Source organism: Leguminivora glycinivorella, chromosome 4 (assembly GCF_023078275.1).
Source record: "Leguminivora glycinivorella isolate SPB_JAAS2020 chromosome 4, LegGlyc_1.1, whole genome shotgun sequence".
Classification (NCBI taxonomy): domain Eukaryota; kingdom Metazoa; phylum Arthropoda; class Insecta; order Lepidoptera; family Tortricidae; genus Leguminivora; species Leguminivora glycinivorella.
The window spans coordinates 8478656-8767013 of NC_062974.1; the positions used below are offsets into that span (position 1 = coordinate 8478656).

At 37.6% G+C, this 288358-nt stretch overlaps 8 protein-coding genes and 2 long non-coding RNA genes across 17 annotated transcripts; 7 read left to right on the top strand and 3 right to left on the bottom strand.

The window, feature by feature from the left end:
• The first annotated feature begins 3017 nt into the window (after positions 1-3017).
• LOC125225187 lies at positions 3018-8852 on the top strand. The gene is made up of 4 exons (XM_048128773.1): positions 3018-3638; positions 3702-4103; positions 4539-5858; positions 7155-8852. Exons 1-4 carry the CDS (start codon positions 3018-3020, stop codon positions 8850-8852), a joined length of 4041 nt encoding a protein of 1346 aa, XP_047984730.1.
• Positions 8853-17030: 8178 nt separating this feature from the next.
• On the bottom strand, positions 17031-59583 carry LOC125225646 (protein rolling stone-like). The gene is made up of 6 exons (XM_048129458.1): positions 59341-59583; positions 28249-28402; positions 24772-24980; positions 18949-19083; positions 18245-18472; positions 17031-17571 (listed from the first exon to the last, which is right to left on the bottom strand). The coding sequence occupies exons 1-6, from the start codon at positions 59384-59386 to the stop codon at positions 17426-17428; spliced, it is 918 nt and encodes a 305-aa protein (XP_047985415.1). The 5' UTR covers positions 59387-59583; the 3' UTR covers positions 17031-17425.
• A 25244-nt stretch (positions 59584-84827) lies between these two features.
• Positions 84828-129388, top strand: LOC125225130 (voltage-dependent calcium channel subunit alpha-2/delta-3-like). Its single transcript, XM_048128698.1, has 19 exons — positions 84828-85314; positions 87273-87354; positions 92605-92715; positions 92823-93105; positions 93198-93748; positions 94075-94300; positions 94385-94521; positions 95676-95714; positions 95936-96070; positions 96258-96332; positions 96522-96703; positions 97275-97478; positions 123946-124094; positions 124789-125074; positions 125242-125554; positions 125746-125979; positions 126158-126254; positions 126333-126733; positions 129229-129388. Exons 1-19 carry the CDS (start codon positions 85229-85231, stop codon positions 129334-129336), a joined length of 3699 nt encoding a protein of 1232 aa, XP_047984655.1. The 5' UTR covers positions 84828-85228; the 3' UTR covers positions 129337-129388.
• Positions 113711-117029, top strand: LOC125225131. The gene is made up of 4 exons (XR_007176959.1): positions 113711-114568; positions 115017-115145; positions 115594-115731; positions 116182-117029. It is a non-coding gene; the product is annotated as an uncharacterized LOC125225131 (long non-coding RNA).
• A 2489-nt stretch (positions 129389-131877) lies between the features above and the next one.
• On the top strand, positions 131878-137984 carry LOC125225704 (voltage-dependent calcium channel subunit alpha-2/delta-4-like). Its single transcript, XM_048129534.1, has 18 exons — positions 131878-131985; positions 132122-132232; positions 132364-132643; positions 132725-133248; positions 133333-133558; positions 133822-133958; positions 134031-134069; positions 134151-134285; positions 134545-134619; positions 134732-134913; positions 135007-135207; positions 135294-135445; positions 135549-135828; positions 135932-136226; positions 136478-136711; positions 136796-136898; positions 136974-137392; positions 137797-137984. Exons 1-18 carry the CDS (start codon positions 131878-131880, stop codon positions 137905-137907), a joined length of 3612 nt encoding a protein of 1203 aa, XP_047985491.1. The 3' UTR covers positions 137908-137984.
• A 780-nt stretch (positions 137985-138764) lies between these two features.
• On the top strand, positions 138765-156050 carry LOC125225382 (voltage-dependent calcium channel subunit alpha-2/delta-3). Of its 7 annotated transcripts, none has more exons than XM_048129073.1 (29): positions 138765-139041; positions 139681-139762; positions 139851-140226; positions 140334-140465; positions 141060-141319; positions 141415-141561; positions 141701-141820; positions 143000-143182; positions 143597-143731; positions 143946-144038; positions 144436-144492; positions 145194-145220; positions 146126-146206; positions 146323-146397; positions 146577-146681; positions 146888-146959; positions 147098-147303; positions 147790-147941; positions 148166-148228; positions 148409-148502; positions 148949-148981; positions 150026-150139; positions 150546-150813; positions 151589-151705; positions 151991-152116; positions 152421-152532; positions 153050-153067; positions 153806-154209; positions 154444-156050. In XM_048129073.1, the coding sequence occupies exons 1-29, from the start codon at positions 138938-138940 to the stop codon at positions 154537-154539; spliced, it is 3852 nt and encodes a 1283-aa protein (XP_047985030.1). In that variant the 5' UTR covers positions 138765-138937; the 3' UTR covers positions 154540-156050. The 7 variants fall into 7 exon arrangements, with proteins under 7 accessions (XP_047985030.1, XP_047985032.1, XP_047985031.1 ...); XM_048129075.1 differs by having other exon boundaries at positions 148175-148228; XM_048129074.1 differs by having other exon boundaries at positions 141701-141814.
• LOC125225383 (peptide chain release factor 1) lies at positions 154544-157625 on the bottom strand. The gene is given in 3 exon segments (XM_048129080.1): positions 154544-156349; positions 156550-156909; positions 156911-157625. Coding segments are annotated over 3 exon segments (1209 nt in total). The 5' UTR covers positions 157523-157625; the 3' UTR covers positions 154544-156112.
• Positions 157626-158194: 569 nt separating this feature from the next.
• On the top strand, positions 158195-159348 carry LOC125225631 (52 kDa repressor of the inhibitor of the protein kinase-like). 2 transcript variants are annotated; one of them, XM_048129439.1, is made up of 4 exons: positions 158195-158292; positions 158447-158596; positions 158679-158780; positions 158860-159348. In XM_048129439.1, the coding sequence occupies exons 1-4, from the start codon at positions 158249-158251 to the stop codon at positions 159059-159061; spliced, it is 498 nt and encodes a 165-aa protein (XP_047985396.1). In that variant the 5' UTR covers positions 158195-158248; the 3' UTR covers positions 159062-159348. The 2 variants fall into 2 exon arrangements, with proteins under 2 accessions (XP_047985396.1, XP_047985395.1); XM_048129438.1 differs by having other exon boundaries at positions 158201-158359; positions 158860-159345.
• An 83107-nt stretch (positions 159349-242455) lies between these two features.
• LOC125225856 (fork head domain-containing protein FD4-like) lies at positions 242456-243240 on the top strand. Its single transcript, XM_048129729.1, is given in 2 exon segments — positions 242456-242537; positions 242540-243240. Coding segments are annotated over 2 exon segments (783 nt in total).
• A 24588-nt stretch (positions 243241-267828) lies between these two features.
• LOC125225517 lies at positions 267829-269643 on the bottom strand. The gene is made up of 3 exons (XR_007176994.1): positions 268745-269643; positions 268170-268308; positions 267829-267883 (listed from the first exon to the last, which is right to left on the bottom strand). It is a non-coding gene; the product is annotated as an uncharacterized LOC125225517 (long non-coding RNA).
• Positions 269644-288358: the final 18715 nt, after the last annotated feature.

Genomic DNA, 288358 nt, shown 5'->3' on the forward strand with positions numbered 1-288358 from the left:
CTTATTACTTTTTGTAACTTTATCTTTTAAAGGTGGTTGAAACTAGATTGTAAAAAATAATCATAAAGGAGAACGCTCGACCAGACTATAAAGGTCATATCATGAGATCTTCATCATGTGACCTAACTACGAACTAAGTAGGGCTAAGTGTCATTTTTCATGCGTCTTAAGCTACGAGTAGGAAGTTAGGTACTTATTTACTTACATTGGAATATCGTCACTACTTTAAAAAAATCTCGTATCTCACACTGTTCCTCAAAGTTAAAACGCAGTAAGTCTATATGCATTCCATACATACTTACTACAATTTTCTTTTCATTAACAGACGAAGATACAAGTTTTTTTAAAAGTAGTGACGATATGTAAGTAATTAGTACTCTCTGTTGTTTAGATAACATGTTGTATTCGTCCTACCGTAATACCAAAGCGAAGTGATTCTCCCGCTGCAGACATATTCCATATCAGGTGTAGGTATGTCATGTTTTATATTTTAACTACATCATAAATTATACTCGTATTATCTTCAGTGTATCAAAATGTTATCACCAGAGAACTATTCTTAGTTTAAATATACAGTAGTTGTGTATTAGCAGTTTTTATTTGTTAACTCGTCTCCAGTAATACCTCACGCGCCCTAAACCTAAAGGCCGTAAATCAAAGACATCCATAAAGAGTTGAACAACATTTCGGATCGAGGACGGTCGAGCTCGCTTTACGCGTCGATTATGCTTGCGATGTTTTTTGCGTAAAAATCAAAAGCATAACCGTTAAACTCATTATTATATTACTTAGTAGAAGTGGGTTAGTAGTGGGTAGGTAATCGTTGTATAGATTATCTCAGATTACGTTTTCATGTTTTTGATGACGTAGTGAAACTAAGTTGCGCTGAGTGAATAAACTCCTATCTTAGCTGCGGAAGCCTACCAAGTACCTAGTCTTGGCTAGCTAGGCCCAATGACCTAGGCCTTGACCTGGTTATGGGGAGTTTATATACAAGTATTACAAAAACAGCGGGAATTCACGGAAGGGATCTGGCCCACTGATTTGTTATTTGCGTCAAAAATCAGAAAAAATATCATAACCTGAAAACGATACCGTTCAAACCCTATCACTAGGTAGGTATAGTTTTTAAACCTTGTCTACACCTGCTAAGGTATTTCTGTGAAAAGTGCCTCTAAACATAGATTTATAATTTAGCTTGACCTTGTTTATAATTAATGGTAGATAGGTACTTACAAAAAGGCTTCCGTAAAATTCAAATGACTTCAAGATCAATGCCACATTTCCAAACTTGCGTAAATTAAGACTCTTATGACAAGTACTGTTAGCGACGCGTCGAAATATATGTAAAATAGCATAAGAATTCGATTAAGACTGTATTCGCAATAAAGATTATTTCGTAGGTAGGAAACGGGTAGAACTGCGTTAGTTAAGTTAATTTTGTCAATTCCGATTATTAAGTATGATAATAAGACTCATATGTGATGTATTCGATAGCAGGCAATTCCCATATTCCTTCCTTCCCAAGTCGCGGAAACCGAGTCCAAAGTTCAATCTAAACTCAGACTGTCCATTGGACTACGATTAATAGCCAATAAGCACTAACGTGAGAGGCTTAGAGCGAGAAAACCGAACTCTCCTCTGATTGGCTAAAAATATTTCCTTAAAGTTCCGAAATCATTTTCCTTTCACCCGAAAATTGCCTTAGGATTACTCGAATCCAAGCCAATAACTCGATAACTATAAGACATATGAAGATGTAAATAGTTTTAAAACGTAGCTGGGAACTTACGTAACACGATAACCTACATTTCCATAGTAATATTCCGTTATCGATAACAATGGAGCTCAAGGCAAGCTGAGAAACCAGTCTATTGTATGGCCCGGACGGCTAATCACCTCTTCTATTGTGTAAAAACGTAAACAAACGCAGGTGCATTCCACTCGAGGTGAATGACCCTAGTGTCAGGTGCATTGTTACGTAATTTCGAAGCGATAGCCTAATTAGTTTATAAGTAATTAGGATTTGAACGAAAAATGATAGCGTTAAATTCACGTAATCGAGCGCCGTAACGCGTTCGACCAATCACGACGCGCCATCCGTCGCCTATCGGGCGCAATTATTTACCTCTCTATCGCACGGAGCCTCGCGCTCAGCCGAGTCGTGATTGGGCGAATAAATTGAAATGTTTCTTTCCGTGAAGCGTAGGCGCATTCTGAAAAGGGGTATAAAAGGAACGATCGCTCGGTATGGGACATTCGAATTCGACCGGAACAAGAAGAACCAGCAGCCTCCAAGGAAAACCAGCAGCCAGCAGCCTACTACAAGCAGCCTACAGCCAGCAGCCAGCAGCCTACAGCCAGCAGCTAGCAGCCTACAGCCAGCAGCCAGCCACCCTCCACGACGGGTAGCGGCAGCAGCAGAAAACGACAGCATCGCGACGTATCGTCCGTACCGAGCGTTTCGTTAGGATATTAGCTTAGGAGTATTTTTATAACCGCGTTAAAACTAGAGTCGTTGATTTTTGTAAATATAAACCATTTGATTTGATTCGTTTTTTAGTTAGTTTAATCCAAAATCATAATCGGTACGGTTGATTGCTGAGGACGACATCGAAGCTCAAGGTACAGGCCCGGGACGAAAGAGTGAGTCGCACGAGCTCCAGCACATTCTCTCCACTTCGAGCCGTCGATAGGAAGCTTTGCGGACGCGGTCTGCAACAGTTTCTGGTCCTTCGAGCCGGATCTTCGTGCGGACTACGGGTCTACAGCGACGTACCTGTCATGAGCGACGACAGGATGGTAAGGACGAGGTCCAGGTCCAACCGAGCTGCGTCAGTGACGAGCGAAGAGGAGAGGCAGCAACTACTCGACGAAGGCGCGTCGGCGGCCCGCGAACGAGAGGCCGCACGCGCAAGCGCTGAGAGGGCGATGGGCGCCGACGCGGCGCGCCCTCCCTCACCTCCTCCGGACCCGCTGGCGTAACGGAAGGGCTTAGCGTCGCCGGCGCGCAACCGATGGGCGCGGCGACAGCTAACAGCATGCTCAGGTATGGATTAACCGTAGAGACACCGAGGTCACCGTCCTACGACACGACATTGCTATGGCGAAGGGATTTAGCCAAGCGGTTACGGCGTCGTTCCAGACCCACGCCGATCCCAGCTAGACATCCCAAGGCTGCCGTCATAGACAGAACTACCGAGAAACGAAAGTCGCTGCAGGAAACTACCAAGGAGGTAAATAAACCAATTATTAAAGCTCAGTCCGTCAGATCACATGCGAGCAGTCGCACTGTGATAGAAGCGCAGCTGTCTCAGGCGGAGCTCGAGGCCAGCGAACGGCTAGCGGAGATATCCCGGAGGGAGTTGCAGCTAGAAGCGGACATGGTACGTAAACGGCTAGACGCCAGAAAACTGCAGATCCGCGCTAATGCGGATAGCGCAGACGAGCACGAATCTGCTGGTAGCGTGCGGAATTCGAATCAAGATCGATTAGACGAATGGCTAGAGAACTCGCGAGACGCGACGTCAAAACCCATTTGTAAGAGGTTAACCGACGAACCTCTACCCAAGTACGAGACTCCGAGACGACCTGCGCAGGCGGAGCGGCATATTCGAGGCCTCTCACCGGACCGCCAGGTATATCGGCGATCGATATCGCCACCGTCGGAGTCGCGTAGGCGATCGATATCGCCACCGGAGCGACGCAGGCGATCGACGACGCCGCCGGCGCGTCGCGAGCGATCGACGTCGCCACAGCTGGACGCGCGTACTCCGCACACGGCGCACACGCGCGCCACCGAAGGTACTGTAGCAGAGTCCATGCTGCACCTGTTCGAGAGGATGCAGATGGCGGCCCGTCCAGCCCCGAAAGATATATTCGAGCTGCCGCATTTCTACGGAGACGTCAGCGAGTGGAGAAGTTTCTACAATACCTACGCAGAGACATCGAAGCGGTATAAGTTTACTGACTACGAGAACGTGGCGCGGCTCAGGATGGCTTTACGCGGGGACGCAAAGACGTGTGTGTCTCACGTGTTATCGACAGCCACCAGACCCGATATGATCGTGAGAATACTGAAAAAGCAGTTTGGACGCAGCGAGGTATTGTTAGACAAGGCGATTGACGACCTGCGAAAGTTGCCGCAGTTGGGGCCTACCGCGAACGACCTCAACACTTTCGCGATAAAAATAATGAACGTGGTATCTACAGTTATGGATATCGATCGAAGGCACTATGCCGATAACCCCATGCTCATCAGAGAGGTTACGGACAGGTTGTCGCCGCATCTTCGAAGCAGATGGTGCGACTACGCGAAGAAACATCGAGACAGCAAGGACCCGGAGATTCTGCAGTTGGCGGATTTCCTCATGGAGGAGAGCGAACAGGAGATGTCCTTCTGTCACGCCCGCGCCGCCCCGAGGCGAGCGCAGGCGCCGTTATCAGTGCCGCACGCGCGCGCAGCCGGCGCTCGCGTGAAAATATCCGCAACGCACAACCCGCCGAGAGCTCCCGCAGGACGTCAACACGAGGTGCAGAAAGTGACGTACGCGACACGTCAAGCCACAACATCCCGTTCGACGACGTGCCTGTTCTGCGGTGGCGGTCACCTGACGCCGGACTGCCGCAAGTTAGCCGCCCAATCCGTGGGCGCTAGATGGGAGTGGGCGAAATTAAATCGTATATGCTATCGCTGTATCGACGCGAAGCATATGAAAACACAATGCAAGGCCAAAGCGTGCGGCGTTGCAGGCTGTCCTCACGTACACCATCGACTGCTTCATGCGGACTCGCCGCAGGAAGTGCGTGAGGATACGGCTATGGTGCTAACACAAGAAATCAGGTCAGTACCTACATCGTCAGCAGTGACGTCATCGGCCGAGCCAGCGGACACGACGGAGCCGCGAGCTGCGGACGACGAGAACGACGCCCGCGTGTACGTGTCGTCAACACCGGACTACAGCGTGCTGCTAAAGGTACTACCCGTAACCGTATCAGGTCCAAAGGGAACGGCGCATATCTTCGCTTTCCTTGACGATGGATCCACCTTGTCAATGATCGACCAGGACGTCGCGGACGAGATCGGCGCGGTCGGTCAAGACGAGCCGCTATGCATAAGAGGTATTCAGCGGTTGAAACTTAGCTCAGTGACACAGACGGTCAAGGCTAAAGTAAGCCCCGCTCGTGGCGGCTTGACATACGATATATCCCTAAAAACGGTAGACGGACTAGGGATACGCTCGCAGTCATTAAATAAGAAGCGTCTATTGGAATACGAACATCTGGCGGACTTGGGCGACGAGTGCTACACGGGCATGGGCGTGCCGCAGATGTTAATAGGCGGAGACTTCAGTCATCTTATAAACCCAACGGAGGTGAGGCAGGGCGGCGAGGACGAGCCGTGCGCAGTTAAAACCTCGTTAGGATGGGTTTTCTTCGGGCGAATGCCGAGGTATGTACCAAATAACGAGCAGGTCGTGATGCACTGCCACAGTGACGACAGTGATCTCGTGGAGCAGGTCAAGAAACACTGGGCAGTCGAGGCGCTTGGCATAACGGCAAAGGACAACATTCGACCCGACGACCAGCGAGCGATCGATACATTCGAACGAACAGTAAAAAAGGTAGGACAGAGATACGAAGTCGGCCAACTATGGGCTGCCGACGACATAAAGCTGCCACCGAGTTTCAACATGGCGAAGGCGAGATTACGCAATCTAGAAGCCCGCATGTCGAGAGATCCTGACTTCGCCAACGAGTATCAAGCACAGATACACAAGCTTCTGGAAAAGGGGTACGCAGAGCGCATCATGGAACCACCGCAGTCAGATCGGATGTGGTTTCTGCCCCATTTCAGCGTCTACAATTTAAATAAAGGAAAGTATCGCGCTGTATTCGATTGCGCCGCGAAAAGTCAGGGATGTGCATTGAACGATTTCATCCTCGCGGGACCGGATTTACTACAGAGCCTGCTGGGGATACTACTTCGATTCCGTGAGTGGGAATTCGCCGTCACCGCGGACATACAGGAAATGTTCCTTCAAATACAGCTGCGAAGAGAGGATCGGCATAGTCAGCTCTTCATCTGGAGGGGATCGCGGCGTGACGTGACACCGTGGACGTACCAGCTAAACCGGGTATGTTTCGGTAACATCTCTTCTCCTTTTCTCGCACACTCGGTGCGGAATAGGAATGCGACGGACAACAAGGATCGCTATCCGGACGCGGTCTACGATATCCATAATAATCACTACATGGACGATTATGTGGCATCATATGAGACAGAACGGGAACTCATATCAACAGCGACACAGGTGAGACTAGCACACGCGGAGGCTAGCTTTCGGCTGCGCAGCTACGCTAGCAACAGCGAGTTGTTAATGCGAAACATCGATCCGGAGGAGCGAGCGACGGGACCTTCTCATCTCGGAGAAAAGCAACAGACCGTCCTCGGAATGACGTGGGACCCAGAGACGGATACGCTGGGGTACAACACGAAAATGCTACGAGTGCCAGACGACGTGAAAAGGTACGAGCGATCGCCCACTAAAAGGGAACTTTTGAGTGCCGTAATGTCAGTTTACGACCCATTAGGCCTCATAGCGCAGTATATGATAAGCGCTAAGATCATATTCCAACGTGTGTGGACAAAGGGCACGGACTGGGACGAGCGGCTGCCGGCGGAGGAAGCGGAGGACTTTTTCCGGTGGCTGAGGGCACTGAGCGACGTGTCCGCGCTGCGAATACCCCGACGATACGCCACGCCCACCGGTGCAGTTAGAAGAGAACTGCATATTTTCAGTGATGCATCGACCGAGGCCTACAGCGCGGCGGCCTATTGGCGAGTATCGAACGACGAGGAGGAAACGCAAGTGAGCTTAGCTATAGCGAAAAGCCGAGTTTGCCCGCTAAAGGTAATGACAGTTCCCAGGCTCGAATTAACCGCAGCAGTCGTCGGCGTGCGGCTGGCGGAGACAATTTTACGCGAGCAGCGTTATCCTGTGACAAAGGTGACGTATTGGACAGATTCCATGGTTGTTCTCGGATGGGTTCGCGATGACGCGCGAAACTATCGTCCGTACGTGTCACACCGACTTGCGGAGATCGCCGAGAAAACAGATAGAGACGCGTGGAGGTATGTACCAACCGCTCAGAACCCCGCAGATCGAGCGACGAGATGTCAACCAGCGCAGAGCGTGCGCATCGAGGACGAGTGGTACGAAGGACCGCGCTTTCTCTATGGACCCGAGACATCATGGCCTAGTCACACATCGAATCGAACAGACGACCTGCCTGAGAGGAAGGCGAGGCCGTCAACCGAGACATCACTGGCGATCATCTCAGCGAAGCCAGACCCTTCGAGCGTACTGCCAGACGTGAGACGATTTAGCAGTTACGACAGACTGTTGAACGCGACAGCGAACGTCTTGCTATTCATCGAGAAAATGAGAACGAAGAATAAGGCCTTGCAGCTACAAGTCAGACATTTGAGAAAGGCAGAACACATGTGGTTGCAATACAGTCAACGACGAAGCTTTCCCGAAGAGCTTCGAGCCTTAAGCCAGAATAGGCTCATCGATCGCAAATCGCGATTATACGACCTGGCACCCGAGCTAGGCGATGACGGCGTGTTACGCATGAAGACGAGGCTGGGCAGCGCTCCAGTATTGTACACCGCGCTACAACCGATAATACTGGATGGCCGCGAGCCGTTCACCCGTCTACTCATCCTGCGAGCTCACCGACGATCAGCGCACATTCACAACGAAGCAGTAATCAACGAACTGCGACAAGAATATTGGATACTACATCTGCGGCCGACCGTGAAGTCTGTAGCTCGAAACTGCGCGCTATGCACACTACGACGAGCAACACCGAGAGCGCAGCCCTTAGGCGATCTCCCGCCCGAGCGACTACAGGCGTATCAACGTCCCTTCACTCACACCGCACAAGACTACATGGGACCGATGTTCGTCACGATCGGACGGCGCAGAGAAAAACGCTGGGTGTGTCTATACACGTGCCTAGTGACGCGCGCTATTCACCTTGAAAGCGTGCACAGTCTTTCAACCGACAGCGCGCTACTATCGCTACGAAGATTCGCCGCGAGAAGAGGATGGCCCAGGACGATGTACAGCGATAACGCGACGTGCTTCAGGGCGGCGGCGACGGAACTACGTGAGGCGTACCGGCAATGGCTGCCTGTACTGCAAACTTACGCCACTCAGAACCGAATGGAGTGGAAATTCATCCCACCTGGCAATCCTTCGGCCGGGGGCGCGTGGGAGCGAATGATAAGGACAGTTAAGATAGCGATGTCCTACACTTTCAACGAACGAGCACCGAAACCCGAAGTTTTCGAAACTCTACTCGCCGAGATAGAGAATATCGTCAACCGACGACCACTTACACATGTCAACGTCGATCCAGACTCCGAAGAAAGTTTGACTCCAGCACACTTTCTACTTCTTCATAACGCTAACCTACCGATGATTGGCGTTTACGACGAGAACGAAAAGAAGCAATGGAAGATGGCCCAAGCGCTTGCCGACCACTTTTGGCGGCGCTGGACCAAAGAGTACTTTCCTCTACTGGCACCGAGGAAGTCGTCCCACGACGGAGGGCGGCAACTTCAACCAGGCGATGTGGTCATCGTCGCTGAACCCAATGGTCCACGCAGCGTGTGGCCCCGAGGCGTCGTCGAGACTACCTACCCGGGACCCGATGGACGGGTCCGCTCCGCTGACATCAGAACGAGACACGGGACGCTACGCAGGCCCAGCTGCAGGCTGGCGGTCATCGCGTCGCAACCCATGCACCAGGAGTCTTCGACTGCGGGGACAAAATGTTAGCGACGCGTCGAAATATATGTAAAATAGCATAAGAATTCGATTAAGACTGTATTCGCAATAAAGATTATTTCGTAGGTAGGAAACGGGTAGAACTGCGTTAGTTAAGTTAATTTTGTCAATTCCGATTATTAAGTATGATAATAAGACTCATATGTGATGTATTCGATAGCAGGCAATTCCCATATTCCTTCCTTCCCAAGTCGCGGAAACCGAGTCCAAAGTTCAATCTAAACTCAGACTGTCCATTGGACTACGATTAATAGCCAATAAGCACTAACGTGAGAGGCTTAGAGCGAGAAAACCGAACTCTCCTCTGATTGGCTAAAAATATTTCCTTAAAGTTCCGAAATCATTTTCCTTTCACCCGAAAATTGCCTTAGGATTACTCGAATCCAAGCCAATAACTCGATAACTATAAGACATATGAAGATGTAAATAGTTTTAAAACGTAGCTGGGAACTTACGTAACACGATAACCTACATTTCCATAGTAATATTCCGTTATCGATAACAATGGAGCTCAAGGCAAGCTGAGAAACCAGTCTATTGTATGGCCCGGACGGCTAATCACCTCTTCTATTGTGTAAAAACGTAAACAAACGCAGGTGCATTCCACTCGAGGTGAATGACCCTAGTGTCAGGTGCATTGTTACGTAATTTCGAAGCGATAGCCTAATTAGTTTATAAGTAATTAGGATTTGAACGAAAAATGATAGCGTTAAATTCACGTAATCGAGCGCCGTAACGCGTTCGACCAATCACGACGCGCCATCCGTCGCCTATCGGGCGCAATTATTTACCTCTCTATCGCACGGAGCCTCGCGCTCAGCCGAGTCGTGATTGGGCGAATAAATTGAAATGTTTCTTTCCGTGAAGCGTAGGCGCATTCTGAAAAGGGGTATAAAAGGAACGATCGCTCGGTATGGGACATTCGAATTCGACCGGAACAAGAAGAACCAGCAGCCTCCAAGGAAAACCAGCAGCCAGCAGCCTACTACAAGCAGCCTACAGCCAGCAGCCAGCAGCCTACAGCCAGCAGCTAGCAGCCTACAGCCAGCAGCCAGCCACCCTCCACGACGGGTAGCGGCAGCAGCAGAAAACGACAGCATCGCGACGTATCGTCCGTACCGAGCGTTTCGTTAGGATATTAGCTTAGGAGTATTTTTATAACCGCGTTAAAACTAGAGTCGTTGATTTTTGTAAATATAAACCATTTGATTTGATTCGTTTTTTAGTTAGTTTAATCCAAAATCATAATCGGTACGGTTGATTGCTGAGGACGACATCGAAGCTCAAGGTACAGGCCCGGGACGAAAGAGTGAGTCGCACGAGCTCCAGCACATTCTCTCCACTTCGAGCCGTCGATAGGAAGCTTTGCGGACGCGGTCTGCAACAAGTACTGTGTGAACTCTCAAACAGGTTATTTAAATGATTATTTATACTTAATTGCATAATTATGATGTGCCTAATTAATTGTATAGCTTGGATTTAGATGGTCTTATCAATCAGTGCAAAATTAATAAGTACTTAGGTACTTACTATCCGGTAGGATAAGGCTAGGCTAGCATAACTATTTCATTATAAATATTTTACTTGGGGCAAGAGCAACAGTATGAGTATTAACTGTTATTATTACTATTAACTGTTAATCTACCCCAGTGTGATTTTTTCCAGTCTTATCTTACATAATACACGAATAGGTAATAAATACATCATGATTAAAACTTACACTTTTTACTCATTCTTAACTAAGTAACTAACTATTTTGGCTCAACGATCCGAGGTGAATCCTGACCTCCCCCCGACCTCCCGATCCTGCGCAGCCTCTTGCCAGTCACTGACTTGAAGCTGACGCAGATCCGTCGCCACACTGTCCTCCCAGCGATACCTGGGTCGACTCGCCGGACGGCCACCAGCCGGTCTTCTTATTAAAAAAAAAAAGTGGAATTTATCGCACGTCAATTAATTTTTGAATTTATCTCCGACCTTTCGAAGACAACTTTGTCCCCGTTGTCTCAGTGAAGATTTTCCTTAGTAAATAAATATAATAATGGACAGATACTTACAGTAAACAGTCAGCAGTATTACTAGCTTAGCACCTTCGCATAGATACAACTACGTACTCCTGTGCTGGGGGTGTCACTTTCGTCGTCTGAAACCGAGTACATAAACTAAGCATAATTATAAAAATTACGCTGTGAAAACTTGAATACCTAATTACTACATTATTTAAATAATATAGTGTCGACATCAGTTTTTGTATGAGGTCTATTTATTTATACCGTCGCGGAAATAAACCTAGAAGTAAATTCACGGAACATATTAATATAAAAAGAACATTGTACAACCATATGCAAAAAGGCTAGCAAAGTGGTTTGCTTGCCATAGCATAGGTGTATGAAAAAATAAGTAAAACGAACGTAGATGCATATTGTAGAATAAGCTAAGTACATTATAGAACGAGTCTGATAAGGATAAAATAGAGGCTTTTTACACAGTTAAAACTAAGCATATATATCGAAACTAGTTTAACCGCCCGATATAAATTTAATTAAAATAAAATGTAGTTTAAGTAAATTTACAAGGGAATCCGTGATGCTAAAATAAATGCAGTTAGTAGAGTCAGGCCAAGATGCAAGATAACTAGATACCTACGTAGATAGGTTATAGACATATTAAATAGATGATAGGAAGAAACTAGGTAGTATATGATAATTATGGTTTTTAAACCATTAATAAACGACTCTACGGATGAGGAATTTATTTACTTACATACTTAGCGTCTCTTTTATACCTACTTTTACCGTCGAAACATTCCTAAAGATAAAGAGAGCCTTTACTAGCCGACTTGGTAAAATTATTTAGTTATTTTTGCCAAAATTAATCTTAATAAACTCAGTAACATACATGCCATAGTACCTAATGTATATTAATAAGTAGAACCCCTATTCTACAGTATGAACTCATATTCAATGAAAATAAAAAGGTACCTAAAAAATAAACGCATCACACTATAATTTAACTTAACCTACTTACCAAATATAGCTGCGTTATTGTTGCGATTTATACACTGTTCCAAATAGCTATACATGAAATACTAAGGAGTATAAAAACCACGATTCCGATAGGTGCAATATTTTGTTTTAATTTAATGCTTGACAAACTTTTATTTAAACGCCTTGCACTAAATCTTTGCACACACGTCCCAACTTATTTGCTAGAATTATTCTGACAGGCGCTTTAATTTAATTCGTCCGGTTAGTGTTACATGTCTGGTAACCTAAAATAGTGAGGGCACTGACAGTACTCAGGGTCGTTAGCCTATCTATACTATTCCAAATATCGAACGCCGATGAGTCGTATACTCGGGAAAACCAGCGTAATACGCTCTCTGATTATGGAGAACTCTTACGGATCATGCTACCTCTGGTGTAATGGATTGCCTGAGGTTTCGATTAGTCTATACTGAGAACACGGCCTGGCTAGGACGATGGCCTTTGCCAAAAACTGTCGGCCGGCAAAGCCAACTTGTCGCCAGGTGAGCTGGCTGGGAAAAGCAAAACGTATTAGAACAACTAGAACACAGGAGTGACACAGGTTTCAGTCTAGATGGCGCTTATTACACATACGGATTGCTTCACAAGATGGCGTTTGTAAGACGCAAAGCTTACTAACCATGATTTGCCATGATTTACCGTGGTTTGATTCGTATTAGCTAATAACTGTGCTAAATAAGTACTTACATTAGGAGCTACTAAGTAGATAAGCTCATTTGGCGGGAATTAATATGAAGCAGCTTTAATTTTATAAAGCAGGCCGCAAAACTAAAATTGTATCAACAAATACCAAGCAACAAATATACAATATTCAGACCTTCATTTATGAAATCACGTTATTTTTATAGGAAACCTATAGGTAATTAGGTGATGTTTAATACACAACTATAAGGAAAACTTAAAAAAAAAAAAACACTTTTTGCTAAATTACATACGTATTTATTTATTTATTATGATCACCATAATTTCCTTAATAATAATAGGACACAATCATTTGCCTACCTACAAGACAACTTAATGAGCATTCGATGTCGCATAGGTACCTTCACAATCCAGAATATATTCATTATACATATAGGTAGGTAGTTAAAATGGTACCTATTTTTTTATGTTACGGCGAGAACGACGGGCCATGCCAAATTACCTTCTCATACAAACGTAGTGCTCATTTTCTTCCTAGATATTAATATTATTAAAAATAGTTTGACACGCTTAGATGGGCCATTTTTTTAAAGTTGTCTAGTTTTTTGTAAAATGGGTATTTTTTACGCGATTCATACTCAGAATCGCGAGGTCTTTCGATCCTGGTGGGAGAAAAAAATGTCCCAAGATTTTCATACATTTTTCAAACCTTCCATTCCGTTACCGCCATACAAAATGTTTAAAAAAATGGAATGTGAAAAAAACCTTGGGACACTTTTTTTCTCCTATTAGGACTGAAAGAGCTCGTGATTCTCAGTGAAAACAACATAAAAATCTCCAAATCCAAAAAAAAAGTGGGTGGACCACTTTGAAAAAAAAAAATGGCCCAGATGAATATTGACCATCGCTATGTCCCTACGTTTGATTTTTTCGAATTTGTAATGATTAGGTTTAAGAATTAGGATCATTTTAAAATATACATTAAAACGGTATGTTTATAAAATTAAATAGTTTGAGGCATAGTTATGGTTAATATAGGTACATACTGTATGAGACAGGTTGCCAACACAGTCATGGTTGTCAACATGTCACAGTTTCGTTTTCTTTCAACCCCTTATTTGCCAAGAGTGACACTGAAGCTTTAGTAGTTTCATGTGTTCTGCCTACCCCTTTATGGGATGCAGGCGTGATTGTATGTATGTATGTATGTGTATACTGTATGAGAATCTTTTCCATAATGTCAATGGAGGAAAATGAGGACAATATTTGTATGCAGAAGCGGCCGCCCCTTTCCTCTTAATCACTGGAGATTCAATAACTTAAACATCTAACTATTGCTTCACATTGCTCATCGATATGGTCACAGGATGCTTATGCAAGCGTTGGCTAGGAACAATTCATTCATCTTATATAATAACAGTTCAACTCACGTGAATCACTGCACCTACTAGGCGCATATGTTTATCAATAATACAGGAGCACGAAAATTGTGGACACCTTTCTCAGTTGCTCTAATTAAGCCTAAATTCGAGTGAAAGAGAAAGATGCACGCAACATGCGTAGTTCGGCATACGCGGTAGGCCCTTAGATCTTCCAGCGGGTACGGGATCCGCATTGCACCGGCCCCACTAACCCCGTCGAGGGAGGGATCAAGCGTTTCTGATCCCTCCCTCCCTTGTGCGGATGCCCTGAAACAATTCGGGGCTGCCGGAGGGCGCCATGGTGGACAGAGGAGACCCGATGATCCCATGACGCCCTCGCGAACGGCACAGAGGGCGAAACGCCGGAGTGGGGTTTAGTGGGTAAACCTCCTTCCCTCCCTCTCGACAAGACAGGGGGCCGAAGGAGGAAGTCCCCCCCCCCCCTCCATCAAGGCCTTCCCGCGGCTGGGGGGACGGTGCGTAACGCATTCCCCACTCCGACCAAAAAAAAAAAAGGCCCTTAGATCTTTTGAGTCAGCATCGAATAAATAGTAACATTGAAATATTTTGTAACACGCTTTTGTAACCATAGAAAATAAAGTTATGTTTCGATATTATATTTGGCTGTTACTATCATTTTATGTCGACTGTACAAAAAGCTTTCAAAACGTGGGTTTAAACCGTTTCTAAATAAACTATCTATTGCACAAGTATAATAAATAATTAAACAGAACTCTATTTAGCTGTCTTATGAAATTGGCAGAAGCTATGAGTAAACACAAATGCAAATATATAATAATAATACAATAGTTCTACAAGAACAATCTTCTACGGCCGAAAGTGCAAATTTCGTTAGATAGTCACGCAAAATTTTACAAAATACACCCTTTGAACGATTGAACGCTATATTTCATAAATAAAAACTTCAAACGCTAAGGTCATTGCTGCAAGCTAGCTGCTGGAGCTGATTTACATGTTACTTGAAAGTGTGGAGGTTAATAATTATAACAGTCTAAGCCATGAGTTCGTGACACTTAGGTAAAGAGTCAGTCCAAAATAAGTTGGCAACGATTATTTTGATAGCCTCGCGTTTAAAAGAGGTCAAAAACGGCGAGTGGCGTGGAAAACAATTTAAGGCGAAACCGAAAACTGCTTTTCTTGGCATGTACGCATGCCGATGCCGCGAACGCGAGTGTGGACTCTTTCTGCATATCGAATATCGCGCGAGTGTGGAGAGCGCTTAATTGACGTTTGGACATTATTTGACAAAGTATTTTCGCATCACTAAGAAATTCATCATTCAGAGACAATTTCAAAATGGCGGTTTGTTTACATTGTTTAGAAGTTCCATTGACGGCGACTTTACGTTTGACACTTTTAGTTGTTCTTGGCATTCAAAGGGTTAAATGGTGTACATTTTTAGCCATTTGGCTCCACCACTCATTAAAAGATTTTCTTTCTTAGAGAAAATGGCACTATTGCAATATAGAACTAACCTACAGATTTGAGAAAGCTAGCTAGTTAGCTACTCATCTAATCACATTTTTATCACAAATTTATTATTTTCAGAATAATACCATTCATATTACTTTACGAATAAATGCATTTATACGAATAAATACAACTATTTATTTATAAAGGTTTTTGGTTCTAGACCAAAACTACCTACTTAATACAACTGAGTCAACTGACAACCTCCTGATTTCGACATGATAAAGAACCGTAAATTCATTCAGGTCAAATGGGGTAAAACAAACAGTGGTAAACTAAGTAGATAAACACGTGTAGGAAATTTCTTTGACTTTCTCGAAGGAAATCGTTTATCTGTCTAACCCCACTTGACCTTATACATTTGTTTGATGAAGGTAGTGTTTTATATTATCATATAAAAAAAATCAAAGAATAAATACTTTATGCTACACGTTATATATTATATTACAATACTAATATTTTAAAATAATAGATCTAAACCAATCACTGAGTACTTTCATATGAGAGAGACTTACATCACTGAAAGGACTATGTAACCATCCAGTATATAATACCTAATTAGATACGATGTAGTTCGACACGTTTTTCCTTCGTAATTTCATGGAAACTCACGAACGTGTCATGTTATTTCAAGTACAAGAACACTAACAAGAAGTACTAACTTTGACTGAGCTAGCGTGACAAATACCGAACGTTTCCGAGAAAATACGATAGATAACCATTATGCACTATACCTGCACCAATAGGCATGGTCGCGCGATAAACGATAAAACATCGGCCGTCCCTATCGCACTTACAAATAAGTAGCTAGTGCGATAGGGACGGCCGGATGTTTTCTTTATAATTTATCGCGCGACCACACTTGCCTGCCAGGAGTGCATAATGCTTATTATTTACCTAATAACCGAGATTTGTAATTACTATTTTTTCTCTTTGTCGGAGCCGGAATGCGAAAACTTCATTTGTAGTAGTGGGCGGAAAGTTGACGGTTTACGCACGAATAACGGTAAAGTACCTAAACAATTATATATTTGACATGTATTATCATAAAACAATAGGCAGTGCGTTGCGGTGTTTAGTATTACACATAATGAAACATGATTTGCTTACTTGAATTTAATATAAATGCAATGTATGAAATACCTACAATATAAAAGAACTGTGAATGTTTTTTTCTGGATGTCAATCATTTAAGAAAATCTACCTTCACTCTAATCTAGCTGTTCAAACTATTCAGACTGAGACGTCACTCCAAGCCACCAATGCAGCGGGCATTTTTTACTCAGTGATAGAAGCACACTGTTCAATGACCTGGGAGCGTAGACATTTAGTCAATAAAAAACGCCGCTCAAGATGTAAACAGCGTATGAAAAAAATCGCAACATTGCCATTTTTTTCTTATCGATTGGCATTTGATGAAAAACAAAGGTTACTTTAGACTTTTATCTTTATCTCTAATGTATTTTTTGTGGTAGGTACATTTTTTAGTGTGGCTCTGTGGTGGTAAACATATAGCTACAATGGCAAATAAGTAGGTAATGACCATTTTTATATACACAAAAAAATGTACATCAGTTGTTTAACTAGAACATGTTTGTTGGGATTCCATATTAAAAATAATTTGAATTAAAATTTCAATTGCGACTATTTAACCCTGTGCCAAGGTACGTAGCCAAGTTTTTAATATTAATAATGGCCACCGCCGCATGTGACGGCGATGGAAAGCGCTTTATTCAAGTCATCTTACCGCGCGAAGGGTTAAGTCAGTGGTATTAGGCAAATGCGGGCCTGCTCTGCCTACACGCCATAATAGACTATAGCACCGCACCAAAGTGACGATGCTCCGCGCCCAAAGGTAAGTGAGAACGCTTTCACGGATGCGGTGCACCAAGATCGCGTAGAGAATCGCGAAGACGCTCACTTGTTTTTTGACTACTTATTCTAGACGTATCTTAAGCTACCCTCAGTAGGCCGGCAGCGCCTGCCGGTCCTGCTGTCGCCCGCGCAACCGCGTGGCGAGGCGGGTGCGCACCGCCGCACCGCACGTCGCGAGCGCGTGCGCTATCACCAACACTACGGCACAGAGCGCTACGAAGCCGAATGCTGAGCCTGTAATAGAAGAATATCGGGTGTTAGACTCTTCTTAAACTACATACTTATTATTAGGAGTGTTCCTTACAACGCTTAGGTATTTGGTAATATTATGGTTACCATTATGACTAGACTGAAGTTTGATGTCTATTGGATAATTGTGAATGAGGATTCTGAAACTACGAGACAAGAAAAAAGACTATTTTTTTTTGCCGTCATCACCAAGTCACCAGTGTGTTTGTAATGGTAGCAAACCGACACAAATTTTCTTTAGATGATAGAAAAGTTAATAAATATTTTTATTAAATATTTCTTATATCATTTTCAAAGCTATATATTTCAACCAAAATTTGTTATCCAGAACTGTAGACCAGTTGCCATTTACAAACTAATAATAAGTAGGTATTTAATTTAAACCGCAGACGGACAGAAACTATCGACATCATTTATGCGGGACCCGCATTAAAACTTGTCACAGAATATTACTTTAAAATAGTTTTGCAAATTGAAGGGTCGACATTGAACATAATTTTACTTTACAATAATGTCCATTAATCATATTATGTAGGTATATGAATAAAAAATATTCTGTGATTTTTGTGGTACTTACCTGATCCACAGATCATATTATAATACTTAGTACTTATGATCTCATTCACTAGAGGTACAATCACATCTTTAAATATCTCACCAGGTTTGTTCCAATCCAGCGCAGGATATATAGCCGTCAGACCAGCCCGGTCTGTGCCACCGACGGCCCAGTAGAACGCGCTAAAGAACCCGTAGGCCAGGCCTGCCCCAGCCCCGTACAACGCATGAGCTGCCCGCACAGGATGCGCCGTCACTGCAAGTTCTACTACCATGAGTATGGAGTTGCCGCCGTGGACGAGAAGATTTAGTGCATTTATTTCGTGAATCTCTGAAAAGCGAAGAAAATCTAGTTAGAATGTTTCCAGGTTACTAATATTTTAAGGTAAGGTAAAAACAATGTTCGATCGTGTATCTCATTCTCATTATGCAAAGTCAAAAGGTAAATACCACATGTGATAATGGGACTTAATCTCCTTTCCAATACGAGTAAGTGGTTTACGTATAACCCACCACGGCCAATAAAGGATACCTACTTAATTGTATCCACCTAAGAGACGACATGGTACCTATGCGGTAACTATGTAAGTACGTATGTGCAAACCAGGTATGTATGTATATTGATCATGTGGGGATCGAACCAACTTTGTTATTTCAGGCTGTTGTCCAATCCCGCAGTCTCTAACCCGTTTGAGTGCGGTCAGATTTCGGAGTTGAAGAAAAAGGTGCCCAGCAGCTGACGTGGGCATCATGCCTCAGGCTTTACTAAAGAATAATAGTGTCTTGGCACAGTGTGTTCATACTTACTGGGGTCATAGACTAGCGTCCAGTATATGAGTGTGATGACGAAGGCTAGGTCTGTAGCCACTGTGTGCGCCAACCAGTAGCTTCGGCAGAGGAGAGGCGTCCGTGGCCGCCGCCCGCTCGATGTGCCCTCCCACGCTAAAAGCAGAAAATCACAAATTTAAAACTGATGTTCCTTACATGCAGACTATTTATAAATTAGAATCGTGAGGTCAGAAACCGTTGTGACTGTTGTGAGGTAGTGCAGTTTCAGCAGCACCCAGGCACATGTCATTCTATACTTTCTGAATCTAAGGACATCACAGTCATAATCATGAACAGTATAGTGTTCTAGGTTCTGGATTCCAAAGTGTTCCAAATCTCAAAATTACTTTACCTAAATATTTTCTGCTCAGTACCTAAGACTCGCGTTTCAATATTATCTAACGGTAAAGATCTGACCAATGACCATTGAATAACGTAGCACTTTGTTTTTGTGGCCGTTTCTTAAAAACCCGAACCGTACATTGAACTATATCAAGAACTGTAATAGCTAGTTTGGTCAACTCGTGACTTGAGCTCTGAAGTTGATTGTTCGCCGAAATCGAAATTGATTCAATAATAGGAAGTTCGATGTAGGTACAAAAGTTCCACTCGCTAATCTATTTACCATTTATAACTGTCACAATGTCAAGTCAATGTGCAAAATATTTAGATGTACCTAGACATGTAGGCATTTATGGCACCTACTTAATAGGAAATACCTAGCTGTATTCAACTACGAATCGAAAGCAATAAACAAATTAACTAGGTACCGATATTAAGGCCATAAATTCATAATCGATGAACACAGCAGGCTATTCTGCAAACATTTTGTTTTGATATTTGTGTAGGTACATAACATGGTGTATATTATGTACATATGTCTAATGTATAACTTGACCTTGACCGTAACATACTATGAAACTGGATAAATCTCTTTGCAGGGGTCGTACCGAGAAAACCGAAATTAGATTCATAACTCGAATATGAAACCACCGTTGGTGGACGTTGGTGGACCAGCACCAACGTTCCAAGTTTCTTTCGATTGAGTAATATTTTTCTCCAATACGTTATTACTTCATATGCAATGCAGTACACGGCGTATGAAATTCTAAATTCGTAATAAAAGTCTCACTGCCGCTGGTTCATCTTGCCTATCCTGTCTTGCTTATCATATCAATATCTTAGCTGTTTAAATTATTTTGCATTTCGCCTCGTTAAAGGCGCAAGGTGAAGAATGGGGCCGGAGGTGGGAATGAGGAACCAATAAGGATAATTAAAACCGCCGCCGAGCGTAGTCGGGCCTCATTGACGCGAAATTGTATCAATCAGCCGCCGCGGTCCCCCGTTGGCGGTAGCTGGGCTACTCTGCCGGCGTTTGACAATCATTGTCCTCTTCAAGAACATTACTATACATATCCGTACAAAATAAAATAGGTTGAAAGTCATGTTACGTGAAAGGTATGTAGACTATGTAGAGCAGCAAAGGATAACCGAAGTAAAGGTGATGAGATGCCGTCCGATAGAAATATGCAAGGTAAAGTCCTGCTTTGCTGACCGCAATGACATGCAGGTATCCAAGTTGGAGCTACTTAGAGCCTACTGAATTGCATCATTGCATTCGCTAGTAGGCCGATGCTTGATTAATAGCAATCTTCCTGCTAATCCATAACCAGTCCACTACAGCTTGTGTTAATCTGATCTGCTTCTCTACTTCAGCAATCAGAAGTGGATCTTGGTCCTTTACACTAATACCTCGTTTTTTTTAGAATTAGAAATTTGGTAAACAAAGAAGCAGTCGTCGTCAACCTATCTTCTTAGGACAAATATTAGATGTTAACAATTTTAACCAGAACGAGAACATAACAGGTCAATATTAGGTATTCGTAGATTTTTTTTTAATTGCACTCGTAGGTGTATCAACCGCATCATTTGATTATTTGCGAAGCAAAATTGCAGTGATTATTTATTTATTCGAAAAACTAACATTCAGAGGACTACGTGACGGTGACACTTGGGCCTGCATCTGGCTGATCCATTGCAGTAATAACACTGGAATGTCCCCAAACACACAGCACAAAATAGAATATTAATAATAAAGTAATAAAATAAGTGCTCGTATCATAAAGTTTCTATTCGTTAATACAAAAAATAACGTGCCTAATATGTATAAATAAATAAATACCATTGACAAATTTTACAGCCCATAAAATGAACCGATAATTCCAAATGTCTGCTTCTTTAGGTTTTTTAATATGCAACCTTTCCAGAACTAAATTAGGAAATTTTAAATTATACTTACAGATTAAAACAAATACTTTCTAATTAAATGTATAACTCTAAATATTATTTATATACCAAGATCAAACACACTTTTATAATTTTAGTGTAGAAAACAATAGAGTATTTTATTAAAATGTCTGTTTATGATACTGACAGTTGATGAATGACAGTTGTGGCAAAAATGTATGTCTCATGTAAAAGACCTCGTGCTTCGTGCTTTTACGTTCTCTCTAATGCTAAAAAAACGGGTATAGGTTATGCCATTCTCTCCTATCCTAATGCCATGTAGCCACTTGAACGTCGCACGGGTTTTTCTGGACCTTGACGATCCGTCGATATCAACCGTCACTTATTTCTTAGTACCTACAGTACAAGGATGTCTTCAACATGCTATTTGGAAAAACAGGTATCATTTCAACAGTGCTTACTAGTGATATCAAATTATTAATTGTTATTCAGTTTATGTTAAAAAATTCTACCACCGCATTATGAGCGATTTCCGCGCATGGAATGGCCCAACCACGTGGCCCCACTTGGTTGGCAACGGATATGAAAATCGATACGATAACAGGTGGGGTGATTGTCAGCGTTTCTGTCTCGGTTTCTATGGTGCATTGCTGACGTCAGAGTATTATGGATATTGATTTTGTCATTCATAGAACTTGGGCTTATCGCGAGTATAACGTACTATACCTAATGGGGGACTTTACCGTAGAAATATTGAGAACACGCATGTGAGCTAAAAATCTTACGGCGACCGGTCAGCCATTTTGAAAACAACACCACAACTCAATGGACGCAAAACCTGCTCACGGAATTTCGCGAGAACTGGTTGAGGAAAACAGCCTTATATGTATATCAAAGCATACAAATAGAAAAAGAGATCGCTTAACTCCAACATTTATTCATATACGGGAAACTATTTTGACATAATCTCTAATATCACAGCGTTATCATCTATTAGTCACATGTAAGGAAGCAATTGCAAAGAAAAAAAAAGTTTCTCGTTACTCGCTCCATAAAAATATTAGTGAAAAAATATTATAACTCTCAATATCACCGCATTATTAGTCATGTCTAAATAAGTCACTTACTAGAACCAAAACAAAGGAAACAAATAGACTTTTGCTTTATTCCGTCAATAAAATTAGTCCATTCATATCAATAACTCCTCTCAATATAACCGCATTTATTAGTCATGTCATAGCAACTTTGCCGAAATTAGTCACTTAAAAACTCAGCAATTGAAACAAATTGTAAACAAATGAATACAAGCCTATTGATGTAATACGCGACACCTCAAAATATCTAAAACATGTGCTCGTATTCACGTGCACCGAATTGAAACTATTAAAACTGTCGCCAGTATACTTCGTGTCAATCTAGATGACGCGCTGGTCTGTCAAATCTAACCTTTAATGGTATGATACTACGAGCCAATGTACACGTATTCATTAATAACATGATCTATCAGGCCAATTCATACGTAGTACACCTATATCAGAACGACATCCGAAAAAAATACATTTAGTCATCTTGCGTTCCCACCCGAGCCTATATAGCTACGGGTAAACATGAGCGAAATGCACGATATCCGAATGTCATCTTTCACGTCTAATGACATCAGTGTAAGTTAGAATGGGTGGGCCTTAGAGATGGGTAACTACCCAGGTAAATACCCGACGGTGGGTATTTACCGGGTAAATACCCGATATTTACCTACCCGCGGGTAAATACGCGGGTATTTTCATTTTTCTTCCAAATTTGACGTTTTTAAATGGTGTTTGGGCTAAAATAGATTAATTTAAGTCAGTCTTTGTAATTGTACACAAAATGTTTATTCAAATTGGGAACGAAATAGGTTGCTATAAGATAAAATGTGATTTTAGTGTATAACTCCAACTATAAAAAACGTGTAATATCATTCTCTGACATACGGAAATAATTTCAAATGCTTTTAGTATAAATTATAAGTTTGATAAATTAAAACTGTAAATAAAAATATGTGAATAAAAATATTTTACAAATCTCTTTTTCAAGCTCATAACTCATACATACACACATACATACATGTTTTATGACAAAAATGCATATAAACTTTTCGATATTAATGATAGTTTCCATGAAATATGAAAAAAAAAATTTTACCCCCCCTAACCCCACCATAACCCCCTCCAACCAGTACTAGGAAGTTTATCGTTATAGTATAAATACGACTAATTAATACAATCTAAAAAGCACACATAAAACATATTTTTTTAATTATTTTTAAAAAATATACATTAAAACTTCTGTAAACTTAATTGTATATTTTGTTTTAAATTGTGTATAAAAATTACAACCACTAACTTAATATTTATCTCCATTTTAACACAAATCAGCATGTCCAACATGAAATGAATCTACCCGTCAATTTGGGTAGATACGGGTAAATACCGGGTAGATAGGTATTTACCGGGTAAATACCTGGGTGGGTAGATTGGGTATTTACCCACGACCCATCTCTAGTGGGCCTGTATAAATTGTCTTTATTTTTACGACACTGCGCCGATTTAGTCAACTAATTGCAATTCGCATGTCGGTTGCGGGAAGCGTTTAGACGTCTAATTAGGAACCCACGCGAGTCTTGACATTGCTCTATAAAGATTAAGAGTAGACACGATTATTCACTTGTCACGCTATGGCGGGATACTTGATTAATGCCGCTTTGGTAAAACTATACGGAATGAGTCACCTGGGTTATGCAATTGCACTGATTCTGCAATATTAATCGGATCCAAGAGCTGTGAAGGCGAGATACGTTAAATATCAAATGTAGCGATAAAACTCATTGAAAGTATTGAAACATTTGTCAGCGAATAGCGTTTATATAACTTCCATGCTTCGGTAAGTTACATCGATGTGGTTAGTATGGGTCAAGTCTAGTCGCAAATGTTTATTTCCAAAACGCTTTTGTAAATACTTGTACTTCGTAACAACGCAAATAAAAAGAACAAAGTTCTTAATTCTTAATAAGCAAAACAATTAACTACTATGAGTTAATTGTTTTGCTCAATTCAGAGTAAGACAAATTCTAAGACGCAAATGGTGACAGCTATTAGCTTTAGGCGGTAAGCTGAGCCCCTGATCGCAGTGCACTTTCAATTAATTTGTTTACAAAATTTTTGTTCCTGTAATTGGCCCTATGTTTTTATTTTTAACGCTTAATGTTTAAGTGATATGATAGCTGTTGGTAGGTACTCATTAAAATAAATATAACAATAAGGGGTATTCTTTCAGACAGGCTGTTTAGATTCTCATCAAATATGAGTCTTACTCAAAAATTTACGTTACGTTACAATTCGAATGAAATGACTACAATGACATACAAATACAAAATGGAGATAAGTTTCGTACGATAACAAGGTTGCAAATCATTCTAGAATTTTCTACAATCAGGACAAAAAGCAACTTATAAACTCATGAATAAAGTGGTCATAAATCTAAATAAAGAAGAACGCAATAAGGATTAGCAACACTTACTCAGATTGAGTATCCGTTCCGCTCTGTACCGATGCACGACCGCCAGAGCCAAGCCCGACTGCAGGCCGATCACCATGAGCCCCCAGTTCGTGAAATATATGAACCATTTCATGTAGTTTAGCTCGATTTTGCCCTCGAATTGCTTTGGTAGTTGCTGGCAGGCGAAGCTTGCGATAGCGACCGATACCACACCGATGAACAGAAGCCATCTGAGGAAGGTCAAACGTTTATGTTACATATTTTATTCATCGTTGTCACAGAAATTACACCTAAGTACCTACAGTACTTACAGTACCTACAATACTTAGGTGTAGATGCAGAGAGAGAGAGAGGGGTTACCCTACTTATATTTATCGTGTTAAGCAGAGGCCTACTAATATATCGTGTTAATCGTGTAACACTACTATCGTGTTAATCGTGTAACTGTTGTGTTGGAATATGTGTAAACGCAATGGAAAAATAGGTTCGACAAAATTACAATAGTATTACAGGATTAGTAGATTTAATTACTAGATCGTCCAAAAGATTATTATGGTTTAGATAGCGACATTTTTGTTTTTGTTGTATTAGCCTGTGTGGTGACGGGTTAAGAATTTCACCACCCCCTTTCTTCCCGTGGGTGTCGTAGAAGGCGACTATGGGATATGGGTTAAATTGTGGCGTAGGCGAGAGGCTGGCAACCTGTCACTGCAATGCCACAGTTTCGTTTTCTTTCAACCCCTTATTTGCCAAGAGTGGCACTGAAGCTTTAGTAGTTTCATGTGTTCTGCCTACCCCTTAATGGGATACAGGCGTGATCGTATGTATGTATGTATGTTGTATTAGCGAGATTTGACTCCACAGTCAAAATATATAAATAAGGCCTGACTCGTAACGGATTTGTCAAATTCAAAACTGTTTTAACGGTACCAGAGCCGGCCGAATCAAAGTATGTTTTTCTATAATGTGTTTAAAATGTATTTAAAATTTATTATTTATTAGTAAATTCATCATTCTCCATTTCTCCTCGCTCATGGTGTAAGTTTTGTTGTACGCCCTCCATCGTACATCCGACAGTGTTTTTCGACACATTCTTAGTTTTAGTCCTATCAAGGACTATCTTTTTTTAAATATTTTGGTGGCTTATGGTTGGTGTCATTTAAATGAATGAATTTCTTAGACACTCCATCCTATTCCGGTTAATAGGTGAATACTATGAGACTTCGTTAAATTAAGTTTTTTACCCGATTTGAAGAGCGTTGGCTTTAGCAGGCTGCTGGCTTCATAGCTGTGGTGGATGATATCCAGCTATTGTCAGAATAAAGTTGAAAGATCATATTATTAAATAAAATCTGCGAACAGCTTCGTTCAGCAGTTTTTGTTGTAGATTTTTTATCGAAAAGTGGTTACTTTGCTTTAAATGCTTAGTAACGGACACTGCATCGACTGAATTCCTAGTAAAGTGGATATTTGGAGACTCATCTACATTATCATTATTTCATAGGAATCGTAAAGAAATTGCCTTTCAGATAAGGTATAATGTTGGTTGCCTAGTAGTGTTGAAAATTATTTAAATGCAAGTTTCGTCAACAGGAATCAAGTTTTTGACAGCAATTTGTCGCCGAATTATTTTCAGCGATCACTTTAATTTTATCTATCTAGTTAGTTGAGAATTGCTTTTAAACATGATTCTAACATAATAATTTTGTGAATCTGGCAATTTGAATGGTGTAATGTATATATAAAGTAAGCTAGAAATTATACAAGAAAAAGCACTCTGAATTTGACAAATCCGTTACGAATCAGGCCTTAGTTTTGTGGAGCTATAAATTTAAAATAATGTTCTTGTCCCCACATGTAGGTACCTATAGTAATTGAATAAATAATACATAAATACAATAAATATACTTAATAGTAATAAAGAAACTGAAACTCATCAAAAAATCGAATAACAATTTCTACAAAACCACACTAATGCTTAGCAAATTGCTATTTTTTTAATTATTTATTTAGCAATACCCGCCTACTTCTCTATAACTAGGTAGTTTCATTCACGAAGTCATGGACTATGGTCCGTATTTTAACACCATTAATGTTGATATTTGTCAAATCTGCGAGTCATTATGAACAAGAATTATTCTTAATTGCTACATATAGAGTGTCACATTGTGTTATACGCCATGGATTTAATATCATGGCTGTCTTACATTATCCTCAAGTAAATTATAAGGAACTAATTCCCTGTATGCTCGAATGGGGGTTTAATCAATTATGGAAAACGAATGTGACACGAGTCGTGAATTAATCAAATGGTGATTTACGTCATATGGTCAATCAATGTCACGGTTATAAGTTATACTTATAACGATAAGAAGAGGAAAATGGGTCTTGTACTAATCATACTTATTCCAAAAGTCCCCGTTATCGAATTAAAATTGTGAATTTCCCGTGGTTTCCTCATAAAGTACCATTTTCAAATCTTTATAACATCAGGAAATAGCTTAATGCAAAAATACAACTATAATAATAAAATGTCCTAGCAATTATGCAACTCTCTGTTCATTATACCTATACTGTAGAAGAATGTATCCTGAGCACAAGAGTGTGTTATATGGAGACGTAGGATCAGATATCAATAAAGTAGAATTTTAATAATTAATATTTGAAGCCGGATGATTTGTGCGCTAAAACAACAAAAAACCGTGTTCCACGAAATCCCCTGGGTTCCATTTCGTGGAACACGCGCAAACCTGGACGGCGTTGGCGAGATGACTTTGACGATTTTGATAAGAACCGGTGGAACACGGGTCAAGACCGGGATACGTGGAATTGCAGGAAGGCACAGCAGTGAGATGATCAAGGCTCATATAAATAAATATCATAACTATGATGTCCAGAAATAGGTATCACAATTATCTAGTTTATTGTACCGTTACAATCACAAGGACTCTTTATTAATTTACGTCGGCGTGGACTCCGTCATTGACGTCAGCCAACTGAAATACAGCCGCGATTAAAAATTTACGATGCCCCTTCAAGTTGGGGGTTGCTTGACGTGGAGATATTTATTGTGTGGGCTCTAAGTGCCAAGTGGATGTTCAGTATTCATCTATTATTATTTTACATTTTGTGTATTATTTTACAGTTTATTCAACATTTTATTTCCTTTTGTAGCCGTTTTATATGCATAATATGCAAGGCCAAGGATATCCGGCCTGAATGTCTGCAAAGCTTTTTCTCCGTAAAATTACTTACTTACTGCCTAATAGATTACTAAAACAGTACTCCATGATAAATACCTTTATATGAGGTAGGCAACCGGCGGCTTCTGCTGTCTGCTGGGCCTGCCATACTGGCCGACCACACTATGAAGGCTCAGTAATTACATTGCACGTCGGTCACTTTCACATATGACAAACGATATCAATGTTTTCTAAGCTCCTTCTACAGAAAAGTCTGACTGGATTACCCAAACAGTACGATAAGTATGATAAGTACCTGTATATGAGGTAGGCGACCGGCGGCCTCTGTTGCGCCTGCCACTGGCAGCAGCCGAACTGGTGCGCGGGAGTGTGTTCCAAGCTGAGCGCGCGCCGACTGGCCGACCACATACGCCCCAGCATGGCCGGTTTGCACGTCTTCTTCTGCATTGCTGCAAGGAAACGATCTAAGGTTACGTCACTTGTGCAGTTGGTACACTCATAAAAGATACCTATAGCCTGATATTAGGTACAGGCCTATACTTATTTTATAGTCAAATGGTCTCCCCAAACCTATCGACGCGGAATCGGCTTTCGCCGATCAAAAATCGCTCGTTAGTGAACATGCGTACGTATGCGTTCTTCAGAGATGACGACACGTAAGCGTCTTATTTTTGGTCCGCGTTGATTCCGCGTCGATGGGTTTGGGGAAACCATTAACTCTAGAGGACCTTTTCATCTATGTGTACTGCGTGTTTTCCATTACTTGATCCTTAAATGCAAAATTAGGTTGGTTGGTACGTAAAGTAACAATAAAATATAGCATTAACCCTGAACGATTTTTCGGTAAATTTGTTGTTATTTATAATAAATGCGATGTGGTAACTAAGCCGACAAGTAAAACGAGTGTGTAATCACATAAATCATTACAATTTTTTCTTTTTCTACGTATATATTGTAAGGCCGAAGCACGCTACTTTATAAAAACGAAATATAGAAAATAATTTGGTCATAAATTATGAAATTGTTGCTTAAGCTTAATAATAAAATAAATTAATTGCCTAACAAGTACAAAATAAACAGACATTATGATAAAAATACTATATCTTTTATCGTTATGAACAAATTAACTTCAATAATGTCCAATTAAAGTCATCATTTCATTTGAAGTAGGTACGTTCAGTGAATGGTATCGATTTAGTAAGTACCGTTCAGTTCAAGTGTCAGCTGTGGCAAATATAAACGATGATACTCTTTGGTGCTGTGGCTTGCTATGGGTATACTAATAACCGTCTAAGGAACTAGCTTTTACCCGCGGCTTCGTTCGCGTTAAATTCGAAAATTGTAGAATGCTCCATACAAAAGTCCACCCCCATTTTAGGGAAGTGGGGGGATTATAAAGAGACAAAAAGTAGCCTATGTCACTCTCCATCCATTCAACTATCTCCACTTAAAAAATCATGTCAATTCGTCGCTCCGTTTTGCCGTGAAAGACGGACAAAGAAACAGACACACACTTTCCCATTTATAATATTAAAATTAAATAAATTACATAATATAGTATGGATATACTTTTGCAATTAAGAAAATGTAATTTAGTACTTTAGACTAGTTTTAATTTAATTATTTGTATATTGTGATTTGTAAATTGATAATCATATTAAGTTTTCAAGATATTTATGATATTAGCGGAAAGGGTATAGAAGGATAAGCTAAGAAATAACAAAAAATAAAACCGCCTTCAAAAATAAGCCCGTTACAAAACACGGAGAAACTAAAAAGCAAAAAATAATAAACCTTTGAATTCAGATTTCTTATCGTATTGCAATAATCTAAACATCCAAATTATAAACAGATCAATTATTTTTGCAGTCGGTACCAGACCTGTTCGTCGCCTTGCTATTGCCTGTTTGCCCCACCCAACCATACGCAGGCTGGCACCGACTCCAAAAATAATTGATCTGTTTATAATTTGGATGTTTAGATTATTGCAATACGATAAGAAATCTGAATTCAAAGGTTTATTATTTTTTGCTTTTTAGTTTCTCCGTGTTTTGTAACGGGCTTATTTTTGAAGGCGGTTTTATTTTTTGTTAAAAAAGTTTATTTATTTGTTGATTTTTAGTGGTTCCTATTGATATTATATGTATCAGTCCGAATACATGTACACTAGTGAAAGAATTATCCTTTAACTCCTAACCATTGAGGAGTTGACCTTCCATCATCAGCTCAGCCACATAAAATTATTACGATCAGGCGTAAATACTGGTTTACCTTTGAAAAATACACTGAAAACATTACATGTGCCTATAACATTTGAAGAGTTCCCTCGATTTCTCCAGGATCCCATCATCAGACCCTGACTTGGTGCCAATGGGACCATCTCGGGGTTATACCCGTTCGAAAAAAAAAAAAATTTTGAAAATCGGTCCACAATTCTCGGAGATATCGAGGAACATACATACAAAAAAATAAAAAAAAATAAAAAATAAAAACATTCAGTCGAATTGAGAACCTCCTCCTTTTTTGAAGTCGGTTAAAAAATCAGCGTTTTTGGGTCGAAACTATAATCAAATGATGCCTTTTGAAGAGGTGCTGCCCTTTAAGTTTACTAAAAATTCAACAACCTTAAAAAGAATTGTGTGAAATTGACAGAAACAATTGTAAATGATTTTTTCCTTATTTTAATATTTAAAAATTTCGTATTATACCTACATACCTACGAAGACTTACTTAATATAAATGAACTCCAAATATAAGTTTTGTAGTTATATCGCGGTTTATAAAATAAATATTCTAGTCTTAAACAAAAATATATTACATAGGTACAGCAATACTATTTTCGCTTAGCCTGTCTGTATCCACCTAATTATAGTCATAAAAATATGGCTATTTTTTTTTACCTGAATGTTGACATTTTACATGTCTACATAAACAAGACAATGTTATCAAATAAAAATAAATAAAGTAATAACTAATATTTTTGTCACTCGTCCATTCTTTAATAGATGTAAACTCTAAAGGAAACCCCCTAATTATCCTCTACTATACTTGGTCTATTTGTAGTAGGTATTTGTAAAATTTCCGCGTAAGATTTGGGCTTAAACTAGGAAAACAAATATGAAACGGGGTAATCCCATAGGTCTGGACTCCACAGGATATTATGCATCGTGGTATGCACTACTTAAATGATTATTTAAAACAAATAACAGTTGCGTAAATTAAATAGTTAGTTACACTAGGTACGTATGTGAAAGCTATATCAAAATTTGGTATCATCTTGAATCGTCCTATTCGTTTTTAGGGTTCCGTAGTCAACTAGGAACCCTTATAGTTTCGCCATGTCTGTCTGTCCGTCCGTCCGTCCGTCCGTCCGTCCGTCCGTCCGCGGATAATCTCAGTAACCGTTAGCACTAGAAAGCTGAAATTTGGTACCAATATGTATATCAATCACGCCAACAAAGTGCAAAAATAAAAAATGGAAAAAAATGTTTTATTAGGGTACATGTAAAGTGGAGGCTGATTTTTTTTTTCATTCCAACCTCAACGTGTGATATATTGTTGGATAGGTATTTAAAAATGAATAAGGGTTTACTAAGATCGATTTTTGATATTATTAATATTTTCGGAAATAATCGCTCCTAAAGGAAAAAAAAGTGCGTCCCCCCCCTCTAACTTTTGAACCATATGTTTAAAAAATATGAAAAAAATCACAAATGTAGAACTTTATAAAGACTTTCTAGGAAAATTATTTTGAACTTGATAGGTTCAGTAGTTTTTGAGAAAAATACGGAAAACTACGGAACCCTACACTGAGCGTGGCCCGACACGCTCTTGGCCGGTTTTTTGTTAGGTTATTAAATTCGTCCCATTTTGATTTCGTCATCCGTCGCTTTCGTCAGTAGTCTTTGTCGTGTAGGTATACAAAAAAATACAACCTAAAATATCCAGAAGGGTTTAACCCTTTCTAAGTCAAGTGTGCCTCCTTTCTGCACACTTGCGAAGCAGGATCCGTGTTTGTTTTATGATCAAACGAACTTCTTGAAGTGAAGTTCGATCGAAATTATATGAGTCACTTCATTTGAAGATATAAATTTATATTAGATAACCATGGTTAATACCATGGTAAACTACATGGTTAATATAAATTTATATCTGAAAAATGAAGTGACGAAATATAATTTAGTTATGTACCACGGACTGTACCTAACCATACCATTACCTACCATTCATTGAGGCGGCAACAATTTGTAGAATTGATCGCAATTATTATAGCTGTAGATAACCATGGCCTTTTAGATATTAATGAAATGTTTGATTAATGAAATCCTCCGAACATTTTCGGTAGATACGGCTCAGACATGCGACATATCGTCATGTGGGATCAAACGTTTTGCACGCGATCTCTCAAGCAGTTTAAACTAATTAAGCGTCCGTATAGCTTATGAGGTATTTAGATATACGATAACATGACTGTCTGGCAAGTCAGTTCGTACACTGATATTAAAGTGACACTTGATTTCATTCGACTATAGCAAATCTTTCTCGTAAATATTTGTTCGCAAGTGACAAGCGAGACACATAACTAAATAACATGATTTAAATATCATTCTGATGTGATGTAATATTCCGAATAATTCCGATTGGCCTGTGGGTTCATGTCCCTCCAGAAAAGATGATCGTAAATCTTAACGGAACCACGACATCGAAGTTGTAGAATTTCGTATTTCTATGAAAATAAACTGCACTCGGTGGGATGTCTTTATTCTTAGTGTGCCATATATGTACCTCTCTAAGAAATGAGGATGAGTTTTAGATACCCACTCCTTTGGAAGGATGTCTGATGTAAAAAAATCGAATTGAATAATTCAAAATAGTATTTGCAGCATTCCCCATACTTCTTCTTTCTTATACGCACTGCCAAGGAGTGGAATTCCTTGCCGACGTCTAATTTTCCCAGTTCTTTATAACCCAGCAAACTTCAAATCAAAGGTATATAAACACTTGAACTGGCACCTTCTGAGCGAGCTCGCTCCATCTTAGACCACATCTTCCCCTCGGCTCGGCTCTGTGGCCATGAGTGACATTTATAATAATAATAACCTAACCTAACCAAAAAATTTAAATTTTGAAAAAAACCCCGACCGCGACATAGTGGACCGATTTTCATGAAACATAGCTAAGAACACTCCCGACTTCAAACAAAAAAAAACTAAGTCTAAATCGGTTCATCCGTTCGGGAGCTACGATGCCACAGACAGACACGTCAAACTTATAACACCCCGTCGTTTTGCGTCGGGGGTTAAAAAAAATGATAGAACTTGAAAATACAGCCAACGTTTCTCCGAAGGCCAACACACACATACACGGAGCTGGTTCAAACCCGGGCAAGGTCCAGACGTCTCAATCGCACAACAATGGTCTTTCAGCGACGCATCAATCAGAATTGATGCCTTCCTCGTTAATGATAAGCGCTCTCTTCGCATTCACTGAATGCAAGTGTGCTAATTCTTTGATAAGAGTTCAATTTGAACGAGCAGTCGGGTAGGCGTATGGCCATATTCAATACCTATACAGTAAATTTACAATAGTGTGTAAGGAAATCTTATCTAACCTAAGCTTAAGACGCTACAGGAGCGAAAATGCTAACATGGAAAGGAGCCCCCCTTTCAATTTCGGTAGTTTAGTTAAATATACTAGTGTTATTAACTAGATTTATCGAAAAAAAAATTGTCTATTCAGAACAACTCAGTTAAAAGATATTGCGAAAAAATCTTTAAAATCCGCTCTCAACTGTTTCCTCCTTCAAAACTTAATCAACGTAACGAAATTTGAGAATCTGAATAAAAATGAAATTATCTGTGTCGGACCGTTTAGTATTTTTGGCTAATTGTTGCCAATTTTGAATTCCACACCTTTTTTTCGCCATAATCAATAACGCCGTGTCTTGCGTGGGCGACGATCGCGCGACCGTCGCGCGACCGTCGCCGTCGCGTCTCATACTTCCATATCGATAAGGTTTGATTTCGTATGCGTCGCATCGCCGTCGCCCACGCAAGCCACGGCGTAAGACCGTTTTTGGAAATGTCAAATGTTAAATGAGCTCTAGCGTCTTTAAAAATAAGAATATCAAAAAATCAAAAACTGTCCGACATATAAAAATAATAATAATCTGTGTTAAAAAAATCAGTGCTCTATCTTCATAAACCAGGGAGGAAATAGTCGAGAGCGTTTGTATGGAGAATTGACCCCTCCTGTATCGTCTTAATAAAACATGGAAAATGTGTGTAATTTTTGGTTCAACTAAGTAGCAATTTGGAACGCTGTTCACTTTCTCCATACAATTAATGTCATTTTCCGGGAATTTAACTCAATACAGTAAAGTAACTCATTACTTATAGTAGAGGCTAATAGTTGAGGAGTGTCTTTTCAAAAGGGCTTATTTCCACTTTGAACTTTTTTTGGGAAATCGAGAAAAACATAATTCCACGGTATTGATTTTGAAATTAATATTTAATTTGCAAAATTGTAATATTGTAAGTTGACATTAATGCTATAATTACATCAAACGTAACATGTGTACCTAAATAAATATTTAATTACCATATGTTTTTGAGAATTAAGCACTTTTGATGCGAACTTTTGGGAATCAAGCCCTTTTGTTGTGGCCTTGTTATGTTATGTTATTGTTTTAAAATAGTTTTATTTTATTTTTGGATTTTAATACAAAATCCAATTAGTTGATATAAATGTTGTTGTAATACATATGTACATTGGTTTATCTACATAAATAATCATTACACATTTTTCAAAATGTATTCTAAACTTTAATGTTAATCTTTATTTTAAAGATCAAGGCGAGACTTTTTGAACTTTTATCTCAAAACACCGCGTAATTTTCTATACTAAGTAAAACTGCATTCATAGTTTAAAAAAAGCCCTTTTGAAAAGACACTCCTCAGTTGTTTAGATTACTTGTTACATTTTACTCCGTCATCAATGCATAATAGACAAATAGTTATTGCTTTAGGTAATTGGTGTCAATGTCATTGTCACTACGCTTCCGGACTTCATGAATCGAAACATATAATAAAGCAGTTTTCAATTCAGTTGTAAACAAATATGTGATGTGACGTAACATATTGATACGTGCAACTCCAGTAGAGTTATGGACTGTTATAAGACACGACAAAATTTTTGCTACCATGTTTTTTTAACCCCCGACGCAATAACGACGGGGTGTTATAAGTTTGACGTGTCTGTCTGTGTGTGTGTCTGTCTGTGGCATCGTAGCTCCCGAACGGATGAACCGATTTGGATTTCGTTTTTTTTTCTGAAAGCTGAGTAAGTCGGGAGTGTTCTTAGCCATGTTTCATGAAAATCGGTCTACTATGTCGTGGTCGGAGGTTTTTCCAAATTTTTAATAGTAATTAAATATAATACTTGATATTATTATAACCGTCAAAATAAATGATATCTATTATATGTATAGAGAATGTGAACATCGCCCGAAATATGATTTTAAAACAAATATTCTTATGTACATTAATTAACTGATCATTAATCAAATTTGATTGACAAAAAAGGAAACTCCACAGACCGGCTGATAGTGCAGGCTCCAAGTAGGTGTTCGTTTGCAATTAAAATTTTGAAACAACTCCCGACCGCAACATAGTTAACCGATTTTCATGAAACATGGCTAAGAACACTGCCGACTAACTCAACTTTCAGACAAAAAAAAACTAAATCTAAATCGGTTCATCCGTTCGGGAGTTACGATGCCACAGACAGACACACACAGACAGACAGACAGACACGTCAAACTTATAACACCCCGTTTCACCATCGTTTTTGAGTCAGGGGTTAAAAATGGCGGACCGCGAGATGTAGTAGGTACCGCCTATTTCCCGACCATGCCAAAAATATGAATGTAATTCAATTATGTTGCCTTTTATAGATCGCCACGAGTAGACCTTAAATGCCGTTGAATTATTTGTTTAGTCGACGAAATTTAATAGTCATCAAGTCACCTCTAGACATTCCGATAGGGTGTCATGTGGAGCTGAGTCAAATACTACCGTAGGTAAACATAAAAAAATATTGCTTAGTTTAAGTTAAAGATTTTGCGTATAACTTCTTTGAGACATGGATGTGGTTTTGATCAATTGAGCAATCTTCCAAGCATTTCCAAAATAATCATAATATACATACAAGACAGGCAGCAAAAATAATGGAGATTGGCACATTTGGACGATCTGCCCGATATGAAATGTATTTTCACCTCAATTTTTAACCGACTTCAAAAAAGGAGGAGGTTCTCAATTCGACTGAATGTTTTTTTTTTTTTTTTTATTTTTTTTTTGTATGTATGTTACTCGATATCTCCGAGAATCGTGGACCGATTTTCAAAATTTTTTTTTTGATCGAACCGGTATAACCCCGAGATGGTCCCATTGGCACCAAGTCAGGGTCTGATGATGGGATCCTGGAGAAATCGAGGGAACTCTTCAAATGTTATAGGCACATGTAATGTTTTTAGTCTATTTTTCAAAGGTACACCAGTATTTACGTCTGATGGTAATAATTTTATGTGGCTGAGCTGATGATGGAAGGTCAACTCCTCAATGGTTAGGAGTTTGAGGATAATTCTTTCACTACTGTACATGTATTCGGACTGATACATATAATATCACTAGGAACCACTAAAAATCAACTGAGCTGATGATGGAAGGTCAACTCCTCAATGGTTAGGAGTTAAAGGATAATTCTTTCACTACTGTACATGTATTCGGACTGATACATATAATATCACTAGGAACCACTAAAAATCAACAAATAAATAATTTTTAACAAAAAATAAAACCGCCTTCAAAAATAAGCGCGTTACAAAACACGGAGAAACTAAAAAGCCAAAAATAATAAACCTTTCAATTCAGATTTCTTATCGTATTGCAATAAGCTAAACATCCAAATTATAAACAAATCAATTATTTTTGGAGTCGGTACCAGCCTGTGTATGGTTGCGTGGGGCAAACAGGCAATAGCAAGGCGACGAACAGGTCTGGTACCGACTACAAAAATAATTGATTTGTTTATAATTTGGATGTTTAGCTTATTGCAATACGATAAGAAATCTGAATTGAAAGGTTTATTATTTTTGGCTTTTTAGTTTCTCCGTGTTTTGTAACGCGCTTATTGTCTTAATCACAAGTATCGTAACGAACGGATAGACTGTCTGAGAGGTATTTTACGGATCCCCACTATTTATTTCCACTTTGTAAAACCCTAAAAATATGTTCACTTTGACCTTTAGAACATGTTATAAGTAGGAAAATAGTTATTTGTTATACAAGGGGGCAAAGTTGTGTTTTAACGCCGAGTGTGGAATTGAAAAAACCGGCCAAGAGCGTGTCGGGCCACGCTCAGTGTAAGGTTCCGTAGTTTTTCGTATTTTTCTCAAAAACTATTGAACCTATCAAGTTCAAAACAATTTTCCTAGAAAGTCTTTACAAAGTTCTACTTTGGTGATTTTTTTCATATTTTTTAAATATATGGTTCAAAAGTTAGAGGGGGGGGACGCACTTTTTTTTCCTTTAAGAGCGATTATTTCCGAAACTATTAACATTATCAAAAAATGATTTTAGTAAACCCTTATTCATTTTTAAATACCTATCCAACAATATATCATACGTTGGGGTTGGAATGAAAAAAAATATCAGCCCCCACTTTACATGTAGGGGGAGTACCCTAATAAAACATTTTTTTCCATTTTTTATTTCTGCACTTTGTTGGCGTGATTGATATACATATTGGTATCAAATTTCAGCTTTCTAGTGCTAACGGTTACTGAGATTATCCGCGGACGGACGGACGGACGGACGGACGGACGGACAGACAGACATGGCGAAACTATAAGGGTTCCTAGTTGACTACGGAACCCTAAAAACGAGCAAGTGAAAGGATTCTATAGTTGAACCACGAGCGAAGCGAGTGGTTCGAGAATAGAATCTTGAACTTGCGAGTTTTTTAACACACGAGAAGTAAAATACATTTTCTCAAACATGCAATGAAATATTGTCTTTACGTTCCTGAAAATGGGCTGGGAAGTATCGCTTTTTGGGCGCAACAACTCGAGAGGACTGTAAAGGGATTTCATATTATTTTTTAGGCCTAGGCCTGCAAAGTAACTTTTTTTTATAAAATATTGTCCTTTAGAGCATTTTTTTTTTATTTCATTGTATGTTTGAGAAAAGCACTATACATGCCTCGGCGTGAAAACGGATTCCCGGCCTCGTATCCCTATCCGGCCTCGCTCACACGCTCGCTCGGCCGTATATACCCACTTGGCCGGAAATCCTCATTTTCCCGGCCTCTGATGTAATGTACTATTTCTCAAACATGCAATGAAATATTGTCTTTACGTTCCTTAAAATGGGCTGGGAAGTATCGCTTTTTGGGCGCAACAACTCGAGAGGACTGTAAAGGGATTTCATATTATTTTTTAGGCCTAGGCCTGCAAACTTGCAAAGTAACTTTTTTTTATAAAATATTATCCTTTAGAGCATTTTTTTTTTATTTCATTGTATGTTTGAGAAAAGCACTATACATGCCTCGGCGTGAAAACGGATTCCCGGCCTCGTATCCCTATCCTATATACCCACTTGGCCGGAAATCCTCATTTTCCCGGCCTCTGATGTAATGTACTATTGCACCCGAGTGTAACACAAAACTTTTCCCCTCACTAAGCGAGGAAACTACAACGCAAAAAATGCGTTTATCACTGCTTCCAGTAGTTCCACAGGTGGTAAATCATCTTTATTACTAGATTCACCTACTTTTATCAATTTTAAAGCAGTTAATTTGACTTTATTCAAAGTCAAATTACTTTACCCACTAGTGGATAAAATGCGTTTTTACCCGCTGGTATTAAAGGACAAAACACGTGTTTCCGAGCTAGTGAGGGGAAAAAATATTTTTTAGGCAAATGTAGGTACAAATGCTTCACCGCAAGGTCTAGAATGATGCGAGCGCATCGCTGACAGAAGCAGGCAGTTCAAGTGGGGGTCAATGCTTAAATCAGCGATTAATTGACGCGTGCGACGGCGAGCCCCCATGGCAGACCGCTAACTCTTGGCAATTGGGCCACCTGCGTGTGCCGATAACTGAGCTCAAATCTATACTATAACTATTATAGGTATAAAACTGAAGAGGTACCTAAATATTTGCGTATCTGTGCGAGCCATAACGGCTGCGTGCCCATCTGCCCATTTTCTTGAAAAGGGAATACGTAATTGAGCATAGTACGCCATTTGCAAAAAGTAATACACAGTTTATTTTAATATTATCATCATAACAGCCGAAAGCCTTCCACTGCTGGACATAGGTTTTTTTTTAATACCACGTCGGTGGCAAACAAGTATACGGTCCGCCTGATGGGAAGTGGTCACTTAGAAACTTGTACACTCCTTTTTTGAAGAACCCCATACTGTAGTTCATCGGAAATACCTCGGCATGGGAGCTCATTCCACAGCCGGAGCATCCGCGCGCGACCATATAGGTTGCCTCCCCCAAAGATTGCCAAAGCAGATGTCAATCGGCGCCACCCGCATCTAGCGGACTCCTACGACCTTCAGCGGGTCATCAGTCCACCTTAATATACAAATAAATATTGTGTACACGTGAACATAGAAAATAACCATGACTCCGAAACAAATAAATGCCCTTACCGGGATTCTAATAACCCAAGATATTGACTTCGCAGGCAGGGTCACTTCACTAGTGTCACCCTATAAGTATTTAATGTTATATTTTTTTAGTCCTTACAATACAATACAATACAAATATTCTTTATTGTTCACCAATATAACAAGATTACATCACATAACTTTAATTAACTATGGTAGACAACAGGCGGTCTTATCGCTAAAGAGCGATCTCTTCCAGACAACCTTTGGGTAGTGGAGACAAGACACAAAAAACAACTGATTTGAGTAGGTGATGCAGTGAGTGATAGAAAACGTCAAATAATCTTAATACTAATAAACATACATAAATAGGAATTAAAACAAACCTAAATATAACGTACATATATAAATACTATAACAACACAGCTACGAATGTACATAGATCAAAAACAATGCGGCCAATAGCGATAAAGGAAAATGAAACAGGACCATCAATAAATATTGTATTATGGAATAGATAAATAATGCTCTTTTACTTGACTTTTAAAAATGTGAAGAGACTTAGCATGCCTTATGTCAATAGGTAATGATGTCCTTAGTTAGCACTTTAAATTAATATTAATGTAAATTAACCTTCGTGAAACATTTGTCAGGCCATTTTTTTCAATCTGGTAGGTACTTATTCTTACAAGCAAAATTCATTTTCAGATATCTGAGAGAACCGAAAATTTATCTAGTTACTAACTTTACTGACAAATTGGTTAATTCATGGACTGATCATACTTATAAAGAATATAGGATGGAGATATTAACAATGAAGATAAATAAAATTTCTACAGTACTTGTGTACCTAACCATACAACTTGAAAAAAAAATCATGACTTTCATGAGTCAGTGGATATGTGAACATGCAAACATCCAAGCCAATAAATGTCAATGAACTTTGATTGATGTCTGATAAATTCGATCTTTGATATTTTTTCTCGTAAATTAGAGTTTGAAAGACATTTAAAGCAATCAAGCCTGCAAGTATGCAATATTGATTAGAGCTCAACTGTAATTGACTTGTCATTGAAATTATTGACCAGCCTGTTACCATCCGTCTGTGATATAACTGATATAAGTGACCATCGTACGGTCGGATTATACAAGATATAATATCAACTAACCACAAAATTAAAATTTTGAAAAAACCGACCGACCGATTTTTATGAAACATGGCTAAGAACACTCCCGACTAACTCAGCTTTCAGACAAAAAAAACTAAATCTAAATCGGTTAATCCGTTCGGGAGCTACGATGCCACAGACAGACACACACACAGACAGACAGACAAACAGACAGACAGACAGACACCCCGTCGTTTTTGCGTCGGGGGTTAAGAAAAATAAACTTTTTAACAAAAAATAAAACCGCCTTCAAAAATAAGCGCGTTACAAAACACGGAGAAACTAAAAAGCAAAAAATAATAAACCTTTGAATTCAGATTTCTTATCGTATTGCAATAATCTAAACATCCAAATTATAAACAAATCAATTATTTTTGCAGTCGGTACCAGACCTGTTCGTCGCCTTGCTATTGCCTGTTTGCCCCACCCAACCATACGCAGGCTGGCACCGACTCCAAAAATAATTGATTTGTTTATAATTTGGATGTTTAGATTATTGCAATACGATAAGAAATCTGAATTCAAAGGTTTATTATTTTTTGCTTTTTAGTTTCTCCGTGTTTTGTAACGCGCTTATTTTTGAAGGCGGTTTTATTTTTTGTTAAAAAGTTTATTTATTTGTTGATTTTTAGTGGTTCCTATTGATATTATACGTATCAGTCCGAATACATGTACACTAGTGAAAGAATTATCCTTTAACTCCTAACCATTGAGGAGTTGACCTTCCATCATCAGCTCAGCCACATAAAATTATTACCATCAGGCGTAAATACTGGTTTACCTTTGAAAAATACACTAAAAACATTACATGTGCCTATAACATTTTAAGAGTTCCCTCGATTTCTCCAGGATCCCATCATCAGACCCTGACTTGGTGCCAATGGGACCATCTCGGGGTTATACCCGTTCGATCAAAAAAAAAAATTTGAAAATCGGTCCACAATTCTCGGAGATATCGAGGAACATACATACAAAAAAAAAAAAAAAAAAAAAAAAAAAAAAAAAAAAAAACATTCAGTCGAATTGAGAACCTCCTCCTTTTTTGAAGTCGGTTAAAAACATTACAAAATTCTGTATTTCATAAAAAACAGTACATAATATAATTTGAGGGATGGTGTCTCCCTGTAAGCAATAATTTTACCTGTGTTGGGAGGCACCGCTCTTCCATGATTATTCAAACTAAAACTTATATAAAGTATTAGAACTAAACTACCTATATTATTTATTTATTATATATATCGTTGTCTGAGTACCCACAACACAAGCCTTCTTGAGCTTACCGTGGGCCTCAGTCAATCTGTGTGAGAATGTCCTATATTTATTTATTTATTATTTATTTATTTATTATTTACCTTTTTTTTATAACTACACTATTTACTATTAAAACCAAGAAGAAGGATGAGAAGATTGTATGTGAATGAAATGAGAATGTTGCAATGGATGTGTGGCGTGACAAGACTGGATTAAGATTCGGAATGAGTATACAAGAGGAAGCCTGAGAGTAGCGCCAGTGACAAAGGTGAGAGGAAGTAGATTAGCATGGTAATGGCCATGTAATACGGAGGGATGAAAGCATTGATACAAAACGGTAAATATCTGCGCCGACTTCAAGTAATGGGAAAAATGCAAGTGAGTGATGAATGATGATGACAATAATAGTGGGGATTCGTTTTAAGCGATATTTCGGCTGTTGAATTTACAAACAGTTTTTTGAAGGGTTTTATAAGTAATACACCCCCCCCCCCCCCCCCCCGATCCCGGGTTCGAATCCAGGTAAGGGCATTTATTTGTGTGATGAGCACAGATATTTGTTCCTGAGTCATGGATGTTTTCTATGTATATAAGTATTTACATATTATATAATATCGTTGTCTGAGTACCCACAACACAAGCCTTCTTGAGCTTACCGTGGGCCTTATTCAATCTGTGTAAGAATGTCCTACAATATTTATTTATTTATACATAGTACAGGTCGTGTATATCGGGCAATTTTTCCAGAGTCCAAGAATTTTACTTAATTAAATTGAAATTAACTGACGATCACGACTGAATCAGGAGGAGAATAATATGATACAGGATCGTGGAAACAGATAGTAGCAATCGTGTATTAGAAAACCATTCAGCAAATTCTAAAGATTAAATTTTACATAACTAAATAAATAGTACAGTAAAGGATAAAGAGGAGAAGGAGGATAAAATGATACAGGATTCAGGAACAAAAGGCAGGGTTTTATATCCGTTGTGTTAAATATGTCTGTTGAATTGTTTTAAACATGAAAAACCAAGTTTACGGTACAGTGATCATGAATGCCATTAACACAGAGATTCGATGTGATAAGATAAAATGTCATGTACAGTCTGCACTGGTTATTTATTCGCGTCCGTATTATGGTAACAATGAGAGAATAACGATCATGTTCTCAAGGGCGTCCGAGAAAACACGCCAGTCAACTAAAGAATAGAAATACGATCGAAAGAAGAAAGGTCCATATTTAAGACAGAGTATAAAGAGTAACGAACGACAAAAGGGGGAGAGGGGGAGGGGGTTCACGTTATTTATTTAACCCCGGAAATCATCACAAATTCAAGTCTTTAAAGGGCCTGGCCGGACTGCCATGGTAAAATCGCCCCTGGCTAAATATGAAATATTGATATGCAGGATTATTCGTATTGTTACTACATGTACTACTACTGGATATTATGCCTCAAACTATTTCCGTTTACGAAAAAAATTAAAAAAAAGAAATTTTGTTTTTTATTTTTTTCTTTAAAACCGCGTATCCGATTGACTTGTTCTTTGGATATTTTATAGATATATTAGGGATACATCAATTAAAAAAAATTAACTTCCTGACTTTTTGTTAAGTAATTTTTTTTTAAATTTATGTTTTAAATTTTTTTTTTTACCACATACGAGTTAGCGACACCTACTATATTTTCATATAATAATCGCCATTTTATACTCTATTACATATATTTTTATCAAAAATATTAGTTTGGATCAACAATGTCAAAATAAGTTATTTATATATTACTAGTATTACCCTTTAGTACGTTGCTCCTGGAAAGTGATGTATGAAAATTTTGGCATAATTAATGGAAGATTTTTTTAAGTTGGGATATGTAGATTATAGGCCGAAGTTATTTTTCATCAACCCTCCCCACCCCTCCCCCTCTGCGTCACCCCTCTACCCCCCTTAAAGAGCCGAAAATGCGATTTTTCTCGATTTCTGACAAAACCGATGAAGATACAGAAAAAGCGTGTAGGAACGAAGTAATCCTTAATGAATTTACTACAAATCTCTCATAAACACTTTAGTGCTAGCACTTATAGTTTTCGCGCAATCCGTCACGAAAGTTGCTCCTTTCTGCAATTTTCTTTAATGAATGATAAGTTTTCTCCTTAAATGCTTACGAAATCGTCGGTTTGATAGTACTAAAATATTATAAACTCAGAATGAATTTCAGGGGAAAAAATCACTACCATGGGCGGGACTTGAACTCACGGCCTCTAGATTGATACATATGATAGATAAATGACGCTAGGGGTACCATTGATTCACATAGTAGAAAGCTGAAAGATTCGCTAGAAACTATAGGGATGAGCTTTTGGTGGCTCAGTTGGTAGAGCCCTCGAGTTTCTATCCGGAAGCCGTGAGTTCAAGTCCCATCCATGGTAGTGATTTATCCCCTTAATTTTATTATAGTAATGAGTTTACAATATTTTAGTCGTATCAAACAAATTTCGTAAGCATTTTGGGAGAACACTTATCATTCATTAAAGAAAATTGCAGAAAGGAGCAACTTTCGTGACGGATTGCGCGAAAACTATAAGTGCTAGCACTAAAGTGTTTATGAGAGATTTGTAGTAAATTCATTAAGGATTACTTCGTTCCTACACGCTTTTTCTGTATCTTCATCGGTTTTGTCAGAAATCGAGAAAAATCGCATTTTCGGCTCTTTAAGGGGGGTAGAGGGGTGACGCAGAGGGGGAGGGGTGGGGAGGGTTGATGAAAAATAACTTTGGCCTATAATCTACATATCCCAACTTAAAAAAAATCTTCCATTAATTATGCCAAAATTTTCATACATCACTTTCCAGGAGCAACGTACTAAAGGGTAATACTAGTAATATATAAATAACTTATTTTGACATTGTTGATCCAAACTAATATTTTTGATAAAAATATATGTAATAGAGTATAAAATGGCGATTATTATATGAAAATATAGTAGGTGTCGCTAACTCGTATGTGGTAAAAAAAAAAAATTTAAAACATAAATTTAAAAAAAAATTTACTTAACAAAAAGTCAGGAAGTTAATTTTTTTTTAATTGATGTATCCCTAATATATCTATAAAATATCCAAAGAACAAGTCAATCGGATACGCGGTTTTAAAGAAAAAATAAAAAACAAAATTTCTTTTTTTAATTTTTTTTCGTAAACGGAAATAGTTTGAGGCATAATATCCAGTAGTAGTACATGTAGTAACAATACGAATAATCCTGCATATCAATATTTCATATTTAGCCAGGGGCGATTTTACCATGGCAGTCCGGCCAGGCCCAACTAAATTTACTCTTGTCAGCAATATTTTACTAACCTACGGTCCATGTTGCACAACGTACTGCAAATGTTAACTATGTAGTGACAGATAAAGATAACGAATGAATTCACCACCCCATTTCCTTCCCGAGAGTGTCGTAAAAAGTCAACAGTGGGATAAGGGTTCAATTGTGGTGTAGGCGATGGACCAGCAAAAGTAATAGCAAAGCAAACCTGTCACCAACATTTTGGTTTTCTTTCAATCCTTTAATTGTTAAGAGTGGCACTGAAATTTGAGAGAATTCATGTGCTCCGACTCGCAGACGTTTAAATATATACAGCAAAACTTTCGCCGTAACTGATACGATTGTCAACTGAAGTATCGAAATATTTGCTAGATTCATGTGCCCCGTTGACTTGTCTACAGCGGGCGCGTGCGCATACCACGGCATGCAACATTGTTCGCGAATTCTCGCGACTCTTACGTAACATCGTCTGCTATCCGTCTGGGCTTAGCCCTATATTGCTATGGATACGGCAAGATAAGGATTCATGAATTATGATTCGCGGGCAGCTATTTGTAATGACTCACATTTGTTTAACCCCGACGGTATGTTATAAGTTTGACGTGTCTGTCTGTTTGTTTGTCTGTCTGTGTGTGTCTGTCTGTGGCAGCGTAGCTCCCGAACGGATGAACCGATTTAGATTTAGTTGTTTTTTTTTCTTTGAAAGCCGAGTTAGTCGGGAGTGTTGTTAGTCATGTTTCATGAAAATCCACTACATCGGGGGTTTTTTCAATATTTTTATTTTGTGGTTAGTTTATTCTACTTATATATTCTGTGGCGGTACTAGAAACACAAATTCGATATAAAATATAGTTCCAATAAATAAGTGAAGGTGAAATGTACGAATATAAATAATACGCGTAGAAGAAGCTATAATAGCATATTAGCATATAATTAAAATCATTAAAAAGCAAACACGTTCAGCTGTAGACGCGAATATATACCTACTCGTATGCTGAGAAGAAAAGGCTATAATATTCGAAATATTTGATGCGTACACCAAGAAAACGAAACAAATCGTGCATTGAGTAATGCGGGTGAGATTTATTGGCAATGTGCGTCAAATATACACATCTTAGGGTCTTCCCAAACCAGCATTCCCATTCCGTCAAAAAAAAGGGTCTTCCCAAACATATCGATGAGGAATCAATCGGCTTTCGAAGGCTGAAAATCGCTCGTTAGTACGAACGGTCAACCAATTTGAATCCTAGGCCACTCCAGAACCCTGTCATATTGATTCCCTGCTGTAGTTGTCGTTAAAAGTCACTTCGACGTTTACTGTGAAAAGGTTCTACAGTGGCCTAAGATTCAAATTGGTTGACTGAACATGCGTACGGATGGGTTCAGCGACGACGACTCGTAAGGAACGGATGCGTTCATGCTAACTAACGATTTTTGGTCGAAATATGGGGAAACCCTTAAGACGATACAGGAGGGGGCAATTTTCCATACAAACGCTCTCGACTATTTCCTCCCTGGTTTTTGAAGATAGAGCAATGGTTTTTTCAACACAGATTATTATTATTTTTATCTGTGTCATACCGTTTTGATTTTTTTGATATTTTTATTTTTAAAGACGCTAGAGCCAATCAAAAATTTCCTTTTTCATTATGGCGCAAAAAAAGGTGTGTTAGGTACCTACTTAAGATTGGTAACAATTAGCCAAAAAAACTAAACAGTCCGACACAGATTATTTCATTGTTATTCAGATCCTCAAATTTTGTTCCAATTGATTAAGTTTTGAAGGAGGAAACAGTCGAGAGCGGAACCTCGATTTTAAAGATTTTTTTCGCAATATCTTTTAACTGGGGTTGTTCTTAATGGACAATTTTTTTTCGATAAATCTAGTTAATAACATTAATATATTAAACTAGAATTCCTAAATTGAAAGGGGGAGCTCCCTGTCCATTTTAGCATTTTCGTTCCTGTAGCGTCTTAAGCCTTGTTCAACATTAATGCCAGCGGCGGCCGTTAATATTAATTTGACACCATACAATCATCATCATCCTCCTTGCGCTATCCCGGCATTTGCCACGGCTCATGGGAGCCTGGGGTCCGCTTTGACAACTAATCCAAAGATTTGGCGTAGGCACTAGTTTTACGAAAGCGACTGCCATCTGACCTTCCAACCCGAAGGGTAACTAGGCCTTATTGGAATTAGTTCGGTTTCCTCACGATGTTTTCCTTCACCGAAAAGCGACTGGCAAATATCAAATGACATTTGACACCATACAATATAATATCGAAAAGTCAACCATATGAGTGCAGCACCAATCGTGCACGTAGCGAATAGGTATCAATATCGTATTGGCAGATTAAGACAAGATTTTAATACCTGAATGGTCTCCTGTATGCTTATCTACACCATGTAATAAAAAAGTTAATCTGTCGTTACTGGAAACTGGTAATCTCAGAATGCTGATTGTGTTCAAATGTATTGAATGGTGAATAATTATGGGCATTGATATATTAAGCGTATCAGTATCTGATGCGCCTAAGTTATGAGAGTTATGACAACTTGTCGTGTCGTAAGATTTAATCAATTTAGTGATGATTTATGATATAATAATTAGTTTAGGTATGAATTTAATATTTTGATCTTTCTATGCTTTATGAATATGTTGTATATATCAATGACAGGTTATAGACACACCTTCAATTTTTCGCTTTCAATTCGCCTTCATTCGAATATTTGATATTCAATAAATTTCATTATAATGAAATGTTATTTACAATTAAATTCTTTGATAATTAGGGTTCAGTGCATACATACATACATACATACATACAATCACGCCCTCATCCCAAAAGGGGTAGGCAGAGCACATGAAACTAATAAAGCTTCAGTACCACTCTTAGCAAATAAGGGCTGAAAGAAAACGAAACTGTGACATTGCAGTGACAGGTTGCCAGCCTCTCGCCTACGCCACAATTTAACCCAGTGCAACAATGCTTAATTATTATAAGGTCAGTGTGGGGAAGACCGTCTACCCGGAAAGACCGTCTATTGACTATAACTTTTGTGTTTATATATCTACGCCTCTCACACCTCCGGAGGTATAGCAGTTTTTCATCCTTAATCCATTGGAAAATAGAAGCAGTCGGAATATTTGTATATCATATATGTTACGTAGTCATTTAATAACCGTTCTTTCTGACTAGTACTATTACATACATACATACATACAATCACGCCTGTATCCCATAAAGGGGTAGGCAGAACACATGAAACTACTAAAGCTTCAGTGCCACTCTTGGCAAATAAGGGGTTGAAAGAAAACGAAACTGTGACATTGCAGTGACAGGTTGCCAGCCTCTCGCCTACGCCACAATTTAACCCGTATCCCATAGTCGCCTTCTACGACACCCACGGGAAGAAAGGGGGTGGTGAAATTCTTAACCCGTCACCACACAGGCTACACAGGCACAGGCACTAGTACTATTAATCTACTGAAAACACGCTCAATTTTTAGTTTTATGTTCTGAAACATGTAACTTAGAAATTGTGCCTACTCAGAAAGTCCGGCATAAAAGAGAAAGGCAAGACGCATATGATAAACAAGGAGTTGTCAACCTTTTTTAGGCTTTATTGGAAATAAGTCGAGTATAAACAATATCAATATATAAAAAGTTTTTGGCTTATGATAGTTGTACCGTTTTTGATTTTAACTTCGAAATACAGTATTGATAATGATGCGTATGGTGTTACTAAAATCATTCGAAAGTATTAAGTAAAAATAAAATAGGTATATGTGACATGGTTGTGAAGAATGATATATAAGAGATGAACAGAAGTAAGCCTACACTGCATTATTCATCATCATATTTAAGTTTGTAGAATTATCGTAAGTTCTACCCGTTTTTTATTATTTTTGTTTAAGTATATGTAGATTGTGACACATGCGGCGACAAATATTTCAAAAGAGAGTAGGGTTTCAAGTTGGTCATTATTTTTATGATCAGCATTACCCAACAGGGACCGTACGGGTACCCTTTAAAACGGTTTTGACCGACTATTTTACGGCTACCCGACCGTTAATTGACATTGCTGACTGTCACTTTAACACAAAAGTCATCATGTGTGTCGTCAAATAGATTCTCGGGGGTGCTGATACCAAAATTAATGACCGATTTAGAATTTGACTTTGCTGACCGTCACTGACACAAAATTCGCCATGGGTGTCATCAATAGGTTTTAGGGGGTGCTGATTCCAAAATTAATAACCAATCTGGAATCTGACATTGCTGACTGTCACTTTACACAAAAGTCGTCATGGGTGTCGTCAAATAGGTTTTTGAGAGTGCTAATTTCAAAATTAATGACCAATTAGTATTCTGACATTGCTGACTGTCACTTTGACATAAAAGTTGTCATGGGTGTCATCAATAGATTTTCGGGGGTGCGGATTTCAAAATTAAACACCACTTTGGAATCTGGCATTGCTGACTGTCACTTTGACACAAAAGTGGTCATGGGTGTGGTAAAATAGGTTCTCGGGGGTGCTGATTCCATAATTAATAACCAATCTGGAATCTGACATTGCTGACTGTCACTTTGACACAAAAGTGGTCATGGGTGTGGTCAAATAGGTTCTCGGGGGCGCTGATTCCAAAATTAATAGCCAATCTGGAATCTGCCGTTACTGACTGTCACTTGACACAAAAGTCGTCATGGGTGTCGTCAAATAGCTTCTCGGGGGTGCTGATTCCAAAATTAATGACTAGATCAGAGATAGGTATTAATCGATTCACTTTTTATTTATCCGACTAATTAATCGTTTAAAAAAATTAATAGTCAAAATTAGTCGACGATTAATTTATTCTCGATAAACGTTAATCGAAGATCTTCGATTATAACTCATTAATCGTCCTTTTGAATCGATTAAAACTAATGAATCGTTATATTTTAATTGTTAATCGTTAGTCGATTACATTTTGTCCAATTCTGGTAGTGACTATAGTAAAACGGATTACCATTATCTTGCATAATTTTTTTTTGTCATATTTTACCTTCGCATAACAACGCTTGGCAGAATCCTCTTTTCGCAGAATGACTTTTTGCATAAATTTCTTGGAATAATGTCATTTTTCAGAATTATTTAAAACAGAGTAATACAATTGCATAATGGTAAATTGTATAATAGTTGTATACTCGATTCATTGTTTTGTCGAAAATTGGGTCGCATTCTATTGACTTAGCATTTTGTTATTTCGCACAATTGTCGTAGGCAGAATAATGCATTGGCATAATGTTGATGCACAGAATAATGTCACTTACGTTTTATTTCTTTTTACATTAAAAAGGGTTTTCTGGTTTACTCACCGTCAACCTAACACGCTACTCCTCGCTTCGCTCGTCGTCGCACCTAAACCGACTCTGTGACATATAAGATTTCTGTGTCGTGTGAGTATTTTGTCTGGATAGGGATTCTAACCTAATCTATATTTCTGGCAACATTTCTTTTGAGTAACTACTACCTCTATATAGTGGGTGATAGACGAGCAAGTATCGAAAAAGGTCGTCGAGCCATAAGTACGCGTGATTGCTTATCAAACTAATAACATAACACTGTCAACCGGCTCTGTGACATATATGATTTCTGTGTCGTGTATTTTGTCTGGATGGGGTTCTAACCTAATGTATGTACAGTTCTGGCAACATGACAATATAAATTCGGCGGAACGTCTATTCGGTGCGAAATTACAGTCAACAACATGAGTATTATGCGACATAAAATGCTGCAGAATTAAAATCGACGATATTAGCAGTATGCTATTACTAATTCGGTGAAATGTAATGTATACTAAATACAATTCTGCTATATTAAAATCGGAAATATTAGTATTCTGCTATCCAGAATTCTGCCAAATAAATGATATGCGATATGACAGTTATGCTATTTGAACAATTATGTAAAATTATCATTCGGGTAAAAATATTTCTGCGAAAGCTGCTATGCCAAATGTATTTCGGACAATCGATATTCTGCAAGATAAAGGGAACCCTAGTAAAACCAAGCATTGCTAAGAAATGTTACCAAACTAATTCACGTATCTTAATTTCTATTACCTTTTCTTAATAACAAAGTTTCAAAAACAGACAAGTAGTTGGATTTATATGAGCCTGTAATATCGTGACTAAATTTTATTCGCAGGTGTTCGTTGGAAAAACAGTATTATGCAATATCTGGACCTGAAAACAAAAGGTTATGAACCCCATCTACGGGACATATGCCGGTCTTGCCTTATAAATAGAAAAATGCTTATATGTTCAAAATTTCAACGTTATTTTATTAATTATCTAGCACATTCTGCCCTGTTATTACGTAAAATAACAATGATCACGATTTTGGAACCTAGTCTCATATGAAATTACGCGACAACAAGCACTAGACGGTCTTTCCGTACTCATCGCGGGAGAACGGTCAACCCGCCGAGCCTTAAAAAAAGTGATTTTTATCACTTAAAAGTTAACACTTATTTCACCTAAATACTGTTAAAGTTTTGTAAAATATAATATTTGCTATCCCATAGGACCATGCGCATTACGCGAGACTACATTAATTATAGAGTTTTATCCACTCAAACTTTATTTCAAATAAACTATGCCGGTCTTGCCCGCACTAACCTTAAGTATAACACGAAATATAATTATTTCTTCTATTTCGACATGATGAGTATAAAGATTTCGATGAAATTTGTTGGCATATAATATAAGGTTTTCGGAAGGAGAAACCTCGATCTAGCTCTTGAGAATACGCGCCTATTTGAATTCCCATATACTTGCATATTGAAGTCTATGCACAAGGTAAGTAAGTCAATAAATATTCTTAGCATGTTAAACTACAAAGAAAAAGAGAAAATATGATAATTCTAGCTCATAATCTACAAAATGCTACACAACTTACGTAGTTCAAACTTAAACTGTAGCTTCATCTCTATACCTAAACACAACACTGAACACTCGAGTAATAAAGTATTACCTGCGTTTTGGTTATCAACTAGCAAAATTACCGATAAAATCGTTTATTTCTTGTGCCTATTCCGCGATGTTTTCACGTTGTTTTGACAGCGGGAGTGAGGCTTAGTGCGCATGCCCGGTGAACCGGGGACGCTCAGCTGCCATCTGGATACCTAGGTAATGTAATGTCAATCGTTTGCTTCGTAAGCGTTTCGTGATAGCTAGCTCTCTCTATCGCTCTTATGGAGTGGAGCGACAGAGCCAGACTACGTTTCGGTCGCCTCGTTGCGTCAATGTCACTTCAGCTAGGCTGGCTGGGTTACCACGTTACCAGTGCCATGCATTAACGAGTGATCCATACTTAAAGCCTGACAAGTTTTTATTTGACCCTGCAAGAGTGTCGCTACAAACCGCTTTCATATGGCAATTATGTGAGGACTTATACAGGATGATAAATTAAAAAAAAAATTATACAGGATGTATTTTGATAGCGGGTCAGTAAGGCCGGTATGAGATCCCGTAGTCCTACATGAAAATAGTCTAAGAAGACCATCCATCAATTTCAAATTGATGAAAAATGGCATTTACAGATTTTGGAAAAAACATACAGGGTGCGAGAAAAAGGGCATTTTTGACAAACTTTTTTTTTTGACGCCAATCGATCCCATTCCTATCCAGGATCAAAAGCTTGTATGGGACCAAAAAAAATTTCCGGCTAGAAAATTCACAAATCACGAAAAACTTTTCCCATACAATTTGTATGAAATTTTTTTCCACATGGTATTTTTATGATGTCAATCGATTCCATTCCTATTCAGTATCAATAATTGCTTAAAGGTCAACTCACGACAATGCACAAAAAAAAAGTTTGTCAAAAATGCCCTCAAAGATTTGTTATCGAAATCCTTCATTCTATTTTTATTGTAAGTTAGTAATACACGTTCAGTATACATACTTGTTTTCACTTTTTTAAATATTATTTTCGGCATATTTGCCATGAAACCGTTAGAAAATTTAAAATAATTACCTACTTCTTGTTTACATCACTGACATTCGATGACTTTCGAAGACCGGTATCAAATATAATCCTTGCCAGTAAAATAAATTAGTTAAGCTGAAAATCCGCAACACGGCGAGGATCAAATAAAGACTTGTCAGGCTTTTACATAGTTCAAAAATATTATTTCGCCATTTTCACAGATTTTTCGAGTTCGAGTCAAAATCAGTCTAGGGAAGAAAAACTCGACAAATAAAACGTGTTCGATATTTTTTATATTACTTGAAAAGCTAATAACTTATTGTTAAACTCGGTTTTACTTTAAAATATATTTCCGTCAAAAAAAGTAGAATGTATTGAAAATATTGAAATGTTCGTAATAGGCAGTCAAAATAGTAGATTTGGTCACAAGGGAGTAAAATAATTTGTTTACGGAGAAAGCGTACATCAAATCCTGATTTATTGATATCATGTGAAACATAGGTACTTACTGCCCTGATAGAGGCAATTTTTATGTTAGTAAAATCGACGATATACTTAGTATGCACGCCTGAAAATGTAGGTTTTTAGGGTTCCGTAGTCAACTAGGAACCCTTATAGTTTCGCCATATCTGTCTGTCCGTCCGTCCGTCCGTCCGTCCGTCCGTCCGTCCGTCCGTCCGTCCGTCCGTCCGTCCGTCCGTCCGTCCGTCCGTCCGTCCGTCCGTCCGTCCGTCCGTCCGTCCGTCCGTCCGCGGATAATCTCAGTAACCGTTAGCACTAGAAAGCTGAAATTTGGTACCAATATGTATATCAATCACATCAACAAAGTGCAAAAATAAAAAATGGAAAAAAATGTTTTATTAGGGTACCCCCCCTACATGTAAAGTGGGGGCTGATTTTTTTTTTCATTCCAACCCCAACGTGTGATATATTTTTGGATAGGTATTTAAAAATGAATAAGGGTTTACTAAGATCGTTTTTTGATAATATTAATATTAAAGGGAAAAAAAGTGCGTCCCCCCCCCTCTAACTTTTGAACCACATGTTTAAAAATTATGAAAAAAATCACAAAAGTAGAACTTTATAAAGACTTTCTAGGAAAATTATTTTGAACTTGATAGGTTCAGTAGTTTTTGAGAAAAATACGGAAAACTACGGAACCCTATACTGAGCGTGGCCCGACACGCTCTTGGCCGGTTTTACTTTGTAGAAATAGTTATTTGTTATATAAGGGGGCAAAGTTGTATTTTAACGCCGAGTGTGGAATTGAAAAACGAGCAAGTGAAAGGATTCCATAGTTGAACCACGAGAAAAGCGAGTGGTTCGAGAATAGAATCCTGAACTTGCGAGTTTTTTAACACACGAGAAGTAAAATACATTTGCATCCGAGTGTAACACAAATTAACTTTTCCCCTCACTATAGCGAGGAAACTACAAGGCAAAAAATGCGTTTATCACTGCTTCCAGTAGTTCCACAGGTGGTAAATCATCTTTATTACTAGATTCGCCTACTTTTATCAATTTTAAAGCAGTTAATTTTACTGTATTCAAGGTCAAATTACTTTACCCGCTAGTGGATAAAATGCGTTTTTACCCGCTGGTATTAAAGGACAAAACACGTGTTTCTAGCTCGGAGGGGGAAAAAAAACAAAAAAGTAGAAGGTAAGATGGGACACTACTCCTGCTAAGAGTAAAATAAACTATGTATATGTTAGCCCCACCTGACCTTAGATGTATGAATAACCCCGCGGCCATGTACCAATCATCAATAATATAAATTACACTCGCAACATCCCAATGAGAAGTAATTCGTCCTCTGTTCCGCATCCCGACAATCACAGCATTCACAGCTGATCACCATCCTACATCCATTTTTAGCTGTTTGTGGCACAATTACACACTCGACACTTAACACAAACAAATGGGTTCCTAATTTAAAGCAATTGGCGGCCTAGACGCATCGGTAGGCAATTTACGGGAGAGCCGAATGGAAAAACGACACATGAGTCATGACATTGCCAGTCACATTGGTATGATTCTAATATTTTATATTTTCAAGGCCAATGTAATTCTAAACTTATTGAATTTATATTTCATGTAATGGAAACAATGTCTGACTTTGTGTAATTAAGACTTTTTTTTAAGTTGTTTATTAACCCCCGACGCAAAAACGACGGGGTGTTATAAGTTTGACGTGTCTGTCTGTCTGTCTGTCTGTTTCTTTGTCTGTCTGTGTGTGTGTCTCTCTGTGGCATCGTAGCTCCCGAACGGATGAACCGATTTAGATTTAGTTTTTTTTTGTCTGAAAGCTGAGTTAGTCGGGAGTGTTCTTAGCCATGTTTCATGAAAATCGATCCACTATGTCGGGGTTTTTTTTTTTCAAAATTTAAAATTTTGTGGTTAGGTTATTAAGTTGTTGATTTATAAGGAATAGATACCTACTAGCACAGACTACTTATGAAGCTAGTAAGTGGCATTAAACTAACACTACTAATACTACTCACTAGTAATACTTATTAATACTCACTAGTAATTTTGACAGTTATGTGTATGTACTTTGATTCGTAGCATGGATCGGCGTCATCAATTTAAAAAAAAATATTTTTATTTAACACTAGCTTTTGCCCGCGGCTTCGCTCGCGTTAGAAAGAGACAAAAAGTAGCCTATGTCACTCTCCATCCCTTCAACTATCTCCACTTAAAAAATCACGTCAATTCGTCGTCCGTTTTACCGTGAAAGACGGACAAACAAACAGACACACACACTTTCCCATTTATAATATTAGTATGGATGTGGATGATGTCCTTCAAGAGTTGTTCCAATAAGTGTTCAGATAATCATACGTTTCTGCTCTAGGCTCTAGGGTATTAGGTACTACCTTCCAATTAAGGTCTAAATACGCGCAGAGTTTATTGTACAAGTTTATAATTGTTACATTTATCACTGCTTAATAATGATTTCACTTTCCTCGTATACGAATGCAAAAGTAAATTGTTTATCTCGGATGAAAAACCACCATATCACTCTTGGTCTTGAACTAATAGTTCGACTGATTCCAAACTACTTCGACTGAAATCAAAACGGATCCGGTTATTTGTTTGTTATCTTTTGTACCGGTTCCCACGATCGATTATTTTCGGAAGTTTAGATTTTCACACTCAAAAAACTGATTTCATGAATGTGGACAAAAATACCGGTAATATCCGACCGTAACAAATACGGGCCTTGGCAGATAAGTAGAAGAGTGCTTTATTTCGATGGCTTAGTAAACGACAGGTTAAGAAATATATCACAATATTCATAATATGTAAATGCGCCGTTCTATGTCTTGATTCGAGTGTCAAAATTACCATTTTATAAGAATTTCGCATGGATTAGAAGTTATTGCAACAAACGCATAAAGCAAGCTACTCGTAAGGGTAAACTCGCCTCATTCGATGACACGCCTAATTCGGCGATACAAGCTTTGAAGCACTATTCCGAAAGACGATTTTTGGTTGTTTCACCGAATTAGGCGACAGGCGTGTCACCGAATAACGCGAGTTTACCCTACATCGAATAATCTCACTAGTCAGCACTTCATTTGCCATAATAATATCTCCCATCATGGTAAACAACCATAATGTTGTTTCGCATAATTTCGTTAATATGAATCACGTGCCAGAAATTTTGTTTTCCATAAGTTAACTTCGGAAGCTAATTTCGGAAAACAATATGTATAATTGTGTCGCTTAACTTCAAACTCGGGTAAATCCATTCTGCTATAAGGTTGATTCTTTTTCAGATTATATATATTTTTTATACATAATCAACCTTTAAGCAGGATGGATGTACCCGAGTTTGAAGTCAAGCGACGCAATTTATGATATAACTTGTACGAGTATGGTAAGCAAATCAATCAGGAAAATGAAATTCAGGCAAGTAAAATTGCCACCCCTACGAGTATTATTGCAAATAAATGTCAGTCAAACAATTAAATAGACAACCAAGCTACATATGTATTTTCTATATTTGCTATGGATATGTGCACGATCATGAGCTTCGCATCTGCGACAAGGTGTTACTGCATCAGAATCGCAGTGCGCAACGAATGTGAACGACCTGAAGCAAGACCTAATTGCGCATGTTACGTGGAACTATTACTTAAATCACCGGCGAATTTACTAGGTTAGGAGGTTATAAACGTTTTTTTTGCGACTTATCTTAATGCGACTGTAGATGCATATTTATAACTTTAAAATGTCGGCCTTGGGTGAGACTTGAACTGCCTGTGGATATAATTTTATTCTAAGCTTAGTAGCATCGGTTGCAGACGATTCTGTTAATTAAAAGTAAAAAAATATATTTGAGTTGTTTCTGAGCAATACGTCGCACTTTATCGCTTGCCATAAGTACCTACGCTTTGACAGATTCGTTCTGAGATACAAGCAAATCTCGTCTTTATGGTAAGTTGGTAAGCGACAAAGTGGGACCTTTTACTGAACTGAAGTTTAGACACATTTATTCTGACAAATTCGTATATATTTTTTATACAATTTCTATGTTTTGTAGCACCAAAATAATCTGTTTAATAAGACTAGGTACAGTCAGCTGCATATAAAAGTAGACCCCTTGCATACAAATGTGTATGGCAGGGGGTCTCCTTTTCTCTGCATCTGACTGTACAACTTAATTAGAGATTCGTTTCTCATTCTCAGGGAATATATTATAGTTCGTGGAATGAATGAATCATTTCATAAAAGGGCTATTTTTCAAAGTTGTCCACCCCACTTTTTTTTTAGATTTGGAAATTTTTATGTGTTTTCCACTCTGAATCTCGAGCTCTTTCAATCCTAATAGGGGAAAAAAAGTGTCCCAAGGTTTTTTTCCCATTCCTTTACCACTTTTTCATACATTTTGTATGGCGGTAACGGAATGGAAGGTTCGAAAAAATGTATGGAAATCTTGGGACATTTTTTTTCTCCTATCAGGATTGAAAGAGCTCTCGATTCTGAGTATGAATCGCGTAAAAAATACCCATGTTACAAAAAAAGTGGGATACCCATGTTACAAAATACTATAAAAGTGATTTTGTAAATCGGTTAATTAAATAATATTAATATGTATAATTGTATAACATGGTGAGTAATATATATTATCAGTTCACTAGCAATATTTTTTATATTTATGTATTTTACAGTCAGCTGAAACAACAAACGTCGAATAACATGCACTGGTCTGTATTTTGGCTGCCATTATGAATTCATGCAAAAATGTCTATTTTAACGAAAACGTTATGAAATGGAAATTCTTATTTTTTTTGTAAATACAGACATGTCTTTTCCATCACGGAAACTGTAAGGTATTCCGGACCTTTGGGAGGCCTGCGCAGAGCCGAAGCCAACACGTAAAAACCTTTTTAATACTTTATGAAATGTAAGGGGTACACTAGACACGTTATTATTAGTGTTTTTAGGGTTCCGTACCTGCCAAAAAAGTACTAAAGGAACCCGTATAGTTCAACTCTGCGCGTTTATCCGCCTGTCCCATATTCTAGGAACTACTCAATCAATTGGAACCTTAGAATAGTTTCCGGTCACATATCAAACACATAAAAAATAAAATAATTTCATAAAATAAAATGTGAAACTGTATTTCGTCATAGTACTTACATTTCACTAAAATCATCATGTAAGTGCAGAAAAAACCGAATATGTATAACAAAACTCGACACAATGCCATAGTTATGAACACAAGTTGCACCCGACGATCTGAATTGATACTGATGCATTTGCCGAACGAATGTTTATAAGATTTTGAGTTATTTTGTAAATATTATAGCCAGTGATTGAACACAGTGCTTGTAGTAAAACTTTCTCGTAAAAAAAAACTTTAGATCGAAACAAAAAATCCATTAGTCGAATAAATTATACAAATTACGCCAACAATCAATACTTATTAATAAATGAAAACAGTTCATGCTAAATCCTTAAAAAAAATACTTACGTGAATCGACGGTCATCATAGGAACGAGCACCACATGTTTACACATTTCCGGAACTGCCAGTGTTTATGTGTGTACTGTGTAGGTCCGGCGGCGCGGGTAGCACGCGAGGTTGTGGCGCGTCGTGCACGGTGCACGCCGGCCGGCTGGGTTGCGGCCGCGGTCGGACTGGCCTTAATGCCTGCCTGATGGAGTCGCTGGTGTGGCCCGCGCTGCCTACGGCCGATAGCCATTGGCCGCCAGTCGCCATCTGCTACGAAACAGTCGATATAATTGATCAGTGACCACTGCTACGCGCTGAAACTATATTTATATATAGATTAGCCTACGTAGAATTATGCAAGGTTAGGTCGTCGTATTTTTATGAAGATGAGGGTATTTAACACAAAAAGGTACAAATTTAATGTAGGTGCGCAGGTATAGGTAAACTTGTTTTTATCAGTGTTTTTTTATGAACTTATTTTTAACCCCCGACGCAAAAACGACGGGGTTTTATAAGTTTGACGTGTCTGTCTGGGTTCACTATTATCTGGCTATATTATTTGATTCGTAAATAGTTCTTGGCAGAAGTCAAGTTTGGCAGAAAGACCTTACGCAGAATATGCTTTGGCACAAATAATTTCGCAGATTTTTATAATACCGAATCGTCTGTTGTCATAATGTTGATGAGCATAATAGTCTTCTAGTCGAACAATACATTTGCAGATAATATTTGTGCATAATATTTAGGCGGCATGAAGTTGCAATTTGCTATTTGATAGCGAGTTGGATGTGTTGGGGATGCAAGATACCTAACACTCCTCCTCGCTTTGCTCGTCGTCGTACCTAACGGTGACCCCTGGGGCAGTTTTTCTTTTTTGATAGCGAGTAATAATTCTGCTAATGTAATAACTATTATGCTATAATATTATTATGGTACATACAATTTTGCTAAATCAAAGTCGACCAAAGTAATGTTCTGTAAAACAATATTCTGCCAAATGTGTCCTATGCGTGGTAGTAATAATGCTAACTGAGTTTTCTGCAAAATTACCATTCGACCGAAAGTGTTTCTGCGAAACATGTTATGCGAAGTGTGTTTCGAACTAAAATTATTCTGCCAGATGAGGGTAACCCGTCTGTCTGTCTGTCTGTTTGTCTGTCTGTGTCTGTGGCATCGTAGCTACCGAACGGATGAACCGATTTACATTTTTTTTTTGTCTGAAAGCTGAGTTAGTCGGAAGTGTTCTTAGCCATGTTTCATGAAAATCGGTCTACTATGTCGCAGTCGGGGGTTAGGTTATGTATTATTTTTAATAGGTAAGGATTTTGTTTACTAAATGACTCGAAAGACTCAAAATATGTCGCAACAGTCGCTACATAATAACATGAGTACCATCGACAACACTGTTAGCTGTACATTTGTAATCCTTATTACAAGGGCATAAAGTCTAGCGATGGTTAGCTAAGAGTGTTGCTGTTAGTACGTTGATTATTCGAATACTCGTATGTGTCACCAAAGACCTATATAACTCCATCTAGACGGATAAAGTCTAAGAAAAAAACGTACCTCAGTACCATATAGATAAAGCAGTGGTGACCTAGATGGCGTTACACCTTTGGGGTAGGCTCAGCTAGATGGCGCTAATATTAAAATTTGACATTTTAAAACATATCAAGCTCAGAATATGGGCCAAATTGTCAAAACTGAGGTTCAAAAGTTTTAAGCCTGTGTGGAGAGATGGCAGTCTATGGCAGTCTATGGCAGTGATTACACATTTTGCTTTGACAGTAACGCTCTTTAATACTCGATCCTCTTTGGTGTCACGAAAGTTTAACGTCTGTAAAATATTATTGTGACAAATAAGACCTTTAATTTATTCAATAAATAATACAACCAATAATTGAAAAATAACACAATTGCACATCTACATGATGGACATTTTCAGAATTTGGGACACCCCAATTAGCGTAAGTTCTTAACAAAAATTAACTCACTGTCAGTTTTGTGACGATGATTAAGCATGAAATTTCTATAAAAATATTGTTTTTGTGTTAAGTACATAAACTTTGAGCGATAATCTACATTCAGAATGTGAAAAAAGTACATTTTTAGACAGATTTTATGCTTAATTGTCGTCACAAAACTGACAGCGAGTTAATTTTTGTTACCAACTTACGTTAATTGGGGTGTCCCAAATTCTGAAAATGCTCACATAAAAGAAAACAACAAACGAAGAGCTACTTTTTTACGAAGCTGTCATTGTCTGCACAGTGTAAGAAACAATACCTATGTTTATGACCTCGCATCTAAGTTAATATTAGAATAAGGTTGCCAAATACGAAATGTGCCAATCTAATTTTAATACATACATACATACATACATACAATCACGCCTGTATCCCATAAAGGGGTAGGCAGAGCACATGAAACTACTAAAGCTTCAGGGCCACTCTTGGCAAATAAGGGGTTAAGAGGGGGTCGTACGAAATCCTCGAAAAGTGTATTCGGCGTTTAACAAATGCTGCTCACATTTCTAAATTAAATGAAATAAAATAAATGTAGTTATTATCTTAAAGAGTGTGTCTACAACTTTTGACTATTCACAATCTCCAATTATTAACGGTGTAATAACTAAACCCACACAAAGTTGACCTAAAATGAGAAAAACGTATGTCGCCGTTTAGTAAACTTTGTTAAAAAAAATTCAATACTTTAGTTATAACATTAAGTGATTCTAAAAGCCAGATAAATGGACTAGAAGTTTTGAGGTTTTTTATATTTTTCCTTTCAAAGGCAACAAAGAAATTTTACCTTAAATTTAAACTATCGTAAAATTTCCATACATTCGCCATTGCTGTCAGAATTCTCCTTTCGATTAGACGCCCTGAGCGGCTCATCGGAGGCAGACGTGTCGCCGGTCGCTCCGCGTTGACGTTTAAATTTGACAAATATTTTGACAGAAAATAGTGTACGTACACGAAAAACCATACCAGTGTAAAACTGTGCTCAAAATAAATAGGGTAAATCAATAATGTCAGGTGGAGATCCAATCTCATTTAAAGTTTAAAGGTGCATGGCTTGTGCATAAAAAATAAATAAAAATATATCACATTATTAAAGAAAATAACGAACACAACCGAATGAGTATAAATGATTTCATTCTAGTTCGGTTAAATTGAAAAAAGTTTCATGTTTTCTTTTACTCATCGGAATACATTTTCATTACGCTGGTATTAACAGTACGTCATTTTAAAAATATATATGACAGCACCTACGTCAAATTTTGTCAACCAAACTTCACAGGTTGTATGTAAACAATTACAATTTAATTTATTCATACATATATTCAGATACTTATTAACTGATTCTTACTTAGAATAAAGGGGAATGCGAGCGGGTATAGGTTTAGTGGTTCTAGTTCAAATTTAATTGTATATATAAAAAAATGTCTCAATTTCATTAAAGATTTACTCTGTGCATACCACGAACACGTAACCGTAAGTTGAAAACAATAATAATTATAAAGTACCTAAATATATTGTTGTTTAGAAAGTTAACGCTCGTTTTGAATGGTACTTCTCCACTCAACTAGACTAGACCAAATATTCATGGAACAGTCACCAGCATAATTATATGACTATGAACGGCCGTGCAAAAATATCTAATTTTCTATAAGGGACCATAAGTATATGACGACATATTCCCGGCAAAAATTTGTGATGCTCCGTGACCGGCAAAAACATCGTCTCTCTTTCTAGCGTCTCGCGAGCGTAGCGTCGGGCCAACTGTATGGAAAAAGACGCCGCGTCGGCGCGGCTTAGCCATACAGTTGGCCCGACGCTACGATTGCTAGACGGCATATGTGGGGAGTGTCCTTATCCGCAGAAATATCTGTATGATCGGGTAGCTTAAAAATATTTGATTCCTAATAAATAAAAATCTAAATTACACTCTCACTCGCATAAATAATTAAATATCTATCCATTGTTAAAGCAAATATATATCTTACGGGCTAGAAATCATTAATATGTAATTACAGTCCAATAACAAACCCTACCTTAGTTGCCTTAGAGCGGTAAATTGTATGAGGTGATTTGACATCTCACGAAACACGTGAAGTATTGTCAGTGCATATGTCTGTCTCATCTGTTGATAAACTATGACAAGTAAACTTATTAGAAATCTGATATCAGAAGCCTTTTTACAAGCTTTTATTCAACTTGCCTTGTTAGTATTTATCTTAGTTTGGGCCAAAACGTAGAAGCTAAATTTGACCCGCTTTCCGATTTGCGATTGAGCTGAAATTTTGCACACTTATGTAAATCACGTGACAATGCAATATTCTGGTATCATGGAGGTGATCTGATGATGGAGCAGAAAGGTGGTCAGAGGAACTCTGTTATGAAACGTCGTATCCCCATTGAGTAAGTGGTATTTAGAGACATCTCGGAGAGCAATAGATGATTTTTGAAAGAAAGGTACAGTCGGCTAAGGTAAAGCCTGTGCCAAAAATGATTTTTTTGCAAAAAAACTTATTATAAATTGGGAGGTGAATTTTTATATTATTTTATATAAGAAAAACCGGCCAAGAGCGCATCGGACCACGGTCAGTGTAGGGTTCCGTTCCGTACTTTCCGACATTTTACATATTGACAATTTAATAAATACCGTAATTTGGGGTGAATAGGGTTCCCGGGGTATATAATGCTATTATATTTAAATAATATGTTTTATGATTTATGTAAATAATATATTTACAGACATGAAAATGTCTGTCAAAGTAGGCATTCAAATTTATTGGATTTTTTACTCATTTTAACTTCATTTTTGTGTGAAATTTTGCTAAGAATTTGTTCATTATCCTTTTGAATGTAGTGTATACCTATACTTCTAAAGTTTATGTTTAACAGAAAATCATAAGACATATTTTCATTTTTATAATGGTTTTCATGAAGAAAGCGATGCAACTGTGTTGGGGAACTTTTACGGGATGAACAAATATCCGCGGCCTGAGGGGTGAATAGGATCAATAATGGGGGGGAAACGGGTCGTAAAGGGGGTGAATAGGTTTACGAAGGGGGTGATTAGGGTCGGATGAGGGGTGAATTTGGATGTGTAGTCAATGGTTGTCAAATTGTATAAAAGATATATAACTTACCTAAAGTGATGTTTTTATGAATGACCTCTCTGTATATGGACGCAATTTATACGTCAATGTATTGCTTCGTAGTTAGACTAGATACAATAAATTAACATTTAGAAATGTTAATCACACTTCTGTCAACCACAAGTCAACGTTTCTACTTAAGTCCACAAAAATCACCCATGGTTGCTATAATATAAACGGATTACTTTAAAATAAAAATCATAAGTATGAAACTATACATCTAGGGAAGAAATAAAATTATTTTATTGAATAATTTTTGATTTGTTATTTTCAAGTTTATATAAATAATAAATTCTCAATTCGCTCAAAGGTTGGAAGAGATCCCTTATAGGTATAAGTTCGCCTTTGTACACCATAACTATACTGTATTTTTATGTCCTAACTTGTCTTATGTACAATAAAGTGTTCACTTACATACATACATAAATTGAAATAGATATCATACACGAAAGAAAAAACGATAAGGCCCACTGGTGGCCGAGCCGGGAATCGAACCCGGGTCTTCAGCTTACGCAGCTAACGTCATTACCACTAGGCCACCCGCCCGCCGTGTGGTACCCGACGAAATTTCTCTAGTGTATGTTATCTCTGATAGGCACATTTTGACCACCTCGTATATGAATCTTTAAGGCCCTTTTGCACCAACCACTTAACCCAGGGTTAGTGGGCTGTCAACTGTCAAATTCCATGTAAAATGGTGGGTTAACCCTCAGGTTAACCCTCCATATTCGTTGGTGCAAGTGGCACTTAGAGGATTAGGGTATAGCGAGAGAGATGGCGGGTTCGATTCCCGGCTCAGCCACCAGGAGGCCTTGTCGTTCTTACTTTCGTGCGTGATATCTATTTCAATGCATAAGTATGAAAACGGTTATGACTTTATTTTCAAGTAAGTAATTTTTGCTGATAAACTTTTTTTTCGGCATTCAATTTTGTAAGGTATGCTCCCAGCCGAAGATCAGCGCTGATTTTTTTTTTTTTTCTATTTATTGGGGTAAACAAACAGCCACTACAAGATGTGCTTAGTAAGTCATTAATTAATACAACGTTTACAATATGTGTGGCCCACACCGCTTACCGCTAATTAGTATAAAGTAATTTACATTCAGAGCAAAAACTACAGATCGCTTCACTCACGAAAACGCATATAATCATATGAATGTTTATCTATTAAGTATTAGATTTTAGCAAGCATGTGTTTTTGTGAATGACACGATCAATCTTCACCTACAAGTCTTAAGGACTTTCAGTGTTAACAATAACATAAAAAATAAAATAAAAACGTGTTTACAAAGGTAATACCCTATTAATAAAAAGCATAAAAGTATAAAGGTAGGTATTACAAGAAGCAAGTGCAAGTACTATGGCGTTATTCATAAACAAAGAATTGAAATACTTTAATAATTTATTCTACAGGGTGCGTTAAAGTCTTGGTAACTTGGTTCTTATAAACACTTAAGCTGCTACCAAAGATATCTACATGATTGAATGACTGATGAAGAGGCACCAAAGAAAACACGTCCGTTCCATACAAGATTTATTAGCAGAGAGCGAAAATATAACCTACCCACAATCAGTCGGCGCCTAATTACTAAACTACCCACATTTGTCACAAATTTATTTCAAAAATACTTAAGTCATTATCAGTTTGCCGTTAATATTTGTGGGATATTAAATTGGACCAGGAGTGATATTAAAAAAAAACTATACATTTATAACCTTTTGAATTTTGGAATTCGGTTAAAAAATCCGGCCAAATGAGAATCTATTTTCGCACAATTGTAAAACTAAATTATCTTTACTAGTTACCTCCAAAATACTAAATGAAATGACATCTATTGCGACTTAAGTAGTTTGCATAAATTAGTTACCCAATTCACCTAGGATGGCGCTGTACTTTGGGCTACTTAGTACATCATTTTCTGAAGATTTTGGGTTCATGGGGTCGGAACGGGTATGAACTAACTTAATTTGTGGTGAATAGGGTCAAAACCGACTTTTGAACGTCGATAGCAGTTTTTTTATATGTGCCATGATAATTTTTTACACAAAAAATCTTCCAGCGGTGTGAACTCCGGGTTGTCTTTGAAAATATGTCGTTTTATTTAGTAATTTTCGCTCACCCTAACGTTGGGGTGAATGGGGTCGGGAAGGGGGTGAATAGGGAAAAGTGCTAGGGTTGACTTTTTTGGATTACGAACAAAACCTGACCTGTCACGAGCATATTATATTTATTTTATCAAAAAATAAGGAACTAATATGTTATGAGTAGTCGGTAATGTATTAATAAAATAAATTTATCGAAATCTAGACATATGATAACCCTAAACCAACCTTTATAGTTATATGGTGCTCTGACGCAGTGAACAAGTAAGTATGGTCGTGGGCAGTGCGGATAACGTGTCAAAATATAAGCATAGTTTGTTGCTATTTTTTATGTTTAAATAACTTCTAAACTAACGTAGTGGGTATTAAAGTAAAAGGTTCACAGTGAACATTAGCTTGCCAGACATGTGTTTAGCTATACCATTGTATTAAGTGTTGTATCATAAAGTCAAACTAGGCATTTATTACTAATTATTTACTATGTGGGGTGTCTTTGATCACTTGCATGGGGTAACATTGACCATAATGACACATAGTTGATTATTGTCTGATTATGTCACGGTACTTGTTGAGACTGATAATTTGATCTCTTCTTGTGATAAATATTGAAACAATTGCAAATAAAGTTGGTTTTTCGAAGATGGTAATTTTTATTTTTAATCAAAGTAACCCCAAAATAGCGTTAAAGAGTTGTAATATTTGACTCTGCGAACCGTTTTTTATCTTTTCTTGAGATAAAATACTTTTGTAAGGGATTACATTCGATTACCATTAAAAAAATACATAGGGTATCAAAGTAACCCCAATGTCAGTTTAAGTTTGATAACATCGTTTTTTTTTGCGTACATTATTTTGTTACCTTTCTATATTTTTAGCAGGAAAAGACTAAAAAAGTTGATGGTCCCATTTTTTCTTTCTTTGTTACGTTACATTGACCAATTATGGAATTTATACTTCTCTAACTTCTACATTTAATGGGTAAAAATACCCATTAAATGTAGAAGCTAGAGAAGTTTAAATTCCCAAATTGGTCAATGTAACCCCAGTTTACGGCAGACACCGTGAACCTTTTCTGATAATTCTCTTTTTATTTGAAAGAAAAATCGTTACGATACTAAAATATGCAATCTGAGATAAAAAAATGCTTTTCATATAGTTACAAACTTAGTTCAGAATTTTCTTCTGTAAAACTTTTATAAATTGTTCTACCTATCAAGTTCAAAATAATTTTCCTAGAAAGTCTTAATAAAGTTCTGCTTTTGAGATTTTTTCATATTTGAGAAAACAGCCCTTATTGCCTGAAATACGGCGACATTGATATTTGCTTTTTCGTATTTTGATGGTATTTTGACTGCACTGTTGTATTTTTTGCCATGCTAATTTGAACCTTATCTCTGAGCGATGTTTTTTAATTTTCAGTCACGTCACAGATGTTTATGACATAACATCTAGGTATTTAGCCATTTAAAAGAAACTACAAGTGGCTTTACAGACGTGGCGACTGCAACTGGTACAGGGCCTAAGCCATAATTAAAAATTATATTGTGATTTTATATGTATTTGTGTTTTATTTAATGCTAAGTATGAGTTTCAACATTTTCAACTCAAGAAACTGAAATTAAGAGAAGAGACTAGGAAATTGGGTAAGATCAAGAGTCTGATGCAGATAGCGATGGCGGTATTGGATATGATAAGATATGCGTCGATATTCCCTGTCTTCCTTTGGGTCTCTGACTTGACTGCTGCTAGCTGTACTCTATTCATTAGGTTTTTATTTTATACACATGCTTTATTTTTGTATAAACTAAATGATAAAAAAACGAAGCTAAAACGACCAAAAAGAATAAAGAAAATATCTGATAGTCTTTAATACAACCCGCATATACGTAATGCCTCTGAAGACCTGCAGGGCAATCATGGTCGCGCGATAAATGATAAAACATCGGACCGTCCCTATCGCACTTACAAATAAAGCGATAGGGCTGATGTTTTATCATTTAGCACGCGACCATAATTGTTTGCCTGGAGGTATCGGCCTTCACACACGTCTTTGAAAAATGTTTGCGGGGATAGGCAGGCTGACGATTTTTAATCTAAGTATAGAAAAGTAACGCAAAATGAAGTGCAAAGTAATTTGAAATACACCTAGGTAAACAATCAACTGAGTAAGGAACGTTATCTACATATTTAGGTAAATTAAAGTCACATGAGACATGGACAGAGAAGGAAAGCTAGATGACGCGTATTTTTTCTCTGTCTTCTTGTATGCTACCTTTTTTACAGTTTTAATTTCTCAAAGGAGGTCAGTAGTTGACTACAAACTCAAAATAACGCTCTTGAAAAAAATTAAGGGTCACTGACCTTTCACAGTAAATTGAGGTAGTGTGAGTGAAGGGTGTTTGTGTGTGTAATGGGGTAATTTGACAGATTCTGAAAATTCTCCCTGCTCTACCCCCTCTTAAAAGAAAACGAAACTGTGGCATTGCAGTGACAGATTGCCAGCCTCTCGCCTACACCACAATTTAACCCATATCCCATAGTCGCCTTCTACGACACCCACGGGAAGAAAGGGGGTGGTGAATTTTAATAATAAGTTAAAAATTAGATATGGATCTGATCTCTTAGTGTCAAAACTCAAAAGTGATATTTCCTCAAAAACACGTCACTTTTGACAATAAGAGATCAGAGATATATTATCCTAATCAAAGATATAAGAAGTACAGGATACTCAATCAGCTGAAAAAATGGCCTTGTCAGTTGTCATATCATGCATCACTTTCGCACTTGCTCACTTGTTAGAACGTGACAGACATGGTGGCAAATGATAGACAGCCGTTCATCTTAGCCCTGCTGGATGACTGGGAGGTATACAGTCGATTATTCTTGTTTGTACTGCAAAGAGTGACAGATGTACGGAATTACGAAAATGCTCAAATTGTGTAAATAATAATCATAAAACAAGGAAACAATATGGAATTTAATTATTTAACTTAATTCTTTGGATTACAGAGACAATCAAACTTATCAAACATATATGTAGCGAATACCTATCGGCAGCGTCCAACGTGTAAAAGTAGTACTATTATCATCCATTACTTTCAATACACCTAGATTTAGAGGTCGCAACACTAAACTTTTCGCTCTTAGAGTATATAAAAACAATACTTCTTTCTATAATCCCATTACTAGAATGTGCCGCCAATATAACGAGTTAGCTTCTAATCATATTCATTTTGACATTTTTGACCCCAACATTGCTAGATTTAAGAGGCGCTTGGCTGGCGTCCTCTTCACCTCATCTTCATCTTCTTCTGTCACTGACTGCTAAATTTTCCTTCTACCGTTTAAATATGTTTAAGTTTGTCTCACTCGTATAGTTTAAATGCGTATACCCTTAGCTTAAGTTAATTACTCCCTTATTTGGTATTAGCTAAATTGTTACCTAATAGTTCTCTGATGTTTGCTATTGTAGTTTTACTTACTAGATAGTGCTAAAATATGTATTGTTTCCGCTGAATTGTAAAACATGCTGAGTACACTTGTTTTGGATCTCGTGCTAGTTTTAAGCCACTTAGCATAAGTTTTAATTGTTATCAAGATTTTGTACGAAATCTGTTTGGTGTACCTAATAAAGTAAAATAAAATAAAATAAAATAAGTAGATAGATTTTTTTAAGAAATCACGACCCTTATTCCTACTTTGCAACACTATTTGTTATTCATTCATCGTTTCTTAGTATTGATATCGTATTTCTATTGTTAGCTGTACGTTATACTCGCATAAAAGGGATTACTACCGCCGGTAAACAATTTGCTCCCTTTTAAATAACAATAAAAGTAGCGTCATTGATAAATTGTGGCGGCTTTATAAAGAGGATATTATGCACCTTTTCAGATTTACGAAATATTAATGCAAAAGTGACCGCCAAAAAAGTTTCGGTTGAGATAAACGTCACAAGCAAATCAGACTAACGCCGCGGCTTGCGTGGGCGACGGTCGCGCGATGGTCGCGCGACGGCGATGCGACGCATACGAAATCAAACCTTATCGATATGGAAGTATGAGACGCGACGGCGACGGTCGCGCGACCGTCGCCCACGCAAGACACGGCGTAATACAAACGACGCCTAGTTTGCCCTCTGAGTTGTAAACGTCATATGGCAGTACATTAAAAGCCCTCGAGATTTCTCGGGATTACTTCCCAAGCGGACTGTATAAGGTACATTAGGGTAATTCCGAATGACAGAAATGCTCTGGTAATTACGAAAGACAAATCTTGATATGATGGAAATAATGGTGATTTTTATGTGACTTTCGTAATTAGACGACTTTCGGAATTGCCCTAGTGCAGCTGTGCATTAGGGTAATTCCGAATGACAAAAATTCTCGGATAATTCCGAAAGGGCAATCTTGATATGATGGCAATAATGGTGATTTTTATGCGACTTTCGGAATTACCATAATGCACCCTAACTCAATTAATGTAACACTTCCGAACTTGATAACAAGATTACACGAGGTAATGAGATACTAAAATCTCTTCGCAACTTGAAATTCATGAGTGTTATAACAAGAGAAGTTTTAAAGCCCGCTACCGGCGCGGAGGTGAGAAGTCTATAAAACCCCGCTTGAGGCTAGGTCTACATGGTGTTCATTTTTCTCGTATGCAGCTTTATTTTATAATTTATAAAATAGCTAGCTTCGCTCGCGCTAAATTTGAAGCTCCATACAAACTTCCACCCCCCATTTTAGGGAAGTGGGGAGTTAGAAAGAGACAAAAAGTAGCCTATGTCACTCTCCATCCCTTCACCTATCTCTACTTAAAAAATCAAGTCAATCCGTCGCTCCGTTTTGCCGTGAAAGACGGACAAACAAACAGACACACACACTTTCCCATTTATAATATTAGTATGGATCAACTTTTTATATTACACCACTTATCCTTAGTTTTGTGCGCGATTTAGATACGGTCTACCTCTTAGAGTTCATTTATGCGGCGCGCGAATTTGCATACACTGAGGTTACATAAAATTCATCCGGCCGATCAAATACCGCATTGCAACGAAAGTTCGAGATCTCGTACCGCATAAATCAGCCCTTATTAGATAAAATGCGACACGGTATACGAGAAAAATGAACGCCGTGTGAACCTAGCCTTGTCGCCTGTCGTACCGTTGTCCTCGTCGGTTACGGGCTTGTTACGGTTCTTATGCCACCTTCCCCTCCCCCCACCCCTTCCAGAAAGTTTTGGAATGGGATAGGGAGTCATAGGGATGATTGTATTATTCGCAACGCTGGCCGAGCAAATACGCGTCCATCGAACCAAGGATAAGGCAGTTGGAAATTTAAGATGTTATCGTTTATCAGAACTCATTGGCACGTGTCTTGTAATGACGAACCATAGCACTAATAACAGTTTGCTATATATTTGCAAATTTTAACTAAATTAATTTATTTTTATTCTTTGTGTATATTTTTCCAATTTACTCTCAGAGGGCCATTTTGGTTGTAAGAACAGTGTATGAATTTCAAATGCCTACTATTCGATACCAAATTCAGGTCAATTTGCGTAACCTTTTATTACCAGCGATTTTATTACAGTCAGAATATGCAACACGGATTTGACATCTTTTTCCGCTATCCAACTATGTGATTTAAATATATTAATATTTAATTTTAATTATGATAATCACCTTAATATTAGGACTGAGACCCAATTATGCGGCATTTAATTTCCTATTCAATCAGCCATGAAAACTTGACGGGCGCTTATCCACGGAAGGCACTGGAAACGTTATTAGTCTTTCAGCCCCATTCAAACTTTTATTTACTTCAAATATTATACCTAGATAGGATATCATGCGTAATGTTAGTGTCAACAATGATACGAATGATTCGTAGAAGAAACGTCACATTGGCAGATTGGTACTGATAGGTACGAGTATCTTATTGAAAAAACATCTTCCTCACATCTTATAAGCATTGTTCGAATCCGGCAGTTTATTGAGCGACAAAAATAATTAATCTGAGAAGCGAGGGCGGCGAAATGGCCGGCGTAGCATGGCGGCGGCATCGAGTTTCAATAGAAATTACTTAAAGGCGGCAAAAAGGTAACCAAAATAATGGTTTATTTACGTTTTGACATAAAATATTTTTAGGTAACTTGAAATTACATAAGTATATATGTATAACTAATTATAAGAATAATGAATAGACAATAGCAATACACAAACATTGAAAAAATTATTTATTTTGCTGTCGGCCACTCAACCTCATTTTCATGGCTACTACTGAAGCTACAAGTTACACATTACAGTGGTAGTCTCTGTCTATTAAGGTAACTTGGAAAGAGACTTCCGGTTGAAACTTGTAACTTTTAGCTTTGAATAATGGACCATAGGAACAAGATAGGTAACACAACAGTAGCCGATGAAACAACGCACCAAAAGTTTCTGACATCCTGAATAACTTTTTCAAATATTCTTAGGTAGTTACCTACTTCTGGAGCGTTAGTGCGTTTTCACATTATCCGATCCGATATCGGATGTCGGACCGGAATCCAATACATTACAGGCGCCATCTTGGATTTTTTCCATTGAAATCCTTCCGACATCCGATATCGGATCGGATAATGTGAAAACGGACTTATTTGATCAACTATTTTGATGTTCCGTCCGTCCCAAACCGATATTATTTTCAAACTAACAATAGCGTTTCCCACATATCCTTACAACTACATCCAGTTCATGCCTCTCTACAGCTGGGTCGTGTCCGAAAGTTCAGTGAACATTAAAGGCTGTTATTTCAGTCCCTTTATTCATCAGAGAACGTAATTACGCTCGCCTGGGGACTTTCGAATGTTTGCTTTGTCCGCGCGATTTTAATGTTATATTCATGGAATCCTTGAAAACTTTGGTATGAGTTAAAAGTTTACAAAAGGGACATAAAAAGCGAAAATGTATGATACGGTATTGTTTCATTTGTAATAAATAAATATATAAATAAATATTATAGGACATTCTTACACAGATTGACTGAGTCCCACGGTAAGCACAAGAAGGCTTGTGTTGTGGGTACTCAGACAACGATATATATAATATATAAATACTTATATACATACTTAGAAAACATCCATGACTCAGGAACAAATATCTGTGCTCATCACACAAATAAATGCCCTTACCGGGATTCGAACCCGGGACCGCGGCGTAGCAGGCAGGATCACTACCGACTGCGCCAGACCGGTCGTCAAAGTGTAATGAAGATATATCTTTTGATGGGTAGGTATATTTTCCACCACACTTACAGGTCCCAACTGACTTAATTTCCCTAAATTTATTACATTTTTCTTTACTGTGTGTGTTCTTATCTTTGTACAATAAAGTGTATTACTACTACTACTACTACTACATGTATACAATCCGTATTAATATTATATATGTGAAAGAGTGTATGTCTGTATTACGTCTTCACTTTTAACTTACCTGCTGAAATTGAAATAATTAATATTTACCACTGAGGTAGTTAAGAGTTTCGGGAAATACCTACCACATGACAGTTTTATCCCTGAAAGTATCCCTTAACCCTTAAATGCATGACCTTGACAAAAAATTATTCAAATTTGAATTTTGCCGTGCTGCCAATAGAGCCAATAATGCATGATGCACACATACATCACTATGCATTTAAGGGTTAAAAATGTAAAATGTCTAAAATTGAATGTTTGCCTTCCATTTTTTATCAGGCGTTATCGAAAATACTTCATTCACTTCAATGAATTTGCGGGTAAAAGCTAGTTCTAGATTTAAAAGTAGTAGCATGCTTGGTGGAATGCCGAGCATGACAGCTATGTCTCGCCAGGGCGGCGCCGCGCCCCATGGCTTCTCGGCCTTCAGAACCTTCTTATTTTAATGGATACCCGTACCACAGATTATATAACGGCTTCGGGAGTAATACCTATTTATCTTACTTTCAGAAAGGTTTTATTTCAACTATTGTCCCGGATTTGTAAGTTCACATTTTTGACACATTTGTTTTGAAGTATGTTGCGATGTGGCTAAGACCACGCTAAGACGTATCGTTTGCCAAATCTAACGATTAATTTCGAATAAAATTGGTTGAATCGATTAGGCCCAATGTACAAGGAGGCGCTTAAACAAATATACGATTTCTATCAACTTACTGAAATGTCACAGCACTAGTTTAAAAATAAAAATGAATGATAAATGACATAATAAGTAAATCCCGCATGATAAATTAATATCGTAAAATACTCACTAACGAAGATCCGCAAAAATGTAACATGTGCTAGATTATGTTTAAAGTAAGCGAAATATTGTTTTTAAGTACTTGATTTTTTCATACTAAATTCACTTCAATGAATTTGCGGGTAAAAGCTAGTTCTAGATTTAAAAGTAGTAGCATGCTTGGTGGAATGCCGAGCGTCAGCTATGTCTCGCCAGGGCGGCGCCGCGCCCCATGGCTTCTCGGCCTTCAGAACCTTCTTATTTTAATGGATACCCGTACCACAGATTATATAACGGCTTCGGGAGTAATACCTATTTATCTTACTTTCAGAAAGGTTTTATTTCAACTATTGTCCCGGATTTGTAAGTTCACATTTTTGACACATTTGTTTTGAAGTGTGTTAGGATGTGGCTAAGACCACGCTAAGACGTATCGTTTGCCAAATCTAACGATTAATTTCGAATAAAATTGGTTGAATCGATTAGGCCCTATGTACAAGAAGGCGCTTACGATTTCTATCAACTTACTGAAATGTCACAGCACTAGTTTAAAAATAAAAATGAATGATAAATGACATAATAAGTAAATCCCGCGTGATAAATTAATATCGTAAAATACTCACTAACGAAGATCCGCAAAAATGTAACATGTGCTAGATTATGTTTAAAGTAAGCGAAATATTGTTTTTAAGTACTTGATTTTTTTAAATATTATTACAGGATTTTATTTAAAATTTCATTAGGTTGCGCGAGTTTACGTATTGTGGACGCTGTCATGTGTCAAAAAGAGGTTCTTACAAATCTGGGACAATACATTGCACAATATAACAAATAAAGAACATATTCCCGATCATATTTATCATAAATGACATCTGCAACAATAAGGGCCTACAAACAATTAGACGTTACGACGACGTGCCGTGGCACGTTGCGGCGTCGTGTAACGTTGCGACGTCGTGACGTGCAAATCTACGGCGTGTAACGTAAAACATCACGTCACGGCGTCGTGCCGTGGCACGTTGCGGCGTCGTCGTGACGTGCAAATCTACGGCGTGTAACGTCAAACATCACGTCACGGCATCGTGCCGTGGCACGCGTTGCCGCAACGTGCGATGCGCTATTTTTACCAAGTTTGTGCCACATAATTCAAAGGCGCTTTTACAAGTTAACATCTGGAAGATGCATTGCCAATACGTCAATCGCATAAGCTACGATTACCAAAGGAGATGCCATGCCAATGTCTTGATCGCACGATACTATTTAACATGGAATGGGGATAGACAGAGAATACCATATCGTGCGTCAGATGCATTAGCTACGAACATTTTGGGTACGAATACAAACTAAGGACGTAGCAGTGGTGATAAAATAATTAAGAAATATTGTTCTGTTAAGGAAGCATCTACGGTGAATAATCTGTGGCTACCCGCTATATTGCACATAATTATGCAGATGTACATTATAGTCGTTAAGCTTCATCGTATTTCTCCATAATGGCCTTCAGTCTATAAGACTCTCCATAATGGCCTTCAGTCTATAAGACTAATGAAAATGAACGTAAACCTATACGTTAATGTAACGATACCTTCAAGTATTTTGAACAAAAGGGGTGATTTATAACAAAATAATAGCTCACTTTAATAACCCCTGGGCTTTATTTCAATGTGTCGAAGTGTAGTGAAAGGTACCACGCTACGCTTACCACAAGCATACAATTGGCTGGAAAAAATATGCGAACAACCCTTCAATGCTTATACCTACCAAGCGACAAAGTGGGATTTTTTGCTGAGAAAACACAAAATTTCGTCTCATCGTGATTCGACTATTTAGCAAGGCAATTAATTGGAATTAATACGAGTATGAAAATGTCAACTTTTAATATTTACCTAACAGCAAGTCCTCATAAATATTCAGAGCCCAGAGTTATTACAATTTTAATATATTCCATTTCAATTTCGTCGAGCCAAGTGAAGGTAATAAAAAATACAGAACACAAAGTCACGAAGAAACAGCCAGAGCACTACAGGAGAACTTTACGACATAGCTGCGAAAGTTCCCGAGAGACACCTATTTGCTACCCGTAGCCGCCGTCGTAAAAACAGTCTGTCTACTTTAGTTTGCAAGTTTATTTTATATAAAGTAAATGTCAGGCAGTAGTAGAAAGCTTCCAAAGGTTAATTGCTTAGTGTCCGCTCACTGACTACCTTTAAAATAATTATGTAATGTGACTTGACTGTGTGGTGACGGGTTAAGAATTTCACCACCCCCTTTCTTCCCGTGGGTGTCGTAGAAGGCGACTATGGGCTATGGGTTAAATTGTGGCGTAGGCGAGAGGCTGGCAACCTGTCACTGCAATGCCACAGTTTCGTTTTCTTTCAACCCCTTATTTGCCAAGAGTGGCACTGAAACTTTAGTAGTTTCATTTGGCGTGATTGTATGTAAGCTAAAGAGGTGTACGATGTCTACATTTTTAACCGTCGCCTCATATCTCAAGAACTTAAACAAAGGATACTATAGACTAGACAGCCAAATAATAATACCACTACCGAACGAGATGGTCACATACAAATTATAATAAGAGTGACAGAGAGCAAAATGTTATTTTTTGTCTTTGTCATAGTTTCACTTTTCCGCCGTTGCCACAAACGAGTTTGTGGCAAACAATAGGACGTGACTTGTCAAGCTTATTATCCGCCCAAATTACGTAGGTTGTGTATGGTAAACTGTCAGCCATTTTTAAAGTGATTCTTAAATTCGCTCCATTATTCTATATCTGTCCCTTACGGGTGTACCCTTGTGTCAAGTCTATAGTATCCTTCGTCTGAGCTCAAGAAGGACGGTTATCAAGTCGTCTGTATGTTTTTTTTTTTAACCACCTTCCAAGTCTCAAAGGAAGGGGTTCTCAATTCGTCTGTATTTTTTTTTTTGTTTTTTTTTTATTTTTTTTAATGTTTGTTCCTCGATATCTCCGTCGTTACTGGACCGATTTTGAAAAATTTTTTTTTGATTGAATGTATATGCATACAGATTGTTCCCATTTTTCTCAGAACCCAGTTCTGATGACGGGATCCTGGAGAAATCGAGGGAACTCCTCAAATCTGAAAGGCATACATATGGTGATTTTTGTGTTTTTAAAGGAACAGCATGCATTTACGTACGGAACAGTGACATTTGGTGCAGTGGAACTCCTGGTGATGGTCAGAACGGAACTCCTCAAATCTGAACGGCACACTTATAGTGACTTTGGTATTTTTATAAGAACAGCATGCACTTACGTCCAGAACAGTGACATTTGGTGCAGTGGAACTGCTGATGAAGAGTGAGCCGCCCCTGGTTAGAGTTCCGTTTTGATAATCATTATCATCTGTAAGTACTTCAGAATCATCCAAATTTCAAAATTGGTTCAGAAATGACGGAGATATCGAATAACAAACATTAAAAAATATACAGACGAATTGATAACATAATCCAACATTTGAAAGTGTTTATCACCAAAACCCCAAAGGAAGGCGGTTTTTTTTCTTAAATTTTTTTTTTTTTAATGTTTGTTCCTCGATATCTCCATCGTTTGATCGTTACTGGACCGATTTTGAAAATTTTTTTTTGATTGAATGTATATGCATACAGATTGGTCCCATTTTTCTCAGAACCCAGTTCTGATGATGGGATTCTGGAGAAATCGAGGGAACTCCTCAAATCTGAAAGGCATACATATGGTGATTTTTGTGTTTTTAAAGGAACAGCATGCATTTAGGTACGGAACAGTGACATTTGGTGCAGTGGAACTGCTGATGATGGCCAGAACGGAACTCTTCAAATCTGAACGGCACGCTTATAGTGACTTTGGTATTTTTATACGAACAGCATGCACTTTCGTCCAGAACAGTGACATTTGGTGCAGTGGAATTTCTGATGATGGTCAGAACCGAACTCATCAAATCTGAACGGCACGCTTATAGTGACTTTGGTATTTTTATAAGAACAGCATGCACTTTCATCCAGAACAGTGACATTTGGTGCAGTGGAACTGCTGATGATGGCCAGAACCAAATTCCTCAAATATGAACGGCACGCTTATAGTGACTTTGCCATTTTTATAAGAACAGCATGCACTTACGTCTAGAACAGTTACATTTGGTACAGTGGAACTGCTGATGATAGTCAGAACCAAACTCCTCAAACCTGAACGGCACACTCATAGTGACTTTGGTATTTTTGTAAGAAAAGCATGTATTTAAGTTCAGAACAGTGACATTTATTTAGTTATGTTTGTTAAGCATATTGAGTTTTGAAGTCAAAGTTTGTCAAGCTTCGATTTCTTATAATATAATCGGATTCATGAGGAATTGAGGAAACTCCTCAAACCTTAACGTTATACGTATATTCATTTGTGTTGCCATCTAATAATTAAAGCATTAAAAGCAGTTTTAAAAAATACTTACACATTTCTACATAATCCAACATTCGCAAGTAGCTTTCACCAGAACCCGAAAGGCGACGGTTTTTTATTCTTAAAAATTATTATTATAAGGTTTTGAAAAAGAGTAAACGAGGCTATATAGTATACGATTTACCATTATGCCATTGTATTACTCTGCTTTAGATAATTCTGCAAAATGACAGTATGCCAAGAAATTTATGCAAAAAGTCATTCTGCGAAAAAAGGATTCTGCCAAGCGTTGTTATGCGAAGGTAAAATATGACAAAAAATATTATGCAAGATAATGGTAATCCAAAAAAAAAATCAGACCTTATATCAAATAGTGCTTACCAATACCTTCAAATCATACTCTCGGAACATAATAATACAAAATTATGCACATGCCATCATTTAGACCGGGATACCCCCATTTGCCAGAATTTCATTTGCCATAATTTTATTTGCCATCCTATTCAACAATCATAATATTGTTTCTCATAACATCTTATGCCATAATCATTGTTTACTATATTAATCTAGTGCCAGAAACTTTGTTTCCCATAAAGTCAGTTTCCATAATGTCATTTGTCAGAATCATCGAAATCCGTAATTACCACATTCCATACCATCATTTGTCAACAAATTAGCGTCCAGAAAAGTCAATTTCCATAATGTGCTTTGGCAGAATCGAAAACTACTATAATAGGTACTAGAAGGACTAGAGAATGAAACTGCTATCAGAAAGTAGGTTAGGTTAGGTTAGAACTGTGACCCCCTGGAAAATGCAACTGCTATCAGAAAGTAGGTTAGGTTAGGTTAGAACTGTGAACCTCTGGAAAAGGAAACTGCTTGAAAAGTAGGTTAGGTTAGGTTAGAACTGTGACCCCCCGGAAAATGAAAATACTATCAGACAGTAGGTTAGGTTAGGTTAGAACTGCGACCCCTGGAAAATGAAACTGCTATCAGAAAGTAGGTTAGGTTAGGTTAGAACTGTGACCCCTGGAGAATGAAACTGCTGGAAAAGTAGGTTAGGTTAGGTTAGAACTGTGACCCCTGGAAAATGAAACTGCTATCAGAAAGTAGGTTAGGTTAGGTAATAATATGGGCAACAATTAATATGGCAATAATTGCTTATGGCGTTTGAATATTCTATGAAACCATATTATTGCACTTAATAATATGGCTAACAAATAGTATGGCATTGTATGATTATGGAAGGTAATATTCGGATAAACAACGAGTATGTCATATGATTTTTATGGTAAACAAATCATTCGGGCAAATGAAATTCAGGCAAGTTAGATTCGGGCAAATGAATATTATGTTAAATGACTGTCGGGCAAACAATAGACAACCCATTTAGACCAGGTTTTTTTTTTTCCTTATATTTACTTAACGATACAGTCCTTATTGTATAGGTACTTAGTCCTTGATTTGACCGATATAACGATGTAAACAAGTACCTTTGCCCTTAATTCTGTCGGGAATTCCACTCACAAAGCAATTTAACGTAGACATTTTTCTCGTTTCGCCGAATCCCGTATTTCGGAGTGGAAACTCCAATTATTTTGTTCAATAACTTTGTAGCAAATGGAAATATAATTATTCTATTGACTCGCTACCTGAGCCGCTACCATGGGTATATACCTATAATAAAGAATACTTTTGTCTACTCGATAACGAAAATGTCACGGAAAATATACAGTGTGTAAGCATTATATGGGCAATAAATTAAACCAGGGTGCGTAGATAAAATGCACAAACCCTCACGATAATATCGTTTTCAGTACAGATGGTGTTTTTTTAAGCACTAGTGCGAGAAGTGGTTCATTATATGTCAGGTGGAAACTTCGGAGGGCTATCTGTACTGAAAAACGTCGTACGATACACGTGCGAAAAGGAAATTCGTAACTCGTGTCGATTTAAAACACTCCCTTCGGTCGTGTTTTAATTTATCGCCACTGGTTTCGAACTTCCTTTTTGACGCACTTGTATCGTAATGTACTATTTCGTAGCTATTTATCTCTACCGCTCTTCCGTATTCGCTCGACAAATCCAGACTGCGTTTCGATCGGCGTCTAGCGTCAACGATTGTCATTCGGCTTGGCCGGCTGACATATAATTCATTAGTGTTACCCGTGATTAATTTTTGATTTTTTTTCTCTGTAGCAATGTACCTACTGTAAACATGGTTGCGATGGCAATCAATGACAACTATCAACGAGCATTTAACGCGAGTTTATTTGCATTACATTGCGGGCCGTATAATTATTCTGTACAGATATAAAGTTAATTTCAATTTTAAATAAAACTTATCTAATTACATTTCTTATGTTTATTAACCACCGTTAAGAGATTCGTCCGTATTAGATTTACACACTGTATGTAATTTTTGATTCTATTGTACATAGACAGTGACCATTTGTAAGTGCTGTTCACTTCATTTCCCGTGACTTCAGCTATCGAGTAGCGTATTTTAAAACAACTCATGGTAGAATCTGGGATAATATCTGCCCACTAGAAATACGCGATTTGGGGATTTTATGAAGTAAAGGGAAAGAGGTTTACTTTGGGGAGAAATTATTTGAACCGTTTTTACTTTACAGATAAAAAAGAAAAAAAATTATGTACTTACAATTTTTTATTGACATATTTTTAGATTAACTACAAAGAACAAAATAAATAATCGTTTTCCTTCATTCTTTCCGATACAAATTATCTAGTAATTTACATTTTGTCATCTCATCGATTTATTGGTTCGAAAAATGAAAATGAAATATTTATTTTTCAAGTAGGCATATTACAATGCGCATATGAACGTCAAATAAAGCTACGCCGGCTCTAACCCTACGCCTCAGCCGAGAAGATTTCAGTCCCCCCTCAGTTGGGAGGGGGGTATCCACTATGGGACCGGCAAGAAACTCGGCGGGCAACTTTTTTCAAAACATTACATCTTATAATTAACATGCATTAAATAACAAGATACAATTTAACATGCAAAAGTATTCATCAAATAATATGAGCAGACTAGGTACTCTATGGAAATTAATTTCAATAAATTATATTATTGCTTAATAATACGTCGTTCTTCTTCAGAGAAAACATATTAAATTGTCACAGAAGAAAAAGATAATATGAATCTCAATGTCATTGAATATGTAATTTACACAACATAAAATATAAAATATTTGATAAAATAAATATAAAAGATTTCTTGAACTGAATAGTATTCGATTTATACAGGTAATTTGTATAACGCTAACTGTTATAACAGCCAACACACAGTTAGTATATGTAATACCTATTAAAACTTTTTATAGCAGTGAATATACATAGAACGTTGTACTCGAAAATAGGATTTAGGAATTCATGGCGTATCCACCAAGTGCTGTGCATATTTTAGAGCTCAGCCGAGAGGAGAATTTAAATCTCAGCGTATAATCGCGATTTGATATAAACTTTCAACGTGTCTGACTCGCATTATACCTAAATAGGAGTGAGTGAGATGAAGTTAGAATAATGTAAATTCAGTAACATATATTTGAAAGTTGAATACGCTGCGAGTGGCGCGTCGCTATGTAATATTCAGACCCCGGAGTCGTCAGCCAACTTCGAAACCAACATGGGATGTTAGGGATGATATTCTCAGTGTAGTGAACATTTGGCATAGACTATATTAATAATATAGTTTTCCTTCTGAATCAAAACTGGTAGTGAAAGCAAGATCTTGTGAATTAAAATTATACAATTACACATAATGACATTGATATCTTTGCATAACTGAGAAAAATTGCGCAAAACTACCAAGATAATGGTAAAAGTACCGTTTATTCTAAGGTTTATACTATTGCCAAGTAAATCTGTGTAAAATTGTGTATACTATATACACAATAAAGAAAGCTACACCGGTTCTAACCTTACACCTCTGACCCGAGAAAATTAAATTTGCCCCAATCCCAACGGCGCCGAAAGAAAACTTATTTATTTTGTCTTCTAAAACGTCAACACAGTTGTATTTAGATGATACTTGTAATACTGAAGTACATAACTAGATGCTTAAGATGCTATCCAAGGCTCTTCAAGTGTCGATAATAACAATCCCGAAATATTAATCGGTATTAGCTCACGCACACATTGTGATCTGATTATGACTTAGACGTGGTTCTGAGACTTTCACGTACCTTGGTTCGTACGTAAACATCGATCTATTTTGTTTTAATATTCCACGTATCTATAAAAAAGCGGCGTAAGTACGTGCGACTTTCGTTCCGGAGGTCGCGGGTTCGAACCCCGGCTCGCACCAATGAGTTTTTAGAAATGTATGTGCGAAATGTCATTTGATATTTGCCAGTCTCTTTTCGGTGAAGGAAAACATCGTGAGGAAGCCGGACTAATTCCAATAAGTTTTAGTTTACCCTTCGGGTTGGAAGGTCAGATCAGATGGCAGTCGCTTTTGTAAAAACTAGTGCCTACGCCGAATCTTGGGATTAGTTGTCAAAGCGGACCCCAGGCTCCCATCAGCCGTGGCAAATGCCGGGATAACGCAAGGAGGAGGATGATGATGATTCCACGTATCTATAATAGTATTTCAGAGATAACAAAATTTAATAAGGTAAATAATAAATTCATACTTGAGCAAGCTTTGAATTTGATTGAACCTACATTGAGGAGAATAGCAATAGCGTTTCCCAACAAGTCAGCTGGTACAAATTACGCATACATAATGTATCTTTCCTAAACCAGACTGCCTAATGGCATTTACTCGTCGCTCCGAAAAACAAGATCCTTATCTATCTGTTTAGCTATCAATCGTGTCTCTCGAGTCTCGAATGAATTAGGGATAAACGTTACTCTGTAAATGAGGATTGATGGAAACAAAACCGCGTTGGAGGGCTAATGCGAGCTCCGAAGTTCGCGAATAGCGAGCATCGTTCTCCGTAAATCTTAATACAAATTCAAATTGTCTTTATTTTGGATGACAAACGATGCGTTGTTTTGTTTGTAGGTATATTATACCTAATTAATATGACTAATAACTTTAGTTGAAGTAAAATAATAAGTTTATATTTATAAGCGTCGGTCTTCTTAGTAAGCCCTCTGGTTATACTAGTAGCGTCACAAATATAGATACACAAAGTATGGAAAAACAAAGAACATAATGCTTTCTCCAAAATAAGCAAGCAATGTGTTAATTGAGAATTTATTATAGTTCTTGCCTGACGTAATGTGTTAGACAAAGTTGGTATTCCTAAGTATGAGTAATGCATGCATTTAAGTAAATAATTATTTCATTTTACCGTACCTACTTCTTAATTTTTCTTTTTTTTTTTGACTCTTTGTGTATACTTAGTCCGCTGGGCTGTCTAGTCTACTGAGTGTCATTTGTACAAGGCAGCAGTTGGACTCGCTTGGCACATGGCTACGTAATTTAAAAAGTTTCATTAAAAATACCAGCACGCAACTATGTTTTGCTGTATCAGTTCGAAAAAGCCCAAAAGCGTGGAAACGAGTGGACAGGCGAGTATGCCCGACCCAGTTCGTGTTCGCTCGATGCCGCGCCGCCCGCCCGGCCGAGAATAGACGCAGCACGTGCGTCCGCCGCGACACACGCGTCGCGCCGGCCGCCACCGCACCGCCGCCGCAACGGCGGCAAAAAACACTACAATAACATAAGCAACCGCGTTGTGATCTCTTGTGACTACCGACTATCACAGTGTACCAAGCTTCTAAACTTCAGCAGTTTAACAAAATATAACCTAGAGAAGTTTACGTGCCGCTATTGTAATCGTGTCGTTATCATAGTGAAAGCTTAATAGAGATATATTTTCCGTTATAAATAGAGCGTCGTATTTAGCGTTGTAGTGATCGTGATGGTATTAGCCTTTTCAACAAAATACTGTAACAAAGTGCCTTAAAGCAGTTTGAGCGTGTGTGTATGTCAACGTGAGGTGCGCAAGAGTGACTCACCGACGATGCGCGGCCTAAGCTTGGCTTTTTGCGCGCTGCTGATGATTCTTCGGGAAGCGACGACGGCGAGGAGATCAGAAAGATCCAACACGTAAGAAAGTGCAGCAACAACTAATCTCTTTCAATTCTTTTAGGTTTAAACTAGGTTGCCTATTTTAAAACGTCGAAGGTCGAGCCTAGAAATCTAATAAGAATAGCTTCCGCCAGATGGTTGGTTTTGTGGCTGCAATTTGTAGTGCACACCTCCGCATTCGTTTAGTTAGAATTAATAAACAATCAAACATATTAAAGATGTACCTAGAAGAACAAACAAAACTTTTACAAGACTCGCGGTATAATAACTCTTCAAACAATATTTTTATTGTTATTATACCGCGTGGAACACTGAAAGTGTAACTCGGTAACTTTCTGGTTATGTCAGTCATTACACAAATTAAACAGATAGTGGATCCAGGTTTTAAAATTAATTTTCCCCGAATGAATTTCCTTTCAAAATAGTTGGTATCATTCTTTGACCTAACCTGCCCAAGCATCATCTATTTCAACTTGGACATCGTCTATAAAAAAACAAACACAAGCTTTTTTGGCAAATAGTCTTACAGAAACCGGTATTTTCGTATCCATTTTTGCTCTACTAAAAAAGCAAAGCTTAGCTAGTACCAACTAGTATAGTGTATAGGAGCTATAAACGTACTCTATTACGCTACGCGCGTACGCTAAGCCATAATTAACAAAACTAAATAGATCTATAATCTATAATATATTTATCTAAGTAACAGTAATAAAATAGGTAGCTCCATGTAAATCACCTAACTAACAAACTATTATGGCTCCGCGATCCAAAAGAGGATCTTGGCCTTCAAAACATTTACGTTATGTATGAATATCACTAATACGTTATATGTAATACAAATAATGGATTCTCAACGGATCGAATGTTATTAGTTTTGGCATAATAATGTGCATCAGTTCCAAACGTAATTTATTAAGAAAATTTACATAATATTATAAGTTACGATGATTAACTCCATTATTAAGAAAAAATAAAGCTGCTCTATAGTAATCAAAGATAAATGAGTGGTGACGATGTTTTCTTCCGCCGAAAAGCGACGGACATTTTCGTACATAAAGTTTCGAAAAATCTCTTATCCTTACTCTTACGCCGTGTCTTGCGTGGGCGACGGTCGCGCGACCGTTGCGCGACCGTCGCCGTCGCGTCTCATACTTCCATATCGATACTTAAGGTTTGATTTCGTATGCGTCGCATCGCCGTCGCGCGACCATCGCGCGACCGTCGCCCACGCAAGCCACGGCGTTACCGCTAGCCCACCAGCGTTCCAAATTTTCCAAACATGTACTGTGTAAAAAGTACTATGTTGTAATGTATGAGTATTAGGTCGTTCCCGCTAACCATAATCCAAATTTATTTAAATCGGAATGGAAAATTAATAATCTACAATAGGGTACGTATGCAGACAGGCATCTCAAACACATTGCTACGCCGTAGCTGAGTTTCCATTTCGCAGCCTGCTACGCGCCCAATTTATTGCGTAGCTAAGTGTTACTCAACGAATTAAGGTGCTATTACAGCACTTTATTAAAACATTCACTGCCAGCAAGTATGATTTTGTACGAAAATGAACACATTAAGTGTCACCGGCACCGAACGTGTTAAGAGCGTAGAGAACGATCAATGAGTGTAATGAGGAAAACGTGTTTTCAATAATGTAAATTTGCAGAGAGTAAAATGGGAAATTTGCGGTGTGTTTATAACCACGCTTCGAATAAAACAATTTGGCACTTGTTCCGCAATGACAACAGTTTTTTTTTATAATTCCTTATATTCCAAATTATTATTAAGCTGTTTGTGTGTACTTTTTAATTAGAACATAGATGAGCACGCTTACTAAAAATACTATTTTAACTACTTTACTGTCTTTGAGTCTGAGCCAATTTTGGTCATTAAGATCCTACATCATTCTGCTTTTATTGGGTAAACATTTTATTATTTAGAATTTGTATATAATAAAACGCTTACTTTCATTTCAGAGTGAAAGCATGGGCTGACCGGCTTGGCGAAGAAATATGGGAGCTAAATGAAGCCTTGACAAAAGCTCAACAAATTAAAGCAGTGAGTATTGATCGACAATTCGACATAGCTTAAGAGGGGACGACCTGTCTTGAAGACATTGGTATCATATTGGACCTAATTACAACATACTAACACATTATCATATAATTTTTCAAATACATTTGATATTTAAACAAAAAGAAGTTAAACAAGACTACAAAAATAATAACTTGTATGTGCTTCGCCACTGAGCAACGCACGGTAGTGAATTAATGATTACAGTATACATACATCACGCGATCCCCACTAGAACGCATAATAATTATAGTATACCTATAGCTCACACAGCTCGCTAGGGTCACGTATTTACGTTGTTAGAGGCGTTAGGGCATTATATTTTATTTTTATACGAATATATTGGGCAAGGTTATGAGTGTTATTAGTATGAAGCTAAGAGCTTAAATTCCAAATATTTATTTGTTGATCTTGCTGCTACTTTGAATTTATTATTATTATTATGAGCCTATTGTGTCCCACTGCTGGGCAAAGGCCTCCCCCTTCTTTCTCCATTCTTCTGGATCTTGAGCTAAAACTGGCCAGTCTGTCAAAAAGGAGTCCAAGTTATTCCGCCATCGCCGGCGAGGTCTGCCGGATCCTCTGTTCGACTCATGGGGCTCCCATTCCGTGGCTATCTTGGCCCACAAGTCATTCGGCATACGGCAGACATGTCCAGCCCAGTCCCACTTTAACTTTGAATAGGTATTGTATTTTCAATATTAAATATGAAAGAGCTATATTGATATTAAATTTACTATCTCAAAATAATTAACAACTCAAACACGACAATATAGAAAATGAAAAGGATACAGGTATTTCATACTTTTCAGTTTATTGCTAATCTATAAGTAAACTAATTCAATTTATTAGTAGCCCGTTACAGACCTTTCAATAAATCGCTCGCAGTACCTATTCGTCCCAATGTCAATTACCTAGCTAAGTATACGTACATTAGGTACATACACAACAAATTCAATCAGACAATTTTTTTTTTCAAACCGCCATATCTCAGTGACACTACCTACTATGTGTAATTCATTTCAGTGAATACCTACGCGTTAGTGAGAACTTGAGAGTAGAAGATCAACGCAATTTTTGATTCCAACAGGGCTAGCAGATGATAGGCGACAGTATATTATCGCCGAGACATAGCTAGGTTACACGTTTTTAGAGTTCCGTACCAAAAAGGTACAAAAGGAACCCTTATGGCGACGCTCTGTCCGTCTGTCTGTCTGTCTGTCACATTTCTAAATATCTCGAGAACTACTTACTTATGCTTACGATTTGAAATTTGGAACAGTTATGAACATTTTTAACCTTTACGAGCTGAAACTATTATTTTGAAAAATATTAATATTAATTATAGAAAATGGCCAAAATGATAGGGGGCAAATTGTAAATGTCAAGTTACTAGGTCAAGTGGGGTATTGTTAGAAAGAGCTCAAATTGTACATATCAAAACTATTTTTTATAATTTGTTTGTCGTGGAAAAAAAACAATTATGGAGGAAAATGTAAAAAAAAATACCGCCCCCCCCCCCCTTATCTCCGAAGTTTACGAACGAAAAATTATGATTTTTTTACAAAATAAATTTTACAGAAAAAATAAAATCGTGTCTGTACTTTGGAAACTTTTTTTTTAATTCACAAAAACTTTTCAGATTTCAACTTTCACCTTAACCACCCTTGCGGATTATATCGAACTTCAAATTAATACAAGATTATACGTAAAAAAATATCTTTTGAATAAAGAAAAAACTGTCCAAATCGGTTAACATTATAAAGAACTAGCTTTTACCCGCGGCTTCGCCCGCGTAATAAAAGTATTCATTAAGATTTTCATTTGGATCCTTAGGTTTCTATTTTTACCTTTTTTCCCAACGTTTCCGCCAGGTTGCACTGGCCATGGTCGCGGAAGACTGACGTCCCAGCAAAATGTCACCGGAGATGTAAACAACACAAAACTACCCGATATTAATTTATATAAATGTTCGGGGTAGACAAATAAATATAATCTACCCGCTTTTAGTTAATGTTTATTTCTCACCATGTTTATTTTAAAGGTAAAAATAATGTTAAATAATCGCGTTCGACCTGTATGTGACTTTAAATATATGTTTAATGATTTCTTATCAAGTGCTAAAATATAAAGTTTCATGGTTTTATCTTTTAAAATTAAGAAATCCCATACAAACTTTCAACCTCTTTTTCAACCCCTTCATCCCTTTTTTTCGAAATAAAAAGTAGCCTATGTTTTGTCTCAGGGTCTAAAGATTGTCTGTTCCAAATTTCATCAAAATCGGCTGCGTGGTTTAAGCGGGAAAGCGTAACAGACAGACAGACAGACAGACAGACAGACAGAGTTACTTTCGCATTTATAATATTAGTATGGATTATCCCTGAAAAACTGACATACTAAACAGGTCGCGTAAATTAGCGAAATCGCCGAGAGATGGCGCTGTACCTGTAGGTAATTATAGTCAGATCTTTAAAGTCATACATCATGTGAGGTACGTGAAATAATTTTAACTTGTAAGTTTGTACGGATACGGAACCCTCGGTGGGTGAGTCCGACTCGCACTTGGCCGGTTTTTTTTTATTATATTAATAACATAAGAACGCTCACTCCAATCATGTGTTTGCTCCACAGTACGTGGTAACCGTCTGGGAGCGCTGTTCACTTTTTTCATACATTTTATATAACGGTCTCGTAATCGACTAACGTATTCTGAACTGACGGTACCAACACAGTGCGGGTCAAACTACTAAGTAGTTAGGTATAATTTTTTACAACCCTCGTTCCGTTATTGGTTTTCCACCTCTCCATTTTCCGAGTAAAAAGGGTCAGCCCTTGCCAAAGGACGCTTGCGTAATGACTATTAGCGTCCGAGAACTTTCTTCTAAATTGTTCAAGTGCTTTTTGGGTATCAAAAAAGATGAATTACTTAATCAGTTATGTCACTGTCCCTACTCAAAGTCCCTACACATTTCTCAGAGAGTGTACGTATATTGATAAAGATGCGTAAATTAGAAAGTGCTAATTAATTAACTCTCTACGGTTACTATTTTCTTCGATAGAAAATTCCATTTAATGGGGTTTTAGAAATGGAGATCGAGCCTAGCATGTGTTTTAAGTCACGACGCTTAGTAAAAAATGTTCAACAAATGGATATAGCTATATGATAAGATATCAAACAACATTAAACAATCCAAATCAGTATGCGTAATACAATTCATTTAAATTTCAAATTCATCAACCAACATAAGCCACAGACTCAAAATTTGCATCAAATTTCTTTGCCCCACATCCCGATGAAATGAATTTTTTATATCAGTTTTAGTCAAAGACCTTTACAGGGGACAGCGCGATCACATTTTTTGCCATACCAAATTGAACCTTATCACTGAGCCAGAAAGGCGGTCGTATCAGACTAGCAAAAACGGTCCACATGAGAGGGCATTGTTTGGGCTGGTGTCCCTCTCGCACGTGTGGCCAGTGTTAAAGAGGTTACCATGGTAGTAGTTCTTTTATCTAAGTTTAAAGTTTCTTATATTATTTTAGTTTTATATTCAGACTACAATTTTGATATCTTTTAACTAATTTATTAAGTAATTTTAATGTAATTATTATGATGATATAAATCAAAGATTTGCATTAAAAAAAACTTCAATTGAGTATTAGTAGATTTAGTAGTAACTTTGAATATTGACTGGTATCCCCAATTTATGACAGTGATGACGTCACTGAATAATGTTGACGTTGTCAATAAGTGCGAGAGGGACACCAGCCCAAACAATGCCCTCTCACGTGGACACACTTTTTGGCCTAACTACTCAATCTAGCTTAACATCTCTAAATCTATGGTTTTAGTATGCTTATCATTCTTATCAATAATCAATAGGACCACCAGCTGGTGTTGTGAAAGTATTTAGGTAACTGTTGTTATTTTGTTATGGTTGTTTTTATTTTTATTTTTAAGAGGGCCTATGCCATAAGTTAGTGTGATAAAAGCAAAAGGTAGTTTTCGTATAACTATAAATGAAAACTAACGAAGAGGTTTCAAATATAATAGGAGAAAAAAGAAGTTTGCTGAGAACTATAGATAACAGAAGAGGGAAAATGCTTGGGCACCTGATACGACACGACGAATTCATTAAAAACATACTAGAAGGAAAAATTGAGGCAAGAAGGCAAAGGGGGAGACCAAGGAGAGCGTATATGACCCAAATAAAGGAAAAAATCAACGTTGTGTCGTATCAGGAAGTCAAAAGGAAGGCAGAAGACCGGCACGCATGGAAGTTGCTCCACCGACAAGAGTCCAACTCTTAAATGATTGATGATGATAACATTGTGAGAGAGCTCAATCCCTAAATCCCTCACCTCCGTTCCCATTTCTTCGTGGGTATTGCGGTAAACGCCACACTTTCGCGACAGCGTGCGAACGAGAGAGATTGATCTCGCCCGGCTCATGACGCAACAAATTGCATGAGAAAATGTGTATTACCTACTGAATAGCAAGCGTTTTCATGCCATAATATTATACATAATTAGGCTTAAGACTTTTTATCGCATATGCGCTTATGATAAAAATTACCAATAATAACATTATTAGATTTGAGCATAATCTATCTAACCTGAAATAACAAGTCTAACAGAAATAAATCATACAAAATTACTATTTCAAATGCCACACAAACAGATAAAGTAAACCTTTCAACTAGAATACTCAACATACCTACCACTTACCGAAGTTGTGAAAATATTTGCACAAAATATTAGAAGTAAATAATATGTTCTATTGTATATTCTACTTAGTGTTATATTCTAATTAAAAACGTGAGATCTTTAGAAGACATCGGTTACCAGGTTGTTGCACTTTTAAGCATCACCCAGGGGTCACATGTGCGGCAGCTCTGTGAGTTGTTTACTTTGAAAATAATTCCACTTGGCTCGTTTTTCTTACAAAATGATAGCCAGATGTACAAAAAAATAATACATATGACAAAAACTTATGACCAAACAATTTTAAGAAGTTTTACTTACCAAGTCCAATCACAGTCAGTAGCAGCCCGTTAGAAAGAAAGAAATCAACCAAAAAAAGCATACCTTTAGATTCCATAATTCCATTCAGGTTCCATAATGTAATCACATATAACAGTGGATTTCGTCAAAATTATAAATATAAAAAAAAATTCAATATTAATAATTGTTAAAAATAGCTTTAACAATTCAGCATAATACTTTTTTTTACAGGAATACCAGAAGATGAACGCAAGCGTTAGAAGAAAAGACGGCATGTCAATATTAGAATCTTCACTAACCTCTGTTAGAATGATGCTAACGAAGAAAATCAACGCTGTTAAGGTAAGTAATAATCATGTGTCATTTTTTAACTATTCCAAAACAAAATAAATAAATAACAGCTAACCTTATCATTTATGTTTTAGTATAGCAACTAAATTTGGTTTCAGTGTATCCACGCGACAGCTATTCAGTTAGCGAAAAAATTCCAAGAGGAATATAACGGGACGGTCGATGATGAATTTCAATACTGTTCCGCTAAATATTCGGTCTTCACGGCACTCGGAGATGATGTGGACATTGCCAATGACCCGGATAATATGCCAAAATTTACTATTGAAATGAAAGATTTTTACGAAAATGTAACTGTAGACCGTGATTCCCACTTTTACAACATACCAGTAAACACTGACAAAAGCTGCGTCCACGTTCCTACTAATATATTTTTCCGAGGTAAACTTTCATCCGAATCAATTTTTTTTATACTTCATAAAGTAAATTACCGTCAGTATGCGTTAATAATCAACAATCTGGTTCTGTTACAGAGGATGAACCAAGAAAAGCTATCCTTTGGACGAAGGATCTCAATGACATATTTACTAAAAATTACAATGCTGACCCGTCTTTGACGTGGCAATATTTTGGTAGTTCCCACGGCGTCTTGCGCTTTTTCCCGGCGATGCGCTGGAACCAGCGCGGTACTGACATCTACGACTGCCGCGTACAGTCCTGGTACATCGAAGCCGCGACCTGCTCCAAAGACATGATCATTCTCTTTGATGTCTCGGGTTCTATGACCGGATTCAAGAACTATGTAGCAAGAACAACTTTGAAATCTTTATTGGATACTTTGTCTAACAATGACTATGTTAATGTGTATTATTTCAAAAATGTGACAGGGCAAGTGATGAATTGTTCTAAAGTCAATTTCAATGCATCACAAGATTTCTCAGTAGTTCAAGCTACAAAGGAAAACATAGGAACAATATTGGAAATTCTAACACCGACGGAAGACGGTAAAAAACATAAGATAGAATTGGACGGCTACGCCAATCTTACTGAAGCGTATATAAAAGCTTTTACCACATTAACGGCTGTAAGTAACATTGCATTCAAGTAACTTTAATAAAATTTGCTATTAATATTTATTAACTAGCAGTGGCGGCTGGTGAAAATTGCTGCTAGGCAACACTGAGCAAAAAGAAACCTACCTTAACATTAGGTACTTTAATAGTAATATTTTAGGGAAGCCGGTGGTAATCGGCTTATACGGGCCACCCGCTGCTGTTAACTAGTACCTACTACTAATAGTAATAATTTTTGTACAAAATCTATATAAACATATACGTAATCTCGATATTTAGTGTTTCCTTTCTTAAACTGTTGTGTGTTGACCTAAAGAGATGTACCTTTAAATTACAGAGAAGAATAGAAACGAACTGTAATGTGGCAAGTACTGGAGGATGTAACCAAATGATCATGTTGATCACAGATTACGTTTCAGGCAACTTTTCAGACATTTTTGAGCAATACAATCGCGAGGTAGTTAATGGCAAAACGTACACTCCTGTTAGAGTATTCACATATCTTATTGGAAAAGAAGTGTCCAACGTCGATGAAATAAAATCAATGGCTTGTAATAATAGAGGTAAGGTGCTACTTGTTAGAGTTTTCGTCGTAATTAGGCGTTTCCATGTAGTTACTGATATTAAATGTATTGTATTTCTGACAGGTACTTTCGACCACATTCACTCAGTGGAAGAAGTTCAGCAACAAGTGTTAAAGTACATCAACGTGATCGCTAAACCAATGATATTGAATGGTTCCGAACCTCCTCCAACCTGGACTCATGCCAGTATGGACAAGACGGTCAGTATTTCTCGCAAAGCGATTGAAAAGTTAGCAATCGACTTCTTTCACCTTGAATGGTTTCCGAGATATAAAGTACATTTTTTTAAATATACTCAGATGAAAGTCCTAAAGTGTTGTAACTAGGGGAGTATGATAAATTGACAAACCTAGTGTAGGATTTTTGGTTGAGTCTTAGGTCCCATGTATTCATTCGGGTGAATGGAAGCCGGTTCTCTTTGAAAAGCTTCTATTGATTCTTAAACTTACTATACGAGATTATAAACAAGTACTGTTATTTATCCAGGAGTTCGATGAAATATAAAATCTAATTAATCGGATTCAATATCTGACAGAAGGTGTAAGTACCTCTGAATTAGTTGAGTTTCACTATATCGGTGATTCCGTATGAAGAATTGACAGTGACACCCATAGATTTGTCCTTTTAAGGTTTAATAGAAATATGCAAAATCGAACGGAATCACTCATAGTTGCTGTGAACTCAGCCTTTTCAGAAATTATCCAGTACCGGTTATGTTATTCTAACAAATGATATGGCAGTGAACTATTTTGCCCCACATATTAGAGAGATCCCGTACTGACCATTTGCCAAAACGGAAATAACGCCCTGTCCAAGATGTCAAAGTGTTATTTGTTAAATGAAACATTTTAAATATGTAATATATCCTTTTCCTCGCCTAAATTTCATATTTGATTGACCCTCTGAGTGTTTACCAAACATACATATATATAATAATATATTCAGGATCAGGCAAATTATTCTTTCAAAACATTTTACACAGATTTAGATCTACATCACTTAGGGTCGGTTGCACCAAACTGTCTGTCACCGAATTGAGCGTTCGCATTTTTTTGTATGTGAATTTCAATAGACTTCTGCTGCGTGACTTTGAGGTGATGAGGTGTCTGTTAACCCTTTACCGCATGTGACGTATGCAATATTTGTTCAAATTTGAACTGTAACAGCTGTCAGCAGAGTAGAATTTATAACGGCCAAATATGGAACAGTATGCGGTAAAGGGTTAACAGTGGCTGATGCAACTGGCCCTTAGTCATACAATTTATTCCGTCCTGCGATGTTAACATTCCTTTAGAGTGAACCCTCCTCGGATCATATCCAGGATTTAGAACTAAAATAAATTTTACGTTTACAGCGAACAAGGGATTGGGATGTGAGCCCCGATGTGTCAGTTGTAAGTATCTCTATTCTAATTCGTCTATATTTTTCTTTATTTCATTATTAACTGGAAATGGAGACTGGGTAACACCTGCATTAAAAATCAGGTTTAAAATTGTATTACAGGTATTAAATTGCCAACTCACTGAGTGGGTTTCCTCACTCTGATTAGCTAATGAAAATGAGAAGTAAATGAAAGATAAATTGTTTAATTCAATGGAGTGTTTTTGATTACAGCCGGACGAGGATAAACTAGTGACCTCTGTGGCGATCCCTGCTTTCATCGAAGATGACGTTAACGCTACATTGCTCGGAGTGGCTGGCACCGATGTTCCTATCGACAGTATTGCAAAACTGGCAAAACCACATCAGGTATGGCTATAAAAATTATAGTACTGATATAAGAACTCTAGACTAAGATAACTGCAACTATTTTATAAGTATAGGTACATTAGGTACATTACATACACATCTCTCTTACAATCTGTCTGACTTGGTCGGCATTTCGGTGGGTGGTTATTTATTGAAGTAATTTTGTGATGATTTTTTCTGTTTTCAGCTTGGCGTCAACGGTTACTCATTTATAGTCAGTAATAACGGTTATCTGCTACTTCATCCACTTCTTATAACTTCGGTAAGTTTCTTGCGTCTCTCATTCTCAAGTCAAATTTCACAAAGTTCAAAGTTTAAAAAAATAAACTGGATGTAGTATAAATGTCCGTTACTAATAAAACTTTTTGAGAATAACCATTCCATCTTCCTTCACAGTGAACCTCTTTCCCATTTTAACAGTTGTTTTATTCATATTTCTCCATATTTCCAGATCAACGGAGAACTCCAAGTGAACTACAACAGTGTCGATTTCGTGGAAGTGGAACAAGTCGACGACGGGAAAGATGCACGCGAGCTAGGGGACGAGATACAATGGCTACGCCAGAACCTCACAGAGGCAAGGCGTGGAAACATGACCGAAGTTGAAGTGTTGTTTCACTACGATGACATGAGGTTCCAACTTTTTCTTCCTTACTTTATCCCGGCTTTTTACCAAGGCTTATGAGAGCCTTCGTGTCCGCTTTACGCAACTAATCCCAGATTTTGGCGTAAACACTATCTTTCACGAAAGCGACTGCTCTCTGACCTTGTAAACGGGAAAACTATTGGGTACATTCCAATTTCTTCAGGGTGTTTTTCATCTGAAAACCGATGCCAAATATCGGATAACATGTGGTATAAGAGTTCCAAAAAATCTCATCGGTAAGAACCGGGGTCTGAAAACGCGACTTTCTCATTGAAAGTTACACGCTTTTACCGCTAGGCCACCAGCGCTTGCATCCATCAAGTGTTTTTCATACACTCAGTGTTAAGTTATATTATAATTGACATGCATACATCCAATGTTCCCTGTACAATGTACATTTAAGTCAATGTCACCGTATGTTTTTTTTTTTCGTTTTTCATTATTGAATTCGATAAAGGTAAAATGCATATGCATTCAATTTAACATAAAATTATGTTTATATACTACACCATTTTCCCTACAACCATTACAAGTAACAATAGATTGATGATGTTTCAGGAGGATAGCGCGCGTCAAACACGACTATTTCTTCAACGAACTGGAGGGGACACCTTTCTCGATGGGCATATCTCTGCCAGAGGGTTACGGAGACACGGAACTCATCCTGAAGGACAACCCTCTTGAAGCCTCGCATGGACAAGATCTTATAGGAATCAATGTCACCCAATTCTTCAATTATAGCTACAGAATACATCCTGATTGGTAAGAACCATTTGAAAAGCTATACTAGTTTTATATCTAGAATCTCACTCAATTATATTTTAGGGCCTTATCACACTTGCGATTTGCGGGCGATTTGAAAGCGAAACGAACGCGCAGCGAGTTCGCCGCGAGTGCTCAGCGAGTTCGCCGCGTCTAGAGTCGAGACCTCATGCTGTATTCATCAGCAAAATTAATTTCTATCCACTTTAGTTTAAGTCGATATTTGTAGTAGTTTATTATCTACGAATGTGGACAGATGGACAACCAACAATAATCCCACTGAGCATGAAACTTACAATAACTTGCAGTAAGTTTACATACCTCACATTTGTAAGTTTAGAATGTAAGGTCGGAGAAATATGACAACAACATTCAACTTATTGGTAATTTGAAACTTTCAGAAAATTAGTAGTGCTATATTATTGTAACATGACAAATGAAAACTAATATTATAATATTGCAAGGATGTTTTGATCACAAGTTATTTAAATGTTCATTTATTACATTGCTGCAACAAGGTATTAGCTATATTACATATGCAACGTTACAGCAACATTAACTTTTAAACATCAAGTTTTCAATGTTACATGTCTAAACTTAAAGTTTCCCAAATGTTCAAAATCAATATTACTGCAATTGACCACTTGAAATATTGGTTTTATGCAGTTGCTGCAATATCACAAATTAAGATTACTTCAATAAAACCTTTTGATATAACCGGTATATTTATTTTGTAACATTACAGGTAATTATAAATACAATGTCACAGCAATTGTTTTTTTTTAAGAATTAATTTCTCAATGTTGCACCAATTTTAAATAATAACGTTTATTAAACATTTAACATCAATATTATGGCCGCTGTACACACATGGCCAACAGTTCCACCAACCCCCTTGGCCATGTGTGTAGAGGGCTACTTGGCCGTAAGTTTGCAGTTGGCGCTTGCGCTTGCCGGCCAACCGATTCGTGTCGGTTTTTTGTCCACACATCAAAGGATCTTGGCGCCAATGGCCAACTGCGTTTACACGTTGGCGCTTCATTCAGTTGGTCGTCAGCCGTCAGAGAGGACAGTAGTGAAATATTTACGAAAATAATAAGTTTATCTATGCCAATAATAGTGTAGATTTTAGAAAATAAAATAACCTTGCAAATGTTTAACGTATTTCCTAAAAAAGATAAATGTTCTTATCAGAATATTCAAAAAATTGTTAATATTTCAAATAATTTAATTTTACTACGGGGTTATTATTTTTTAATCAAATTTTTCTGACAACGTCTATGACCTAGAATTTCCTAGACTTTTCCATTCCACGTCCATCCTTCATGAAGAGCCAATGCCAAGTGATTGGTTCGCCAATGTGTAAACAGCGGCTCTTATCTTGGCCAAGGGGTTTCACAAAGGGCTGGTGGAACCGTTGGCCATATGTGTACAGCGGCCATTACAGTCATTGACCGTTTTAAATATATTTTTTATAATTTTGCTGCGTTATCACAAATTGATATTTCCTTTAATGAATCTATTTTAGAATCTATAAATATTACCCGTATCAAAATAGCATAACATCAGGGCAAATTATAAACACAATAGATGTTTTAAGCTAAGTATATTAGATTTTTCAGATTGTTTTTTTACTGCTCGGTGGGTAGGTATTAAGGGTAAGTTACATCAAGGACGAATTTCATTTCGAAACCCCTATACGTTTTGAAAGACCTATGTTGGATATCCAACGACTCCATCACGAACCACTCAATAGATTCATCCCACAGAATTTAGTTCTGTGATTCATCCCCAGCATGCAGTTTACTAGTCTCACGCGGCCCGTCCGCGCGGATCGCGACCAATTTATATGATGATGTTGTCGTCCGCGCGGACCCGGTCCATGCCACTCTAAATCTAAACCGCTCCCTGAAGTTAACAGTGTTAACTTAAGACGCTACGATACCCCTCATTTCTCCATACAAACGCTCTCGCCTGTTTCCTCTCTGGTTTTTGAAGCTAGATCAATGATTTTTTCAACACAGACTTTTATTATCAATATCTGTGTCGGACCGTTTTGCTTTTTTTGATATTTTTGTTTTAAAAGGAATTAGAGCCTCTCAAAGTTGGCCAAAACGGCTTAATTGAATTTGCCAGAAAGAAAGGCGTGGTATTCAAAACTGAGATTAATTATCCAAATAAACGAAACGGTCCGACACAGATAATTTCCTTGTCATTCTGATTTCCAAATTTCGTAACGATTGGTTAAGTTTTGGAGGAGGAAACAGTCGAGAGCGGAACCTCGATTTTTGCAGTTTTTACGCGGGATTTCGCGCCTGAGCTGCAGTTGTCCCTATCGCACCAAATTTAGGGGCGGGGCTAAGTTTTTATATACGTACACTGAAATAAAGTGATGGGAAATACTCGACATCTAATGTCGATAATCTAGTGATGTGAAAAGTTATCGATATACTACGTCGAAATATCGACATACCGTGTTTGACGAACTTTTTAGTTAGAAATACTAAAATATTATATGTTCATATTTAAAATTGGTGGTCTAAAAAAGACCAGTCTGCTCCGAGACCACGGGGACAATGCCGTCCTTGAAACGTCGGAGGTTAGTGTTTAAAACATAGTAAATACGCGATTAAGTCCCGTTTGCAATTTTAAATATGTGTAAAAATCGTGAAAGTTTGAATCTGTATTATATATTCTGTGGAAATACTAAGTCCATATTTTTATAAGTATAGGTACGTAACAAAATTGCATACAGGTATAATAGGTTTATTTTATACATGCATTTTAACTTTTCTCGTCATTGATTTACTAGTAACAATTATAAAGTTATGCTGTATTTTACGATAGATTCCACGAATATTAGGCAACTATTTGGTATTCGGTCTTTTCAGCCATTTTGCCGAAAATTTGGTATTCGGTCATCATTGTTTATTTATTACTATTCTGCCGAACACCAATTAGGTAAGTAGTTATATTAGTCATACTAGCTTTTACCCGCGGCTTCGCCCGCGTAATAAAAGTATTCTTATTGAAACGTTTACAAAAAATAAGATTTTCATTTGGATCCGTAGGTTTCTTTGTAGGTACATCTGTCCGCGATTATTTCGATTAAGGTAAAGCGGGACAATTCTCGACTGGGGGGCCATTGTAACTGATCTATTTGCTGTACGGTCAGCCAAGAAAGTGGTTTCCCACTTTTCGACTCTATTGATCGAAAAGTGGTAAACCACTTTTTTGGCTGACTGTACCTTACACATATTACTATTGTTTTAAAAGAAATTCTTGCGATGATTGTAGAATTGTTACACAGCGACCACAGCGTAGGTAGTAGGTACGAATATGTATGTATTTTACCTATATAAATATTTATACTGGGGAAACTTCATACAACCCACATAGCCAGTATCTCGACACTATGGTCGGTAGGGTAAAAAGTACTTCCTTGCATTATCGCTTACAATTTTTTCCATTTTGCTTATACTTATTGCAAACGTAAACATATAAAAGGCAAGCAAACAACGATCTTCTTACAGCACATTGAATGTAATAGTTATTACGGATGCAGGATGCCGATGTCTACTTACTAATCCCTTCCCACTGAGCCACCTGCATTTTACACTGCCTAGATATCGATTGCCGACCGATTATTCCGACCCCAATCCCTATTCTTATCCCCGTCCCTATCTCTATCCTTGTCCCCGTCCCCGTCCTCGTCCCGTCCCTGTCCCCGTCCCTCCCCTATCCCTATCCCTATCCCTATCCCTATCCCTATCCCTATCCCTATCCCTATCCCTATCCCTATCCCTATCCCTATCCCTATCCCTATCCCTATCCCTATCCCTATCCCTATCCCTATCCCTATCCCTATCCCTATCCCTATCCCTATCCCTATCCCTATCCCTATCCCTATCCCTATCCCTATCCCTATCCCTATCCCTATCCCTATCCCTATCCCTATCCCTATCCCTATCCCTATCCCTATCCCTATCCCTATCCCTATCCCTATCCCTATCCCTATCCCTATCCCTATCCCTATCCCTATCCCTATCCCTATCCCTATCCCTATCCCTATCCCTATCCCTATCCCTATCCCTATCCCTATCCCTATCCCTATCCCTATCCCTATCCCTATCCCTATCCCTATCCCTATCCCTATCCCTATCCCTATCCCTATCCCTATCCCTATCCCTATCCCTATCCCTATCCCTATCCCTATCCCTATCCCTATCCCTATCCCTATCCCTATCCCTATCCCTATCCCTATCCCTATCCCTATCCCTATCCCTATCCCTATCCCTATCCCTATCCCTATCCCGTTCCTGTCCCGTCCCGTCCCGTCCCGTCCCGTCCCGTCCCTGTCCCTGTCCCTGTCCCTGTCCCTGTCCTTGCCCCTGTCAAATTATCATGCTAGGAGGTGAACTTTGAAAAATCCTTTCTTAGTGCTCCTCTAAGGAACTTCCGTGTCAATTTGAAATCTCTTGAACCAGAAGTAAAGATGAAAACTAAAGCTATACTTATGGCTATTTTGGATATTTTAACCCCATTGCACAACAACAGGGGAGAAAATCTCTTTTCCACGTCATTAGATTTTAAAATCGTTCGTATTTATCGTGATCAGCGACCTGATAAACCATAAAAACGATACCCATATTGATTTTTTGACTTTATCACCCCCTTTTCACCATTTCAGGGGTTAAATTTTCAAAAAATCTGAAACACGTATTCAGTCATATGTCTTAAGGAATCTTCCTGTGAAGTTTCGAATAAAATAGGCAAACTAATCTTGTTTCCCCATACAAACTTTGAACCCCCATTTGACCCCCTTAGGAGGTGAATTTTGAAAATTCCTTTCTTAGTGCTCCTCTACACTATATAAGGAACCTACGTGCCAAATTTGAAATCTCTAGGACCAGCGGTTTCGGCTGTGCGTTGATATGTCAGTCAGTCAGTCAGTCAGTCAGTCAGTCAGTCAGTCAGTCAGTCAGCTTCTTCTTTTATATATTTAGATTATATGTACTTATTTACACACAATAAAAACAGACATAATATTAATAATTTAAGTCATGTTTTAAAATATTAAAAAAAAAAACGATGGGCCTTATTTAGTAATACATAGTTTGTTCAGGTTGGTACCAGTACCTGCCCTTAATAAGGCCCAGTGCTTATATTTCTTCTAAGTTTTATCAATCATGCCGTTTTGTATATTTTCTTCGCAGACATAGAATCAAAAAATGCCCTAAATAGTTACTTCTCTAAATAAGGCCCATCGCTCGCTTCTTAAGTTTTATAACTTTGTGTAAACATTGTGTTCATGAATTCAATCATCAATTTTTGTGATAAGTATACTACGGTCTGTCGTCTAAAACACATTTATTCAGGACTATGCATTTAGGATATGGTACTCTAAATTAGAGGGGTTCAAGTCTTAACAAGCAGTGCGTCAAGGTCAATGTGGTCAAGATAGGCAGACTTTATTTCATATTAAGTTTAAAGGGACAAAATTAGGTACTTAATTAAAGTAGTGTGGGGTAGCCTGCTGTTCTACGGGGCAATAAATATTTTAATGTATTGTGTTTATGTGTATTGTGTATCATAAGTACTGGGCGTTTGCGGGGTCGCCTTCCACTTTGAGGCCACCACTCAAATACTGGCGCTGTTGATAGCTCATCTTTGAAGATTATATCCGATCCATCTCTATTTCCGCAGCGCTACTTCTTGGGTATCGAAGGTTGTGAACATGTGGACACATGGGTGGCATGGGCCTTATTTCATACCTGCATCAAATAAGACCCATAGTTTTTCTGTTTAATAATACTTACTTTTTACTTTTTTACTTACTGCACGAAATTTTTGAACCATTTACACTTATCAAGAAAATGTACATAACATTTCGAAACTTAATAGCCGGGCCTTGTTTGCATTGACATTACATATGCCCTTAGTAGGTAGATGAAATGAGTATTACCAACGTTTTAATTTTGCGGTAACAAAAATGCTTTGCCGAAAAGTATAAATAAGATCTAAATAATAAAAGTATATAAAGTATCTATACGTTTAAATAGCCTAGGTTTAAATTTAGCTGGCAAATTAGTTAAGCATTTTTATGGTTGGTATGCATGTTGGTAACCACGAAAAAATGCACATTTTATTACATTATGATTATGGTAAGTAATTAAATAATTAAATAAATATTGGGGACAACTTACACAGATCAACTTAGCCCCAAACTAAGCAAAGCTTGTACTATGGGTGCTAGGCGACGATATAGCGCAGGACACCATCGCGAGCGCAGACTTCTGGCCGAAAGATGTGGTTTTTCGGCGATTCCGGGGCAACTTGCCGAATCCTACACCGGGGCAAACGACGCAAAGGAGCCACGCTGTTACGTCATCGCCCAAATAAATTGTTTAGTTTTAAACTTTATTGTTTGTTTTTTTTTCATGTTCTTACTTACTGTTTTTTTTATTTTTTGTTATCTAAGTTTCGTGACGCATTGGTTTTACTGTAATGTCATGTAAACATGTTTTACTAATAAATAAATAAATAATACATACTTAAATAGATAACATACATACATACAATCACGCCTGTACCCCATAAAGGGGTAGGCAGAACACATGAAACTACTAAAGCTTCAGTGCCACTCTTGGCAAATAAGGGGTTGAAAGAAAACGAAACTGTGACATTGCAGTGACAGGTTGCCAGCCTCTCGCCTACGCCACAATTGAACCCATATCCCATAGATAAATACAAAACCATACTTAAATAGATAAATACATACTTATATACATAGAAAACATCCATGACTCAGGAACAAATATCTGTGCTCATCACACAAATAAATACCCTTACCGGGATTCGACGAACGACGAACGACGACGGGAACCGAAGACAACATTAAAATTAGGTAGTTAATTAAAGTACTTTGAAGTAACCTGCTGTCCTACGGGATAAATATTATAATATATATAGGTATCCATATATTTTTATTCTTTTCCTTCCGGCGACCGCCCTTTGTCACCCATGTTTCACAACTAACGAGTAAGACGAAATTGACGAGTGAAGATGCTCTGACTGAAACAATTACTTTTCATCATTATTAATGTTTACCATTACACACAGAGCACAATCTCATCGGTAAATATTGTCAATTTTACTTTATTTCGACGTGCGTTTATCATAGCGCTCTTGAATAATACGATTTTGTAAAGAAATAAATCTCCTAGATACATATTATCAATTGTGTCGCTTAGTTTCAAACTTGGGTACTTAAATCCATTCTGCTTTAAGATTGAATATATAAAAAATATAGCAGCCTTGTAGCAGAATGGATTTATCCAGGTTTGAAGTTAAGCGACACAATTACGCTTAATTCGGTATGTAAGAAATACCTTATTTTTTGTTAAGTTACTGATGGGCCTTATTTCATACATGCAGCAATTTGGGAAAAGTGCACCTACTTAATGCACAATTGCACATGGACCCAATTTTTTGACCCATTTACACTTATCTAATTATAAAATGTACATAACATTTCGAGACTTTTAACCGGGCCTTATTAGTATGTAGATTACAGATGCCCTTAGTTGGTAGATGAAATGAGTGTTATATACGTTTTAATTCTATGGTAACAGAAATGCTGATATGTAAGTATAAATAAGTTTTAAATAATAAAAATATCAAAAGTATCTATACGTTTAAGTACCGATACCTAGGTTTAAATTTAGATGGCAAATTAGTTAAGCATTTTTTTGGTTGGTCTTGTTCTGTGCTAAGCCTTGTATTTCTAATGCTAGGTAGGTAATATGTATACACAACCCTAGAAAATTATAAATATAAGATGCTTATGTAGCTTTCCATCTGAAAAAGGTCTTTATGCTTCATATGCAATAAGATTTTGTTTGGCAGATTTTTTGTTAGAATTCTGCTAAAAAGTTCTAATTACCTTGGAACATAATCCGGTGTCTGGTAAGTATAATAGGTACCAAATTGTTACCTAGTTAAATTTTCCTATGCTGTCACTTCTGTCAAACATGTGCAAAAAAAAGAATAAGATTCACATACATTTTTGGTAGGTAGATACTGTCAACCAATTATGTAGAATCCTAGGCCACTCTAGAACCCTGTCGTATTGACACCGTCCTTTATTTGCTACAGAAGTCAGTTTTACTTTTACTGTGAAAGGGTCTAGATTGGCCTATGACCTAGGATTCAGATTAATTGGTTGATTGTACGTACCTACTCCTATAATATGGCTTCTCTTTGAAATCGAAAAGGTTTTAGCTTTTTACATACCGAATAACTTTATTTCGCTAACAATGTGACTATCTTAAAAGAAATCATCTTTTAAGATAATCACATTATGTATAAGATAAGGAATTGTTTCTACCATTCCTTAAAACATTACAAATTTGCATTTTAGTCAAATTTGCATTTTAGTCAAATTTGCATTTTAGTCAAACATTATGCATCAGAAGTCCGAAACTAGACAAATATAGAGAGCGCTTGAGCGCGAGTAAGTACTTGCGCCGGCAGCGGACGCGGGTGTGTGCGTGCGCCACGCGCACGCAAACAGGGCCTCTCTGTGGGTGCCGCCCCCGTCAGCGCGACGGCGATAAAGACCTAAAAATCTCAAATTTGAATTCGTGCTTCGGTATCGTATCCTCTTAACACATAAATCCAGTGCGGATCGCTCCGCGCGGTCGGCCCGCGTGACGTAAAACCAGCCTAATCCGAGGGTGAAGCTAGGAACATACTACGCGGACGTCCGTCGTAAATCGACCGCGGACGGGAATCTGGACAATGAAATTACACATAACCGTGCAAACTATCGGTCGACGGACGTGGACGTGGCCTTGAGCGCATGGACGTCCGATCGAAATCTGGCTCGCTGGATGTTTTGTTCCGTGCACACTGATCGGTCGCGGTCGCGGTCGATTTACGACGGACGTCCGCGTAGTATGTTCCTAGCTTGACGCTGTAGGTACGAGTATAACGACGTTAGTGCGTTTTCACATTATCCATTCCGATATCGGATGTATTGAACCGCTATTCCATTCATTACTGGCGACATCTTGGATTTTTTCCATTAAAATCCTTCCGACATCCGATATTCGGATCGGATAATGTGAAAACGGCCTTACGTGTGCTCCCTGGCAGGCATTAAGTATAGTCGAGCGATAAACGATGATGTTTTTTATCATTTATCGCGCGACCATACTTGCCTCCCCACCATAGCGGCGTGTACATCAGTGGGGTTCGGGCCAAGCCACGTACAGACCACATAATATTATATATTATATTGTGGAACTGGTAAAGCTAGGAACATATTATGGCTCTCTACCGCGGACGCGATCTGGATAAAGCTAGGAACATACTACGCGGACGTCCGTCGTAAATCGACCGCGACCGCGACCGATCAGTGTGCACGGAACAAAACATCCAGATTTCGATCGGACGTCCATGCGCTCAAGGCCACGTCCACGTCCGTCGACCGATAGTTTGCTGGGTGAGGTGTATATTCATTGTCCAGATCCTCGTCCGCGGTCGATTTACGACGGACGTCCGCGTAGTGTGTTCCTAGCTTCATGAATATACACTGAAGCTAGGAGCATACTACGCGGACGTCCGTCGTAAATCGACCGCGACCGCGACCGATCAGTGTGCACGGTCACCAAAACATCCAGCGAGCCAGATTTCGATCGGACGTCCATGCGCTCAATGCCATGTCCACGTCCGTCGACCGATAGTTTGCACGGTTAAGTGTATATTCATTGTGCAGTCCAGATCCCCGTCCGCGGTCGATTTACGACGGACGTCCGCGTAGTATGTTCCTAGATTGAATTGTGCAAACTATCGGTTGTCGGTCGTGCACGTGCGATCGCGGACGTCAGCGCAATATATTCCTAGCTTCATTGTGTGATGGCGTTCCCTTAGGGCCACTTGTACCACCTGCTTAAGTCAAGGTTAGTGGACTGTCAAATTCCATATAAAATGGTGGGTTAAGGTTAACCTCGGATTTTCGGTGGTGCAAGTGACCCTTACTGTCATTTAGGTTCAGGTTCCCAATAGTCGGCACTCTTATAAGATGGTGAAGTGTAATGTTCAGGCCTGGCTAATCAGAACAACAACAGTGTTTCCAATAGGATTTATTAAGACAACACAGAGCTATACACAAGTTTAGACGTTTAGAATATGAATTTATATTTTCGTTAGTCAGACACACAAACACTGCTTATTCAAGAACAACTACGAACAATATATCTAATCTTATAATTAAATCTTAAAACCCTAAAGACTAAAACTAACACAAGCAGGTTATAACTAAATATAAAAAACCCCCCTCAGATCCCCTGCCTCTGGCATAGACCCAAGAATGCTTGCGGCGTTTCCCCTTTGCACCGCCAGACTCAACCTCTGAGCAAAGAAGGAACCGGCTCTTTGGTCCCCCGAGACACCAATAAGGCGTTCCGACACCTTTTTAATAAAATTTTTGGACAACTTTAGAAAAATAGTCTTTATGTATTAATGTAGTCTAGTAACACTAATGCCATAGGTGAGTGGTATATCTTGTACACTGTCTTTGCTTACACTGAACTGCACTTTCACTATTGGACGTGATGGTAGCGGGTGTACCAAAGACAGTATTATAGTTGAGATTTTATTTGTTGAATTTATTTAGTCTTCACATTAACAACTCTTTCTCTAAGGCCCACATGCCCTTATAAATTTATATAGATCCTGTGGTTGAACAATGATGGTACTGAATTTGAAGTCTTCTGTTTGTGATGGTTCTACCTGATTATTACAAATATACTCTTGCCAGGGGAGGCTCACTCAACTTTTCTTTCATACATTCCGGCAGCCACAAGTCCTGGCTTAGAGTTTGATGACCGTCTCCCTGCACAATAGAACTCAAAGTTGCATGCAGTCCGTTGACAGGTTGATGACAGTGCAGAGCCTTCTGTACTTGTACTTTTATAATTATGTGCTCTTGCTTCTGTCTCAGAACTTGCTTCCTTCAAATGATGGGAGGATCCACTGCAAAATAGAAGAGGTAGATTAAGTAACAATAAATAATTATTATATTATTAGACCTGTGGCCCGTCTTTCGAGAAACGGGCCCCTGTGCCCTGTTTATCAAAACTTACAAGTCTACAAGTTCACAAGTTACACATTACAAGCAAATTTTCACAAGTACGTGTAAATTGCGTTTATCAAAAAAAATTACAAGATTTGTAAAATTACACACTTGTAAATTTTTAATTGTAAATTCTAAAATCAAATTCATGTACTCGTACCGCTACCATATTCTTTCCCCGTCATGTCACTTTTTTTGTTTTTAAGTGGTTGTAGTCTAGTTAAATACATGGCTGAATAGTATATATAACGTCTGTGCCTGACATATCAAAAAAAATACGAATTCCCTTGTGTGAAGAGAACGAAACAAAACGAAAGAACGTGTATCGTACGAAATTTTCCTGCACATGGCCATTTACATTTTTGACATAGTCACGTATGAGCTTAATTGATATAATTCGACAAATTCTATTCGTTACAAGCGGATTTTTTTAATGAGGTTTTCACATCACTCTAGGGAAAGTTGAACTTTTCCTTCAAGGACTTCATGTTGTCAGTATAAAATATTAACAAAACGAAAAAAGTTTGTACATAATATAAAGTATAAAAAAGTGTCGGTTAGGTGCGTATTTATTACATTTATTATACATTTATTTATTTATTTAAACTTTCTTGCACAAACAAAACAAAAATGTACAAATGGCGGACTTAATGCCTAACGGCTCTACCAGTCAACCATCACTCATAAGTGATGTGGAAATCTGCACATGGTAGCAAAATTATTTCCACCTTGTGTTAACTCTTGAATCCCTCGCTATGCTCAGGATTCAATTTACGCTCTCGCTGTGAATATGTAATTTTGCTCCCTTCTAACATTATCCACTATATTTATTAGTATGAACATGACTCTTATAAATCTAAGTTCCGTGGCCACTCGAATGATTTAGCCACAATTTGAAAGAAAATCTAATTAAAAACACCAACCAACCGACACTTGTGAACTTGTAATACAGAATAGAGAGTCTCCGGACACTCTAAGGTTTTTGAGTCATTTTTTACAAGTTGTAACTTACAAGTAATATTTTGATAAACAAAATCACGAATACACGTGTAAAAATATACTTGTAAAATTAAAAACGTCACTTGTAACTTGTAGTCTACAAGTGAAGTTTTGATAAACACATTCTTGTAATAATGAATATTTTTATAGGCAAAATGCTTGTAATACAAGGCTTGTAAGTTTTGATAAACAGGGCACTGGTATTTAGCAATATAAACAATTCATACTAAAAGAAAGAATATGGTTTATACTTACGTACGGTTTTCTTTGGTGGACAAACAACAGGTGTTTCTTTAGCTTTCCAGAATGGTGAATTTACCAATACTGAAACAAGTCTTCTTCTTGTTCTTTGATTCTTTCCACTTCATGTAGGGCTAGGGTCGGCTATCCTAATTCTACGGCGCCAGGACGCTCTGTTCTGGGTTGTCGGGTCGGGCAGGTTTTCCTCTCAGGACATCAAAGAGAATTTATAGGCCGGCAACAGACAGTCATAAAAATGCATAATCTTAGAAAAGATTTGTATGCAAACTGACAATTCAAACTGACACTGACAGATCTGTATTATCACTACATTTTGAGTTACGTTTTGATCCACATAAAATTTCATAATATATTTTAAAAAGTATTTTTGTGTCATTAATAATTGTTGTAGAAAGAATATACATTTAAAGTGAATCGATACTAAATACAATGTGATGGTAAAATATGCACTTTAAATACTTTTTAACTTTCTAGAGTGTAAAATCTGAAAATGAGTTACATGGTTTCACATATTCCGTCAATCGAAACGAAACGTCAAGGAGTTTTTGTTATGCTGACAGCACCGACAGCACTGTAACGTAATTATAGCACGACCAGTGTTGTCAGTTCAGAGATTTTTCTCCGATTTGCTGAGAATTTGAGCCTCTAGCGGAGACACAGACCAACCCCTATAGACATCTATTACAAGACGACTCGCGGTCGCCAGCCTTCCTAGTATTTGCACTGATATAAGCGCGGGCGCTCGCCGTGCCCGATCAGTATCGACCAAGTAACAGACCCGAAAGCAGCGTGTGTTTTTCGCACAAAAAAATTGGAAAAGGGTATTTTGATGCCTTAAAGATGTCCACCTGTAGTGTGAAATGGTGTGGAAAGGTAACAAGAAGCTCAAATTTAAAAACAGACGGCATTACATTCCACAAATAAGTCATATTTATAATTTATTCAGAGCCGGCATAGGTCAACTTACATTGGCCACTTACGCGTCAGTAGAGGGACAGTCATACTTCTGTCCCTTTTCATCTGGCGCGACTGCCCGCCGTCCTTGAAACGGCCAATCACAGCGCGCTTAACACATTCCCCGCCCGCTCCTCGCACCCCAAACACTGGTGACTCGTATCGCGAACCAAATATACAAGACTGCCACTCTATAGGAGGTTCTCTGTGAGCGGAGATCAGATACAATCGGAAAATTTCGGAGATTATGAAAAGGTCTCTAATTTTTTGAAGTTAAACCGCTCGGTAAACCTGAATGCATGAATTAAAGATATCAAAATATTCTCAATGTTCTGTGCATTTCTGATATAAAAGCGTTAAGTAATTAAAAGTATTAATTCACTATAAACATTTTTTTTTGTTTAAAGACGGTCAACCAAATCTCGGCAGTAAAAAAGCCGGCAAATTAGAAAAATGTATCCTAAACATTGAAGTTGGATGAACGGAATCATCGAGGAGCCATAACACTTAAATTGACCGTCTCGAAAGCCTGCTGGCGTCCACCGTCTGAAAAATTCATAATCTGAATTTGGGTTTGTATGACAGATCTAGTGCAAGGATTTCCATACAATTCGCAACTGTCCGTGTTATTTTTTAATATTATGTTTTTTTTTTTCAGATCGATCTGACAGATTGCGAATAATATGAATTTTCATTGCACTCGATCTGATTTCATTTTTTTTATACTACGTCGGTGGCAAACAAGCATACGGTCCGCCTGATGGAAAGTGGTTACCGTAACCTATGGACGCCTGCAACTCAAAGAGTGTCACATGCGCGTTGCCACCCCATTAGAAACTTTTGTACACTCCCCTTTGCTGTGTTAAGTATAAGTACACAGCAAAAAGGAGTGCACAAGTTCAAAGGAGGGTTTGGGTTGCCAACGACTCAAAAGACAATAGACGGAACAAATTATTTCCTTAAGTCCTCCCGTGGTCAGCACCCTGCACCCTCGTTGAGCTCTGGGAGCCTTACTCACCGGCAGGAACACAACACTATGAGTAGGGTCTAGTGCTATTTGGCTGCGGTCTTCTGTTAGGCGGAGGTACTTCCCCAGTTGGGCTCTGCTCTAACTTCGAGCGAAACGATATCCGTGTGCCCTACCACAGAAAGCGGAATATCATTCGCTATGCCCTACCTCCTAGCGCTAATATTATGATTTTTTAAGATTATGAAATGAAGACTGTATGCATAACTGACAGTTCAAACGTACACTGACAGATTTGTCAGTGTCAGCATACAAATCTTTTTTCAGATTATGATTTTTTCAGACTGTCTCTTTCAGACTCTGTTGCCGTTCTTAGTGCCCTTAGTGGATGCCAGGCTTAAGGCGGAATCGAACTGTGTCGAATCGAGTTCTCATATGCGATTCGACGCGTCGCTGATGGACGCTGTTTAATAAGAAATGCATATGAGAGATCGCTCACGAAGCAACGCAACTTTTCATACAAATACGTAAGTTGCCGAGCAACTTCGACGACCGTGGGCGAGCCGCGCACCCTTAACAGATATGTTGTAAATAAAAATAAAAAAATTCAGCTCTGTAGGTGACGCATTCATAGCACAGGCACTAGTTTTCATGTAAAACCAATTAAACTTGAACTCATTATTTTTATGACTTAGATACTACAGTGACAGCTTAAAAAAACTACTTACTAGAAATCTGCCTATTCAGCTGCATGTATAAATTAAGGCACACCACGCCACAGTGTGGAAAAAAAGGTTTATATGCAACCTTTTTTTTTTGTATGCAACCTGTCAGTTCAATCTGAAAATTCTGTCAGTATGAACTGACAGGTTGGATGCATATCTTTTTTAAGATTATGAATTTCTCAGAGTGTCTATGGCGTGCCTAAGACTAGGGAATGCAATAACCGACCAAATTTCATAACCGGTTACAATTTTTTATTATGTGAAGAATAACATTAAGTGTTCACATAAAAAAAAAACACTCACGATATTTTGTACCCATAGGAACTTGAAAATATTATAGAGAATAGAGAATTTATTTGCATACCTCATTCATTCTGTACACCCATAGGCCCACATACATATGTACATACATGGACCCTGATACGGGTGTAGCAAAGTGTAAATGTGTCACTTATTAATATAAATATCTAGGTGACCGAGCTTCGCTTGGTTCTGTTTCGTATCATTGACATGTGTCGCCATCTAGTTCAAAAATGAATAGTACCTACATCGAGCGAAAGAATTCTCAGCCTTAACAACACAACTACTCCACACGAGATGGCGCGCGTTTCGCCATTAAAACTCAAATAGTGTATTTTTCTATTCATTTTAGCCTTGACCTGTGTCGCCATCTAGTGTTTGCAATAAATAGTACTTACATCGACCGAAAGAATTCTGTCTTAACAGTACAACTACTGCACATGAGATGGCGCGCGAAGAAAACGCATGAAAACTCGAAAATTCGCGTTTTCCGGACCTAAGGATAAGTTAGACCGATTTTTCACCCCAAAAACCCCCACATAACAAATTTCAGCGAAATCTTTAGAGCGGTTTCCGAGATCGTCAGTATAAATAAATATATAAATAAATATACAAGAATTGTTCGTTTAAAAGTATAAGATTGTATTATATTCCATGTACGGGCAGAAAGTTTCAATTTCTAACTAAACGTAATGTACTCGTATAGCCTTCCCATCAGTTGCTCATACCAAGCGCCCCAGTCTTATAAGATGTGCTTGAATTTGATATAATTATTATTGTTGCACAGCTCAGCACATAATATGTGCAGTGCAGTGCATTCCAACTTTCATTATCATTTAATATGTTACCTTTTATTCGAGATACCGTTAGTACAAACTCCGTGTTAAAAAAAAATTGAATAAAGAATAAATATGGAAAAATTATAAGTATCAAAACTATTTGTCAGTTATTTCTTAATTGCATTGCATGCATATTTTACGTAACGTACTTCTTTAAATATACTTACTAATAAATGAGACTAATTACTAGGAAATCAAATCAAAATAGACAATTTCGTATTAAATACATATTAAATACCACACAAATAAATGAAATAAATACCTCGTTCTCAAAGTATTGCTTTTATAAAATTTTGTAAGGATTGTAGCGAAAACGAAAAAGTAGCGGTAAAACATTTAAGTTGGTAACCCTGACGCCCCTTGTGACGCCACGACAAGCGAGCTGCGAGTGCGCCACCAGTCCGCCATCTTTCTTACCTTTTTGATTGTTGACTTGTAAATTTTGTAATTAGTTTTTGCCGACGTCCACCGTGCCGTTTTTTAAGTAATTTTTGGTATTTTACAAATTGTGTTACTTTAGTGGACACGTGGAGACATGGACGCTGACTGTTGGAAGAATTCGTCAATTCAGACTGGCGCAAAGAGCTATCAGGGCGCGATGCCAGGAATTTCATTGCGAGACAGAATTCGAAATGAGGATATTCGCCAACGCAATAAAGTTACCGACATTGCAAAAAGGATTAACTCAAGTGGGAATGGACCGGCTATATTTTTCGCAGAGATGACGATCAATGGGGTCGCCTAGTATTGCTGTGGAGACCTAGCCTGGGTGGCCGAGGTGGCGGGAAACCACGAGCAGATGGTCAGATGACATCAAAAAACGGCAGGGCCCACCTGGCACTGGCACAGAACCGCCACATATAGAACGGAGTGGAAACCCACGGAATGCAGACCAGGATCATATAGTAAGTATTTTGTTTCTTAAGTTTTGTATGGTTTCTTTGAATGAAATGAGTTCTATCGAGTTAACTGCACTTTGCGTTAGGCGTCCATGTGTTTTATTCTTAGCGCCAGGCAGGCAAGCATGGGATGGCCTAATGTTTTATCATTTATCGCACGACCATGCTTGCCTGCCAGTTCTGGTTATTTATTGATTTAGGTCGAGTTTGTTTGTTTGGTTTAGTTTTTAGTTATTTAAGAAATAAAATGCCCTAGGTATGCTGATCTAGGCGCAACCGTAGGAGTGAAGAATCTAACGTTATCCTGTTAATTAGATTATATGAGATAGATTAGATATAGAATAAATTTTATGGTATGAGGAGAAAACCATTCAAATCTAATTGAAACTAACTACTTCTACTTGTGTAAATATATTAATGATGCTGATTTATTCAACTAATTTTATGTTTTCAGCTTTAGGTATGAGTTTGTTACTTTTGCTCATAATAACATGGAGTATGTCACAGCTGCTCCACGGGCTGCATTGAAGGGCAACAGGAGCGAAAATGGAAAGGAGCTCCCCTTTCAATTAGAGAATCTTAGGTAATATACTATTGTTCTTTATTTGCATACCATATAATTTTTACAATATGTACATATTTGGACCCTGAAAAGGGTATAGCAAAAATCTCTTACTAGTTTGTGTTATTAACTAGATTTATAGTATAAAAATTGAGGTTCCACTCTCAACTGTTTCCTCCTCTAAAACTTAATCAATCAGGATGAAATTTGAGGATTTGAATGATAATGAAATAATCTGTGTCGTACCGTTTGGTTTTTTTTTTGGCTAATTGTTGACCCATTTTGACTATCCTACGACAGTCCGACACATATATAAACGATAATAAATATAATAATCTGTGTTGAAAAAACCAGGGAGGAAATAGTCGAGAGCTTTTGTATGGAGAATTGACCCCTGCTGTAGTAAATCGCCCGTTTCTGCTGAAGTAATTATGGATTGAATAACACTGACTCTCTTTTCTCTTTTTAGGATATGCTAAGGCAAACAGAAGGAGGCAAGGAACGGGACTGCATCAATTGCTGTTTGGAACCAATCTTGTGGGATGACTTCTGGACAGGGAAAAAACAATTTCATCATCTACCCTAATACTGACGAATGTTCTAAAACGTAAGTACTTATGAACCCTTCATAAAGGGCAATGTCCATCTTTTATTACAAGCTTTTATTCAACTTGCCTTGTTAGTGTGTTAGTTTGGGTCAAAACGTAGAAGCTAAATTTGACCCACTTCCCGGTTTCCGATTGAGCTGAAATTTTGCATGCATATGTAAATCATGTGACAATGCAATATTATGGTATCATGGAGCTGATCTGATGATGGAGCAGAAAGGTGGTCATAGGAACTTTGTTATGAAACGTCGTATCCCCATTGAGTAAAAGGGGTTTTTAGAAACATCTTGGAGAGCAGTAGACAACTGTTGAAAGAAAGGTACAGTCGGCAATAAAAAAGCTTGTGCCAAAAAAGACGTTTTTGCAAAAGACTTATTCATATGCGTTTAGTCCAAATTGATTTAAAATAATATATCTAAAGGTTTCCTAACATTTTATAAATTTTACAGGTGCTGTAAGGCAGACATTTCCAAATGTAACGGAGGAAAGTTTCGAGACATGTAATGGTTTCAACACGCTGCTGAGACCCAACTCAAGAGACGTCAGTTTGTACTGTTTTGTCCATTCTCTATGGGGCATGCTTGTATGGAGAGGTATATATATTGGAGTACAGACATGGTGTTTGGTATGAGTATTATATACATCCTCTTGAGTCAAAGAGGACCGGTAGCCACTTTGAACTCCGTGTCCGAAAGGGTCAAAGTATGGAGCTCCCGGTACTCAGAAAAAAAATTCTGGCCTATTAGTTTTGAACTTTCGAGTCAAGTTTGGTGTCATTTTTATGTAAACTGTTCGCTTCATTTTTAAATTGAAGAAGATTAAAAATCACAGTAATATTATTAAGGCAAAAGTTTGTGAGCATACTGTGTTTGTTACTTCCTCACGCCACGCCCAAGTGCCTTAACAAATATTATTTATAAAATTAAGTATGGAGGAAGTAAGATATACCCTAAGTTAACACGTCGCTTCTTCTTGATCGTGGGTAACACTCGGGGCGCAGTATAATGATTATTAAAAATCTTTATGCTGTCCCCTATGCTGCGATGGCGATCGTTGCAGTACTTTCAATATTTTTTTTACATCAAATATTAGAATCATCAAAGATTACTAATAAAATAGGCTTTTTAAAAATATTTTTTAAAAATCATGATTAGTATAAAAATATGGAAATATGAGGATTTGTTTGCATTTCGTGGCTACTAAAAATTCATTATATTAAATATTGTGCTATATTTTGCTATGGAACCCTAAAAAAGTAGTTACATAAAACTGACACTAAAATTGACTCAAAAGCTCAAACTAATAATAATAATAATAATAATAATAATAATAATCATTTATTTCAGACCAGGTCCATATACATTTAAAATATACAAAAAAAAAAAAAAAAAAATCACAAAATTTACAAAACAAAACATGTGTTAGTAATTAGTAATAAATAATTATAGCAGCTATGGTTAGTAGATATAAAACAGGACAGGACATAACATAAAAGACACATTTATGTACAGTATATAGGCTTGCCTGTCAGTACATGAATCATATGGCAATGATTGATGTACTGACAGTCAAACCTTGACGCAAATACCCTCAGGAGGCCGCTAGAGCTGTCCCGCACCCTACGCGCCAGGGATGTGCACCGCTTCCGCATCGTGGTGTAGAAACAGTCTACTCTAGCATTGGCAAACATACCTGATGCACTGCAGTAGCGGGGCAGTCCCATCAGCATCCTGAAGGCATTGTTGTACTGTACACGGAGGGCGTTGTACTGTTTCTGGGTATAGGAGATCCACAGGCTGCTCGTGTAGAAAGTTGTACAGAAGGCTCTAAAGAGAGTTAACTTAACTTCAGCGGAGCAACGAGCAAACCTGCGGGCCACCATGTTTGCCCTAACAGACAACGCCCTTCGCTCTCGCTCAATATCAGCATCGTCCTTCAAGTCAGAGGTAACATATATAGTCAGAGGTAATCGGCCAGAATTTTTTTCTGAGCAGCAGGAGCTCCATACTTTGACCCCCTCTCCCCCTTCGGACACGGAGTTCAAAGTGGCTACCGGTCTTGTTTGACTCGGGAGGACGTGTATAATACCCATACCAAACGCCAATGCCCTACTCAAAAATTCACCTTTTCCCAATAGAGAACGGACTGTGTTAGACAGACGACAGTGCATGTTGTTACACGGTAAATTTTACTAGAAGACCAAATTTATAAGTTCCTTAGTTATTCTATTTTTAACTAAATAAGTTCTTGTACTATAAGCAATCGGAATAGGCAGAGTAGATATATTTATTTTTAAACGAAATGACTTCCTTGCGATAGTATTTTTTCAGTACAGATGGTTTTTTTTTACGCACTAGTGCGAGAAGTGGTTCATTATACGCCAGGTCTAAACTTCGGAGGCTCATCTGTACTGAAAAACGTCGTACGATACACGTGCGAAAAGGAAATTCGTAACTCGTGTCGATTTAAAACACTCCCTTCGGTCGTGTTTTAATTTATCGCTACTCGTTTCGAACTTCCTTTTTACGCACTTGTATCGTAATGTACTATTTTGCCATATTGGAATCTTTCGCTTGCTCGAGTATCAATATTGGCACGTGCAGTTAAACAATAACTTTGCCCCCTTGTAAAACAATTAACTATTTTTTCAGTACAGATGGTGGTTTTTTTACGCACTAGTGCGAGAAGTGGTTCATTATATGCCAGGTCGAAACTTCGGACTCCGAAGTCTCGTTCGGAGGCTCATCTGTACTGAAAAACGTCGTAAGATACTATTTTAACAGCCTATATTGTGTCCCACAGCTGAGCAAAGGCCTCCCCTAGCACACTCAACGAAGCCTACCTCATCGGAATTAATTCGTGTATAAGCGAATTTTGGTATAATTGTAGGGAATGGTGTCTTAATCCACATTCTCAAAGTACTCGGGGTTTGGGTGGAGATAACGGGTAGAGGGGGAGTGGAAAAAGTCCCTTTTTTTTAGTTTTTCGTGAATACTTCTTAAACTGTGCCACGTAGCAAAAAATGTTTCAAGACTCAAGTAATCTTCAGAAAATTCTCTACAAAGAAAAATATGTTCACTTTTTATCTGGGATCATGAAATATGGATAGGAAAAGATGGACAGGGAAGATTTTTTTTTATAATGCAAGTGTGATGAAAAACATTGTGCGTTACTCGGGAAGTATGAATATTACTAACTCGACTCTTTAAATCGCTCCAGCAAGCCAACTTACTCTCGTTAGTACAATTTACTATTATTGTCCGTCTTTTCCCCTCCATACTACCATTACCACCCCGACCCAAGAGTACTTTGAGTACGTGAATTAAGACACCATTCTCTACAACTATGCCAAAATTCGCTTATACACGAATTATTTCCCCCGACAGGCAGTTAAAAGTTGGGCGTGCTACCCTGTTTTCCGCCACTCGTCACGGTTTTTAAATTTCTTTAATTAACTATTTATCTGTTAAAAAGTTAGTGGACATTAGTTTAACGTTTTTTTTTAATATTTTATTTTCGAGTTAGGTCAGTTTGCAGTGTATTTTGACCTATTTAGAACTATATTAATAGGCTAGTTTCCTACTAGTCAAATCAGCTTCTTTTTATGAACTGTCAAAACGATTTGCTAATATGGAATTACTATGAAATACTGAGGAGTGACGTCACGGTCAATTCATTTACTTTATATCTTTCTCTTTGACTTATTAAATAAAAATTGTGTTTAAAAATAACTACTGTCCATATTTTTCTTCTAATTATGTGGTGCTTTATTTCGTGCACTGCATAAAATATTTTATTTTAACTATAGGAAACTAGCCTATTACGGTAGGTTCCCGGGACGTTAGTTACGCAAAAAAAAATGTCGTAAGGAAATCTACTTTTTATATGTTCTACCAAGTGTAGGTAAATGTACTCTGCCTATTCCGATCACTGACTATAAAGCTTATTAAAACTCCATCGAGACTAGACTTCAATTTAAAGTGTACCCAGGTATTGGCTGTTGTATTTATTTATATCTGAATGTTTTTCATGTTATGTAATGTAAATGTTTATCATGTATTTCAGTCTGAAAGTTTAAACATATTATTATGTATATTTCATGTGCTGTGGCTAGTGACGTGTATAAGAGCCCTTGTGGCCTACTTGCTGAATAAATGTTTGTATTTTGTATTTATGATTTAAAAAACATGTTTTCATGAAAACTTATGTGCGTATTAGTTAAGAGGAAACAGGAATAGTAATTTCTTCATACAAATATTCTCGACTGTATCTTTCATTGGTTTTTTTTTTAAGTTAGAGCTTGGTTTTTAGTGCATTCCACGAGAATATCCTTTACGAAATACGTATATAAGGCAGCTATTCCAATCAAGTCAGTGAAGCTCGAGAAAATACTCTTAAGTCATGAAAGATGGTCAGGCACAAAATCGCTTTCTTAGCGTTGTCAGAAGTATTAGAATAATTGTATTTTGTACAGGACATTCTCGTGGAATGCCCCTTTTACCAATACTTCATATTGTGTCTGACTGTTTTGCTTCTTTTGATTTTATTTTGACACAGCTGCAAAGATAGGCGTGGTACCTATTCAAATCTGACATCGACTGTCCAAAAAACTAAACAGTCCGACACAGACAATCTTTATCATCCAGATTTAAACATTTGATTACGATTGGTTAGGTTTTGGAGAACGAAACAGTGGAGAACAAAACCTTGATTTTTTCGATTTTTTAGGCACTAAATAATAGTAGTAGTATTCACGCACACTGTTTTAAAATGTGTTTGTGTGTATTATAATAGATATGTCATTGTCAATTCAAATATGTAACACCATTAGTATAAATAAGTATTATCATTGTACATTAGTATGGTGCTGGTTTGGTCTGAAGGGTTAAAAGAAAAAAATGAAATAAATTATGTTGGCTGTATATCCATGTTTTTGTTTTATAAACATCAATGATTTTTGTGTGTGGTATTTTTAAAGTTTGACTTTATTTGTTTCTAGTTATTAAGCTGCACACGAACAGCAGCGAGCCTGGGCGAGCCCGCCCGCCCGCCCAGGCTCGCTGCGGTCCGCACGCAGCTCGCAGAGCACCTTGCGTGCATTTGTATTTGCGACGTCCTATCAACCACAAAAATTAATTTCCCTGCAATATCCCTATGAAATGTTGTGCGAACGATTCACGAGTTACTTTCTCATGACGTGCAATTAGCAAGTTCTAGCAATATTATTTTTTGACTAAACTAGTAAGTTGCCAGTGATTTATTGACACAACATACCAAATGGTTATATACCAGAAACATTATGAGCGCTACTTTTAGGTACATTACAAGTGTAACTTGCAAGCAACTTCACTAGAGTTGTTAAAGCAATGTTACATTTGTAACTTATTAAAAGGTGCCAGTGAAAAATTTATATAACATACAATTTCAAACTTTTTGGTTTATTACAAATGTAACCTTGCCGTAATGAATAGCGTGTAAGTTACGCACAAGTTGCATATGTGCTATTGTTGCAATGTACAAAAATGAACTTCTTAAAAGTTTTCGTCATAACTTTCTAGTAAGTTTATATTTCAATGTATCAGCAACATTGCTATTCAAAGTTATAGAAAGTTGTAAAATTCCGATCTGGGAAACTTACAGGGTTTATCTACAGCGCGGCCGAAAGCGTTTAACATCAATATAGCTCAAACATTGCTCTAACGTTACAAGCTTGCAATTGTAAGTTTCAAGCTCCCAGGTGTAGCATTGAGCAATGTTACCGCAAGTTCTGCTTGCTTAACGGGATGGCACCGTCGGAAGATTCAAATACTCTTAGAACAAATTAAATTATTCTCATTTGAAAATATTTTAATTTGTATTTTTTAAGTAGTAACACTACTATTATACTATAAACATTAAATAATAATTTAATTAATTAATTAATTGGGGGCGCCAAGCCTTCAGTAATTGTGTCATATACTTGGAAATTTCGACCCTTGCTTTCGTGATCCGATGGCCGAGTGGTTTTACAGGCATCCGTCCGGTTAACGGAGTACGCTGGTTCGATTCCAGCTCGGAACACTTGGAGGCCTTGGTCACTTTTTCTTTGTATATGACATTTATTTAATGTTTATTTAATGATTCAAATACTGTTGGAATGGATATCGCGACGAACATGCTGCGCACTCGCGGCGAACTCGCTTCGCTTTCAAATCACCTGCAAATCGCAAGTGTGATAAGGCCCTGACCCGAGGTGCAACACATAACATAAGAATGATCTAATATTGTAATACCTAAGTTAAATTAACTTAAGGTATAAGGATATCAGTAGCTATATAGCAAAATTTAACTGTATCATTTTGAAAACTCATCTGTCAAGTTTTACATCAGATGGAAAATATATTTCGGAGACATACATATATTAACAATCGCTGACATACATATTAAATTACCTCTTAGTCGCTGTGTATAGTCACTGTATTGTTTCCTCTACAAAGAGTGTTTGTATTGGGTTGGTAAGAAAGTAATGAGCGAATCATACCCAATATTGTAATTTTTATTTAATTTATTATTTTAATCATTTATCAAAAATATAACGGCCTTCGTTATCTACTACTTGTCTCCATCGTTCTGGTAAAGAATGAATAGCATCGGCGAAGAAGTTCTTAGGTTTAGATTCAAAAAACTCAGCTATGTACTGTCGTAGATGGGCTTGATCATCGAACTTTTTTTCATTCAAGGCATTGCTTAGCGATCTGAACAATGCGTAATCCGTAGGTGCCAAGTCTGGAGAGTACGGTGGATGAGGTATCACTTTCCAACCTAGCTCCAATAGCTTTAGCCGAGTCACTTTTGCAATGTGTGGGCGAGCATTGTCGTGTAAGAAAAAAACTTTAGCATGCTGTGGACGATTCTGACAGATTTTTTGCTTTAAATTTTCAAGCTGATTACAGTATACTGATGCGGTAACAGTCATTCCACTTGGTAGGAGTTCCCAGTGAATAATACCATGAATATCCCACCAAACGGACAGCATAACTTTTTTCGGGTGAGGCTCTGTTTTTGGTGCCTCTATTCCTTTTTCGTTTGGAGCTAGCCACTGACGTTTGCGGGTGTGATTTATATATAAGACCCATTTTTCATCTCCAGTGATAAGATGGTCCAACCAGTTGAATGTGCGGCGAAAAGACAGAAGTTGTATGCAGATATCGGCACGGCGGTTTAGTTGATCTCTATCAAGTTCATGCGGTATCCAAACACTGTATTTGTGGTTTTTTCCCAACTCGTGTAAATGTGTTTCTATGGTGACATGAGAGCAGCCTAACTCGGTAGCAAGAGTACGACTCGTTAGCCTCGGATCTCCTTCAATTAAGGTTTTTAATTTGGCTACATCAATCTTCACCGGTCGACCAGACTTAGGTTGATCTGATAATGAAAAGTCGCCACTACGAAACCGCTGGAACCATCGTTTCGCCGTGGCCTCAGACACAACTTCAGGAGCAACACGCTGGCATATATTACGCACTGCTTCGGCGGCTGAATGGCCAGACTGAAATTCGTATAGTAAGCAATGCCTTACATGCACTTTTAATTCGTCCATTTCCTTCCTTATATTAGCTCGGCGACAGCTAGTGAATGACTGACGAGAAACTGTGCGACTCGCCCTTTATATACTTTCGACCATAGAAGATTCTAGAACTCTCTCAAAAATTTTATGTGGAATTCAATCGATCGCTCATTACTTTCTTACCAACCCAATAGTATATTGTATTCTTAATTTCATTTGAATAAGCCTTGCGTTATCCCAGCATTTGCCGCGGCTCATGGGAGCCTGGGGTCCGCTGTGACAACTAATTCCAAGAATTGGCGTAGGCACTAGTTTAACGAAAGTGACTGCCATCTGACCTTCCAACCTAAAGGGTAACTAGGCCTTATTATTAGAATTAGTCCGGTTTCCTCACAATGTTTTTCTTCACCGAAAAGTAACTGGCAAATATCAAATGACAGTTCGCACATTTCCGAAAAACTCATTGGTACGAGCCGGGGTTCGAACCCGCGACCTTCGGATTGAAAGTCGCACGCTTTTACCGCTAGCATACTGGTCAACCATATATGTATACATATAATCAATATAATCATAAAGGAGAAACAGCAAGACATAACTTCGAAAAGTTACTTACCCAATTTACTCGTGTCCAATTTTTTGTACTAAAACATATTTTTATTTGTTTCAGGGTTTATTGCAAATATCATTACTTGGAGGGGCATGAATCAGAAACCCCCGAAATAGAAATATGGAAGTTCTTAGTAAGAATATCAAAGAACGATCTTAACATTTCAAAAACTCAGTATAAAATTGAATCGCAAGCTTTCGCAGTTGACTGTAAGTAAATAAATCAAGAAAATTATTCAGATGTTATGCCAGTGTGACAGACATGTTGGTAAAAACTAGCTAGTAATAACTACAAATTGTTTTTCTCAAACATGGTATGAAATATTGATGTTATGTGCCTTATAATTGGCAGCGAAGTATGACGTTGCAGGTGCGGCTAGGACGATTGATAGATAATGGAATTTCATACAAACCTTGCAGGCCAAGGCCGGCAAAGTCCTCTTTTTTAATTTCCAAACACAGATAATTGTGACATAACATCCAGGTATTTTGCCAATTAAAAAAAACTATAAGGGGCTTTATAGACGTGCCGACTGCAACTGGTACGGGCCCTAGACAATATTTGATTTTGGGTGCGTTTTCATACAAAAAAAAATTTTTTCGTTTTTTTTAAAAAATTTTTTTTACTTTTTGTTTTTTATAAGCGTATACGGGGTATGAAAGGGGAACGAAAATTCGATTATTTTTGCGCTACGACGCACCGTTTAGGAGATACAGCCATCCAAAGTTACTATTTTCAGTAGACTTTATTTATTTCATACCATGTTTGAGAAAAGCACTATACATACCTCGGCGGGAAATGGGGTTGCCGGCCGAAGACATATAGACGGCCGAGCGAAGCGAGGCCGGATAGGTCTGAGGCCTTTGTCCCGGCCTCTGTAGTAATGTACTATTATATTTCCAGCGCACTGTGGAGACAAGAGAGAAACTCTCGACAAAGATGATTATTATTGCAACGAAGATTTAGTAAAACAATTAGTATTTGACGCGAAATTATCAGCTCCATACTTTAAAGACTGGAAAGACCACACCAAACGCGAAGCTTGGCTCGCGGAAAAATACAATGTCAGCGTACGATTCATTATGACGTCCAGTGGTCTCATAAGATGGCATTATTTAAATGATGACGACAAGAATGAAGTCGTAAATGAGCATGGAGAGCGAGGCGAAAAGAAATATGCTGGGAGTAAGTATTTACTGTTTACTTGTAAAATCGTTTTTAACTAAGCTATAAACCAATACCTTGAAAGCAATGTTGATTCCAAGGACGTAATATAAAGAAATCTGGGAGTTTTACAAAACGTGACATTGACAATCATTATCTACCTGTTTAATCAATCACACATTCTAATTTCAGAAATTTTGGAGACGAGTACCGCCTCGGAATAGAAACGACACCTTATAAAGCGGCCGTACTTCAACGCAATCTGACTAAACTGCATAACCGGGAGTCGCTTGTAGTGGCCACCCGTTTACCAATATTGGACGAAACTATAAAGGATCGACCTTCTGTCAAGAATGAAGACGGCGACATTACGATCACCGCCAGTTATGCCATCTTCTATAAAGATTTGGGAATTGATACTCCTGCTTCCGTTGTGGGCTTCCAGTTCTCCTACAAACATTTTTGGGACAGCTTTTTACAGATCACCAAATCGGCGGGTGGAAAGGTGAGCCAGTTTCACAAATATATGTTTTACGCTGAAACGATGATATCCGAAGTATAATATAGGTTTAATACTTTAATCTCACTGATTTACTGAAAAAAATACCTCACACTGAATTATGGATAAGCTACGAAAGCCGGTACAAGATACAGTGCAACATAATTATTTAGTAAAATTATTATCTTTATTTTCAGAGTTTATCGTGCAACGGCGTTGAACATGATTGCTACGTCATTGATAGTTCCGGTTATGTTGTTCTATCAAATAACTCTGATGAGGTCGGACAGTTCTTTGGCAAAATTCATCCCTACGTGATGCAGTCGTTTATTGACAAACAAATATTCGAGCACGTTGAAGTGTTCAACTATCAAGCCTTGTGCCCCGACTCATTACATCCTAAACCTAGCAGCTCTTGGGGGCTCACAACGGTAAGATCGTCATACAATCTTAATGTTTTATTTATGAACTAACGAATCCTAGATATTAATTGTTACTACAATTAATATTGCTAGAGTCAACTTAGATAAACAATTATAATCTACATAAAAACACAAAATATACGTTAGATTATTGCGCTTCGTTGTAATATCAAGTACGTTGTTTCAGCCATTCACTTTACTAAAATGGATATTAACTGAATTTATAATACTACTGGGCGACATCTATAACTGGAATCAGTATGCCTACGGAATGCCTGAGGACTGTAAGTATGTATAAAGAATACTATAACATGAAGACCAAATTATCTAATGCCTAGCCTAATAATTGAATTATTTTCCAGTTGCAAGTACAACTACTGCTCCAGAAACGGGGAAAAATGAAACAATCCAAGTTGTAGACGAAGACGAGAAATTATTCTCTTGCGATCATCGCATCAGACTATACATAATGAACCAAACACATTTCCTGAAGACGGCTGAAGATCACCCAGTCACGTACGAAGAGAACCGAGGAGAGTGCAATCCTCCTTATTGGGCTTCATACGTGCGGTACACCAATTTAATGTTAGTGGTGGTAGAGGACATGGGAATGTTTGAGTTTCATAGCGATTGCGAAAAGCCGATAACGACGAAACCGAATGCCACAGAAAAGTCTATACAAAGTCGGGAGCCGTGCCATAAGTTAGAATTGGGCAAGCTCCCGCGACGCCGGTTGGAAGGCTGTTTTACGTATCACGAAAAGGTAACAATTCCTATATTTCGAAAGTTTCGTACTACAAAAGGAACTATAAAAAAAGCTACGTATCTGTCTGTCTTTTTTTTTTTTTTTTAGTATGAATAGGTAGACGTTTGACCACGATCACACCTGATGGTAAGTGATGATGCGGTCTACGGTGGATCACGCTTACCTATGAGATACCTATTTACTCTTGCTTTAAAGAGACCTGGATTGTACTCATGTGGAAACACAGACTCAGGCAGGGCATTCCACTCCTTGGCGGTTCGCAAAATAAATGTTGAAGCGAAACGTTTAGTGCGTATTTTTGGAATACTAACCGTGAAGCGATGTCGCATTGCCGATTGTCTGGTGGTCCTAAGGTGAAATGGGGACGGAGGAACAAGGTTGTACAGTTCCTCAGCGCACTCTCCGAAATGTATCCTGTAAAATACCGATAAGCTGGCAACCTTCCGACGATGCTCCAGGCTATGAAGTCGGGAATTGGTTAGCTCGTCGTCATTGATGATTCTCTTGGCCCTCCTCTCGACTGACTCGAGCGCCGCAAGCTGGTATTTCGCTGACCCATCCCACAGGTGAGAACAATATTCTACACACGACCGGACTTGTGCTTGGTATAGGTCGAGCAGCTGCCTAGGTGTAAAATAATGCCTCACCTTATTGAGGATGCCCAGCTTTTTTGCAGCTAACTGAGCTTTCGACTCAATGTGTGGGCCGAAGTTAAGTTTCGAAGTCAGTGAGATTCCGAGAAGCTCAAGATGGTCGGTAATCTGAAGGGATACATCTCGGAACGTAGGAGTAAGGTGGAATGGACTCCTTTTAGCAGAGATAAGACACGCCTGAGTCTTACTAGCATTGAACGTAACCAAATTGGCTTCACCCCAATCGGAGACTGCCTTCAGTGATTCGTTCATGCGTTCGACCATTGCCTCCCTGAGCGACTGAATCTGGACTCCACTAGCTCGTGAGTCGGGTATGTAGCTTTCTACAACCGTCGTGTCATCTGCATATCCGAACGTACCTGGCTTCAGCAGGTCGTTAATATGGAGCAGGAAGAGGGTCGCTGAAAGCACAGATCCCTGTGGAACTCCGGCGTTTATTGCCAATTGATCGGACGAGCAGCCATTAATGACAACCCGAATCGATCTATCCCTCAGGAAGTCAGATACCCAGTTACAGAGACTAGTGGGAAGACCGAAGGACGGTAGCTTGCTAATAAGACCCTCATGCCAGACCCGATCGAAAGCCTTCGATATATCAAGAGAGACAGCCAAGGCCTCTCCATTTTTCTCGATGGCCTCACTCCAGATGTGTGTGGCATACGCTAACAGATCTCCAGTGGACCGGCCACGGCGGAAGCCGTACTGTCGGTCACTGAGGAGGTCGTTCGTTTCGAGGTATGCCAGGAGTCGGTTATTCAGTACACGTTCCATACTCTTACAGAGTATGGAAGTGACCGAAATCGGTCTGTAGTTGGCCGGGTCTGCTCGGCTACCTTTTTCGGTACTGGTTGCACATTAGCAAGCTTCCAAGATTTCGGAACTTGACCGGTAGTCATAGAGAGGCGGAAGAGGCGCGTTATGATGGGACATAGCTCAGGTGCACAGGTTTTAAGAACTATGGCTGAAATACCGTCAGGGCCACTTGCTTTGTTCACGTCCAGATTTTGCAGCACTTTGCGAACCTCCTTCTGACGTATGCGTATGTCCGACATTGAAGTCTCGCAAACTAGTGGACTAGGAGGTTTTGCGCCACATACATCTAGACGCGAAGATTCTGCGAAGATAGATGCAAATAAATTCGCTTTCTCTTCAGCAGTGTGGGCAAGTGACCCATCTGGTTTCAGCAGTGGCGGTAGTGAGGGGCGGCAGAAGTTCGACTCGACTGATTTCGCTAGGGTCCAAAACGCTTTACTACCAGTAGGGTGAGCAGCTAGTTTGTTCCCGGTCCGGCGTATATGGTCGAATCGAGCCTTCTGTAGAGCCTTCTTACTGAACTTGGTTGCCCTATTATAGGCTCTCTTCTTATCCGATATGTCACTAGCTTTGCGGTGTCGAGCATCAGCCCAGGCAAGGAAAGCCTCGTGTTGCCGTGCTTCAGCACGTCGGCACTCGGCCCCAAACCAGGGTTGTGCTTTGCTAGATGTGCTTGCATCGGAAAAGGTAAATCACAGTAAATTTTCTCTGAAATTACTAAACTGAGGTGAACTATTAAAAAATCACGTAGCGTAATAAAAGACCATGGCCAACTTCATCTTAGAATTGTTTTAAGCCTCATAAGTAACCTAAATGATCAAAAGTAATGTACTTAAGATTATAGTTATAATTATTTTTACTTATTAAAATAGCCTGAAGGTAGGTAATAGCATAATTAAACTGGATAACTGGATATACCTACCCTCACTGCATTACAATAAATACACTAATTACTCGTATCGGTTGTGTATAATATGATGGAAAGACCTTAAACGCACAAGTAAATATTATTTTTATTATTTACAGGAAGCAAATGCATCAACATGCAGTTTGGCCGCAATGGACGTTGGCGCCCCGAAATTCGTAGCCCTGGCAACTTTGCTGACTACCTTCGTGTGCGCGATGCTTTGCTAATAGACAACTTGTTACTTTGTTACTAGCGCAAATAAATGTTGTTGCATTATTATTTATTTTTCATTGCCCTTTCATTTAGTGGTCCTAATTACTAAACAGCATTTCAATTCGTTCCTCTATTGCAGTGGTTTTCAAACTTTATGGTGTCACGGCCCTTTATGATCCCTTAATTTTTTCGCGACCCCCATACCTCGTTTCTTTGCCAAATATTAGCTATATGAAGTATAACAAAACTGAATTTCCAGATTTATTTCCTGACTGTGTTTGGCCACGTTTGGCTATTGAAAGTGGCAAACGAGTATCTTGCCGCGATGTCTTTGATGAAAACATAATTACCTACAGCAGATAGAGTTAACGGATTTCTAGCAAAAATAGAGTTGTGGACAAGATCTTTACACAATATTCAGTTTGATTATTTCCCCTGCATAGCTAAAATCATTCAAGATATATCATCAGATATCTTCTGTTATGGTGGAGAGCTTGCAAAGTGAAAAAAAAACAACTCTCAAGATATTTCTTAAAAAAGTTGGATTTTGAATCCTTTTTTGAATAATTATCGGTGAAAGAAGCAAATTTGGGAACTAGCATCTAATAGATTGCAAATTAATTGGAGTTGGTATCCATTTAAATTGGTGCGTTCTGGGTTTTCAAATAATGGCTTGATCCCATTTGCTACTTCATATTCATGTGAGCTGACAATTTGACTTTATTAAGTTTGAAAAAATCAAATCAGCCTGTCATAAGTTTCTATTAAACCTAAACTTCGTGGCCCCCCAGGATGAGTGCCGCGACCCCCCTGGGGGTCGCGACCCACACTTTGAAAAACACTGCTCTATTGAATACCTACCATAAGAAATAGGAGTGGCAAGATCTTCAGACAGACTATTACTAAGTACTGAATTTTCTTGAAATTTCTGGAAAGCAGAACCAAAATGACGAGAAAAAGACGAAAGCCAAGACTTACATATCGCTCATTGAACAGTTAGTTATTAGGCTGCGAAACCTGTCGAGATCTTCGACATTTTGTACGTGAGGGACCCGGTTAATAACAATCTGTTGTAAACTTGGCAGGCATCACACGCAAAGCAAAATTAACTATAAGCGCCCCGTTTGTCAGTTTGTCTTAGCTGAAAGTTACGTGCCATCTGACTTGTGGCCAAAACATTGTTGTCATTACAAAACTATAGTGACTTTTCAACAATTATAAAGATTATATACCTACCTTATTCTTTCTGACTTAAAGTGACAGAAGTTAGAAAAACCTAGTTTTATTACCATCTCATACGGGGATGTTAAAACCACCGCTTACCAAACTCTTGTAACAAGGATTTCAATCTTATATGTATATTATCATTGCGAATTGGTGATGCATGAGTGTCTGCTATTAATCGCACACTAGGTGTTAATAGTTAACTAGGAGATAATGCAATTGCTATAGAATTGCTGGCTAGTGCACCGACTAGCCCGGAATAGACGCAGCACGTGCGTCGGCCGCGACACACGCGCTCGCGCCGTGCCGTCTCAAAACCACGGAAAACTTTAAACCTGACAGTTACTGAGTGACCTTGCGTGAATATAAAGTAAGAGAAGGAAAAGTGTAAATGAATGTAAGTTAAATAAACAGGTTCCAGTAGTTGTGCCCATCGGTGTAATTAATTTCAATTGACAATGCAACAATATCTATAGGCTCTATATCTACGCATCGAAATATATAAAGAATGCCTACGATTAATACCAATTATTAAAGTAAATGGATTGAACTATGGTCTTGTTACTTATAGCTATCATAAAATTTGATGATTTTTCATCAAATAGTAAAATAACACTAAGTATTCTAAATGCAATAAAACAGTTAAATATTTAGAAACAGTCGTTGACTAAAATAAGGCTTATGTCAAAATATATAACATATGATAAAAAATACCGAATGACCGTTATTAGGTGTACAAAACGATTACTAGTGTACCTGAGAGGTTTTATATTTGATAAGTACTTCTTGTAGTTGATAACGAGTGGTGTAGACCAGTTTCAATGAAAGCAAAATAAAGTGGTCTGGAAAATCATTGCAACAAATTAATTGTGTGCAATCATTGAGTGTATTAAATCGTAAAGTTATCTTATCTGCAATGCGCGAGGGAGGCCTAGCACTATGTGCCCTTTTGATATTATTACCAGAGCCACCTGTCTCCAGTCAGCAGCCACAAAATGCCGACATGTAAGTACCACTAATTATTTTCTACCTACTATTTATTGTCGTTTAAAGCTGAGTAGGTTACCTATTTTAAACCTAGTCGTCGAAGGGAGAATAGAACTCAGCTCTTTATTAAGAATAGATATTCGCGACACGACTAGTGTCTATAAATTAAAACCGCCTAGCACTTTGTATCTTATAAGTGTTCTGCATTATAATTGCTACAAAAATTAAATTGGATACCGTCACTACTTTGAAAAACTAACCCTGCTACCTCAAATTAAACACGCAGTATATAACAGCGCACAGTTACAGTTAAAGTAGGTAGCAATAATAACTTAAACAAATGAATGCATCCATACAAATTTTGTTTTAGAGTAAGAGAATGGGGCCGAACCTTAGGTTTGGAGCTTTGGAAACTTAATCAGGCCTTGACCAAAGCCGATAAAATAAGACTTGTAAGTATAATTTAAGTAAACCAATGTACTCGTACTATATTTTTTGCCAAAATCATAAGATTGTTGTCTATAAACTTGCCTAGTTAGGCCACTAAAAGTAGTCATCGGATTTACTTAGATTTAAGAATTATTACAGAATTACAAAAGTATGAACGCAAGCGTCAAACAGAAAGATGGAGAACAAATATTACGATCATCACTAACATCAGTCGGAACAATGCTAACAAAGAAAATAAACGCAGTGAAAGTAAGTACTCGAAATGATTAAAAAACCTCTAGAAACAAGACGTCTTCTAATTCACTTAATTTATACAGTAATCTAAATTAAGGCTCAGTGTGTGCAGTCTAAGATATTTTGTAAGAATTAATTGTTTCCAGTGCATACACGCAACAGCCATTGAGTTAGCACGAGAGTTTAACGGTACCGTCGACGAAGATTTTCAGTACTGCTCTGCAAAGTACTCAGAATTTATGGTTGTTGATGAGTATACCAATGAGACTACTTTAATTACAAGTGTTACAGAAAAACCCGCTTTTGTTATCAAGGAGAAGCGCCATTATGAAACGATTTATCTAGAAAATGATTCGCATTTTTATGATATTGCCGTTAACATCAATAGAAGCTGCGTGCATATTCCCACCAACATATATTTTAAAGGTTGTTTGCTAATCAATCTTGTTTGAAGAACCGTTTTGCAATCTACGTGAGTTTGGTGCTTTAACTAATTTTATTCCGTAGACGACGACGCAAAAAATGCAATTCATTGGACAAGAGGGCTCAATGACGTCTTCATAAAAAATTACCAAGCTGATCCATCTCTGTCATGGCAATATTTCGGGACTACGTATGGTATTCTACGTTTTTTCCCAGCAATGCCTTGGAACATGAGGAAAACTGACACCTATGACTGCCGGGTACAGTCTTGGTATATCGAAGCCGCCACCTGCTCCAAAGACGTCGTTGTCCTTTTTGATATATCCGGATCCATGACTGGGTTTAAGAACTACGTGGCAAGGACAACTTTAAAATCTCTATTGGATACCTTATCTAACAATGATTACGTTAACGTGTACACTGTTAGTGATAACACTGACCAAGTAATGAATTGTTCTGAAGGACTTGTTCAAGCGACAAAAGAAAATATAGGCACTTTAATGGATATCCTTACGCCAACAGATGAAGGGAAAAATCACAAGATACCACTGCAGGGTATTGCTAATTTCACTAAAGCATACATAAAGGCCTTCGCTACGTTAAAAGAGGTAAGCAGAACCATTACAGTACTAGAGTATTAACACAAGATATGCCAAGTTTGTGATGTTTGTTAAAGTTGATATCTATTTCAGCGAAGAAATGAAACCGACTGCAATGTTGCAAGTACCGGAGGTTGTAATCAATTGGTAATGGTGATCACAGATTACGCTTTCGAAAACCTTTCTGCAGTATTTGACGAATACAACAGAGAGATAATAGATGGAGTGATGTATACTCCTGTCAGAGTATTTACTTACCTCATTGGAAGAGAAATGGCAGGTCTTGCTGAATTACAGCAAATGGCCTGTTACAATAGAGGTAAGAAGCGATTTTAAAAATAAACCGTGATCAAATGTAATGTATCATAGTTTTAATATGTCCAGTCAAAATTAACTTCCTCTTTCTGAAACCCTGAACATAGTCTTCCCATTAGGACTTGCACGTTGTCCCTTCCCTAAACACCAAACTGGCAAAATTCCAGATTAACGATATGTCCAGCTGCCAATAATATTTGGTTACTAAATAATCTGATATAATCGGCGCTTACTGTATCGCAAATCTGGTATTTTGCATTTCTCCAGGTTACTTCGTCCACATCCACTCTGTGGAGGAAGTCCAGCAGCAAGTGCTCAAGTACATCAATGTGATAGCTTTGCCTATGATTCTGAATGGTTCAGAGCCACCTCCTACATGGACACATGCTAGTATGGATCATACAGTAGGTATTTTTAAATTTGTATAAACTCATTACTTTATATCATTTCATAAAACATCGCGGTTACTTTTACAGAGAACATATGAATGGGGAGTTAGCCCAGACGTTACCAAGGTAAGTTCTATTTTTCTTTAAATACTTTCTGAAATATAAAGACATTAAAGGCAACATGTAGCATTAAATTTGGAATTGCAGCCTGATGAGGATAAGTTGGTGACTTCTGTGGCAATCCCCGCGTTCGACAAATACAACGAAAATGCCACGTTACTCGGAGTGGCTGGCACCGATGTTCCCATCGACAGCATCGCTAAGTTAGCACAACCTAACCAGGTAATTCTCAGTAATTTAAAGGTATTCAAATCATACATGAAGCGTTAGTTTGGAATATTATAATCACGTCGCCGAGAAGATATAATTGGCCTAGAATAAGATTATTTTGCCATGTAGACATAATTATTGTTATCATAGTATCCAAACAGGTACGTAGACACTTATCTGGACAATTAATCTACTCCTTCAGAATTGAAACTTAAGCCTAATTAGTTTAATCACACTAATGCTATAATTATAGTTATATGTTCTGTTTCAGCTTGGTGTTAACGGGTACTCATTCATTGTTAGTAACAATGGATATCTTTTGCTACATCCGCTATTAAAAACTTCTGTAAGTATCTAGATACTTCAAATCAGAAACAAATCTCTAGAGATTCTTATGTAAAAACGAATAAATACGGAACCCTAAAAAGTACTACATAGGTATATCAAATAATTTACAGATCAATGGAGCTCTTCAAGTGAACTACAACAGCGTTGACTTTGTTGAGGTGGAACAAGTAGACGATGGAAAAGATTCTCGCGAACTGGGCGATGAGATCAAATGGTTAAGAGAAAACCTCACCGAGGCGGTAAGCGGAAGGATGACTAATGTTGAAGTGCTCTTCCATTATGACGATATGAGGTAGTTATTTTAAAACCAACATCCACGTGGATCCGTGTGGATTATATTTATATGTACTTGAGAGTATTTAATTTCAAATTAATATTAATCCAGGAGGATATCGCGAGTCAAACATGACTACTTCTTCAACGAGCTGGTGGGAACTCCATTCTCGATGGGCATCTCTCTTCCAGTGGGATACGGTGATACGGAATTGGTGCTTAATAGCAATCCTCTTGAACCTACGCAAGAGGATCACACTGCGTTCAATGTGACAGACTTCTTTAGATACAACTACAGGGTCCATCCTGATTGGTAAACTACCTATTCATTATATGTATACAAAGTGGCCGAACTTTTCACTTGTATTGTATTAAACCTAATGTTATTTTCTGTTTTAGGGTTTATTGCAAATACCATTATTTGGAGGGTCACGAATCTGATAGTCCTGAAATAGAGGTCTGGAAGTTCTTGGTCAATATATCAAAGGACGAAATTGACGTAACTAGAAAACAATATCAGGAAGAAACCTCCAATGAATTCTCGGTAGAAAGTAAGTAAAATTATGAATTTAATAAATACATGCATGCGTCAGTCATGATAAAAATTTATAAAGGAAGTGACCAACTTGAAAATATATTTTTTTACTTTTCGAGCTCACTGTGGAGACGCTCAGACGCCTATCGATCAAGACGATTATTACTGCAATGAAGATTTAGTCAAACAATTAGTCTTCGATGCGAAGCTTTCATACCCGTACTTCCACAACTGGTCAGACTATACTAAACACGACGTCGAAATGACCAAGAAATACAGCGTTACCGTGAGATTCATTATGACATCAAGTGGGTTTACCAGATGGCACTATCTATATGATGACAACAAGAATGAATGGGTAGACGACAATGGTTACCCACATAAAAACTACTCTGGGAAGTACGTAGTTTTTTGAGAAATATTTTAATTAAGTACTACACCAATCTTTTAAAAATGAAAATATAAAATTTATTTACTCATATTAAAATGTTCTTGTTTTTAGAGTGCTCGGTGATTATTACGCAACATCAATAGAAATAACACCTTATAAAGCCGCGGTTCTTCAGAGCATGATTAATACAGAGTCCCTTGTCGTTGCTTCACCGTTGCCAGTCCTCGACCCGGCTATAAAGTACCGGCCTCCAGTTACCAATGATGATGGTGACATAACCCTTACTGCAAGTTACGCTATTTTCTATACAGAAAATTCAAGTGACACGCCAGCTTCCGTCGTGGGGTTCCAATTTTCACATTCGCAATTTCGAGACAGATTTATGGATATTTCAACAGGGGACAGTGTAAGTTGCTTAAAATGATATAATGTGGTTACCAAAAGCCTACTAAGTTGATGTTCAATAAACTTTAGTTAGAATAACGAAAAACACGATTTCCAAAAGTAAATGCACGAATGAAGAGCACAATCGACTGTCAAATACATACCAACTTTCAACCTTTTACAGAAAATTATTGTTCAAATCAACCCAAATTGTCCTAGAAATTTATTTCACGAACGAAAGAAACATTAATAAACTGATTTTATTAATTTCAGGGTTTATCATGCAATAGCAGCGACTACGAATGTTACATCATAGACAGTTCAGGTTACGTGGTGATGTCTATGGATCAGAATGACGTGGGTCAGTTCTTCGGTGTCATCCATCCTTTAGTATTGCAGTCGCTCATATACAAGGAGATATTTGAGCATGTCGAGGTGTTTAACTATCAGACTTTATGCCCTGATTCAATGTTGGGCGATCCTAACTGTTCGTGGACACTAAGCACGGTAATTTAAACGAAATATTTGTAACAATTGTTCAATTAAAGTTGAATTACGCAGATGTAAAATTTTATTCCTTTAAATTTTCAGCCATTCACATTAATAAAGTGGTTACTAATGGAATTTTTAATACTATTGGGTGATCTATACCACTGGAATCAATACGCATATGCAAACGTGATTTTTGAATACGGTAATTTCTTATGATACAAGTTAGTAATTAGATTCTCCAAGACTAAATAAACTAAATACATATATTATTTTGCAGAAGATTACATTGATGTCACAACAACAACAGCGCCAGAAACTCATAATGAAGTACAAAATGAACCAATAGAATCTATAGAAGAAGAGATAACGTTTTCTTGTGACCATCGGATTAGCCTTTACATATTGAACCAGACGCACTTCTTGAAGACTGTTAAAGACAACCCAGTTACCTTCGAAGATAAAGAAGGGGAATGCAATCCTCCATACTGGGTGTCCTACGTGGACCATACAAATTTGCTGTTGGTGGTGATTGAGAAGGTGGAGCATGAGAATTTCAGTGAGAGTTGCGAGAAACCGCCGAAGACGAAGCCGGAGCCGACACCGAACTCTACAGAAAGCCGCGAACCGTGCCACAAACTGGGGCTGGGCATGCTGCCGCGGCGAAGACTCGAGGGATGTTTTACATACCATGAATTAGTAAGTATTTATTCTCATTTAATTTACAACAGTTGTACCTTTTTTCTATGTAATTTTTCAAACAGGATTTGACATAGACGTCATCTGAATAGTTTTTTCCAAATTTGGCATTTAGGTTATAAAGACGGAATCTCTCTTAAGACATGTTTACGTTGTAACGACATTTTGCAAATATATATTATCAATTATTATTCGCTACCGTTGAGGATTAAGAATTTTACCACCCCCTTTCCTCCCGTCACAATTTCGTATTCTCTCAACCCCTTAATTAGTGCCAAGAGTGGCACTGAAACTTACAGTTTCATTTGCACTGTCTACCCCATGTGGGAGTATGTTTATTTATGTAAGTTTTTATCGCCTTTATAAATAGGTAATTGTTTATAAGATTTTTTATTTATTTTCAGGAAGCAAATTCATCAATATGCGGATTAGCGACCACATCAGTGTCCACTCCTAAGTTCATTGCATTTTCGACGTTACTGAGTGCCCTTGGATCCAGATTACTGTTCTGTTGATAGTTTATTTGTTTGTTCCTCATATTTATACCTACTATTGTTTGCTATTGTAATATCCAATAAAATTTATTAATGAAGTTACTGTTTGTCTTGATAAGGTACTTAAAAATGTAATTGAATAGGAAATTCAAAACTGAATAACTACACTTTGGCTTATCTTTTATAAAAAACAATGAATATAAGTACAATTATTACTACATTGTAGTGAATTAAGAATGAACCCTCAAACATCTTTACAAAACTTTAAAACGTTTCCATACCTACACATATGTGAGTGTGCAAGGGAGAACGTCCCACTTTGTCGATTGCTATAAAGCAGCTTTGTCAGTTTAATTGATATAAAGATACAAGTAAATCTCGCCTTAATGGTAACCGACAAAGTGGGACGTTTTACTAAACACACTCACATATTGTTTATAATTTCGTATCAGAAATACGAGTATCATTTATATTTTATAATATGAATGCAAGTACCTAACATAGATACAATAAAGATCTTTGATGAAGTTATAAAAAATACCTACTAATATCACCGAAATGTTGTAAATGAGAATAAAAGAAATAGAATAATAACACAAATAAGCCGAATAATCCTCCATATTTTATAGAATACATTGTAGTTGTAATTTGAAATAACACACACCCTTATGCAATGACACATACAATAGATTAGCGTATAAGCTTTGCACACAGATAAAGACATATTGTGCCCTTGCGGCCCGCTGACCCAGTGAAATTGTAGGTAAAATCGATGAAGAGTGCAACCGGGTAAACACAAGTAGGCTTGTGTGTGTGGGTGTATCTACAACAACACGACAATGTATTAACGAGGATCAGTCCTCAAACGGCGAGGGACCGCGATGCGCATGCCCGGCCGCACTGTCCCACGCAAGCGCACTCCCGCCTCGAAAACGAACACCCAGTGCAGATGAACAAGTGAATAAATCCACAAAAAATAACTTAACTACCAAACAAAACATGATAGGACCTTGTTAATATCCTAGGGGCCAAATTAGTGTAAGTGTTTCTGATGTGCACGCTTGTGGGCACGTTTGTGTTGCTACTGCTACTGTCACTGGATTCCCGGGATTGCTCGGCCAGTATTCAAGATGCAGACAGAATCACACTCAATAGGTAAGAAAAATTATTATAACTCACTTGTGAACGGCTAACAGACAGGAAATCGGGTCAAACCTGATTTTAAATTAAATTATCCTATAAACTTTGACACAATCCTATTGACAGGAAGATTCGTGCCTGATTGATAGTGGGCGGTACTAACAAAAAATATTTTGATATACCTAACGAATAAATATCATTAAAGCTGAATAAGTAGGTACTAATGTAATGCTGAAAGTAGTATTGACATAATTCTCTTTCATAGAATGTATATTCAGTAGGTAATTACATATATTAAAGTAAGGTAAGTTACCAAACGGTGCAAATAAAATATATATAAATATGTCTAAGGTTTAAAAGTATAAGCTTCTCTAAAGATAAACTAACACTTCAATTTGCATCAAAAATAAATAAACATGCAATGTAGTCACTTACGTTACAGTTCCGTAGAATTGCCCAGTAATTTTAAGTGTTTTATAGTAAACAAAATTATAATTTAGAAAGATTCATAAGTTTAAATATTACTGTACACATTATCCAATGCAATGATTAAATATAATATGTATAATATGTCTTGTGCGTTACTTGTAAACTATGTGAGGTGTGCAATAAAGAGTATTGTATTGTATGTATAAATGGTTTGATTTTCTTTAGCGTGCAACACTGGGCCGTCAAACTTGGTTCAGAACTTAGCTCTTTCGGCGAAGTTATTACCAGAAAGAAAAGAGTTCAAGAGGTATGTAAATGTAACAAACATTATCTCGGTGCAATAATTTGAGCGAGTTTTAGAAACGTTATATTTATGAATTACTTTTGCGTTACAGAGCTTCAAATCGGCTCAAATAGAATCTCGAGATGGCGAAAAACTTGTGCAAAGTATGGCTGACGACATTCGTGCGATGATGGAACTCAAAGTCAGCGCCGTAAAACGGATTGTCGAAGCTGCAGAAAACATGGCATTTGACAAACAGAGCGAGCCTGTGCCTGAAGACTACCAGTTTTACAACAGCAAAGAAATGGATGAGCCTTACGACGAAGTGTCAATCACAACAACAGCAGAGCCAGATTTTAATCTTGAAAACTGGATTGTGCGACCGCCTACCAAAAGTGCTCACCTACAACTAAATGCACACTTTTACAATATCCCCGTCAATACTAACTTTAGCAGCGTACATGTTCCAACGAATGTCTACGCTTGGGGTAAGTTCATTTAATTATTTATCGAGTAATTGAAATTAAAAAAAGAAAAAAATGTGTTTGAGAGTTTAACAAAATAATCTACTTAATCTACCATCATGTTATTTTAGCGGACGATGTTATAAAAGGAATCCATTGGTCTGAGGGGCTGGATACTCATTTCATCAATAATTACCAAAGTGACCCCACACTTTCTTGGCAGTATTTTGGCAGTTCTACTGGGTTCATGAGGCATTATCCAGGTAATATTTATAAATCAACTAGCTTTTGTCCGCGGCTTCGCTCGCGTTATAAAGAGACAAAAAGTAGCCTTTGTCACTCTCCATCCCTTCAACTATCTCCACTTAAAAAAACACGACAATTCGTCGCTCCGTTTTGCTGTGAAGGACGGACAAACAAACAGACACACACACTTTCTCATTTATAATATTAGTAGGTTTGGACTGTACATAGATACAATATTATTTTTGGTAGCAAAATATAAGTTTAGAATTTTTTTTATTTTTAAATGTGAGATTACTACTGAAATAATTATGCAACTACATATTGCTTTAAGGGCTAATTTCGACACGACTAATTTCAAAAATATATCTGCTACAAGCTACAGCGTAGCGCTACAAGATCAGCTTATCACTACATTTTCTTCCTCTATGTTATACAGGAAACGATAATCTTTCATCAATGCAGAACGAACTACAATGTTTTGGTTATTTGTTTGTTAGAAAGTACTTATTTATTTATTTATTTTTTATTGAACAAAGAAACACAATACAATTACAATTAGGCGAACTAAATGCCATAAGGCTTATTCAAATATGAAAACATTCCTCTTACAGCAATGAAATGGAGAGCAGATCCAGTCGATATTTACGACTGTCGCACGAGAGCTTGGTACATGGAAGCAGCGGCTAGTCCTAAAGACGTGGTCATACTAGTCGACCGTAGTGGTTCAATGACTGGTCAGCGAAGAGACATCGCCAAACACGTGGTCACCAACATATTGGATACTCTAGGCAATAACGATTTCGTCAATGTTATGACTTTTGCTGACACGGTTGAAGAAATTGTTCCATGCTTTGAAGATTCTTTAGTTCAAGTAAATATTTATGTAGAACTCTTATTGGAGATATCGTATGAAAAATGAAGAGGATATCAAGTTAGAATACTAACATTTTGTTCTTTTTTTTTTAGGCGACAATGGGAAACTTAAGAGAACTAAAGTTAGGATTAGATAACTTTGAAACAATGGAGATTGCAAACTTTTCTGCAGCCTTAACGAGAGCTTTTGAACTTTTGGAAATTTACAGAAATAACAGTGGAGGCGCCAACTGTAACCAGGTAAACAAGACTTTTTTTTCATGATTTGTAGAATTCTTAACGTAGGTCCAAATTTTCTATGAAATTTTTTATTTAGTTTGAAATTTTCACTTAATTATTGAACTGTGTCATATAATACATACTTTATTGGTTGTTTAAGGCTATAATGCTGGTCACGGATGGCGTTCCGTACAACTACAAAGAGCTGTTCGAGAAATACAACTGGAAATATGACACCCCCGTCAGGGTTTTCACGTACCTGATAGGGCGTGAGGTAAAGGTAGTACCACCTTCAGGTATTTACTGTGTGTCGTAGCCATTGTGCGACCTGCATAATGCCTTCCTTGTGCCAGTACAGTGTACGACTTGAGTGTGGTACCGACTTTCTGACTAACTTTAACTTTTGCATGCCTCTTGTATTGTATCCTCTCAGATTTCATGGCGCTTGAGCTTTTAGTGTAGTGATTGTACAGTGGTAGATGCGTTTTGTGTTATGGTTTGGACGTATAATTGTGATAACCTAAATGAAGAGTTAATCATCCCTGAGGTGGTGACAAATAACAAAATATACCTATTGAATAAATTCGTCATTCCCATCCCAACGCCAAGGGATTTTTAGCTCATGCAGTTATTGCCGTAGCAATGATAAATATAGATTGGTACTGGTTACATAGGTAGGTATAAATTAACAGATACTGAATAGTGAATATACCTATAGAGAATATTTCTCTCATGCAACATCTAATCTAATTTGGCTTTCGAGATATTTAACTAACAATAGATACTTAATATACGTACCTATCTACCTAATTTAGAACTTATAAAGTATAACTTGGATTAAGCATGGTACTATTTAATATCAAATATGTAATTTTATTATATCTTAACAAGTGCACCTGTTGCTAATATATCTACGGGAGGTATTTTTACGCCTTATGATGGTGAGGAAAATTCAAATGATTAATATAATTAAGTATATTTTAATATTCACACATATTTTTTATTTAAATACAGCCTAAAATACCATACTATTTGTTTATATCATACATATTTATACGTTTAAAAAATATACTACGTATTAATATTGATAATATATGATAATATTAGCGAATTAATTATTTTGAATTTGAATTTATTTTTATTTTTTGTGCAGTTGGACGTTCGTTTAGATTTTTCAAATAGGTATTTATTAATTTACGAAATGCCTGTACACACATAGATTAAACACGGAAGCTGCCGAAGAGCACAAACATCGATTCATTAGCGACACGATACACTGAGCACTTCCTGAGATGCAAATACAACGAAATACGCGGTTAAGAGGTTCTCGAAGAACCAGATCTCCAAAAATAATGTTTGTAATGGAAAACATAAATATATTGCTCTTGACCGCGTAGTTTCCTCCGCAACCCAAATGCAACGTTTCATTTGCTGAAATTTAATCAGAAATTTCATTCAGGTGGCGGACGTGCGGGAAGTGAAATGGATGGCGTGCGCGAACAGAGGGTTCTACGTGCATTTGAGTACGCTAGCAGAAGTGCGCGAAAGAGTGCTTGAGCACGTCAACGTGCTGGCGCGCCCGCTCGTGCTGCAGCGTGAGACGCACCCCGTCGTCTGGACTCCTGTCTACGCTAACGTGACGGTAGGTTGGTCAACCTACACTGCGAGAAAAACAAATTTCTCTCAGTGTACCGCTAACATGAGAAGTTTTATGGCACTATACAAAATTAACATTAACATAGACATCACTTAACATTCACATCACTTTCATTTGTACTACCATTTCCATTTGAATAATGAACGACACTATAGCTCTCTAGGAACCATACCGGTTTCAAGTTTTAGTCTCAAGATCTAACTATATACTTACACGAGCTACCTACTCGGTCGGGATCTTACGAGAAATTTCGAAAAAAAAAACATGCACCATTATTTAAAAATATACTTACTTGAGTAGTTTCATGTGATCTGCCTACTCTTTTATGTGATACAGGCGTAATTGTATGTATTTAAGCGGATACACAGAATTTTGCTAACTTTGAATTTAATTCAAAAGGACCCCAAGGTAGCAGATTATTTATGGGAGCAGCGAGAGAGAGCTGAGCAGAAAGAACGGTTTATGAGTCAACGACGTGATAAGACGCACTTCAACTCTGAAACGGAACAAAATCGCAGATGGAAAATAACTCAGGTATGCTTTCCCAAAAATGTTTGATCCTTTTGGAGTATTTTCCAATTTGTTACATCCAGAACAATCTTTTCTGGGAAGTCTTGAATACCTACATAATTGGCAACCTACAAAGTACATTGTGCTAGAAAAGATTCAAAAGATATAATAATGCCATCAGTGATCACTGATGATAGACTTTAAAGGATGAACGTTGGAGTGTCTTGGAATGTTTCAGATGAAACAGGGTCAGTACAGCGAACTTGGTAACTCCCAGTACCAGCTGATGACATCAGTTTCAATGCCAGTGTACGATCTCCGACATAATGAGGTGAGTGTGTATCTGTAATATTTGTATTTAGGTGTTAGATTTTTTAAATTACGAAGTCCAGGTTTGAGATAGCGACCAACAACATAAGAATGTTTGAATGTGAAAATTTCATTACCAGTTGTTTTCTGTCTCAACCCCAAGAGTTCAATTGTCCAAAAAAGATATGATGCTGTATTTTCCGAAATTCTGACCCTCATGCATGATCAGTAACAAATGTATCTCTCGTTTAAATCTCCAGAAGATTGTTTCCAGATTGGTTACATTTCCTACTAATTGGCCGTAAGATCTGTCTCTTTATCAACTTCTATCTTTACTATTTTCTTCGTAAACTTGATGTATTATCATAACCTGAATATATTTTAATAATATTCCGTTTTGTTTGATGGTTTCCCCTCAGAACATCACAGAGAATGTACTGATAAATGAAGCTTACTGGGTATCAGTTACGAAAGAGGTACTACACTTAGAAAGTTTTGATGATTTAATGTAAACTTTTGCAAGATACAAGAGAGTTTTTATGATTTAGTTTTGGATTCCAGTAACGGTAAAGTTATTTGGCCCCGTTAGCGATGCATCTGTCCTCGATAGATGTCGACCGCGCGACCGCCCCCGGCGGCGGCGGCGCGGGCCCGGGCCGTCGGCCCGCCGAGCGCGACTCGATGTGTTGTTCGACCCCTGGCTTAGTAGTATAGTAGTTTTCTACTAGTCGTAGGCGTAGACCACTAGGGTGTTATGATCAACTTTTCTATCAATTATTGAATTAATTATTTCTGTGCAAGAGTTATGATTATATATTATATTATTACACACACTGTCTAATGAATAAACCGTATTTGTGCCTGATTTAGTGATGTCTTGGTAGAGACATTTAATGATTGACTTGTGCTACGAAACGTAAATGTAAATATTTTTAAATGAGTTTGATTCGCCCGACATATATGACTCGAATGGGGCTTTTGTTACTTGAGTATTCTATTCAGTTTGAAGTGCTATTTTCTTCATATTAACATGACTTTTGAGACTCGACATTAAATTAGTGTATATAAAAGTCTTCTCGTTGATCGAGGAGACGTTTTGATTTTTAGTACAGGTTCTTACAATGCATTTATCTGTTATTACATTTTATTGCATTCGTACGTCCACAACCAATCGCAGTCCGTAGAGGAGAACGGCCAAAAGGAGGTAGGCCACGCTCTCATAGCATTACTATACCTGTGCGGACGGATGAAAGGGAAGCGTGGGGGTCTCTCATCGGTGAGCCTGAGCTTCAGTTTCCGCAGGCGCTTAGTAGCCTTGCGGTCTCCCTGCCTCTTGGCCTGGCTCTTTGCCTCTGTTGCCCAAACACACAACTTTTCCTCTCTAAATCTCTAACCGAACCGATAAGAGACCACCAAACGAAAATCAAAATTTATTTACAAACATTCCTTAACAATTATTGGTACCAAATAACACTTTCTATGAAATTCATACATATTTACACATGTTTTTCCACATTAATAATTTAAATAATGTCAACAGATTCTGACAAGGATTCAGTTAGAGAAGTTTTAAAGGTTTTGACTACCGGCCACAGAAACGGTAGTGGGATTCTAGTAATAAAGTGTAGACTTTAAATTCCTACATTAACATTATTATTTATAGTAGAATTTGCTAGAACCTGTAACAATTAAAATTGTTAATTAGAATCCTTAAATTAACATAGTTGTTGTGTACATAACAGTACATGAAGTGATCTAGTGGGGCGTAGTTGCTACGTACAGTCGCGCAGTCTCGCTACAGCCGAGCAAACTTTACATATTTTAAAGTAGAGTAGGATTAACAGCTAGAAATGCTAAATATGGTCATGTAGCTAGATTGATTTTGAATTATTTATTGAATAAGTATTTGAAATACTGTTTTTATATTTTCATAGCGTTTTTTGGTACTTTATTAGATCTAGAGTAAATAATATAATTTTAGTGTTATAAGATGAGGTTGGAGAGTAACATAAATATTTAGTTATATTTGCCGATATGTAATACATAGCTATTTGTATATATTATTCTGAATGAGCGGGTAAGTTTCTAAGCTCGTGATGAAAATTTCAGATGCGTATAGCTAGATTGTTGGGAGTGGCGGGGACAGACGTGGCTCTGTCCGAAATACAAGCGTTGATGACGCCATACAAGGTACTAATTAATATATTTACCTACACATTTTTTCTCTGTTACTTATTCAGAATATTGAATTGGAATCCTGAAGTTATTTTTTTGCTCATAGTTATTTGGCTTTTTTGATGCCCCAGATCGGAGTGAACGGGTATGCTTTCATAGTGACCAACAACGGATACATTTTAATTCATCCGGATTTAAGGCCTGTGGTAAGTAATAAGTCAGTATGATAATAACATAGCAATACGTTTAGAAGTGCAAATAGACTTACATACATTATTTGTACTACATTCATTTCTAAGAGTGCGTAACAATTATTAAGTGCACTTCATAGCAATTGCTATTATTTATCTCAGTAATGGTCTTACCAAAATTTATCTATTTTCAGTACCAACAAATACTAAAGCCAAGTTACAACAGCGTAGATATGATTGAGGTCGAACTTTTCGACGATGACCGAGGCCCAAGAAACTTCAGCAAAGAACTAACTGCGGTAAATAAATTTTTACATGCCATTATTAAACTTTTAAACTATTAACCACTAAAAACTATAGATTACCTATACAAACAAAGGTTTTCAGCAAAAGTAAAACATGCATTACTTTGGATGAATGCCAACAATAATTATACTATAAGATATACCCACGTGTATGATCATATTAATGAATAATGATTAATACAAAGTATTTTCTGTTTCAGCTTCGCCAAGAAATTATAGACCAAAGAACTGGAAACAAGATTATGAATGTGAAGTACCATATGGACGACATGGTAAGGAATCATTTATTTGTTTATTTATTTAATTCACAAGAACGGTTACAGTGTACCAGTTATCATAGAAACAACTGAAAATCAACGTTAACGTGTTGCACCAAAACTGCAGTCACCAAAACCTTTTTTTTGTTATAGAAAAGAGCATCTCGAGCTAAAAAGCATTACTATTGGACTGGCATCAGCGAGTCCCCTTTTACCCTCGTGGTGGCCATCCCTGAGAACTATGGGCGTCACAGGATCACGCCACCTCCTAACGACGACATACATCGTCTTTCGCTCACCTTCAAGAATATATCGGCTCAGCAGTTCCTTTTGGACAAATGGAGTGTTCATCCTGACTGGTAAGACCAACTGCACTAACATTTGACCACATGAACCACAGGATAGGGAAATACTTAGGTATACATATATCACGATGGCCAGGACAATCACTGAACTCAGACATACTGTCCATAGGGATTTAATTGGTCATGGCAAATTAATGTGTATCATGGACATAAGGAATATTGTTAACGTCCTGAATAAATTTATTTTCTTTCTTCTTTCATATAGGGTGTCTGTTGCTAAATATACTTATGTATATGGCCAATGAAATAGTAGGAATTACAGTCCATAGGCATTAGGTCATTAATCCAGACACTATCATTTGGTATTCGAAATACCAGAAGGTGGAAACAAGTTCTTCTTCGTATACTTAATGGGATTATTTAAGTTTTATCAAATTCTTTACCAACATTTTTGTATACTACTGGTTTCAGAAGCACACATTGATTCCGATAGTTATACTTGGATTTTAAGCGACCAATACATGCATGATCTCATTTCAGGCTGTACTGTCGTCACTACGAACGTTCGTTTTCCTCTCCCGAAGAGGAGCTATCCTACTTCTTGGAACGAGTAGCGCGGCCGGGCTGGCGCTGGCCAGCCAAGCCCCGGCCTCCTGAACACCACAAGAATAAGGGACACGAGAAACACAACGGTACATTTACAACTAAAACATTAAGTCTACGTCCTATACACAAGAAGATCGAAAACGTAACTGACATACACGAGTTACTTCTCGTATGAGAACGAAATAATGATGCAAAACCTGGTTTAATGCTGTCTTGACAATCAAAAGTAAATTTGGTTAGCAATACTGATAATAGTGGAAAGTATAGATTGAAATTATATCCTCATTGAACAGACGCATTCATTTGACAGGAACCTCAGATGGACGTGAGCGCACGAAGGCTTCTAACAGCACACCTAGGAATGAGTATTATTGTAAGTCTTTTATATAGGCTTTCTAAATTTCTAGGAAGCAACATGAAACCTAAAAGTTGCGCAAAGTAAGGATCTAGGCATTAAATTAACGTTACAAGTCTTCATAACATTTTTAGATTTGACTTATCTAGTTTACCTATTTATACTTTACAAAATTACCACTACAGATGTTTTTTTAAGGCGACCATGGATTAATGCAGGCTCTAGTATATGACGCGATCAACACGGCGTGGTTCAACAAAAGCATCACGGAATCTGCATCTAACGAAACTGCGTAAGTATACCAACTTATATGAATTTATCATAGAATTTCCAAGCTATGTATTAGGTATCCAGTGGGACGATTTCTGAATTTTGAGTCACTCGAAAATCTATGCTCTATTTTTGATATATTACGAGCGATCGGAAATGGGTGATATTGACCAGTGACCACCTGTGCTAATTGTACCTATTAGTAAAATATAAAAATCTAAAGTTAGTATTGAGCGAAGCACACGAAATCGAACGGTCGAAATCCAAAAATCACCCCCTAAAGCTAAAATAGTGCACTACACTGATTCATATGCATAAAAAGATATAAATACCTATGCGATTACACTAGTTAGTGACAAAATAATAAACCTACTGGTAAATTTCACTCCCTATCCCCAATTTAGTGTTCACTTGCTAAAATGTAACTTACACTGCACATCCATTTTATGTTGGTTTTCGCCTGGATAGCCCATTGACAAAAGTGATTGGATTATTGCCGAGGTAAAGTACATACAGTGAAATGTTTTTTTATCGTTTTATTCTTAAAAACGTGCTGTTTTTTAAGAGATTATTTACTTTCAGAGTAATAAATTATAGGGACCTTTGAATGTTATATTTTGAAGGCCAAAGCTAATATGATTACATGCCGTTAGTAGTGCCAAAATTATTTATAAGAATTTGTTTTCTTGACCTTTAGAATGACAACTGAAATATATAATATCCTTATTTCGTGAAATTTTGAACTATGGATGCCCAGATTGAATAATACTCGCTGCACAACTCATTCTTGAAAAAGTAAGCTAAAGAAAATGAATATATTTATTTTGCTATATACTGAAATAATGTGCGGATAACACAAATTATCGTTATTAGTTTATTAATTACTATCTGATAATTTGTCGATACTGGCATTCAAAAGGTCAGGTTAAAATATAGCGAACCGAGGATTGTAAGTATTATTAATACTAGGTTAAGGTAGGTAAAGCAGCTTGGATGGAGTAAGTATAAGATAAAGTAAATCTAAATACTACTTAATAGGTATTTTAAAGCGTAATAATCTAAGAATGATGCGATTCAATAGTAGACTAGAAATCTAAAAACAGTTATTAAGATAACAAGGTTGTTATTGACACTGAAACTATCGTTTCACAACGAGAAAGCGAAAGGTTTTGAGTTTGAAATTATTTTGAAAGACATCTCAATAGATAAAACAGCCAAATAGTCATTGTTCTTCAAAATTAGTTCCTATCATCAAAAAACTAAACAAACTACCGCGTCATTTCAAAGAATATTACATTACCCAGAACATTTGGTGGAATTCAAAAATTATACATATCGAATCCGACAGTGATACCTAATTCGGAATTCAGAAAACTACCCATAAGCCTCATCATCAAACATAATTATGGCGATGACCGAGAAACGCCTGAGTAGGTGAAGGATCTTACATTCATAAAAGGTAATTCACCAATCAGCAAATTTTGGTGCCATTCAGCAATTACACCAAAACAGCGCTCTAATTCGAATCCCATTGTTTGCATGCAGACACTCATTCATCGAACGATTCGGATACATCGTGGCGTTCATGGCGACACACAGCGGACTCACCCGGTGGCACACCCATCCTCCGAGGGAACACGATAACAGCAGTGATAGCAGGTGAGGAGTTTTTAAATAAATCAAACGTCCCATTGTGCTTCCAATTTTATCGCTCATATTTATGGGTAAAGCATTCGTCACGCTTTGGCAAGTATGTCAGTGTGAGACTGACAGATGTCTTATCCACGTAGATAAGTGATAAAATTGGAAGCATAATACGACGGCTGGCGTTATAGGGTTAGCTTAGTATGTCGATCCATCCTTGACTTGATAAGTTTCGGGTTTAGCGTGGGAAGGCGGGTGAACATTGTGAACTTACGTACCCACACGAAGAGTTCTCAGTTCGTATATCTTGGTCACTTTCTCCTAGTAGAATCGTCTACGCGCTTAGTGTTACAGCAAGGTCAATAGATGAATGCGCTACGAAATTTTACAGTGTTACTAATTACGTTATAACTGTTTACAGATTTGAGTTCGGCAAGCAATGGCCTCGAGCGATCGACGAGGTGTGGTATCGGCGGGCAGTCGAACAGCACTACATCGACCCTCTGAGCTACGTCTACAGCGTGGAGATGAACACGGAGAAGGTCCCGCTGAACGTGAGCGCGGCGGTGGTCACAGCCGCCCATGCGGTGTTCCATGGAGATGGTCATAGAAAGGCGCCTGCTGCCGTTGTCGGCTACCAATTCCAGCACGACCGACTTGCGGAATGGTTCTTTAATATCACATCCACGGTAAGCACATCCTATATCTCGCTCTCTTGTTTTTGTGCGTTTTGTAACTGGTGGTAGATCCACACAGATCTGCGCGCGCACTGCTAGGTCCCAACAGAATACCAGCGCTGTGGCACTTGCGACAGCAATGCAGCAGCACATGCTGAGTCGGTGCCTTTTTAACCCCCGACGCAAAAACGACGGGGTGTTATAAGTTTGACGTGTCTGTCTGTGTGTGTGTCTGTCTGTTTGTCTGTCTGTCTGTGTGTGTGTCTGTCTGTGGCTTCGTAGCTCCCGAACGGATGAACCGATTTGGATTTAGTTTTTTTTGTCTGAAAGCTGAGTAAGTCGGGAGTGTTGTTAGCCATGTTTCATGAAAATCGGTTGAAGGGATGGAGAGTGACATAGGCTATTTTTTGTCTCTTTCTAACGCGAGCGAAGCCGCGGGCAAAAGCTAGTTGTCTAGAATAGCATTATTATTGTGTGAAATGTTTAATTGTGGCCATTTGTGGCGTAGGCGAAAGGCTGGCAACCTGTCACTGCAATGTCACAATTTGGATTTCTTTCAAACCCTTTTGCCAAGAGTGGCACTAAAACTTAATAGTTCTTGTGCTCTGCCTACCTCTTTATGGGATACAGGCGTGATTATATGTATGTATGTATGTATGTATGTTTAATCTAATTTAATGTTTTTCCTACAATTAACTATGGTTACACAATGTATTACCTACTATAAGATGTTGACATGTAACACTGGTATTATTAATAAATTATTGTATTGTACATGTTATTTCAGTGTGAAGGCAACAAAGGATGCTGCGCATCAACGGCATGGGACTGCTTTTTAATCGACAGCAACGGATGGGTTATAGTCAGCGAAGACGGCAACCATACAGGACTGTTTTTCGGCAAGGTAAAATTATATTTATAAAAGGATTGGTAATGTCAGAAGTGCAAGATTCAACACTCCAGAGTTCTTCCTACAACTCTTAAATACATAATTTAAAGCTGGAAACAAAACAAAAATGACAGTCTTCAAGCCTCAAGTCTTGAAGTCTTCGTTTTAAAGAAAGGAGAAAGGTCAATATGGACCAGAGCTCTAAGTGATATTCCAATTGAAATTAAGAAATTGAGACTCATAAGATCACACAACTAAGTAAAACTTTTCAATCTACATAAATTACAAAATGTCTTACAGATTCGACCCGATATCATGACAAAACTCGTTGAAGATGAAGTGTACAAGAGCATACACATCGTGGACTATCAAGCAGTTTGCTTCAGAGAAAAGAAGACTACTAACCCTGCAGCCACGCTTCTTACTGTAAGTAACATTTGGCTTTCACGCCATTTTCTACGCTAACCAATTGAAAATAGTTTGAAAGTACAAACCAAAATAAAATATACGATCAAAAGTTGGTCATTCCCTAATACGGGATAACGGTACATAGTATTTTACATAGCTGACTACACAATAGGAACTTTAATCACATCTGGTATCTCTAGTCAATGCATTAACAACGTAACCGAACGACATATTATAGCACATATAAAAGTAACAAACTAATAAGTAAGATTGTCTTTTACTAAGTTATAGGACTATATCATAAACGCTGGCATTGTTGCAGCCATTGGAGAATGTGCGTCTGGTCCTGGCATGGTTTCTCGCTACCAGTGTTTGGCTCTACAATACCATTACAGTAGGTTTGGCTCAGGGATCTGTCTACACATTCGACGACGGTAAGTCTATCATCCCCCCGCCATGTCGCATCTGTGTCGTAACTACCGAAGCCCTAATGATGAACTATGTCGTAATCAAGATAAGGATCCTGTTCAATGTTGTGAATGACAGAATATGCCATTAAATGTTGCCCTTCTTTGTCGGCATGTACTGTGCAATTCTGCATGACAACGAGCCAAAATGTGATTATGTTACATTTAAGCTAAGGCGACTAGTCATCAAGCTTGTCAATATTGCCTACAGTGCATGATATGACTCGTTATAGTCTTAAATAATATGATTAACACAGTTTACAAAAAGAGTGGACAGGCTGAAGACTATATATTATGTCATAACATAACACTTAAACTTTTCTATATACACACAGCACAAGAGTCGTATGCATGGGGCATCTCGCCGGCTCAAAACACGAAAGACTTAGCTGTTCCATTACGTAGTATCAAAATTATAGAATGGAGTCAACAATTGGTTTCTAGTACTTTTACAAAAGTAGTAATGACTCCATCTTGTTTTCAGAGAATGTTACACCCACCGGTGAGTGATAGACCGAGCACAGTAGAAGGTGTCGTCGTGGATAGTGCTATTCTAATATAACCCCAGGAATGTGCATGAACCTCGTAGTTAACATCTCAATATTTGAGAATACCCTCCGTCGTTATTAATCCAACAAATCCAACGTCAGCATAATTGATTTCGGAAGTAACATTCTTATAATATGTTTTATTTATCAAACATTATATGGGGCTGGTTAATAGGTTTAAAGTTCAGTTTATCACTCGATCCTTACAAACTCATACTTCACTCATCATTTGAGACATGTAGGATAAGAGTAACGGAAACATCTGCATGCTGATTAAAATGTGCTTGTGGATCGGCTTTCGTAACTAAAATAATGTTAATTATGTAAATAATCCGGTAGGTGCGGTAACTTGTCGTTATGTATATTATGTGTATTTTCAGTCTTAAATTATTACATAATTACCACGCTTTCTCTTTACTGATATTCAGCTTTGTCCTATCCAAATCATCTATTGTTTTACAAATTTTCGATATCATAATTTAATCGCTTTTAACTATTATAATATTTTCTATATTTAAATTATCTATTTCTCTGCCTACTTTTGATTTGTCTTATAAATATTCTAGCATGTCTTTCTCGACTTATAATTTCGTCGTCTATTTATAAATATCGATGTCTTAGGTCGCTGTCTGAGGTGCATGGGATTATTAGAAATAATATAATGATCTGACTTTGAATAATGTTTTACACAGTGGCGTACCAAAACTACGAGAATGATGAAGAGACTGACGACCCGTTCCTGACCAAACCGCCGACGGCGCGGATCGAGCGAGACTTCGAGAAGCTAGTGCTGATCAACAGGACACGACCGACGCCTTGCGACAGGGAGATGTACCTCTACCAGCTCGAATACTCCAACTTGAACGAAAAACTCAACAAGCCGCTGAAAGAGTGTGAACGACCGTTCTTTGCGCAGCTAGTCAACTTTACGAACATGCTGATGGTGGTGGTGAATGTCAACTGTCCGAAGGAAGAGGGCTCAGTGTTCTCTGTGGAGCCGACAGAGGTGCTGTACAACGAAACGCTACCGTGTTTGAAGCATATACATCCGCTGTACAGGAAGCAACCGGTTTCGTGCATCCGTAGCCATCCAGAGGTAAGAAGGCAGATTTAAATTGATTTTATTTATTCACTGTTGTTTTCTAATAGGTATATAACTATTTTATGGTCAAACCAACCCTCGCATACATCGGTAAACAGCATGTAAGTACGTACAGGTGAGAGATACGTTCTCGTACCAGTCGAGACTCGGCAGAGGCTCGTTAGCCTACACTACATTGACCATTTTGTGTGGACAATGTGGACCCTGATAATTTTTTTTTTTTTTCAGGAAAGCAACATTGATATGTGCGGGCGAGCAAGCATTCCTGGCAGGAATCTCTTCTGGATTCCTCTGGCAGTAGTCACCATTTATAGATATTTGTAAATCTATCCTCGACTGGAATTGCCCTAAATTTAAATGTCCAAAGCTCTTTGTATTTTATATATTTAAAAAAAGGATGTGATTACTCCAGCATGCCTCATTTTGCCGCGGCTCGCCAGTATGTGTGAAGTCTCGCTTAATGTAAGGCCGCTAAGGCAAGATATGATAGTTATGATGGCTTTAAATTGTCGTGTTGATTAATGTCATCATGAATTTTATTTACAAAGATCGGCATTAAGGGCATTTTTTTCTTTATGAAATTATACGAATTTATTGGAGTATTTACAAGTTTTTACAATAAATTTACTATAAATTATAACATCCTCATCCAATAAAAATGTCATTACAAGTCTTTCAACATAATTGAATACATAGAATATAATTTGGTAAATCTATTATATTTTTCTTTAAGTGATTCGAGGTGGTGATTATTTTTAGAACTAGTAGTAGCCACTGTTACATGTCATTCCCACATATCAGATATACTTAGTGATAATGTGTTTATTCATAGTGTTAATTCGATGTCTTATAAAGAATCTAGCTACTTTCGTGCTCCCAATGTGCCACAAGGAACATGGCTAGTAAATAAAAGAATATGTGTGACATCTTCAATTAAAAGGTACTACATTTTTGGTTGATGATATAGTTCATTTCAAAATGAAGCTTTATGGAAATAGTAACCTTATTGACAATCAACAATAAGTACCCTTTTGATTAAAAATGTCACTTCTAGATGTCACCAGAGTTAGCAAATTATTTTAAATTATTTATGTAATAATTACTTTCAGTGGCAACAATGATTGTGAATTACAGATTAGGTTTTGAGGGTGGTAAATAATAATATAAATGTAAATATAAGATAGTTAGCTTTTCAACAAATTGGAACAGACCCATATTCGTTCTAGCTATGTTAAATATACGTATACATATATGCAAACACTTTATGTTGTATGTTAAGTTTATTCTAGTCTTCAGTAATTATATTATATTTATAAATATTATAAGTACATTAAGTTTACATAATTCTGAGAGATTGGTCGGCGTTTCCGTCCTGGTGTATTTGTATTATTGCTTGAACTAAGATTAAATTTTCTTGCAAAAAGTTTTTGTTTAAATAATGTTTCGAAAACCAGCTTGTAGAGTGAATTGGATTTGGTGAATATTTTATAGAGTAAATTTCATGTAAATGATTATTTCACATTCCAATAAATTGTAAGTATAGTTGCATCACATCTGAAACTGCACATATCACTTGTTTCCTTGGCAACTAATACTAATAGGTAACTGTGGCGTGAAATAATTATTAACACTTTGAAAATATTTTAAACAGAAAAAAATATTATGTTATTCTATGTATTGCAGTCATATGTCTATTTGTAAGAAAATATTTTAGTATTTAGTGAAATACATATTTTGAATCTCTGTCATAACATAGAAATGTGATTATTTATTGGTTGAAATGAAAATGTGATTGTTCATTTGGTACAAAATAAATATTTGTTGTTTTGGTTTAACAGTGTTTTAATTAACTACATAATCTATAGTCTACAGTAAGTTAAATAAAATGACTTACAGTCTAACTAGTAGAGGCTTCCTCCTGGCCGTATTTCTTACTGAATTCCTCTATTTCACTCAGGACGGTTTGATACCGTGCCTCCCGGAGAAGAGATTCCTGGAGCTCTTCCAGAAGGTCACCTCCCTCCATGAAAGCTTTGAGGTTGTGCACTGTACCACCACCTGGCCGGTGCTCAGTTACTCTGTCTTGGGGATAGTTGTAGGTTCTGATTTTTTCATTTCTATTGCTGCTACCAACCTGAAAGTTAATGAATAAGTTTAGTAGTATGGTATTTCACACTTGTTACAGTGCTGAGACTGCTGAGGTAATCTCAGTGCCATGGCTTACAAATTCAGGTATTTGGCATTTACAGATCCTAGTATGAAATATTTGTGTTGAAAATTACAATAATGTTACATAGGAACCCTTGTATTTGTTTCAATTATATAAGTACCAACCTGGGATTTCCTCTCTGCATTGATTTTGGATGTTTGTTCTTCCTCCTGCTTCTGCAGCAAGAGTGTCCTCAGTTTTTGCATGGCAATTTCTCTATTTTTTATCTGTGACCGTCCCTCCTGGCAGTCCACGACAGTGCCTGTTGGCAGATGTGTGATGCGAACAGCGCTGTCTGTAGTATTCACATGCTGTCCACCAGCACCACTTGCTCGCTTAGTTTCAATTGAAATGTCTCTATCTGGTATATCTAGTTCAATCTCACTAGGTTGCGGCAAAACTGCTACCGACACTGTGCTAGTGTGTATCCGGCCTCCTTTTTCTGTAGCGGGTATTCTTTGCACCCTGTGCACTCCAGCTTCAAGCTATCATAAGCTCTGGCACACCAATCCCTTTTATCAGCATGGATCCTTTCCTTATACCACCAATGTCGGACTTTTCAATAGAAGCTATATTTACTTCCCATTCCTTAAAATTCGCATAAGCTTCATATAATTCGAATAGCTCTCGCGCGAACAACATTGCCTCTTGACCGCCTGCGCCCGCTGTGACTTCTAGCAGAATGCCACCTTCTGTTAAATATGGTTGGAACAAAACTGACTGGAGGTCGTTGTCTACTTCTTTGAGGCGTGCGAGATAAATCTGAGCCTCCTCCTTAACCATTTTCTTCATTTCATCATCTTGATTCTCTTTTTTATTGAGTTCTTTGAGGTTTTCGATACTGTCAAACAAAGCTATCCTTTCTTCAAGCACTTGAACGACAGGCTTTATTTCACGCAGTCGTTTAACTTCTGCATCGTTACGACGTGATTTAATTAAAATTTCTTCGTGTTCTAACAATAAATGTCTAAGATACTTTTGGACGGCTGGTTCAGATAACTTCAATGAATTTTCCGAAGAATAACATTGTCGGAGTAAAAGAGAAGGTCGGCCTATTTTAAACAATGATCTTATTATTGTCATTTTGGGAAGCAACATCACTGTTTATATTTATACTAAAGTAGTATAGTATTAGCAATATAAGGAAAATTAATTCTGAACTGTTTTTAGAGCTTTAACTTTAAGGTTATAATTAATTGTCACTGTCAATGTCAAATAACTTTTTAAATATTTTGTTTTTCAAGTTTGTTTTCTTTGTTTCTCAGATGTATTATTTTTACGCTAATCAAATGTGTTGGTTATAGCAAAATTAGCAAATACTATGTAAACTCTAAAACGCACCTTGAAGCTAGGAAAGCTCGGAACACACTACGCGGACGTCCGTCGTAAAACGACCGCGACCGCGACCTATCAGTGTGCACGGAACAAAACATCCAGAGAGCCAGATTTCGATCGGACGTCCGTGCGCTCAAGGCCACGTCCGCGTCCGTCGACCGATAGTTTGCACGTTATGTGACATTGTCCGTCCGCGGTCGAAATCTGGCTGAGCGCACGGACTCCGATCGAAATCTGGCTCTCTGGATGTTTTGTTCCGTGCACACTGATAGGTCGCGGTCGCGGTCGTTTTACGACGGACGTCCGCGTAGTATGTTCCTAGCTTAATACGTGCAGCTTGGTGCCAAAGTTGGCAACTTGGCAACACGCGATACTAGCGCCCCTAGCGGCATGAGTTGATCAAAATAGTTTAGTTCATACAACTTCATAGTACGCATTGGTTGTAAGGTTTTAAATAGCCTACTTATCTATTAAAATGTCGGAAAGTACATGTATAAGGAAATACGGAAGGGGTGCTATATGTGCAGTTTACGGTTGTAATAATTATAAGTCTCAAAAAGATGCAAAGTCCTTTTTTAGAATGCCAAAAGATGTCGAAAGGTAAGCCTACCTTGGAGGTTATTAATTAGTGCTTCTACTTAATTTCCAGTGAAATGTAAATGATTTAACGTTTTATGTCTGTTCCAGATTAAAAAAGTGGATTATATTTTGTAAGAGAAAAGATTTAGATGACTTATTTAAGGTTAAGGATTCTAATTATTTCTACAATAACTACGTAATTTGTTCTGACCATTTTAAAGTCGAATGTTTTCGGAACAAAAATTTGCTGAGCCAGGGGTGAGATGTTTATTTTTATCGTTGTAAATGTTATATTTTTAACCGTATTGTATTTTACAATTGGAAAGTCTTATCATTTTAGGTTATTACCAAACTCCAATCCTACATTAAGACCAAATGTAACCAGCAAAGTTCAAAAAAGAAAGAATCATGATGATGAAATAGCTTCCAACTGCGTGTTAAGGTACTTATCAGAATATTTTAGTAGATTGAAGTTCTGTATGTTCTCTTAGATTCTACTCATATTATTTATTTGTTTACAGCCCTAAGAGAATGAGGGAAAATAAAGAAAATAAAGCTCCCATGCCAGACGATCCGGACCAGCAAAATGAAATAGCTGCTCTGAAGAAATTGCTCAATCAGTATAAAAAGAAACTAATAAATAAGAATAGTTTATTAAGTAAATATAAGAATCGGTGTAAACAACTAAAGAATACATTGGCATTGAGGGAAAATGAAAGATAATATGTACTACTGCATCCGAATCTAGTGCCATGAACAAAGTCTGTAAACAGTTCATCGAGACTCAAAACAGATTAAGTGTCAGGCATAAATTAGGCAGACGATATGATACATATGATAAGGAGTTTGCATTAGCTCTATATTATTGTTCAACCAAGTCGTACACTCTACTTCAAAGGTTTTTTTGCTTACCTAGTTTAAGTTCTATTTGTAGTTGGCTAAAACACTTATATGTGTCTCCTGGTTTAAATAATACTGTATTAGAGTTACACAATGTATTTACAAAATATAAATTTTATTTATTTAAAACACTTAAATAAAAATTCCATACAATAAATATCAATCGATTAAAAATAAAAATTAAACTAAAAATCTAACTCTAAGGAGGGCCCCTGAGGCATAGTGCCCAAGATGCTGGCAGCATTTCCTCGCTGAATTGCAATACTTATACGTTGAGCGAGGAAGCTGCCAGCTCTTTTGTCTCCCGTAGTATCTATTAACCGCTTCGCCAAGTCCTTGAATAAAATCAGGGCGCCTGGGCCCCACGGACCGAGGGTCTCGACGCCAAAAGCAACAAAGTTGTAATTGGCGTCGAGACCTCCGTATTTGCGTCGCTTATGTGTTTCTGCAGCCTCTGCAGCCGCGCCCGCTTTCTTTGTGGTACCGTGAAGATGAGACGGGGCCAGTGTGTCCACACAGGTTGCATCCCACACCAGCACTCGTCCCATCCTCCACGGTATCAGCGACATTCCGTCGGGTCTTTTACCATCATCCAAATTATGATGCTCATAAAGATATGTTTGAAGGTTATGAAGACTTCGGTGATGGATATTCATCTTTAGAATTGTGCAACCAGGCAATGACATACTTGAGAAAGTGTTTGAGACTGGTTTTATTATCAAAACCATAGTTTGTGATTTGGGATCTAACAATGTGAAACTAAGAAAACTTCTTTCAGTTTCCATGAATGAACCCTATATTATATTCCAAGGCCATAAAATCTACTTCTTGTATGATCCACCACATTTACTTAAATGTTTACGAAATAATTTGAAAAAATATGATTTTTTTTTTTTTTTTTTATTATAAATGGGCTTACTCTTGACCACAGACTATCCAAAGGCAAAGATGGCCTACGATGATTTTCTATACTTATAAGGATACTATAATATCATGGTCACATATTGTAGACTTTCATAACATTGATTCCTAACAAATACCGAGGATGGCACCCAAATTAATAAAAAAAAGCATTGTTCTTCCTCCATTCAGTCCCATGAGAGTATGCCTAGCTTGCTCAGTTTTCAGCCACTCGGTAAGTGTTGGGATATTGTGTAATGTTACTTTAAATAATCTTCCGGCCGATGCCACTCATACTGCTGATTTTATAGAGCAAATTGACACCCTCTTTGATATTTTTAACTCTGCAAAATATAAAGAATGTAAGGAGTTTAGACGTCCAATTTCAATTAACTCTAAGCATATTCAGAAGTTACATAATTTAAGCGAATATCTTAAAAACTTAACTGTCTTGAATAAAAGAAAAATTAATCCCTTATGCATTAATGGCTGGATATCCAATATCAATGCGATAATCATGTTGTGGGATGACATTAAGACAAACTATGGTTTTAAGTTTTTATTTACACGTAGGCTCACTCAAGATTGTTTTGAAAACTTATTTTCTATAATACGATACAAGGGTGGAAATAATTTTACACCGGACGCTACTAAATTCAGGTGCAACATGAGGTCTGTTATGGCTAACCAATTGCTAAAGCCTTCTGCTGATAGCAACAGTGAGGTGGATGCTTGTAATTTTTTGTTGCAAAAAGAACAAATTATGCAGCAATCTACACGCATTTCTGTCATCAACATCACTAAAGTGCAACCAAAAAACCAGTTTCTTTACCCCCCAAATATGTCAGAACTAAATTCCGAAACATATGTATTAGGTTGGGTATGCAGTAGATTCCCTCATGAATCATGTAGAAACTCTGTGTGCAGTTTATATAATGATTTTAGCATTGAAAACACACAAATAGGGTTAAAGAAATATGACAGCTCATCGAGGCTCTTTTTCCCAAATGAAAGTGCCAAGAGATTTTCAGACATAATAAATACTGTATTTAAAAATAATATAGATCAGTGTTTTTCAAAGTGTGGGTCGCGACCCCCAGGGGGGTCGCGGCACTTATCCTGGGGGGCCACGAAGTTTAGGTTTAAGAGAAACTTATGACAGGCTGATTTGATTTTTTCTAACTTAATGAAGTCAAAGTCTTGAAAAGTCAAATTCTTATTCCTTTTTTTTTGTTTTTATATCTACCATTGTTGAAAATGTCAGCTCACATAAATATGAAGTAGCAAATGGGATCAAGCCATTATTTATTACCCAGAACGCACCAATTGAAATGGATATCAACTCCAATTTATTAGCAATCTATCAGGTGCTAGTTCCAAAAACTTATTCAAAGAAGGATTCAAAATCCAACTTTTTGGACTCAACTCTCCACCATAACAGAAATATGGATTTCTGCGTTCACGTTCATATTGTGTAAAGATGTTGTCCACAACTCTATTTTTGCTAGAAATCCGTTAACTTTATCTGCTGTAATTATGTTTTCGTCAAAGATATCGCGGCAAGATACTCGTTTGCTACTTTCAATAGCCAAACATAATCAGAAAATAAATCTGCAAATCCAGTTTTGTTATACTTGATATAGCTAATATTTAGCAAAGAAAGAGCTATGGGGGTCACGAAAAAATTAAGGTGTCATAAAGGGCCGTGAGACCATAAAGTTTGAAAACCACTGATATAGATAGTTATCTTAGAAAATCTCTAAATAATGTAAAATCTAGATTAATATCAAATATTAGGAGTTATGGAATAGTTTGTGATATTTGTAGTGAATGTCATAATGTGTTTATAGATAAGTACCTTAATGTTTTAATTAAAGCATACGTTACTAAAATTAATGATGCTAATGTAAATAATAGAGTTTGCAAAAGTTTAAAATTAAAAAAAGTCACACACTCTTATTTCTTTGTTTTATTCCGTCTAAAAATGTCAAAGTAGATCAAGTAATCGCATTTTGTCTTGTTTTACGTACTACGCCTATACTTATATTTAAAATTGCAAACGCGATTGAGTCCCGTTTGCAATTTTAAATATGTGTAAAAATCGTGAAAGTTTAAATCAGTGTTACGCCTATACTGACAAACTACTTTGAACAACTCATACCGCTAGATGGCGCTAGTAAAATTGTTGCCGCTCCATTGTATGGGAAACGTCAGAAGCTGCACGTATTATAGTATATAGTATTTGGTTATAGGCTCCAAATATCAAAAAAAATGTTCATGGTGAAAATAAACTATAAAATAAAATTGATGATACTATTTTCATATCTGAAGTAAAACAATTTATAAAGTATGCCTGCTGCCATCTATTGTTGAGTAGCATAGCATCAACAAAGTCCTTGTACCAACATTCCATAACAGATGGCGTTAAAGTAAATAATTACTTTAATTTCAGTAAATTGTAACAGATGGCAGTACTACTTCTACTTACCAAAAGTGTGCTAATATATCTTAGCTTAGAAAGACTATAATTTGGCTCAGAATTAATATTATTAACCTTTTTAGGTGAGCAACGTACATAGAATTCGCCATATAAAAGTTAATTACACTTTGATTGATAAATATTTCAACTCTAACGAAAGGTTTAAAAGTGAAAAAAATACTGCCATGGGTCGGTTGAAAAAATTACTGGTGAGGTTGACTGTTGGTGTACTTTTGGCTAGTACAAAAACGAGTGTACAAATTTTAAAAATGTCGGAAACGCGCACAAGCACCGAATTTGCATGCGTCCATAGACTACGGTGATGACGGTGACCTGATGTACCTATTACATCTGTATTCACCTAAACTCGATAATAAAACAATGAATAGTAACATAGTTTTCCCACAAAAGTTTCTTACGAAACTAACAAGTCACCGAAAAGCTTGGATTATTTGGCCTGGGATAGGTGGTCATTGATGCACCAGAGTCCAGACAGACCGTCGCCACACCAGGGCGCGTAGAATAAGAATTGAAATTAGCATAATGTACCTACTAATTAATCCAGTGCGTTTAGTTTGTTAAATGGTACAGTACAATAGTTTAATTATCTTATACTTTTAAACGAGCAATTCTTGTATATTTATTTATTTATTTATTTACACTGACGATCTCGGAAACCGCTCTAACGATTTCGCAGAAATTTGTTATGTGGGGGTTTTTGGGGGTGAAAAATCGGTCTAACTTATCCTTAGGTCCCGGAAAACGCGAATTTTCGAGTTTTCATGCGTTTTTCTTCGCGCGCCATCTCGTGTGCAGTAGTTGTACTGTTAAGACAGAATTCTTTCGGTCGATGTAAGTACTATTTATTGCAAACACTAGATGGCAACACAGGTCAAGGCTAAAACGAATAGAAAATACACTATTTGAGTTTTTGTGGCGAAATGCGCGCCATCTCGTGTGGAGTAGTTGTGTTGTTAAGGCTGAGAATTCTTTCGCTCGATGTAGGTACTATTCATTTTTGAACTAGATGGCGACACATGTCAAGGATACGACAGAACCGAGCGAAGCTCGGTTGCCCAGATATTATGTATTATAAAGACTATTAAATACAAACGTTATAAATACTACAGTGTTACCAAGTAGTAAGTGATTTTTTTAAAGGAACGTAATCTTACATAGTTCTTTAACTTAACCATGCCCTTAAATTAATTAATAATTAAAAATTTTGACTTTATAACATTTCTAACAAAAATTTAATTATTTCTAGCAATGTAGGTACGGTCAGCCAAGAAAGTGGTTTACCACTTTTCGACTCTATTTTAAATAATACATAAGGTCGAAAAGTGGTAAACCACTTTTTTGGCTGACTGTACAGCACACACACACTTGAAGCACACTTGTCAAGTGAGGGCAATGACAGCTCATTAAGTATGAGCCAGGGAGAACAGAGGTAAGGAGGAAAATCTGTCGAAGTAGAACAGCGATGAGCATGAGCGATGTGAGTAATGAACTAATGACAATTAATAAGTGCACGCGTTACATTGAATGTTGGGATTTCGGAAAATTATTTTTTCAGTTAATTTAAATAACTATAATTTTCCGATATGCACAAACGATTGCTAAATGACTGTATTATTATTGGTTTTAATAAAGGACCTTGTGGTGGTAACACACTGTATAACATTTGAATACTATAGTTATCCTACCTACTTGTACTAAACTTAGACTAGTTGCAAAAAACTGGCCATTGACTTTCTCTATGACAATGCCACATCTTTATGTTGTCAAAGTCGGACGCACTGCTGCTGTCTGCTGTCAGATGCGTGTGTATCAAGTGTGTATTGTTAAAAATATTTACACACTAGCTTTTGCCCGCGGCTTCGCTCGCGTTAGAAAGAGGCAAAATGTTGCCTATGTCACTTTCCATCCCTTTAATTATCTCCACTTAAAAAATCACGTCTATTTGTCGCTCCGCCGTGAAAGACGGACAAACAAACACACACACACTTTCCCATTTATAATATTAGTATGGATAGGTCTACAAATCGCTCCCCTGCACGGGTAGCATGGTCGCGCGATAGACGATAAAATATCAGGCCGTCCCTATAATCGCACCATTAGTAAGTGTGATAGGGACGGCCAGATGTTTTATCATTTATCGCGCAACCATAATTGCCTGCCTGATCTCATTCCAAAAGACAACATCAGACATATCAATGACGGATGATTGTCATGGTAACTGGAGGTGGATTGGGAATTAAAAGGAAATAATTATGTACTTACAATTCCTAAGTGAAAAGTAAGTATTTTTTGTGAAGTGAAGTGAAAAAGTATAATTGTTTTTTCTAAAGAGAAGTGAGCACAATCGTCTGCAACATGCGCGCCCCGGCGGTAAGTCTTGTCCTTCGCGCAAATTACTTATTTACAACCATAATTTTGTACATACCTACATAAATGCATGCCTGTATTCCCAAACGGGGTAGTCAATGCAAATAAAACTGCTCAAGTCTCAGTGCCACTGCCAGTCTTGGCATTTCCCAAGAGTTAATAAAGTTATAGGGTTAAAAGAAAACTAATTTCGTTCAAGTCCCACGGCATCAAACTGTTATTCTATGTTGTTACCAACCAATGATAACGATGCTTTAACTTCTATTTCTTCAAACATTAAACTTATTGACAAGCAGATTGTCTAGCACAAGTTGCATTCTCGCGCGCAAGTTTATATATACTTCAAGATGTATGTATGTAGTCGCGCGCGGGATCGCAGCTGAGGCCAGGCTAGTAACAGGTCGGTGTTACAATAATGGCAAATGATAATAGTTATATAACAGTTATTGAAAGGAATCCACAAACGACCGTTATTCGCACGCGAGCCGACATTAGCATCATTCAAAGAGCTTCTGCTTTGTTTCGCACCGAGGGCGGAAAGTGGCTAAAATTCCGCACATTTCGCGATTACCGTGTCGACCGCAAGTTGCCTATTGATAGAATTATTAGGCTGACAAAGAGAGCTTCCTCTGGCGACCGCAAGACGCGCGTGTATGGAGTTATTAGCGCTAATGGCGATGGACAAACGGACGGGCATTGTGTCGACCGCATAGCTTCCTCTTCTACTAGCTTTGGGCGTAAGCGATGGGATAACAGCGATTGAAATGCAACTTATCATTATTTATTATTGTAGTCCATAAGTATATATATTAAGTACTAGCCAGGTGCACGCATGGTGCTGCGCTCATGTTGTAGGCTTTCCTATCATTAGTGTTATGAATGTTTATGATAGATCTTTCCAATAGCATTCTTTTATTCACGTTTAATATTTAATTCCAGACACCCACATTCCTGAATTCCGGAGTCAAACAAAGCATCTAACTATACCTACGGTGAGTACTTTTGATTATACATACATACATACATACATACAATCACGCCTGTTTCCCAGAGGGGTAGGCAGAGATCACGGATTTCCATTTACTACGATCCTGACAAACCACTTTCGCTTCACACACTTTCATAACATTTCTCATACACGCTCGTCGGTTTCGAGTACTTCTGACCTGGCCTCTTTGACTTTTGATTATATTTTCTTAAAATACAATGAATTAACGACAGGTACCTACACAGTCTGGCAAAAAAGTGTAGAAATTAAAAATGGCAAAAAAGAGTAGAAATAATTAAGCGGCAACATTGTTGTTTCGCTCCGTTGAAATCAATATGTCTTTATACACCTACCTGTTCTGACCACTTTTTCCAAATTCCGTATATTCCTTTCCTTTCCGCGTGTATAATTTCCTACCCTTTTTACTCGACATTGGCTATGGGCAACACCGCCCTCAAGTCCATAAAAAAAAATGTCTGAGAAAACGGGGGGCAACACTATGATGTTGCCACTTTTTAATTTCCACTCTTTTTTTCCAAATTCTTCTTAAAAGCATACTTAGGTAGCATGTCTAGCGCATTTCTATATTTAATTACATGTAACCTTAGTTAGAAAGCAGGTGTTAACGCTTCCGCCTGTGTCTTGAACAGCCGCCCATCGGCAACACTTCGGTTTGACCACGCGGCTATTGTACTTCAGCCAATAATTAGATACAAGTGTTCTTTGTGCGAAAGTGGAGTGTTAGCCACGAAAAATAACCCCACAGCAACTATGTTCTTCTGACTGCTCATTAAACTAGCTAGGTGCTTATTTGTAGTAATATTAAGAGTACATTAACAAAGGCACGGTGACCATTTCTAACACTAGTTACCATAAATAATTTGTTAATTGGTAGTAAGAAATGGTTTTACATGCACCGCAGATGCGCCTATCACCCGGCAGATGTCGTGCCTATCTGAATAATAAACAGAACCTATCATGTTCAAAACAACTAGAAAGTCTTTATAAAGTTCTACTTTTGTGATTTCATTTAACAAAACATTTTTTTCCACTTTTACCACTTTGTCGGCGTGATTGATATACATATCAAAGAAACGGTTACTGAATTATGCGGACGGAACGGACGGACAGACAGACATGCCTTGACTACGGAACCTAAAAAACAACAATAAGTTACCATTTGATTACTTGTATCAGTTGTATGAAAAAAATATATATGAAAATAAATTGCCTTGATACCCTTAGTGCGTTTTCACATTATCCGATCCGACATCGGATACAAGACCAACATCCCATACATTACAGGCGCCATCTTGGATTTTTTCCATTGAAATCCTTTCGACATCCGGTATCGGATCGGATAATGTGAAAACGAAATTAATTAAATGTCGAGTTAGGTCAGATCTGCATTTTTTTTCTATACCACGTCGGTTCGCCAGGTATACGGTCCGTCTGATCCGTCGGTCACCGTATCCTATGGACGCCTGCAACTCCGTCCGTCGCGTGTCCGACCGTCCATCCGTCCGCGGAAACTTGTACAATTCAATTCAAAACTTTAATGTCATAAACAATCACATGTCAAAAATACAAAAATAATAAAAATAAAAATGGAATTTAAATAATTTTTTTTCATTAAACAACTTGTGATATATTAATGATAAATTTAAATATGAATAAGGGTTTATATAAAAAATTTTTTGAAATTAAAACGGAAAAATGTCAAAGGAAAAAGTGCGTCCCCCCCCACACACATTCATCATTTAAAAAATTGAAAAAACTTACAAATAGAATTGTACGGACTTTCGTAGGAAAAATGCCTTTTGAATTAAGAAGTCCTTCAGCTTTTTAACAATACGAAAAACTATAAGAAGCCGCCTACTTTAATGTCACGGCTCAACGCTCTTATATATTTTGATACCCACGTCTTCCAATGAGTTTGATGATTTCCGCCTGATGGAAAGCAGATTCACCGTATCACGATCAGACGCTCTGCAACTCAGGTCGACGTGGACATATTCATTCGTTGTCGACCCATTAGAAACTTGTATCGTCAAAATTTTTAATTTTGAAGAACCCCATACTGTAGTTAATGCATGATTACCCTGATCTGCATTTGTTATAGCGGTTCGTGCTGAACTGGGCTAACCCACCTTTAATTTGCTGATCACAAACGCTGATATGTATTGTCAAGTTATCAAACTTGACAATACATATTTAATAATAAATAATATTTACAATGCGAGGGTTTACTGGTGAAACCCGATAAATCAGAAATCAGGATTATTTTTCTTTGAAATAAGAACGATGTGGAAATTGCACATACCTAGTTCGAATTTCAAAAACCAGTTTGCTCAACTTATCGGGTTTCACTAGTAAACCCTTTGATACTTTCTTAGAAATCAAAGGGCTGTTAGCTCCGACCTGGCCCCTGCCCGTTCTAACGGGAGTCATCTTTAAGCTAATAGCATTTCTTGCGTTTTAAAAAGACGCGTGAAAGAACTACCTATCACCATTTTTAACCCCCGACGCAAAAACGACGGGTTGTTATAAGTTTGACTTTGACGTGTCTGTCTTTGTGTGTGTCTGTCTGTGGCATCGTAGCTCCCGAACGGATGAACCGATTTGGATTTAGTTTTTGTGTCTGAAAGTTGAGTAAGTCGGGAGTGTTCTTAGCCATGTTTCATGAAAATCGGTCTACTATGTCGCGGTCGGGGGATTTTTCAAAATTTTAATTTTAGAACAACACCTATGTTACATTTAATATTTTATCAAGCTGACTTTGTTTCATACGTAAATAATAGTTTCAATTTATAAGACCTCCATTGCGTGTATAACTGACAAGTTTATTCATGAATATAATTTGATACATAACCGGTGCCGAGCGGTGTAATTACGTTGCATTAGGGCCGATTATCGCATGCGGCTATCGAGTTAATTCGATGCCGTTTGTGCGAACGACCGCATTCGGCTACCGTGTCATTTGCGACTTGCGTAATTCATTGCGGGGTATCGATTTTTTTAGTTTCATATGGTAGCTATTTAGCTCCACCTATCTATAACCTATTTACCCGACGATTGGATGGGCAATATATGGTATGTTACTTATAGACGGCATGCTTTTCAGCTCTACAGAGACCTAATAGTCGTTTCGACGTTTATTATGGAACCAAACTAATGCCGAAGTTATAAGAGAAAAATTTGTTGTTATTAGGTACAGTCAACCTATTGAAACCCTAGGCCACTCTACATCCATGTCAAAATGACAAGCAGTAAGAGATTTACTACAATCTGATTTATAACGTTACTATGACATAGTTCTACAGTGGCCTAGGGTTCCAATAACTTTTCCTATTTTAAATATTAATTTCGAATAAAACTTGCAGATCTCCGACTACTATGCATACATGCTGGACTGGGATTGCCAGCTGTACACACTGTATCCAGATGTAGCCTGAATTTATGTACAGTCAGCAACAGCTGTTGGTTGACTGTACTTACATAAATTCAGGCTACAGATTTCTATGGGTATGGCTGTCAGAAATCACCCTATATGATATGAATGATAGCAGATTGTACACTAATACACATGCGTTCGAAAAACTATGAAACCCTCCAATAGAAATTGTAAAACATACTGAGACATTTTATGCAGATATTAGGTTCAATTATACTATGTAAGTTGCTCATTAAGCAACGGTATTTACAAACAACACAAGTATATGTAAGTACAACGACGACGAAACGACTAGTTTCCGGTTCCATTATCGATATCTTCCCTTCCGATAGTTCCGATTACCTTATCTAAATCTTCCGATCAGATTCAGCTCCGTAATCCTACAAGTATTGAGTCCGGCAGCATAGTACAAAACCTACATCGTTTGATCGTAGTTTTTGCGCGCAGATTTATGCCCTTAGCGAGCGCGGGTCCACATTAGTTTTGGGCCATTTCCGAGCGAAGTGCTCCGTTTGCCTTGTACGCTTTCCTTTCTACAAACACCTCCTAACAAGCTTTCCCTCTTAAAGAACCCCTTCCCATCTCTCTCTAGCTTATTCACGATAACTTTAGTTAGAAGAGGACAGAAAGGGTAATGGATTATTTTCTCTGCCGGAAAGATTTTTAGTACAAGCCGTAGTGCACTTAGTAGCTCTTAAATAAATATCGCACGTTTGCGCAATATCAGCGCTAACAGTACTTCACACTTCTCTCGGCCACAATGAAATTTAAAGCGGTCGTATAAAATGAAATACATGCATTGAACTTATTTATGTCGGTACTTAAATGTTACGTTGCCTTTATGCAGTTAACACCTAAAAGCACTCGCTACCTGACGCAAACAAATGTGTACTTCATAAATCTATACCAACATTTATTTATTTCCAACCTACTTACTTAATTATTTAATGACAATGACTGTTAGTCTATGATTTAGAGCTCTAAAACTAAGTTTAAGTAAAAACTTAGTACAAAATAAAGTTGCGTGCAAATGCACAGCAAACCCGACTAGGTAATGGGTCATTAGTAGAAGGCAAACATGTAGATTGTTTTCATCGAGCCGACGGCTTGGCTTTGACAACTGAGGATTAAAACTGTAGCTAAACGTAGGAAACAGGATAAGTAATAGAACTTAAAACGTTCAATACGTTTGCGAGTAGGTAGTAATGGAATCCGTCAAAGAAGTAGTAGTAGGTCTGAGAACGATCGATGGCAGATGAAGGATTCGATAGAATGCCGAAATGGAACAACTAAAAACCAATATTGGCACTTGCGAGGTCTTCTCCGCTGGCTTGGCAACCTCTAAAGGATGGGTAGCGATCGGGCAGTCAAATGGGCTTGATGAAGGACTACTTAACTGTAACTGGACGCAGTTGTATGGTCGTCCTATAGTTGGACGGATAGAGTGTAGGTAATATCTATATCCGTAAGCTCGAAGTCCGTGACAGCATTTTTGCTTTTTTAAATAATTGCGTTGCATCGCCGCCGTGACCCTAATATGGAAGAGTGATAGAGTAAAAGATTACCATTTCGTTCTCTACGTCGCAACGATTGACATCTTGTCTAAGGCCCTCGAATGTAACTCACAATAAACCTAAATCAATTACTTAACCCACAATTACGACAGAAAACACGATTAATCAAATGTTAACTCGCGGCGTGTCCAATTAATTAACCGAAGATTAAACCCCGCTTAATGCGCTCTATTCATAGACAATGGCACATACATTTTGATGTACAACAATACCTTCCATGTTACCGAATTTGTCTCCCAGCGGGATGCGGCATTTATTTATGGCTTACCAAAACATTTACCCTATTATTGTTATGTTATGGCTGTATTAAACTGCAATAAAATTTATGATGCTTGCAGAAATTTCGCTGAACAACTTTGAAGTTTTATCTCTGACTTTTAGAGTATATTTCTGTGTGAGGGGATTCGTAAGTAGGGTAGGATGACAAACGCGACAGGGCCGACCCCCTCGATTATGGTTCCGCGGGCGAGAAGTCACCGTGACTTCGACTCAGCATATTGCGCGCGATAGGGACATTACACTGAAGGGGTTCCCTGAATAGCTTCGCGGCAAATTGATTGTGCCTCCACGCCGTAAATGGAATTAAATTCTTGAAAAGATTTTACAAAGCAATTTCATGTCGGTGTAATTAGCTTTGCCTCCGTTTTGAATAGGAGCCGTTACGTTTGTTGAAGAATGGATGTGGAAAAAACTGATGTAAATTGAACTACATTATAATATTTATAATTGAACTAATTTTGCTCGCGGCTTCGCTCGCGTTAAATTCCAGTATTGCGGAATGCTCCAATCAAACTTCCACCCCCCATCTTAGGGAAGTGTGGGGTTAGAAACAGACAAAAAGTAGCCTATGTCACTCTCCATCCCTTCAACTATCTTCACTTCAAAAATCACGATAATTCGTCACGCCGTTTTGACGTAAAAGACGGAAAAACAAAAAGACACACACTTTCCCATTTATTATAAGTAAAATAAGTAATAAGTGCAAGTATAAGTATAAGTAAAAGTATAATAAGTATAAGTAATAAGTATAATTATAAGTAACAATATAAGTAATTAATAAGTAAGAGTATATGAGTATGAGTATGAGTAAATAAGTAATAAGTAATATAAATTAAGTAATACGTAAGTAAGTATATAATAAGTATAATTATAAGTAATAATATAAGTAATTACCTTATTACTTTATTACCTAAGTTATTATACAAAACAACACATTTTTAATCAGAACCTTCCAAAACATCCTTAAAATCACAACAAAAACTCAAAAGCACATCTAATCAAACAAATTTTCATTATCTCATCCATCATGTCAAGCGTTAATCTTCAGGAGCTCATTAAAGCTGTACCCAGTTAGAGGCAATCAGGGCTGGTTGTACAGTCAACATCAAAATTCTGAAGCGTTGTTTGATCTCCTACTCATAGAGTATATTGAATAGTATTACTCAAGCAACTCTTGAAGTATCAACCAGTCATTATGTGTGTGTGTGTTTTTTTTTCATTACATTTAAGCAAAGATTCTTTAGGTCAAATAACTACAATTAATTTATCTAAGAAACTAGGGTATTATTTTATTGATTGAGTTATACCACTACTTTAATTTAGCGCCACAAAGACTAGGCATTAGTACAGTCAGCAAGAAAGTGGTTTACCACTTTTCGACTCTATTTCAAACACATGAGGTCGAAAAGTGGTAAACCACTTTTTTGGCTGACTGTACCTATATATTAAACAATCATTTATCTATACCCAATATACTTCACGCGATGAATAAACCATCACTGTAAACTGTTACATGGATACTGATCCATCACCGAAAAAAAAATGAAAAAATCTGGTGACCGTATTTTTATGAAAAATCTACTACTCGGAACTGTCACGAAGAACATCTTTTGACGCGTCAAGTATCGTAGTATATACCTACTGAGAATGATTAGGGATAATTAATTCATAATGACATCAGACAGCGCGTCTCACCAGCTTTATAAGGTCAAACATCTATAAAATATGATGACAACCTGAATTTGGAAATTTTCAATACCGAGTTAAAATACTGGCTATAACTTTGTATTCTGACAATGGGATGTTCTCTCCCTTTCTCTCGTATAGCGCTGTCTTGCTTCCGCTGCGCCGGCGCGTCTGCTCGCGCTGATCGGTGGAACAAAGCCCGAAACTAATTATACAGCTTGCTATCGACAGGGCCGTAGGAATACCAATACGGATTGGTACCTATATAAAAAACTTAGCTATAACACCCCTGTCGTATGTAGTTGGACCAAAGTAACTGCATGGCATTTACCGACTATTACTGACTCAACGAATCGTACGTATATACTCGATTTGAGAAATAATATACACACATAGTACCTACTACACCTACACTCCTATAGGTAACTATAGACGGTCAACCAAATCTTGGCACTTAAAAATACCGCGAAATTCAGATTTTTTGTGCTTATTAAAACTTCGGCCTTACATTTTCAATCAATTTTTAAGTGCTAGTAAAGTATTCCGCTAACGTCCAGGTTTAGGATAGCACGCGTTTTATAAAGATAGTTTCATTCATTTACTTTGCCGCCTTTGTTTGTGACAAACTTTGTCAAGATTGATTAACGTCAAAATATTCTAATTTATAATCATACTTCTTTATTTCAAAATTAACCAAATAATCATAGGATTATAAAGTATCATATCACAACTTTCCTCATTGCTTACTAATTAGGTAAGTACTTACGTATGGCACATACAATGTAAACCGAATTTACTCCACAGTACACTGTCAAATAACCCTCAGTCTTGTTAGTTCCACCATTAAGTTTATACAGAACTACCCAGCACTGTAATGATAAAGGTGAAACCGTCAATGTAATAAATATGGACACGGACAGACTCCCAAAATACGTATGCACGACCTTATTCCCGTATTAATGCAGTATGTTTACATATTTCTGGCACTATGTCCGTGTCCATATATAATACCTTGTGCATCAATAACTCGTACCGGTAAGTGGAGTGAGATGAGCTCAGTGCTAGGCCGCCACTTCGGGCTGTGATTTATATATTTCACTTAAACGCAGTCGTAAATATGCTCCAACTGGCCGCAGATAGGCTATTGCAGTGGTTGCTTTTTTTTCGGTGTTGTCTATGTACTGAAAAAACAATTGAAAGTGACCGTAGGTATCTATGTGTAACTCACTGTCAATTGTCTTTACGTATGTAGGTGTTGACCCATTATTAGTATAGACGTGAATATGACAATTTAAATTCATCTTGGTCGTAATTCTTTACAGCTGCAATTAGTAATATTTTATCTGTCTCTTATAATTAAGTGGCAGACAAACGATTTATAGAGGTAGCTAATTGAGGTTTGTAACTGTAGCTAAAGTTATAGCGCGTTAATGAAAAACTCCAAAAATGTGTTCTTACTTTTCTTCTCGTTCTTTTATTTTTCTGTTACTATATATGTTTGTTAAGTAAAAGATATCACTATATTAAATAGGCGTCATCCATATATAACGTCAAAGGGGGGGGGGGGGGATAAATCAATCCCTGTTAAAGGTACAAAAAAACATAGGGGGGAGGGGTATGAAATTTGTGTGACGTAATATGTGGATGATCCCAATGGTGTTTACCTATCATTCTTCAAATATGACATAACTATTCTTAAATAAATCGTTTTTAGTCAATTTAGTCTAAAGGCATTAAGTATAGGTAAGGTACCTGGTACCTACACGTACTCTCTTTCATCCAGCTTTCTTTTTAAACCCCGAATACATAAACCCCCTTTCTTTATTGCAATTTAAATCTCATTATTCAAAAACGCGAGTCAACGTGCATATTGATAATTTAACGCGGCGAGGTGTGATTTTTCACGTTTTCTCCCGAGACGTTAACGTGACCCGGAGCGGGCTCTATTTATGATCGGTGCACCGAAATGGCCGACAAATGGTCGGCAAATGAGAGGCTTCGTTCGCCGGTGTCGGCCGCTGCTCCTTTCAACTGCCCGCTTTTTGAACAAGCACTAGCAATTTATCTTTAAGACAAGCGATCCACTACTTCCTCGCTTTCCAAACAATGGGATCCTCCCCTAACCAAAGCGGTATTGGACAACGTTGTACGAAAGTTGATCGGTGGCGTGTCGTGGTAGAGGCGGCCTGGGGCACATTTGATTATACGTTGAGAGAGGGCTAATCGCCCTCGACGGGCGAACACCTCGAGATCAAACACGAGGCGCGCCGCCAGATATTTTTGTTTCTATTAAACAACACCCGACGTAATAATGTTTAACAATCGTGCAGCGATAATTCGAAAAGGGAAATCCTTGGAGTCATCTCAGACTATAAATTGATTAACAGATTATAAATTGTTGTACAAGTGGCTATCAAAAATTTAATTAATGCAAAATGTACATATGCGGAATTATAACAATTTAATAATGAGATTAAATTACTTAAAGCTTTTCTTAATCCAGTGGGTTTGTCAGTTCGTTAAGCGGCGATTAAAAATAAATTATATAAATATATATTTGAATATGGAATACATAATTACAAGCGAAATAAATAAAGAGTTTATTTTACATTAACAATTATATCGGTGCTCGGTTAAGCATGCTTTTATCCTATTGCCTCATAAAAAATAAACAAAGGCCTCAGTGAAGCTTTTCGATATACTTGCTTTAGTACTACATATACCTAGGTAGGTTCTGAGAAACAATAATAATCTGGGATAAATAAAAGACCTAAGTACATTTATTTAAACGATTTTAAGATTTGAAGTCTTTAATTTGAATTATTCAAAAAACTAGACAAAATAACTCTACAAGTGCCGAGCTGTGTTATTTTTTCCTTTGTTATTTATCTAAGTAAAAACTAATTGCCTAAATTAATACTTCAACGAGTTGCAAAAATACATAATATGCACTTTGATTGAAATCACAGAACTATATTAGATAGAAGAAACAAGTTCATCTATTTGTATAGGGGCCGAGCGTGTCAAATTTTGTACTGAAGTTGTTTCTTGCCTGTAATTTTAAATATGTCTCAGGCTCTTGATTGTTCATAATTTTTGTGTTGTTGCAATTGAATATCACGTAACGAGGCATTTTTTATGTTTTGATTGACTTCAACTTACAAAAATTGACGCCCGAAAGCTGCAAGCTGCGATTAAAGACGGACAACTCAGTGGATTTCACTGAGTTCATTTGACACGCTAAGTAGATACGTTTGCTTGATCTATGGTATATATGAAATCTGTGATTGAAATGAATTCATTCGTTACTCTTTATTGTATACGTAGATGGTAGACATATAATTTGTACCTGTGTGAGCCTGTGAGCCTGTGTGGTGACGGGTTAAGAATTTCACCACCCCTTTCTTAGGCGAGTGGCTGGCAACCTGACTGCAATGGTAGACATATCTTTAGTATTTGTAGTCAGAATTCAATTCAATAAAAAAGTTACCGCCGACTCCACAGCTCCCGCAGCTCCGTTGTTTAGATAAGTGGCCCATCTCAGATCCTCGGATTGTTATTAAATATTTGTGTTGTGTGCGATTAGCGCACTCACCGGCCGATTCTCCGGCTCGCTCGACAACTACTGCCTTAATGATAGTTAATAATGTTAATATGCCAGTACTTGGCTACGAGTTTTGACTCAAAAGCAGCCGCTACGAATGAAATTAAACATCCGCATGCCGCTAAGCTTAAATTAAACGCTATTTGGTATATTTATATACTATTTATGTGTTTTAGTAGTGTCCTTCATAACTTTTTTTTTGCAAGAGACTTTTCATTGTCTTACCTAATTTATCTACATATTTTTTTTTTGACGTAGCCATTTTTAGGTACCTAGTCTAGATATTTGCTTATTCATGATACGTCTAATTTGATTGAAAATAATGCATAGGAATACTCGATCCTCCTCCTTGCGTTATCCCGGCATTATGCCACGGCTCATGGGAGCCCGGGGTCCGCTTTGACAACTGATCCCAAGATTTGGCGTAGGCACTAGTTTAGTATAGGAATACTCGATATAAAATTTAAATATAACAATACGAGTATCATAACTCGTTCTGTCTATACATAAAAGCTACTCCGATCGAAAGCATTCGTGATGTGTGTGATTATTATCAGATAGAAAGTCAAGCGATGTATGTGTACCTATAACCGGAGCAAAGTAGTTTTCGAGGTTTGAAGTTTAGCATAATATATTGGTATAGCTACAGCACAACAGACTCCGAGCAGCCGTGGCAAATGCCGGCATAACGCAAGGAGGATGATGGTACAGCACAATCAATAAAGACATCGTTTATTAATTTTATCGTGTAAATCGATACGTGTATTTTTTGAAGTTATTGAAGTTAATTTACGAGTTCACAAACCGTGAGAATAATCTACAGATTACCAACACACCATAAGCAACGTTTCATTACTTTCAATCCCTAATGAAGCCTAATCCTTATAATCATAAGTCGCTCCGCGCTAATGCCGCGCAGCAAAAAGTTTATTCACATATTAAGTGCCGTTCTTGCGCATGATTTAGCCGATCCATATATCTCCGCGAACCATTGTGTTACATAAATAAAAGCGCTAAACACCGCTCATTGTCTAATAGGAATTACTTTTCTCTTTACAATGGTCGGCTCCTCAAAGGGAGATGGTTATCGTACGAGTTACATTAATACGCAACGGGCACGCCCCGATCTCGAAATACTAGATCCGTTCGTGTTATGATACTCGGCGGTAAACGATCTTTATTTTATTTTCATGGTACATTAATTTGTTCGACGCTTCGGCCGTGGGGGCCGAAATGCTTCTGCATATTGTTGCCCTTAATTGGGACTGTGTAACATTTATGTTTATCGTATGTTTCGAGTTTGAGTTATGATAATAAAAATACCATATTGCATAATGAACAAAAAAATTCAACCAAAAGATACATTTTAGTGATTGCTTAAAAATTATCATAGTAAATTAGCAAGATTATAGACAGACATAAGGTGAATTTCCTTGTTGTCTGGTGAAAAATTCTTAAAGAAAAGTTAAACTAAGTGAACTGTATAATGTACCTACTGAAAATGAATCATGACTTTTTTCAGTACTCATAACTAAAGAAACTAAAAACTATAATTACATAAACGTTTTATGGCAATGTTCGATCGATGCGCTCGAGTCCCGATCGCACGGTAATCGCGTAAAATTGCGTCGCACGCGCAGCGCAATTATTTACATTACCGCCGGATTGAATCCACTGCAACGACGCGATTCCAACATAAAGATACTGTTGAGAAATAGATATACCATGTATACATGATAGGTACATATGATACCCAATGTTAGTGTCTTTTGATGAAAATTTAATGAAAAAAAAACTGATATAAGTATCAGGACGGATGAAATCCATACAGGAGGGGGAAAATCTCGTATAATAAGAATAAACAAAAGAATCTTAAGTACGAAAGTTGATAAACGGAGGGGGGGTAAACCTAAACAACGATGGATGGTGTGAATAAGAATATGAGAAAAGAAAAAAGTGAATGCTGAGATTAGCTACGACAGACATCAATCTAGAACTAATATTTGACGTATCTCAACAATTTCTTGAAGTTTGAATCGAGTCAGTTAATGCAATATTGAGGCTCGATTACCGCGAACATCGGCTGTTTTGAATGTCTCGGATAAATTATGTATGTGCAGGAGAGCGGGGACATGTGAATTGTGGTAACTGGCAAGTCTGGCAACGCTATCAAGGCTAACTAATATTAGTGTTAAAACCAAACAGAAAATTTTTGGACGGCACGTCAGACACAAAATTAAAATTTTGATAAACCGCCACATAGTAGACTGATTTTCATGAAACATGGCTAAGAACACTCCTGACTAACTCTTTCTGTCTGGTTTGCTTTCAGACAAAAAAAAACTAAATCTAAATCGGTCCATCCGTTCGAGAGCTACGATGCCACAGACAGATACACACACAGACAGACAGACAGACAGACAGACATAAGACAAACAGTCGTTTTTGCGTCGGGGGTTAAAAATAGAAAGAAAGAAGAAATACAGATAAGAAGGAATACTAAAAACATCAACATGTTTAAAAATATTATTAACGTTTAAAAATACTTTGGTTCAAGTATAAGTATTATAGGTAACTGGGATAAAAATATATTACGATGATTTAAAGTATTCGCTTCTAGAAGGAATAATGAACTAATTCTTAGTTCAAAAAGCTAAGTTAGTTTTCATAAAGATTCTTACGTACCTGTTTCTGATTCTAAAACTAATCAACTTTACCCAATCTCCCCATCCTTACAAGCTTTACGTGTAATAATTTCGTACTCATAATTTATACAAAATTTGTTCAACCTTAATACCAAACCATTTTTTGCGTTAAACCATTTTGTAAACGCATTTATGAATGAACTGCGTGCAAAATGCTTAAACACCTAAAATTACACCTATGAATGGTTAACAAACACAAATTCGAAATAACTCATGAATGAAACAAAAGCAAAAAAACATTGTAAAGAACTAATAGGGAAGAACATCCAATCCAATCATGTTTTAAAAAGATTTTATTGCATAATTGGCTGCATTTACAACAAACCCTGTGAGCACGACACCCGGTTCTTAGAATTGTATACAATAAACATGTAAACGATACCACAGAACTTCTGTCTAAGAAAAAAAACCTGAACACCTGAAACAACTATTATCCGTGTTCACACAAACATTGCTGTTTTCGATCGAGAGTCAAGTTACCAATACTTTGTGAGGCGGGCATTGGATATCATCAAAAGCGATGCTTACAGGTACAAATCTAATATAGCGTTAGAAGAACACCTGTGTACGGATGCCTTTTATGGGTTTATTTATAGCATTAACTACACCTCCATTTAGGACACTAGTGATTGCTCCATGAACGCCTCGAAAATGGAGCTGTAAATGTTGGTGATATTCATTAAGAACAATTTATCAGTTCACATCTTTTAATTATTGTTTACAAATTTCAGTCATTAACTTAAATTTATTTCAATGATCTTTCCGTATCCGTACCCTGATTCTAACTTTAGGTAATAAACCATCTAGTTAAGTATGTTAAACATTAGATCTAAATACGATATAGATCAAATCATTTAATGTAAAGTCGTCGTCTTTGACACTATTTAATACATCCGGTGTGTATTCGTATCTAAATATTTGATGTGTATTTAAATTTATGTGTATTATGCCGTAAATACTTGTCGCATAGGGAATCACCATCAATAATGCTATATTTATAAAATAAATCACCACTTTCCTTTTCAAAACTGAATGGCTGTACACAATTGAAAATCCTATTATGTGCGTAAAGTCAAGGCAAATAACGTAAAGCGATTTGTATGTGGCCACACGACGTCGGACAATGAGTACAAAGAGCGCCGGCGCAGGCCCTGTGTCCCGTCGGGAATCGAAAATCTGCCACACTCTAAACCACTACGAGTTAGACCTCGAAATATATAAAAACTTTACGTAAACTGACATCACATTAAAAGTTATATGCCCGAGGCGAGCACTCAGTTTCCAATGGGAATAAAAGGCCACGCGGTAATCTCTCGTCATTAATAAGGGTTCTTCACACGTTGAGTGTTAACATGACAAATGCGGTGGCCACAAAGCCGCCGCGCGCTGCGGGCCGTCCGATTTCGCTCCCGATTATCATTTCCACCTTGCCACACAAATTGAAGATGGATCTCTAAAATTATTTGTTCGAAACGGCACCATGCTATTAAGTATTAGAATGATACAAAAAAACTTGTTACCTTTTTTTCGGCTTTGGTCTACGGATTATTATTGTTTGTTGGGGCAACCCTAAGTGAAACTTTGTAGCTTTGAAAGCTAATCCAATCAGACACGTTATCATAAATAGTGAAACATTCAATTGCTAAACACATGTCGCGTGCAAATAACGATCACTTGCCATGGCTCCTAGTGTACAAATAACTCTACAATGTCGTGTAGTCGGCCCCCGCTGTCCCGGGGCCACTCGCTGCAATTATTGTGAGTAGAAAATTAAATTAACACACACGCACGAGCTTGCCGTGTAACCCGGGGGAGGCTAGCCAGGAACACTTGGCCCCGGGGAGCTTGTAAACTCTGCGCTATGAGTGCACACTCCTGAGCGCAGCGACGACGGGAAGGAGCTCACGCGCCTTGGTCGGATTGGCAGCCATTTTGCTTCGTCCACTAATTGCACCCTTCATAGTTATTTCATCGCTACGTACGTCTCTCTGTCTGTACTCATTAGCTTGTGGTTTGTAGTTTTCGAATTAGCACTTCTATCGTTTCCGTTGTTTTCTGTGGCCTATTGTTACGCGTGGATGATTACAGGCGGTGACAACTGCATGTTATGTCGTTACGCTAACAGAGGCCTTGGTACATTAGTTTATGTCATGCGCTTTGTCATCCATCTACTTATTTCTGCAATCTGCTATTACCTGCCTTGATTCATTATAAAGTAAATGGATAAATTAATTTTTGAATAGGTACATGTAGTAGCAACAGTAGAAGCAGGCAGTTTAGTAGTTAAGTAATTTAGTATTAATCATTGGCAGTGTACGGACACGTACTGGATTGTTTAATATTAAACCGTTCGAGTTCATCGGAAGATAATTTTGAATTAACCAGGTCATTGAATAATGAAGATACCTGCATAATTGAATTGATACGCAATAATTATTATTAATCGATGAAATGATAAACTTACTCGTATTTAATATTACTCGTATATTTTTGAATGAAACGGTTTTTTTTTTTTTAGGCCAGCGTGGCAACTTTTGGCTGTTGCGCCACAGCAGTAAAGTGAATAATAAGGAGACAATTATATTCATATGCCGCATATAATACTTTTTGTTTTTCATACGCACTAGTTCGTAATTTAGTAATGTATTCTGAAAATTGAATAAAAGCCTGATAACTCTTATAATTTTAGTGTCTTTCAGTACTTTACACGTTAGACTGCCATGTGAAACCAAACGTTGTCTAAAATTGAGCGTAGCCAACTAATAAAATTTTAAATCGACTGAGAATCTTCGATGCGTTTTTTAATCGAGACCATACTTGATTGGAACCAATCAAATGATGTAATTTATAGCCTGTCTCACATGCCCAATCCAGGAGGCCTATTCTGTTCTGAATTTATTAAAGGTTTTCATTTTGTTTTAAAACAACCTTAAGCACCAATCATCGTAGAGTCTATGGTGTTCTATTTAATGCTATAGGTACGCAACGTTTGGATTTTGTGTCAAAGTTTGTATTATTGAAAACATTAATAAATCGATGAATTAAACTAATCTCCAAATGAAAAGTACCTTCGAATCGTGATTCCATGATTTGCATTCTCGTTGTTATCAGCAGTCTTACCTGGACAGTGTTATGGAATAAGCGATCAAGGCGTTTAAACGAGAAAAACTAGAAAGATTTGAAAAATCATAAGTCCCTCAAGTTAATTTTGACATTGATAAAAGTATTCATAATTTAAATAGCCATTATTCAAAACACTGATTTAAACTTTCACGACACACATTATTTTTAAAATCGGGACTTAATCGTCTCGTCAGACTCCAACGTTTCAAGGACGGCGTTGTCCCCGTGGTCTCGAGAAATGGCATGACATCAACACCTTCTGACAGCCGCGCGAGTTTTTCGAACTACCCGCACTTGGTTTTGATTATCAACTTGAACTGTTTGCGCACTAGGGATGTTACTCTGTCGACATACAACACTGACGATATTTGATTTAACGACTGTCGATATTATTTTCGGCTTACACTTATTAATGACAGGATTCCATGTGGATGAGATCCTAAAACCTTCGTCCCGATTGAAATTGCGATGTTTTTTGATTTCAATGGCTTCACGCACTTTTCTACTGTAGAAATGGCGTTCCGTGGAAAGGACTTTAGGGTCATGTAGTTCGATCCAGTGGTTTGGCCCTGACTCTAACAAATGTTCAGCCACGGCAGACTTGTTGACCTGAACGCCGTCCTTGAAACGTTGGAGGTCAGTTTAATATGTAGTTATACGCGATTAAGTCCCGATTTTAAAAATAATGATACCTATTCAAGTTTCTAAGTTATTAACGTTTTTCCGCTTGATTCTTTATTGAACTAATACTGGGATGAGGTTAATTTATTTCGCCGTAGCGTACTATGAGACATATTTTGTCGCTTGATTCTTTAATGCAAATTGTTAGAGGTAAAGTGAATACTGGAATAAAATAAAACTCCCAACAATGTTTTCCTCCACAATGATTACGACTAATCCGTCTAACAATTTAGTTTTGTTCTCCAATCAACTTTTTTTAATAAATGTCAAAAAAATGAGCATATATGGCAAAATTGGCATTGTAACTAATAATAATTCATTAGTACTAGCCAGGATTACACACATAAGATATTATGATATAACAAAACCTCTTGATACTTAGTTCTCATTAACGGGAAATATCCTGCAAATTTCAAATATGTAACAACGAATTAAACGACACTATTAGGGCGGTTAAATCGATATTGCGTTTATAAATCATTAAAACTTTAAACCAAAACGAATTAATAACATTTTTATGGCATTTAACTCGATTTTGCGATTTAGAATATACGCTTATTATAATTTGTAAAAGTAAATTTGGCGTTCAATTCGTTTTTACGTAACGACTTAGTACACAGGGCCATACAAATTTTAACGTGTCGCTTGATTCTACTCCCTAAAATAAGGCTGAAAGCATGATTTTTCAACAAAGAAATAGTCAATACTATAGATTATCACATTTATATCCGAACTGCATTCATAACGTTTTTTTCGCAGTCTTTTGGCGCTATTGGTTGATGAAAATAATAACTTATTTAATAGGTACCAATATAATTTTAACATTATGTTAATTCCTTGAGGATTTAGATCGCGCGTAGATGCACAAATTCATCTCATTTCTTTCATACAGTAAAATAATTAAAAACTACTGAAATTTACTAAGTTCTAAATAGGACTGATTAAAATAAAAAGTACCTAATTAAATCCAGCAAACGCGCTTTGCTTTAAGAATAAATTACGTATGTAAATCGATCAAACAGTGACAAAAAACGTCGATTAACCCGATAATGCAGCAAGATTGCGGACGAGATGGTGTTATAGCTAATCAGCTGTTGCGGTGTCGGAAAAGCCATAACTCGGGGAATTGGGCGCGATCCGGGCGAAATGTGATATAATTAATTCCCAAATTGCAGGTTCTCCATCCGAACCTGTTTTTTATTATTATTTAGCCGCGCTGTACTCTGTTATTTGGACATCAATTTGAGGTGTATTGCACCTGCTAACCTCTTTAAATATTTATATTGTTATGAAACTTGGGTATCACCGTTATTTATGAAATTTACTTGTTTATGTAAAAGTTTTGTAAAGAGCCGGTCATTTTGTAAACATGTGGAATGTTTTTTTCCATGTTGTTGTACATACAATAATTTTCAGTATCATACGACTTAATCTGTTGGTAAACTTGTATAAATAACAGAGTACCTAAGCTTAAATACCTATAGTAAACTAAATTTTGCCCGCGGCTTCGCTCGCGTTAGAAAGAGACAAAAAGTAGCACATGTGACTCTCCATCCTTTCAACAATCCACTTAAAAAATCACGACAATTCGTCAATCCGTTTTCCCATGAAAGACGGACAAACAAACAATATTATAGGACATTCTTACACAGATTGACTGAGGCCCACGGTAAGCTCAAGAAGGCTTGTGTTGTGGGTACTCAGACAACGATATATATTATAATATATAAAATACTTATATATATAGAAAACATCCATGACTCAGGAACAAATATCTGTGCCCATCACACAAATAAATGCCCTTACCGGGATTCGAACCCGGGACCGCGGTGTAGCAGGCAGGGTCACTACCCACTGCGCCAGACCGGTTATCAAAATATTAGTATGGATGACTTTTTTTTCCTGTTTAATTTCATTATAAAAAGTTTAATTAATTTGCATTGAACTAGATGAGTTAGTCAGCTTAGATTGCAAAGCAGAGCCCGAGCAACCTATGTGAACAATAATAAACATATCGGGATGTGATGTTGCGCTAAGAAAGCATCTTTCATACGTAACTATTTTATACTCGTACATAATACATATACAACTTTGTTTACAGCAGTGACTGAAAATAATTTTATAATTTATATAACATAACAGGAAAGTTATAATTAAAATCATGTAAGTAAGTCTTCCATAAAATAAAACAGGGCCCGTAGCCGAATGGCATTTCTGCATTGAAACTGCGAAACGCCGCAGAAAGGTAGTCTGGCTCTGTCGCCGCGACAGACGTGTCGCGCCAATACGCAAGAGCGATAGAGATAGATAGCTACGAAAGAGATATTATCGTGAGCGTTTCGTTCGCGTTTGTGCATTCGGCTACGCACACAGTATACACTAACATAATTTCTTTATATCGTTATTAGCGCTCATATCGGCCCCGCCCATACGTTTTGTACCATTTCGTCGCTTCCCCTACTTCCGGTCGTTTTGGAGGGGCCGCTAGTTTTGTAACGTGCCATTTATGATGATTCCATTATTAATTAACATGTGTGATACTTGGCGTTACTTTCATGTTGGAGAATTTATAAAATGTAACGACATATTAAGAACTGATGACTACCGCTTCTTGTTACAAGCTTTTATTCAACTTCCCTTGTTAGTATGTAGTGTACCTACGTCAAAACCTAGAACGTATTTGACCCACTTCCCGGTTTCCGATTGAGCTGAAATTTTGCACACATGTAAATCACGTGACAATGCAATATTATGGTATCATGGAGCTGATCTGATGATGGAGTAGAAAGGTGGTCATATGAACTCTGATTATGAAACGTCGTATCCCCATCGAGTAAGGGGTTTTTAGAAACGTCTCGGAGAGCAGTAAATGGCTGTTGAAAGAAAGGTACAGTCGGCTATAAAAGCTTGTGCTAAAAATTAAATTTTTGCAAAAAACTTATTATAATTATTCTTTATTTTAACTACTTACCTAGAGCATTTCTAATTTTGTGACATTAAATGTGTATTATTAAAGAAACATTTCTGGAAATAGGCATAAATTATTGGTCGTTGACGGTCCAATGTACTGCACATTTATGCCTATTTACAGAATAGGTAATATTCCGTATGATGTAAATTATTTTAATTATTTTTCAATATTTATCAGTCAAATAGGTTATGCATTATGTAGGTAATTGTTAAATTCAAAGATACTATTCACGTGTTGCGTGTAATCACAGAACATATCAGTATCGAAGTAAAACGCATATCCGTTTCATAGACAAAGCGGTATTTTTTTTAAATAATAATATCCAAACGCGTGTGTACTAAATGGCAATCATGGCGGGAACCATGGAACGGGTATAAGCACGCGACCAAATTCCTTTATTTCCATTCAAAATCTTCTAATTCATTTGGATTTCTAGCCTTGTACGCTTAAAACAGAGCGCATGTTAAGAAAATACATTTGATTTCAAGTGCAGAAAGTAAGCAGTCAAATTGCTTTGAAACGAAAACCAACTGGAACGAAGAGTAGGTAATTCCAATCGTTTATCGAGAGTGGGCAAGCTAATCGCTCAAATCAACAAGTATGAGAGCGTTTTGAAGTGTTGAATAGGATTTTACGAATGCGAGGGTTACGTTACGCTGGTTGACTGAATAATGCAGATGCAGATGCCGCAGCGGTAAAGCACGCGTCTCGATAGCTCGATTACTCGATTACCACTAAATCGATTCGAACGGCTCGTACCGATCCGTACACTCCTACTATTACAATTAGGTACACTCGTGCCACGAACATTCCACTATTAAATAGAACGTTTTTGTTTAAATCTGAGACGAATCGCTAATTTGAATACTGTTGTTATTCGGACTCATCTTATTTGCCGGTTTTTATGGGGCCTTCTCATGCAACGGCAGTACGGAATGTGTTTATTGATTCACGCTCCGAGTCCAAGTCTCGACTCATCGATTTCATACTCGATGTTCTGAAATAAGATTCTTTATGATTTCTTCTTTCATTTGTACGCTTTGGTAGGAATAGGCGCATTCCATTGTTTTCTAAATTCCTGTTAAATTAATCCTTTCGAGGATAGTGTGGGATAGAACACGGCGGAGGATTTTTATTTTTATTCAAACTTAATGTTTCTTCTTGTACTGGAGCTTTTGAAAGTCGTAAACCCAACCTCCAATTTTGGAGGTAAGTCGCCTACTAGTATTATCTTGTTCCTATTAGGTACGATTTCCTTTCTTTGAGCGACGGATTTCTATCTGTAGCGTACAAGACAAACAGCAAGCAGACAGTAAGAGAAATGTATTCACTCTTTTATCATTTGAAAGCAATTGTGAATCGGTTTCAGCTAGACAAAGCGTAATTTTTAATAGTTAAACATTGTGCGTCCTTGTTACGGTGAAATCGCATTTTTCCAAAACGCTAGTTGCGCTTCACGGCACATTACGAAGCCGTAAAACGGAATGAAATAATGTTTGTTGTGACAGCGCTTCCCGCATGACAAAATAAGCCCATTTATTTCAAACAACAATGTAGTAAACATGGAATTTAATGTCCGTGTCGCGATTGTCGCGAAGTTGGCATCCTTTAATATTTTGACAATACAGTGGTTGTAAGTGAAATTGTCTAAAAATAAGAATAATAGTTTTTTGTTCTCTGTAACTTTAGGTAAACGGTTCAATCAAGTTTCAAACTAATGAAGTAATGTAAAATCTTATTTTAAAGAAAATGAAACTGTCACCTATCTATGTATAGTACCTAGTACCTACTATCGACGAAGCAAGGGATAACATATTATTATGTACATAGTAACTATTTGTCTTGAATAGCAGAAATCTCAATCGATTTCGTACTTCATATATTATAAGTACATACATCTACTGTAAATTCTGTGCAGATCCAGCCTCGTTCAACACTAGAAACATGGCCGAAGAAGTCGATATTTTTAACATTACAACATCTCACACTTTGTATTTTCTATATTTTGCAAAACAAAAAGCCTTTTTATTCGTTGAAAACAAATTGTTTTCATACCGCCGCGGGAGAGAGACGTAACCCGCATCGGGTTTGTCGCGGTAAAATACGGGACGAGGAATGGAATCGAATTTATTTGTGCTCGTTCTAATAAATCGGGAGGAGGCGAGTCAGGGTTCACCGCAGGCCAGTAACTCATGTGCGATGTGCCGCGAAATCAATAGAGCTGACACTTCCAATGCTATGGCTTGCGAACTTTTTGGTTTGCGCCAGGATTTATTTTAGAACGTATATGTACGTGTAGGTAGAGAAATCGATAGAGCTGACACTTCCAACGCGATAGCGAGACTAGCTTTTTGGTTTACCTACACCAGAATTTATTTTAGGTACCAATACATGTTCGTAGAGACTGCATGCAGTGATCTGTCTCTATCATAAGTATAATTAGGAAAAGGTACTGGATCTCTGGAGGTCTGGATGGTGGAGGATGTGAGGCCTGGACACTAACACAAAAAGAGGAAAATCAGCTCCTTGTAGCGAAAAGGAAGATATACCGGAAAATCCTGGGACCTGTCAAGAGAGATGACGGCACGTGGAGGATAAGGAGGAATGCCGAAATAGGGGAGTTGGTGGGCGAAGCGAACATCATCGGCGTAACCAAATCCCACAGACTTCGCTGGTTCGGCCACCTACTAAGAATGGGAGAGGATCGGGCTGCCAAGAGGGCGTATCTGGGAAGACCAACTGGTGGCCGCCCGGCGGGTCGGCCCAGATACCGCTGGGGAGACAGCGTGATGGCGGATCTGTGTCAGCTACAAGCCGATAATTGGCAGGAAGCTGCGCAGGATCGGGATAAGTGGCGTGCTCTCGTTTTGGAGGCCAAGATCCTCTTTGGATCACAGTGCCATTCTAGTTAGTTAGTTAGATATTTTACATCCCCGACGGTGCAAAGACAGTTGATAGCATCAAGATAAAATAATTATATATAAAATTGTATTATAAATATATGAAAAGTGACACAATTGTACCTACTTAAAGGTAGCTTTAGTTAACGATTGTTTTTTATACGATACGCGAGCGCGAGACCAAATGAACTTGAACAAATTAAAATTAATGATCACAACACTTTCTTCATGCCCAAAAAACGATATTTTGGCATAAATTCAATAACGCACACAAATCATTATCAGATTACAAGCTGTCAATACTGAGAGGCATTCGGCCGCGAATCGAATAAACTTAATGGAAACTCGGCGTGTAATCAAATGGCAAGAACAAGCATTAATTTATTAAGGACGCTGAAATATCGGCGCATAAATCGCGATCCCGGCTGTCAGTTTATCGACAATTATTCTTAATTGGATTATGAAAGTGCTTGGTGTCGTGGAGCGGCGCAAGGGAGAAGAGGCTTGGGTACTTTGTGTAGGTTGTTGATAATGTTACCCTTGGGTAAATTTTTACAATATGGCGGGCAACACACAGTTTGGTATTCATTTTAACATATATCCAAACTTTAAGTTGTTTTACGTAATATTTTTTAAATACTTGCTGGAAATATTGTAATTAGGTACTCATACGTACCTATGTAGTTTTATTTTCAAAAATTTTGTCAAATCAGCGTCCAATAGCTGGACCCCCTTTACTAAAAATCAATACTCCACTACCTAAAAATTGTTTTATGTAAAATTTCTTATGTTTACCACAGAGTTCATTACACGGTGGCTGGTTACGGTCAATAAAACGTATGTTCACGTGTGATTTGTCTGACAGAAGTAAGGTTTGTGAGTGATTTGTTTATAATAATAGAAATGATTTGCGCTAGCTATAAATAAGGAGGTCTGGCCCCGTAGCCGAATGGCATTTCTCCGACGCCAAACGAAAGCGATACGCCGCTGGCTCTGTCGCGCCAATACGCAAGCGCGATAGAGATAGATATCTACTAGCGCTTCGTTTCGTGAGCGTTTCGTGAGCGATTGTGCCATTCGGCTAGCCACCCTGATTAATTAACGTTCATTAAAGGCATTTTCAGAATTTGGGACACCCCAATTAGCATAAGTTGTTAACAAAAATTAATATATTGTTTTTATGTTAATTACATAAACTTTAAGCCATAATCTATATTCAGAGTGTGAAAAAAGTAATTTTTTGACAGATTTTATGCTTAATTGTCGTCACAAAACTGACATCGAGTTAATTTTTGTTAACAACTTTCGCTAATTGAGGGACGGCCAAATTCTAAAAGAAAATATAACGAGAGTTGGTACTTCCGACGTAGTTTCAGTATAATATCGTTCCTTATTTACACATGAAAAAATTAGTGAGTAAATAATTAACCCCTCATGAAATGACAAGTATCGCACACCAGTGCCATCTTCGCGGACAGGCTGCCCCATTGGCGGAGGAGAAAGGGGCGTCTTGCACAGGCCCGCCTCACTTTCCTCATCTTAGACAATGCCAATAGAACCGCATCGCAGACAGATTCGAATGAAATAGGTAGGTACTTACTTAGGTACCTACACACCTATTTACCCGACTACGGCAACGCAAAAGGAGGGTTATGATTTCGACCGGTATGTATGTGGGTATGTATGTATGTATGTTCATTTGTTCCCTCATAACTTCTAAAGTACTCGTTAGAATTTTTACAATATCTCTCCAATATTGTATAGATAATATAATTAACTAGCATTTTTGCCGCGCTCGCGTTGAATTCGAAAATTGCGGACTGCTCTATACAAACTTCCACTCGCAATTTTTGGGAAACAGGGGGTTAGAAAGAGACAAAAAGTAGCCCTTGTCACTCTCCCCGTCTCCGTCCTTTCAACTTAAAAAAATCACGTCAATTCGTCGCTCCGTTTTGCCGTGAAAGACGGACAAACAAACAGAAACTCACACTTTCCCATTTATAATATTAATATCGATTAGTATGGATATACAATGGAACACATAATTATACACACAGTTTAAAAAGATGCATATAATACTTATTTATTTCATACGAATTGGAAAGCACTACAGCTTACGTGGTGGTTGACAAGCACCTACTAAACCTGTTCAAAACTGTTATCTAATTGGAGTAGGTACCTTAGGTATACGTATAGGTAATCGTTTTGCACTTATTTTGCACTTAAGTATTATGTAAGTATGTATGTGCTTTGAGCTTTTTTATTTCTTGGCCACTTGAATGGGCTGAATGTAATAGGTTAAAAGCTGTCGCATAAGAACAGAAAAAAATACATGCGAAGTTTTTACATTCGACTATGACACGTCTAGCTCGCCTTCGTTCCACCATTGTGATGTTCTAGGGCATTTTCATAAATCGGGACCCAAAATCGGGACAGTTGTTAACAAAAATTAACTCGATGTCAGTTTTGTGACGACAGTTAAGAATTTTATTATATTAGTTTAAAAACCAACTTTTTTCATGTTCTTAATGTAAATTATTGCTTATAGTTAAGGTAATTAACACAAAAGAAACATTTTTATTTAAATTTAATGCTTAATTGTCGTCACAAAACTGACATCGAATTAATGTTTGATAACAACTTTCACTAATTTTAGGTACTACCATTTTTTGAAATGCCCTCTAACGGTTAGATGGCATGTACCTACAGTTTTTTTGCGAACGCAAGTTCTCTGTTCGAGGCGAACAAGTAAATATGTAGTTATATTTTTAACTTACCTACCTTATAAATGTTAATCATTTTAATACATAACCGTCTAGAGTTCGTTAAGTAAATAACTCATTATAGAAGCATACCTTCCTTGGGAACTATCATTGATATATAGGCAGGTATATGCTAATCTGACCTACCGGCAAGCCAGTTCAAAGTCTGCCGACGTGGCATTAGCACAGTAATGGCCCTTGATTATGATATTTACTACTAAACTCCGATCTCAGTTACACTACAGTCCTGCCACGCAAAATTCATATTTATTCGCTGGTTATGAAGATCTTTTGTGTTGGTTTTCTAGTTATTTTCTATGCATACGTTGGCCTTAAGCCGAGGTCTTATTTCCATTGCTTGTCATCTGTAAGCTAGTACTGGTTTCAGACAAACCAATTCGTGCTGCCCCCTTTTCATAAAACTTAGTCACCATTTGTTAAATTTTGTCTCCTACTTACAAAAGTCACAAACGCAAATTTAATATCTAAATGAATAATGAAAAAAAAAAAACGCTTGATAAATTTGACAGATGACTATATAAATTCTGCACATTCTAGTTCTTGGTGCCAACATGATTAGGTTAAATAACGATGATAGAAAATAAGTAAGTGGGTAGGTATTTTATTAGTGACGATGACGCCATAGGTGCCTTGAGTGTAGTCGCAGAGCATTTGTTTCATAGGCGTTCACTGAGAATATTTACTGTGGAACAGATACCTAATACAATAATAATTAGGAAGACACGCAAGATTAAAGTTCTCACAAGCCAATGTAGGCCAGCTATAAATTGATAGCTATAAACTCCAGTTTTTTTTTTAAATAAAACAAAAGCGTAAAATCTGTCAGTACCTATTCTTAAATTATAGAAATAATAAATTAATAAATAGTAAATATTGGGGACACATTACACAGATCAACTCTATCGCTATTAATGAACTGTGTTGTGGGCAAAGTTATGTTAAAAGGGCAAACTCGTAAGTTTCTACAGATCACTTGACAGCTTGACACTAATGCTATGTAACTGATTGCAATTAGACGTCCAGCTGATGTGCCACTAAACAAACTTATTAACCAAATGGAGGCAAATTGATGTGTTTAGGATTATCATTAGCATTATGCAGTACATGTGCAAATTGTGCACTGTGCAATGAACCGTGGAAGGTAAAGGTTGTAACTGTCGTTCCAAGTTTGAAATGTTGCGTCGAATTATCATTCGATGGAGTTTTATTAGGATAAAAGCTGTTACACATGGTCTTATTGTTTATGGTTAAAGAACTTTATTTTCATAAAGAATTTACAAATTTCTGTCACATGAGAAAACAATCCATATTATAATATTATAAATGGGAAAGTCTATGTGTCTGTTTGTTTGTCAGTCTTTCACGGCAAAACTGAGCAACGAATTGACGTGATTTTTTAGGTGGAGATAGTTGAAGGGATGGAAAGTGACATAGGCTACTTTTTGAGTCTTTCTAACGCGAGCGAAGCCGCGGGCAAAAGCCAGTGTTTTTATAAATACTTTAAACTAAGTAACTTCTTGTAACTAAAGTTTTGGATAATTTAGTCGGCATTTAAGTATATAAATGGTGAGTCTATAACTCAAACTGTAAAATCTTAATATTAACATGTCTTTTACAATATTTCATTAATAAGCTAAAACTGCATAAGCACAATTATTTCTCAGCAGGGTATGCTGAACTATAAAAAAACTTATAACGTGGATGTGATTATCTGGTTGCATAGATAAAACGTCAATCGTTGGCGTGACATAACGTAGCAGCGATAGAGATCCTAACTACGAAACGCTATGAGAGCTTGAACTTTTAGCACCTTGTCTACACATCCTGTATTATTCTGTATAACCCTGATACGTACGAACAGCGGCGTATAAAAGACCGAACCCTTGAACCATAATAACTACCAGCTATAAACGTCACGATTAATTATATCCTACATAATTATATTACATCAAGTTTGAGTGTAGTAGGAATGGCTTTTAGAAAAAAGCTTATGCAAATGAGGCGGCTTCGAGCAAAGCGTTGCCTAAATATTAGTTTAATATTTGGAAGATTGTATCACAGAGCGGCGGTTGAGTGGAATAATGTTGTAGCTCGAGCACGAGCTTACAGATTTTGAAGCTAATTGGTGATTGAATCTTAATAATACTAAGACTTGATATTATCCTTTATTTATTTTGCTTCTTAGGTTAAGCTTTTTATAATATGAATATAAAAGTGATGACTTTTTATTATTACCTACTTAATCTTTCTGGTTTAGTCTGGTTGAGTCTAGACTGGTAGAGAATGCCTTGAGGCATTAAGTCCGCCATTTGTACCTTATTTTTTGTGCAATAAAGATTAAATAAATAAATAAATAAATAAATATTAAGTATAATCTTAGTATACACTGAAGAACTATTACATATTCGTGAAAATCGTAATGTTTAAGTTTAGGTAATGCATTATTCATCGATTAACACTATTTACTGTTCGAATGGGTAACTATAATATCTCATTTTATACAAACCATAAAGTATTGGGATGTGAATGAGCAAAAACCATCACTGAAGTCTCACGCTCACAATATAGCTTAGTATGATTAATAAATACATATTATGTTATAAGTTATAATAGCAAGCTGTTTTATATGACACACATAGAAAAATAAAACAATAAAGCGCTTTTTCCCCTCACTAGCTCGGAAACACGTGTTTTGTCCTTTAATACCAGCGGGTAAAAACGCATTTAATCCACTAGTGGGTAAAGTAATTTTACCTTGAATAAAGTCAAATTAACTGCTTTAAAATTGATAAAAGTAGGTGAATCTAGTAATAAAGATGATTTACTACCGGTGGAACTACTGGAAGCAGTGATAAACGCATTTTTTGCGTTGTAGTTTCCTCGCTATAGTGAGGGGAAAAGTTTTGTGTTACACTCGGGTTCAAATGTGTTTTACTTCTCGTGTGTTAAAAAACTCCCAAGTTCAGGATTCTATTCTCGAACCACTCACTTCGCTCGGTGTTCAACTATAGAATCCTTTCACTTGCTCGTTTTTCAATTACACACTAGGCGTTAAAATACAACTTTGCCCACTTAATATAACAAATAACTATTATTGATTACTACAGCACTGGCAGAAAAGAGTAGAAAATAGGGGTGCCACCGTCTATGTCTATATGTAAACCGTTTTGCATGTAATAACTAGTCACTTTTCTATGAGAAAATTAAGTGTTGCTATGATAAACAAATTCAGTCCAATTTTAACTCTTATCTTATTTGCCAATATCTCTCGTGAATATGTATTATGTACTTGCCTAAGGTGCAGTGAGATAATTTCGAATTACAGAAATGCTCGGGTAATTTCGAATGTGGAATCTATAATGATGATGATGGAAATAATGTTGATTTTTATGTGATATTCAAAATTACCCCAATACACCTTACTTGATTTCCATTTGGCACCAAGAATAAGATATAAATGTTTTAAATAATCAATAAAAGCCCTTGTGTTTATTCAATACAACTCCAATCTCCAAGTTACAATCACTGGGTAGTCAGCCGAATAAATTATGTAAATAGTACGAGGCGGGGTCTCGCTTTCTTGTAAATGATTTGGCGTTTTAGCTCGATCTAATGGCCGCCTGGCCACGCACCTCATCTACATATCCTCCACTACTTTTCACAACCTCCTATCTCACATATCCAGTCACTATAAAACCTACCTGAGCTTGTAGGAAATAAAGTTCACAAGTAGTTCACAAAATGTGTGAAATGCGAGTTTTATTTAGATTTGGTGGCAGTATTAATGCCACAAATTATTTAATTGCCCTTTACTGCTCGCACGCAAACCTCGCCTTAATAAACAATGGGTTTTGTTTTATGTCAACGGGCTTTTGATTATTTTAGCTAATTGCAAACATACCTATTAAGGTAAGTCGAGGCGCTGTCATATTTTTACATACATATTTGGTCTATTGTTCAATATTTTTTCTTCTTGCCTATTTTGTATTACTGCTGGGCAAATGTCTCGCCTTGGATTTCGATGACTGTAAATTTAGGTTGATGTTTCATAGAATATGCACTCACTCGTAAGTAAATCGTTAAATGAATTTGATATCAGGTGCATAACTTACACATAATTTTATTACAATAATCTTCAAAAATATTTGCATATTGTACGATGATATGACCTCGATTGTCAACAAAGTTTTCTAATGTCATGAAACAATGACCCAGTTTAGCTAATAATTATCATATCGTTTCTTAGCATTGTTACTTATAACTTCCAATGCATATCGAGCTCGAGATGAATGGTTGAGCTAAAATATAATAGGAGCCCATTATTTATATACTAACATATCTCGATAACAAAATGACCTAAAATGATTTAATAAATGTTATAATGTATACCTCATACTTACTGAAAAACTTTTACGAGTATAAGTAATGAGACCAAACTCGAAATCACAAAAAAATACTGCGTTAGCGAGAGTATTCTCCCATAAAAAGTTTATAATCAGCGATAAATGCAATCTACTTCAAATATTACACTTAGCAGGTACGAGTTACCCTTAATCTTTTAAGATAATCTTACAAATTCGAAACCCTGCCTTCATTCCACCCGAAACCGCTCGCACTCAGGGTACGTAGCCAAATGCCTAAACGCTCACGATAATATCTGTTTCGTAGCTATCTATCTCTATCGCTCTTGCGTATTGGCGCGACAGAGCCAGACTGCATTTTTGTCGGCGTCTGGCGTCGACGATTGCCATTCGGCTACGCCGGCAGAATGGCATCTCAAATGCCAAGTGGGCGGGCCCCACTTTACCCCGTCACCTCGTTCCCAGCTCGTGACAAATGGTGGCGGCATCTTTCATCTCCTCAATTCACTACATCACCTACAATGAAATAAAAACTCTGTTATAAAAACACTTAAGGTTCATGTTTAAATGGGTTTTAGGAAATGTTGGAATGATAATGCAATAACGAAATTTGGAAATAATCGCAAATAGCCTTTAAATGCCCTACGGGAGATAATTGTGATTAAAAAAAGCCTGTGCGAAAATTTTATTAAGAAATTATTTAGAAAACAAAATCAACAGATAACACCTAGTTTAAGTAGTTTCCAACTATGACATATGAAAATCAGATGAAAAATATAGTGTGAAACATATTTTGAAAAGTATAGTGTATGCTACGAAAAAATAATATTAAAGTAATTAACCCATTTTATTATTCTCTAAGCTACTGATTAAGTAATTCGAAGAACCTACCTCATAAATTTGCTCTAGATGCGACATGTATCGGATTTACTCATATCTGACAAATCAGTATAAAAATGACGTTTTTCAAACGTAAACGACATTACCTTTCTGGCACTGACATATATCCCAAAGTTCATATTAGGCCGTTTGTCATCACTGATTCCCCATTCCCAATCAATTGCTCGACACCTAGGTAAACGTAATAGTCATTCGAATTTTCGTAGTCATTCCGTTTTCCGATAATTTTCTTTTTTTCAATTTGATGTTTGTCCCTGCACGATTTCCATCTAGTTCTAAGCAATGGCATGTCATAAGTACGATCTGTAAAAGTTGTTATATTGAAGCATTACATACATACAATCACGCCTGTATTCCATAAAGGGATAGGCAGAACACATGAAACTACTAAAGCTTCAGTGCCACTCTTGGCAAATAAGGGGTTCAAAGAAAACGAAACTGTGACATTGCAGTGACAGGTTGCCAGCCTCTCGCCTACGCCACAATTTAACCCGTATCCCATAGTCGCCTTCTACGACACCCACGGGAAGAAAGGGGGTGGTGAAGCATTAGATGATAAAAAAGTGAAAGACAGCACCTTATACTTAACGTACGCGAGTTGATTCGTGGTAATTAATGCCGATATCAATCGTCCATCATTACGCGAATGCCTCGTGAAATGATTAGAGCATCGCGAATTAAAATGAATCTCGTAATTGCAGCCAGTCCGACTCATGCATAACAACGATATTTGATAATTCTGACACAGATAACACTATAACAGATATGCTACGCACACGCACTTTAAAGGTGGACTAGTAGGTATATTGACTGGAGTACAGACCGTGATTACCTTTTTGATTTTTGTTGAGCTTCCGATATTTCGACATGCCTCGATACAAATCAAAACGCCCTATGTATATGCCAGTCAATTTATGTCATGGCCTCGATTACAAATCAAAACGTATACACTAATGATATTATTTTTATTTAGAGTATATGATAAATCCCAGTCATATTAAAATTTATGTCTAGCACTGTTGTTATCATCTATTGACCATGATTGTTTCAGCATTGGGTGGCTCTTTCTGCTTCAGAAACCACAACACACACACACGATGACAATTTCTGGACAAGGAGGCCTGGCAGATTGCTGAGTCAGTACTGTCAATGGAATCGAAACCTGGAATTTGAAGTAGAGGTAAGTAAGTTCACTTTTCTAGGACCAAGAAAGCCATTAGACTTTAAATAATCTTAAAATTTTAAACATAGGGTTCAAAAGTTAGAGGGGGGGGGACGCACTTTTTTTTCCTTTAGGAGCGATTATTTCCTTAAAAAATTATATTATAAAAAAACGATCTTTGTAAACCCTTGTTCATTTAAATACCTATCCAACAATATATCACACGTTGGGGTTGGAATGAAAAAAAAAATCAGCCCCCGCTTTACATGTGGGGGGAGTACCCTAATAAAACATTTTTTTTCCATTTTTTATTTTTGCACTTTATTGTTGCACGTGATTGATATACATATTGGTACCAAATTTCAGCTTTCTAGTGCTAACGGTTACTGAGATTATCCGCGGACGGACGGACAGACGGACGGACGGACAGACAGACAGACATGGCGAAACTATAAGGGTTCCTAGTTGACTACGGAGCCCTAAAAACAGGCTATAGTTACCTAACAAATATTTAGACACTTTTTTTCATAAACTAGGATTGTGTAATCTACGACTCTGATCAGGAAACCTTGTCCATTGTCTAAGTCCATTATCAAAATGGCGTCCCATTACATTGATAGTCGCTTCAGCGATAATACGCCTTAATGTGATACGCGTAATTATGCGAGGGAATTGCCGTACAGTAGCCGATGAAGATGTAATGGCGACTTGTCGTTAAAGCTAATAGGTGCGTGATGTGGTACTTTGTCGTTGGTGGTCGGTTAGGTCGCGTTTGCACTAGAGCAGCTACAGAATATACCTACTCATACTAGAAAAATCTGAAAATGTATAAAGTAAATATAAAAAATAAAAAATTAAAATAATATTTATTGCTACAACTAGGAATACTTATTTACAACTTAATATTTCTTCGATGACCGGTCTGGCGCAGTCGGTAGTGACCCTGCCTGCTACGCCGCGGTCCCGGGTTCGAATCCCGGTAAGGGCATTTATTTGTGTGATGAGCACAGATATTTGTACCTGAGTTATGTATGGATGTTTTCTATGTATATAAGTATTTAAATATTATATATATCGTTGTCTGAGTACCCTCAACACAAGCCTTCTTGAGCTTACCGTGGGCCTCAGTCAATCTGTGTAAGAATGTCCTATAATATTTATTTATTTATTTATATTACGTATAAAATTAAAAAGAAAGAAGGAAGAAATCTACACTATTGAAAAACACTCAATCTACACTATTGTTGTAATAACAATCAAAATCCTTATACTCATAATGAGCATAAAATAATATTTATTTCCCTTGTTTATACAATGGGTACCAGTCAAGTAGTTAAGTTGACGTAAGAGTAAGATGAGCTAGAATATTCTCAGAGACATTTACTTAAGTAACAGATCCGTAGGTAAGCGAGGCCCATTACTCAAAGCTGTATTACAAGGGAAAGTCTTTTTTTAACTCGTAATATTAGACAGCGACTACCACTTGTGATTTAAAACTTGTAGCTTCGAGAAATGGGCCACTGGTCATGTGAAATCATGCAAGTAATTTTCATTTCGATTGTGATGATGTCAAGTGTTTCGCTGTGAATAGGTATGTTTATTTGTCAAGAATGTAATCTAATGAGAGACGTCGCTTAAAAAATCAATTCACAGGTGCCTAGTTATTTTATGCGTAGGTAAGGTACCACCTTTTCTATTGCATTATTCACATCAATTTAAAATTGACATCATATTTTATGTTTTTTAATAAACCTCTAGACACACAGGCAGCTTTATAGTCTAACTTGCATTTGCTATTCAACCCTCGGTGCACACAAGAATGCATTTAATATCCACCATTTATTATTTTACCTTTATTAAAAAGCTAACTAAATATGGGTTTAGCAATTGAATAATTATATTGAACGCGTTTGTTGCTGACATGCAAATTAGTATCGTAGTAGCCTAAGCAACTACAAATCATACACGTAACGTAGCAAGTATACATTACTCACTTTGTGGCATGTAAGTAGGTACTCAGTGCTCTGTATTAACAGAGAGTTATAATTTGGCCCGATTCTGCCATATTCGAACAGTCAGATGTCATTGCGATTAGATACCGATCTGACAGTGTCCAAAATGACGCATCTTTAAACAAAGCAACAAACAATTGGAATAAATATTATCTCCAGGTATTTTATGAATATTTGTATAAAGCACCATCAAAGAATTAATAAAAAATAATAATTACAAACAAAAGAATCTTTTAACCTCAATCTATTCAAACCGTCATTGAAATGTCTATAAACTTACTTATTTTTATAGGTAATATTTAGTTACTTTAGCGTCTACAGCAAAAACTGTTTATTTGTCTTTAACGTTAGTTAATTTCGAAAATAAATATAACACACAAAATAGTCTTAACCTCAATTTACTCAACCCGTCATTAAAATATCAAAAAACAACACTTTTTTTATAAACACGAAACTCAAAGGCGCACAAAAAGTCAATCAGAGGTTAACATTCAATTTGTAATTTATGCGTCAATCAAACGTGTTTATTTTAGTCAGAAGTGGATCACATTGAGCAACGCCACAGCTTCTGTAGTATAATTATGTTCCCATCAAAAACATAAAATGTGAAATGAGAGCCAAGTTCAATATACGACGTTGGCAACTTTGTTAATAAAATAATAAAATTGTAAGTAATCTAAGTGAGTGCAAATTCAAAGTTTACTTAGAATGTAATTAAAATTTAGGATTAAACACACCCTACCGTTACCCTACTGGATGCCAGTTTCAACTTATTAGATCATCTAGAAGTCGGTTATGTTTTTGATGTTACATGAGTGTGTAAAACCCTGATACTTTGATGTTTGTATCTTAGTAACCGATTCAGCTCTATTAATAATAAAGTTGGAGTTCTAGTACCTAAGCCTAATAGGTCTTACTCCTAATTATCTTTATGTTAAACATATTTAAATTTACGCGTGAAAAGTCGCTTCAAATGGTTCGTGTTATATAACTTGGCTTGACTCACTACCACGTGTCTAGATGAAGCCTACGCTGCGATGATTCGAACGCAATTTTTGGAACTACCTGTAATTATAATTCATATAAATATAACTGACTATCTGACGCGAGTTTATTTACGTATTATTCAAAGTGTAATTATACAGGTGTGTGCGGTATTTACAGTACTAGCTACCAGTGGCGGGGCGTCGATACAATTCGATTTCCTACGGGTTCCCTAAAATTCTCCAGTATCTGTAGAAGTTCATACAAAACACCTACCTACTGCTCGTTCGTGTTTGTATCTACTGTCTTAAGCTTCCTGCTTAAGAAATTTAAAAATGATCTATACTTGCATCAAAATCGCGATTTAATGGTATACGGTATACGAATAAGAGGCGCCTACTTGTCAGATTATGTTTAATATTGATGCCAGAGAATCCAAATGCTATATCCAATATGCCTAAGTTGCCTAAGTGCCGAAGTTCGTCTTTGTACTGTTCTTTACTATAATTACTGTGTTTTTTGTTATTAATTGTACAATAAAGAGTTTACTACTACTACTAGAACTGAGGGCTATCACAGCTTTCTACATTTATTACCTACCAACCAAGAAACCTCTAAAAGCTCCTCGTGTTTCGATCATTGTGTTTTATTACGTGTTATGTTATGATATGATTATGACCGTTATCTGAGGATTAAAACGGCTCTCGATATAAATATGGGTTCCATCTCACGAAACAAAATCTTTTAGAATTGGTAAATATTTTCGTAAAATCACAGTACTTATTAATCATTGGCAATAATTGATTGTTATTTGTTAAATGGACAACTTATCTTTTTTTTCAATATTTCTTCCAGAATTGATCCTTTTTCTAGTATTGTCGAATGTCGGTGGTTTCCTACGAAGCCGGAAGGCCTGGGTTTGAAACTGGCATTCAAACCCAGGCCTTCCAGAATTATATATTTGACACGGTTCACTATTATCTTGCAGAATTGTTTTAGCATATATTTCATTTGCATAATAGTTTTGGCAGAAGTCACGTTTGACTGAAAAACCTTACGCAGAATATGCTTTGGCATAAATCATTTCGCAGATTTTTATAATACCGAATCGTACATGAGCATAATAGTCTTCTAGTCGAATATTACTTTCGCACATAATATTTGTGCATTATTAAAGCAAATTGCAACTTTATGCCTAAATATTTTTAGGCATAAAGTTGCAATTTGCTTTTTGATACCGAGTCAGATGTGTTGGAGATGCAAGATACCTAAAACTCCTCGCTTCGCTCGTCGTCTTACCTGACGGGGGCTCTGGGGCAGTATTTCCTTTTCAATAGCGTGTCATAATTCTACTCTTGTAATAGTATGCTATACGATTAATATGGTACATAAAATTATGCTAATCAAAGTCGACCAAAGTAATGTTCTGTGAAATAATATTCTACCAAATGTGTCGTTTGCGTGGTAGTAATAATGCCAACTAAGTTTTCTGCAAAATTTCCATTCGACCGAAAGTTTTTCTGTGAAACATGTTATGCGAAGTGTATTTCTGATCAAAATTATTCTGACAGATGAGGGTAACCCATTTGACACTAATATTGTTGTTAATAGTGTATATTTCCGCAAAATCCTAATACCCTTAGAAAATTTTGGTTAGATTGGAGCGAAATCGATATCTGTACGATGTTTGTCTTTTTACAAAAAACAGAGTTCCATTTTTCTCGTGAAACCTTAACGGTGTTCAAAAGGGCCGATAAGCTACTTCAGTTTATGCATGATTAGCGATATCTCATTTATCACACAATCTCTCAAATAATTGCTCCTCTCGTAAGCGACGCACGTTGTGTTCCCTTATTAATCGCAGTTAAGGAAGAGTTAGGTATGATTAAAAGCTTGCTGAATTACCAAGTTAAAAGAGGAACGAATTATTCAAAATGTACACTTATTATTTCATTTGTGATAAGGTGTTAAAGTTTGAAATTTTTGTCGTGGTTTTACTAACCACGTATCGCACAATGTGTACTTGCAACTTGACGGATTCAAGTTTAATTAAGTAGTATCAAACGAAGATTAGTAAGGACAAAGATCATAATATTGTAAGGAAAAGATGACCAGTATGGTAGCCCACATGCAACCTTAACTATTCTATTCCGATATGTATTAAGAGATCATATACTCTATGTCTATCCTTAATACTTTTTAAGACTTGTGGCCACGTTATAATCAAGTCGGTGCAGTTGAGTTTTCTGACAGTGAAAAGTAGTGAAAACAGACGAGTTACTTATTCAAAATTTGCCACACAATAGTTATTTTACTATACACTAAATCAAAGCATTGTTCTTAACAAGACTTTAAGACGCAATCACCATACAATCGCGTGGTTACACGCCATAACACCTTTGTTCAGATCGCGCCATCAATTCATTAGACTCGTCAAAACAATTGAATATCTAAAACACGAGCGCAGCAAATCGTGACCGCGTGCCATTTGAATCTAGCACCCAATCCTTCAACCTCGTATCTTGTATATGTTGCTATAGAAAAGCTAACCTTAAAGGTGTCAATGTCGTAAGGTTGGTATTAAATTGTGGAGTATTTAAGGTAGGAGGTGTTGGAAAGTAGTGGTGGAAAGGTTTCACAGCGCTTGTTCGATTACACACATAACGCCGTATTATGACGCTAATGGCCCGAAGTGAATCTGTCAGCCATTTAACAATATTGTCTCTGACCAATTGTCGAATTGTCTGCGCACGAGTGTGTAGACCGTGATTTGATCGTGAATATCGTGATCACTAATGAGTAAAACGATTGTGTTTTCGCTTCACTAGTATGGACAGTTTTCAATCTGCTGTTTTCACAGATTCAATTTTGGCTGTTTTAGGTTTCATGCTATATTTAAATTGAATCTGTCATTTCCTCGGTAGTGTATTTCTGGCTACTAACTCTTATCTTCGAGTAAATGCAGCCTAAAACAATAAATAGTCAACGTATTAAATAAATTAAAATAACGAATAATAATGACTTGTACGCTTTCTAGGTCTATATGTACCTATGTTCATTTAAAATTTATAAGTTAAGATTAATTTATTTCATTATAATATAATTGAATTATAATACCTATAAATTATTATACTCGTAGCCTAATTTATACGGATTTTGTATTAAAATACGAATGCGACTTATGTTCACAGATTGACGAAGTGACTAGGCCAAACTCGTAAGTGAAAAATGTCCATAAATGCCACGCTACGCGGTGTCACGCTAAGCGGTGTCATTTCGCGATTTACCGAGCGTTTGTTATGAGCCCATCGCACGCGCCGGTATTTAAAATTGTACCTAAAGCTGTAAATCTCTTTCATACAACACATATTCTGGGTCATAGTCGACTGTGGGATATGGGTTAAATTGTGGCGTAGGCGAGAGGCTGGCAACCTGTCACTACAATGTCGCAGTTTCGTTTTCTTTCAACCCCTTATTTGCCAAGAGTGGCACTGTAACTTTAGCAGTTTCATGTGCTCTGCCTACCCCTTTATGGGAAACAGGCGTGATTGTATGTATGTATGTATGTATATTCTGGGTTTCAGGATGCGTGTTGTGAAACTTGTGAATTTTACAGTTTACTACATAGGTCACTGACGGCGCGATTCAAACTTTAAGGTGTCAGACACTGACATATCCGATCCATGTCGCATCTAGATCTAACATTTCACTTATCTCAAATGTGACAGCTGTCGGCGATTAAAATGTTATTCTGGTAAAGTAAGTAGCTATCGACATACTAAATTAAAGTGTCAGTTGGATCTTGATGTCCATAACTCATATAGACGTTTTTATAGGTAATCCGAAACATTACCTGGGATTATACGAAGCCCTAAAATAGCGTAACTTTTGAATTTACAAATGAGAATAGTAAGCTAGCAGTTAGCACTATAGTGCCGGCGGCAAACAGTCTTGCTCATCACACAAATATTAGCGGATACCGGGAGACCGTTCTCAGAATTAGCGCTTCTTCCCCTATCGTTTGCGCTCTCGGGGCGTTAGCCGTTAAGACGAAAGAGGATATTCGAAACAACCTTTTCATACAAACGAATTCAATTTTCCTCTCGGATATTCTTAACTTCATAATATGTTGACCCAGTTTGATGTATATCTATCACAGCTGACTCTACTTTTTTTGAAAATTTGGAATCGGTTTTGGATAATGTATATCTATAGTAAATAATCAACAAATATCGAAAAACGTTAATGCCCCTACTGAAAGCCTTTCTCTGCCGTTGCCGCGCGAGTCACATGTGACCACCGTGACTGATTTTAGCATGGAAAATTAAGAGCGTGGCCTTCAACAGATTTAACTTAGGTAAATATTCATCTAAATAATGTTTAAATATTTCCTATGAGGAAAAAGATAAAATTTCCAAAGAGGAAAATGAAGACAATTATGTTAAGAATTGGTATCCCCCTTTCCTCTTAAGAGCGCTCGTTTATCGAGCCACGAACAAAGGCTGCCTCGTCTTAATTATTATGATTAATGGCGCGGGCCGCGGCGCGTTTCAACTCGCTTTACTGTTGTAATCGAGAAATAAATTAATTTTATTAGTCGCCTTTCTAATAGAATATGAGCGTCAAAAGCTGATGAGGCTCGTAAAAAGTTTGGGAATGCTAGTTTGGTAGTCAAATTACTTTTCAATCAAGAATGTAAAATAAGTACTTAATAAGTTTAATTTACACTAACTGATTAAAGCTACGCCATTTTCCATAGCGCTTTTAACTAGACGCCGCTAGGAAGATGCCAGTGTAGGGTAACCTGCGTTTTCACATTATCCGATCCGATATAGGATGTCGGAAGGATTTCCAAGGGAAAATCAAAGATGGCGTCCTTAATGTACAGGATATCGGTTCTACATCCGACATCGGATCGGATAATTTGAAAACGCACTAACCCTAAGCTGTAAGCCCTACAAAACAAAGAGACTCCAACACTTGTTACCATTTCAAACATTTTCTCATGTGTAAGTTAAGCCGCGTATCTATGACAACAGTGGAACCACTACGCTTTATTACCGTGAGATAGGGCTGCGTTCTGATTGATTCCCTGCTGGTCTAGCCAAAGTGACAATCGTTGACGCTAACGTTGCGATCGAAACGCAGTCTGGCTCTGTCACGCCACTACAGAAGAGCGATAAGGAGAACCAGCTACGAAGCGTAAGTGTTTGCGACGTTGGTTACACCCAGCCGCCTTGGGGCGAGATCGTGGCGGAGATAATTAGAGGCCGGCTCTGTGGGAGCCATAAAAACGGCAAATTGACCGGCGGGATAACCAGAAAGGCACAATGTGTTAGATAATAATTTCCAAATTACAGGTTATGTTGGTTTGCGAGCGGGTATCGACGCGCTCTTTTTTGACCGAGGTGCTAAGGGCAGGATAATTATTATTTGGGTATCAGAGCGAGGTTTAGTACAGCTGCTACCTGTATAAATATTTATTATTTAAAGTTGGAACGCCAATTTTGATGGAATCCAATTTTTGTGAGCTAATTAAATCGGCTATAAATATTGGAACGGGTTGCGATGTCCGCGCTAGGAGCCGTGGGTGCTGTGCGGTTGCTGAACAAGTTTTTTTTATAGTTTTTATTACGACAATAAAGTTATGTCGTATATTAATAGCATTTTGGGGTTCTTCTGATTATTTTCAGTTAATCTTAGTGTTTTTAAGTGAAGCGCTGGTAGCCTAGCGGCAAGTATGTGCGACTTTCGTTCCGGAGGTCGCGGGTTCGAACCCCGGCTCGCACCAATGAGTTTTTCGGAATTTATGTGCGAAATATCAAATGATATTTGCCAGTCGCTTTTTGGTGAAGGAAAACATCGTGAGGAAACCGGACTAATTCCAATAAGGTCTAGTTTACCCTTCGGGTTGGAAGGGCATGATGACAGTCGCTTTCGTAAAAACTAGTGCCTACGCCAAATTGGAATTAGTTGTCAAAGCGGACCCCAGGCTCCAATGAGCCGTGGCAAATGCCGGGATAACGCAACCTACGGAGGATAATGATGAATCTTAGTGTTTTTAAGATTGTTATTCGATTTCCTTGTTCCTATAGTGAAGTACCTATGGCATTGTATGTCATATGTGCCTATGTCTTTGACAGGTCATTTCTGATTCATTCACCAATGCTAGCTTGCCATTTGGTTAAATTTTACTATTCACTTTGACCATCCTTATTATTATTTTTGAATAATAAAATAGCTTCAAAATATGTAGTGTAAGTGTTATGATTAGAATAACAGTTTCAGGTCACTGGGAACCCGCATAGAAAATAATATTTCGTAGTACTAACACGATTATTTCCCATTAAGTCTTAATGGATCCAAATCTATTGAAATCGAAATAATTTTGGTGTGAGAGAGGATTATGTTGAACCCAATTCTTTCTAAATCGACTTCTGCAAGTATAAAATAAGTCGTCCATCGAGATCAAAAAGTAGTTTATAAATATAAATTATTCATAAGATATAGTTTCGGTTTATTGGTAAACAAATTTTATTTATACATTTTAAGATGATTTATTGATACCTATTGGTACGAGTAAATAAGTAGTATCTACTCTGGAAAGACCGTAATTTTAGATCTATAAAAATAAAAATGAATGCAATTCAATTAGAAACAAAATCTAGTGAATCAAATAGTTTTTACAAGCTTTTATTCAACTTGCCTTGTTAGTATGTATGTTAGTTCGGGTCAAAACGTAGAAGCTAAATTGACTCACTTCACGGTTTCCGATTAAGCTGGAATTTTGTACACATAGTTATACATGTAAATCACGCGACAATGCAATTATTACGGTATCATGGAGCTGATCTGATGATGGAGCAGACAGGTGGTCATAGGAATTAACTCTGTTATGAAATGTCGTATCCCCAAGTAAGGGGTTTTTAGAAAAGTCTCGGATAGCAATAAATGACTGTTGAAAGAAAGGTACAGTCGGCGCTAAAAGCTTGTGACAAAAATATTTTTTTGCAATAAAACATATTTATCTAATCAGTTTAAATGAACGTTTTATTTGCTTATAGGATACCTAAATATTCTAAAGTCTAGCCTCAAGGGGCCTTCTGTCTAACAGTTTGCTGGATAGCATCGGGCTATAGATTCAGAACCGGAACCCTTACGAATTAAACATTTACACAAGACAACATTGTTGCGCTGATGATCTTCAATTAATTGCGACATTTATTACACTTTATGGCCAAAAACGAGTTCCAATAACGATAGGTGTTGTTTGTTTTTGCACGAGACTAATCAAGACAAACATTGTTTTCTTTTAACTAGTACCTTACATTCGACATACTGGCGTTAATTGACATTGTTTGTTATTGATTGTCGTTATTAGTAATGCAATATTTGACTGAAATTAGAACTATCGGGGAAAATTGGTGAAGCCATTTTCCGAATATATGATGTGAAAAGCACATTACTGAGCAAATAGGTGATGTGAAATAGCTATTGTTACCCACTCTTGCTAACATCGTGGATATCGTCATATACCTACGTACTTGTAAGTCTTGCAAGCAAAAGGTATTCGATTCGAAATTGGAAAGAGCGTTGTAGTATGAGCGTTACCTTTTAGTGTGTGGGTGTCACGACTGAATAATAACATATTCAACAAAATCAAAGTAAAAAAAATGAACAATTTTTTTTTCACAACTGGAACTATCCATAACATTTTTTTAAGTTTACCCAAAGCTTTTCGTTGTGTTTAAATTATTTATTATTATTTAAAGCCTACACTGTGTCCCACTGCTAGGCAAAGGCCTCCCCTCCGAAAAAATGAGACAATTTCATCTCCGTTTGCCAGATCCCCGCCCGGTCTTGCGGTACCCGCGTAGCTATTTTAGCCCACCTCTGTGGGTGTATACGGCAGACATGTGCCCAGGGTCTCATTTCGGTTTGGCGGTCTTAACCCCAACATCTGTGATGCGTGTTTTTGAGGTCGCAGCGTGGAGTTGCGGATTCGGTCGATCCGTTTTACTCCTAGGATGCTGCGCTCCATAGCTCTTTGGCAAACCTTCAATTTGGTCTTTTGTGCCTCGGTGAGTAACCACGTTTGAGCACCGTCGGTTAGGACAGGCAGGATGCGCATGTCAACGATTTTCCGTTTCAAGGTAAGAAGAGGAAGGTCGCCCTTCATAAGTTCCTTCATCGACCTACTCCTCCATGCATTTTGGATTCGTCTTTCGACTTCTGTATCCTGTCTATGGCTGAAGGAGACTAATTGGTCCAGATACAGATACTATTGCCTGTGTGGTGACGGGTTAAGAATTTCACCACCCCCTTTCATCCCGTGGGTGTCGTAGAAGGCGACTGTGGGATATGGGCAGGGGCGGCTCACTCCGCGATTCTATCGCCGCGCTACAAGTACATCGTGGCGGCCGCGAGTTCGCGGCCTACTCAGGGGTGGCGCGCGTTCTCACGGAATGCACGTTCGCACTTTCTACTGTTACCACAGTATAAAGCAGTAATAACTCTTCTAACAAACTTCACTCCGCGCGGTGTGTCGAAAACTACTCTCCATATGCACCGAATACATGCGAAACTGGTAAGTATTGGGCTGGACAGTCGGGGCCGCGTTCGCGCGCTGTGTTGACGTGTTGAGTTCGGGAGACACCGAAGACATATTTTCGTTACTGTAGTGTTTATGGGTGTATGGAGAACAGTTCTCAAAATGCGGAAATGTCAGAATGTTCTTTAGAATTCCTAGACACCCAGAAAAGTAAGTGGTTGTTATATTTTTGCAGTGTTAGGTACATTAATGCTTACGTAAATGGCGTAAAAGTGAGATTTAAAGCTAGAATGACACATTAAAATCAATAAGGATTTAATCTGTAACGACATTTAGGTAGATCTAGCTTGAAAGTTTGGTACCTACTTAAATATTGTGCAAACATCTATTCAAACATTTTATGTAAATACGATTTCGTCAGTAGGATTTAAGAAACAAACACGTACTTGAATCTTTATTAGATAAAAAGGTAGAAAGAGCGTTGGTACTAGCATAGCGCCATACACAGTTACTACGAGTAGGACAGTAGCACAGGGTACAACCCTGCGTGACCTTGCGCAGTAGTAACGACCGCGTCGCCGCTGCCGGAGATTAACTACTGATTTATCCTTATACTGTGCTGTTACTTTACGCCGCGAGTTTTTTAAAGGTTGAGATGCGATGTACGCGTGTGGAACGGCTAATAATACTTAGTTAAATAGACATCATGAATAAAATATATACCATAGGACATTCTTACACAGATCTACTACTGATTAAGTCCTACGTAAAAGTTCAATAAGGCTTGTAATGTTGGAACTTGAACAATAATATATGAATACAGTATTTATACCTAGAAAGTACCCAAGACTTGAATATAATAGTATAACATTTTATTCGTTTTAATCCATAGGTAACCCTATCGCCGGACGCCGCGCACGTGCGGCTCGTTTCTTTGTAAGAATTTTGTAGGTATTTAAAAAGGCGGCATTACGAGAACATCAAAACAGTGGGCCTTCTGTATCTACTTGTACTATTATATATTCTGTGATATGGGTTAAATTGTGGCGTAGGCGAGAGGCTGGCAACCTGTCACTGCAATGTCACAGTTTCGGTTTCTTTCAACCCCTTATTTGCCAAGAGTGGCACTGAAACGAGTAGGTAGTTTCATGTGCTCTGCCTATCCCTTCATGGGACACAGGCGTGATTATATGTATGTATGTATGTATACAGATACTCGTCGACATAGTTTATTACCTGCCCGTCTACCCGTGTTTAAATTATACAAAAATATTTAAAATATTTAATACCTGATAACATAATAAGGTCAATACGGGTAAGTGTGTCATAAAAGAAGTATGTCCTTCACATTTGGGCTGATTAAACCAATGATCAGTGTTTATTGAGAGTATCAAAAGCTCGCAAAAACAACTGTGACAATGAGTAAAAAGGTAAAATGTGAAGGCCAGGCACAATTCCCCTTACGGCAAACTTATCTTTATTGGCCTTAGTAATTTTTCAAATTACATTTAAAACATCGTACAGGCTACTATAACTAATTTTATTAAGACCAGTCGGTGCCAGAGTCCGTGTTCACATTATCCGATCCGATATCGGATTTCGGAAGGACTTCAATGGAAAAAATCCAAGATGGCGCCTGTAATGTATGGAATATCGGGTATCGGATCGGATAATGTGAAAACGCACTATTAAGGGTACGCTGGCTGGGCTGGCAGTTTGTATGACAGATTTTGATATAAATAGATCAACTCGATAAAGATTTTAGTAGATAATAATAAATAATCAGTTTTATGTCGACACACGCCGTAAATGTCAAATCTACGAGCATGACAAGTTAAAAAATACACACTATGTCTTAGGGGTGTTAAAAAACAAGTAAGGTTTTATTTCACTGCTCTTTACACCGACATGTTCATAACTTAATTTAAAACTTGCCTATAGATACATATAAAGTTAGATATCCTGCCTACTTAGGAACATAATCTAAGTGAAGTGCGGTTCAAATATGCACTAATGTTTATTGAAAGCCACGCAAACGCGAAACGCTTCACCAGTTCACCCACCGCATAGGGCGCAATATCGTTCGTCTCAATGAAATGTCACAGGATGGCCCGCGTAAGACAATCGACGATCGCAGCTGGTGCAGCGCTCGGGCGCCGCCATTGGCCCGGGCCGCGGGGGCGGGGCTTTGTTCCCGCCTCCGCGGCTCTCCTAGATTAATGTCTCGTTACATTGACATCCTATTCTCTTTGAGGAGACATTTGAAGTGATAGGTCGTCTTCGTTAGCACTGGCATTATGATGTGAACAAGGCTGCTCATCAGTTTACTGATTAGGTACTGATAGGTGTTCAGGCTTAATGGCTTGTGGTTGTAGCTACTCCTGGCTAACTACATGACTAGTACCTATACCTAATGGTTATTCAAATGATCACCAATTGATAAAAAAGATAATCTAATAATTTAATTGGAATCTTGGTAGGAATAATAGTAGACCATTTAAAATGTCGATGGAATATGAAAGCTGGCTTCGCAATAGGTAATTGAAAAACTTCTCATTTTCTAACAAATTCCTATTGTCTGTAATTTATAAATAGGTACCTACCTACGTATAAAATTCCATTCAACTATTGTACTTATAGGTAAACCTCATCCAATCAAATTAAACGATTCTAAAGTTCGACTTAATAAGGTATAGTCGTACCTACCTATGTAAGTTAAATTATGATTGGATAGGATAACGTAGCAAATATATATAGGTAAGTAGATCTGTTGTAAGTAAGATGATGTAAAAAAATGTCTCAAAAAGCTACTAAAGAAAGAGGCTCCTTTCTAGGGCATGATCGCATTTCGCAGTATCGCAATACCTACAATGTTTTTGACTTTATAACTTTTATAAGGTACATATATATAATATTAATTTGTAAATATTGACTTAGATCTACTAGTAGCCTAGTAGGTACAGTAGAAACATGGTAAACGTGAGAACAGATTGCGCAAAATTGTGAGCTAGTTAACACTCTTGATTCTAATAGGTAGGTATCCAAAATCGCTGAAGTTTGTATCCCAGTATGTTTGTCCACCAATTTCTCGAGCCCTGTCGCAATACAATTGTATTTGTCAATGATAAATGGCCGCGGTGCTTTTCATCTCCTGCACTCAAAGGCACCGACGGCTGCACTTTCATCTCGATTGAGAACCTTATGAAATGAAGTATAGAGTAGGAATTTTGTTGTCAATTTATAATTACAACACGGGACTAAATGATACGGTACTAATCAAGGCCGGGAATAAACGCGGATAATGCGGTTTAATATCGTTTGAAAGAGCCTTTCGGCGGGTAGTCGCATTCAGACATAATGAGTTTATTCAAGGTTTTAATGGAGTGAATCGTGGTAAGCAAACAGTACTTGAGAGGTGCCGGCGCGGAGAGCGCTGCGGGGGCCCGATAGTCATTCGTTTTCAATTTATTTATGTGTGAATCAACAATGGTGTAGTCAAGATTATAAAAAAACTAATACGTAGGTAACCCTAATTGGTTAACATGTCTTTTATACAGTCATACCTTCGGCATCAGCACAAATGTGGCTCATCCAGTATGTCGACAAAGAAAACTGACTGCAATATCAAAAACAAATGAATTATCACTGGTCCAAAAGGTTCTAAAAAGATCGCCTTGCCTGGCAAAGGTCCAGGAATTGCCAGACGAGGCGATCTAGCCAGGATAACATTGCAGAAACGTACCTAGTGATAGAATAGACGGTGGCCGATCGCTCAAACGCCGTAATTTTCATGAATTAATATTGCTATGAGATCAAATAAGGGAAAATAGGTCCACCATGAACTTGGTGGTGCACCATATATCTATGAGGCCTCACCGCGCTATCCCGACTACCAGAATCAATAAGCAAAGACTATCACAAAATGTCAAAATTTTAAGTGTGTGTGAAAATTATTTTATACTTGTGGTTTAGAGATATAATAGGTACTTAGAAAGCCGTAATGTGAATTAAAATCGTGTAAAATATTCAATTTCCGAGCTATTTCATTCAGGAACGAAGATACACTTTACGATATACCTAACAGCTTACCCAACTCACGACTTTGACACATGTACAATAGCACGATATGCATAATCGCGCTCAAAAGACATTTGCGGTTATTTCCGACACAATAAATTCAAGTAAAATTACCGCCATTTCTCGACAATAATGACTATAGACATTAAACAGGAGAGTTAATGCATTTAAAATCAATGCAGGGATTGTTGTAGTACAATGGTTGCCGGGAGGTGTGCCGGGATCGGGTCGATTCGGCACGCTCCGGCCGGCCGTGACAACGCCACAATGCGAGAGCGAGCGATTCATCGCGTTAGATAAAAGATTAACGACGCAGGTTGTGTGTTCTTATTGTAGACCAAGTCTCAGTACAACCACTCCACATTGAGCTCAATATTCTCAACGACTTTGCGTAATCTGGGTGCGCGGATATACTGGATATGTCGAGCCTTCGACACGCTCATACTCGCTGCGATATAGAAATCACACTTCAGGACCACCTCGAGTGAGCGCCAGCCATTTGTTTCAATACACTTTCACTACGCGCTTTAATAGAATAGTTATTATAACATGGCGAAACGAGCACGCATATTTTAATTGTGGAGATTGATTGGTAGGTGAGGTGTTAGCTAAGCTGCCAGGTACCTACTTGTTAGTCGCTTTAATCGTAAACGATTGAGCAAGTCATGTAAAGACCGACCTAACAGCTTATAAACCTAATATGACTTCTTAAATATGTTTTTCCAGCCTTCGTTAATCCATATTAAAAGACCAGGCTAAATTGACAACAATTTTGATTTTAATACCACAGTTTGGTAAGGGCTGATAGAAATGAAGGGAGGAATATGAACTGCTGCGCCGACCCCAAATAATGGGAACCGGGCAAGGGAATGATGATGAGTCTGGTAAGGATCACTTTAAACGTCGAACTTGAAATTAATTTAATACATAAAAAGAGCATACCTGGGCCACCAAATAGGAAGACTACCTGCCGGACGTCCCAAGTACCTATCGCCGGAGTGACATGGTGGAGGCGGATCTGTGCAAACTCCATGTCAACAATTGGCGAGAAGTAGCGCAGGACCGAGAAAAGTGGAGCTGTCTTCAATGTATCGGAGGCCAAGTCACATTTTTGGGCTCTGAGCCGAGTAGGTAAGTAAAGTCTGCCCTACCAAAATCTCGCTGTCAAGTTAGCCTGTCTGTCTGGTCTAACTATATTAAGTCTGCTCTGCTTCCTCTCGGTCGTTTTCCTTTTATTCTCCCCAGCGCCTACAAGCCACCGTCTTTTCAAAACACATCCAGCTATTCAGAAACAATAACACGTTGTTCCTGATATGTAAAGTTGGAGGTAGATTTACAGCCAGCATTAAACTCGCACAATGGCGTGCGGTCGGGAGCAATGCGGGTCCAGCTTTACGCGACCAATTACCCTTTACTGCCTCTTTTACTACCCGCGTATTTAGTAAACATTGTCCCGTACTACATAATGCGCGCGCGCGACTGCTTCTTTGGTTTTACACGCCCCCTAACTACCGTATGTGAAACTAATAACGGAGTAGGCGAAACACAAAACGCGGAGATGCTGGGTAGCTCTGGACAACTGTAGAGGCTTAAAGTGTGATTTTCACGTTCCAAAATAAAATATGCATAATACTTATGAGTAAATGGCAAGGCAATGGTTGTTTAAGCTTTTGCTATTACGTAAACTTAAAAACAAATAAACTTCGAATATCTTTACGTTAAATTGAAATCCACGTGTCAATTGAACATGAAGCCAAATATACCGCCTTGCAACAGTTGCAACTGATGTTTCAAAATATAGGCTCGTAATTAAATTGGTATATTTTTCACCTAAAGCTAGGCAGTCTGCATTCTTTTCACATTCTGCATTTTACATCGTGCAATACATATACATATGTACTTAGATCTGTAAGATATGCCACTGGAAACGTATTTTGGACCACATATTACTGAAGTAGGTACCTATTAAAATTAAATTTTCATTTAAAAACGGTTTTAACAACATACACAAATAAAGTATAACAATTACCATCTTAACCAACCACGTTAAATCAAAATATAAACACTTGGCGAGTACACGTTTGATAATAATTGTTATAAACATCCAACACCCTTCATACCAAACTCATAATTAAACCTTAATAATAAACGCAGGAACAAAACCAACATGATAAGTTTTAGTAAATTACAGCTGTCAGATCGACGGCAAAACGCCGTAAACCCTGTTGCCGAGAAATATGAAAGTGAGTCAGCCCCTGTAATTAGGAGGTAAAAAAAATAGGATGCTCTTTCCGCCGCCAAATGGTCTGCCGGCAATCAATTAAAACAATATTTGAAATAGTGTTCGAAAAAAGTTAAAAGGAAGTGCTCGAGCTATAAACATTTTGTATTATGTTTGATACGAGGCGGTGTTCTCGTAGGCTTCTCGCTCGCTTGCGCCGATGCGTCTACTCAGGCAGGGGTGTTATTCCCGCAACCCATCAGACATTGGTCTCAGACCAATCAAGACTGATTTACTGAATCTTTAGACTTTGAAGATAAAGTACGGGAATTCAGGAAATCCGATTTTGTTAGGCTCCAGTTGTATATTATGAGTTTCAATACGTTTTTTTATGTTTGACTATTTTGAATTATATTGATTTTACTGTTAAGGAAGTCATATTTTTATTGTTACCTTGATTAGCCTTTTTATTTGCTCTAGCGATCCTTTAGGTATTTTAGTATTTAAATATAGCCCGATCGTTAAATTCTTATTGATAACTTGCATCCTAATAACATATCTACTCGTATTACGGCCTATTTATTTATTTCAGGAATTTTACGATCTACCGGATCACACAATTGGCCGCCTAAGTACATGAATTCTGCTATAAAATAGGTAGTTCTCCTGCTAATTAAATATAAATTTTATAACAACTACTGTGTACTAATGTTTCCATTGGTCCCGTATTTTTTTACTAAGTACGTATTTTTTATACTGGTTTTTCCAGAGGCCAATTGTATCCTACCCTTGGTAATGTGTGATATGGGGTCGGCACAAAGAAAACGCGCTCGGATGAGTTATGGCCGCGCGCGTTACCGTCAAAGCCTCCTTGTTTGAGTGAGCCGAAAGTAATTAACTTCAACTTAGTTGAGATTACGACTTTTAAATCTCCGCAAGTGATCATTTTTGAATAGTTTGTGAGGTTCGTACTTTAATTGATGAGGTATTACATAATCACAACAGTGCTGTGAAAATAGGGTCGTTTCCTAACCTTACCCAGTCCATACTACCTATATTTACTTTATTTTTTTATGATTAATAATTCATCGCCACCGCTTCTGTTTACGAATTTTCTCCCTTTCTTTGGCAAGAAGTCCACATATACCTAATTATATTATATCCCTTTATCCTATATTTTCCTATCCTTTTTACGTTTTCAATCAAAATGTATGGTGATGTTGGTATATTGTTTATACATAATTATGATTTATTTTTGCGAAGACCATAAGCAACAACAATTCACTTCAACCAAAAATTGTAAAATTAGTGAAATATTTATAGACGAAGTTGAAACTCAATAAGTTTATATTTTTCCAAGTTTATTTTAATCAACGAACTTTTCACCTAAGTATATTAAAGTAAGGAAATTTCAATGGCATATCTATCCTAACAACCTAAGTCATGCCTTTAGCATCCCATAGAAAAATATTTTAAATTATGAAGTGATCCCGCAAATCTCCCATGACTCAGGCCGCGTATAAGAGGCACCATTCAAACAGCTAATCGAGTTTGTCGGCCGATGGTATCTCTGACCGTGCGTTAATAATACTAACGCCTCGGCGGCTCTCGTGTGTTATGATGCAGGGTGACCTTCACTCATTTATGAGAAATGCCCTGTTTTGGTAAGAAGATAAAACATAAGATTTAAACTGTTATAGAGAAGGCTTTAGGTCCATTGTTTTTACAGAGGTTCACTTTTTTTAAAATCGATTCCAGTATGTTGTACCATCAAAATTACAAAAGATTATACCGAGTCAATACATTTACTAGTCAATGGTCAAATTGGTCAATGTAAATACATACTCCTGTGTGGTGACGGGTTAAGAATTTCACCACCCCCTTTCTTCCCGTGGGTGTCGTAGAAGGCGACTGTGGGATATGGGTTAAATTGTGGCGTAGACGAGAGGTTGGCAACCTGTCACTGCAATGTCACAGTTTCGTTTTCTTTCAACCCCTTATTTGCCAAGAGTGGCACTGAAGCTTTAGTAGTTTCATGTGTTCTGCCTACCCCTTTATGGGATACAGGCGTGATTGTATGTATGTATGTATATAAATACATACTCCCTAGTATGGACACTTTTCTGCCACTGTAGATTGAAGCACGTAGTAGGTACTTTATAAGTACGAGTACATAGTACCTAACGTGCGGTCACTGTGCCCACTCGGAAATGGGAAAACACTAAAGAAGACGACCGACACAAAATCGGTTTTCATACAAATGTATTGCTCATTTCTCTCGTTGGATATTGACATTATCAGAATATTTTCACATGGATGTATTTTAATCACGTAGCCATGGCTAAATTGCTTTTTAAGGACTTTAGTCCGGGTAATGGACGTTAGTATATAGGTAGGTACTCGTAACATTTATAACACCAATAAAGTAGCGACTACTCCTACAGAATATGCAATCATCTCCATTAATCAGGACAGTCTTGCTGCTTAGGGTACCTAACAAAGATCACAATCACGCTAAAATATTTATCGTGGTCTCTCTATCGCGCCAATACGGAAGAGATACGATATTATCGTAAGCCCTTGCGACGTTGGCTATGTACAGTTTGTCCGGAAGCAATACTTCAGGTACTGTTGTTTCACAAAAGCGTCCATTTGTTTCAATGTAACATAATACCTATTGTTTCAAGAGCCCAATAAATCGCGGGAAGCTAGTCGCTTATCGCTGAATATTATTTTAACAATACGGAGATATCTGGGTTAGATAAGGTGGAAATAATAAAGGGCCGCTACACGGTCGCTTTTAAACGACATGAGTCATTTAAAAGCGAGCGATTTTGACGACCGGTCTGGCTCAGTCGGTAGTGACCCTGCCTGCTAAGCCGCGGTCCTGGGTTCGAATCCCGGTAAGGGCATTTATTTGTGTGATGAGCACTGATATTTGTTCCTGAGTCATGGATGTTTTCTATGTATATAAGTATGTATTTATCTATTTAAGTATGTATATCGTCGCTTAGCACCCATAGAAGCTTTGCTTAGTTTGGGGCTAAGTTGATCTGTGTAAGGTGTCCCCAATATTTATTTATTTATTTATTATAGGTATATGTAGGTATACCTTTGTAAAGTGTAAAAGTCATCAAAATAAAAGCCTTCAATTAGGACCTTCACTTAAGTTTTTAATTTAATTAAACTAATAGCAACAAAATAATCATACACGTTAAACTTTCGTGAGACATATTCAAATAATTAATTTAAATACGGTTGTACTCACGTTATTATATCGCTATCACGTTACGTTACTATGTCTGCGGAGTTTAGCCGTCGCGTGAACTCCTATATGCCTGAAGAGGGGCCTCCGAATTGGCCCGAAACATGTCGCAGCAATAGCGATATAATAACGTGAGTACAACCGTATTTAAAATAATCATAAATTTAGTTTTTCTCCTTTATGACGTTTAGATCAATATTTTACTAAAATATTGGACACACAAAACATTATCACGATAACATAACATGAACCGAGCGACATTATTTGGGCGGATACAGAATATGTTGGTGGATTTCAAAGATTTTTTTCAATGTTAATAACTAAGGTAATTAATAACCTACGCATTACTATCGCTCGACAAAAATGAAAAAGGTAATCACGGTCTATATCCCGGTCAATATGTCTAATTTAATACATATCACAAGTACCACATTAATATAAGTAAGTACAGATTAGTCCATTATAATAAGAATAAATAAGACTTGTACTCATACAAAATTATTTTTATTATACACTGAGAGAAAATACAACCAGTTTTCATGTTCTTTCAACAAGTTTTTTGGTTAAAATAGCGCCTACGTGCTCTTTGGTTCAAACAACAAGTTACTTGTCATTTGAATCGGCAATATATTTGAATCAACAAGACGATTTTATAAAAACAACCTGACACATATTGTTTTAAACATACGTTTGGCTAATTCAAACGGATAAACCGCAACAAGTCGAACTTGTTAAATTCACAATGCAAATTTCTCTCAGTGTAAGGTTATTTTTAATTGTGATGTAAATCACAAGAAAAACAAAATTTCCTAGCAGCAGTATTACTTTTGCTGACGTTTATATTATCCTACCCTCTGCGGAAAATTTGAAAGAATATTGAAATTTCAATTGTTTCCATTATTCTTTCAACTTTCCTGTTATTGTTGGGGTCGCGAAGGAAAATAATGGATAGATGGTGTTACTGCTTATTATTCATTGTGCCAAGGGGCCCGGCGCCGTGATTTGGCTCATTTTTTAAGTAACAAAACAAGTAGCGCCTCTCGAAATATTGAGTTCCATGAAAAGTTTTTCTTTCTGACAGGGTAATACGGACTTTGGAATAAAAAATATTTTCCTTAAAGTGAGTTATTGATAAATTGATAATGCCTGCGAAAATATTTTTCACCGTGGCCCATGGTTTGATCGTGTAATTTTCATAACGGAGGTCATTTGAATCCTGACCTGTAGCTTTTAGTGAATTTATCAATTAATTTTTATATAATATCACCATGCAATTTCGCAGCTGACTGTACAAATTGCATACACAATATAGGTATTATTGTTGATAAAACTTGGCTTCCCGACTCAAGATCACAGATTACTAATATGTAGCTAGCTTTCAAGATTAGAAAACTGTACAATGTAGATAAATTTGCAAAAGTAATTTGGATTTTCCGGCATGGGATAATACTTAGGCATGTACTCGTACCTAGTCAAGTTCCTCTCGTCCACGGGAGAACACATGCCATGGGTGATATACCTACCTATAAGCTGATGAGAAGAATGAAACACGCTACCGAAGCGTCTTGCTATCCGCTCGAACGAACACAGCCACTATTCCTATTCAATCAAATCAAAGGCTTTAATGAACCTAGCCATATTTTAAATCAAACATTCAATTCAAATCGAACTAAATCGATCTTCTACGCTCATAATCAAAAGTCGGTGATGCAACAAAAAACTAATTGACAACAATCAACAATGTTGCAACAAAAAACAATATTTTCTATCATTGTCATTAATAATGGTTAGAAAAAAGTCATTCACACCTTTGGAGCGCTAACATGACAAATGCGGCGGCGCGGCGGCACAAAGCCGCGCCCGCGTCGCGCCGCGGGGCGCTCTGCCTAAATATTAATTATCTACAACACAACGAACACCTTTTAAAAGATTATCGCGACTTGTTGCAGGGTACAACATTTAGATAGCGCCTGCGCCTGTCTGTGAGGTGTGCGGGGAATTGACATAACATTTTTATTTTACAAACTTGTCACGACGGTGCATGGACAGAAGGTAGAAAGGTAGAAACGCAATAGGTTAGTGCCTGTTCTAAATTACGTTTCTACTAATTGGAACTGTCGGGCGAAATCGTTATCGTGATTTACGGATTTTGATAAAAGTACCTATGTTATTTTCAGAATAAAATTTTATTTGACCCAAATTGATCCAGGTATGGCAAGTATGGCAAATCCAGAAATTGCTGGTATGCCTTGTCAAAAGCTGCGACACTGATCTCTTTGCTTGTCTCTTCCCATTCATATTTCTTACTTGTTACTTCCTCTTTTATTCCGCTTTTCCTTACTACTGTGAGTAGGTACTTATGATCACGCCAGATGCCAGAAAACTGTAAATTTCAATGAGCATGGTTTTTAACGTCCGAAACTAGAAAGACTTTTGCTCTTTGCTATTTAACTGTCAATTTATTGTAGCAACAGCAAGAATGTACATAAATAATATGCCAAATTTGCTTTTTGCGTCATTATGAAGCTACTATTTTATTTTCGAAGCTATGTACAGTCAACCACTCTAAACTCTAGGCAACTCTTTATTGACGTCGTGCTTAATTTATTATATCATAACTGGGTGGCTAGCCGAATGGCACAATCGCTCACGAAACGCTCACGAAACGAAGCGCTAGTAGATATCTATCTCTATCGCGCTTGCGTATTGGCGCGACAGAGCCAGCGGCGTATCGCTTTCGTTTGGCGTCGGAGAAATGCCATTCGGCTACGGGGCCTGCAAAGTGATTTTGACGTTAACAGGCCCCGTAGCCGAATGGCATTTCTCTGACGCCAAACGAAAGCGATACGCCGCTGGCTCTGTCGCGCCAATACGCAAGCGCGATAGAGATAAATATCTACTAGCGCTTCGTTTCGTGAGCGTTTCGTGAGCGATTGTGACATTCGGCTAGCCACCCTGATGTGAAAGGATTCCACGGTGGTCTAGGATTTGAATTTGACTGTACTTAATAAAATTACTTAATAATTTTTATTCTTTACCAGTAGGTAATTTTATTAAAGACAGGCGTCAGGCCCTGTACAAATGTGTTACAAATCGTAGCCGCGGGCGGCGCCATGTGTGCGGGACACGCACCAACGAAATGTGTAAACTGTTATTGTTAATCGTATTATTTATTAAATAGCTGGTCAAAAATGGAAAGGAGCTAAATAAATATGTTATCTATTCTATTTTTTGGATAGATAAATAAATATATAAATATTATAGGAGATTCTTACACAGATTGACTGAGTCCCACGGTAAGCTCATGAAGGCTTGTGATGCAGGTACTCAGACAACGATATATATAATATACAAATATGTACTTACATACATAGAAAACGGGACTTAATCGCGTAAAACTTACGTTTTATATTTAACCCGACGTTTCGGACATGACATTACGTCCGTGGTCACGGGTAGACTGGCTGGGAGTTGTATCAACATCTTCTAGCTGTACGAGTTTTTCGAACTACCCGCACTTGATTGTCATCAGTCACTTTTACGCTAGGGGTGCCACTCTGCCTACTCTGCCTACATACGACATCCGATGGTATGGGACGGGAAGTTTCCTCACGTTTACACTTGCTAATCACTGGATTCCACGAAGATAAAATCCCTTGCCCTTCATTTTGATTGAAATTACGATGTTTCCTGATTTCAATCGCTTCACGTACTTTCCTGCTATAGTAAAGACGTTCAGTTGAAAGGATTAAGTCCAGTTTTAATTTAATAATATGAGTGAAGATCGTGTTAGTTTAAATCAATATATATTACATAGAAAACATCCATGACTCAGGAACAAAATTAAATATCTGTGCTTATCACACAAATAAATGCCCTTACCGGAATTCGAACCTGCGACCGTGGTGTAGCAGGCGGGGTCACTACGCGCTAGGCCAGACCCGTCGTCGGTAGATAGAATCGCACCATCGTCGTCTTTAATGTTATTATCTGTAAGAGATGAGTCTATCCTATCATGGTTCACGGCGAAATGGGTGCTCTTTGCAGCTAACTTTTTGTCTACCTAAGGTAGGAAAGACTCAGGCCGTCGTGAACCAGGTGGCCAAGTCGTGTAGGCACCTGCCGCGATGCAGAACGCTGTCGAAGACTTTATTGCAGCATTGAGCGCTGGAAAATATACTGTACAAATTCTTAGTAATTAAAGCATACTATTCTGTGCAAGAGTTTCTCTCAGATTCGGGAAATTTTATTACTTTTTAACTTGCCATAAATATTTTTTACTATATAATTTTAGACTAATTGTTAAGACTTAGTTTATAAAGATACATGTTCTCTGTAGCCATATAGTATTTGTATGCCATGTGGTGAAGCATAGTTATACTTTTCTATACATTTAAGACCTACTGTTGTACCTATGTTTGACAAATAAATGATTTGGAATTTGGATACCTGAATTAGGAGGCCTTGGTCACTTTTTCTCTCATAATGTGTATTTTTTTTTATACCATATATTTTTATTAGACATAAAACTTAAGTAACAAATAAATAATACATATCTAACTCTAAAAATAACAATAAAAAACAACTTAAAATTAAATTAAAAAAAACTAAACTAAAATACGTCTAAATATGGCCCCCGCGGCATGGTGCCAAAGATGCTGGCAGCATTCCCTCGCTGAATAACAATGCTAATGCGTTGCGAGAGAAAGCTGCCAGCTCTCTGGTCACCGGTAGTTTCTTTGAGCTTTGCGCTCAGCTCTTTAAAAACCTCACGAGCGCTTGGACCCCATGGCCCTAAAATGGTATTGGTGTCCGAGACCCCGATATTTTGTCATCTTTTTTATTTCAGCCGCCTCCGCAGCTGCCCCAGACCTGTTTGAGGTTCTTGGAAGATGGGAAGGTGCCAGTGGATCGACGCATGTGGCGTCCCAGACTAGCACCCGTCCCATCTTCCAAGGAACTAGGGTCATACCGTCCGGTCTCTTGCCATCATCCCTCGAAACGCCGTTTGGTTCAAGGATGGCCGGCGCGTTGACGGTAGCAAGAGACCGGCGTATAATGTCATTCAGGGCAGAGTGTCTGGAGAGGCGACCGGCACTCAGTTGACAAGAAAGGCCATGGTGTCCAAGCTCGTCGACGGTTGTGCCGCAGGGGCACCTATGAGGGGTGCAGACCTTTACTCCGAGCCTGAGGCTCACGGCTAGGCGCAGGGTATCAGGCTCAAGGTAGGTACCACTGGGAGGGGAGGGGTATGTGTAATTTATTTCGGTTTTAATTTACCTTAACATTATTTCTTTCGAATGTATGATATTTATTTCAGTTTATAACCACTTGAATTTACTATAAATACCACAAATTAAAATATTTAGAATTAAAATAATTTTATTTGTTTCTTAATTTATGATTCCCGATGTAAAACTTGACAGCTAACCTTTTAAATCTGCCACTGGAAATAAACGACCCTACCGACCTTCGTAGATCCGTCTCGCACGGCCAAAGTTTATTTACATAGCAGACTGTATTACAATAAAATACAAATCAAACATTGTAATTTGTTTAACTCACAAAAATACGACCGGCCTGACACCAGTCGTGCCGACATAAGCCGCGACAACTAGTCAAATAAATTACTTCCAACAATAAATTATAATAACCTTACTGGCCTTACCGCCGTCTTAAAACCAATCACATAAAAATGGAACCAAATAATAATGCATTTAGGGATCATTTGTTGCGTTACTTAATACCAAATAATAAGCTGGCTTAAGGGGAATCGCGAGGGATCGCTGTCTGTCTGTCTGTCTGTTTGTCTGTCTGTGTGTGTGTGTCTGTCTGTGGCATCGTAGCTCCCGAACGGATGAACCGATTTAGATTTAGTTGTTTTTATCTGAAAGCTGAGTTAGTCGGGAGTGTTCTTAGCCATGTTTCATGAAAATCGGTCTACTATGCCGCAGTCGGGGGTTTTTTCAAAATTTTAATTTTGTGGTTAGGTTATTGACTGTTTCTTCTTTCAGTCAATATATGTATCAGTATAGATATAGATAATATAAAAAGAGAGTCCAAACATAATATTGATTAAAATCTCATTCTTTATAATTAGGCAAGGAGGTAGGTATCAAACTAAAGAAATTAACATTTAATTTGACCCCTTTGAACAGAAAATGTTATAAATGTGTCACTTTGAATAGACAGAATACGATCTCATGCTTCCTCTTAAAGTTTCTTTAATTCCGTCTACGTAATGACATTTAAAATTTTCAGACAAAAACCAGTTCTCTTAGGGCACGATAAGAATTAAAATCGTCCGTCACACAAACGCTTAAAGTTTATGGGAACATTAAAGATGGGTAATCCGAAATGAGTGTTAAAACTCCAGCTAACAGATGGCGGCCCGCCGTTGATACCAACTCAATTATTTACACTCAATAAAAAGGACATTATACGAGCATTAGAAAATAACCTGCAGAAGGGCTTGTCTTATTCCAATTCCTTACCTAACTTAGGCGAGCCAATGATTCCAATGACATTTTGGTTCTAATGTCAATTCATTTCTATAAGGAGCAAAATGTCACATAAAGTGGTAAAAAGTTGGTTGGTTGGCGGTGGTGTGGTCTAGTAGTGTGTCCGCTGAAACTGAAAACGAGGTTCTATTTTCAGAGTTTTCGGCTCGGTCACCAGTAGACTTGACCGGTTTTTCTTTAGTGTATGATGTCTACCTCTATGTCAGCCATTCTCAAAGTGTGCTCCGCGGACCCCTAGGGCTCCGCAAAGCCTCTCTGGGGGCTCCGTGTGAATTTTCCGGCGACCCCCGGTGCGCTGGTCATGGTAGCGGTCAGGGTACTGGCGGGGTCAGGGGTGCGAAGAATCTCCGGCAAAGATCCGGCTACCACCACCGACAACCTTTGGCCCTGGCAACATACAACACGCGTACACTGCGGACTGACGAAAAGTTAGCGGAACTGGAGGAAGGATTGAGCAAGTTGCGTTGGGACGTCGTGGGATTGTCAGAAGTCCGAAGAGAGGGTGAGGACACGATAATCCTAAAGTCCGGGAACTTGCTCTATTTCCGGGAGGGCGACCAACAGTCCCAGGGAGGTGTCGGGTTCATCGTCCACAAGTCCCTCGTAAACAATGTGGTGAAGATCGAGAGTGTGTCGCCTAGGGTGGCGTACCTTATACTCAGAGTATCTGAGAGGTACTCGTTGAAGATCATACAGGTGTACGCGCCGACTTCGGCACACTCCGACAACGAGGTGGAGGCTATGTACGAGCATATTTCAAAAGCCATGCATGGCTTCAAAACCTACTTCACCGTTGTTATGGGGGACTTCAACGCGAAACTAGGCAAGAAAGATGGTGACGAGCTGAGAGTGGGGCAATTTGGAGTTGGAAGTCGGAACCACCGGGGGCATCTGCTGGCTGGTTTCTTGGAGAACGAGGGACTCTATATGATGAACTCCTTCTTTAAGAAACGCGAGCACAGAAAATGGACCTGGATGAGTCCCGACGGTGTAACTAAAAACGAGATCGATTTCATCATGTCGACGAAGAGACATATATTCAATGATGTGTCTGTGATCAATACGGTCAAAATCGGAAGCGATCACCGCTTGGTAAGAGGCACATTGAATATATGTCCTAAGCTAGAACGCTCTCGACTGATGAAGTCCACGCTCCGTCCTGCACTCCAAACACAAAACCCCGAAAGCTTTCAGCTGGAACTCCAAAACCGTTTTGATTGTCTAGGCGATGATGTGGACGAATTCAACGACGGGTTTGTGGAAGCTGTCCATAGCGCTGGGTCTAAGTTTTTTAAGGCCCAACGGACAAACAAGACCAAAAGGCTCTCAGACTCCACTCAGAGACTCATTGAAAAAAGGAGTAAAATGGTTCTACAATCTTCAGCTGACGCGACTCTATACCGGCAGCTCAACAAGCAGATCTCTAAGTCCCTCACCCGCGATATGCGCCAATTTAATACTAAATGTATTGAAGAGGCCATAGAGCGGAATAAGGGCTCCAAAGTTTTTGCAAGGGATCTGTCTGTTGGGCAAAGCCAGCTCGCCAAATTGAAAACTGAGGATGGTAGAATCGTCACATCCAAACCTGAGCTCCTGAGTGAGATAGAGAGCTTCTATGGACAGCTATATACGTCAACCAGCAGGCCCGAAGTTGGTCTGGCGGAAGACCATAGAGCTAGACTGACCCGACACTATACCGAAGACATCCCGGACATCAGCCTGTACGAGATTAGAATGGCTCTTAAACAGCTTAAGAATAACAGGGCGCCTGGTGAAGATGGAGTTACAGCCGAACTTCTGAAGGCGGGTGGTAAACCGATCCTTACGGCCCTTCAGAAGCTGTTTAACTCCGTCGTACTAGAAGGGAGAACGCCAAGGGCATGGCACAGAGGTGTGGTGATACTGTTCTTCAAAAAAGGTGACAACACTTTATTGAAGAACTACCGACCCATTTCACTTCTGAGCCATGTCTATAAGCTGTTTTCAAGAGTCATTACGAATCGTCTCGCACGCAGGCTTGATGACTTCCAGCCTCCCGAACAAGCCGGTTTCCGAAGAGGCTTTAGTACCGTAGACCACATCCACACGCTTCGTCAGGTTATACAGAAGACCGAAGAGTATAACCTGCCCCTCTGTTTAGCGTTTGTGGACTACGAGAAAGCCTTCGATTCGATCGAAACCTGGGCTGTACTACAGTCTCTCCAACGGTGCCAAGTAGACTACCGCTATATCGAAGTGCTGAAGTGCTTGTACGAGAGCGCCACTATGTCAGTCCGACTCCAAGACCAGAACTCGAAGCCCATTCCGTTGCAGCGAGGGGTCAGGCAAGGAGATGTCATATCTCCTAAGCTGTTTACCGCTGCACTGGAGGATGTCTTTAAGACTCTGGATTGGAGAAGGCTAGGTATCAACATAAACGGTGAGTACCTCACTAACCTTCGATTCGCGGACGATATAGTAGTCTTGGCTGAGACCATGGAGGACTTGAGTACGATGCTCGATGACCTCAATAGAGCCTCCATGCGAGTTGGTCTTAAGATGAACATGGATAAGACAAAAATCATCTCCAATGCCCATGTAGCACCAATTCCCGTTACAATTGGAGGCTTTACACTCGAAGTTGTAGACGATTATATATACCTAGGACAAGTTATCCAATTAGGTAGGTCCAACTTCGAGAAAGAGGTTAATCGTCGAATCCGACTAGGTTGGGCAGCGTTCGGGAAGCTACGATACGTCTTTTCGTCCAATATTCCGCAGTGTCTGAAGACGAAAGTGTTTGATCAGTGTGTGTTGCCAGTGATGACATACGGTACTGAAACGTGGTCGCTTACAATGGGCCTCATAAGAAAGCTCAAGGTCACCCAAAGGGCAATGGAGAGGGCTATGCTAGGAGTCTCTTTGCGAGATCGTATCAGAAATGAGACCATCCGCAACACAACCAAAGTAACCGATATAGCCCTCCGAATCGCTAAACTTAAGTGGCAGTGGGCGGGGCACATTGCACGTAGAACCGATGGCCGTTGGGGCGGAAAGGTTCTCGAGTGGCGACCGCGTACCGGAAGGCGAACCGCGGGTAGGCCCCTAACAAGGTGGACTGATGACCTGGTGAAGGTCGCAGGAGTCCGCTGGATGCGGGTGGCGCAGGACAGGTCATTGTGGCAATCTTTGGGGGAGGCCTATGTCCAGCAGTGGACGTCTTTCGGCTGATGTGATGATGATGATGATGATGACTTAAACAAAAGATTAATTCCCTAGTTGGGTTTTGATGTTGGTAGATATCAACATCAATTTAACTAGTGGCTCAGCAAGACTAGACTTTCGCGCTATGCTTAGAAAATGAAAAACACTTTTTTTTTCAAGCCATTACACAATCTAGTCACGATGGTCTTAACGATGCGCTATTTATTGGGTATACGCGCTAACCACGTAACTTCTGCATTTTGAATGTCCAAAAACTGTTGCTGCCAATATTTTTTCAAAAATCTTAGAATCTGGTCACAAAATTATACGAGATTCGATTGAAAATTTCGACCTGTAGAGAAGAAAATCCGGACATACAAAAAGCAAATCGAGTTAAACCGTAAACATACTCGTACGCTGCGCTATCGTTCCGTCAATAAAGCGACCTATCTACAAAATAGTTCGAAAAATGCCATAAAAATCATAATACATTAGGTTGATATAAAATGTCACACCTACATTGGTTTCCTGAGCATTTGACTCGCCTACACTCTTCAAACGATAGGAATAAAAATGTTAAGACAGAATCACGACATAATAGCCATTTACGATATAAGAAATTACCTTTGGCAAGTGTTGTATCACTCCAGCCGGCTATGTTCAAACAGTTTTTAGCGTAGTATAACTAAAAATACTATCCCTGAGTTAATGAAGCGGTATTGTATAAGAGCTGAAACCTGCACCACGCATCATGTTTGTCATTGCATTTGTTTTTCTAAAAACATTTCATGCGTCACAATTTGGATTTCTTTCAACCCCTTTTTGCCAAGAGTGGCACTGAAACTCAGTAGTTCATGTGCTCTGCCTACCCCTTTATGGGATACAGGCGTGATTATATGTATGTATGTATGCATTTCACGCGTGATCTCTGATTACGAACTGTTATTAAGATTATACAGGTCAATATTAAAATGGATAAAATACTGGCTTATATACTAGCTCAGTGATGGACGAGAAAACAAGATCGACCAAACACGGCGGTCGTGATGCGCAAAACCACCATTCTGTTTATGCTTGTAATGTAAATTCGTAAAAAGAGATAAACGTTTCATTCTGTAGCCATTACTTATACTTACTCGTATACAAGCTACAGATTTTAAGTAAAAGTGATGCATTGGTAAGCATTTGGGTCCAATAATTTTAGTGATGAGTGAATTTGAACATAGTGATGATTTTACAAAGACCGAAGTCTATATTTGGTTCATGACATGGATAGTATAAAGCGAGATTATTGAGATTCAGCCAAGATATCCTATGATGGCAATCAATACTTACATCTACCTCTATACGTAAAAGTTTAATTCCGCATACTATACTAATATACATATATATTAAACCGAATCAATTATTGTATTAGTGTAGTAAGGATCATCAATTAAAAAGATGACCTGGAAATGAAACTAATCTTATGACTCACGTTTAAGTTTATAAAACCTATTCGGCTCCGCCAAAGCACGACCGAGGATTTTCTTAACGTACCGTGTTTAATCGAAATTAGCATTTATAGCATCCTTGATCCCGTCATAGCAAATATAACAAATGTTGCTAGAAAAAACACAGGTAGACGCAAATATTTGTGAACAATTTGTAGAATTCACACTTAATAACGTTGATTTTTTCTAGCGAATGTTTAGGAGCGGCGGCGGCTTCAAAGGGGCCATCATTAGGACGATATGAGTATGAGTGAGGTGCTATGATTGCTTCTTCTCTGGGAGACCGCAACAGGTGACAGCGACCTTCGGGTAAAAAATGATAAGTAGGTAATCTAAAGTGGTTTATTGTTCTTTTTTATGTTTTAGTTTTTTTGTGTATGGTATGAATGACTTTGGGTTCGGATGTTTAACGAGATTAGACAGTTTTATACATAAAGAAAGTGCTTTAGAAATATCATAATATAATTTACAATACATTTATTTTATTTATTTAACAAATCATCTGAGAAATATAAATGCAAAACAATAAAAAAACGAATACGGAAATGATGTTACTCTACATCTATCACTCAAAGAGGTCAAATTAAATTTCCATTAGTTTTATTCAAACTGGCAACAATTGCCGGAATACATTTTGGTTACAGAATTTCATCCAGACACAATTATTTAATATCTACTGTACTCCCTTTCCGGATACTCGCAGCACTAGAATACAGAGAATGCTCCGTAGTTCGTAGATACTCTACGGATTGGAACAACAGCAATTCATATTCTAAACCTAGCCAATCGAAATGTAGGTATTGGTTTAATTGCCTATGATAAATATGTCAATAAGAGAATCGATCAAAATGCATTTAATTTATTGAAGTTACTTTCAGCTGCTCAGCATTCCTCACGTAAGCGAAGCATAAAGTTATTTTCAACAATTGTCGCAATAAAAATAACAGCTAAAAATAATCTTAGTTTTAAATAAGTGTTATATTTAGGTACTTATTTACAATTTTCTAATCAGCATGAAGCGTATCATTTTAGTTAGTCGATGCGATTTGACTGTAACGAAACGCTGACAATACATCCCTAATTTTATTGTGTCAAAAATTGTGTAACTGCATAGATCGTACACAATTAATTTTTTTTACGAAAATATAATTTTAATAAATATTTATATTTTAAATACACCCATGTATGTCGTAAAAATGTAGATATTTATAGCTTACAGAATTATTTATTACTTATATTAAAGCAATTTGGTAATTTGATACAAGACAAGACGAAAGCGTCTCCAGGACAATAGGAACATATTTGGTATACAGAGCACGAGAAGGTCTTAGTACCTACAGAGCCGCTCAGTGTTAAGTTAATATCTCTAAATTACATAGTGGACGGGTAAGTGACGCTTCTGTGTTGTAGCGGGACCGATTGAATTTAATGGCCCTATTTGCGCAGACGCTGATAATTTAGCGCGACGTGGCTGGCGTACGGATGGAGAGATAATGCCGCAGACTATTATACTATTATGCTAGGTTTGCACGGGCTTAGTATTCGTTATTAGGATACAGGAACAAGATCATGTGGATTAGCAAAGTGACAATTGGCAAATCATCATCATCATCATCCTGTCCCGGCCGGTTTTGGGCCTCAGCGACTGGATCTTGGCTTATTATTAAGAGCGACGGTCGTGAGCTCTCAGGTGGCTGAAGTAGCCTATTTTTGCAGTGAATGTACGACCACACTCACTGCATGTCAGAGTCTGAGGTAACTACGAAGGTTTTACAAACCCTCGAATCATTTATTTATTTATTTAAACTTTATTGCACTAATTTACAAAAAAGAGTACAAATGGCGGACTTAACGCCTTGAGGCATTCTCTACCAGTCAACCATTGGGCTAAACAGAAACCTTAGTTTGGCGCAGGATTTTTAAAATTAAATAAGAAAACACGTCAGTACTTATACTTATCGCAATAAACCTACTTATATACATATCTCTTAATTTAATTCAAAAATTTAAAGTTTAATTATTATTCTAAATTTTTATATATGAACTGTAACCATCGATCTAAACTACCTAGATGCACCATCACGGCTTAGAATGTGTCCGCAGCAAATTGTGCTTGAAAATGTTCTAAGCACAATTGGGCGGTCAGTAGCGCTTCATCCGCCGTGTCGGCAACATGCCTAAGTGCTCCGTAAAAAAGTGCAAAAATAACACCTTATATACGTTGAAAAAGGATGACGTATCGTATTTCCGGTAAGTAATTGTTAATAATTTTATAATGTTATGCATTTGTGGTCAAAATGGCTTCCTAACTTACAAAAAACATTTATTTTCTAGAATAATTAAAGTAAATTCCTTGATTTGGTCTTACGCAGTTTGTCTCTTTCTCTCGCGCTATACTAGTAATGAGCGGACGGCGACAAAAGATGGATGAAGTGGAACATAGTTAAAAATGGAATGATGGAGTCGCTAATTTATATTTTTTGTAAAAGAAGCCTATTTCATATTAATAATGTATGTATTTATTTATTATTATGGACCAATAAGTCTGAAATAAATGATTTCAATTCAATAATATTAATACATATCTTATAAATTACTTTAATTATAAAAAGAAACAACCCGGGAATAGCAAATTCGTTTTTAAGTAATAAAAAAGCTTTTTATTCCAGATTCCCAAAACAAGACGTTGAAAGGGAAAAATGGCGCAAGATTATAGCTGAGGAGCGGAGAGAAGATTTACCCAAACAAAGCTTTGAAAGAAATTATACGTAGAATAATAAATTAATGTCATCGTTCAATTCTTCTTTGTTTTAATAGCTACTTAATTCATATTCTCCAAGTGCACCCTCACACACACCACATACAATCCCTCAACTGTTTACCTTCACATAATCGCTACACATACACTCACTACACGCACACACACACACACACACATATGTTATATATATATACATACCTACACACACACACACTATATATATATATATATATATACACGGTGTTTCCGGTATCACTCAAAACCTCAGACACCCCAACTGATTTTTATTTTTTTAAACTCATCTAGAGTATTCATCTTTTAATCTGATCGTTACTTTTTTTTTAATTGAATTTTTAATTTTCTGTACAGCTCTACTTGACTTTTAGCTCTACACTTAATAAAATAATTGCTAACTACCATCATAAACCATAAGACTATTTATTTGTGTACGTTACTGCAACGACATAAGGTTTACCAATAGACAGCTAAGATGTCACTGTAAAACACTTTAAATCTTTGTCACAGTAAACTTCAAATTGGACAGGTCATCGCAGTAAGCAAATGAACTCAATATTCAAAATGACAAGGTTGTAATTAGGTACGAGTTCAATTTGTTATGACTTATGATAAACATTAAGATTAAACTGACAAACAACGTCAAACTAGTAGCGGAAAAAATAATCGTCCAAGTAACCGGCCAGTATTAATACCCCTAAATACTGAAAAAAGGCAAACAACCTCTAGCAGTGCGATATACACAATGTTGTATTACGAGTACAATAGAATGGGCACGTAAAAAATAACTAATAATACTAATTTAAATAAAAATATTACCCCCATCAAGATATAGCTCAATCGATTCTACTCTCGATTCTGAACAAACTGTTTTCAGGTTTTTAGTGTTAAGTGAAACACGGTGTATATGTATATATATATATATATATACCTCAGTTGACTCTATTTAATAATGCAAACATTGCAAAACGTGGAGATATTAATCAGTTCAGTTGCAATTGTCCCCCAGTCCAAATTGTCCCGCCGTACCTTATATATTTTTTTGTTTGAGATAATATCAATAAAAATATCGTACAGTAAAAACTCATTTTTTTCGCTTAAAATACGCAACATCTCGAAAAATGTTATACCAAACGTTTTGTTCCTTAAGAAATTTTCTATCTAATAGGATTTTTTAAAACAGTTTTTCGCAAAAATACCGCAAATTTCCTCATTCTCGCCTTTCATCTCATAGCGCGACTCCCATGATGCCTCTGTCCATCCTCGTTCCCAATGTAAAAATGGCGTTTAGATTGTTGCAGCGCAAACGAAATTAAACTTAAGTTGGTTGCAATAAGACGTAGATTTTTTTAAAAATATGCACACCTGCGATCTGCGGTAATAAAATTTTATGGCTTTCGCGATGATCACATTCATTAATGTCATAACCGCCAATTGCTTGCATTTGAAATTGAACTTTAAGTACTAAGAAATAACGTTGTTTTTGTAAAAAAATGAAAGTAGTTTTTACTACATTGCGAAGTTTTCGTTTGTCAACTGGACGCACACATTTGCAACTAAGCGATCGGACACTTTTGAGTGCCACTGTAACTGTTGACGTGTAATGTATCTGTGCATTTACGAAATAAATGAATATGAATATGAATATAATAAATACATATTCAGAATAAAATAAAATATATAATTTATATTTATGCGCGCCTGATAAGCCCAAGTGACAAATAGCCGTCTACACACACATAGGTGTTACTGAATGGGTTTTGTTATAAGAGAAGTTCACGCGACAAGAATGTTCACACCACAGAAATAGTGACAACCTGACAAGACAAGTATTTGTAGATTTTTAGCTGGCGTAGACATTTGTCGCTTAGAAAACAGAGTGGGCTTCTTACTCGTATTAGTTGCACGTGCAGTTGCACTTATACGATACCAGCTTTTGCCCGCGGCTTCGCTCGCGTTAAATTCGAAAACTGTGTAATGCTTCATACAAACTTCCACCCTCATTTTAGGGAAGTGGGGGTTAGAAAGAGACAAAAATTTGCCTATGTCACTCCACTTTAAAAAAATCACGTCAATACATCGTTCCGTTTTGCCGTAAAAGACGGACAAACAAACAGACACACACTTTCCCATTTATAATATTAAGTATGGATGTTTACATACACGTGACAAATGAGGATTATGATTATTAGGCTCGCCCGTGTAAACCTAGCTTTTGTTGGATTCATCTATTAATTCTATGACATTTCGTGTCATACTAAATGTCTAACGATACCGTGTACAATCGTAATGTCAGTGCTAAGTAGTTGTCTTTAAACTGAAGGCTTTAATTTACAAGCATACTTTATTATGATGGAAATAAAGTCATTACCACACGTTATTATATACCTGCATATTGATACCTATCTTACAATTCTCTAGACAAAAATGTTTATAATTTCTTCCAGTCGTTTAGAGCGGACGCTCCGACTATGAAAATGAGCTCTGACAGCTACATTATAGGGTTCTTTAAAAAAAGGAAGCTTCAGGCGACCATTTTATTTAAGCTCGGTGTCTGCTTACCACCTGGCGGTCCGTATGCTTCTTTGCCACCGTCATGGTATGAAAACATACTTACCTATATTATAAACAACAAAAATAGTTATTAAGCTCATTAGCCTGTTATCTCATTTAAAAGTTATCAAAAAAATCATTGCGATTAAATTTCATTGGGTTGGATTGAATTTGAAGAAGCCAAAAGCGCATTAGTAAACATTAGTTGTTCGCTTGTAACAGCTAGCGCACGAAGTACAAGCAACTTTTCTTCTTTCAAACCAAAAAGGCAAGTGGCAAGTAACAAATCTGGATTTCTAAAAGCTTCGCAAATACGAGGGCGTTACGCGACGGGCCATTAGAGCCGAACAAGTGAGGGTAGTTAGCACCCCCGCATTAGTCCGGACTATTTACCCCGAAGTGCGGTAATCCAAACACAGAAACTACAAATCATTGGGCTTTCACTTTAGTTTAGCCCGTACCTATTGATGTAACTTCTGGGGAGTGCAAATCGACTTTTTGCTGCGAGTTCATTTCAAAGTGCGAATTAATTTAGAATGATCTTAGATTTCATTGTCTAGCAGTGTCAAATCCTAATCATTGTTTTAAGTGTTTATTCTCGGGGACATATATCGGAGATGTTTGATACATTTAATCTACTCGTTATAAGAATTATGATTTAGCAAGAATAAATTGTGTTTTATTTGAGCCGAACAAGTGAGGGTAGTTAGCCCCCCGACATCAGTCCGGACTATTTACACCGGAGTGCAGTAATCCAATGGGCTTTTACTTTATTATTGCCCGTATTAATGTTACATTCGGTAGTTCAAATAGGCTTTTTGCCACAGCTGAGTTGTAGAATGAGTTTAATTTTGAATGACTTTGACCACAGTATAAGGATAAATCAGTAGTTAATCTCCGGCAGCGGCGACGCGGTCGTTACTACTGCGCAAGGTCACGCAGGGTTGTACCTGTGCTACTGTCCTACTCGTAGTAACTGTGTATGGCGCTATGCTAGTACCAACGCTCTTTCTACCTTTTTATCTAATAAAGATTCAAGTACGTGTTTGTTTCTTAAATACTGACGAAATCGTATTTACATAAAATGTTTGAATAGATGTTTGCACAATATTTAAGTAGGTACCAAACTTTCGAGCTAGATAGATCGCAGCATCTACCTAAATGTCGTTACAGATAAATCCTTATTGATTTTAATGTGTCATTCTAGCTTTAAATCTCACTTTTACGCTATTTACGTAAGCAATAATGTACCTAACACTGCAAAAATATAACAACCACTTACTTTTCTGGGTGTCTAGGAATTCTAAAGAACATTCTGACATTTCCGCATTTTGAGAACTGTTCTCCATACACCCATAAACACTACAGTAACGAAAATATGTCTTCGGTGCTGACGTCATTTTTTCCCGAACTCAACACGTCAACACAGCGCGCGAACGCGGCCCCGACTGTCCAGCCCAATACTTACCAGTTTCGCATGTATTCGGTGCATATGGAGAGTAGTTTTCGACACACCGCGCGGAGTGAAGTTTGTTAGAAGAGTTATTACTGCTTTATACTGTGCTTTGACTAGGGTTTGCAATCCGGATATTCGAATATCCGAATTATTCGAATATCCGCCAATATTTTTATCCGAAAATATTCGAATAATCCAAGTGAAATTATCCGGATAAACGGATAATTTCTATAAACATTATTTTTTATTTATAAGTAATATATTTAATAGATAGACGTCATTGAAACCAATTTCGATCAATTCTTAATACGGATAATGTTATTGCTAACAAGTTAACACCTATTTATCTTTAAAATCAAACTAATATTATTTCATTCTAGCCTTTCTAGGCAATGATTTATTTTATTTACAAAACAAAGGAAGCATTCGTGGACAAGAAGTAAGCAGAATGCCTCACCGTCACCCCACGCACTCAGTTCTTATCGAATATTCGATTAATTCTATTAATTGGATGATTTAGAAAAGCACAAAAACGTTCAATTATTATTTTTTAATATGAAAACGTTTCCCCGACCTACTTTTATTACTGCTAATAGCTAACGTGAAGTTATCTGTGAAACCGTACTTAATAAGGGAGATTGATACCTAGATTTCCTGGTCCCTTGTTTTATTGAAATTGAAATTTAGCGCCTCACTCCGAATTTAGCTGTTACCAGTTCCATAGCAATTTAGTACGCCAGAATTCCCTCCACTTCACTAAGAAATATAAGGTGTTTTCCTTTTAAGTCCTAAGTTACATGCATACACAAAAATCGGTCTAATTACTATTTTTACTTTGAAATCTTAGTCAATCTACTGATCAGCTTGGAAACTAAAACCCATCAAATCGCTGCCGAGTGCCGAGCAATTTGAGGCGTTTAGGATTTAAATATTTAAATAACTTCGCCTTTGTACCTCCTCCTTCTTCATCCTTCTAAATTTGATGTCTTGTATATTTTATGTTGGTGGTACAATAAAGAATTTACTTACTTATTTATCACCTCTCACCTTCCATTGGTAATTTGGTACCAGCCACTGTGCAACAAAGGTCTAAAATGATCCACACCTGGATAGGAAGTGTCTTCGTCTAATTGGTCTTCTCTTTTTGGGTTATTCTGTTTTGCACGAGTCCCTATATCTTTGCTCATTCCTGTTCTAAGACCCTAACCAGGACGCTTTTGTTTAGAGCCTACGAAGAGAGTTTTCAACTTTTTATATTAAGTATCCGATCCGGTCCAAGATGGCATCTGGTACGGGCGTAGGCATTTATGCAAATAACTACATGAGAATATAGAGGTAGTTAGACAAACCCAAGGGAAGAATATCTATATACTCGGCGACAGTCAGGCGGCACTCAAAGCCTTCACATCGCCCAGAGGTGACTCTAGACTGGTATTAAACGGCATCCAAGCTCTTAACAAGCTTGGAAGGCAAAACAAGGTGCAACTGGTATGGATACCGGGGCACGAAACTTCATTGGCAATGAAAATGCTGATGAACTTGCCAAAGCCGGATCTGAAGACAACTTCATAGGTCCGGAACCTTTTGTGGGCCTTTCACAAGGAACCATTAAAACGGCTATGAAATACCAAACAAAGACTAATCACCAAAAAGAGTGGGATGCCCTAGTAGGTCTGAAGCATTCAAAGCTCTTTATGCGGAGGGTAGACTCTGGATGGAGCAAAAAGCTAGGAAAGCTAGGCAAAAGACAACTCCAAATTATAACGGGGGTGTTCACAGGCCATTACGGGATCAAAGGAATTTTGGCCAAGATGGGACACGCTGACAACACTGATTGTCGCATATGTGGCGAAGAGGAAGAGACCGTCAGACATCTAATTTGTGAATGTCACACCCTCGCCAGACAAAGAATGAAGAACTTTGGAGCAGGCTACCTAGTACCAAAGGACTTCAGAGAGCTACCCATGAGCCTCATCATCCGATACGTGGAGATGGTCGAGAAGCTCCTGAATACCTGCCTTCAGATCTTAGGATCGAAGGAGTGGTGATTCGGTGAATTTCTTAACCCGCCATCATATACCGGAAATTAACGAATTCAGAATCAACAACAACGACAACGTGTCGAGAGTTCTGAGATAGGAAATTTCAGCACTAGGCACAGGTAAATGCGGGACGGCCTGATGTTTTATCATTTATTGCGCGACCATGCTTATACGCGTGGTATCATTTTTATAGAGTATTGCATTTTGAATCTGGTATGATTCGAGGTACGTTCGAGTCCTGTTGGAGCTTGGAGGTGATGTGATGTTTTATTTAAAACTAGCTTTTTCCCGAGGCGCCCGCGTACTAAAAATAATCTTATTCAAACGTTGAACTTTTGACCCCTATTTTACCCTCTTAGGTTGTGAATTTTGAAAAATCCTTTCTTAGTGCTCCTCTAATCCTCTACACCTCATAAAGAACCTGCGTGCCAAATTTGGAATCTCTAGGACCATCGGTTTTGGCTATGCGTGGATATGTCAGTCACTCAGTCAGTTTCTTCTTATAAATATTTAGAAGTTTCTGCGTCATAAGAATATTTTATAATTGCTTATTATTCGTTGTGGATTCACATATTCTGTATAAGCTTAAGATTCAAAGTAATAATAATAATGGTTAACTTGCAGTGACCCTATAAAGTAATGGAAGAGCGGAGCCTTCTGGCACAAGTATTTTATATTACTTAAAAGAAGGTTCTTGTTTGGTTTCTATGTACGTGTGTAACCAATAAATCATTTTCATTTTCAGAATGGTAGATTCTTCTGCAGCGTTATTTTTTTCGTTGCTTTTGATGCTGAATGTACCTCGTAGCATGTATTATTTGGCTGAGATTACGTTTATAACAGCAGCCTTACTCGCAGCACGTCGTCGATCACAACGTCGCCGCTAGCAGCTCGTTCGTCGCGAGCCGTAGCATTTTCGCGGGCCGCGGGCGAACACTGTGTTAAGCGTAGTGATGTGCCAGCCTCGCAATATTGCCGACAACTGTCTGTGCTGGGAATATAACATGACTATTCTACTCGTACTGTAGAACTAGAAAGTAAATGTGTGGGTCGATTTTAATATGTGATTCTAAAATATGTAGGTATGTCAATTGTTTTGTCTTAGTTATAGAAGTTTGACTAAAAATTACTAGTAGAAGGTAGTTTTATTTTTATTCATGTAGTTTCAACTGTTACTTGTCTTGAAACTCGACCTCCTTGTTCTTGCCTCGTATTATTTGGCTGAGATTACGTTTATAACAGCAGCCCTAGCAGCACGTCGTCGATCACAACGTCGTCGCTAGCAGCTCGTTCGTCGCGAGCCTTACGGTTCAGCCACGACATTGGTCTAAGCGCGACAGCGGCGAGCGGCGGCCATACATTGAAGCGAGACACAGCGATGGGACTCTTCATTCGAGCGATGGGATGCTGGCGGCCGCGAGTTCGCGGCCTAATCAGGGTGGCGCGCGTTCTTTCGATGTCCACGTGTGGAATGGCTAATTCATGAATAAAATAGGACCATTTCAAATACGAAGGCCCTATGGGACTCGAAACTTAACAATAGGGCTCATAATGTTTGCCTTTTGTTATCTAATTAGGCCCACTTCAAATTGGCACGCGTCGGTGCAATCTTTTTGTCGGTGCAATCAGGTATCTTTTGTTATCACTACCTATTGGCTAATTGACCGTCTCAAGTGCCATCGCCTTCGTATTTGAAATGGCTAGAAAGCCGCGCTTATACCAATGTCGTGGCTGGGCCGTTAGCATTTTCGCGGGCCGCGGGCGAACACTGTGTTAAGCGTAGTGATGTGCCGTTCTCGCATATTGCCGACTGGACTGAAGGCGATCATATATTGCTTTCTAAAAAAATTTTAAAAAGCCCCCGACATAGTGGACCGATTTTCATGAAACATAGCCATGTTTCTTTTACGGACTAATCTCGACACACTCGCGCCACTTGAATCTAGTTTCAATGACATTCATAATTATGGACTCTTAGTTCTGTTGCTTCATTACGGTTTAGGTAGGTACTAGTGAATGGGAAAAAAACTGTTCCCAAAGTATCACATCCCAAACTATTTTCCTAATTTGTCATTTGTAGCGAATGAAAAATACCGGTTTTTATTTTTCGGGGACTTGAAATATTGATAGCGGCACATCACTATGAGAACGAGCGCTGCTAGTCTACGAGCTATAGGGATGAAATGTTGAAAGATTCATTGTAGGCGCTAGGTTTAGAGTTATTGGAAGCATTAGCTTATGCATGCTATTAAGAACAAGTTTGGATTTTTCGTTTCACATTTTAATACCTATCGAGTGACAAGACAGTGAAAAACACCTTCAACTCCGTGAACGAAGCGAATTCTCAAACTTGACGCTGTAAAGGACAAATTATGATAACTTTGATAAATTCAAAAGCTACCACTTAGATAGGTAGGTAAGTTGTCAACCTACTTTAAGTAGGCCTGGCAAACGAGCCTGATGGTAAGCGATCACTGCTGCCGCCCATGGACACCCGAAACACCAGAAGCCAACCAAAATCAACAAACAAAAAAACCTCAAATTACTAAAATTCATTTCGAAATGATCACTGATCATTTTAAGAATAAACCATTAAAAATAATAACTTATACCTAGGTACACTTAAGTAATTTACTATCTATTGTAAAGCATAATTTACAAAATATAAACTTCTTGCAAAATTGTACCGGCATTCCTCTATTCATACGATGTCAAGATAGACCCACTGTTGTAAAGCGCCGCCAGCTCTAGTTACACACCCGCGCCGCTAATAGGGATCATCTCCCATCATTTCAACTCTCTCACCCAGCATCGATAAGTACCCACCTACCTACTTCTTTAATCATTGCAATTTCGAAACAAGCTCAAGCGTTGTCGGTGTCGAATAAATTTTGTATAATGTAAACGTGATAACAATTTAAATTCCTCTGTAAAGGGTCTCGAGCCGACAAAAACAACAAACAAACGGCGAGGCGCGCGATTGGCGCAGCGGCGAGGGGCGGCGCCGGCCGCGGGCCCCTCCTGCCTCGCGCGCCAGTCTCGCTCGCTCGCCCAGTCCTTATCTTCCACTCCGCTGCGGGAGACGTGTGACCTGAGTTTTCAGTTGACAATAATAATCAAAACAGTAACGGGTTAGTGACAAACCATGCCTCGACCCACACGTGAGTCCTACGGAGACCAAAAACCACCGTTCTCATACATAGCCCTGACCGCCATGGCCATCTGGAGTTCCCGGAGCGCATGCTGCCTCTCTCAGAGATCTACCGGTTCATCACGGACCGCTTCCCGTACTACCGGCGCAACACGCAGCGCTGGCAGAACTCGCTGCGGCACAACCTGTCCTTCAACGACTGCTTCGTGAAGGTGCCGCGCCGCCCGGACCGGCCCGGCAAGGGCGCCTACTGGACGCTACATCCGCAGGCCTTCGACATGTTCGAGAATGGGTCGCTGTTGAGGAGGCGCAAGCGGTTTAAGTTACATAAGGGGGAGAAGGACAGTTTAAATGCGGAGCTGGCGGCGCTGGCCAGTTTTAATAGAGCGTTTCTGGCGCGTCAGGCTGGCGGGCCGCCGCCGCCGCCGAGTATGCCAAGTGGAGGGTTGTATGGTCCTTCTGTGAACCTCTGTTCGAGGTTGAGTCCCGAGCCGCTGGAAGCGCCGGACACGGCGGCGCTGCTGCCGGCGGGCCCGCGGCCGCGGCGCGCGTTCACGATCGACGCGCTGCTGGAGCCGGAGCCTCGGCGCTCGCCATCCCCGCCGCCGCCGCCGCCGCTGCAGCCGCACTGCCCGCTGCCGCTGCCGCCCGCGCCCTACCTGCTGGCGGCGCATCGCTACCACGCGGAGCTGCTGGCTGGCCTGCAGCAGTCATGTCTGCCCCCCTTATGGACGTGGCGAGATACCAACCAATTTTCACATTATACGCTAAATTCATGAATGGTAAGTGTTGTAAATTAATAACTTACATGAACAGCTTTAACATAGATATACTACGAGTATATGTAGGGCATATAGGGAACCATAACTAATAAATCTACTCATACCTATACCCTATACCTATTTACATTAGATACACTATATACAATTACATTAATTAGGTGGTAGTTAGATACCTGCAAAGTACCTACCTGCCTACAAATATGTGTAATTAACTACCAAAGTACCTACAAAGTCCCTACAGCTGTAGAATTAAGTCATCAAACCCTCTGCGGACAAACATACCTAAGTAGGTAACTATGCCTAAATGATCGGTGTTAGAATTAGGAACTTGCCCTGACACTCAACCCTGAACTTCGAAATAGCAACTAAGGATGCTTGAGATGAAAGCGAAAGAAAATAAGAGCGAATAATAATTATAAATGTTCACGATGCTATTAACACATACAGTGCATACTTAGCTACGACATGTATTCCGCACTGCTATACTCTGTACTCTATACTGTACTATTTAAAAAAATTACATTTTCGGGTAATTACATTTGTTGATTAACCAACCAAATACAAAACCAAGCTGATCTGTCACTTAGCTGGTTACTTGGTTATGTAATCTTTTTATTTATCTTCAACTGTATGGAGCCTTTTGAGAAATACATTATGTTTACCTACATTTATTTAAATACCTAAAGAATAAAAATGCAGACTAGAGATGCGCCAAATAGTCGGTAACGGTATTCGGCATATCCGGCCAGGTTTTCAATGTTCGTATTCGGCCGAATAGTTCGGTTCATTACCGAATATTTATGGAGTAAACAAAAGAAATAAATATCGTAAGTTGTTTATTATCCATCGGATACTGTCATCCTATTTACAGCTTTCCTAATTCCTGTCAAAGAGAGTATTAGTAATATATCACGTTAAAATATAAATTAAAAATTTGTAAAAAAGATCCATTACTCAAGAAGTACCAAAGTTCTACTTAATATCCACTAAATGATGGGAACATAGTACCTAACATAATTATTTAATTATATATCATTACCGAACCGATTAGTTACCATTCTCTAAAAAGTTTAAAAACACATCATATTTAAAAATATTCATATTCAGTTCATAGACTATTAAATAAATAAGCTGCGGTGGCTGGGCCATCATGTGCAGCGTATGGACAGTACTCGTTTGCCCAGACGGACTATGCTGTGCCAAATCGCATCAGGCAAGCGCAATGTAGGACGCCCACTCCTCCGCTTTAAGGACTGTGTAAAGCGCGATATGGTAGCTTTTAACATAGATTTTAACTCGTGGGAAGACCTAGCAGCAAACCGCGTCGAGTGGAGGGCCAGCCTTTTAAGAGGTCGTGAAACCCATGACAGGTCCTGGCCCCGTAGCCGAATGGCATTTCTCCGACGCCAAACGAAAACGAAACGTAGTCCGGCTCTGTCGCGCCAATACGCAAGAGCGATAGGGATAGATATCTACTAGCGTTTCGTTTCGTGAGCGTTTGTGCCATTCGGCTACGCACCCTGGTTTCAAAACTTAGGCCGAAAACGGGCAATAAGGCATAACGAGGATCGCGCTCGTGTAGAGATAGAGACTAATTCTAGTTTTATTTGTGACAGATGTGGTAGGTTATGCCGATCACGAATCGGGTTATATACCCACAAGCGCCGCTGTCCCTAGATCTGAGACGCTGCTTAAATCATCTGTAAAGATGTACAAGGCCTGATGATGATGAAATAAATAAATAAATAAATATTCTCTTATTTTTTTAAGATTATGAATTTTCAGATTGATCTGACAGATTGCATATAACTCTTTTTTTTCAGATTAGGTATGAATTCTAAGACTGTGTGTTGCCGGCCTAAAACATATATTTATGTACACCATTTTTACAACTATTTGGTGCCTTAGTAGTAGTAGTCACATTGGAAAAATTGATTAAAAATCGGAAAAATATTTAAAATGTTGAAAAGTGATTTTCTCCATCCGCGCCACTGAAATATTACTATTTTCGTGGAACAAGTACCTAATAAAGAGACTGAATTTCGGTTTAAAATTAATTACGGTGGTTTTCTTCCCATGGAATTGTATACAATTGAATCACAGAATTTCGGCGTAGACGTTTGGACACCAATGACAAAGAACGCCTCGGAACGTTTTAGACGTCCGTCGAGTTAGTAGAGATACTCATACTCACTTATTTGTAAAGCCATTTTACACGTCAATAATACTTGAGAAAATAAATAGAAAGAAGATTGAGATTAAGTACAAAAAAGTTAGGCAACATTCACATTAAAAGTGCACAATAATATTTACCTAATTAATAAAAAAATCGTCATAAGTGTAGAACGGGTGCTGGGCCAGCCATTTTTTTAAGCGATACTTAAAGTTTGACACACTAGGCGCTTCAACCACATATTGCGGCAATTTAATATAGACGGCAGGGCCCATCACATGTGTTAATTTGTTAGATTTCGCCGATACATACATACATTTCAACTGAAAGAGTTTTCCTCATATGGTAACGGGTTAAGAATTTTTATTACCCCCTTTCCTCTCGTGGTATTTGAGTTCAATGACAATTTCGCTTCCTTTCAAGCCATTATTACTAAGAGTGGCACTGGCACTATTTAAACCTTAACTAGTTGCAATAGTTTCATGTAGTCTGCCTACCCTGTTTGAGAATACAAACGTAACTTTATGCATATATGAGTTTTTCATATCTTCAATACCTATATATATATATATATATATATATGTATATATATATGTATTCAATATTTTAAGTATAAAAAGGTTTCTGCAAAATGTCAGCCGCATTTGCTCACAGCCGTTTAAAACCAAGATCATAATACAACTTAATCCGATGAATTTACGTTAATTCAAGTCAGCGGATAAATCATGGATTCACCGTAAGTATACACGGTGCACGTGAGCATTGCCCGAGATTTTAACAGTATATTCCTGATACTATTTTAAGACAAAAATTTCATATTATACTTTTCTGGATTTCGCCTAGTTTCAGAGTAACCACCAATTGAAAAAAAAAATGTTATTGTTGTTGATGACATTATGGCGAATAGTTTCACTATCCTCATTGACAGATGTCAAAAAGTGAGAAGTAAACCCTTAAAAAATTATTAGGTTCCTCCTTAGAAAAACAAAACGTTGAAAAACTCATTTCAAGTGCCAGTTTTATGAATAACATTCACTTTTTATGTGAAAATACATTCAAAAATTAGTAAAAAAAATACATAAAAGTTCTTTTTCGCAAAATTTCTTCATCTGGTTTTTTTTTGCCTCAGATTTGCGTGGTTAATATTTCTCGCAATGCTCACGAGCACCGTGTATAAGGTACAGCGGGGCAAATCTCGACTCGGGGCCATTGTAACTAATCCATTTTTTCCATTATTACACTATGATGTTGAGTTCTACATGTATCCACTGAACACGCCTACCATATATACAATAACCGGTGGACACTCTATTTAATAATGCAAACATTGTAAAACATGGAATAAATGGACCAGTTACATTTGCCCCCAGTCGAGATTTGCCCCGCTATACCTTACAAACACTTATCAGAAAGATAAATATTCGGTTAGAAGTGCGCCTTTGCTTTCTTGTTCGGGTCCGTGATTAAGCTCTCATTAACACGCTTTTATTAGGTCGTCGTGTATGTAACTATGTATGTAATGGAATCTAAGGAAGCTAATTTAACCATCTTCCAGGAGTCGTAGCGTAATGAAAATTGGCAGCTATATGTAGTTCCGATGACAATACAATAATATGGTACTGTTGAGCTGATCTGATGATGGAGTCGGAAGATATGAACTGGAACTACATGATGGAACATCGTATCATAGCCGTTTTTGGGTTTCTTAGAAAAGTCTTGTAATGAACTTTGACTACAATTAGGTTTCAAGGTCTGATGATGAAGCCGAAAGATATGAACTGGAACTACATGATGGAACATCGTATCATAGCTGTTTTTGGGCTTCTTAGAAAAGTCTTGTAATGAACTTTGACTACGATTAGGTTTCAATGTCTGATGATGGAGCCGGAAGATATGAACTGGAACTACATGATGGAACATCGTATCATAGCTGTTTTTGGGCTTCTTAGAAAAGTCTTGTAATGAACTTTGACTACGATTAGGTTTCAAGGTCTGATGATGGAGCCGGAAGATATGAACTGGCACTACATGATGGAACATCGTATCATAGCTGTTTTTGGGCTTCTTAGAAAAGTCTTGTAATGAACTATGACTACGATTAGGTTTCAAGGCCTGTTGATGGTGCCGGAAGATAAGAACAGAAAAAAGGGGGGGGGGGGGGCACGAGGGGGGAAGCATGAAAGAAAGATCAACGTAGTATTTAAAATAAGTTGGGTTAGCGTTTTCTTGTGACCTTCCATAGCAAACAAAGGGGGGCTCGGGGGGCGAAGCCCCCGCACAAAAGAAAGATAAACGTTGTATTTAAAATAAGTTGGGTTAGGGTTTTCTTGTTACCCTTAAGAGTAACGAAAAGGGGAACTCGGGGGGCGAAGCCCCCCGCATAAAAGAAAGATTAACGTAGTATTTAAAATAAGTTGGGTTAGCGTTTTCTTGTGACCTTTCAGAGCAAACAAAGGGGGCTCGGGGGGCGAAGCCCTCCGCGTAAAACAATGATCAACGTTGTATTTAAAATAAGTTGGGTTAAGGTTTTCTTGTGATCTTTAAGAGTAAAGAAAAGGGGGGCTCGGGGGGCGAAGCCCCCGCATAAAAGAAAGATCAACGTAGTATTTAGAATAAGTTGGGTAAGCATTTTCTTGTGACCTTTAAGAGCAAACAAAGGGGGCTAGGGGGCGAAGCCCCCGCATAAAAGAAAGATCAACGTTGTATTTAAAATAAGTTGGGTTGAGGTTTTCTTGTGATCCTTAAGAGTAAAGAAAAGGGGGCTCGCGGGCGAAGCCCCCGCATGAAAGAAAAATTAACGTAGTATTTAGAATAAGTTGGGTTAGCGTTTTCTTGTGACCTTTAAGAGCAAACAAAAGGGGGCTCGGGGGGCGAAGCCCCCCGCATGAAAGAAAGATCAACGTAGTATTTAAGATAAGTTGGGTTAGCGTTTTCTTGTGACCTTTAAGAGCAAACAAAGGGGGGCTCGGGGGGCAAAGCCCCCCGCATAAAAGAAAGATAAACGTTGTATTTAAATTAAGTTGGGTTAAGGTTTTCTTGTGATCCTTAAGAGCAAAGAAAAGGGGGGCTCGGGGGGCGAAGCCCCCCGCATGAAAGAAAGATCAACGTAGTATTTAAAATAAGTTGGGATAGCGTTTTCTTGTGACCTTTAAGAGCAAACAAAGGGGGGCTAGGGGGGCGAAGCCCCCCGCATAAAAGAAAGATCAACGTTGTATTTAAAATAAGTTGGGTTGAGGTTTTCTTGTGATCCTTAAGAGTAAAGAAAAGGGGGGCTCGGGGGGCGAAGCCCCCGCATGAAAGAAAGATAAACGTAGTATTTAAAAAAAGTTGGGTTAGCGTTTTCTTGTGACCTTTAAGAGCAAACAAAGGGGGGCTCGGGGGCGAAGCCCCCGCATGAAAGAAAGATCAACGTAGTATTTAAGATAAGTTAGGTTAGGGTTTTCTTGTGGCCTTTAAGAGCAAACAAAGGGGGGCTCGGGGGGCGAAGCCCCCCGCATAAAAGAAAGATCAAAGTTGTATTTAAAATAAGTTGGGTTAGCGTTTTCTTGTGACCTATAAGAGCAAACAAAAGGGGGGCTCGGGGGGCGAAGCCCCCCGCATATAAGAAAGATCAACGTAGTATTTAAAATAAGTTGGGTTAGGGTTTTCTTGTGACCCTTAAGAGTAACGAAAAGGGGGGCTCGGGGTGGAAGCCCCCCCGCATAAAAGAAAAATCAACGTAGTATTTAAATTAAGTTGGGTTAGCGTTTTCTTGTGACCTTTAAGAGCAAACAAAGGGGGGCTCAGGGGGCGAAGCCCCCCGCATGAAAGAAAGATCAACGTAGTATTTAAGATAAGTTAGGTTAGCGTTTTCTTGTGACCTTTAAGAGCAAACAAAGGGGGCTCGGGGGCGAAGCCCCCGCACAAAAGAAAGATAAACGTTGTATTTAAAATAAGTTGGGTTAGGGTTTTCTTGTGACCTTTAAGAGCAAACAAAGGGGCTCGGGGGCGAAGCCCCCGCATAAAAGAAAGATCAAAGTTGTATTTAAAATAAGTTGGGTTAGCGTTTTCTTGTGACCTATAAGAGCAAACAAAAGGGGGCTCGGGGGCGAAGCCCCCGCATGAAAGAAAGATCAACGTTGTATTTAAAATAAGTTGGTTTAGGGTTTTCTTGTGACCTTTAAGAGTAACGAAAAGGGGGCTCGGGGGCGAAGCCCCCGCATAAAAGAAAGATCAACGTAGTATTTAAAATAAGTTGGGTTAGGGTTTTCTTGTGACCCTTAAGAGTAACGAAAAGGGGCTCGGGGGCGAAGCCCCCGCATAAAAGAAAATTCAACGTAGTATTTAAAATGAGTTGGGTTAGCGTTTTCTTGTGACCTTTAAGAGCAAACAAAGGGGGGCTCGGGGGCGAAGCCCCCCGCATGAAAGAAAGATCAACGTAGTATTTAAGATAAGTTAGGTTAGCGTTTTCTTGTGACCTTTAAGAGCAAACAAAGGGGGGCTTGGGGGCGAAGCCCCCCGCATGAAAGAAAGATCAACGTAGTATTTAAGATAAGTTAGGTTAGCGTTTTCTTGTGACCTTTAAGAGCAAACAAAGGGGGGCTCGAGAGCGAAGCCCCCCGTATAAAAGAAAGATCAACGTTGTATTTAAAATAAGTTGGGTTAAGGTTTTCTTGTGATCCTTAAGAGTAAAGAAAAGGGGGACTCGGGGGGCGAAGCCCCCCGCATGAAAGAAAGATCAACGTAGTACTTAGAATAAGTTGGGTTAGGGTTTTCTTGTTACCCTTAAGAGTAACGAAAAGGGGGGCTCGGGGGGCGAAGCCCCCGCATAAAAGAAAGATCAACGTAGTATTTAAAATAAGTTGGGTTAGCGTTTTCTTGTGACATTTAAGAGCAAACAAAGGGGGCTCGGGGCGAAGCCCCCGCATAAAAGAAAGATCAACGTTGTATTTAAAATAAGTTGGGTAATGGTTTTTCTGTGACCCTTAAGACCAAATAAAGGGGGGTCGGCCAAAAAAGAAATACTTAAATTTTGTTTGAATTAGTTGAAATGTGACAATATTTTCTAATCGAGTCAAACAAAATCCCACTAGCTGAGAGCTTCAAAACAATGTATGGCGAAAGTATGTCTCTCTAATGTCTTCAAAAAGTCCGCGATGGCACATGTCTATATTGTCTATCTTTTACGGATAACTTACTAGGTATAAACATTTTTATGATAATACCGTAATACATTTTTATGATAACTGTGGGGACCTTTTACATCTCCCAAGATCTTGTTTTCAATTAAGTCAATTTAAACTATGTAACATACAAGCACGGAATGTTGTGTCTTACATCTAGGTATACCGTATTCACTTATTATTGGAATATTTAATACAGCCCGGACAGCTTGAACATGTCATGCTCGCTAAAAAGTCTTTGCTTACGGTGACGTCGTTGATCGGGTCGCCACCTTCCCGAATGAAGGTTGAGGGAGGCGATGGCTGAGATGCGCGCCATATTCGTGAACGGGTGCTGTTTGTGAAGACCGGTCTGTTTCAGCTAATAGGGGCTATGCTATTCTATGTAACATTAATTTTGAATGAGATTACGTTGAGGCACTCTGTTCGGTCCTTGTTTGTTTATTTTTCTTTCTGACTCTTGGAGACCATATACATCTCCAAGGAAAAAAGTAGATTAAGTATACATATATATTTTTTTTCCTTTGCTTAAGACAACAAGAGTCTTTTACAACTCTAAAGTTATTTTAGTTATTCGGTTTTTTTCTTCATGTATAATTTTTTTAGATGTACTTTGACACTTAGAGACTCTATACATCTCTAACATCTCTTATTAATAATCATAATAGCTTTGTACTTTGTATAATTTCTTGTGTTAATATTTTTTTTTATGAATACTTTTGCTTATTAAATTGTATCTTGTTTTTTTTTAATGCATGTTAAATATAAGATGTAATGTTTTGAAAAGAAGTGGCCCGCCGAGTTTCTTGCCGGTCCCATAGTGGATACCCTCCTCCAACTGAGGGGGGACTGAAATCTTCTCGAGGCTGAGGCGTAGGGTTAGAGCCGGCGTAGTTTTATTTGACGTTCATAAGCGCATTGTAATATGCCTACTTGGAAAATAAATATTTCATTTCATTTCATTTCAAGAAGGTAGCCACTAGTTATTATTAAGTAGCAATTAGCAATAAGTACACGTTAAGCCACAAATGGCATGTAAAATCCGCCTACTTGAAATAAATTTATGTATAAATGTTTAAAGTATTTCATTATTAATGACTAAAAAGTATAAAATAAATTAATAGTTTAAAAAACACTATAAAACACGCTTTTATAAATGCACGTAAAAGCCAAAAATAAATTATGGATCGTTCAAGTTGTCTCTATTTGTGAGCTGAAGTTTAAAAACTATGTGCTTTTAATTATAATATTTGATTGTAAAAGCGTGGGGCGCTGGAACAGGAAAGACTTTCTTGTAAACAAATACTAATCCGAACTTCCTGGCGAATGAAGTTGCATAAGAACATAACGTTTACATATGCCGCCTAAGGGTTACCAAAGAGAACCAAAGATATCTCGTCCACGAACAAGAACTCTGCATCCTGTCACTGTAGACACTTTCCCCTTTTGTACTTTGATTACCGGAAAAAAGCGGCGTTCTAAGTGTCGGTGACTGTCGACTCTCCTCGCTACTAGCGCATATTTTGTCTGAGTTCGACAAACTGGTACCTACTTTGAACACTGACTTTTAATTGATTTGACTGTTTAATGTAGAACCTACTAGTCATAGCAACTCCAGTTAGCGCGTCAATCTGTGTAACCTCCTTCCCGTAACATAGCATAATTTGATTTATCAGCAAGTTATACAAAAAGTCTTTCCTGTTCCAGCGCCCCACGCTTTTACAATCAAATATTATAATTAAAAGCACATAGTTTTTAAACTTCAGCTCACAAATAGAGACAACTTGAACGATCCATAATTTATTTTTGGCTTTTACGTGCATTTATAAAAGCGTGTTTTATAGTGTTTTTTAAACTATTAATTTATTTTAAAACGACTATCAAGTATGTTTTAAAATCTTATACAAGCTTTCCAATTGATGAGGCTGGGCAAGTCAAGATTAGAGATGAGCCGAATATTCGGTATTCGGCATATTCGGCAAGTTTTTCAATGTTCGTATTCGGCCGAATAGTTCGGTTACATTGCCGAATATTTACCGAATAAACAAAGTAAATAAATAGCGTATGTTGTTTCGTTTTTCAAAATAACATAGCTTAAGAAACAAAAACCAAAATTTTCTTATGCACTAAATTATAGGTTACATTAAGAGCCTTATTAGATACCCATTGCCAATCATTGAAAAGTTTTTAACTCTAAGCTAGGATTTAAAATATGGCGGAACCGAATATTCGGCCGAATGTTCGGTTCGGTAACAGCTGAACCGAATATTCGTATTCGGCAAAGTCCGTATTCGGCCCATCTCTAGTCAAGATATATCTACGCGTTTGACGTGCCAAAAATATGAATTCAGGACTTGATTACATATTTATTGCACCTGGGATTGCATTAATGTCTGTGTTACTGACTGTATACGTACTATTTACAAAAGTATCTAGAGCAGTAATAAGTTAATAACTGTAGCCTCAGATACCACTGTTAAAAAACCAGTAAATTTGTATAGCTTTATATATTTTCTTTGTTTTACTTACAAGTTGGAGTAACATATGTATACTTATTACAACATATACTATATGTGCACATAATTTCATTTCAGGTATGTGCACAGTTTCATTACAATCCAAGACGTAGCTTTAAATGGAGAATGTTTGTTGTTCTTTATTTGATTAAGACGAGAATAAGAGCAAAAAAGTAATTCGATTCAACATTCATTAACTAGCTTCGTGTAATAATTACATGGCAGGTATCTAATAAAAAATAAAAATATTTAGTTTTTAATTAATATTTATTTTACAGTATAGTAAAAAAACTTAAAACATCAAACCCTGGGAGAAATAGTAGTACAGTCGACTAAAAAGAGATGTATCCACTTTTTCACCTTATTGCGTTGTACCTACGTTACATAATAGCTATAATTTTAGCTCAACTCACACTTGCATCTCATTTAAAATCGTTTTCTAAATTAGAATTATAAACTACCTACAAAAATTAATCGCTAGTATTCGTACTTTAAATATTAATATTAATTGATATTTTCTTTGTCTACAGGTAAATCAACAAACTTAATTTAAAAACGATCTCAGGATAACTCTAGAATAAGGAAATATCTAGAGTCTGTTGCATGTTGGAAATAGCTAAATCAATAAAGAAGATAAATTAAGTGCAATGGACTAGAAACAAAATTTTAATAAATTAGACTGGGAGGCTGACAGCAAAATTGGCATCGAGTCTAATGACGACTTACAGGATAACCATAATGTGGTAAGTATTTTGAAAAACTGTGTTATATGTATTTACCTAACACATTTAACTAGTTTATTCAAAGTTCAGTGATAAACTATACGTTTTTATAATATGTTAAATCATACCTTACCTACATACCAAAGCACCTATTTACTACCATTCTTGATGATTTACATCTTGAAATCCGTGATAATAAGACATTATATCGCCGCGACAAAGGCTACCCGTACTTATGTCATTAATACAATTAAATATGTCGCGGCGAGATACTGTCGCGGCAATCTTATGCTAGCCCTGCTGGCACATTAAACGAAGACAATTACCACAATATGTACAGAGTTTTATTAAAATCTTTTTAAAAAAAAAAACACTTTCCTAAATAAAAGGTATCCATGGATTTCCTTTTTATGTCGGTTTTTGGCTTTCTGCAGCACATAGAAAACCACTGGAAAACAGAGGAAATCGCAATGTTATTCAGTATTATTTATGTTCCCCATGTAGTCATATATTGAGGTTTTTTTTTTGAGTTGAAATAATTTAAGTCTTTTTTTTTCAGATCCGCGTGTTTCTACATATTAATGAAAACCATTATATTCCACTACCGCTACCGCTCATTAGTAAATTTATTTTAAGAATCAATATGTAGATCCAGGTTAGAAATATATTTTTTCATATTTCTCCTTCGTGTTTCCTGTTTCTGAAGTTGGCAGGGTAATGCTTACCAACTTTAATGTAAAAATGTAACAGTTAGGTGTGTCGATCCAAGCAAATACCTACTCGTAACGTAAGATGGAGTAAGACAAACAGTGGATCAACACTTGCAGTAGCCAATATAATATATCGTCACTACTCTGAAAAAATCTCGTATCTCACATTGGTACTCAAAGCTGAAACGCAGTAACTCCTTATGCACCCCCTACAGTTACTACAGTAGCGGAAAATAATCTGTCATATATTTTTTCAGACACATTTGAATACTTATATCATTAATTTTTAAAAAACGGCTATTGCGATGTCGATGAAATTTACAATATAGGTGCGTATGAAAAAGACAATTTGGCCAACTTAAGGTTCATTTTTTAAAAATACTAAGGGCCTCAAATAGTATAATAATGATGTGGTATAATTTTCATACCAACGACTTCTAAGATTGATAAATCAGTCCATCTATATCATATTATTAGCAGGATTCGCTGTTTTGTGTTTTTATAATAAGAAGTTCAATATTAGAAACATACACGATTGATTTGTGTAAAGCCTCTAATCCGCATCAGGCTCTCGTGGCTGCCCACGGGTCACGTGCAGTGGCTCATATCATAAGACTCGTATGTATTCAAATACATCTTTTTGTAATGATGATACAATAGTTGTTTACTTGATATAAAAGCCTAATTTGAAGAATTTTCGATATATACGATATATATGACCAGTATGATAGATTTTTTCCGCTACTGTACATTTTTCTTTCCCGTGACAGAAGATACGAAATATTCAATAAAATAATTTGATTTGTTCTCTAGTTGTATAGCAGATGATACGAGTTTTTTACAAAGTATTAGTGACAATATTTTGATATTGTTGATCTTGCCTCCGGTAAATAAATTGTGACAAAATGACAATCCTATCCGATGGAATCCACTTAGCCTTATACCTACCCACGACAAACTGTCGACAAGACCGGACTCTTGCTTGCTTAATTATCAAAATAAATATAAAATAATACGCTGTGAAATTTCAGAACCAGGAAAGCTTTTATTCGCCACACCTGAAAACAGATGAGTAAGTTGCATTTCATCCACAAAAATCATACAAATTTTAACTTTATTAATTGTAGATGGCTGACATTTATAATTGACCTTCAAATGATGATTTGACATCATAGATGTTTAATAATGAGAGTTAACCCTTAAATGCATGGTGATGTATATATGCATCATAAATTTATATCCAAAATCACATTTATAGCTTAATTATTTTTCAGTATTTATTATTATTTAATAAATAATTAAATAAATTAAATAATATAGTGATTTACTATTTATTATTTAAGGATAAAGATGAAATGGCGGAAGAGTGTGAAAAAACAGGATGATAGCGATTTTTAGTATGTGATTTAGGCAGATTTTTTTGGAGTTACTTAGTAATTAGTTTATGTTTAAACATTTTATCATGGGGGTTTCACAAATAGCGTAGGTACCTTTCTAATAGTAGTAAAACTTTACTAATAAAATATACCAATATTTATATATTTATATAAATAAGTTTTGGCCTATTTAACTTCTAACACTGATTTAGTATTAAAATCGGTATTAATTTTTATTTTTTTCCCAAATTCAGAAAACCGTTGTCTATCACAGTCATATATTAATATCTCGTTAAAAGAAAAATTCATGCATTTAAGGGTTAACCTTATGTTGTTAGAATGACGCCCAGTTGTCATCTCTGTTAATAATAATATGTACCTAGATAAATTTTATTTAGTTTAATGTTTTACAGTCAATACCTCATGTTGGTAAAGGAAAACCTCATGTTGATGGTGTGGTGAAAAACATAGTGTTTCACTCGGTGGCAAACTTTGTTTAACATTCGTGCTTTGAAACCCTCGCTACGCTCGGGTATCAATATTAGCATGAGCGGTTGAACAACAACTTTGCTTTCTTGTGAAACAAGGTAACCATTGTATACTACATATATTTTTAATTGATTCCCAACAAAACTAGAAACTGTAACATTCCTAAAGTAGCGAGATTGTTTAACTGTGATATTCGTGCTAGAACGTAGATAAATTATTACTTGTAAATACTGTACAGCTTGTTTAGATAAATGTACTTGTTATAATAATTTATTATAGAAAATGTAACCTGCGGTTAATTGAAAAAATAATATAGAAATATTGCGTTTATTGTTTTATGTTGCTTTTATTCCTAGCCCCTTTCCTGTGTAGTTAGTAACATAAAGACATTAAATATTATACTAGTATGATAGAACAGAGAGTTTTTTCTTCACACTTGGCTAAATTAATCTTATCGTACCTATAGCAACACAATGTCCTGTCTAAGTAGCTATTAAAAATTTCAAACTTGACATATATCCTACTAAAATAATAGTACTTACCAAGTTAATTGCCTTTACGCTGGCATTACAATATGTAATTATTACATCATTGGTTGATCAGCGTATGTAGCCGAATGCACAAACGCTCTCGAAACGCTCACGAAACGAAACGCTCTCGCTCATGCGTACGGCGCGACAGAGCCAGACAACCTTTCGCGGCGTTTCGTTTTCGTTTCGCGTCGTAGAAATGCCATTCGGCTACGGGACCAGTTGACGGTATGTTTATTTTTCAATAATTAGAATAGAATTTGGTAAGTATTTGACGTGAAATGGTGAGGCCTTTACAGAGATGGTAGGTATAGGATGACTTAACTGGGACCTTTTATAAATTTATAATATTTTCAGTACATATTATGGTTGGTACAGTACAAGTGCCAAGGGGGAATTCGTAACTCGTGTCTCCCTTCGGCGTGTTTTAATTTATCGCCGCTCGTTTGGAATTTACTCTTTTCCGCACTTGTATTCCAATGTACTATTACAATACACATATGTACTTATCGCATTTCTGAGGGCAAAATAAAGATAAAATGTTATATGACATCAAGCAAATTTCGCCAAAAAAATTTTTTTTTTTTAGTTTTATTGGATGCATTTTCACATAAAAAGTAAATTGGCACTTAAAATAAAAAATTAAAAAAATTCTTACTACAAAAAATCTTTTTTGTAGTCGTCACTAGTTACTTGATATTTATATCAACGAGGATAGTTATATCATAAATTAAATATAACAAGATCATACCATCCCATACATTAAAATGCGACCGCCTACGAACGCGCTTACACTCCACCACACATAGATGACGCCACAAAAAAATGCCTTGTTGCCACCGATTATTTGTAGATTGGCATTAAGTGTCAATTCCGAGCCGTAAATCTATGTCAAAAGTGACACTTAACGTCATCTACAAGTATAATCGAAAGCTACAAGACATTTTTTTTTGTGGCGCCATCTATGTGTGGTGGAGTGTAAGCGCGTTCGTAGGCGGTCGCATTTTAATGTATGGGATGGTATGATCTTGTTATATTTAATTTATGGTCATATTATGTCCGATGCCGGCACCGACGCTATCAAAACAGCGTTTTGTTCTAAGAAATAATAAGTTTTTTTTTAATACTTATAATTCTGAAAGTAGGCGAAATATAGAAAAGTTTATATGGCATTTTACTCTTCTAATATGATGAGGAATACGCTGTAAAAATGATTCGGTTTCCTCATGTTACACCGTGTATATGAGATGTGAGTCATAATGATTGTTGCAATTTGACGGCTCAAAACTATTAAAGAACTCGTACCTAGTCATAAAACCACCACCTGTTCACCAGCAGCTGTATATATTTAATAGGTCATTAGGTAGGTAATATATGTTCATTTGTTAATTAACGATGTCTTGCACAACAAACACAACATTACCACACCTACACATTCACATAATAATAACAAATAATAAAGGATGGGATGTTGATTCGATGATCATTGTTCCGATAGTCGTTTCAGCGAACGGTCTCATAGCGAAGAGTCTCGACCAACATCTTAAGAGACTCTCGCTAGGTGGCTGGATCAAGGGCCAGATGCAGAAGGCGGTGATCTTGGACACGGCGCGGATAGTCCGACGGTTCCTTTATCTGCAGCCCTAACCACCGGCAGCTTGGGCCCTGCCCCGCTGCTGGCGACACCCTAATAGATTAGGTTTTTTATAATGTGTTTATATACCTATTTTGTATTGTTTTGTAAGTGGTTTTGTATTTATAATCATTTATAATCATATTATAAAATAGCCTAACTTAAGAAGAAAGATAAATTAAGGAAATAAATAATAAATATCTTTTTTTACACAGATTGACTGAGCCCCAAGGTAAGCTCAAGAAGGCTTGTATTGTGGGTACTCAGACAACGATATATATAATATACAAATACATATACATAGAAAACATTCATGACTCAGGAACAAATATCTGTGCTCATCACACAAATACTTACCGGGATTAGAACGCGGGACCGCGGCTTAGCAGGCAGGGTCACCACCCGCTAGGCCAGACCGGTCGTCAAACATGAAACATTATTGTATAATTTTATATCAACAATAAAATTAATTAAATTAATAACTGGCCAGCAATTGAGTAAATAATAGTACTTCCGTTGTCCTAAAGCTCTAAGTAGAGGTAAGAAAGGGACACAGTTATAGCAGTTACATAGCTCCGTCCCTCTCTCTCTACCTAAACTGAACGGCTTTAGCACGTCATGGTAACCCCCCAGTACCTAGCCATCGTCACAACCGCTCTTCTGAAGTGATTCGACAGAGCTAGACTGTGTTTCGATCGTGACACATAATAGCGTCAATTTGGCTGGGCCGGCTCGTGCACATAAGTATTTCACACATGCATATTTAAACACAGTTACAAAATCCATACTAATATTATAGATGGGAAGGTGTGTATGATTGTTTGTTTGTCCGACTTCGTCAAAACACAGATGTAATCCGCCCAAGCAACGCCAGATATTTATTCTACATTATTAATAAAACAAACCACAATATCTGCAACACGCTTCGTCAACACACAAAAACTAACATATATACAAACTATTTCCATCCCTCTCTGCACCAAGCCTGGCCCGAAAGTTCCCATTACGCTGTCCGCATTCCCACGCTGCATAGCGATGGACACTTGTTGGACCAGCCAAGACCCAGAGCGGAGTTCACTACCCTTGTCCCGCAAACGTTTTCCCAACTCCCTAAATAGCCCTAACGCCTCAACACCCCAGGGTTCAGCAGTCTCAACAGCGACCGGTACAAAATCGTACGTCGCTTCCAGGGTGGAGTACTTCCGTCTTTCACGGCAAAACGGAGTGACGAATTTACTTGATTTTTTAAGTGGAGATAGTTAAAGGGATGGAGAGTGACATAGCCTACATTTTGTCTCTTTATAACACGAGCGAAGCCGCGGGCAAAAGCTAGTACATAATATACCTACTCGCCACACATGTAAGTCTGTGTAAGTAATGCGATTTTAATTGCATCAGCCATTATGTGCTTTATGAAAGTAACGGGACATTACCGAATTGGTCACACCTACCCCTTTACCAATTTTATGTACGTTACCATACGTGTTTTCATGTTCGTGATTTAAAATTAACTCCTTTTTAATGATTCTGTCCATGGCATCGCTCTTCATGGTCTGTAAAGACCTGATTTTACTGTTAAATACTACTGCTAATATCCAAAAGATATCCAAAATATATCCAGTAGTAAAATAAATAAATAAATATTGGGAACATCTTACACAGATCGACCTAGCCCCAAACTAAGCAAAGCTTGTACTATGGGTGCTAAGCGACGATATACATACTTAAATAGATAAATACATACTTATATACATAGAAAACATCCATGACTCGGGAACAAAATAACTGTGCGCGGTTTAGCAGGCAGGGTAACTACCGACTGAGCCAAACCGGTCGTCAAAAGTAGTAATAAGTACAAAAACCGGCCAAGTGCGAGTCGGACTCGCGCACCGAGGGTTCCGTACAAACCTGCAAGGTTTACAAAGTTCGTTCATTACGACAATCGAGTCATAACTATGGTATTTTTATTGCAAAATGAAATTCATTAAAAAAATATATATTATGTGATGTAACTAAAAATTTATGGTTTTCGTAATTTTTCCTTTATCTATGCTATAAAACGTTGCTTCGTACCAAATTTCAAGATTCTGAGTTCACGGGAAGCACCCTGTAGGTTTTGATTCCCTTGCAAGTGTCGAAAATTTGCGGCATAAACGGCTGTATCTTTTGATTGCGTTGGCTTAGAAGTTTGATTTTTTCACAGCTTCAAGGGACAGTAGACCTGAGTAATTGATATAAATTTCAGCTTCATACCTCCACGCGTTCCTGAGAAAAAGGGTCTTGATAGACGGACGGACGGACGGACAGACGGACAACAAAGTGATCCTATAAGGGTTCCGTTTTTTCCTTTTGAGGTACGGAACCCTAAAAAGTAGTAGTAGTATAGTAATAAAGCACTTTATTGTACAAAAAAGTTCTATCACATTACAGTAATCGTGTGTGTAAAGGCTAACTGCTCTCCTTGAGGTATCTCCAGCTCTCCAGGCTATGCTTTAAGTAACTGAGAGAGATACCTACATAATTACGAAAAAAATATGCTAAATCTGTATACAGAGACCAGTGGCCCGTTTCTCGAAAGGTACAAGCCTTGTATTACAAGTGTGTTTCCATGACATGATTCGAGAAACGGGCCCCTGCTATTTGAAGACAATTTTACACAGATATTGACAATGACATAGAGCACAATCAAACATTATTATTAAGACTTGGAAACTAATATACATACAAATAGTGTATTTACGTGTTGTAAATAAAATGTAAAGTATATTATATAAACATATTTTTCTTATTACCAACTTACCTACACTTGGTAATAAAAAAAATAAATATGTTTATATGAACTTACATTTTATTTACAACACGTAAATACACTATTTATAATGTGTAAACAAAACTGCACTTAAATATAGGTACTAACATCAGAAATCATCCATAACTTAGGAACAAATATTCGAATATTTATGTTAAATAAGTACGTGTAAGTTAGGTACTTATTTATTATCTGATGTTGTGGGCGTTTAGTTACCTATTGCATATTTTACAGTCCTGCTTACATAAACTGTACGTGTTTATGGTAACATTGTCTCATTTAGAAAGAGATCTGACGGTTTCAGACAAGTACAGTCAGTGAACGAACATAATATATACAACATACGATAAATTTAAAGATTTCAATATTATTTTCAAATAATGAATGTGAAACTTTGAGTATTTTAGACGAATAATATATTTGTGCACACATATAATTATACATAGTTACATACAATAATGCCTGCATTCCATAAACGGGTAGGCATAGCACATGAACTACTCAAGTTTCAGTGCCACTCTTGGCAAAAAGAGGTGGAAAGAAAACGAAATTGTGACATTGCCCGTGTGGTGACGGGTTAAGAATTTCACCACCCCCTTTCTTCTCGTGGGTGTCGTAGAAGTTGACTATGAGATATGGGTTAAATTGTGGCGTAAACAACTTGTCACATATACTTATGAACGAATATATAGGTAATGGGTATATAATTCGAGCATTACTATCGGCTTGATTCAAGTATCCTATATTAAGACGTCTAATAATAAATCTAGACCAAGGCCTGTTAACTCTCTTAGTAAGATAAGACCCCTTGTAATGCGCATGTAGTAATCGGTTGCTAATCCGTGTATACCAGGAATAAAAATATTTTTTTTTTCTCCTAACTGTTACTTAAGTCCGGCCTCCCGGCTTTAGCTAATAACCTCCTTTGTGCAACCTATTTCTTTCTGGCCACTGATATTTTGATTGATATGTGTCTAATGTGTCAATGTCGATATATGAAAATTTATTGAAAATTGTTATCATCGCTGTGTATTTCTTTTCATGTGAAAATTATAATAGGAGTTCACAGTAAATCTGTAAATTCCACATTATTACACAATACAATGTGTCAATGGTTGTTGAACATTGTATGACATGACATAACCCCCCCCCCTGGATCCGCGCATGCGCTAAATCGGTTATCAATTTTAGTTCCATTTATGTCCGTTGGACTTTGATTGAGACCGCCACTAGTATAAACGTATGAAGGTGTGTAAGTGTGTGTGTGATTGGAAGGGAGCATTTTTTGTATGGAGTTGGCGTTCTTCTCCTAGTGAGTATTATATTGTTTGATCTAGACACGATGTGTATCGAATATGTCAGTGTCAATAAAGAGGTTTTATATACTTATAAACATAACATAACATACAATCACGCCTGTATCCCATAAAGGGGTAGGCAGAGCACATGAACTACTCAAGTTTCAGTGCCACTCTTGGCAAAAAGGGGTTGAAAAAAAAACGAAAATTGTGACATTATATACTTATACCTATCAAATTCTGAAGGACAGAAGCCTAGTTTTAAGTTGAGCAACAAACGCTCATAAATTAAATAAATTTCGATTCAATTTTTTTTTTCGACACATTTTGCCCACCACCTAATTCGAGGGGAATGTAAACGACTAGTATCATCCCGGCTAGGATTCCTACACGGCTACCATAAGTTGGCAGTGACATTTTCGCTAACGTCTGCTTAACTTTCTTTTCATCTCAGCCGTACTATGATATTATCCGATGGAGATTTAGTATTGTTCACAATAAATATTTGTCATAAAATATTCCCGCCGACTGTCCCTCCATAAACATGAAACGCTACGAGGTGGTTGGTACTCACTGTAGGCAATTTCCCAAGCTATTCATGAACGGCGATAGTATTTCTAAATAACGTAGGTAATACATATTTCATCTAGCGAGGTTTCATAACTACGGGCCTAGGTAACACAAGAAGTCAAGTTCCATCTTTGAAATTGACTGTGCAATATGAGAGTATGACTTATTTCTTCGAACAGTAGTTTGTATTTTACATACCTACTTCGTCAATCGGAATAAATGCGTCTGGTGGAATAAATGACACTCTTAATAGGTAGGTATAAAATCTAAAGTGGTCCTTTTAGATAATATCTTCAAAAGACGCATTTACCCCATCTGAGTTCTACAGGTAGCATCTTTGCGATTTTAGCTGGTGGTCTTTGATTTGCATGGGATGGCTGCCGTGGGGCCTCTCGACGAATTAGATATCCCGGTTGATCTTATTTACATTGGGCACATAGGTTACTATTCTTAAGTAATATGGATACTAACCACGGTAACTTTGCATCAGGCATGTAATTTAACTATGTATAACGGGACACGGTGGTTTGGAAACATGGCGTACCTAAGTAGTTCTTTTTTTGAGTTTGTGTCATATGATATTTTATTGAGTTAACATCAGTAAATAAATAAATATTATAGAACATTTTTTACACAAATTGACTGAGCCCCACGGTAAGCTCAAGAAGGCTTGTATTTTGGGTGCTCAGACAACGATATATATAATATACAAATACATACATACATAGAAAATATCCATGACTCTGAAATAAATATTTGTGCTAATCACACAAATAAGTGCCCTAACTGGCTTTCGAACCCGGGACCGCGGATTAGCAGGTAGGGTCACTATCCGCTGGGCCAGACCGGTCGTCAAAAATAATTACGAGTCTGTGAAAAAATGTACACACATGTACATACGCTCTGCATAACCGTGCGGCCGGCCATTGGAATATCCTCATACTTACCTCCTCATAATTGCAAGACCTAACTCTTGCGCAACTGTAAACACGGCCCTTTGCATCTGATTTACCTGCATAATAGCTATTCAATGGCAACAAAGCTCAGTCCATAAAACATTTGAAGTCATACGTCGGCCGACAAACGATATGTCACTGCACGTAGTACAATGCAAACAGTCGGCGTCTGTGGCGGCGCGTGTGATGCGTTGTGCTAGTGTCACAACAGTCGCAAGAGTCGCGGGTCTCACAGGGACGGCGCCGCGGCCGAGGCGAATCGCGCGACAATGCCGCTGGACCGCCGACGCGATGAAAGCGGTGGCGACAAAGGCTTTGTGTCTATACACCGGTCATTTGCGGCGTGCACCCTCGGAGCACTGGCTTGAGATTGATTTCGCAGCGTAGATTATCTGGGACTCGATCTTCGAAAGATACGTCATATATTGGTAAACACATAAGAGCGTTCCACATTTTACGATTTTCAAAAAAATTTTTTTTTTTAAAACCCCCGACATCGTGGACCGATTTTCATGAAACATGGCTAAGAACACTCCTGACTAACTCAGCTTTCAAACAAAAAAGAACTAAATCTAAACCGGTTCACCATGCCACAAACAGACACACACACAGACAGACAGACAGACAGACAGACACGACAAACTTAAACTTATAATACCCCGTCATTTTTGCGTTGGGGCAGGGGCGGCTCACTCCGCGATTCTATCGCCGCGCTACAAGTACATGCTGGCGGCCGCGAGTTCGCGGCCTAATCAGGGGTGGCGCGTGTTCTCACGGAACGCCCGTTCGCACTTTCTATTGTTACTTTACATCGCGAGTTTTTTTTAAAGTTTTATATGCGATGTCCGCTTATGAATGGCTAATAATGCTTAGTTAAATAGACATCATGAATAAAATAGGACAATCTTACACAGATCTACTATTGATTAAGTCCCACGGAAAAATTCAATAAGGCTTGTGATGTTGGGACTTAAACAAAAATATATAAAAACTGTATATATATGTACCTAGAAAGTACCCAAGACTGGAGTATAATAGTATAACATTTTATCTGAGTATTCATTCATTTTAATCCATAGGCAACCCTATCGTCCGACGCTGCGCACGTGCGGCTCGTTTCTTTGTTAGAATTTTGTAGGCATTTAAAAGGCGGCATTTCGTGAACATCAAAGCAGTGGGCCTTCTGTACTTGCACTATTATATATTCTGTGGTTGGGGGTTAATAAGTATTTAAGTTTTTTTTAATTTATTGAACTCAAAAATCCCATAAACTAAATTAAAGTCAATTCCTGTAACTGCAACCCGTGCTGACTTTCATGCGATTATCCCGAATATAGAGACACCCTACTACGAGTATTATCCCATATTTGGTCTGCTCATATTTCAGTGCTATTCCCGTTCAATAGAAGCCATATTCCAAAATTGAACCCATATCTCACAGTCGACTTCTACGACACCCACGAAAAGAAAGCAGGTGGTGAAATTCTTAACCTGTCACTACACGAAGCAATTACCTACGGGCGAAGTATGATGAGGAATTACGTTTATTAAAAAAAATACACTGAAATAGGTACTTATATGAAATATATCGTATCTAGAGCTAAGATTTGACGTACCTTATAGTTCGAATAAGACAATAGGTAATAAACGAAACATATTCATGAGTATGTGGCAAGTAGAATACAGCTGATATATGTATTGTATTTACCAGTTTTTTATTCTTTCTAAGTAACTCATCAATATCGCATTGCTAACTTTAGCAATTCGGTTTCCAGTCCTCTTAGAATTTCATCTGCACTTGATGTTTCATATAAATTTGCACGTTAATTTCAATGTTGGCGCGTTAGGTAAACAGCTGGTATCTAAATGACAAGTTAAATTGTACTTCTGTCCAGTTAGAACGGCACTTTCATCAGCATTTCACATTGCAAAGTGTAACTAACCACACTGAAAGAAATGTTTGCATAACTGTAACCAAATTTTAGGTTACTGCTTACCTAAAAATTGTGACTTGCGAACTACGTGTTACCCATTACCAAACCGTGTTTTGTTATTTGTGTTGAGTTATGAACAACTTAACTATTTATGTTACTGTTTTAAATTGTATGTTCTACTTATAACAATGGTAATAGTCTAGTAATAATTATAACATTTTGTGATTTGCAACAAAAGTACAAGCGCCATTTTGTTACTATGGAACAAATAATTTAACTATTTCACAACCAAATTGCTTACGAATCTATAACATCTAGTTGGTTGCAAACACAAAAATGTTTTGTAATAATTAAATAATCCTACATTTACTTAGTAATTAAACTGTTCAATTATTTTCTGAATTGATTTATTTATTAGTAGTCAAACTGTTCATCAACTGGTAACTAATTTAATTTGTTGACGTGTTACAGTACTTAGGTTGTTAATCAGAAAGTTTAGTCTGGTAACTAATAACAAAACTGTTTAGCTACAAGTAGCTCGACCAATTTAGTAATCTATAATTAAAATGGTAATTCCACTATATTTTGTTAGTTAAACGTCGGATCAAATAGCTACCAGTACATCCGGCAATTAACTTAGTACAAAAAGGGACGATATCAATGAATCCGTCCTTAAATTAATCAACGAGAGTATAGTAAAATCACATTGTATTGAAATGAATTGTAACAACACCTTTTAGTAGCCTTACCCGATCACTTATTACGATTCAGTTTAAGTTTTTAGCTCCGTCCTGTTAGTCCTGTAGCAATTCCGTTTAGGTCCTAAACTGAATCTTAGATAATATTCGTAATAAGTGATCAGGTAATGCTACTAGAAGGTATTGTTACAATTCATTTCAATACAATGTGATTTTACTATACTCTCGTTGATTAATTTAAGGACGGATTCATTGATATCGTCCCTTTTTGTACTAAGTTAATTGCCGGATGGACTGGTAGCTATTTGATCCGACGTTTAACTAACAAAATATAGTGGAATTACAGTATATTTATAATATTTATTATTTGACTGAATTCTGATAAATATTCATATTAAGACGGGGTTTTACTTGAATTGGTGTTACTTACATTAAAAACAACAATAATTAAATTCCATTATTTTCATAAATAATTAACGTAAAGCGTCTTGATACGAATATTCAAATTTTAGGTAGGTAGCATAGTAAAACTCTTCATTTAAATGCTAAGTACAGTTTTATTCAAATAATTCCTGTATTTCCGAAATATTATAATAAAATTATGACACTATAACATTATTTACTTTCTGATTTCGTAATCATCAAAAAATAGAAACAATGGAAATACTAACTTATGCTTATGTTTCGCTTTTACTTTAGCCCAAGAGCTACCCAGTGCATTAAGAACAAATTTTATTTTAAATCACGCATCAACTGCATTTCGTAACGAACATTATTTACAGTTAGGTTTATTAGAGCTTTGATAGAATATCTTACAATTTAGACGGCGGCAACGTTAATTCCATTTCGCACCGTCTTTCCGCTCTGCGTGCGATGGTCTCTTCTATTTGCGCAGCACATTTCACATGCATAAAAAAAATCCTTCCGGCACAATCAGCTTAGACGGCCACCAGAGAAGTTTAGAGTAGACCTGGTTTAATTCTTACTCTTGCCTACGTTCGAAGTAGGCACCAAAAAAGGGGTCGCCATAAATGCTGCCAGGTCCAGGACTTCTTCACAATGTTCTGAAACATTCAATTTAATATGTACCTTCCTCAGTCCTCGTATACTTTTTAATAATGTTTTATTTTTGTACATACTTATTACAAAACCATTTTGAACTTTTATCGTGTAAAAAAGGGTTCTAAATACAAAAACAAAACAATCGTTAATATTAAAAGATACATATGAAATCAAAGGATGTGGTGATGTTAGTCTGTTCGGAAAGAGAAGAGTCGTGGAATGTATTGGACCCCAACCCCATACATTTCACTACTCTTCTCTTTCCGAACAGACTCTATAGGTACTTACTTTTTTGGAAAATGCGTCCGTAATTATACTAATTATGTTTTGTAGCATGGCTGTTTGGGTAATCAGTTTCGCCTTGTAATAATTTCTTATATTTCCTCTTCTGATAATAACTGCAAAATATCAATATGTTTTCTGTGTTCTGAAATTAAAACGTACACAAATGTCAGAATACCAACGTTCACTGATAAAGGATAATAGAACATACAATAGAACTTTCCAACTATTCCAACGAATAACAATAAAATTGTAACCCCATAACCAAGGTGAACTGAAAACGCCGCAGTGAAAGGAATATAGGTAATGGTATTGACCACTCGTTTACTATGTTACTGGAAATTAGTAGTAGAATTAATTCCTGACCTACAAACCTACCTGCTGTGTTTACCTACCTGTAAATTGCCCCCTGTAAACCTACGTATTAAACTTAGGAATTAAGAAAACTTCCACCTACTTAATTAATTGCGTATTCAATCCTACTTATGGGCATTAAGCACGTTTGGTAGATATCTACTTACGCTACAACTACAGCTCCCATATCATGCAATTCATTATTGTTATTAAATGTTGTTACTTACCTTTAAACATCTAAATATTTACATAGGGAGAGCCACGACGCTAGGTACTCCTCCATCGTAGTGGTACTAGTACACGAGGCATCTCACACTCGGAGGTTCTGGCTGACTCCGCCGCCGCCGCCTCCTCAAGTTCACTCATATTGTGCACCCGCCCTTGCCTCCAAGGTTTTCTTCACAAATACCATGAATTTTATTAATAACAACCGGACTGAACAAACTGTGATGCGTGCTGAAATGCTGAGACTCTCGTCTCGAGGAAACACAAACGGGAACGAACAGGTTTGCTTCGGTCCGGTCCGTTTACTGTGCGGCTGTGCGCGTCGCGTCATTCTGTTTCATGTTATAAACAATCGTTCGAGCTACAGATAACAAAAGTTTTGTAGTGTTTTACTAAACATTACGTACTTTATAACTATAGTTTTCCTTAATTCGTACATTTGCTTAAGTAAGCAACAAAGAAGTAAAATCACTTATTTGTTACAAAACTATTTTTTGTTAATAAATAGAGTAGTAAATTAAAGACAACATAATTGTTTGTCTAATATTTGAATGAAATTGTTACCTGGTAGTTATGTAAGGTAAAATTATTAGTATGCTATTAGATTTGGTTAAAATCAATCAAACACTTTAACAGTCTGCAAACATATACAGTTTTGTTGGAACAACAATACATAGTTTGGTAAAACGTAGTCTAACGTACTGATAATAATTAAGGATACATTTAAGTTAATTATAAAAAGACAGTTCTGTTGCAGCAGCTCTACTACTTCGTTTAAGTTGATTAAGTTAATAACAGCCTAATATTAAATTACTGCACATCAAATACAAAATAACATGACTAGTATTGTATTACACCACAAAATTAGTTATGTAAATTTAACTAAAATTTGTTTCGCTATAACTTGAGTTCTCAGTGTGCAGGCTTGTATATTAATTGGTTCATTACGATCGCTCGCCTTTGCACGTTTTCAACGCTATTCGCTAGATGCTATCGTGCACTCATAACCACCCGTAAGACGAGTAGTGCTCTCGGTTCCGACAAGATTGCAAATCTAACCCAATCACCTGTCAGCCTTTATTAATCCACTCTTCATTAGATACCTACCGTCTGATCTGCCGCTTTCAATTGAAACAATATTTTAATGCTTTGCCGCCACAGGAATAAAATAAAACGGTAGAACCATAAACATTCCACATTTATATTCGACCTCGGACGTTCGGTCGAATGCTGCGTCTCGTTTCGGCGCGTAGGGCGTCTCTTTCTCCCTGCGCCGAATCGTCTGCGGGAACCGTGCTCCTCAGGTCCGTTTAAGATCCGAGAGGGAGATAAAAATTGTATAGCTCATAATGTTTTAACAGTCTCATCGTTTGAGAGCATCGAGCCGAAGCCCAATTTAATTTTCCTCCTCGGGTTGGTAATAATTGAGTCGATTTGTTCTATGAGCCGGAGCCGGGAGCCGCCGCTCCTCGTGAGCGATTTAATTCATTCATTCTGCTTTAGCATTTGGTGCCATAATGTGATTATATTTTTATAAGTAGTACTTTATTTGTTCTTGGCTTTGTTACACCACATTTAGGAAAACTACTTATTCTAGTAGTTATTAAGTCAGTGATATAAATATCATAATCATTACAATACAAAATTAGACATAAAAAATACAAATACACACAAATCAGTCTTAATATCTAGAGTTTACCTCATAGAATACACTGTCAAATGAAATGTCCCAAATCCGATCCCTGCGGAAGGGTGCCCATAATGCTGGCCACATTTCCCCGCTGGATGGCAATTCTGCCCAAGGAATAAACCAACCCTAGGATCCGTATCATAATCAAATTTCTTGTTGAGTCAAACGTTAACGATGTGTTGTCTAAGTCATATTATTCATGACAACGCACCGATTCCTCAAATCAAACATTCAATTTTGTAACATGACTAACCAAGAAGATTTTAGAGGTTTAAAGACAAAATCACTCTGAGAAACTCTGAAAAATTGAGAAATAAATGACGTAATTTTTTTATAATAGGTACGTTAATGGCAACCAAGAATACGTCTCGCCCGATGGAGCAGTTTCCGTAGACTATGAACGCCTGCAAGAGGTGGCAGCTCCAGAGGTGGTGGTGGAACATGCGAGGGCACATAGCTGAAATTAGTATTTATTAAATAATGAAATAGGTCCGGTACATCAATTGTTATGATACCTAATAACTACATTTTAGTATCCAGCAACTTGCTTCCGAGTACCTACCTATTAAATTCTTATTTTCAAGTACCTAGGTAACGGGTACCCTCGTTCTAACTACTAACGTTCAAACGTCTTCAGCCGCCCAAAAATTTCAATGTTTGAATTGCTACAGCAACGGCCCAATTCGTATAAACAAAGGACGAGTGTGTACTGACAAATATTGTAAATTTTGCAATCTTATTATCTCACAAACAGGGATTGGTCACACTCCGCGCTGAATAGCGTGCCGGCGCAGCCGCCATTCAGCGCAACATTTGTCGGCGAGCCGCAAAGACTCCTCAAGTATACAAATAAATAACCCGAGAACAACAAATATTTTAATAAGCAATTCTAAAGAATTTGTTCTACGCTTAGTTACATATGAGTGTGACACACATCGCGTCGCGTACCCACCTGCTTGTTCGCTTGATTTTTACAACCAACAAGTAATTTTGACCTAAAAGTCTCAAGCCATAAGAGTATATTTTCCGTGTAGAAACGGGTTTCTTTAAGAAGAATGCGCGCAGACAGCATGACCAATGTCGAAGTGTGGAGTCGACCGGTAAACGTCGGTTTTTGAAAACAAGTTTTATGGCGATACAAGGAAGAATCGACGGAAAATTGGGAAAGGTAAGCGTGAAATCTTAGCAGATGTGAGATTGCCGTAAATCAGGCGGGTGGTATCTCGGGCTATTAAATTAAATTCTACATCTGGACAAACACTTATAGTAACATAAAAATCCCGGATGATTCCCTCTTCAGGGGCTATAATATTTATAGTTCTTATGAACCTCATATGAGGAATATCTATATAATAATACTTCTTTTTAATAGACACAAAGTAGAATTCAATAACATTTTCATTGAGCATTTAAATTATAGTGTGTTTTGTTTTTGTTTTCAAGTTAGAGCCAAATTTGCCTAAAACAATACTTATTTACAGGTCGAATTGAACCTTAAGATAATTTTGAGATATGTCAAATATTAATTTCTTAAAATAGACATATCCGATTCATATCGAATATATAACTTATATTTAAAGTTTGAACTGAGCTAGTTGCCAATAGTACAAGTCCAAGTCCTATCTAGCTAGATCGGTTCTAGTAGATCGTTTTATTTCTCCCGGGCCGGGAAATACAAATAGTGGATCACGCGCAGACAACCGGGCGGGCGCGGCAGACGCGCGGGCACCTCCTGATTTATACACCACTGATAATTTCTGGTAAATACTCTGGAGTAAGTACTTTTTACGTCGAGAAATTACTATAGATCATACAGTAATAAGTAATTTTTTTATAGAATTGCAATGTCAATCATTTGTATTAGCTGACTTACCACCGTTATCTTATCGGGTACATATATGTATGGATAAAAAACTCAAAATAAAGCCATTAGAGTGATGAAAATTGAAGCCTTGATTGTATTTACTAATTTTTCTGTTCAGAAAATGTCACTTATAAAACTGACAGATCATATCCATAAATAGGTAGTTCGTAAGTGTTTATTACAATACGCCTTCTTGCAAAATTCGCATAGACTGCGGATCAAGTCTACGACACTACGCCGCTACGCACTAGCTACGCTGGGTCTACGACGCGCCATATTAAAGCAATTTAAATTCATTCATCGCTGGCGTCGCACTTAAGTATTTTAATCATTTCATTGCTTAAATGTTTTACTTCACATATAAATGTAAACCAAGTACTCGCGTGAGTAACAATAATGATCGTTAAAGTAATTTAAAATTAAGTGCCTTAATATTTTAATACATACTTTAATGATTCATTTTCACACTTTACCCAGAACTTTGGCAGTATTTTTTGTTTCTGGCTGTTATTTATGAAAAAGAATATTACGTCGAGCTGGCAACACATAATAGCTTCGCTTACTAATACCGCTCGCAAAATGGTTCGCTTTCATCTCGCTAACTTTTTCGCGTCTTTTTGGCCCCGAATCCATCAATTCTCGTGATGGATGGACCATTGGACCCGGCTGGCAATCGAAATTCAAATTCGCTAAATCTTCCCACACGGCATCGAAAACAGGTCGGGTCGTTAACAGAGTACGCTCGCCGCGTTGTATTTGGTTTTTTTCTGTTTGTTCTGGAGGTATTCGCCTCGGGGCGCGGGGCGCGCGGGGGTAGGTCCCGGGTGTGGGTGAGAGGGGGGAGGGGTGCAGGCGCAGACGCACGGGCAACAGAGGCGTGATTACAGGGCTGCGCGGCTAATCACTCCGCAACACGGCCGGCTCTCGGGCACGGAGCATGGAAAGTAACGACACTGCCCGTAATAACCATAGGTTGCGCTTACTATATGAGATAATTACAGCCTCGTTATATAATCCTGGCAGCAAATTGATAAGCTGTAGTGGCACTAGTGATCAGTATTTAAAACTACTGACCAAATTAATTTTACGGTTAAATAAGCTAAATTAACTAGATAGCAAATTAGAATATTTAATAGGTTTGCAATAAAATTATCCAGTTAGTAAATTGTGTAACTAACTATGTTGAAAATTTAAGTTAACTTTACTGACTTATTTGCTACTGAGCATGATGTAAATGAATACAGTTATGTAGATTTGCTAGCTCGATACGATCTAAGTCTCATAAGCTAGTTACATAATCCGCTGTATTGTAACTTAAATATCAGCCTTTACTGATCAGTTCCTAAAGACCGAAATGTATAGTTACATACATACATACAATCACGCCTATATCCCATAAAGAGAAGACAGAGCACATGAACTACCCAAGTTTCAGTGCCACTCTTGGCAAAAAGGGGTTGAAAGAAAACGAAATAGTGACATTGCAGTGACACGTTAGCATCAGCCTCTCGCCTACGCCACAATTTAACCCATATCCCACAGTCGACTTCTACGACACCCACGGGAAGAAAGGAGGTCGTGAAATTCTTAACCCGTCACCACACGGGAAATATATAGTTATTATGCACTAGTATCTATAATATTATCGACAGAACTTCTCAGCAATTTTGTCAAGAATGATTGGTCCTCCCACACTGAGCTGATACAAATATATACACAGCGCGCCATAGTGCGCGATTGTCTGCTCTCGTACTTTCGTCCTCCCATCCTCGGAGGGTCGGCTCATTGCTGTTAATAACAAACAAGGCAAAGTCTCACCGTTAACTACACACGTTTCTCTGCATCTCGCGTTTTTTCATCGCCGACGATAACGCATGGAATATTATCACAGTTTACATTGGCAGTACCTTAACTACATGAATAGGTAAGTACATAAACATGAATAGTTCCAACATCAATAAAGCCATTTTGAGCTAATTTACCCTGATTTATATTTTGATGGGAGCCAGAGGATCATTGTTCCAAGCTAACAATATGCAGTGTCGTTAACGTTTTTCGTTTTGCTCTCAAAATCGATGTGAAGAGGAGCTTGTAAAGTGTGGCAAGCACGTGATATGGGTCTGTATTTTTTGCTTCCGTGGTACTACCGGACTTATAGAGCAGGAAAGTAACACCAGTTGTTAGGGAAGGTGGGAGAAAACCAAGATCGAGGGCTTGTTGAAATTGCGTTGCCAACCGCAATTTATTATTATTAATTTTATTCTAAATTGCAATAACCTAACATTACATAACATTATTGAGTAATAAACTGATAAACTAAAACTCTCAATATTCAAGTTAACATACTGCTTTCGATATTCCCATGATATGATGCGCTGTCCCCCAGAGCTGTTCGCCGCGGCATAAACGCTGGGCTAAAGACAGAAAATTAGGTGCAATGATCGCTCCTCGCCGCGTGTGATTAATCTTCTAAATAATTGTGGCTTTCCATCGCCAAAGGGTGTTTCTAGTGCAATATAAATAATGATAAATAAATAGTCCTAGACCAACTGGCTTGTCCTTGGATGCACAGATACAGTGCATAGTGGATAGGCATTGGTTAGTGTCCCATCAGTCCCATCACATTTAAGAGTAAGTTGTCTCTTTACTAGGGTATGCAAAAACCGGTTAACTTAAAAAACCGGTTAATAACCGAAACTTTTCCTTTAAAACCGGTTAACCGGTTACTAACCGGTTTTGAGGACTTTTAGTAAATGGCCGTACTACGCAATAATTACCATTACCTTTAAGAATTCTGATGTTGATGATATCGTAGCAGGTATTACTTGCACGATGAAGATCATGTTTTTTTTATCCAGTTTTTGGAAATTTGGTAAATGCGGAAATTGCTAAAAAAGGCTTTTGTGGTTTGAATGTGATTCGTCAGTTGCGTTTTCTAGGCATATCGCGAAGGTCTACAGCTCCCAGGGCCCCTGGTAATACAAACAATTGATGTAAGAAAACCAAGATCTCCATTTTACCTTTCTTTTAAAAAATATAGTTTGAAATATACGGTAGACTCCGGCTACAACGACGCTCAAGGGACCGCTGATATTACGTCGTACTAACCGGATGTCATACAAAACGAATTTCATTTCTTTTAATTAAAAGTAATATCTACATCTCTATTACTAAAACATTTCAATCAATAGGTTTATTTACAGGGTATTATTATCATCATAGTATTAATACCTTATTTTATTGTGACTTGTTTAGTTAGAAAAGTCCTTTTTAGTATGCGTGCTTGCTCATCATTTGTAAGTAAAGCTAGTTATACGCAATCGAAAAATACAAATTGGGTTCTATTTAGCTTAATAAGATTAGACCCGAGGCGAACAAATTGTTAAAATTTTAAAAGCAACACTCCAAAAAGTTACGTGGCCACAATGTAATCTTGCTACTTGTTGTAGGCAAGACAGGGGGCCGTGCTTGGGTGGAACTAGCTTTGTTTCCTCAATTTACTAGTAAAACTAAAAACGTTGTCGCTCGTCGTTGCAATCGGACTTGACGGACGGATTCTGTGTAAAATGTGTCGTAAAAAGCGGCTGGTCGTTAAAATCGGAGTCGTAATAAACGGATGTACTTTCATACTATCACATATGAAAACCAAATAAATACCTGTGCTTATGTCGTTGTAAGAGGGTGGACGTTAGGTCTATGCGGAGTCGTAATATACTAACCGGACTCTACTGTATTGTATAAAATGTATAATTGTGTAGAGTCGGGACTAATTTAAAAAAAAAAATCATTACAGATAATAATGTTGTCAATGAAACGTAATGAATAAATCTTTAATGCCTAATTTTCCAAATTTTGAGAAATAAATACAGTTTCGGTTATTAACCGGTTAGAGACTATAAAAACCGGTTTTTAACAGAGGCCAAAAAGTCTCGGTTAACCGGTTAACCGGTTTGCACACCCTACTCTTTACAAAGGGGCCTCTGGAGCATTCCATGAAATAGTCTACCGTTGATCCGTATAAACGTGAATTTTCATAAAATTGGCTAATGGAAGAGGATTTTTGTCCAAAGCATTGTACAGAATGATGATTGCCTGCTTTCCACGTCTGCTCATTTGCCTCCTATCCCATAAAAAAAAAACTAAATATGTTGTGTTTGTACGCGCCGTATACACCTCTTACAATACAATGTACGGAACAGCCCGTGTAAATGCTCCCTCTACTTTTTGGCGTCGGCCCCACGCACGTCTATCCAAGGTCCAGGACCTCATGGTCCCGATATTATGTAAACGATATACGTTAATAAGAACATTCTACATATATTGACTAAACGTCATAATAAGCTCAATAAGTATGGACGGGGCACTTTTTCATCTGAAAAACAAAATGTCGTATTTGTTCTCAAAGCATTTTGCATCGTCTTCATGGAACACCACAATTCTCCGGCCATGTTGATTCTCGTCTAGTTTAGGTACTCGAAGCGAAGAACTGGGCTGTCAGATGTGCTGTGTGGGTTTTTGATTTGTTGAAAGGTTATGGTGGAACTAAATAGCTTTTAGATAACGGGACAGTCAAATATATGTTTATTGGAGTATTATGTATTACTAAGTTAAACTTTAACATTATACCTACTATATGTATATGAAACTAAAGAAAAGAAACTTCAGTAAAGTAATGGCTTTCAAATGCAGAATTTAATATACAGCGTGTGTATTCCATACGGGCGAATATCTCAATAATGATTAGTATCGGACCTAACTAGGTACATGTTTTTTTTTAATAGACGGTATTTTTTTTTCATACATAATATTTCAGCACGCAATGTATTACGTCCACATCAATACGCGTACCTACCTAATTGTCATTACGACATGACGTTTATGTCATGTCAAATTAATTTAGACGGCGTACACTGCCGCTTGGTTAGATTTAAAAAATAACACTTTTTAACAAAATGATTATTCTATATGATTCGTATGATCAGATACTATAACTGGATACATTATTCGCCCGAATGGAATCCACACGTTGTGTATCCATATTGACGCGAATCGTATGATTTATATCGTAGGTATTTGTCCCGTGTCTTTACCGCGGGGGTCATCTAAATTCATTACCTATGTAGGTATGTAGTTTAACCCACTACCGGCATCGGCCCAATGATACAGTCGTCAATATAAAAATATCGTTTTTCTTTAAAGAAATGACAATTGTTTAAACTGACATATCCACCATGTCACTAATATTTGACGGTATCTTAAAATGAAGTTCGAATCGCGCCGCTTGTCTTGAGGTTATTACAACTCTCATCGTTATTCCGAGTAATTGCCTTAATTAACTCAATACTTTATTTTTTACTTTTCATTTATTTTATTATACTGTTCTAGATTATTTAAACGTTAATTCCACTATTACAAATACGATAATTAAAATTTTATAAGTCGTAACATTTAATTATCTATTAATAATATCTACCTACCTTTAGAGTCGCATAACATACATAGTTAATTAAATATCTACATTATTGTTTTTATTTTCATAAACTACGAATAAAAGTGGAATAACCAGTCATGTTAAGGCTCGTATTGCAGTAAATATAATATACGCTGTAACTATATAATATATTTATATAGGTATGTACTTAAGTAAAGTTTGTACGATTCCTAAAATCAAGTTCACCATACTACTTAAGTTAATTCCAATTATACAAAATTTTACTATGTCTTAAGTTTAACTATTACTATAGGTATCTAAACTACAGGCAGTTCAGGTACCTATTTTTATCGTCGTATGTAATGTATATCTTCGCTTTTAGCACTTATAGTACAGCATTGCTTAGTTTGGGGCTCACATTATTTATTTATTCATTTGGTTGGTTTTTAGATGTGACCTAGTGTTATGCTTAGGTATAGTATGGAAACATTTTGTACCTGTTGGATGAGTCTAAGTAATTCATTTTACAATTTTGATTAGTGATTACAAAATGCAAGAAACAAAGTTCAGACCGGGGCGGTTCTTCTGTGGCTTTACAGCCGTCGCGTCGCAGGCGCCTCGAAGGCGACCTTCCGCGTCGCGTCAGCCGTCACAGTGACAGCCGTCAGCCACGCTCGTCAAACTCGGCTGTGGAGCGATATTAGAGCAAATTTAATTCAATCCCGCGACATTTTGCTCACAATGCGACTTCTCATTACGACTTCATTTTGTTATAACAACAATGCGGGCGTTTGCATTCATCCTCCGAGCTTGACAGCCTTTGTGCGGGAATCAATCTTGCGGCCACGCATAATGATGCAAAATCAGTTCCAGTGCGCAATAAAGAAGTCGTTGATGTTGTTTATTCCTTTATTTCTTTTCAAACGGGAAAAATCACGAAGAAAAGTACTTTTAATTCGCGCGTTCTAATAGATAAATGTGAGAAACCATATCAAAAGTAAAAGTCTAGCCGCAACTGCAACTGTTATGCGGTTTGACATGAGACATGACGTAAATATTGCATCATTTCCGTTAAAGGATTTGCACTTGTTTCCGACGCTTCGAAAATTACTTTCTCGTGAACATGAATTACAAAAACGCTAATAAGTCCAAAGTAGATTTTAATGGAAGTATTTTAACGGGCGGCGCGTCTTGTTTTTTGTCTCAACCCTTCGACACTTGGGAGCTAATTCTGAGCAAATAGTCGTAGGCGCCGGGCTGAGCACACAGTAATGTGTAAATAAAGACAGGGTGCGATCTCCGCCAACACCCCGGCTAGGAGCTCGTTTATTTGCTATCTGTAACCAGAAAAACCCGCTCAGCGAGTCTGAATGATGTTCTGGCTTGATGCTCGTCCATTATCCGTGGCCATCTGCCTGACGTATGGTGTCAATTAGTATCTATGCTGTTCTAACTGCTAAAAGTTTATATATCATATTTATTTAAGACTCCTAGTTCTATGTCAATATTTTCATGTCAATGATGATTACTAGTTATCTGCCTCTACAACGTATGTGGTGTTTAATAAAGCTTTTTGTAAATGTCTAACAATTTTATAGACATTTATATAAATAAATAAATAAATATTATAAATTCATTGATCAAAACAAATCTTAAAATTCATATTTAAATGCACAATATTTGATAAATTCTTACTTTAAAACCTGATTAGAACTATATCTTATTTCGGTTAGTAAATTTTAATCAATTTTGTATGATTGATAGCCATACCTCCTAGCAACTCCAACATTAACAGTAATTTATAAAGAATTGATCAATTACTAAAAACAGATAGGTATTAAACAAAATAAGTAACAATAAAGGATCAGTTTTTGTTAAAAACCGATTACAAATGGAATCACTCCAATATTAAGCTCGGAATCCAACAATAACAAACAAAAATGAATTAACAATGGTTCCCTACGTGTCAAGTCCCACACACTCGGCATTACAAACATACACAAAAAAGAGGTTGCGTCCTAAACGCACGCCACAAAAACTGGCTCATACAAAACGGTACCGGCGGCGTCTTCAAAGAGGCCAGTCATTTTACACCATCATCCTGGCGGCCTGCTTTACGTGACCTAATGACAACTACGCGCATATTTCACTTATGCGCCGTCAATCATACGTGATAATTTAAACTTTATATTTATTGCATAAAGGCGTGAAATAGAGAATACTAGTTTTGGTGCAGTCTAAGGCATTTTTTTTTATTTCGTAGCAAAATATCCTTTTAAAACAGTACAGCGCTAGCGAAAAGATCCTGGACAAGCAAATACAATTTATAGGAACACGTTCTGTACGTATTTATTATTCTTTATAATAATAATAATAAAATAAGCCCCCGCGTGGGGGTTAAGAATTTCACCACCCCCTTTCTTCCCGTGGGTGTTATAAAAGTCGGCTGTGGAATATGGGTTAAATTGTGGTGTAGGCGAGAGGCTGGCAACCTGTCACTGCAATGTCACAATTTCGTTTTCATTCTACCACCTAATTGCCAAGTGTCACTGAAAATTGAGTAGTTTCATTGTGCTCTGTTTTCCCTTTTATGGGATACAGGCGTGAGTGTATGTATGTATGTATAAAATAAGATCCCGTGTGGTGACGGGTTAAAAATCTCATTACCCACTTTCTTCCAGTGGATGTCGTAGAAGTAGACTGTGGGATATGGGTTAAATTGTGGCGTAGGCGAGAGGCTGGCAACCTGTCTCTGCAATGTCACAATTTGGTTTTCTTTCAACCGCCTAATTGCCAAGTGTCACTGAAACTTGAGTAGTTTAATGTGCTCTGCCTACCACTTTATGGGAGACAGGCGTGATTGTATGTATAAAATAAGCGGCTATGATTTGCTTGTCATTGTATTTTAATAAGACAAAAGCCATGACTTTCGATATGGTTGCACACTCAAACAATACTAGGTAGGTCCAATGTTCCACACTTAGTTTAACACTCGTTTCCTTTGATTCTGGTAACTATTGTCCAAGGTAGTAATTAAAATTTAATATAAGTATCTTAAATAACCTATAAAATGCTAAACAAAAGGTCTTTTACTACATACAGCGGTATGTTGACGGAAGTGCTAAAGGAATAACGCTTGATCGAGCGTGTCATCTCGGGTCCATTGTTTTAATGGTAAAGTACCAGTTATTAGCTAACAGTGTTTTTGAATAGCGTAGGAGTACGGGAAATGAACATGATGTATCTACCGACTAACAAAATACAAACATTTAAGTATTCCGCAAGTATGCCACAAGAGCTCATTCACAAAGTCAATAGGCATACAATAAGTCAATACAATAATTACATAAAAAATGAATAGGTTAAATAAAAAACAACATTTATTGGTACGATCTTATGTTTATCTACTTGTTTAGATACTTAGAACATCGAAATCCCTGATTGCTCTCTGGGCTACAAAGCATTCAGGCATCGTAGAAACCCATTCGTAAAAAAGGCGGCATTCGCAAAATTTAGAAACACACAAGACTTCTAAAACATTGAGAAGATGGACTTGAAATTGTGAGATATGTTTCCTAGTTCGTAGCAAAATCCGGCCTAAATTAAGATTATCTTTTCATACAGCAGGAAAAATCATGACGGAGAACCCCAAACATTCTCGCAAATTAAGTTTATAATAAGTGTTTGTGTCTAAAGCAATATTACCAATAATATTAACAAACTAAAAGGCATAGCCATCACAATTATTGTTCATTCCAGCGTTACCTATAAATCAGAAGCAAAACAGAACAGCAATCACCTTTATTTTGTAGCAACCACTTTCCTCATTATCCTATCAAACCGGTACCACTTTTCCTCACAGAAAATCTCCCGTCAAAATCTATTAAGCTCACTCTCCGGTTATCCATTATAGTCAAAGATTTCAAAAGTAAGGATAAGGTAACTCCTAACATGATTCTGAATTTGACATTTGAATTTTAGATTTGACGTTATTTTAGTATATTTTACAGGTCATCTTACTCTGTAATTAATTTCATGTTTCATTGAACAAATCATTTATTCAGCAAATAGGCCACAGGGGCACTTTTACACGTCAATATACAAGTTGAACTGAAATTACAATTGATAATACTAATTCTAAGTTCTAACTAAAGTATTACGCTACTACAATGATTAGAGATGTATAAGGTCTCTAAATATACACGTTAAACTTCCGTGAGACATATTCAAATAATTAATTGAAATACGGTTGTACTCACGTTATTATATCGCTATTGCTGCGACATGTTTCGGGCCAATTCGGAGGCCCCTCTTCAGGCGTATAGGAGTTCACGCGACGGCTAGACTCCGCAAACTGGAGTCACGCGACGGCTAGACTCCGCAAACTTTGCGGAGTCTAGCCGTCGCGTGAACTCCTATACGCCTGAAGAGGGGCCTCCGAATTGGCCCGAAACATGTCGCAGCAATAGCGATATAATAACGTGAGTACAACCGTATTTCAATTAATTAGGTCTCTAAATGTCGATATTCAACTAAAAACTACACATTATAATATAGAAAAGTACAAATACAAAAAAAAGAAGTCTATAATTACTTTAGAGATGCAAATGACTCTAAATGTCACAACTAAAGATAACATGTATACTTATATAATCTAATTATCCTTAGAGATGTATATGGTCTCCAAGAGTCAAAATCGTATAGGTAATCAAAATATTAACTAAAAGAAAAGAAACAAACGAGAACCGAACAAAGTGTCCTAATTGAATTTATTTATTTCAATGTTTGCGTATATGTGGAATATTAATGTAATTGAATTAGTATTAGGTGTAAGTATACCCAATTCCAAATTTGATTTCGTGTACCTATTGGCGAAGCATAACGTACTCATATTTTAGTACCAATACTGTTATCTACGTTTACAAAAAATTAAACATTTGAATTCGTGTTTGATGCGCCTTGGTGAAACGCGACAACGAGATGAGTTGATGAGTTCGCATCGAGTTCGCGCGCGCTCGGTCACACAGCATGCTTGATTCGAGTTTTACTGACACCGTTGTTCTTGCACCACTTTTGTTGGCCCTATGTCACGTCCTTACGAAGTAATATACAATTCAAAGACTAGTCATGTAAGTCAAGTGTAAAGTGCCGCATGGGGCGGTCCCCACGACACAATCGCCGGAACCACACGGCGGGACGCCGAGAGGTCGCCCATTCACCGACGATTGTCGGCGGCACCGACCAGACGCAGAGGAGATATCGATACGATGTTTCGTTGATGAACTACCGACTAGACCTCGTAGTCTAGTATACTTACAAACTTCATGCGCTTAGTCGAATTTGAAATAAAGGCTGTTTAGTGTTTATTGTCTACTTTTTCCACATGGCAAATGTCAAAAATAAGTTTGAAAGTTCGGGAAAATTAACACAATATGTAGGTATTTCACAGGACTCTTGATAGCATCATTCGTTTTGGTAAGTAGTTGTATCTTTAGACAGTGGGTTTACCACCATAGATACTCATTGTTTAAGACGCTACAGGAGCGAAAATGCTAAAATTGAAAGGACTTTCAATTTGTGAATTTTAGTTAAATATACTAGTGTTTTTAACTAGATTTATCGAAAAAAAATTGTCCATTCAGAACAACTCAGTTATTCAGATCATTTATTCATAAAAGTAAAATATTTATACGTCAATTTATAATACATAGTATAGTCATATACATTGCAGATCATTGTTACTTAATTTGGTACATTATTCATAATAATCATAATAAAATTGTAACTTCAAATGATTTACTTAGCAAACAGTGCTTAAGTTAAGTTATTATATTTACTACATTAGTGTTAATACATTTTACATTTTGTTGATACATCTTTCAATTAATTAGGTACTAAATTACATATTTGATGTGTTAGGGCCAATGGGTTTGTCACTTGCAGAAACTCAGGTACATTGTAACATGCAAGGTCTATTAGTTTAGTGTTAGTTAAAAGATATTGCGAAAAAATCTTTAAAATCGAGGTTCTGTTTTCGACTGTTTCCTCCTTCAAAACTTAATCAATCGTAACGAAATTTGAGAATCTGAATAACGATGAAATAATCTATGTTGGACCGTTTAGTTTTTTTGGCTAATTGTTTCCAATTTTGAATATCACACCTTTTTTTGCGCCATAATTAATGAGGCCGTTTTTGGATTGTTCGGCTCTATCGTCTTCAAAAATAATAATAACCTGTGTTGAAAAAAATCATTGTTCTATCTTCAAAAACCAGGGAGGATATAGTCGAGAGCGTTTGTATGGAGAATTGACCCCCCCCCCCCCCCCCCCCTGTATCGTCTTACACGAATAGCAGATCAGAATCAGATATCTGTGGAAAATATGACGATTTTCAAACATTTGGATTTAAATAAAATTGGTGCCAAATTTCTTTGTCATACAGTGACAAAATAAAATTAGTATCTAAATGTGTGCTTCCCCTTGTATACCTGCAACCATTACAAAATCTGAGTCTGAATCTAAATTTCTTGTATCCTCCTGAAACATGGCAAAAGCTACCTTCGTGAATTTATGTATGAACCTATAAGCTTTTGCCCGCGGCTTCGCTCCATACAAACTTCCGTGAAAGACGGACAAACAAACAGACACACACTTTCCCATTTATAATATAAGTAAGTAAATAAGTATGGATTAAAGTCATACACTGTAGTACTTACAGTGAATGTCTAAGATATTATCTACTCATTTCAAGTAAGTGCTCAAAAGCTCACTAAGTCGAAAGCCCAGTCGTGTGAATAAACAGCTAAATGAATTTTCAATTACAGGTCTAGCGGTTCTCAATCACGCATTAATCGTTCAAGTGTACTGTGGTTTATACTCAGCACTTCACTCACTACCCAACTACAAGTTTCATCAGCATAAACGTGATTAGATGGCCTACTAGTCATTTAGATAGAGGAGACCATGGTGAGTTGAAACAGAGGGTTTATAAACGCCTTTTTCGTTAAAAATAGTCATCGTAAAGGGCTGTAAGACGTAGCTAAGGATTTTTTTTTTTCAGTAACGCATTAATCGTTCAAATGTGGTTTACATTCGCTCAGCTCTTCACTTCCCAACCACAAGTTTCATGAGCAGAAACGTGATTAAATTGCCTACTAGCTACTAGTCATTTAGCTAGCTGTCCTAACTCCCCTAATTAAGTGCTAAGTGTGAAATGAAATGAAATGAAATTAAATATTTTATTTGCAAGAAATGTGGAAATGTGTCGCTTAACTTCAAACTTGGGTAAATACATTCTGCTATAAGGTTCATTGTCTTTCAGATCATATTAATTTTTTTATATATTCAACCATAAAGCACAATGGATTTACCCAAATTTGAAGTTAAGCGACACAAGTATACTTTACTTGTCTGTAAAAAAAGAGAAAATTAGAAAAAAAAATTCAATCGAATTGGGAACCTCCTCCTTTTTTTGAAGTCGGTTAAAAAAAAACCAAACGTATGTTTCCTACTCTTATGTAAGTACATGTGAAAGGTTATTAATTGTATTCATAGGGCGGTTTTGACAAGATATACTTAATGTGAGTATAATTATCTGATTCTATTCTGAATAGGTATTATTTAAAGCAACTAAGTCAAAGAAATCATCATGAAATACGCGTGATGCTTAATGGTCTATGAAAAAAGTGGAAACTTCTAAGAAACAGTCCATTAAACAGATTTCTCTATTGTTGTTTAGTAAAATATCACATTCATTTATTCTGAATAAAGCAGACATTGCCTTAAATCTAGACACGCGGTAGCGTGTCAAGCCAAGTTCAAGTAACAGAACTGGCGAGCAGCACCGTGTGTGTATTACACGAACCATTTGGAGCCACTTTTGATTTGACCCCCTCATAACTCAAAAACTATTTTACATAAACGTGTCAAACTTGGCTCATATATTGAGACTTGCGAGATACATATGTGCTTCAAATTTCATAAACACATCTGAAACGGTTAAATATTTAGATAATAACGTCCAAAAATCGTCATTTTTATCATATATATTATATACCTATAAACATAAATAAACATAAAATTATATTTTATGTTGTTATAAATAAATTTCAGGACGGACCATTGAACTTGGCACCCATTTAGATCTCACTTCTTTTTTCGTTGAAGTCAACAATCTCTGTTATTGAACTTGGCTCTCATTTCACATTTATGTTTTTGATGGGATACTATTAACTATATCACTGTATAAATAATTAGCAGTTAGGGTGTCGGAAAAGACATAAAAACAGCAAATTGAGGGACGGACGGATAGACACAATGTGTTAGGATATTAATTTCTAAATTATAGACTACGGCTATCTGTGCCAAGGTGTTTGGGCAAAAACGGCACCAGGGTCCGTAAACAAGTGGCCAGTCACACGGTCCGTAGCGAATGATGCACAACCCTCCCCATCGCTCTTTTATATTAGTGCAACATAGACCGTTACGTACCCTTCGCCGCGGGTTAGCGATTGACCATCTTGGCTACGGGCCCAGAAGTTCCAAGATAAACCATTCTGTTACTTCCCGAGCGTGTAATTGGCCCTCTCAAACAGCTGCCTCTCCAAATATTTATTAAGTGCACAGACTTGATTTGGGATCACAAAAAACTTTGTGTGATTGTAATGAACTAACAAAAGACAAGCGGCGCTATCATAATGATAGACCATTGGTTGAATAGGTGTTGTTATTTTATACTTATTTATATAAAAAGTGCAGCTCGTCTATATAATATAATTTATTTACTGTTAGAGTAAAAACACCAGGATACCACTATTAATTATACAGTTTATTAAACGGAATCTCAAAATACAAATTCAATGACAAGCTATCTTCAAGTGACGCTCTGAGTCCGTCTGCCGCCATTTTTGACAGCGATGCTAGTGAAGGGGACGTTCGACTAGTGATGTCCTTATACTCGACCATTCTGACCTTGACCTTTCGTCCCGAAAGTCTCTGCTATCCATGCTGCTACTGATGACTGCCGCAGTCAACGCAGCCGAAGCAGGCTGCGCCTCCAACTGGTGGCGGTAGACTTCATCTGTTCATTTGTTCTTTTCTTTTCTGCGGAGTGAACAAGAACTTTGTATACTCCAGCTATACACTCAGGCCCTGGTCCTTTGAAGTGATTAACTCGAGTACCGTTGGAAACGGCCGGTGTAGTTTAAGACTAACTTACACCAAGATATGTAATTGGTCTCATTTTATAGTCGAATCATAGTAATGACATAACTAAACTCAAGATTGCATGACCAGACTAGCCTAGTACAAGTAAGTCAGGTCATTATTTAACAACTCCACAGCCAGTAAGGCTTTAAAACTATTAAGGTGCGATGGTACGAAAAGTACATGTTTTACCGCCATGATCGATACTATATATTAGTCAAATTAATTATGTAAAATAGATGACATCTAGCGGCGGGCAGGTAATTACTGGTGTACAAAACACCATCTAATATTTGCTTGTAAATAACTTCACCCATCAATACATTTCATTTATTTTCAGGTAAGTATTATGCCATTTATGCCTTAAGTTAAGACTTACGTGAGCGGTGCATTCCAAACTAACCAACCGCTCAATATAATAATGATGATTGGCGTCGTTTAAATAGCAAATACATGGAACAAACTCACAGTTGGCTCCGTCACTGTAGGCTGTGAAGCTCCCCGCACGCACAACAACGCGTACATCAAACTCGTGAGAGGTGAACATGACACACTCCATGCGTGAGCATAGCCGCCTTCTAATACAGCAAGCAGCAAGAAAGCTCTTATTAAAAAGCTCTGTAACATACATGGGAAATACTAAGTTCCTTAAAGTAACGAGAACGTGATAATTTTTCCTTGGAACTAAGCCAGTAGGTGATAGAATCAGTACAACACAACTGTCGTTCAAGTAACATGATAAGGTTACGAGAAATTAAGACCCCTTACTCCTTAGAGCGCTCATCAATTTCACGAAACGGCCATCGATAGATGGCGTTGGCGCTCGGTACGCGAGCACCGGCAACTCAACGCGCGTTTCAACGCAGACACGAATAATCTTGATAGTTTTGAATTAAATTGCTAATAACATAATTTTCAATTTTATATGGGGACTCTTTATTTAATTTCATATTCATGGTATGGTAGTAGTAAATAAGGTATATGAATGTAGTAAAAGTATAGTAGTAGTCTACATGTACATATATAAATTCAGGTTTCCTAATTGATTGATTCAACAACCAACACCGCTGAGCCGAAACTACGAAAGCTAGAAAGTCGAAATTTGTATAGATTGCATTAACAAAATTTCGAAGAGATAAGAATCGATTGTGAAAATTTACACCCCTAGTAGAGGGAAAAAGGGGGTGAAAGTTTGTAGCGGGATCAATTTGTTTTTTTTTTATTAGGAAAATTTTAGTTAGGAACTTGAAATTAGAGAATAGTTTAATAGTGATTTCTGTTTTTTAGGGTTCCGTAGTCAACTAGGAACTCTTATAGTTTCGCCATGTCTGTCTGTCCATCCGTCCGTCCGTCCGTCCGTCCGTCCGTCCGTCCGCGGATAATCTCAGTAACCGTAAGCACTAGAAAGCTGAAATTTAGTAACAATA

Coding starts and splice junctions, on each gene's coding strand:
- LOC125225631 (XM_048129438.1), top strand. CDS start 158,235: ATGTCGGAAAGTACATGTATAAGGAAATACGGAAGGGGTGCTATATGT. Junction 158,360..158,446: donor ATGCCAAAAGATGTCGAAAG/GTAAGCCTACCT, acceptor TGTCTGTTCCAG/ATTAAAAAAGTGGATTATAT. Junction 158,597..158,678: donor AAAAATTTGCTGAGCCAGGG/GTGAGATGTTTA, acceptor TTATCATTTTAG/GTTATTACCAAACTCCAATC.
- LOC125225187 (XM_048128773.1), top strand. CDS start 3,018: ATGGGCGCGGCGACAGCTAACAGCATGCTCAGGTATGGATTAACCGTA. Junction 3,639..3,701: donor GCCTCTCACCGGACCGCCAG/GTATATCGGCGA, acceptor TCGCCACCGGAG/CGACGCAGGCGATCGACGAC. Junction 5,859..7,154: donor GGTTTCTGCCCCATTTCAGC/GTCTACAATTTA, acceptor CCAACCGCTCAG/AACCCCGCAGATCGAGCGAC.
- LOC125225382 (XM_048129073.1), top strand. CDS start 138,938: ATGTGCACGCTTGTGGGCACGTTTGTGTTGCTACTGCTACTGTCACTG. Junction 145,221..146,125: donor AGGAGAACGGCCAAAAGGAG/GTAGGCCACGCT, acceptor TGAAAATTTCAG/ATGCGTATAGCTAGATTGTT. Junction 147,304..147,789: donor TGGAGTGTTCATCCTGACTG/GTAAGACCAACT, acceptor ATCTCATTTCAG/GCTGTACTGTCGTCACTACG.
- LOC125225130 (XM_048128698.1), top strand. CDS start 85,229: ATGCGCGGCCTAAGCTTGGCTTTTTGCGCGCTGCTGATGATTCTTCGG. Junction 96,333..96,521: donor ATCCACTTCTTATAACTTCG/GTAAGTTTCTTG, acceptor CCATATTTCCAG/ATCAACGGAGAACTCCAAGT. Junction 126,255..126,332: donor CTACGGAATGCCTGAGGACT/GTAAGTATGTAT, acceptor ATTATTTTCCAG/TTGCAAGTACAACTACTGCT.
- LOC125225704 (XM_048129534.1), top strand. CDS start 131,878: ATGCATCCATACAAATTTTGTTTTAGAGTAAGAGAATGGGGCCGAACC. Junction 134,620..134,731: donor ATCCGCTATTAAAAACTTCT/GTAAGTATCTAG, acceptor AATAATTTACAG/ATCAATGGAGCTCTTCAAGT. Junction 135,208..135,293: donor TACAGGGTCCATCCTGATTG/GTAAACTACCTA, acceptor TTTCTGTTTTAG/GGTTTATTGCAAATACCATT.
- LOC125225646 (XM_048129458.1), bottom strand. CDS start 59,386: ATGTGTAAACATGTGGTGCTCGTTCCTATGATGACCGTCGATTCAC. Junction 19,084..24,771: donor GGAACGGATACTCAATCTGA/GTAAGTGTTGCT, acceptor TTCTGCTTTTAG/CGTGGGAGGGCACATCGAGC. Junction 17,572..18,244: donor GCTGGATTGGAACAAACCTG/GTGAGATATTTA, acceptor CTTCTATTACAG/GCTCAGCATTCGGCTTCGTA.